Consider the following 282794-nt stretch of genomic DNA (forward strand, 5'->3'; position numbering starts at 1 on the left):
AGGTGGGACAGGGACTGTGTCCAACCCGATTCATTTATATCTATCCTAGTCTCATTCCGTTTCTCACTGATCAAATGAGGATGAAATACCTGTTCTCCCTCCTCCTTAGACTGCAGGCCCCGTGTGAGAGAGGGACTGAGTCGGACCTCATTAAATTTTATCTACCCCAGAGTTTACTAAAGTGCTTCACACACAGTAATCACTTAACAGAGCAGCTTGGCCTAGGGGATAGAGAATGGGTCTGGGAATTAGAAGGATCTAGGTTCTAATTCCACCTCCATCACCCTTCTCCTCTGTGACTTTGAGCAAGTCACTTCACTTCTCTGTGCCTTAGTTACCTCGTCTGTAAAATGGGGATTGAGACTGCGAACACATTGTAGGGCACGGACTATGTCCAACCCGATTAACTTGCATCTATTCCAGTGTTTAGTACAGTGCCTGGCACATAGTAAGTGCTTAACAAATATCATTAAAATATCATAATTAGTATTATTATATCAATGGTAATGACAGCAGGGTTAGTCCAAATTCCGGACTCTATTCCTAGCCAACTGGGGTAAGCCAATTTATAGAGATGGGCCTCAGTATTAACACCTGTACAGTGGGGCTAAGGGAATGCTGACACTTTGGAATCCTCTTGGACATCCTGGGATGGGAACGCTCTGCCTTGCTAGGCTGGAGAGCGCTGATCCCCTCCTTGGAAGAAAGGATTCCGTGAGAACTGTTCATTTTCTCATTAACCACGGCCAGTTACATAACTTGCTACTGTTCTGATCTCTTTGCCTCACCCTTTCCTTGTGCTACTGGGTTCGGTGAGCCAGCATTGAGAAAATATTATGAAACGATGGCTAATTTCCATGAGTGGACTGTGAGTTTGTTAGTGCATGAGTCAGAAACAATGAGGGGGATCAGCATGACAGCCAGGGTCATAAAGAGACTCCGTTTTCCCAGCCAGTAACTGGATGAAGAGATTAGAGCCAAGAGACAGCTTTAGGTGGGTGGTGTAAAGGGACTGAAGCAGCCTCATCTGGGAGTTCAATCAATCACTGGTATTTATTGAGCACTTACCGTGTGTAGAGCACTGAACTAACCTCTTGGGAAAGCTTAATACATTAGAGTTGGTAGACTCCATCCCTGCCCTCAAGGACCTTACAATCTATGCCCTCCTTCTTCATATCATACAATTACTCTTCCCACCTTCAAAGCTTTATTGAAGGCACATCTCCCCCTGAGAGGTCTTCCCTGACAAAGCCCTCATCCTGGCTCAGTGGAAAGAGCCTGGGCTTCGGAGTCAGAGGTCATGAGTTCGACACCCAGCTCTGCCACTTGTCAGCTGTGTGACTGTGGGCAAGTCACTTCACTTCTCTGGGCCTCAGTTACCTCAACTGTAAAATGGGGATTAACTGTGAGCCTCACGTGGGACGACCTGATTACCCTGTATCTCCCCCAGCGTTTAGAACAGTGCCCTGCACATAGTAAGCGCTTAACAAATACCAACATTATTATTTTCTCCCACTCCCTCCTGCGTCACCCTGATGTCCTCCCTTTATTCACCTCTTCCCCCATGGCAAATGCCTCAGCACTTATTTACAAATCCCTAATTTATTTAGTTATATTAATGTCTGTCTCCCCATATAGACTATAGATTCACTGTGGGCAGAGAATGTGTCTGGTACATTGTATTCTCCCAAGCGCTTAATATAGTGCTCTGCAACTGATTGGGGAGTCAGACATTAAAATAAATTATAGATAGGAAACAGCAGAGAATAAGGATATGTAACGGTAAGGGCTATTGGGGGTGGGGGGGCTTATCAAAGAACTTCAGGGGTATGGACCCAAGTACATAGTGTAGATGTGAGGGCGAAGAAAATAATAGTGATTATTGTATTTGTTACCTGCTTATTACGTGCCAAGCGTCCAACTAAGCACTGGGGTAGATTGAAGATAATCAGATTGGACACCGACCCTGTTCAACATGAGTTCCCGGTCTAAGTAGGGTTTAATTCCCATTTTGCAGATGAATTAACAGAGACAAATAGAAATTAAGTGACTTGTCCAAGGTCACACAGCAGATAAATGGCAGAGGTGGGATTAAAACCCAGGTCTTCTGACTCCCAGGCCTGTGCTTTTTCCACTAGGCCATACAGCTCCTCCGGTAGAGAGAGGAGAGGTGAGGGTTTTTCAATCCGCAACAAAGCTTAAGGGCAGCACTAGAAAGGCTCAATCAGCGTGGCTCAGTGGAAAGAGCACGGGCTTTGGAGTCGGAGATCATGGGTTCGAACCCCGGCTCGGCCACTTGTCAGCTGTGTGACTTTGGGCAAGTCACTTAACTTCTCAGTGCCTCAGTTACCTCATCTGTAAAATGGGGATTAAGACTGTGAGCCCCACGTGGCACAACCTGATTCCTCTTTGTCTACCCCAGCGCTCAGAACAGTGCTTGGCACATAGTGAGCGCTTAACAAATACCAACATTATTATGAAATCTCTTTATTATTATTAAACACCTCTCCCCAAGGAAGGTTCCCTATTGCCTGGGTGGGAGGAATTATGAATGGACAGAACCAGAAGCCAGTCACTCATTTGTATTTATTGAGCACTTATTTTGTGCTGAACATGTACTAAGATCTTGGGAGAGTGCAATATAACAAAATTGGTAGACACATTGATTCAGAGGAGGAAGTTGAAGGGGCAATCCCAGCCCCGCTCCCCCTCCCCAGAGTCATCTTAGAGTCCTGGGAGACAGAAATGCTTCTGAGGAGCGTGGAGGGGGTTAGGGTTCATTCATTCATTCAATAGTATTTATTGAGCGCTTACTATGTGCAGAGCACTGTACTAAGCGCTTGGAATGAACAAGTCGGCAACAGATAGAGACGGTCCCTGCCGTTTGACGGGCCTACGGTCTAATCGGGGGAGACAGACAAGAACAATGGCAATAAATAGAGTCAAGGGGAAGAACAACTCGTAAAAACAATGGCAACTAAATAGAATCAAAATAGAATCAAAATAGAATTTAAAAAAATAGGGTGTAGCGTGAAGGGGGAATCTCCCAAACAGAGTGTGAGGAACTGATGGAGAGTGGCAGCAATTCTCAGAAGGTGGTGAACACCATCCTCCAAAGCCTTTATTTCTGCATCTGAACTACGGCAGGATATAAGAGTATAAAAAGAAGCCCACAGGACACTAATGCAGCTGCTGCCTGAGGAGTAGGTGAACAAAACTCTACTGTCGATGGGTGCTGACTTGTTGTGCCGATCCCTGACGCTGGAAAGCTTGCTGGAGGTGGAAGGGTTTTAGCAGGACTCTGGATACTGGTAGGGGCGTTGTCTTTCAGTTCTGAGGAGGAAGGGAGTTCAAGCCAGGGAAACTTTATGTGTGAGGGGATGGGATGAAAGAAGTGAGTTTCTCTGATCACTCATGCTCTGTCTCTTTCACAGGCTCATCTTCTGCCTCCCACCCCCTAACTGTGGGAGTCCCTCAAGCTTCAGGGTTTTGTTTTTGGTTTTTTTTAATGGTACTTACTATGTTCCAGGCATGGTTTGAAACACTAGGGGGTAGACACAAGAAAATCAGGTTGGACACAGTCTATGTCCCATGTGTGACTCACAGTCTTATTCTCTTTTTTACAGATGAGGAAACTGAGGCACAGAGAAGTTAAGCGACTTTCCCATGTTCACACCACATACATGTGGCAGAGCCCGGATTAGAATCCAGGTCCTCTGACTCCCAGGCCTGCGCTCTATCCACTAGACCATGCTGCTTCTCTGTATTTCTAGAATGTGCTTCTGACATCAGACAAAAACAAGAGTGGAAATATTGGAAAAGCGTGCTGAGCTTGCTTAGCGTGACAAAATTTAGAAGGCATCCTTACACAGACTTAGCCAAAGAAAGCCAGCTAAAAGATTTCATTTTATTGTATCGTGTTCCGGCCCCATTGCTTCACTTCCGGCTGCTCAGACACGGAGTGACTGGCATATCTCTGTGAGAACTGCTATCTGCTGGTTATGGACCTCTTGTGTCCATTTATTCTGCCTTAAGGTCACGTCTCCTCCAGGAAGCCTTCCCCGATTGGGCCCTCTTTTCCCTGGCTCACTTTTCCTTCTGCATCACGTATGCACTTGTATTTGTGACCTTCGAGCATTTGGTGTTCATCCCATCGGGGGCCCCATGACACTTAGGTGCATATCTTTGTATAAAATATGTCAGTTCAGCCTTCACAACATTGCTAAAATCTGCCCTCTCCTCTCCATCCAAATCGCTACCTCTTTAATCCAAGCATTTATACTATCCCGCCTTGATTACCGCTTCAGCGTTCTTGCTGACTCCCCTGCCTCCTGCCTTTCCCCACTCCAGTCCATACTTTACACTGCTTCCCAGATCATTTTTCTAAAAAAAAGTTCAGTCCACGTCTCCCTCTCCTCAAGAACCTCCAGTGCTCATCCACTGCTGCATCAAACAAAAACTCCTTACCATAGGTTTCAAATAATTCAATCACCTTGCCCCCTCCTACCTTAACTCCCTGATTTCCTCTACAATCCAGCCCGTTCACGTCACTCCTCTAATGCCATCTATTCAGTGCCCTTCAGACTCATCTACCTCATCACTGATGTCTCACCCACATCCCGCCTCTGGCCTGGAATGTCCTCCCTCTAGGCACCTGAGAGGCGATCACTCTTCCCCAATTCCGAGCCTTATTTAAAACACATCTCCAAAAAGCCTTCCTGATTATACCCTCATTTCCTTTTCTCCCACTCCCTTCTGTATTGCCCTTGCACTTGGATGTGGGCCCTTATTTACCCCTCCCTCATCCCTACAGCACTTATATATATATATCTGGTATATACACACTTATGCATACTTAAATACATACTTATATACTTACATACATATACATACTCATATGCATATCTGTAATCTATTTCTTTACATTAATTCTATCTCCCTCTCTAGACTGTAAGATCACTGTGGGCAGGTAATGTATCTACTGACTCTCTTATATTGTTCTCTCTCAAGCACTCGGTACCATATTCTGTACACATGAAACGCTCAATAAATATGATTGATTAATCGATTGTTTGGCTCTACTGATGATGAAGTCCCATTTAAGCATGTGGGTATAAAGAGCTAGGCAATCACAGTATCTTAATGAAAAGATTAACATGCACAATACGGTATGGACAAAATGGTGGGCAAATCAATCAATCACTGAGTGCTTACTGTGTGCAGAGAACCGCACTCAGCTCACGGGAGAGTATGCTCCAACGGAGTCGGTAGACGTATTCCCCGCCCACTAGGAGCTTACAGTCTGGAGGCAAATGCGAGGTCTTTAATAAGGAGAAGTCCGCCCTTGGAGAAATTCTTCGGCCACCTCACCCAACTTACTAAATGACATTTCCTGCCTGGGGAAAGGTCACAGTTTTAATTGTGCTGAAGAGGATGACAGGGAAGCAAAGTACCGTCTGGCCCCGATTCGTCTCCCAGCGGGCTCAGGGGGAGAGGTTCCCTCTCGTGGTCATTTGAGAGATGAAAGACTCTTGACATGGGCAAATTCGGATCCGGTAACAGCCCCAACCCTCGGAGACATGACCCACTTGGGCCGGGCATCGAGGCAGAAAAGGGGTGAGAACTCCAGGGCCCCCCTCTTAGAGGTGTACATAGAGGCTTCCTCCATGCTAACTGGATTGTCACACACCGGGTGCCGGGGGTGGGGAGGAGGGGGATACATTTTAGTAAATTTAGGACCCAACTTGAACTCTTGTTATTGGAAGTTTTCAACCAAACTGGAGCCCCTTTTGAGGTTTGGAATAATCCACTTCTGGCAAAACACAACTTCTGTTTCTAAGAGAAAAAAGGCTTTGAAAGGCTTACAAGGCTTTTTGGACATGAAATAACTGTTAGGAAACACAATTTAGATGAGTTAAGTGTCAATGAATCAAGACCAGACGGATTTCATTTCTCATATTGATTTCAAAACGAAGGGGAAAACGTGCTGTGTTTCGGGTCTCGTCGAACTCCAAACATTTGCAAAACAGCATCGGACGGTTGACAAACCTACCAGATCCAGGCGGGTTTGCTGATGGTTTATCCTTATGAAGATGAGAAGGCACACTCCTAAGAAACACAACAAAAAGATGAAAAATCATCACGGGTTGTGGCTGTCAGCAGAGGAAGTCTAGAGAGCTGGGGCCAAGAGAAATCAAAGGAGAGGGAGAGAAGAAAAGTTTGAAAGCATAATGAAAAAAATAACTAATTTGAATCTGTAGCGGGTGATTAGCCTGAGTTCATTTTCAGCACAGGCAGAGGGTGTGTGGCCCATTTGATCAGCTGCTTTGTGATTATTCCACATCACTGAAGCTGCAGGTGCTATTTGGGGAGGGGAAGAAGACGGCGCAAGAGAACTGTTTTTGTTTCTAGGAAGTTGTTCCCAAAAGAGTCAAGGGACAGATTGTTGAAGTCTCATGTGGCTTTGAAGCCAAGACAGAACTGGGCCATTTTTTGCACAGATCTTCCAGTTGAAATCCAAACAGTTGCTCTCAGGCTCTGAAAGTAGAAGCCATTTCATTCCTTCCTCCCTCCCTTCTCCTCTCTGCCCTATCTACACGAGTAAGTGCTAGAAAAGGGGATGGGAGCCAGGGAAGAAAGTGTTGCCGAAAGAGTATAAAAATGACTTGGGATTTCTTTGGTGTGGGAAGCAGCGCCGTTCAGTGGAAAGAGCCCGGGCTTGGGAGCCAGAGGTCGTGGGTTCTAATCCCGGCTCTGCCACTTGTCAGCTGTGTGACTGTGGGCGAGTCACTTAACTTCTCTGGGCCTCAGTTCCTTCATCTGTAAAATGGGGATGAAGATGTGAGCCTCACGTGGGACAACCTGATGACCCTGTATCTACCCCAGCGCTTAGAACAGTGCTCGGCACATAGTAAGCGCTTAACAAATACCGACATTATTATTATTATTATCTCTAGCCAAAATCACATTTGATCAATCAATGATATTTACTGATCGGTACTGTGTGCAGAGCACTGTGCTAAGTTCTTGGGAGAGTATAATACAATAGAGTTGGTGGACACGATCTCTACCCTCAAGTAGCTTCCAGTCTCTCCTTTCTCTCCCTCCACCTCTACCCAACACTTTCTCTGATTTTCAGTGTCTGCCTGACTCTGTCTCCTTCTTTCTCTGATTTTCTGTTCGGGTGTGTTTACCTGAGTTTTCTTCTCGATGCCTCCACCTGCTAATCTCCCACCAGTCTTTGGCTTTAGCTACTGTTAAAAAGAGGGGAGTTTGGAAAAAAAAATGGATGTAGGACATTAACTGAGGGAAAACAGAAAACTGTAAAGCGAGGAATGGTCAGTGGGGTGATTGGCAGAGTCAACACAAGTGACAAGTCCAGAGAGGGAGAATGGAGGGAGGGATTATTTTTCCTATTTAAAACATGGATTTTATGTATGTCATCTTACATCCAACATCGTCTTGGTCCGGAAACAGTGAGGAAAATTGGGAAGCAGCATGGACTAGAGGAAAGAGCATTGCCTGGGAGTTAGAGGACTTGGGTTTTAATACCGGCTCAGCTCTTTTTTCTGCTGTGTGAGCTTGGTCAAATCGCTTAACTTGTTTGCCTCAGGTTGTTTTTTGTTGTTTGCTTTATGGTACTTGTTAAGTACTTACTATGTGTTAAACACCGTTCTCCATCCCTGTCCCACATACGGCTCGCAGTCTGGAACAGGAGGGAGAACAGGTATTGAATCTCTAATTTACAGATGAGGAAACAAAGGCACAGAGAAGTGATGTGACTTGCCCCAGGTCACACAGCAAGCGATTGGCAGAGCAACTGGCAGGGCTGGAATTAGAACCCATGTCCTTTGACTCTCAGGCCTGTGCTCTTTCCACTGGGCCAGGCTGCTTCTCTGTTCTCTGTAAAATGGGGATTAAATCATCCTCTCCCATATTTAGACTGTGAGCCTCAAAAGGGAAAGAGACTCTGTCCAACCTGATTATCTTGTGTCTACTCCAGGGCTTAGTACAGTGCCTGGCATATAGTAAACGTGTAAGAAGTACCATTTTAAATAAAAAGAAAGGAGTTCATATAGAGAAAGTTCAGGGTACATACTTATTTTTCTATAGGCTCTTAAAGATTTAAACCTACCTAGATGCCCACACATGCTGATTTAGTGAATAATAAACCAGGTTGGGTTCCAAGCTTTCCTAGAATCAGAGAGGAGACTAATTCAATTGGAAGCTCCTTCTGGGAGGGAAATATGTCACTTCTTTGTTTTGTATTTCCCCAAATGTTTAGTACAGAGATTCCACATCCTCTGGGATGAGGTGGAAGCTAAATAATACATACTTGCAGGGCAGGGATTGTGTCTACTTACTCTCACGGGACTCTCCCACACACTTAGCACAGTACTCCTTACAGAGTAAGCACTAGGTAAATACCATTGATTAAAAGGTGAGCTGTATTATCTTTACCAGAACTTTTTTTTTCTAAATAGTCTCACAGCTGGAAGTCAGAACAAGAGACATGCTCCATTTCCACTTTTTATAATGTAGAATTAGTTGGTTGATGATTCTAAAGATCTTCTTCTTCAAAAGGAAAACCAGAATAAGTAGTTGGAATATTGTCTCAGTTTCTACATAAAGGTGGTCCCTGTGTGGGGCTGATTAAAAGCAATGAAACCTTCATTTCTCCACTCCCCATTAAACAAACACATCCAATGGAAGGGCATGAAGATGCTTTAGGGTGAGTGATGTGCTCTAGGTTCCAACACAGATGGTAAATCCTTCTTCAGGGGGCCCTTAAATAGTTAAGAGCAAATGGTAAAATAGCCGGGACACGATTGCCGTAAGTAGGATCGGAACTGGCGACCTTGAGGTCAAAGGCTCTTTCTCAAATAGATGAGATTCTGTCTGCCTTTAGAAGCAGGTTCAGAAGTCTAATTAAAATTAATGCACCGTTAGGATTTATCTCCCTGAGATATAACTTGGGAAAGCAGAATGGAAGAAACTCACAAATACTCTGAACTTTCCTCTGGACCTTCCCATGCCATCAGTGTCCTATTGGGATGTTATTCTTTGATGGGTTTCCCAACACAAACGTCATCGGGTTAGCACACAACGACAGGATGGGTGTCATACTTGGAAAATCACTGCTTATTAGGGTAAGGCTACTTCTTGTTACTAGTTTCCCAGGGCTATCATGGAAGGGAATTTCATATGGCAGAGATAATAAACTCCTTTAAATCTGTGCCATGAGAAGCCTAGTATGGCTGCAGAAATAAAGGCCTTTTGGGGGCGAGGAAGATATTGAACTTCTGAATTATCGGTAGTTAAGAATATCTTGTATTTTGAAAGTTCCTAGTTGCTTAGAAGTGAATGTGCTTTTTTGACATTACATCATTTAACATCAACCTCGATGTCATCTTCGGCAATTATCGTACTTCAACCGGTGCTGTAAATGAGGGCAGTGGCCTAGTGGAAAGAGTACGGGCCTGGGAGTCATTCATTCATTCAATCGTATTTACTGAGTGCTTACTGTGTGCAGAGCACCGTACTAAGTGCTTGAAAAGTACAATTCAGCAATAAAGAGAGACGATCCCTGCCCACACCAGGCTTACAGTCTAGAAGAGTCAGAAGACCTGGGCTCTACGCCTGCCTCGGCCAATTGCTCGCTATGTGATTTTGGGCAAGTCACTTAACTTCTCTGTGCCCCAGGCTCTTCATCAGTAAAATGGGGATTAAGTATCTGTTCTCCCTCACCCTTTGACTGTGACCTCCATGTGGGGCAGGGATTACATCCACCTGATTATCTTGTATCTACTCCGGCACTTAGCACATAGTAAGTGCTTAACAATTATCATTAAATTAGTCAAAACACTTTAGTTTTTAGCCTGAATGAAGGGGTCCAGACTTACCATTCCCTTTGAAAGATGGGGAAATCGAGCGTCAGAAAGATCAACTAAAACTTTCTCAGTGTTCCAGTGTTCCTGTCCCCTTCCCCACCTGTCAGGAACTGAAAAGAGATCACAGTGGCAGCGTCCTGCCTGAATTTGCACTTAGTAGAGTGCTCTGCCCATAGTAAGTGTTCAGGTGGACTGTAAGCTCGTTGTGGGCAGAGACTATGTTTATTTTTATCTTGTACTCTCCCAACTGCTTAGTACAGTGCTCTGACCATGGTAGGTGCTCCATAAATGTGATTAAATGAATAAGGACCTTTGGTTGACTGATCTGAGCAGGGCTGAGAGGTCGTGCTGCTCGTTGTCTGGGGAGAGAGGTGTTGCTCGGGTTGTGTGTTATGTGTATAATAATGATGGTATTTGTTAAGCACTTACTACGTGCCAAGCACTGTTCTAAGGGCTGACATACAAGGGGGAGATACAAGGTTATCATGTTGTCCCACGTGGGGCTCACAGTCTTAATCCCCATTTTACAGATGAGGAAACTGAGGAACAGAGAAGTTAAGTGACTTACCCAAGGTCACACAGCGGAAAAGTGGCAGATTTGGGATTAGAAAATCTGATTCCCAGATGGGTGCTCTTTCCACAAGGCAAACAGCCGAAATCTGTAAGCTTGGAGATAAGGTAAAAAGGGACAGAAATGGTAAAACAAATAGCACGTATTGCTCAGAGGGCTAAACGGTGAGTCGGGGGCTAAATCAAAGTAGACAGCATCCCATTGCAAGAGTTGGGTTCTGAGCCAATCTGAATATAGTCTAGAAATGAGCCACGACGGGAAGTGAATACTTCTGTTATCCGTCCGCCTAAGAGACCATGTGGTCAGCAAATCCCGAGATGATGATACAGTCTTCATCAGTTTCAGGAAACACCATTTCTGGCTCTTTAGTAATTCGCCATTTGACCAACTTCTCCCCACATCAAACTGGAAAATGCACACAACCTGACACCACAGCCCTATAAGAGACAACGTATAACATCCTGTGTCTGCCGTGACTGAGACAGACGCATCCAGACTGAGGCTTAGAAAAATTCCCACCTAGAGTCAGTCTCCGGGAGCGACATCCAATAAGATCTTCCACTGGGGATCGGGTGACTCAAAGAGAAAGGAAACTCTTCTGGTCAGTGCAGGAGACACCGGGTGGTGGGAGTCATGGGCTCCTTGAACACATTTTCCCAGTGACTCACTCTCTAACCCAGAACAAGCCGCTTATTGATATGTTTAACCAGTGTCCGTTCGGGGAAGACTTGTGAAAATCCTGCAGATGGAGCAATGCAACTCGGTAAACAGGAAAGGCGAAAGAGGCGATTGACGGGGCGGGACTCAGGCGGAATGGGAAGGAGAAGCACCGTGGCTTGTTGGAAGGAGCGTGGGCCTGGCAGCCGGAGAACTGGCGTTCTAATCCCAGCTCTGCCACTTGTCTGCTGTGTGACCTTAGGCAAGTCACTTCGCTTCAGAAGCAGCGTGGCTCAGTGGAAAGATCACTGGCTGGGGAGTCAGAGGTCATGAGTTCGAATCCCGGTTCTGCCACTTGTCAGCTGTGTGACTGTGGGCAGGTCACTTCACTTCTCTGTGCCTCAGTTACCTCATCTGTAAAATGGGGAACTGTGAGCCTCACGTGGGACAACTTGATTCCCCTGTATCTACCCCAGTGCTTAAAACAGTGCTCTGCACATAGTAAGGGCTTAACAAATACCAACATTATTATTATTCTCTGCGCTGCTTCAGTTTCCTCACCCATGAAAGGAGGATTAAATCCTACTCCCTCCTACTTAGACTGGGAACCTCATATGGGATAGGGACTGAGTTCAACTTGATTATCTCATATCTACCCTAGCACCTAGTACAGTGCTTGGCACAAAGTAAGTGCTGAAAGATTACCATTTGAAAAAAACCTCTAACAAATAAGCCTGAATAACACCTAGTAGTTTCTTGATGAAGAAGAAATGGGTCTTCTTAGAACAGGAATTGAGAAGCAGCGTGCTCAAGGGGAAAGGAAGAGCACAGGACTGGGAGTCAGGAGACCTGGGTTGCAATCCCATTTCCTCTGCTTCCCTCCTGTGTGACCTTGGGCCAGTCATTTAAGTGCTAAGTGCCTCAGTTTTATCATCTGGAAAATGGGGATAAAATGCCTGTTCTCCCTTCTACTTAGATGGAACTCCATGTGGAACAGGGGACTGGGTAATGATCTGATTATATCGCATCACTTCCAGTGCTTAGCACAGTGCTTGACACGTAGTACTTAACAAATATTACAATTTAGAATATGTTACTTATTATTATAAATTGTGGTATATTATTATTAGTGTCTGAAATACTTCCGGTCATTCTGCTGGAGGCCAAAGATGGGTGAAAGGTTGGGGTAGGTGATGGAAGTTGTCCTTTATTTTCCATTAGTCATTTTGGTAAACCATCATCTCATACCTCTTTCTTCTGTTCCTGTCCAAATTCAAATGAAAAGCACTGTGGTCTAGTGGATGAAACATGGACCTGGGAGTCAGAAGAAATTGGGCTCCAAATCCTGCTCCGCCGCTGGTCTGCTACGTGAGAAAAATACGTAGGTGAAAATTAGACACGGTGCCTGGCCCTCAGTGGGTTCGCAATCTAAGAATAGGGGAGGAAAGAGGGATAGAAGACAAATTGTCCTTTCTACCTTTCCAAGGCTTTTCCTCTTCCCCTCCGACCGACAATTCCTAGTGTCTCCCCCAGTCCCTTCAGTACCGTGAGAATGATTCACCGGGGCCTGCCGATTTAAATGTGCATCATTCTCTCGTTGCCCTGGAACCATTTCTTCCCCTGTTCCAGTCTGACTCTCAGACCTTCCACTCCAAGCGAAGCTTGTCCTGGTCAGCTACTTAGTTTCGATCCTTTTAGGAAGATCTTTTAGAGACCAAGACTCAAGAGCAATAGTCCATGCGAGCACCGGGTGGCAGTAAAGAATCATATCTTTCGCGATTCTCCCATATTTAGAGATTAAAAACCGTTGACTATTAAGTTGTCTCAGAGGCTCCAAGCCTCTAAGTCCAGGCCCACCAGTAGAGATAAAATTGAACGAATGTAACGTGAACAGCCATTAGAGCCGAGGGCCCCAAATAACTCGCCCAACCACTCCAGGGAAGGATTTTCTCCAGTGGTCCAAATATAGGGCCGGAAGAGGCTTCAGACGGTTTCTCCCTTCTAGCCTGTTTCCCTGCAGTGAACCAACCATCCATTTACACCATCCTAGGCTTGAGAATCTCTCAGTACCAGTGGAAGACCAAAGGATCGGTGGTCTGTGGCCAGTGAGGGAAGTGGAATAGCAGTTTGGGCAATGGTTATAAATCTAGATGTACGGGTTTCCCGAACTCCCCCAAAATCCTAAAATCCTGGACATGGTAAATGCTCAATAATCGCCACCGATTTACTGACTGATGATCTTATCAAATGGAGGGTGTTAGGACATCATCAGACACCTGGCCCTTCCTACGGTGATTATTTCCTCGAGGAGAAGAGCTGAGGAGATCCTGGTCCACCTCAACGGCAAATCTCCTTCGCCTCACTCCATTTTCCTCCATGACGGCTCTCCATCTGCTGCCCGCTAACGTCTCCAGCCATCCAGTGACCCTTTGTGCCTTTTAGGGAGAAGCAGCATGGCCTAGTGACGAGAGAACGGGCCAAGGAGTCAGAGGACATGGTTCTAATCCCAGCTCAGTCACTTGTCTGCCGTGTGACCTTGGGCAAGTCGCTTAATTTCTCTATGCTAACAAATAATTATTATTATGCCCACTGCAACTGGTGTTCCCAGAAAGGAAACTTTCTGATTCCACCTGTTAGTTGGATTAAGTGTCCACCGAAACGAGGATAATAATTATTTTAATATCCACTTATATCCACGTATGATGTGTCAAGCACTGTACGAAACACTGGGGTAGATACAAGATAATCAGGTTCCACATGAGGCTCACGGGCTGAGTCGGAGGGACAAAAGCTATTGAGTCCCCATTTTGCAGATGAGGTAACTGAAGCAGAGAGACATTTAGCGACTTGTCCAAGATCACACAACGGGAAAGTGGCAGAGCCGGGATTAGAACCCAGATCCACTGACTCTCAGTCCTGTGTCCTTCTCATTACCCATGGATAAGACAAGGACCAGGATAACTCAACAACCCAAGGGCAGCACACACCAGAAACATGGACACCGACACAAAAACGCACGTGTGTGTTTGTGGGCGTGTATGTGTGTGTCTGTCCTTCCCAAGCCGATGGAATCGTCTTTGAATAGGTTCTGTAGCTTTTGGCTGGTTAACCACTCTGGGCTTCAGTCTCCTCATCTGTAAGATGTAGGGGGGAGGTTATGACTCCGTGAGGGTCAAGGATTCTGTCCAAGCTTATTATTTTGTATCTAAACCGGAATTTAACCCAGGGAAATTGTTGAATAAATTCAATTAAAAGAAGAAAAGAATAGCCTGATGTCTTACAGCAGGTGATGACAGGACTGGTGGTTTGTATTTCAAAAGTATTTATCCTGCCTGCACTGCATTAATCTTGGCTTGGTGAATCAGTTTTAGGCTGGTTCTTAAGGATAGCTTTGTTCCTGGTAGATTGAGCCTAAACTGGATTAAACCAAAAAAATCTTCAAAATATTTGCACTGGCCCGAAGCAGAGCAAGCCAAAGAATATGGCAAGAGAATAAAAAGTACACTGGAGGTACATTTTAGATACATGGCCTCAGCTTCTCAGTATGAAGACGGTAGACTCCTTGAAGGCAAGGCCAGTATTTTTTTTATCTCTGTTGTACTTTCCTAAACTCTTAGCATGATGCTTAGGACACAATAGGCAATCAATAAATATGATCAACTGCTTCATCAACTGCTGTTTTTCCCCTGTACCTTGGATAACTGGGGACATAATAATAATAATGTTGGTATTTGTTAAGCACTTACTATGTGCAGAGCACTGTTCTAAGCGCTGGGGGAGATACAGGGGCATCAGGTTGTCCCACGTGAGGCTCACAGTCTTCATCCCCATTTGACAGATGAGGGAACTGAGGCGCAGAGAAGTTAAGTGACTTGCCCACAGTCACACAGCTGACAAGTGGCAGAGTCGGGATGCGAAACCATGACCTCTGGCTCCCAAGCCCGGGCTCTTTCCACTAAGCCACGCTGCTTCTCATGAGAAGGGGAGCCAGGGGACCGGTAAAGTAGTGTTTGGAGAATTGAAATCCAACAAGAATCCCCAAATCTAGTTTCAACTTTCAATTTCAATGTCCTTCCCCAACAGACCTATGACCAGGGCTAAGAATAAGAAGGAAAAATGATCTCTTCAAGTGTCCCCTTATTTGCCACTGAGAACCATATGTGGTAAACCAACAATTAGAGGAAAGTTTCAAGACAGGCTGCAGGAGAGAGATGGAAGAGCAGCAGAGGGCTTAGAGAAAGGTGACCGCACATCCCGATTTAGGTAGGACAATCCAAAAATTTCAAGAGACTTGGTGGGGAATAGATTAGATGGTAAGTGATAGTATCACAAGCTTCTTCAGGGCAGGGATCATGTCTATTATTTCAATCAATCAATCAATCAATCACATTTATCGAGCGCATACTGTGTGCAAAGCACTGAACTAAGAACTTAATAGAGTACAATTCAAATTCAAAGAGTTGATAAACATATTCCCTGTCCACAGGGACCTTATAGTCTAGAGTCTAGAGAGGGAGACAGACATTAAAATAAATTCTAATAGGTACATCAATGCTGAGGGGCTGAGGATGGAGTGAAAATCAAATTCTTACAGGGCACAGATCCCAGTTTATTGGTAATCCAGAAGGGAGAGAGAAGAGAGGAAACGAAAGCTTAGTTGGGGAAGGCCTCTGGAAGACATGATTTTTATAAGGCTTTGAAGGTGGGGAGAGATGTAATCTGTTCTATATGAAAGGGGCTGGAGCTCCAGGAGAGAAGAGGGACACGGGCACAGCGGTGAGATAGATTGGACAGGTTCTGGGATACTGAGACAGCGAACCCCAGTTGGGACAGGGACTGTTGTGCTCAACCCAATTTGCTTGTATCGACCCCAGCACTTAGTAATTAATAATATAATAATGATGATGGTGGTATTTGTTAAGCACTTAGTATGTGCAGAGCACTGTTCTAAGCGCTGGGGGAGATACAGGGTCATCGGGTTGTCCCACGTGAGGCTCACATTTAATCCCCATTTTACAGATGAGGTAACTGAGGCACAGAGAAGTGACGTGACTTGCCCACAGTCACCCAGCTGACAAGTGGCAGAGCTGGGATTCGAACCCATGACCTTTGACTCCCAAGCCGAGGCTCTTTCCACTGCTGCTTCTCCAACATAGAAAGTGCTTAACAAGTCCCTTAGTTATCATTATTAGTACTGGTACCTTGCTCTGCCTGCACAGTAAGTGTTCAGTAAATATCACTGATTGATCGATTATGGGGGGAGCCTCAGGACCTGCTTCTGCTCCTGCCTCTGTTCTTCCTGCAGGAATCCCCCTTGGGGGGATAGGGGAGAAGGAAGGGGGAAGAATTGGGTGGGGAGGGGCCAGTTCCAGAAATTAATGTTGCCAGACCAAGGCTCCAGGCCTGAGAGCTTTCTTCTTTTGGGGTAGAAAGAAGAACAGCCTGGACAATTTTCTGTGCTGAGTTGGTTTGATTCTGGTGGGGCAAAAGCACGAATCTTCTGACCTCTGTAGTTTCCATCCAATCAGTCAACTCTAGCGCTGAATAGGACTCCCAAAGCAAGTTGGTAAAGGATTGTTCCACTGTGAACAAAAGTGCAACCTCGGGATATTAGAACCCTTCGTGGCTCAGTGAAAGGAGCACGGGCTTGGGAGTCAGAGTTATGGGTTCGAATCCCAGCTCTGCCACTTGTCAGCTTTGTGACGGTGGGCAAGTCACTTAACTCCTCTGTGTTTCAGTTCCCTCGTCTGTCAAATGGGGATGAAGACTGTGAGCCTCGCGTGGGACGACCTAATCAGAGCTTAGAACGGTGCTCTGAACATAGTAAGCGCTTAACACATACCGACATTATTATTATTGTCTGTCAGAGAGTACAGAACTATCCCGAACACACGTGCCTCCTTCTAAATATTGAGAGCAGCTTAGATAAGAAAGCAGGTGATATGTCACCTTTACTTTTAAAAGCCACCTACCTGCCCGCCCCTCTCTCTCCCCACGGGAAGCAGGTGGCTATTAGCTAGACATCCGGATAAAGGAGCGGGATTAGGTGAGAGAGATGGGGGAGAGAGAAAGAGCTCCAGTTAGTTGGAGGGCTGCTGGCAACGTGGGATTGTTCTGATTCACTATCACAAGATGGCAGTGTAGCCCAAGAGGAGTGGAGGAGGCCGGGCCTTGGGCTTTTGGGGGTCGCCTTAGCCAGAAGACCCTGCTTTGCAATAAGAAAAGGAAGATCTCTTGGCCGTCTAGGCGAGGTGCAACGGGGAGCCAGAGAGCCTCCGAGCTTGCATCGCCCGAGTCCCTGCCCGGAGCCACTTCTGAGGGTGCCGGGCCACATCCCTTCCCGCGGAATCCCAGAAATAATAATAATTATAGGGGAAAAGCCGACTAGAAGGCTTATCGCCGTAGATGGGGTCAAATGGACTAGAGAAAGGGGAGAGAGAGGAAAAGGAAGCGGAGAGGGGATAATTTATTTTAATGTCTGTCTCCTCAGAGATTGTATGCCCCTTGAGGGGAGGGATCAGGTCTATCGATTCCGGTATTGCCCCTCACGCTTAGTTCGGTGCACACAGTAGGTATTCAATCAACACTACTGATGGATGGAAGGAGGAAAGGAGGAGAGGGGATTGATTCTCCCATTGCCCAGCCAACCCCGGGCCCAGGAGCGCTGAGTCTCACTCTGACCTTCCAAGCAGCAGGTGACCCCTCACCACACTGAGTCGTGTACCGTGTACCCTGTACCGTGTACCATGTACCGTGTACAATGCATGTTCTAACACGGTGGTCCAGGCCCTGGTCCAGAGTCCTAGGTTCAAGACTCTGAGGCCTCCCTATTCCCTCTTATGATAACAGTGGTTATGATTAAGGATTGACTACATCCCAAGCGGCATGCTTTATACTGGGATTAGATCCAGAATAATCAGATTGGACGTTGTCCCTGTCCTACGGGGACTCACATTCTCACACGTGTATTTTAATCCCCGTTTTACAGATGAGAAATCTGAGACACAGAGTGGTTAAATGACTTACCCCAGGTCATACAACAGGCAAGTAGTAGAGCAGGGACTCAACTCGGGTTTCCTGATTCCCCATCTCTTGTTTATGCACCCGGCTATGCTTACTTCCTTCTTTCCCCAACCCGCCCTTCCACTTCTCTCTTCCCTCCCTTCCTGCATCATTATCAAGCAAGACACACTGCATCTTCATCCTACGCTACTCCTCCCGTCACCTGAGAGGGGCCCCTCTCAATCAGCTGCGTTTGATGAATGGATCCCAAAGAATCTAGTGCAAGTTTGGATAGATCCCAAGGTTTGAAGACTACTCCACCTAAATTCGGACATCCGGCACTGTAAATTTATCTTCCTAATAAGGTCTTGTTCTCCTTATATCGGAATCGGCATCCCCCGCTCCCCTCCCCAGATAGCGTGTCACTTGCAAAGTGCAGCTGGATTGGTTCCTGCCGTCCCTCTGGGAGGGCGGAGGGGGAAATGGCCTGGACAGTTTCTGGGATGGCCCCTTCCTCTCCTGCTGCGTGCTGGGCTTCTAGGGCCCCCTTGGCACCTCTGTTACCAAAAGCTGGTAACTCTGCCATCCGTTGGTTTGGACCATTCGAGGGGATGCATGCGATTCTTTTTCCAGAGGCCACAGGAGATCATGGTTGGACTGGAGAACAGAAGGGTTCTTTGTGCCCATGTTGGCCTTCCTGAGGATTCAGAAGGGCAAAACGATCACTATTTCCAAATTAGTGGACCGGCAGCGGACTCTGGAAGAAGGACAGCGGACGGTTCCTGACATCGTGCCATAGTACTGAACTCACCTTCCAGCCCAGGAATGCCAAAGCTGGGGAGGGGCAGACCTGCTGGAGCCTGGATGGAAAATTAAAGGGTTTTTACCTAGTCCACAGAGCAGCTGGAGTCAAACTATGCAGGAGAGGAAGCTTTTCCACTTGTCTAAGCCAAATGAGACTCGGTGGGATACTTTGTCCTAGGCCTGGGGCCTCCTCAGTAACAATAATAATAATTATGGTACTTGTTAAGTGCTTGCTCTGTGCCAAACACTGTAGTAAGCACTGGAATAGATATAAATTAATCAGGTTGGACACGGTCCCTGTCCCACCTGGTGCTCACATTTGGACTGTCCTAAGAAGTTCACAGAATCCATTAGTTATGCCGTGACAGCATAGTAAGTCACCAGAGAGTTGAGCCCCCTTTTACAGGTGAGGTAACTGAGGCCAGAGAAGCAAAGTGACTTACCCAAAGTCACACAGCAAAAATGCGGGAGAGCCGGAATTAGAACCCAGGTCCTTCTGACTCCCAAGCCCATGCTCCATCCGCTAAGCCAAGGATAGAAACTAAGGGTGAGGGGTAAGAGAGGGGAAGCCCAAGGACAACATGGTTGACATCCATCAGACAAGCAATGATAAAAATGTTTCATCCATCAGTTAAAATAATTAATAGCATTTACTGGGGACCTACTCTCTGCAGAGTATTGACTGAGCATTTGAGTGAGTACAGTAGAGTTGGTAGAGACAATCCTTGCCCTCAAGGATCCTATAGATTAGTTTACATGCCTCATCCTATCCTCAGGAGAAAGCGATCGTTGTAATCAAATTCAGCCTTGTTACTGCAAGTATAAATAATAATTATGTCACTGTGAAAGGAAAACACGCAATGGGCAACTTCCCTCCATGCAAAAACAAACTCGTTATTTTAGCTTCCGGCAGTCGAGAAGAAATAAGCACCCTATGATGGAAGGAAAGTGATTCGGTTTGCGTGGGGAATAAAAGAAAAGAAGTATTTCATTAGGGGTATTAAGACCAGGTAATTTGCAGGAATTTGGGTTACCAGTTTGAGCATCTATCTGCTGTTAGTCGCACAGCACCCTACTGTGTTCATCATGTTATCCCTCCCTCTTTGAACTATACAGTCAATCGATCGATCGATCGAGGGCGTTTACTGGGTGTTCACTCTGTGCAGAACACTATACTAAGTGTCCGGGAGAAAACAACACAATAGAAATGATAGTCAAGTTCTTTGCCCACCACCAAACAATCAATCAAGGGCGTTTACTGGGTGTTTACTCTGTGCAGAGCACCATAGTGCGGCGCTTCGGAGAAAACAATGACATAGAAATGATAGTCAAGTTCTTCTCCCATCAGGAGCTGATGGTCTACAGGATCTTTGATTTTTACGGATCAAGGATTTCAGAGAGTAACAGCGTTTCAGTTCATTTTTCAAAAGCATCTGATACCCCTGTCAGATCTTGAATTTGCCGGCTACGAAGCCATTTGGACTGTCCTAAGAAGTTCACAAAATCCATTAGTTATGCCGTGACAGCATAGTAAGTCACAAGAGAGTTGAGGGAGCCCTGAACCCTGGATAGCCTTTGCCCAACCCCATCAGGGAAGAGTGAGGCTGTGAGGTAGATCCACTACGGTTCACCTTAGTTTAAGCCATTATGCTTAAGGATGTAAGAAGCGTAAGTCAGAATATACTTCTGAACCACCAAGAAACTCTTTCAGTTTATCAGGTTAAAAAAAAATAACCACAGAATGCTTTTGAGACAGTAATTCACGGCCAGTTGAGTACTGATGCTCTTGAGATTCACTCAGAACAAGATATGCACAATCAGAAGATCAATGATATTTAAGTCACAATGTATCTTGGGTTCAGTTTCCTCATCTGTAAAATGGGAGTGAAATACCTGTCCTTTTTCCACTTTAGACTGTGAGCCCCATGCGGTGTGACTTTTTCTTGTCCCAACTCAGGTGAAATTAGATTAGGGCAAGAGGAAGCAACCCGGTTTAGTGAAAAGAGCACAGGACTGGGAGTGAGAAGATCTGAGTTCTAATACCGCCTCTGCAGTTTACCTCCTATGTGACCCTGGGCAATTCTCTTACCTTCTCTGAACCTCAGGTTCCTTATCTGTAAAATGAGGATTCAATACCACTTTTCCTTCCCCTCTTAGCCTGGGAGACCCTCTGCGGGACAGGGAATGGATCTGGTTATTCTAGCATGGTGCTTGGCATGAGGTGAGCACTTAACAAAATAACACAATCGTTAAATCACCCTCACTTTCCCACCCACTTCCTGAACATATCTAACCCTCGGTGGGTGTCAGCCAGTCTTGTGGTAAAAAAAGTAATTTCTACAGGAGCATCCCACCTGCTCCGCTGCCTCCACATTCTTGTGCCTTTTAGGAGAAAAGCACACCTCTAAACCGCACATCCACTGCCACTGCCTCAGTGGACCTAGGTAGCAGCGATCCATGGCAACCCGCACATCATCAAAGTCGTTGCGCCCGGACCTTTCGCGGGGAACTCTATTGTGTACCTGAGTGACGGACAACCCTTCAAACTTCTCGGATCGGCTGTCCCGGAATCGGGGCCAACATCTCTTAGCGCGCGAAGCTCGTCTCCATGACCCGACTTTTGACCCCAGTCAGAGGGGTGGAGGTACCTCGATTCTCCTCCCTGTCACCTTGAAGACAAGAGGACAGTAGTGCTCAAGGGGAAGTGGCTACCCCGGAGAGGAGGCTGTGGTCAAGGGACAGAGGATGATGGGAATAGATCACAGCTGTCACCTCCATGCACGTGCTCCATTTGTCTGGGTCCGACGGGAGAAATTGGATCGGCCGGCGGGGAGAAGGGTCATGATGGATGGACCGTGTCTTGTTTTTCACTTCTTGAGTAACCTCTAGGGCAAATATTTATCACGCGACCCACTTATTCTGTCTTTGCAGGGAAGCCAGTGATGCCCTGGGCCAGCCACGCTGTGGTTGGTCCCATTGAGGTGTTTTGGGGCCAAGGCAATTGAAAGGCAGCGGGCTCATTTGGATGGAGAGATTGCTTTTAATCTCCAGCTTGCAACTGATCATATGAAACATTTGTGGAAACAAGAGGTAGGAGGGCAAAGGCCTGCCTGCAGGTGCATCTTTAGATCCACTGGGTACACCCGCATTCCTCAGACACCCACAGTTCCCCGCTCAGAGTCACATTTGTAAGAGTGCTCGGCTTCTCCACTTCCCCAAGCACTGTCTGAAAGCAATAATTATTATAGAGGAGCACCCTAGTGGGAGAGCACGGACTGAAGAGACAGAAGACCTCGATTCTAAACCCAACTCTGCCACTCTCTTGCTGTGTGACATTGGGCAAGTCACTTCATTTACTGGAGCCTCAGTTTTCACAAGAAGCAGCGTGGCTTACTGGAAAGAGCACGGGCTTGGGTCAGTTACCTCATCCGGAAAATGGGCATTAAGACTGTGAGCCTCATGTGGGACCACCTAATTGCCTTCTATCTACCCCAGCGCTTAGAACAGTGCTCGGCACATAGTAAGCGCTTAACAAATACCGTCATCATTATTATTCTCGTCTGTAAAATAGGGATTGGATATCCATTTATTTGACCTGACGTCAAACGGAGGCTATAAATTGCGTTAGGTGCTTGGGCAGAGAGACAGATCTGGGTTAGGAGAGGGACAGGGTGTGACAAGGCAATCAGTGGGAAAGAAGCAGGGAAGCCAGGGTAGTGATACACCATGTGCCCGCACCTTGGCAACAGATTTTAGATGGATGTGGGGAGGGGGTGTCGCAGAAGGTTTTGGAGAAGGGGGTCATTTAACCTCTCCCAGCTGCTGAGTGTCCTGTTCGATGTCCATCTTCCCCTCGCCCAGCATAAGCTGCTCCAGGACAGCAGGATAGTGAAGTGGGACAAGGAAAGACTCCGCCCGGCCCTCTCTGGGTGCCCCACTGGGTGAAGTCATGGGCGAGCCAGAAATAGCATGGTCCAACTCAGATCCAGGATCTGGTTACCTCTGGGGCAGCCTAATTCCTATTTTAGCTGCCAACCCTTAGCCTCTTCTCTCCCCGCTCCATGTAACTGCCTCAGAGGGCAATCTAACCTCTCTCCAGCCTGTGTTTGGTCTACTGAACCTCCCCGCCCCACCTCCATCCCCCCCAAGTAGTCCTCAGGAGATCGGTCACCAAACCGAAGACTTCTGTACGTCGCTAAAGAATAATAATTATAACAATAATGGTATTTTTAAGCACTTACTATGTGCCAAGCACTGTTCTAAACACTGGGGTAGATATAAGGTAGTAAGATTGTCCCACGTGGGGCTCACAGTTTTAATCCTCATTTTCCAGCTGAGGTAACTGAGGCCCAGAGAAGTGAAGTGAATGCCGAAGGTCACAAAGCAGACAAGTCGTGGAGCCAGGATTAGACCCATGACCTTCTGACTCCCAGGCACATGCTCTAACCACTACACCATGTTGCTTGGTCCCGAAGAGATTCTCCCAACACTGCTAAAAGTGACACAGCTTCAGCATTAGCTTGGAGAAGATTTAGAAAAATTAAAAAAAAAAAACACACCCTGGACTGAGAAAGAGAAAAGAAAGGAAGAGAGAAAAGGAGAGAAAGGAAGGGGGAGAGAAAGAGCACAAACATGACAGAATGCACCGTTATCTAGATCTCCTCCAAGTCTAAGTAGGTAGAACTAAATCCCACTTGGAAAATATTCCCTAAAATTTAAATGAGACCAAGATCAGAAGTCAGAAGATGAGTATAGACTGAAGCAATTATAGTAAATAGTATAAAAAATAAAACATGAGGACCCCCCAAAATTCCAAGAAAATGCCAAGACCGGCAAATAAGTCATTCTGACAGAGGGTTCTTTTTCCATCCGGTATCACATCTGTCATAAGATTTTGCAGAGAACCTTGCTTCTTTGAATGATTTCCAAACAAATCTAATTCAAACGGTGACACAGCTGTACAACGATGGCCAGACATACCTTCCCATCTTGGGTTTTCATTCTGCAATATATGGATCCCCCAACACGTGAAAAGTTTGCAAGGAATCTGCCTTCCCAGTGACAGACGGGTGTACATTTTAGATGCTAATGCTGATTTTCTTTGTACCTTGTCGAATTCACTCATAGGACACCTGAATTACAAACAAATGCTCTTAGGTCCAAAACTTCCTGGTGTCTTTCTGCTACTCTACAGTTAACTTGCTCCACACATCTACCTCAGAAGTATGCTAAAAGTGCTTACAAAAAAAAGTCAACGACGCCTTTTGTGCTTCTCAGAGTGTGGGTCCAATCAGTCAGTCATATTTATTAAGCACTTGTATGCAGGGAACTGTACTATGCGCTTGGGAGAGTACAATGAAACAATAAACAGACACAGGGGCCAGCACCTGGGCTTCTCCAAGCCACTGGCAAAGGAAACCCAATTCCTGAGAAGGAAATCATTTTGATTCTTCTTTGGAATTTTCACTAAATGCAATATTCAGAAAGCCTGAGCCACCGCTAAAGACCAGATGAACATCCAGGGCTGGTTTCCTGCCACCCATCCAGCGGGAGTTAGGATAAACTGATATGCTATCCACAATTACTCTTGAAATACAATCACAAAGGACAGGTTGGCGATAAGTCCTTGAAAACCCCAGTAGCCCTAGTTGTGTGAACAATGAAAGAAAGAAATCGACAAGATAAGAACTTAAGTACAAAGGTTTTATTGACATGGTAAGAAACATTTTTTTTTCATTGTTACAAAAGAACTAAGTGGTTCTGAAAGCAAAAGTCCAGCTGGCTTGCCCGATGTGCCACAGAGAGCCTTCACTCAGCTCAACCTTGCAGTTTGGGCAATCATCAACATCGGAACTGCAGGTTTTCCTGGAGAAAAGCCCTAGGCCCCGGCACGCCCGGACGCTACTCCTACCGGACAAAAATGTATTTACAGGCATAAAAAAAGGATTATACGTTTTATTAAAAAAAAACAAACAACTAAAAAGGGTGAAAGAATGAACATTGGTTTTATCTTACACATCTGCAGGATGCACAGCCCTAACTTTCCGAAAGGGAATATTCTCTCCATGAAACGACAGTAGCTTGGGAAAACCGGAAGTCGACACGATTCAGACGCTATTAACAGCGGTGTGTGCAATTAGCTGACCAGCGAGAACAGTGTTCGGAGCTCCAATTTGGCAATATGTCTTGGTCCCTCTCTGACAGGATTAACATAAAATAAGGCACGTACGTAGCGAGACTGGAAACGTTATTATCCAAGGGGCCACGGCGAAAGCTAACACGTAGACGGCCCGATTGATTTTGTTGATTTTCTTTTAAAATAAAACAATCCTTAGAAAGGAAAAAGGCTAATATGGAATTGGACACAGGTACCTTCTGAGACCCTCCCTCGAAGGGAGAAGGAGTGCGTGTCTGGTTATCTAAGCCTGCGGTCTAAGAGAACATGGTGGGAGAAGGAGCCGGAAGGATGCTCTTGAATCGGGATGGACCGTGTCCACGGGACTGGTATAGCGAGGTCAGATTGGGGTGCCCGTCGTCTGCTTTAAAAGGTCATTCCTGTCACTGAAATCTCCCTCCCGTAGAGCAAGTGAAAACCTACGATCCTTCTTTCCTATGAGGATGAGCCAGGCTTTGAGCAAGGATCGGTGCCTTCTGCTGTCTGAATAGTTTCCGTTTGGTCATCAGTAATGACAGGGAGGGAAGAAAGAGGCAGAAGTGTCACCCGGGGAAAATCTCACACTCGGCACTTCCTTACCCCTAGAGAGAGAAGCCCGAGTCAATGAAATTGGCCTTTCTGAAACCACATCCCTCTATCCTGTCCTAGAACCTGTCCCTGAAGATCAAGACAGCCACCGTGACATCGGTGTGCCTGCTTGATTAGCCGAATCCCCTTATCGAATGGCTGGCCAACACCCAGGCCTCCAAGTTGTGTTATACTCTGTTTGATTGGCTCTTCAATTCTCAGCTCCCTTCCCTGCTCTCTCCTTTTCGGTGCACAGGTGATAGGAAAGGAGAAGGGAGAAAATGGGAATGAAATTGATAAACTCGCAAGGCAGGAAAGTGCCAACACAAGCAACACTATCGGAAGGGTTACCCCGTTCACATCTCTGGTCCCCCAAAAGGAATGAAAAGAGATCGTATACAGTTGTCTTTTGTACTCGTAGAAGAGACCGGTGATGGTGAAATTCACCCATGAGTGCATCTGTGACTGAAAGCACATAGTTTAAATTCCCTGATATTATTTCTGGGATTCCTGGAGCACCTCCTGTCATTGCGTTACCAAAAAAAAAAAAAATTAAAGAGGGTGCGACCAAATACTTAAATCCCGAATGCAGAAAGAACAAGGAAACACATTTCAAAACAGCGTGGCTCAGTGGAAAGAGCACAGGCTTGGGAGTCAGAGGTCATGGGTTCGAATTCTGGCTCTGCCACTTGTCAGCTGTGTGACTGTGGCGAGTCACTTCTCTGTGCCTCAGTGACCTCCTCTGTAAAATGGGGATTAACTGTGAGCCTCGCGTGGGACAACCTGATTACCCTGTATCTACCCCAGCGCTTAGAACAGTGCTCTGCACATAGTAAGTGCTTAACAAATACCATCATTATTATTATTATTAAAATCTGCCATATTTGCATGTCAAAAAAAGGGAAGAGAAGACTAAGGAGATGTTCATGGTCTCAGCTGGTGGTTTCCTCAGCCAATTAAAAGTCAGGCTAGATCAGACAGTCTCCCAAACCACTCAGGAAGGACGCAAGAGATTACAATCATACGGTCAAAACCTCACATCAGTATTGGTCAAATCTAATGGTTTGAGACCGATCCCGATCTGAGACAGAAGCAATCTGACAACATGAGCACTGCTAAGCACTCTTCATTTTACAGTGCTCTGCACACAGTAAGCGCTCAGTAAATACGACTGAATGAACGAATTTTGAGTGAAAATGGAGCGGGATCAATTTGGGCCAGGAAGACGTATCAGGGGGCTGGTTTCTTTTTGGTAGCTCAGGGTATGAGTCATGAGCTCTGCACTCTATTGGGAGAAATCAGAACCTGGCCATAGGGAAAGTAGTCATCTCAGCCAGAGAATCCAGATCCAAATTGAAGAAATACTATCTATTTCACCTGAAACCCGAGGAATCAGGAACCAATGGCAGTGATCAGGGCCGACAGTAGGAATAACTATGAAGGAAAGAAATCTTTCCTCTTTTTGAATCAGCCTCAATCTGGATCGCTTCCCTTGTGCTTGGCGATGCCTTGTTAGATGCAGTGTAGTGTAAACATGGAATAGCGTGTGGTGTCGTCCGCTGTGTGACTTTGGGTGTCACTTAACTGCTCTGTGCCTCAGTTACTTTAGCTTTAAAATGGGGATTAAGACTGTGAGCACTATGTGGGGATAGGGACTGTATCCGCCCCAGCGTTTAGTACAGTGCCTGGCACATAGTAAGCACTCAACAAATGCCACAATTATGATTTATTTATTATTAGTTTACTGTGGTACCTCCTCTAAAGGAAAAAGGAGATCTGCACATGGAAAAGATAAGGGGTATTAGCAGAAGGAAGATACATGGACTGTCTCACAGCCCGGGCTGGGGAACGGGAGGTCAAAAGGGTGCCCTTCATCCTGGTCCTGAGGGATCCACTTCCTGACCAGGGACCGAGCTTCCTGAAGCCTTGAATTCCAAGTTCCTTTGGACGTAAGTGGGAACCTCCGTTTTCCCCTCTGATTTCCTTAATACAAATTCATGTTATTGGGCTAACGTTGCTTTAAACCTAGATACAAACATAGAACACATTTTCCCTGGGCCGTAGGATCCTTTAGGTCGGGGTTAGACAAAGAACCCAGTTGGAATTTTCGAGCCGTCGCCGTCCGTCATCGTCTCGGTTCGTTCGATTAAAGAAAAAGCGAATTCTCGGGGAAATTCATGGACCATATTGTGCACACAAAGCTTCTGTCTCTGCCTTGGTGGTACAGGAGGGCTTGCTTGCTTGCTTTTGAACTCTCCGGGGATTCAATCAATGACAAAAATACCTCACGCACCAACTGACCGCAAATACCATCCCATATTGAAACCTGTCGCCGTCCTAAGAGGGCTGGGGTAACGAAGGGCTGTGTCTGACCATCCCGTTCTTCTAAAGGCTCAGAATTAGTCACACTCATTCGGATTTTAAAATCTCCACTGTTCTACAGCGAGGGCCCTTAAAATAGAGGTTTATAACAGAAATGCTCCTCCACTCCGGTGGCAGATGACCGATGCCACACACTCACCTGCGTTCGTAATTACTAACTCTCGGCTATTTGATGAAAGATGACGGAGGGAGCGTTGAAAAGGGGATAACTTTCCGTGACTGGATGAGAGACGGCATGGGTAATAAACCCGGACACCCCTGCAAGTCAATAGTTTCGACCTGCTCCACTGCCGGGCATTTCCACTGAGCTTTACTGGCCCGGTTGGGGTAACGAGGAGACAGAGGGTTTTCTGACGAGGGACTCTAGAAAGACTGTGGAAGTCAGAGGCCGAACTGAAATCAGCATTAAGCTTTAGGAAGAGCAAATTCGAAGCACCCACAAGAGCATCTCTACGAACTCCAGTGAAGAAGGGACGTACCTGTTTTTTACAGCCCCACCCGGACAGATAGAGTTGTCGGTCGTTAGTTTCATCTTCAAGCAGACTGCTCGGCTACAGTCACGGCTATAGCGACAGTCCTCTAGACTGTAACCTCTCTGTGGGCAGGGGATGTATCTACCTACTCTGTAGTACCGTTCTCTCTCAAGTGCTTAGTTCGGGGCTCTGCACACAGCAAGCACTCAATAAATACCATCGACTGACCGACAGTTACACGCATAGTATCGACAGTACACACGTGTGCGCAGTGGCCAGCAGTCAAACCGACGCATTTTGAGTTTCCACATCCTTTCTCTTCGTATCTTTCAAGGGGAAGCGCCCAGACCAGCGAATTGCTGTGAAGCAGGCAGCTGGGGCAAGAAACAGTGGAAGTCGGTGAGCCAGTCACTGAGAAGTGACTCTCCTGATGCTCATCCCCAGGAATGAAGGGTGACACCCAGGCACCATTTGTGAAAGCGGAAGAGGGTTGGTGACGGAGCCTCCATCCCCCGGAGGTCTGAGAGGGAAGCCCAGGTGACCACCTGTCCTGGATGGTTCAGTCGTTCAACTGCCCGGAGGCGGGTGGGGGGTTGGCGCAGATGATTCCGGGAGGCCCCTTCCGGTCCTGGGGTTCTAGGAGGACGCTGCACTTCATCTGAAAGAACCTCATGTTTCCCTTCTAGCCCACCTACCCCAAACGGGTACGGGATCAAGCTGGGCAACGTGAGCCCGGCAGAAGATGCGGTAGCGTTGTCCCCAGGGAATCCACGCCCACCTGAACCAAGACTAAACAGAAGTCTAACCGCTGGCAGCATCCTTTGAGAAACGGAACACAGGCAGGCCTTCTCATTACACCTCTCTTTCGAAAGAAAGGAAAAACATGCACGGCACACATTTACACTGATTTACAATAAGAATACCAAAAAAAAAGTATACAGAGCAAAAAAAAAAGAGAGAGAAGGCAAAGCGGGCGGAACAATACTGATTCAAAATTGAAATGGAAGACAGTTTCTCCCTAGAACACTGTAGGGTTTGACAGAGTCCTTTTCCATAAAAGGAATATACTTGAGACATCCCATTCAGGTGAGATGAGATCGCTAAAATACATACACAACTAAAAAAAGAAAGATCAGAGTCAATTTTACCTTTCCGACTTCTAAAGATCGTGTGTGAGAGAGTGAGTGTGGTGTGTGTGTGTGTTTCCCAATGTCTACTGCATAACAGCAAGAAACTTGCTTTCTTCTGCAAGGGAGGTCAGCAAAGAACTCATGTCCCCAATGGCCATGTTGGTCGTGCCAACCGGCAAGGCTGGGAATGTAAGAGACGCTCGTGGAGTGGTGAGGCGGGAGGAATTGTGGGAAAGATTCTGAATGAGACTCGGACTCAGGGCTCCCGAGATTAAACTGGCATGATCCCCGTCATCTATGATGGCATCAAAATCAATCTGCACCCCTTCCAAGCTGCTGCCGTCAAGGCTGTCAACCGTGCTGGACACCTGGTTAGCGCCAGGGGAAAGCAGCTCGGAGGAGTTCGCGGGCCCAGTCCCTTGGAGCAGACAGTTAGCTTCTGAAATGGAGAAAGAACCTGTTTTCACGTCTTGCTGACTAAAGCCCATGGTCTGGTCATAGAACTGACCAGAGTAATTCTGAGTATTGGAGCAGAGCGGCTGGGGCTGACTTTGCACCTCCGTCTTAATGCCGTTTACCCTGCAAGCAGGGTTGACCTCACCGACGTGTCCCGGGGGCTGGGCCGGGCTGTTCCTCAGCGTGTTGGGTCGCCTGCCGCCCCCGAAGTTGGGGCACGGCTGGTAGCCCTTGGCGGCCGCCAAACCCGCCGGCTGGTTGCCGACGCCGTGGGGGGCTGGGAGGCGGTTCTGCGGGCCTTGGCACAGGTTGGCCTGCGAGGTAGGACTGACCGGTCCTAACGTCATCTGACCGGAACGCCCGACTCCCTGGAAGTGGACGCCTTCTCCTCCGGGCTGACTCTGCAGGTAGCCCGGTCCCAGCGCCATCCGACCCTGCGCCTCGTCGGCCAAGCTGCCGACGCCGGACGGCAGCCTCGGCCCCGTCGGCGGGCCGAAGCTGGGTGGGTTTCCGTCCGTGGGCCCGTTGCCGCTTCTCAGCTTCTGCCCTTGGATCGCGACTCCGCAGGGACCATCCAGGCCCCCGGAAACCATCGGCTGCCGGTCGAAACTCTCCCCGTAGTGCTGGGCCTTCCCGGGCTGGAAATGGAGAGCTCCCCCGGAAGGGCCGGTGACGAGCAGGTGCTCCTGGGGGCCGTAGCCGTTGTCGTTTTCCACCAGCGGCTGATAGCCGTTGGGTTGGCCCGCCCCCGACCCGTTCCTCAGGAGGTTCCGCGGCTGGACGGCCACGTTGTTGTACAGTCCGAAGGCTCGGGCCTGGGGCCCAGGCGGGCGCTGGCCGCATCTGAACTTGGAGGGCGCGGGATCGGCGCTTCCCGAGCTGACCTCGTTCCACTGGATGGGCAGGCTGCTCTTACTCGCTTCCGCGGCGGCCTGTTCCGGAGCGTGATACGGCTGGCCGAGCTGCCCTTCCGGCAGGTGGGGCTGCTCCAGTCCGCCGGGCCCGGTTCCCACCAGCGTCCCGAGCAGGGCCTTGTTGGGATCGGGAAGGTGGCCCTGGAGGTGCGGCTCGTACCCTCCTCCCTGACTCTGGGAATTCAAATACTGCACCACGTCGTCGGGCAGGAGGTCCTCGTCGTGGAGGCCGGCGTCGGGCTCCACTGTCAGGGCCTCGAGGGGGACGTTCTCGCTGATGCTCGGGGGGCAGGGGGACGAGTAGAAGTTGCGGAACAGACCGCCTTCGGGGCGCGTGTAGTTCTGGAGGGCGAGGTTGCGTTTCTCCGAGGACGGAGGCAAAACGGCAGGGTTAAAACCGTTCAGGCTGTTGAAGCGCTGAACCCTCGGCAGAGAGAGGTTCTCGGAGACGGTGCGGACGGGGTCACTGGCCCTCCTCACCCCGTTCCCCAGCACGTCCTGAGGCAGCAGGTGCCGACGGCCGTAAGCGTTGGGCCCGCCGTCGCTGCACCTCCGGGGAGGGTGGACCGGGGGCAGCGGGGAGACCCCCGATTCCCTGCCGTCGCCCAGCAGGGCCATCCGGGTCTTCAGGCTCATCCTCTCCATATTGGGCAGTGGGGTGGGCGGGGGCCCGCCGGTCGCGGCCGCGTACTTGGCTTTCAGGCGGTACTGCTGGGCCGGGGTGAGGCTGAGGAGGCTCGGCAGGCCGTCGCACTGGCTGGCCTCGCTCGACCGCCGGGAGGCGTCGGTGGAGATGGGGTCGTAGGAGTCGGCCACGCTCACGTTCTGTGGCCGGCCCTCCGCTTGGGAGGCCTCGCTGGATCTGCGGCTGGAGAAGCAAGGGGAGATCCCGGACGAGCGGCGGCTGCTCAGGTAGGCCGAACTGATGGTGCTCGTGTTGCTGTCCCGCCTGTTCAGCAGGTTCAGCACGGTGATGTCCACGCTCGACAGCTCGTTTCTGTGGGGCAGGATCGTCAGGGGCCCTCCCAAGCTGCAGCTTGGGTTGGACTGGATGCCTGTGGGAAAAATGGAGGGAGAGATGGAGGGAGACAGGGAGAGGGAGGCGGAGAGAGGATGGGGGGTAAGAAAGAGACGGGGAGAGAGGGGAGATAGGGAGAAAGGGGTGGGACAGAAGGAAGAGAGAAGGGAAGAGAGGAGAAGAGAGGCAGGAGAGAGTGAGGAGAGAGAGAGGAGGAGGATGGGGATGGAGGGGACAGATGGAGTGAGGAAAAAGAGGGGGAAGAGGGAGAGATGAGGAAAGGGAGGGGGGAGAGATGGAGAGGAAGAGAGTGGGGGGAGAGGAGAGAAAAAGAGGGAAGGGGGAAGAGAGTGATCGGCCGGGGGAGAGAGTGGAGGGAAGAGAGAGAGAGAGAGAGACATCATTTTGAGACTTAGTCGAATAAATGCCTCCCTGGACCAGAAAAAAGCTTCTTCCATCCCTAACGAGGGGTGGTCCTTTCCATGGACACCCAGTGTCGGGGCTGGATGAGCTTCCGACATATCTGAAGGTGGAGGACACATCTCCCTCTCCGCTCATTACTCACTAGTTTGCTCTCTTTGTTGCTCCCAGGCTAGTCTTCTAACGGCTCCTAACTCTTGACTCTTCAATCTCTGTTCCATCACCTGTGCTGCTCCCCCAGCTTAGAATCCCTCCCAAATCCAACAAATCACGGTTCTCCCCATACACGACGCCCACCCCCCCCGATTCCCATTTTCTCCCAAAACGTTTCCCTAATAAATTCTCAGCTACTGAAGCACTTCAGTCATCTCTAGCACTTGTACTTTTATCCCCGTCCTCCGGACTTTTGTTTATTCAGTGGTACCTACATTATTTTGATCGCTCTATTTTAAAAATATTTTTCTAGCTGTCTCTCCCATTAGACTCCTTGTGGGAAGAGAATGTGTCATTTCTAAATCTCAGACTTCATAGTTCTCAGTAAAGTGAATCGTCCCCAGTGGCCATTCATTAAATACAATTATTGCTACTAACGCCCCGATGTTCTTCTTCCTTGACCCTTAAATATGAACTCTAGGGAACCAGTGAGCAGATTCTGTCCCGGAAGGGTTGCTTCCTCTCCTGTCACAGTGTGGCCACAGGGAGTAATTAGATCACGGATCAAGGCCTTTATACGTGCCAGCACCCTATTCTGAAGGCCCCCCTTTCCCCCTACCAAGCCCCCCGACCTCCTAGCTGGCGTTAACTGGGCTCCAGAAAGATGAGCTCTGCTGTTTTCTTGGAAACCCGGCACCACTCTGTGGAATGAAGAACTAGTCCGGAAGCTCGTCTCTACACCGTAAGCTCGTCTCTAGACTGTGAGCTCACTGTGGGCGGGGAATGTGTCTATTTATTGCTATACTGAACTCACCCAGACGCTTAGTACGGTGCTTTTGCACCCAGTAGGCACTCAATAAATAGAACCGAATGAACGAATGAATAGAACCAGAGGCAAGAAAAGTCAAAGTGTGGGCAGGGAACCTGTCCGCCAAATCTGTCACACGGTACTCTCTCAAGAGCTTAGTACGGTGTTCCGCACACGGTAAGGACTCAAAAAATACGACTGACTGATTGATAGAGAAACTTCCCTCTACCCCCGCTCTCCAATTAGTTTTTCTTAAAATCCTCCCCTGTGAAGTTTCCCAGTTTTTGCAGGCCCGTTCAGATGGCTACGGGGAACGAGATGGATCTTACCGTTTCCTATGAGAGGAGAAAGGGCAGGGGCTCTGGGAGGCGGAACGGGGTTCAGGCGCGGAAGCATTCCATTAACTTGTTTCAACCTTTCCAATTTCACTTGCTCCATCCATTCAGTCCCTGTCACGTTCCTTCTGGCTTGCAGGCCAAGTGCTGAGGTTGCGGTGGAAATGGTTGAGTCCATGATTGGGGTTTCATCTATGGCACTGAGGTCTCCTACACTACCTCCATTGGTCAGATGAAGTTCGATCCCACTGTTGGAATAGTGGCTGATGGGGGACTGTTCGCTGCTGCATGAAGACTGACCACCAGGGCTTGGCTGAGATGTCTGTCGGGGTGAGAGAGACGGGGCAGGAAATCAGTACGGCATTGGCAAACAGAGGGGTCGTAACCAAAAGTTCCCACCTCCGCCCACAACGCTGGCATGGTTCGGAATGGTCCGAGAGCTGAATGAGACGGAAACACCTGCGGTGACGCTCCTCTACGCCGAAGACCAGAGAGACTGGCGTCATCTGGGCCTAGCTTGGATGGGTGTAGGCGGTTTGATCCTGCCACACAAGCTTCTGTTGTTGTGTTTTCTGGTTTTCTCCTCGAGGGTGATCCCTATCCCTGTGTAAACTTGCCTGCTGTGGGACTTGGGGCAAGTCCCTTCGCTTCTCTATGCCTTAGTTCCTACATATGTAAAGTGGAGATGGAACACCTGTCTCACTTTTACTTAAACTGTGAGTACCATGTGAGGCAGGGACTGTGTCCTCTCTGCTTATCCTGTATCCACCTTAGCGCTTAGTACAGAGGTAGACTTACGGTAAGCGCTTAACAATTAGCACAATTATTATTATTATGTAAAAGAATTGATGACCAGACAACAGAGCCAATTTTTTTATGCTCGGGACCAGTTGGCAGAGGTCTTAGAATGGTGGCTGCTCCCCCACCTTGACTGGAAGCTTGTTATGGGTAGGGAACGTGTCCACTAATTCTACTGTAGAGAAGCAGCGTGGCTCAGTGGAAAGAGCCTGGGCTTCGGAGTCAGAGGTCATGAGTTCGACTCCCACCTCTGCCACTTGTCAGCTGTGTGACTGTGGGCGAGTCACTTCACTTCTCTGTGCCTCAGTTCCCTCATCTGTAAAATGGGGATTAACTGTGAGCCTCACGTGGGACAACCTGATGACCCTGTATCTCCCCCAGCGCTTAGAACGTTGCTCAGCACATAGTAAGCGCTTAACAAATACCAACATTATTATTATTACTGTAGTTTACTCTCCCAAGCGCTTAGGTAAATGCTCTGCACAGAGTGAGTGCTCGATAAATACCATTGATTGACTTAGCTTCCACCAACCCTCTTGCAGGCATCTCCCTGCTTTTTGGTAGACTGGAGAGAAGAGCATAGGCTCAAACCAAATCAGGAAATTCTGTTGTTTGGCCAATGCCCTCCTCGTTAGCCGACCGCAAAGGGTTTGAGGGGGCGAGGTTTGAGAATGATGGTTAAAATGAGATTTATGTATTGTCTGTGGATTTTCTTTACCTATGTGAACCAGGCCCCATTCGCCAGGATAGTCTAGGGATGCCTTTCAAACCCTTCTTTAGTGGTTCTCCCATTACTGTGAAATCCAGAATGCCCAAAGAAATCCCAGAGAGATTGTCTAGAACAGGCTATTAAGACACACCCAAGCACGCACTTATGCATGTGTACACACACATACACACACACACAAATTTTACAAGAAACAACTCACTATGTGTACTTTTTGCATATGCCCTCAGAATGGGGATAACGTATTAAGCCTTTGGATTTTTATGGATATTTAACAAATTATCAAACATCAGAAGTTGATCCCTATTTGTCAAGAGCTCAGTAATCAATGAGATCAACCTCTAATCTAATTCTAGCCCCGACCCTAACCCTAACCTTCAACCTGACCACAACGCTGAAGAAGCATTGAGCGGTACGGTCAGTAGTTTGCTTTCCGTGTTCAGGCATGCTGCCGTTTGGGACTCGTCAATTAGATTTTAAGAAAAGAATCTGCAAATATCGACTACATTCTTGGTAAAATTTTGAGTACGTTCTTATCAGGGAGAGCGAATGAAAATGTATTAGTGAATGTAGCTATTTCCATTTAATTCTGAAGATGCAACGTTCGTGTCAGCGGGACTTTCAAGGGGGTGTGGTCCAAGGCTAGGGAGAAGAAAGCGGGAAAGAGAGTGGGGGGAGAAAGAGAGAGACAGAAACAAAAACAGATAAACAGAGACAGATACACACCTCCCCTAGGGATGTGTGAGCTCACTCTCTCACATGTACACATACATACACTCTCTCTCTCTCCATAGGGGCTAGCAGGATACAATAGGAAAGACACCCAGCTCAGGCCATCCTTCCTCTCCCTCATCCAGCATCTTGGCTCCTGCTTTGGCCTGGAGATAACAGCAGCAGGGAGGGCAGCGGCACGTTTAGCCCAGAGCACCGAGCTGTGTGCAGGCAGAGGTAGGGGCGAGGCAGCTCGTCTGCATCTTTTTCTCCTCCCATTTTCCTGCAGCGCTGGCTGCCCTCTGCCGAATGTAGTCAGGCTAACAGCTGAAACCTCCCTTTCCTGGTCTACAAATTCCTAAACTGGGAATTCTGTGACTTCAATTTTGAAATTACTTCATCGACAAAGCTCAAACAGGTTGGTTTGGCATCCAAGCAGAGTGAATTAGTAACGAGACTGTAAAATAAATTAGTAATTTATTTATATTAATATCTGTCTCCCCCTCTAGACTGTAAACTTGCCTGTTATATGGTTCTACTGCACTCTCCAAGTGCTTAGTACAGTACTCTGTACACAGTAAATGCTCAATGAATATACTTGAAAGGCTGACTGTGTTAATGTTCGCTTTCAGTGTAACACAATATCTAATGTGGGGGTGTGGGGAGTATCTCAGCAGTATCATGAGGTAGTGAAGAGATCGATGAGTTGGGTTGTCCCTTTGGAAGGACTTGCTGTTTTTTTGGCGGGGTAGATTAGCTGCCTTCAAACGTTTTCTGATCAAAGGACAAGGAGAGAGAGAGATCGTACCGGGGACACTCCAGGAGGCAACAGGTGCTGGTAACTCAAATATTCCACCCAGAGCAATTTAATTCAAACATAATACGACCAAATGGTAATGGAAATGTATTCAGACCTTCAGCATGTATACCAGATGGGACCAACCTCTGGCTCAAAAAGTATTGCCCTGGAAACTTCCAAAGGACCAAGTAGTATTTGAGAATGTCAGTTTTAGAAAGGTTGGTGATCTGTACCTGGCTGATGAGACACATTCTGGCTTATCCCTCTATGCACTTGATATTTATCCCACCCTCAGGCCTACAGCACTTAGGTCCGTAGCCGTAATTTATTTATCTTAACGTCCGTCTCCCATTATAGACTGCGAGTCCCTTGTGGGCAAGGAACACGTCCATCTGCTCTATTGATTTGTACTCTCCCAAACGTTTAGTACAGTGCTCTGCACACATTAAGCACTAAACAAATACCATTGATGATGAATAAATACCACTGATTTGACTGACTGATCTTGGTACGCAGTAATCTTCAGGCCTGCGAACATGGAGTTATGGGACATGCATTCGATTCCATATTTTTCACCTGGCAAAGAACGATTCCACTCCTGCAGATGATCTGCGTTTGGGATGTGTGAACTGAATGCTCACTACTAGTGATACCATGAGATGACTGAGGATTTAAAAAAAATGAAATGTTCAATTGAAAAATAAGAGAAGTTAAAATTCCCTCACCTTATTACCCACTGTCCTTAGGAAGTGAGAACAAGACATTTAAAGGCATTAGAAAGAAGAGATATTGGATTAGTAAGGAGAAAATGAGATAAATTAATTCATGCAGCAAGTAAAATCCAAGAAAATGCATCCATCTAAATTACAGTTAAGGATGAATTAAATGCCTGCATATAAAGTTAATTTAGCTTATGAAATGCATTTTGATCAGCATTATCTTTAGATGATACCAGTCTCAGAGCCGGGACTAGAAATGATTTACTTTGAAAATCTTGGCAGTATTCCCATTCTAACATTTATAGACGACAAAATGATTTGTACATTGGTGGACCTGTGAGGGACTAGAAATACATTCCCCTGAATTTCCTATTTCCCCACTCATTAAGACGGATTTAGTTTTTAATCTTGATTCCTCCGAATAGCTAGTTGTGAAGATTTCTCATCCTGACACGGTTGGAGGATCTGGTGTTCCCGCTCCCTGAAGGAGTGAACGGCACAAGAGAACTCCTTATTGGAACGTGACATCTTCTGGTACAGTACGTCGACTACTGACCTACTCTGCTGTCTTGTAACCGAGGCTACCTCAGCCTCTTGATTGGAATTAAAAATGCGCCAGCCACGGTGGAATCTTCCAAGGGCCGCAGAAATTATTTACAGTACTGAATGAAGTTGTGGCAGGCGGGCTCTTGTGTTCCCTGAGCCCACTGACCAGGGAAGTGAGCAGTGATTTGGAGAGGAAGAGGGCAGCACGGTGAAAAATGGGCTGGCCGACGAACACTAAAGAGAATTTCTCGCTGCTTAGAGAGCTGTGAAAACTATTAGCAATATTGTTAACGCAATGTTTCACACAGGTGTCTGAAAAGACACTGTGGCTAATACTTCACAGCCATAATGGGATTTGCAACCTATATCTCTGGGTCTTTCGGCCTCCTTCACGGTCGTGAAACCAGGAGGTGCTCAGTAGCTACCATTCTATGACCGATTAAGTTCTTTAAAAAAGCTAATTCTTGTTTTTCCAAGTGATCCAGCTCTATCAGGAGGGGCAGTCATAAGTACGGCAAGAGGCTGAGAGTCAGCCATCCTGAATTCTCCTCAGACCCACTACCAAGGTGCTGGGCTTGAAGGGGGAAACCACTGAACTGGACCTAGCACCGGCTCTCCCAACGAACTCAGCTCAACATAAATGGAGAGAACACGGGTCTGGGAGTCAGAAGGGCCTGGGTTCTAATCCCGGCTCCGCCACACGTCCACTGCGTGACCCTGGGCCAGTCACTTCACTTCTCTGTGCTTCAGTTATCCGTAATCTGGGGATTAAGACCGTGAGCCCCATATGGGATAGGAACCGTATCCAACTTCATCTGCTTTTATCTACCCCAGCACTCGGTACGGTGCCTGGCACATAGTAAGGGCCTAAAAAATACCATCGGAAAAAAGAATAATCGGAAACAAAGTACGGCACGTACCATTGGCTTCTCGGACTTGACAGTTCTCACTTGCAGGCATTCTTCCCGCCTTGAGGTAGTATTGCTGATGTCCTTCTGCTCGCCAACTGCCCCCTGAGTGTGCTGGCCAGGTGACCTGGATTGGGAATGGCTGCCAGAGTCTCGGGGGGGTGGAGGACGAGGGTGGACATCCCCACGCTGCTTCTTGGTGATGTGCGCCTCGGGGCCGTGGACCGTCTTCACGTGTTTCCGGAGGGAGCTGGGATCTGTGTAGCGTTTTGTGCAGCCCGGGATCTTGCACACGTACGGTTTCTGACAGATGACAGACACACACACAAAAAAAAGTAGATGTGAGACTTTATTTCAGCAGGGAACCGAGTTTCCAGTCACTTCGAGGCTGCTGGAAATCGAAGAGAAGCAGCGTGACTTAGTGGCAAGAGCACGGGCTTGGGAGTCAGAGGACATGGGTTCTAATCTTCGCTCCGCCACTTGGCTGCTGTGTCACCTTGGGCAAGCCACTTAACTCCTCTGTGCCTCCGTTCCCTCATCTGTAAAATGGGGATGAAGACTGCCACGTGGGACAACATGATTACCCAGTGCTTAGAACACTGCTTCGCACATAGTAAGCGCTCAACAAATACAATAATAATAATAACAACAACACAGTCCTCGGTGGCTCATTTAATTTTCTGGTGACATAAAGTTGATGGCAACGAATGTCAGTTGAACATTAGCGGTAAGCAAATGAGAAGAAAATCTTGAATCAATTTAGCAAACCCTAAAATACCGGGGGCAGAATCATTCGTGTATTTCTCCTATTATGGCTCAGCCGACACACTTCATTCCTCTAGCGCCAGCTTGACTGTGCCTCCATCTCGATCTCATCTATCTCACCACAAACTCCTTACGAGAAACGGCGTGGCTCAGTGGAAAGAGCCCGGGATGGGGAGTCAGAGGTCATGGGCTCGAATCCCGGCTCTGCCCCTTGGCAGCTGTGTGACTGTGGGCAAGTCACTTCACTTCTCTGTGCCTCAGCGACCTCATCTGTCAAATGGGGATTAAGACGGTGAGCCTCACGTGGGACAATCTGATGATCCTGTATCTACCCTGGCGCTTAGAACAGTGCTCTGCACATAGTAAGCAAGCGCTCAACAAATGCCAACATTATTATTATTATTATTTCCCACATTCTCCCACTAGCCTGGAGCGCCGTTTCCCCTCCAAATATGCCAGACCACCACACTCTCTCCACCTTCAAAGCCTTACTAAGGTTACATCTCCTCCAGGAGGCCTGATTAGGTCCTCTTTTCCTCAGCTCCCTCTTCCCTCTATGTCAATTACGCATTTGGATCTGTGACCTTTGGGCATCTGATATTTGACCCATCCTCATCCCCACAGCCCTCATGCACATATCCATAAATTCTATATTATAAATGATATATTTATATAATGTCTGTCTCCTCCTCTAAACTACAAGCTCGTGGCGGACAGGGAATGTGTCTCCGAATTCTGTTGTACTGCACTCTCCCAAATGCTTAGAACAGTGCTCTGCACCCAGTAGGCGCTCAATAAATGCCATTGACGGTGACGACGAGGATGATGATGAAAATACTCTCTTGCCCTATAAAAAGCAGCATGACAAACTGCATGGCCTAGTGGATAGAGCCCGGGCCTGGGAGTCAGAAGGACCTGGATTCCAATCCCGGCTCTGCCGTTTGTCTATTGTGTGACCTTGGGCAAGTCACTTAAATTCTCTGTGCCTCAGTCACCTCATCTGTAAAAAGGGGATTAAGAGCGTGAGCCCCATGTGGGACATGGACCGTGTCCAACCTGATTAACTTTATCTACCCCAGCGCTTAGTATAGTACCTGGCAGATAGTTAGCACTAAACAAATACAATTTAAAAAATAATCCCAAATGAGGGGGAGATGATTGAAAGGACTTCTAAAGAGAAAATATCTACTTTTGAGATTTTAACAATGAGGTTGAACTGCACAACCGACAACTATTTTAATCTAAAAAAAAATTCCAGTTTACAAATGACAGGTCAAGAAGTCTTCCAAAGAGAATTTGAGTTAACCGAGCTGCCAAATATATGCAAAAACACCTACACTGGATATTGAACAAATCTTGTCGTTTCTCAGATGATCCATTCCTAGTTATTCTCCTAATCTCTGGGACTTTTTTATCTGTGTAAAATCATTAGGTTATGTGTTGGACAGGCTGGCCCAGGGCTGCTTTGCATCTGGTTCCTTTGCAAATCCACCAATCCTCAGAAATTAACAATTGCTCCACAGCTGCTCCAGTAGCAGCATAAAGAAGACTATCCTGGAAGTCAGAGCACTTGGGTCCTAATCCTGGCTCTGCCAGGTGACCGCTGTGTGACTTCGGGCAAGTCCCTTAGCATCTCTCTGCCTCAGTTTCCTCACTGAAAATGAGGATTCGATGACCGTTCTCCCTCGTACACAGAATGTGAGCCCTTATGTGGGACAGGAACTATGTCCTACCTAATTAACTTGTATTTATCTCAGCACTTAGAACAGTGCTCGACACATAGTAAATGCTTTACAAAATAATAATAGCATGGACATAATTCAGGGAGGGGTGAAGTTTGCACCCTTACAAAAAAATGCCAACTATTCCTTTTGAGACAATCTGCACTCTTACCCCCATTCTTCTCTTAGAAATCTCTTATAAAGGAGAATATGGGGAAGGGAGAATATGGGGAAGCCACACTGCCTAGGGGAAAGAACGTGGGCTGGGAGTCAGAAGACCTGGGTGTAATCCTGGCTCTGTCACTTGACTGCTATGTGATCTTGGATAAGTCGCTTCTCTGTGCCTCACATTCCTTATCTGTACAATGGGGATTAAATCCTACTCCCTGCTACCAAGATGGTAAACACCACATAGTTCAGGGACTGTGTCCAACCTGCTCCAGCATTAGAACAGCTCTTTGTGGGTGGGGAATGTGTCTGTTTATTGTTATTTTGTAATCTCCCAAGCACTTAGTACAGTGCTTCACACACAGTAGGCGCTCAATAAATGTGATTGATTGAACAGTGCCTGGCCTATAGTAAGCCTATAACAAATACCATTAAAATGATCATTTTTCATTACTCCAGCTCTGTCGCTTGCGTGTTGTGCGATCTTGACCCAATCACTTAACTTCCTGGGCCTCAGTTTTCTCATCTGTAAAATGGGTATTCAGAATCTGTTTTCTCTCTTACTTAGAATGTGGGACAAGAACTGTGTCCAACCTGATTATCTTGTATCTACCAATGCTTAGTATATCGCTTGGTGCATAGTAAACATTCAACAAAAAACATAATTATTATTGTTATTATTATCTTGTACCAGGCTTGCCACATAATAAATGCTTAATGTACACCACAGTTACTAGGATTATTATCATTTTTTAATGATAACGATAATGACATTAATCCTCCTAATGACATTAATCCAACTATTTCATTGGCTGCTAATGGTAGGTTGGTTCTGTGAGGATTTGAGCAGAGATTGAAACTGAATCTAACAGGTTACTATCCATCAATCAATTTACTGAATGCTTACTAGGTGCAGAGCACTGTACAAAGTGGTTGGGAGAGTACAGTAGAGCAAGGAGACTAGATCGTAGTCCTCGAGGTGTTAAAATCTGTAATTCTGAAAGAACTCATCAGCAACAAAATCTAGAGGAGAACTCTTTTTCAAGGAGAGAAGATAGTTGGAAAAAAGAATGGGGCTAGTTTGGACACCGACAGATAAATCGATTACTATATATATTTTAATCAGTGAGAAAGACAATTAGTGATCTGGTGTTGGAGATCTAAACTAATCTGAATCTTGCACAGGAATAGTTTCATGCTTACAGATTATTTTTTAATCAATCAATGGTATTTATTGAGCATTTACTGTGCGCAGATAACTACTGTCATCGGTTGGGAGGGTACAGTACAACAGAGTTGGTAGATGTGTTCCCTACCCACAAGGAGCTCACAATCTAGAGGGGGAGACAGACACTCATATAAATAAATGTATTACAGAGAACTGTATAGGTGCTCTGAGGCTGAGGGTGGATATCAGGTGCCTAAACCTAACAACTCGATTTACAGAAGCCAGACTTTGCTGAAAGTGCAATCAATGTCAGGCAAAAGAGTGGGTGGTTAAAATAATGAACAGATCCTAAAAAAACCGACTATTTTAATTCACATAATTCAATGTAATTGAGACTCCGATAGGACAGTCGTAATTCTCAAAGTGTTCACCTTTAATCACCACATAATAATGCATATTATACTACCCGTGGCCTGGGAATTAGGGTTCTTGAATTCTAATCCTGGCTCTGCCACTTGTCTCCTGTATGACCTTGGGCAAATCACTTATTTTCTCTGTGCCTCAGTTTCTTCATCTATAAAATGGGGGATAAATACTTGTTCTTGCCTCAGACTCTGAACCCTACAAGGGACAGGACTGGGTCTAACCTAATTATATGTTATATACCCTAGTACTTAATATTATGCTTAGCACATATTAACAGCTTAATAACTACTATCATATATCCTAATGATTCCTCTTCCTTTTCCTAAGCAATACACTTTACATAGATGCATACATATGTACAGCTACATATATACACACAAGAGCACACGCGCACTTTCAAATGTGCACACCCTGTTTGATGGGTTATAAGTCAAAGAGCAATCACGAAATGGATGAGCTATAACATTCCTCTATTATCGAAAATGCACTATTTTACAAAGCAAGCATCCTGCAGATGCTTTTTCCCTAAAAGCCCAAGAGCATATTACCTGCTACCTAAAATGCTGAAATGCTACAATGCAGTGAAGCTGAAATTCCTGAAATTATCCTGAAAGTCTTCATCCCCAAATTTCAGTTTTCTTCAGCTAGAACTGATTCCCATTAAACAGAAATGACTTCTATTCAGGAGCTCCATCAATTCCAGACATACAGAATGAAATGAGCCCATGATATTCCACGCATTAGGGGCATGAGACAGGCTCGGGGCCGTTACCTTATAGTTATCTTACGTGAGCTATATCCCCTAGGCCTGCGGGTACTGATATATCTCTTCCGTGAGAAGATGAAGCCTTGGAATGCATGGAGCAGGGCAAGTATAGACCTTTTCTCTATATTTTCTAAGGGTATGTGTGTGATTTGGAACACGCTGTCATTTGCAAAATGGTTTTGCTTTGGTGTAATATCCTTGGTAGCCACTAATAATAATCATTTAATCATACTGAGCGCTTACTGTGTTCAGAGCACTTTACTAAGCGCTTGGAAGGGTACAACTGTCTCTATCTGTTACCGATTTATACATTCCAAGCGCTTAGTACAGTGCTCTGCACATAGTAAACGCTCAATAAATACTACTGAATGAATGAATGAATGCAACAGAGTTGGTAGAGATGTTCCCCGCCCACAACGACTATTCTAGTCTTAGTGGATTCACAAGATCTGCAGAATCCTTTTTAAAGTTGTTTCCCTACCTGCATTTCAGATGGCTTTTCTTCATAGGCGTTTTATAATAATAATAATTATGGTATTTGTTCAGTGCTTGCTATGTACCAAGGACTGTTCTAAGCTCTGGGAGCCACTCGGGGAAGGAGCTTGAAAATAATCCCCGCTTGAAGCTGCAATACTGTGAACTCTTCACGGGTTCTTTAACCAGTGTCGGGGTAACTCCGAGAGACCATGGGTCATTTCTTTCGACTCTACTGTATTCTCTCCCAAGTGTTTAGTACAGTGTTCTCCACACAGGAAGCGCTCAATAAATACCACTAATGGGGGAGCAGAGTGGGTCAATCTTCCATTGTTCAACTAAGTCTGCTTCCCACATCAGGCCCCTGTCCTGTCTCCCAAGGGGTGATAGTAATAATAACAATAATAGTTATAATAATAATAATGGTATTTGTTTAGCGCTTACCATGTGCCAAGCACTATTCTAAGCGCTGGGGTAGATGTAAGGTAATCAGGTTGTCCCAGGTGGGGCTCACAGTCTTCATCCCCATTTTACAGATGAGGTCACTGAGGCACAGAGAAGTAAAGTGACTTGCCCAATGTGAAGCCCAAGCCAAACTTCACTGCTTTAATGAGAAAAGCATCCAGTTCTGCCATTTAAGCCTCAATCTAGTCACGTGATGATGGGATTGGCCCTCAGGTTCGTTGTGAACAGGAATGTATCCGGTTATTACTGTACTGGACTCTCTCAAGCGCTTAGTACAGGGCTCTGCATACAGTAAGCGCTCAATAAATACGATTGAATGAATGAACTATCAGCCAGAGAGTAGTGTTACCTAGTGGCTTAGTGGAAAAAGCCCGGGCTTGGGACTCAGAGGTCGTGGGTTCTAATCCCAGTCCTGCCACTTGTCTGCTGTATAACCTTGGGCAAGCCACTTAACTTCTCTGTGCCTCAGTTACCTCATCTGTAAAATGGGGATTATAACTTTGAGCCCCACGTGGGACAACCTGATTACCTCGTATCTACCCCAGTGCTTAGAACAGTGCTTGGCACATAGTAAGCACTTCACAAATACCCTTATTATTATTAATTCCGGATCTGCCACTGGTCTGCTGTGTGACCTTGAGCAAATCATTTAACTTCTCTGTGCCTCACTTACCTCATCCGTAAAATGGGGATCAAGACTGCGAGCCCCATGTGGCACAGGGACTGGGCCCGACCTAATCACCTCGTACCCACCCCAGTGTTTAGAACAGTCTCTAGCACCTAGTAAGCACTTAACAAATACAAGTATTATTAGGAACACCTCCTCGAGTCGCAGATCGAACCTCTGTTTCTAAGAGCCGTGACTGGTTGAGTGGGAGGCTGCGTTCCGGGCTGGCGGTCCGCTTACCTCATTGGAATGAGTTCGGTTCTGGTGCTTGGCTCGATCCGACGCATTCGAGAAAGCTTTGTTGCAGCCTTCGTGCTCACAGACGTACGGTTTCTCTCCAGTGTGAGATCGCAAGTGGGTTTTCAAGTTTTCTAGCCTGGAGTAGGCCTTTGTACAACCTTCAAACTGAAAAAAAAAAAAAGCGGGTCACTTTGGATGATTCTTCTTAATAGCAAACCAGTGCAGACAGAGACAGTCGGCCACTAACAGGGTGACACCTAAAACACTGGGAACTTTCCTAAAGCACACATCTACACTCAAGCGTATTGAGTAAATACACACATCTACACTCAATCTTATTGACTATAGACACAGATTGACACTCAAGGGTACTGAATATATACAGACACATCTATACTCATGTGTAGTGACTATGTGCAGCTATATCTACCCTAATGCTTAATGACGACTATAAGCACATATCTACATTTAATCTTAGAGACTATAAAATGCATGCATTCACGCTCAAGTTTGTTGACTATATGTACACAAATGTACACTCTCGTTTATTGATAATATAGAGACATCTCTACAATCGTCTCTGTCGACTATATAGACACACATATACACTCGTACAGCATCGCATAATTTTATTTTCTATTTTTCAGGCATGGGCCAGCCAGGTTTGAGGTAAAGAACAGCCAGCTCTATGTAAAAGCACTAAAATAGGGGTGGGGAGGGGATTTTTTTTTTAATGGCTAGTTGTAAACAACGGTTCCCATTCTCTGGTCAAGGACCCACTGAGTTTAGATTCAGCACCGAGTTCATAAATATAACTGATGTGTGTAAAACAATAGTGAATTAGTTCCTGTTTGTAAATCAACTCCCAAATATGAAGAACCGTCTGCTGAAATCTACGAAATGCCCAACTCTTAGCATAATCGGCTCCACTAGCCTTTAGATACTTTTCAAAAAGGGGAAAGTACCAGCCTCAAGTGATGTATTTGACGACTAGCCGACTCTGCCGTGATTCCTAGGAGACTCAATGAATGAATCGGAGACTCCAGATAATTGAGCCAGTTTTTCCTTTTTTTATTATTTTATTAACCTTGAATAATAATGTTGGTATTTGTTAAGCGCTTACTATGTGCCGAGCACTGTTCTAAGCGCTGGGGTAGACACAGGGGAAGCAGGTTGTCCCACGTGGGGCTCACAGTCTCAATCCCCATTTTACAGATGAGGGAACTGAGGCACCGAGAAGTGAAGCGACTTGCCCAAAGTCACACAGCTGACAGGTGGCCGAGCCGGGATTCGAACCCATGACCTCTGACTCCAAAGCCCGTGCTCTTTCCACTGAGCCACGCCGCCTCTCTGGAAAAGCTAGACTACAAAGTGGGTTCACGTCTTAGAGTTTATGGGTGAAAAGTCTATATTGTAATGATCAGTACGTAGTCCTTCTGCCCGCCTGGAAAGGAGCGGTAACTCTCTAGCCTCTTCTACTCACAGTGCATTTGTGTGGTTTCTCGCCCGTGTGTCTCCTCATATGCACCACCAACATATACTGAGCTTTGAATGGTTTCTGCTCTCTTGAGCAATCCAGCCACCGACATACAAACTCTTTCTTTTCTCCATGAATGTGATCGTTGTTGATGTGCTGCAGAAGGGGAAGGGAGGAGGAAAGGGGAAGAAAGAAGAGAGAAATCAATAAAACGTATCGCTCACTTCTGCATACGACAGCAGGGCTAGCCAATATTGAGATGGGCATACCCTATTTGGGAATAATGCCTTCGAATCACGAGTAAATTCATCCATTAACAAAAAAAATCACGGAATGTATTTCCACATTTAATCTCTTTTCATCGAGAGAAGAAATACTTCTTACTAGCATTTGAGCTTTCCAGCAACCAGAGGTTGATGGCTACATCTCTGTTCCCGAGCGGGAATAGGTTCAATAAATGGATCTCATAAAAGGTTAAGAAAAAAGAATACTCCAAGAACTATCATCCAAATCCATGGTGATAATCAAGGCGTTCAGAAATTCTTCCTTAAGCAAATTTTTCATTGAATCCAACTTGCTGGATCTACTGCGTAAGACAAATTTTTGAGGCATTTCCTGCGTGTCAGTTACAAACCACCCTCAACATCCAATGGCCAGAAAGAATACCAACACAAGGTCCAAACAGTCCACAGCCTCTCCACATTCCAAACCCTCCCGAAACCCTGACTCCTCCAACAAACATTCCCCTCATTGATTTCTGAGCTCCCTGAGCCATATCATCCCTTCAATCAACTCTAGAATTTATGAATTATTTATACCCCTGAGCGAGCATATATTTAGAGCTATGCCTAATTCCTTTATTTTGACCATTTAGATTGTAATTATTTCTATTTGTCTCCCCCATTGGAGTGTGAGCAACTTGTAGACAAGGAACAGGTTACACTTCTAGACTGTGAACCTGTTAACAATAATAATAATAATGTTGGTATTTGATAAGTGCTTACTAAGTGCCAAGCACTGTTCTAAGCGCTGGGGTAGATACAAGGTAATCAGATTGTCCCAAGTAGGGCTCACAGTCTTCATCCCCATTTTACAGATGAGGTCACCGAGGCACAGAGAAGCTAAGTGACTCGCCCAAGGTCACAGAGCCGACAAGCGGCGGAGCAGGGATTAGAACCCACGACTTCCGACTCCCTAGCCTGGGCTCTTTCCACTGAGCCACGCTGTTGTTGGGCGGGGAATGTCTCTTGCTGAATTGGACTTTCCCAGCAGTTAGTACAGTGTTCAGCGCACAGTAAGCGCTCAATAAATACGACTGAATGAATGAATCATTATGCTGTACTTCCCAAGTCCTTAGTGTAGATCACCACACTAAGTGGCTGCTCAGTGAATGCCATTGCTGTTATTGCTACTCTCACGACTCCTTATGTCTAAATTATTTATTTATATTAATTTATTTCTATTAAAGCCTATCTCCTCTGGACTGTGAGCTCATTGTGAGCAGCGAATTGTCTACCGACTCTGTCGTATTGTACTCTGCCAAGCACTTCGTCCAGTGTTCTGCACACAGTACGTGCTCAATAAATGCCACTGATGATGATGACGACGATACCGTTATAGTCGGTTCACAAGCAGTGATGCAATTCTCACTGCAACTTGACTCCACTGCAACATGGCTCAATCATTGGTATAATATTTATTGAAAACATAACTGTGTGCGGTGGCCTGTAATGGGCACTTGGGATGGAAAAGGATAGCCTTTTTCAACCCGAAACTTGTGTGTTGCATAAATGATAATAATAGCAATGATTATAGCATTTGTTAAGCGCTTACTAGGTGCAGAGCACTGTTCTAAGCACTGGGGTAGATCCAAGTTAATCGAGTTGTCCCAAGTGGGGCTCACAGTCTTCATCCCCATTTTACTGATGAGGTAACTGAGGCACAGAGAAGTTAAGTGGCTTGCCCAAAGTCACACAGCAGACAAGTGGCAGAGCCGGGATTAGAACCCACGTCCTCTGACTGCCAAGCTTGTGCTCTTTCCACTAAGCCATGCTGCTTCTCACATTAGTGACTAACCACTTTCCCTCACTCCCTATTTCTTTCAGGAATCCTTGCTGTTTGGAATCTGTAATCATTTACAATCTTAAATTCGTGATAGATCTGTGGGGCAAGCAAATCTCCCAAGGCCACACTCTGAACGTGGAGGTAAAAGTTTGGGTCTAGCTTCGAAATGGAAGACCATGCGAGAAACAGCTTGGCCTACTGAAAAGAGCAGGGGCTTGGGACTTAGAGGGCCTGGGTTCTGACGCGGGCTCTGCCACTTACTTGCTGTGTGACCTTGGGCAGGTCATTTAATTTCTCTGTGCCTCAGTTCCCTCACCTACAAAATGGAGATTCAAAAGGTTTTGAACAGTCATTGTCTCTCCTACTTAGAGTGTGAGCCTCATGAGGGACCTGATTATCTGGTATCTAGCCTAGCGCTTAGGAGAGTGTTTGGAACATAGTATGAGCTTAATAAATACTACAGTTATCATTATTATTACTTTAATGGAATGATATCCAGGAACCTCAGAATAGTGTCCTCACTATTCTCTCCCGTTCATTAAAAATTACTGAGGGAGACACATTTGCTAACAAGGAACTTTCCTGGTTGGAAACGTCTGAACCCAAAATACAATAAAGTAAAAAAAAAATGTCTCTGTCCAAGGGAGACGGACAAAAGTAGGAAACACTTTACTTGTTCCCTGGCCAAGCTCTGGCCTTATATGCTTTTTCCTGCCCTGGGAAGGCCCTGGAATAACTTAGCCCGGATCTTCATCTTACTTTGCTGCTGCAGTAAGTTTCCTCAATAGAGAAAAACACGAAAGAGCTTTTCTCCATCAGAGCCACTAGATGTCCTGCTACTTAAGAAAAAGCAGTTAGATTAAGATATTAATAACATCTGTTTCTAGCATTTAAATTTGATCATGTTATAGAGATGAAACCATTATCCGTTCCATAAGTAGCTCACAGAAAAATCAGACACACAGAAAGTCAGTAGTTCATACTGGAACACAAGAAGATAATCTTGATCTTTTCCAAGTTCTGAAAACAATAAGGAAACCAAATAAAATCACATGTTCACAATTATATAGCATCCCCATGGCAAACAGATGTGGGTTTCCTATAAAAAGACAACTGTTCTTTTTCTGTTTTCTAAACTTTATTAGCATTTCTTAAAAGTTATGATGGGGCGCATAAGTATATGACCAGAACAGATGTGCCGTGCGATGAACACCATGTGGTCTTGAAGAGTTTATGTTTCGAGTGGATATCTCTGAAGTCTATTCCTATCATTCGAGAGGGAACCGAAATTTACCGACGGCCACTGCTTTGAAAGCACGGCAGAACACTAATGAGGAGTTTAAATGCATCTTTATTCTAGAAAGGAAAAGAAGGAACTTTTCCCAATCTATGGGGTCTAATATTCCAAGATCTCAAATAAAATTTGAATTTGATCTAACCGGACAAAGATGCAGAGGAAAGTGCGTGAAGAACTTAAAAAACCCCCCTGCAAGTGTTCGGGATATGATATGAACTAAAAACTAAACCAAAGAAAATGATCTATGGCTCATTTGTGTTCTTTTAACCCAACCTACATTCACTTGCTATCATTCATTGCTAAGAATCTCATTTAGCATTTTATCACATCAGAGTAATACATCACCAAGAATTCGAGACAGTACACTCTTTATTGTGACTTAGAAGTCAAAATGTCTTCCCCATTTTACAGATGTGGTAACTAAGATCGAAATAAATTAAAATTAATTTCCTTGGGGCACGCTAGCAAAATCCTAATAAGAATTCAAAGCTTCTCATGTTCGATTCACATTCTCAAAAGTCCTTATAGTTTAGAGATTTCTGAGGGCATTCACCTCTACTCAGGCAACCAAGAGTTGCCCTCTTCTCCAGACAGGAAATTGGAGTGGGCCTGAAGGTCAGCCAATGAGAGATTTCTAGACCCCTGGTCAATACCCCCCTTCTACCTAGCTCCACGGAACTTTACGCTCAACTGGGATGTCCTAGGATTCCTACCTCTTGGGGTGAAAATGACCTGGCACTTTTGATTTAACTGAATATGGAGTTAAATTCATTTTAAACTATTTCAAGTGAGATGAGTATCCAAATTTTCCCACTTAGAAAAAAAATACAGTTCTTCTTTTGTCCGGAGGTATTCAGAAAACATATCCGTAGGTTTCACAAGAAATATTTGGCGGGCTACATCTTAAGTAGCCATTTTATGGAAACAGCTTACTTTAGCGAAATCACACATGACTATGCATTGTCTCTGAGTCCATCTACCGCGTGCTCACTTAAGAATAACATTGTTTTGTACCTGTGCTCCTGCAGAGGAACAACAAAAACAGTTTGATCCTTCGTGAGGATCTAGGAGTAGGACGGTGATTCATAATACATTCTGGTACCTGGATTCTTTTGAACAGAACAGTCGGGTTTAGATAGACATTATTTCTAAACAAATCTGGCATCCTAAAATTTGAAATATATAAATGTTTCGGGTTGGGGGCTTTCATAAGGGGAGAAATTATATGAAAACCTAAGTGATTTTTAACGGACCACAGGCAGCTCCTTATGTTCACCCCTCTCCCTTTCACCGCCGCCTGATCTGGGTACATAAGGTCGCTCACTTTATGTAGCAGGTGCACAAAGAAACAAACACTCCACTCCTGCCACCAGCAATCTGAAGACAATTGGCAGGTCAGTTCAGCTCTCTGCAATGTAGCTTCTTTAGCCCTGCAAAGGGAATAAAGGGGCATAGCCACAGGGCAACTATCACGAATAAACATTTGTTAAAAGCACTTTGAACGTGCAAGTGTTTAGTTCTCTATAGCCAATAATCCCCACGGGAGGGTGAATTTCTCTTCCCACTCAACAGCTGTTAGAAGAATCGAAAGGCCTGCCTGCCTCGGCCTTTCCCAGAAGGTTTGGAGAACCAAAGCAGGAGGAAGCACTGCCGTGGCTCGGGAAATGAGGAAAAGGAAAAGATCATTCATTCAATCGTATTTATTGAGCGCTTACCGCGTGCACAGCACTATACTAAACGCTTGGAAAGTACGATTCGGCAACGGATAAGAGACAATCCCTACGTAACAACGGGCTCACGGTCTAGAAGGGGGAGACAGACAACAAAGCAAAACAAGTAGATAGGCATCAATAGCATCAAAATAAATAGAATTGTAGATATGTATACATCATTAATAAAATAAATAGAATAATAAATATATGTGAGTATACGCAAGTGCTGTGGGGCAGAGAAGGGGGTAGAGCAGAGGGAGGGAGTAGGGGCGATGGGGAGGGGAGGAAGAGCAGAGGAAACGGGGGGCTCAGTCCGGGAAGGCCTCTGGAGGAGGTGAGCTCTCAGTAGGACTTTGAAGGGGGGAAGAGAACTAGTTTGGCGGAGGTGAGGAGGGAGGGCATTCTAGGCCAGAGGTAGGACGTGGGCCAGGGGTCGACGGCGGGACAGGCAAGAACGAGGCACAGTGAGGTGGCTAGAGGCAGAGGAGCGGAGTGTACGGGGTGGGCTGTAGAAGGAGAGAAGGGAGGTGAGGTAGGAGGGGGCACGGTGATGGACAGCTTTGAAGCCAATAGTGAGGCGTTTCTGTTTCACGGGAAGGTTGATAGGCAACCACTGGCGATTTTTGAGGAGGGGAGTGACAGGCCCAGAGCGCTTCTGTAGATAATCCGGGCAGCAGAGTGAAGCGTAGACTGAAGCGGGGAGAGACAGAAGGTTGGGAGAGCAGAAAGGATGCTGATGCAGTAATCTTTTTTAAGTTTCTAGAACCAGGTCCCATCCCCCATGGACCTCCCTGAGGTAATTTAGAACCTTTATTCTTGCCTCTCTCTGGATCCTTGCTGAAATTGCACTCTGAGTAAGGGGTGTTCTTCCTACCCCTGAATGAAACACATGCGTGCTGCCAATCCCAATATGCCTTCACAACTAAATAAAGCCTGCATTGAGATGGAAATAGATAGAGGCTGCTCTCTCTTAACACACCCTCCCTTTCCCTCTCTCCCCCAGCCCCACATAGACATACCTAACTACGCATACCTTCTACCACTTCATATTTGGACATGACAAGTTGTTTCACACCTCTAGATACCTAAGTCCCGCTCCCTTCCCCTCTGGCTCCTTCGTCTGCCTCCATGCTCTCCTTCAATCACAAGGCTTGTTAAAGAACCACCTCCAAAACTGAAAATCCTGAAACGCACGGTGAGTACTGATCTTCGGTCCCTCTGTATACGAATGACCGACGGCCTAACGGTTTAAAAAATTTTCTTCTTTCAGCTATTCGGTTCCTCAAAATTATCAAAGGAATTTCCTACCCCCCAAAGCCCGCTGAACGTAATGTAAATGTTTTAGTTCGGCACACCTTAAAACTCCACAGGCAGGAAATGTAAAACTTGAGACTGAACCCTCAGCCTCAGTTTCAAGACTATTCCCGAGTGCATATACATTACAAATTGGCATTTCTCCCATTATCGACTCTTTCTCAAATAACGTAATGTATATGGTGGGGATTGTTTCCTGGTTTAAAAGACACCTATGGTGCTTGTTGGTGAATACCGTCCTGCACAATATCCCTGAAAGTCAGAAAAATAAGAGGGTTGCTCGAAGGAGGAAAAGAGCTCATAAAATAGCATGTTTTGTCCGTTAAGGGTGGAGTCGCCCCTTGCTTTTGGAGACGGCGTAGCCGACAGTGAGACTGCAAGCATGTGCACGAGTCTTCCTGAGAATAAAGCTCTTGAACATTTTGTCCACAAAAATACAGCAGTGCACCTTTTCTGGCCTCCTGCCTTTTGAGCGAACACAGTTCACTCACCAGTGGTTAAGATGAAAAAGCTACGTCCCATCGCCAACAGGATGTGTACTTGAGTAGCTTTGGCCGTGATGGTAATGATTTCTGCTGAACCATCCATACATTCTTTTCTGGTCCCTCTATGCCTAACCACTCAGAGACACCATCTGAACCCAGCCCCACCATCTTCATCAGTGTCAGAGCCATCATCAGAGTTCAGAAGGTCATGCATTCTAATCCTGGCTCTGCCACTGGTCTGCTCTGTGGCCTTGGACAAGTCATTTCACTGCTCTGTACCTCAGCTACTTCATCTGTAAAACGGGGATGAAGACGGTGAGTCCTAGAGAAGCAACGTGGCTCAGCGGAAAGAGCCCGGGCTTGGGAGTCAGAGGTCATAGGTTCGAATCCCGGCTCTGCCGGTTGTCAGCTGTGTGACTGTGGGCAAGTCACTTCACTTCTCTGTGCCTCAGTGACCTCATCTGTAAAACGGGGATTAACTGTGAGCCTCACGTGGGACAACCTGATTACCCTGTATCTAACCTAGCGCTTAGATCAGTGCTCTGCACATAGTAAGCGCTTAACAAATACCAACATTCTTATTATGTGGGACAGGAGCTGTGTCCAACCCAATTAGCTTGTATCCACCTGACAGCTTAATACAGTGCCTGGCACGCAGTAAGTGTTTAACAAATACCATAATTATCTTTCATTATTATCTCACGGAGCTCTAGTGGCCCCAAAGGCAAATTGGGATTCTATTCAAAGTCATGCTACCCAGGATGCCATCTGGATAGCTAAAATAAAAGTTGGAAAGAATTTTAGGTTTCTTGACTGAAAAAACAATTCATAATCTCAAAGTCATCTCCATGCTATTATCAGGTTTTCCACCAAGCGTTAACAGTTAAAACAGTGTGGCATTTTAGCCTTGAACATTTGTCAGAATTTCTCCAAAAGCCACGAGAAGGACCTAATTTCAGTTTGGGACATATCAAGTGATCAATCGGTGGGAATTACTGAGTGCTTACTTTGTGCAGAGCACTGTCCTAAGCGTTTGGGAAAGTGCAATTCAACAGTTAGTAGACACCATTCCTGCTCACAAGAAGTTTACAGTCTATAATTAGTCTTCATGTGGCTAGAAGGGAAAGAGGATAACTTCTGACGTGGCAATAAAATTGTTTAGGAGACAAAGTACTGGGTGGCTTATTGGTGTGGCCAGGTCTGACACCTATAGCCTTAAGTTCTTCTTAAGGAGTTACTTAAACAGTGCTTTTCACAAGAAGAATTACTGGAATACAATCGGGGCAGCTGAGAAGTAATTATTTACAGTAAGAGTTTCTTAAATATCAAAAGATTTAGGACATGTTAGAATGGCATTCTTCATTTGGACAACCTACCAAACACATTTATGTAGACCAACTCAAGGGCAAATCTACGACATATTTAGCTTCAATCATTCATTCGATTGCATTTATTAAGCACTTACTGTGTGCAGAACATTGTACTAAGCGCTTGGGAAAGTACAATACAGCAATAAAGAGCGACAATCCCTGCCAGCAACGAGTTCACAGTCTAGAGGTGGGGGAGATACACATCAAAAGAAACAGCACTATAAATAAATGAAATTACAGATATATACACAGGTGCTATGGGATGTGTTACCTACAGCTCCAGTGAATGCCCTGTTGTTGTAGGGATTTGGGGTGAAGTACTTCAGTATTATCCCTGTCCATACCTTTCTTGATTTTATAAACTTGAACCACATCCCTTTTCAATCTCTGTCTTTCCAGATGGAAGACACCTAACTCTTTCAAACCCTCCTCTAATGGAAGTTTGCCCACCCAGGATTATCTGGTTGCCCTTCTCTGTACCTACACCAGAGCCAGTGTACCCTTTCCTCAGTGTGGTGACCAGAATATTGTATGAAGTTGTAGGAATACCATTTGGGCAAAACCCTGCATTTGTTTTACTTTCTGTTTCCTTCCTATCGAGTCTGGCATTGGCCAGCCTTTTGGGAACAGGCAACAGTTGTTTCAAGATCTCTTCCTTAGCTGCATTAAATTGCATTTGCTTACCTTGGAACTCTTTTGCCATTTTGAAGCTCACTCACTCAATTTTATAAGGCCGATCTGCAGTTTATCCCATCTACAAACCATCTCACTAAGTGGAAGTACTCAGTTTTACCTGCAAACCTTGAAATTTCAGTATTTTTTTCATCTTCCAGGATGCTTATGGACACCGCATTAAAGAAAACAAAACCTGTTCCTGATCCCTGGATGATAGCACCATTTACTCCTTTCCATTCCTGACAGTGATCACTTATCCCTATTCTTTGTGTCGTATCTTATAGTCAGATTCCTTTCTGTGAATAAAGATTACCTCCCAAACCAGGATCAATCCATTCTAAAAAAAAATAAAAAAATTAGTCCATGTCTCCCTATTCCTCAAAAATCTCCAGTGGTTGCCCATCCATCTCCACATCAGAAAGAAACCTCTTACTATCACGGAAGACAGAAGAGAGGTAGAAGGGGATTAGGATGGAGTAGAGGCCACTGGATTCGACAAGAAGAAGGTCACTGGTGACCTTAGAGAGGGCCATTTCCATTGGATGAAGGCACAGGAGCCAGATTGTAGAGAGTTGAAGAGACAATTGGAGGAGAGAAAAGGGGAGGTTGAGAGTGAAGGTGACTCCCTCAAAGAGTTTGAAGAGGAATGGTAGGAGGGAAATGGGGTGATAACTGGAGGGCACCATAGGGTCAAGGGAGAGATTTTTTAGGATAAGGGAAACATGGGCACGCTTGAAAGCGTTGAGCATGGAGCCACTGGAAAGTGAGCAGTTTACGATAACGATCGGGGAGGGAAGAAAGGATGGGGCAACTGCTTTAATAAAGTGTAAAGGGATGTAATCAAAAGCATGAGTGGAGGGGGTAGGATTTGAAAGGAGGTGGGAGATCACTTGGGATACTGCTGGGAAGGATGGGGGAGTCTAAGAGGGGTCTGGAGGGGAATGGGACTGGAGAGAAGCCGGGGAGATAGTTTCAGTTTTATCAACAAAGTACGTGGTGAGGTCATCATGTGCAACAGATGGGGAGGTTGGGGGTGGGGAGAGAGACAGGGGGTTTGTCAGAAAAAGCTGTCATAGGCAATGAGCGTGGCAATAAGGATGGAGAAGTATTATTGCCAGGCTCTACCAATTTACCAGAATCACCAGTCCATAATCCCCAGGATTAAATCCGAGTTAAATTGGCAACTCAGCAATCCAGCAGTCCTCCAGTGCTACGGCAACTTGTAATGAAAGGGATTCCACACTTTCCCTTCTTATTTCCTTCAGAGCCCTCAGCTAGATCCACCAGTTTACACCTGATTTATCAATCTGATCTAACATCCAGTGTCCTCATCACAACTCGATCCATTTCCTCTGCTCTTTCTGCTTTAAACAGTTTCAGTATGGAAATGTCCCTAAGGTTTCCTTCAGTAAAGACTGTACTAAAGAATTCACAGACCTTTTGGCTAGCTCCTTTTCAGCTCCAAAGTCATTAATTGGCCTCACTCCTTCCCTACCTAGCTTTCGGTTTGGAGCACAATTGCAAAAGCGAGGACATATTTTGAAGTTGCAAAATGTCCAAAGAAACAATTTTCTAAGGAGGCAACATGTTTTTAGGTACTCATTATCAAAGTGAAGCAATCCCATTTCAATGAATGGATATAAAACCATTTTACTCCTTAAATCCTGGGAGCTGGGATTATTTTTCAATAAAGTCATATCTTTGAAAAATTTTAGCTTGAGAGATATTTCTCAGTGCAGGCTGTTAGTTAACTTTTTGGGGAAACAAGAGCCTTTTGATGGAGATTTACAATATAAGCACAAGAATTCTTATTAGAATCACTTTAGTTTCTGGAGAAGCAATAGGAAGAGTCACAGCACTTAAGAACAAACTCTTCCCACTTAGAAGAAAACAAAAGGATATTGTCTTAAATGCTTGTGGGGAAAACATTAGCTTTACTTACACCTTCCCAATTCAAGATAGCCTCTTATCTGCCCTGCAAGAAATCATTCAGAAAACTTTTTAAAATTCTTTCAGAATATTTGGAGAAGCACCATGGCCTAGTAGAAAGAGCATGGGCCTGGGAGTCAGAAGGACATGGGTTCTGATCCCAGCTCTGCCACTTTTCTTCTTTGTGATATTGGGCAACTCTCTTAACTTCTCTGTGCCCTCATCTGTAAAATGGGGATCGTGAGCCCCATGTAGGTCAGGGACCGTGTCCGACCTAATCGTCTTGTATCGTCTTTATCTCCCCCAGCACTCAGTATAGTGCCTGGCACATAGTAAGCACCTAACAAATACCATTAAAACTGAGCTATGTTTTCAAAATACAGAGTGCAGATTGTTCAGGAGTATTTCTTGAACGCCTTCTGTGTTTGAAACAGTATATTAGGGGGCTGTCCTAGCTTATTCCCTCAAGTGTATGATTTATAGTTCTTGTCTGATTGGTGTTTGAGAGAAACAGCTACATAAGCAGGAAATATCAGTAGGAAAGGGTGTTAACCACCACTCCATCTTTCATGCTGGAAAAGTCAGAAATCTCAATGCCTATTGTGGTCTTAGGTTTCACTAACTGCAGAGGGGACAATGGGTACTATTTTAGAGTACGAATTTCCAGCGGAATATTTCAGTTTCAGTAATGACATAATTAGGATTATCTTCATTACTTCCCATGGTTTAGTTAATAATTACATGGATTTTATTTTAATTTTCTTTCACTCCTCCTGGCACTTCTGCTATGTATTTGAAGAGGTTGCTGCATGATGTCTCCCTGACTTATCATGGAAATGTCCTCTTGGTTTTCTTTTTCAAGCTTTCCTTGACTAGGGCCGAGAGCAAAAAGGCTATGATATGGCATATTTTCTTCCTTCCAAAACAATTAAATCAGTTGGAATTAAACAATAAAATAACTTTCTCCTATGATTAAAATAGCCAATCTCCCTGGAATTTTGCCCTCTAGCTACTTTTGTTGTCAATGGTGGATACAAAGTACTTTTTCTTCCCCAAAGTAGTTAATTCACAGTAGACTGAAGGGTGTGCTTCCTTTTTAATCTGCTTATGAAATTCTCATTAATGCAATGGAAATCTTGCCCATACCGTGACCAGAAAATTTGTTCCTTATATTGTTAAATAGTTGCCTGTGAGGGTGAGATGGTTTCCTGAATTTGAACCATCTTCCAACTCCCTTTTTGTGACCCTGTTTCTTAGAATTTAATTATTCAAGACATATAATTTTATCTTTATATGTTCCTAATTTGGGTTTGGAGTCAATCTATTCCATTTAAAGTGATAATAACATTATAAAAACAGTATTTACCGTAAGCCAGGTGTTACATTAAGGATTGGGACAGAAGAAATAAGCGTATTAGATAGACACGATTCCTATCCAAATGGGGTTCACAATCTAAGAGGGAGGGAGAACATAGTTTTTATACCCACTTTGCAGATGAGACAACTGAGGCAGGAATCTTACATGACTTGCCAAAGAAAACCAAGCAGAAAAATGGTGGTGTAGGACTAGAATAGTGTTCTCAACTCCCAGTTGCGTTTTCTTTCCACTAGACCATGCTATCTAAAAAGTCAATCAGTGGTATTTACTGAATGCTTCCTCTGGGCAGAGCACTCTACTAAGAGCCTGGCAGAGTACAATATAACAGAGTTGGTAGCCACATTCTCTATCCAGAAGGTGCTTACAATTTAGAGAGGTAACCGATATTAAATTACTGATATGGACGTATGTGTTGTGGGGCTGAGGGTGGGATGAATAAAAGGTACGAATCAAAATGCCAGGCCAATGCAGACAGTGGAAGCTAAACCGGAGCAGTGAATCCACGAGAAGCTCCGCGTGAAACGTAAATTGCCTTCTAAATGAAAAGAAGCAAAGGTTCCAGATGCAGTTTTCCTGTAGACTCTAAGCTCCTCCTTCAGACTGCAAGTTTCCGATGGGCAGGGAAAGTGTCTATCAACTCTTGTATTGTACGATGGTGTTTTGCCCTCAGTAAACAGTTAATAAACACTGATTGATTGATCTATTGACTGCACTTTGGGAAATTTTCCAACGAGTAATTAAGGGTAAGAATCACCCACACCCACAGGTATTCTTTTGGTTTGGGTCCCATTTCTACATTAGCCTTGGCTTTTGCTACTGGTACTACAGAAAACTTTGGTCCTACTCCTTGTGATATACAGGATAAAAGAACCCAGATTTCCGATTTTAGACATCAAGGCTCTCTGAATCAACTTGCGGAGGAGATAAATCGATCATAAGTTGCATTAGTTCAGACCTTTATTTATCTGGCGAGTTCGAGATACTGCTAAGTGTGGGAAACATCTTTTTTTTTGTTAATACATTTTAAATATATGAGTACTCGGGCATCATGCTCCCTATCTTGAATGGATATTTCTGTTGATATAGATCTTGATTAATCTCCAGTATCAAACTGTCATTTTTCAAGTCACCCTTGAAGATGATGATGTGTGATTTCAACTGGAAGCATTAACAGTGTGAGAGATTTTCTTTGAATTAAAATTCCTGCCTTTGGCCCTCACCCACCCATTTCTGTAATAATCTCCTTTGAGCATCAATAGGTCCAACATACCCAACTCATATGTTTAAAATGCTAAATACAGAGAATTCCCCAAAGACAAGTCAATTGCTGGCCCTTGTACAAAGAAAATACTGTATTTTGTTCTGAAAAGCTTTCTGTGGCAATTTAAACACAGTGAGACAGACACAATATCCTGGAGAGAGGAAACCTGACTTATTACATTCCTGACCCAAGAAAAGGATTTGCCCCCAGGACATAAAGGGAATCAGTGGGGGGAAAAAAGTTATCTAATCCTAAACATAAAGACAGCAGTTCATAATACAGCATGGCACTGCTTTTAATCTCTGACATGGTTGTTCTATGTACATAATACAATAGGAGAGCAAATGCAGTTTGCTTTTCCGGCTGAGAAGGGATTCTTCAATATTCTTCAGGAGCTTTTAGAGTTTTATATAGGCTTTGGGAATGGAGTGGGAGAGGGGTGAAGGAGGTAACCCAGTATTACTAAGGTTCTTTCTCTATAAAATCACATCTTGTTCTTTTTGGATTTTCTGTGTTTGAGCGTGGCAAGGCAGATGAAAGTGGAGCTCAGTCGCTGCAGCATTTCCCAGTTTTCCCTTGATTTCCCGTGTGACTCTATGTGGCTGTGGAACAAGGGACAAACCAGTCATCAGGTTTCATTTCTATATATTGGAGGAGTGCTGGAAATGAATCTTCTGTAATCTCAACAGCGATTGGTGTGGGCATATAAAAGACTTTGAACCTTGGGCTGGTTTTATTTCTCTTCTGATGTTCCTACGCAGAACATAGTCCCAGCTCAAAGTCCCATCCCTCAGGAAAATGTTACATTCCTACCTTATTAGCTGAAAGGTTAATAGGAGAAACTGGTATTTTGAGGAGTTCAACCTCTTATTTATTGAAAGAATTTTACGATACACTTAAGAGTCACTGAACAGCTGAACTTTGCCAATCTTTTTTATACTCCAGCTTTATACTGCATTTTCTTGGGTCCAAAATGTCTGTCAGTCTCCATATTTTGTAAAATCTAGTGGGTCATTTATCAATGGGCAGATTCTCTGATGGAAACCAATAATCACTACAGGTGGCAAAGAGCATTAGAACCTCCATTTTTCTGCAGATAAGTATGATTAAATAAATGATGGATAAAGAATGGGAGACCTTTGAATGGAGGAACCTAGGAATGTCAGTTTTCAAGAAGTTTCCTCCTGCTTTTTTTTTAAAAAAATGGTATATGTTCAGTGCTTACTCTGTGCCAGGCACTGTACTAAACACTGGAGTAGATTCAAGCTTACCAGGTTGGACACAATCCATCCATGTCCCACATGAGGCTCACAGTACTGATCCTCATTTTACAGATGAGGTAACTGAGGCCCAGAGAAGTTAAGTGACTTGCCCAAGGTCACACAGCAGGCAAGGAAGTTTTGCCATCAACCCCTGCAGGCAAAACTCACCTCTATTTAGAGAATCATTGTAACCACAGCTACATCATCCTCTTTTACATAGTCCTGTGTCTTTATTCTGCTTTACTGTAAGGTTTCTTTGATTCCAAGTTGAATCTGGATCAGATGCTCTTTGCCCGAAATCCAGGTTTTCCCCTCACGGAGTGACGGCTTCCTTTCAGCCTCTCATTTACAGACTCTGTGGGGATTCTTTTTCCCATTGGCCAGGTGGCTTAAGCTGACTACCAGGAGGTCACCAGAGGATAGTATTAATTAATTATACTTATGGTATTTGATAAGTGCTAAGTGCGTGAAGCACTGGAGTAGAGAGAAGTTAATCAGCTGGTACGGTACCTTTCCCACATGGGAACTCACAGTCTACGTAGGAGGGTGGGTATTGAATCTCCATTATACTGATGAGGAAACTGAGGCACATAGAAGTTAAGAGACTTGCCCAAGGTCACAGAGCAAGCAAATGGCAGAACTGGGATTAGAACCCAGGTCCTCTGACTCCAAGGCTTTTGTTCTGTTCACTAGACCATACTGCTTCCTGTAGTGCTTGGAAAGGGAGGATCTACACTGGGAATGCGCACCAGGAACTGTTTGGGCGGGGGGAGGGGCAGGATTGTTTGATTTACGTCAAAAGTTTTAGTAATGGAGTTTGAGTTTTAAAATAACTGGCTGATGTTCAAAACATATTATTAACGGACTTTGGGAGTGAGGAGATTTTTCTTATGAAACTCGCTTGAAGTGCGAAGAAGTCTCTTAATGCCTTCTCCAAGTTCCTAATATACAGTACCAAGCAGACCCGTTCTTTACTCAGCGGAAAGAGCATGGGCTTTGGAGTCAGAGGTCATGGGTTCGAATCCCGCTCTGCCAGCTGTGTGACTGTGGGCAAGTCACTTAACTTCTCTGTGCCTCAGTTACCTCATCTGTAAAATGGGGATTAAGACTGTGAGCCCCACGTGGGACAACCTGACTCCCCTGTGTCTACCTCAGCGCTTAGAACAGGGCTCTGCACATAGTAAGCGCGTAACAAATACCAACATTATTAATAATGGACGGTATTTATTAAGTGCTTACTATATTTCAAGCAGCCCCTGTTCCATGTAAGGCTCAAAGTCTAAGAGAGCGGGAGAATGGGGATTTTATCCCCATCTTACAGATGAGGAAACTGAGGGGCAGAGAAACTGACTTGGCCAAGGTCACACAGCAGGTAAGTGCTGGAGCCGGGACTAGACCCAAGTGTCTGGCTTCCAGTCCCGTGCCCTTGCCATTAGGCTATGCTGCCTCACTCTCTCATACATTTATAAGAAATAGGTATTGAAATTCTGATAAACCCATAAATGAAAAACGAGCATCGGTCCATATCCCTAACAGCTTCATTATTTTTCCTTTAATATCTTAGAAAATTCATTACGTTTCAAACTTTTAACACTTTCATCAGCCTATAAACTTTGTAATATACAGTCCTGGGCCAGAAGGAAAAATAATAGCATACAGGATTTCAATAAAGCACTTAATTTTATTGGCAGATCCCAGGAACTGGGGTTAACATAATATTAGTTTGGTATATATGTCGGTCTCACAGACGGCGGCACACTCAAGTCCTCCGGATGTCTGCCCTTTTTACCACATTAAAAATCTCTCAAATTTGAACATGAACAATCCGGTGCCACCTTGAAAGTACGAAATTATTTGGCATAATTTTTTTTGACTTCCCCCAAACAGTATTACCAATATAATGGGAAATGAGCCAACCACACCCAAAGGCAGAGCCATAGCTAAATTATTCATCCCTCTGGTAGGTCACTCTTAGGATATACCCATGTCCCTCGCTCAGAGAGGATTTTCCCCTCTCAGAGAGCTGGACACTGGAGTGTAGCAAAGGAAGGAGGATGATTGGGGTTTGTTTTTCATTTGTTTTGTTGTTTGCTGTGTGGTCTTGGTCAAATAATAATGTTGGTATTTGTCAAGCGCTTACTATGTGCCGAGCACTGTTCTAAGAGCTGGGGTAGACATAGGGGAATCAGGTTGTCCCACATGGGGGCTCACAGTCTTAATCCCCATTTTACAGATGAGGTAACTGAGGCCCAGAGAAGTTAAGTGACTTGCCCACAGTCACACAGCTGACAAGTGGCCGAGCCGGGATTTGAACTCATGACCTCTGACTTAACTTCTCCATTGCTCAATTTCCTCAACTTGAAAATGAATAAATCTCTTCTCTCTCCTACTTAGATTCTGTGTCCCAAGCAGTGAACAGGAACTGTGTCTGTCCTAATTCACTTGCCGCCAGCGTTTAGAACAGGGTTCGACCCCTAGGCAAGTGCTTAACAAATACAATAAAAAAGGATACTGAGAGGGCTATAAGGGCAGAAAATCTGCTTTTTAAATAGTAAGCCCCATGAGGACAGGAAACTTCTCTACCAAGCAACTTTGTACAATGCTCTATATAGAGCAACCGATCAATAAATACCTCTTATTGATAGATTAAATTCCCACCAACTGACAAGGCAACCCTCATTAGATTACCCCAGAATCTGCACCCCACAAGACAGCCCTTATCCATATCCAAATCTACCTAAATGAGACTTTTCCCTCTGAACATGCCACAGGCACATTTGAGAACTCCACATATACATGTGAATTTGAATTTCAAAGGACATGCGGATTTCTCGAAAATCCAAATATGAAAGGTACACTTGAAAAATCATCACATTCGATATGGTCAAGGAAAAAAACCCCGATTCTAAACATATATAAGGAAAACAAATGGAAGTATGAAAATTAATATGTAAACCATAAGGCAATACACGGACTGTATAAATTTGATGACAAAACTATGTCCAAATTTACATCACAGTTCAGCGTGAGATTTTGGAAAGAAACTACAGGAAGGTTAGTACCAACAGACTCTTCGAATTAAAATGTAACCATATATTCCAACAGCTTTCTGTCATTTTATATGAACACAGACAAACCGCTTAATCCCATGAGCCAATATAGAACTCTGAGCAGTGCTCTACTCTGAAAAGAGAAGAACAGGAAACATGAGGATTCTTTGTTTAAAAAGAATGTGATTTTGCAGCCTTCTAAACTCACGCTCTATAAACGGCTGGCCTGGGCCATCTATTTGCATTTTGTTTTGGAGAAAATAAAAGGAGGCTTGACGAAGCTCTGTATTTTCAACTTCACTGATTCCTTCAAGTTCCCAGACTGAAACACAGGCTGAGTGTAAAGTTGAGTAAATTGAGCAGTTCGAACTTGGCTCAGATTTGGAAATGGCACCTAGTTCTTAGAACTTGTACAGTTTCTCTTTTTCCTGTCCATAGAGTTCCTTCACAATACGATGTAAATAACATCAATCTACCCCAGTTCTCAGTATAGTGCTTGGCCCACAGTCAGCACCTAAAAAATACCTAAAAAAAAGTTTTCACTTATTAAAGAGTAGCCCTGCTTACAAGACGCGGTATGAACATATTCTAATTATTTACCAGGTAGAAAGTCAGCATTTCAAAATTAATTAAAATGAATAAAGACCAGTAAATCTTTCCATAGATAACATGTTGATTTTCTTTTCACGAGGGATTTTTAGAAGCTATGGATTCAACTTGCAAATAGTTTTTGCTTGCCAGAAGAAATTAGAAGAATGCTGTGATGGATGACAGAGGCATTGGAAAAGTTTTGAACTCTGAGGTTTAAAAAGACCTTTCTGGCAAAGTGACAGAAATGCTTACTTTGAGTTAAGGGCATAGATGAGAGGGTGTATTGGTCACCCAAAGCAATGGTATTAAGGCAAGGGAGGCATTCGTTCACAGGCTACAGGCATGATTATTTGAATGACCTCTAAAGTACAAACCAGTCTTCAACCCATGAATGTGTAGATTACCAAGTCCTAGCTGCCTTAGGAAATTTTTTTCCTCGATGCAACAGGGCTGAAATAGATCCATTTTATTATCTCGGGTGGTTGGATTGCTGCAATGTAGTGAATGAGAAGAACCATTTAGTTTAAGGGACCCATTCAGGACTGCCTCAGGGGGCCACTTGACATCCGGATGGGATTCTTCAGTGCAAACTATATTCCTTCCCAGGTGGAATTCCACAAGAATGGACTTAAATGCTAATTCCTGTTAAGGTTTGAGTCCCGAGGAACTCACTTGGGGGAATCGTTTTTCCTCTGAATAACTCCGTGGCAACTGTGAGATCAATCAGGCACGCAATCAGTGGTATTTGTTGAACACTTATTATGTCCAGAGCACTGTACTAAGAAGTTGGGAGAGTAAAATACAACAGAATTTGTGGACACGTTCCCTGCCCAAAACAAGCTTACAGTCTAGAGGGACTACAGTTAGTTGTGGCCCTCATGGGGGTTTCCTGGCTTCCCAATGGGCCAGTCTTGCCCTAAGCATCAGCCCCCCAAAAAATACAGCCCAAAAGACTGGGCTAAGATAAATCCCTGCTACAGCCATTCACGAGTAAAAGCATGGCCTACTGTATTGAGCACGGACCTGGGAGTCAGAAGGTCCTGGGCTCTAGGCCCGGCTCGGCCAACTGTCTGCCGTGTGACCTTGGGCAAATCACTTAACTTCTCTGGGCCTCAGGTACCTCATCTGTGAAACGGGGATTAAGACTGTGAGACCTATGTGGGACTGGGATTGTGTCCAACCTGACTACCTGGTATCCACCCAGCATTTAGAACTGTGCCTGGCACATAGTAAGCGCTTAACAAATACCACCATTATTATTATTAGGCGGTAGGAACCGTCATGATCAACTCTCCTGCCTCTGTCCCTCCCCTACCCGCCCCAGTTTCCAGTTGTCACCACTCAGGAGTAAGGTGTCTGAAACAGGGGGATGGTTTATGCCCCAAATGAGAAGTCACTGCTCCTCGGGCACCTTCTTCCGCAACCCCAGCCGTTCCAACTGGAAGTGGTGTTAAAGAGTACAGCAGGCAGGGGAGGTGTGAAAAGCCCAGGTGACTTCACTGGGACCAGAGACTGCAGGATGAAAGAGGAAAAGTGTGGAGGATTAGAAAATGAATTTTCTGTGGTTAAATGCTGCTTCTCCCCCAGTTTGATAGTATCTGTCAAAGACCCACTATGAGCCAAGCACTGCATCATGCACTGGGGTAGATATAAGCCAACCAGATTGGACACAGTCCCCATCCATCATGGAGTCCACAGCCCCAATCCCCATTCCGCAGATGAGGATATGGAGAACTGCGCTTCGGCTAATCCTCAGTAGGCTCAAACTTTGGAGTCCTAGTCGGAGTAGAGGAAGGGCACGCGGTTGGAATTCATTCCTCTTGTTGGCCAAACCTAATTTGGATGACCCGCGGGGCAAAGTGGAAGGCTTAGCTATTTACACTGAATTTCACCAGGATGGGGAGGTCAGATTTCATTTATTTAGAAGAAAATGGAACATGTTAAGCCTCAGAGTATTTGATCAATTGGTACCAGCTTGTTGATTCTCCGGCCTGACATTTCCTTCATGACGGCCCTGTCGGAGAAACATTTGGATTCAATTAATGACCGTGAAAGGCCCGGGCTTAAGGAACCTGAGAATTCTATCTGAAGTTGCAATAACCTTAACTCACCTTGTGGGGGCTTCTGAGGTGAATGAATATTGTGAGAAAAGCTATAAATCCACCGACTGGGCCAGGGCGTTCAGTGACCGGAGAGAGGAAGACGGAGAACTGACACCGAGTAGCCCGAACTCTTCTCCGACAGAGGGCGATTCAATTCCAATATGAATGAAAATTGCTCAAACCACTATTAGTATCATCGGTACTAATGCACAGATTCGGATTCCTGAAATCTCAGGAGTGGGGCTTATCTGTCTAGTGGAAAGAGTTTGGGCCTGAGAGTCAGAGGACCTAGGTTCTAATCCTGCTTCTGCTCTGTGCCTGCTGTACGACCATGGGCAAATCACTTAATTTCTCTCTTCTCCGGGCCTCAGGTACCTCACCTGTTAAATGGGGATTCAAGACCTGGTCTCTCTTCTACTTAGATTGTGATCCCTGGGTGGGACAGGGACTGTGTCTATCTTGATTATTTCTCTAGTGCTTGGAACAGTGCTTGACACATAGTAAGTGCTTAACAGATACCGAAATTATTATCATCACTCCTGATGGGAGATACTAGAATTAGATAAAAACATACCTCAAGCCCAACCAAGAGGTGTTTTTTTAAGGTTTATCAGTGTAACAAATGATGGTAGTAGACTGATTTTTTTTTGGCAAAGGGAACCTGAATAATAATAATAATAAACTGTGACAAATGTTAAGCACATACTTTGTACCAAGCATTGTACTAAGCACCGGAATAGAAACAAGATGATCAGGCCAGACCCTGTCCCTGTTCATCTTGAGGCTCACAGTCTAAGTCTGGAGGGAGAACAGATATTTTAATCCCCAGTTTACAGATGAGGGAACTGAGGCACAGAGAAATTAAATGACTTGTCTAAAGTCACACAACAGACAAGTGGTGAAACCAGGATTAGAACCCAGGTCCTCTGAATCCCAGGCCCTTACTCTTTCCTGAGAAAGAGTACGCCGAGTATGCTTTCCTCTCTGAGAAGCAGCATGACTTAGCAGAAAGACCATGGGCTTGGGAATCAGAGGATGTGGGTTCTAATTCCGGCTCCACCACGTGTCTGCTGTGAGACTTTGGACAAGACACTTAACTTCTCTGTGCCTCAGTTCCCTCATCTGTAAAATGGGGATTAAGACTGTGAGCCCCACGTGGGACAACCTGATTACCTTGTATCTACTCCAGTGCTTAGAACAGTGCTCGGCTCATACGAAGCGGTTAACAAATACCACGATTATTATTTCCACTAGGCCACCTCCTTCCCTAAGGTTTTCAGGGAGCACAAGAAAATTAGAGACGGAATCGTTCCGTGGAAGGCTACCAGAAAGAGTACTGCAATTTGGGGCTCTGCTTAGTTGATGCGGGATTAGGTTCCATTCCAGGAGACCTCAGTCCCTTTCCCATGACTGAAATACAATTTCCTTAAGTCTTCTGCTTTCCTATCTGACACAGAGGGATCACCATATTCAATACTCCTAACTCACAAAGATTGAACCAAAATTTATGAATGAACATAGTCATAAAGAAGTGAGAACCACATGCCCTCTGCCAAAAATTGTAATGACTCCAGTTAAGGTGGTCGACTGATAATTATGAAATCCCCTCTTTTGGTTTCCTCATATAATTCTGTCTGGCTGACTTACAACTCTACAGTATGATTTACAGTTAAAAGTACAAGTCTTAAACCACAATATTATATGAATTCTCATTGAATGTTCACTAGCAAATTATCAGAAAATCTATCTTCATCTTAAAGATCCCGATTCTTGAGAGCAAGGAATATTTGTTGGCCTCAATTATTTGAATTTTTTTTGTCAGTGCAGATGTGGCCCAAGTGTGGTTCCCATAAACTGGAAAATCTTCTCCAGGCAGGGAGGTTTGGTAAAGGTTTAGTGGCTGGGTGGGTTTTGCAAGTGGTTTCTGGCTTTTTTTCCACAGCCTTCCTCTGCCATTCAGACAGAGCTCATTACACAGATGAGGGCAGAAAGGACCCAATGGAGTCAGAGTAAAAAGCTGGTTCCTTCAAGGAAAGCCTGTGAGATTTGTAGGAGAGTGATTAATAAATATAATGAGCTAATAAGGTCAGAAGTGAGATCAATGAGAAAGAAGAGCTTATACAGGGCTTTAGACTTGCTGCAATTAAATAATAGAATTTGGTGGGCTGACAGACCAAATCTTTTGCCATCCCAGGCCCTCACTCTCTAGAGCTTTTCATTCCTTGTAGAGGTGAGGACAAACCTAATGAGCGTCAGGATCAGCACAATATAAATTACGACAGGGAAAAATCTTGATGCATGGCTCAGGATCTGAAAAAGGATTGTCCTCCATTGTTTGTGATTATGGATCACATCACGATCTAATAGCAATTTTTATTTAATCAATAATTTCCATGCTGTACAGACAGCCCTGTTACTGAGAATCGACAAGCAGGTACTGATAGCGACAAGCCTCGTTATTAATCTTTACCCTGCCAGCTTATCAGCCAAACTACTGTAAAAAGCCCCTCCAAGATAGATTTTAAGAGGTTTTCTCTCTCTCTTTCTCTCACCTTTTTCAGGTATACAACCAGGGAATTCATATACTAAGCATATGTTAGTAACCCGGGTTGAACTGTACAGAAAAGCAAGTCATATTAAGCAATTTCACAAATCAGTGGGGCCTAGACCACTGCTCAGTGTTCACCATTATAGGCTAATAAATCATACTTTCTCTTTGAGATGTCAATCGCCACAGAGCTTTGTAAAAATGTTGGCATCTGTAATTCAGCACAGCCTTTTCATCTTGAAATAAGATGCTCCAGACTGATAAGAAGAATAATCCTCTCTTGATCAAAAAAAAAAATCTGCATTTTACCAATTAAAGCTGCTGCCAGAAGCCAAATCGAGACTCCACTGAAGTTTATCTCCGCTAAACACAAGGAGGAATACAGTTAAAGCTTTGTTTCATTTTCAGCTTGACTACTTTATCTCAGTTGGAGAACTGCAGCATCTCAGCTAGGGGAAACGAGCAAAAATGGTACCAGATCTCAGAGGTAGTTCCAGAACAAGTCACCAGAATGACCAACCTCTGACACCAATCCCACTCCTTAATTCTGGAAAATTAGCACTTGGAAAAAAGGGCACGTGCCCAGAGATGAAGATTTCTTCTTGAGAACACACAATGTGTTAAGTGATGGCGAGCAAGCGGATACTTCCACATTCAATGATATTTATTGAGCACTTATGTGTGCAGAGCACCATGCTAAGCACTTGGGAGAGTACAACAGAGTTGGTAGACATATTCCCTGCCCTCAGGGAACTTACATTTGTTTGCTATTTTATAAGGGTTACTTAAACAAAAGAACTAACCCAATAAATGGAGAAAACATCTGGACTCTTTCAGTCGCTCCTATGTCTCCCTCTATTCTTCTGTAGACATTTGCAAAACCTGTGGCTTATTTCATATTAATCAAATGCTCATTGTCCTCTCTTCAATGAGAATCTGCTGAGTTTGTGAATTCAAAGGTAGCAACTGGAAGGGGGCAGAAAGCTAGATGAAGACGTGACTTCATCTTGGAGAACAGAGAAGATTAATGGGGAGATTAATGACGGTCTTTTATTGTACCAAGCGTTATTCTGTACACTATGGTAAACTGCTGATGTGTTTCCACAGAGGACAGGAGACAAGGGAATGGGTTTATTTGTAACAGGAGGAATTTAGATTAGTCACGAAGAAGAGATCTGTGAAAGGCAGAGATTCTAGACTTCTTAGCAGGGGTGGTGATAGAATTTTTAGGAGTGAACTTTCATTTGTTAATACTAGCCAAATATGAGTTTGAAAGTAGAGATGGGATAGAGGAGTAGGGCAAAGACTATATTAGATGGTGGGTGTTCTGACTCCAAGAAAAGTACTTCTTCCCCAAATATCCCAATCCCCAAAATGTCCATACACTCACATCAGTGACTTTTGAAACACTGTTTATAGGAATGATTTTTGCAGTGCGTTTAGGGTGGTCAAGTCGAAAATGGCTCAGTGGAAAGAGCCTGGGCTTCGGAGTCAGAGGTCACGGGTTCGACTCCCGGCTCTGCCACTTGTCAGCTGTGTGACTGTGGGCAAGTCACTTTATTTCTCTGTGCCTCAGTGACCTCATCTGTAAAATGGGGATTAACTGTGAGCCTCACGTGGGACAACCTGATTCCCCTGTATCTACCCCAGCGCTTAGAACAGTGCTCAGCACATAGTAAGAGCTTAACAAATACCAACATTATTTTTACCTTCAGGAGACAAAAGTTCAAAGAGGACCTTTGAAGTGCGCAGTACTGGTTTGCATTTCATATGAATTATTTTCCAGTGATCCAAGTTTCTAAATGAACTAGTGATGACAGGTGAAAAAAATACTCACAATCTTCTTACAAACTTCTTTTAAGTGCTGGACTCCCCGAAATAACAGATCTGAGTCCCGTTTACTTGTACACTTGACCCTTCTACTTGCCCTATTTTAAAATCACTGTACTAAGCACTGGGGTAGTTACAAGTTAATCAGTTTGGACACAGTCCATGTCCCACATGGGGCTCACAGCCATAATCCCCATTTTACAGATGAGGTCACTGAGGCACAGAGAAGTGACTTGCCCAAGACCACACAGCAGACAAGTGGCAGAGCTGGGATTTAAACCCAGGATCCTTTTGACTCCCAGGCCTGTGCTCTATCCACAAGCCAGGCTGCTTCTCAGTAGGCACCGTAGCTTCTTCAACTATGCCCAGAAATTATCATCTGAGCAATTTAGATAAATTAGATGGACACCATTTCAGGGTTCAATCAGTGGTATTTCTGGAATGCTGACTGTGCGCAGAGCGCTGTACTAAGCACTTGGGAGAGTATAATATTGCAGAGTTGGTAGACGTGTTCCCTATCCACAAGCTTACAGTTTACAATCAAGAGTTGAGTCTACCATATTGTCAGATGAGCTGAATTAAGATGAAAATTGTTTTGGGAATTGGACCCTAAATCTTCTCCCTGTTTGTATGACTATTTCATTCTTTCCAAAACAGAGGCAGTTTCTTCTCAATCTGAAATATCAGAAAACCAACTATTTCATTCTGTGTAACTAATATATGGAGCCAGCTATTTTCTACTTCATACAAGGAATCGCATCGATAATTTTATTATTTGGTTACTACATCTGTGGAAACGAAGAATAAAAGTACATGGAGTGCTTTTGTAGAGTTCAAAAAAGCACAGGGACTACAAAGGTACTTCAAAATGGATGTCCAAGTACTTAGCTAATCCTTCATTGAAGGGTGACCTTTTTTGACTGACTCACTTAAAATACACACAGTGGGAGACTCGCAGTTCACCCTGTCAGGTCTTTTTGCCACTTTAGGTAAATAACCGGTTCCTTGCTGTTCAGCATTCTGTTAAAAATGGATCGCAATTGACATCTTTACAGAGAAACACAACTGCCTTTCTACACACCCCCACCAAAGAGTTTGTTCTGGAACTCCAGTGGAAACAATACTATTGCATCCAACAAATTGGTATCAAATATTAAAGAATATATACATATATTCACAAATGTCTGAACACGAATATTTTTTCATTAGAGAATTCGACTGGATTGTTTGGGGAGTGAGATTCATAGTTTTCAGCGATGTGGATAATAGCATTTTACTAAAGAGGAGTTTTCTTCTCTTTTCAACTGGATTGTATTCTGAGAGACAGCACTGCCTAGCAAGTCAAAGTAAAACAAAACTCGTTTTACACATCAAAGGAGGGTTAGGTTCCGCACTCCTCCAGGCATAATGGAAAAAAAAAAAACCCATAAGGAACGATGAAGCAAGGGAGCCTCTATTTTTTATATCCACTTTTTTTTCAGGTAGTGACTTTCAATGCATCACTAACCATTATCAGTGACAACTACATTGTGAAAGACAATTGATTTTAACAACACTTCACACAGAGCCATTAATTTTTCTACCCTCTTGAGCTGTTAATGTTGGTGAATTTTTGGAAAATGCACATGCAACTCAGGATGCCGACTAACTCGTGATTCATCCCGCACATATTTCAGATGCTTCAGTGGAAAACAAACAACAGATGCAACTTACCTCTAGTGCAAAATAAATACATAAGGAGAAATGGATCACAATAACTATCCGGCATATCCCCTAAGTCATGCATGCCAGAAAAGACAGGCCATTAAACAGCAAGTGAGCTGCCCTTCATAAACTACAAAATGCTTATGGAAATACTTCAGAAAACTGAATTACCAAATCTTTTGTAGTCGGTCCAGGTTTAGTACTCTTGCATCTGCTATTTGTGTAATCAAATGCATGACAATAAAAAAGTTTCATCGATGCAGGATTAAAGGAAACATGCAGAAAAAAAACCTAATCCCACAACACATCAAACAGAACTGCTTGTCTGGAAACAAGGACTATCCAGCAACCAATCTGCCTTGAATGACAGTAATTTTTCAGTGCTTTGTCTATTGACAATAACTTCAGTCTTATATTTCAAAATTATCTAAATCTAACTTTTATACTCATAACTCCTTTGCCACGATTTTGTTTTCACTTCGTTAAATCACAGTCAGAAGGAGGCACACTGCAACAAAAAGCTGATTAAAATTATGCAGATAGATTATTAGCTTCTGGGCGTAGGAGTAGATTTATCACAAATCTAAAACAAACTTAAGTTAAGCTCAGGCCAATTAGAATATCTTCCTGGGAAAAGAAATTAATTAAACAGCTCAATGATAAAGGCCCCAGCAGCAACAGAGGCACCAAAATAAACACATTTTTGGAGGGGGGAGGTGAGGGAGAAATGGAACAGAAGAAATACGAGGCGCATCTGTTCAGATCACACTGTGACCCTGTAATCTCTTCAAGAATACATGAAGTGCATTGTATTGGCAAAGAACTGGAGTACCTGGCAGGCAACGCCACCCCATTTCCTAATTCTACTCTTCAACTTTGTGATTTGCTAATGGGAAACACATGGATCACTTTTACACCAAGTTCAAATAACCCCGGAATTCCAGCCCTGCATGCAGCTCAGCGACTGAACCAGAACAAGGGGAGAACTTGTCAGGATTTAAGAGCTTTCAGCAAAGCCCTTCAATTGTAACTAGCACCCTATTCCGTAGAAGGATATCAATTATAGATAGTGACTTGCTTTAGCAAGGCAGTCGGTACTGTCAGACACTAGATAGACAACCGTGAAGAATCATGAATCTTTCTATTAACTGGAAAAGAGGGGAAAAAAGAGGATGGGTAGGTACTATAAATAAGGCCGAGTGCCAGGATGGTTTAACACCTTGCCTTTTGGCTCTGGGCAACGTGAAAATTCAGTGTGTTGAGTTCCGATTGGTTCGTTCGGCCTCTAAAATAGCGCACCACTGCAGAGTAGTTCAATGTTCTCCCAAGGATTCCTAACCAAGTCTTTTAGCATCAGATAGTTCTTTGAACGCAGTAAGCCCAGTTAACTGAAGTGAATTAATAAAACCTGCCTATTCCTTAGGTGTGAAAACCGATGGACTGGAGCTTCGCCTGTAAATGACGCTTAATGGACTCATGATTCCAAATTTGATGCCCTGTAATGTACTTAGAGTGTATTCATTCTTCTATTCTACAATGAAAACATTTATGAATTATTTGAATATGATAGAGATTTATGAATTATATCAGGATGATTAAGCCCTTAGTCCATTGTTCTGGTAGTTTTATTTTGAAATCTGTAGCCATTTTTCCCCTTAGTCTCCTAGCCAAAGCTTGCACTTCTCTAATTTCCATGAAAAGTATCATTTCAATAGGCACCCGGTGTTGAATTTTTCCAACTGGAGGTCACAGTTCACATGAAAAGCAGAATAGGACCACACTCTACTAGATGCTGCTAAATCTGGAAATGACCATATCACAATTTACAACTGGAAGATCCTTCCTTTGGTGTAAGCCTGGTGAGATTCAGTTAGTGTCTTTTTATATGACCCGCCTGGGTAGCAACAATTCCCCATGCCTGTTTCTTTGGGACTTCTGCTATTATGAGCTTTTAGGACTTATTTTCATCTTTTGGGAAATTTCCCAATAACATTAAAGAGACGAAGGCCTTAGTTCAATTTTCTTAGTGGTTCTAATCCTTATGACTTGGTCAAATCTAGTCACCTTTAGTTAAAAGATTCAGGTCATTAGCGTAGGTTTGGCTTGAAAATAATATTGGGACCAAAGTGAAGAAAAAAATCAAATTATCCTCATGGTAAAAAATGTGGAAATAGGCCTGAATTAAAAGCATGTGACTTCCTTGTTCCTTGCCATAACAGTCTATGATGTAGTAATTTCTTAAACTTACTTATCCTAAGAAATATGGCATAAATGAACACTTGTGATACCAAATTACCATATAGTAGCATATACTACTAAGAATGCAATAATTAAAATAATAATTATGATATTTACTAAATGTTTACTACATGCCAAGCACCATAATAAATGCTGAGACAGTATTTGGCAAAAAGATGTACTGTTTCTTTAACAGCTTCTCTAAGTGGAAGTGCTTGAAGCAATTTATTTATGACAGGCTTACATGTGGACCAGATAATAATAATAGTAATGGTGGTATTTGTTAAGATTTACTACAAGCCAGGAACTGTATTAAGCTCTGGGATAGATATCCCACATGGGCCGCACAGTCTAAATAATAATAATAATAATGTTGGTATTTGTTAAGCGCTTACTATGTGCCGAGCACTGTTATAAGCGCTGGGGTAGACATAGGGGAATCAGGTTGTCCCACGTGGGGCTCACAGTCTTAATCCCCATTTTACAGATGAGGGAACTGAGGCACAGAGAAGTTAAGTGACTTGCCCACAGTCACACAGCCGACAAGTGGCAGAGCTGGGATTCGAACTCATGAACCCTGACTCCAAAGCCCGTGCTCTTTCCACTGAGCCACACTGCTTCTCTTGCTTCTCTAAATAGGAGGGAGAACAGATATCGAATCCCCATTTGGCAGATGAGGGAACTGAGGCACAGAGAAGTTAAGTAACTTGTCCAAGGTCACGAAGCAGTTACCTGAGAAGCAGGGTGGCTTAGTGGAAAGAGCACGTGCTTGGGAGTCGGAGGACGTGGGTTCTAATCCCAGCTCTGCCACTTGTCTGCTGTGTGACCTTGGGCAAGCCACTTAACTTTTCTGTGCCTCAGTTACCTCAACTGTAAAATGGAGATTTAGACTGTGAGGCCCACGTGGGGCAACCTGATAACCTAGTTTCTGCCTCAGGACTTAGAAGAGTGCTTGGCAAATAATAAGCACTTAACAAATACCATTATTATTATTATTATGACAGAGTCAGAGGTGAGTGATTCCCAGGCCTGTGCTCTTTCTATTAGGCCACACTGCTTCTCAGCTCTTTGCAAAGAACCTGTGTGAGTCAAATGCAGTCATCCTGATTATCCTAGATTTTGATTATCCAAATGATTCTTCTGTCAGCCTGAGTTTGAGAAAGTACTGAACTTTTCAAATAGGTAGCTCTCTTCTCTCTCCTCCACTCGTTCTCTTTTCCTCTGCGTGTCCTTCTCATAGTAAGCTGCCTTTGGCTTATTCTACCTCTTAATCTGTCTCTTTTCCAAAGAAGACACGGAGTACAGTGATAGCCTATCCAGGCGTGTGGGTGTGGCTGAAAAGTCCAGTGTGACTAGAGGGCTGCTTTCCCGAAACGCTAACGGAAGAACCGTGCTTTGCCCAGTAACCTGATTTGGTTTATTACTCAGCATAGGCAAATGCCAGTTGAGATGTCTTTTATTCCAAATTGAGGCAGGGAGGTTAGCCAACCTCAGGATGTTACCAATGATTACTACGTAGGCGTTATTTAAGGAGTCCTTGCTTTTTTTTCCCTATATAACTAATAAAACTACAAGGGTTTCTTTAACAAACTCAGCAGTATCACAGCATTCTCAAAGCCAGCCTAATAATCAAGTCAACTTCACAGAGAAGCAGTAAATTGGTATGTAAAAATAAAATGCTTAGGGTGGTGGGGAGAATTTCCCCTCTTCAGTTTCTATTGTTCCAGATCCCTTTGGGGGATAAAAAAAGAAAAAAAATCAAACTTGGATAAAGGTTAATAATAATTCATGTCCGGCTTACTATTACTCAATAACTATCAAAGTCTCTAACTCAAAATCGTGTTTGTAGGCTTACAGGATCACAGCCATTACACTCTCTATTGAAGACTTTATTGAATTTTACACTAAGCTTTAGCTGACTGAACAGGTCAAGCACCGGGGCTCAGAGTTTTCTTTTATTCTCAGAAACTCATAAAGCCCTCTCCAGTTTGCAACGCTGCTAGCTAAGAAACTCGACTCAGCACAGGGTCAGAGTAGCTGACCTCTACGAAAAAGGTCACATAGTTTTAAAACCTTGTTCCTGAATACCATTAACTTACATGCACGAGCTGTTCCTGTGTGTCAAACTCTCTCGCACAGCCTTCCCAGTGGCAGTTAGTCTCATAGACCACTTCAGGCTCTTGCTTGCTTTCATCTTTATCACCTTCCTCCTTGACCAGAGTCATTCCTTCTGGCTGTTCCTGGAAGCCAAGGAGGGAGGGGAATGGAAAGAAGGGAGACAAATCAGACAAAATGGAGGAGAAAGGCAAACAGCTTAGGGATTTCTGAGGAGAGGAGTGAAGGAAAGCCTGGTTTAGATGCTTTCATTCAGCCACAGAAGAGGGAGAATCTCACACTGGTACTCAGAATAACCGAGGTATTTATTAAGCATTTACTATGTGCCGAGCACACAGACTAAAAGTCTCAGGTCGCATGTCCATATTTTATTTATTTTAATGTCCCTCTCCCTCTCTAGGCTGTAAGATCCCTGTAGGCAGGGAATGTGACTCCCAACTCTGTTGTACTGTACTCTCCCAAGCATGAAGTACAGCGCTCTGCACATAGTAAGCGCTTAATAAGTTCCATTGATTGATTGATAGATAACAGAACCCACAATGGGAACACTATATGCTTATTTGCAACAGAAGGAAGAGGAGGGGGCAAAGTTTGAACGGTGCCGAGAGGCAATGAAATAAAAGCTGCTATTTTAATAGGACAGATTTTTCCAAAGTGCTTTCACATCAGTCATCTCATTTCGGTCCATCGATTCCCTCCTCGTGCAGTCACTATTTTACTCTCATTCGGTCAATCGCATTCATTGAGCGCTTACCCTGTGCAGAGCACTGTACTGAGTACCTGGGAGGATACAATATAACAATAAACGGACACATTCCCTACCCACAACGAGCTTACAGTCTACAGGACAAGCTTAAGATCTACTCTCGTGGCTCAGTGGAAAAAGCACGGGCTCTGGAGTCAGAGGTCATGGGTTCAAATCCCTGCTCTGCCCCTTGTCAGCTGTGTGACTGTGGGCAAGTCACTTCACTTCTCCCTGCCTCAGTTACCTCATCTGTAAAATGCGGATGAAGACTGTGAGCCCCACGTGGGACAACTGATTCCCCTGTGTCTACCCCAGCGCTTAGAACAGTGCTCCGCACATGGTAAGCGCTTAACAAATACCAACATTATTATTATTATTACTCTCCCAAGTACTTAGTAGAGTGCTCTGCACAGAGTAAACGCTCAATAAATACAATTAACTCCCACAGACAGGTAGCTAAATAACTAAGCCCATGGTCCTGTGAGCGATGTATTTTCTAGGGGTGATCGATCCTCAGGGGTGGCGACGGACTCGTTTAATTCTACTCAGACGGTGAATCAAAGGAAGTGAGCTGATAGCACTTTCCTTGGCTTTTCACCGTTTGGTGATAGTAGCAGGATCTTGAGAGACTCTTCCAAGCCTTATTCACCCTCAGACTCTGAGGAGAAACAATCTCCCCTCTGCTTCTTCCTCTACTCATTTTGCCCTTTCCTCCGTGTTCCTCACTTTCCAGTGCATGGACGAGATTGGAGGGAGGGAGCAGAATAGTGATGACTTTGTCAGGAATGCACATCCCCACGGCTCAGTCCAGGCACTGGACTGCTGCTTACTGGGCACACGTCTCCAGCACATCCTTCCAAGAATGCTAGGACCGATGGTGGTGCAAAGTGGGAACTCTACAGCCTGGGGAAGATGGGGGCTGCTCAACATGGCTTCCAGAATATTGAGAATTGTGGAATTTCTTAAGCACCTATAATGTGCCAGGCACTGTAATAATAATAATAATGTTGGTATTTGTTAAGCGCTTACTATGTGCAGAGCACTGTTCTAAGCGCTGGGGGAGATGCAGGGGAATCAGATTGTCCCTCATGAGGCTCACAGTCTTTATCCCTTTTTTCAGATGAGGGAACTGAAGCCCAGAGAAGTGACTGGTCCACAGTCACAAGCTGACAAGGGGAGGAGCCGGGATTCGAACCCATGATTTCTGACTCCCAAGCCCGGGCTCTTTCCACTGAGGCACGTGCTATGCTCCACCCCATAGTGCACTGTACTAAGCACTGGGGTAGACACAAGATAATCGGATTGGACATGGTCCCTGTCCCAGGTAGAGCCCGCAGTCTTCATCCCCATTAGAGATGCAGCATGGCCTAATGGCAAGAGCAAGGGCTTGGGCGTCGGAGGTCGCGGGTTCTAATCCCGGCTCCTCCTCTTGTCTGCTGTGTGACCTTGGGCAAGTCACTTAACTCGGCAAACAGTAAGCGCTTAGCAAATACCATCATTGCTATTATCACTTTACTTCTCTGTGCCTCAGTTACCTCGTAGGTAAACCGGGGATTGAGAATGTGAGCCCCATGTGGGACTAATGTCCAACCTGATTACCTTGTATCTACCCCAGTGCTTAGAACAGTGCTTGGCACATACTAAGGACTTTAACAAACACCACAGTTATTATCACTATTATTTTACAGATGAGGGAACGGAGGCACAGAGAAGTGAAATAACTTGCCCAAGGTCACACAGCAGATAAGTGGCAGAGCCGGGATTAGAACCCACGTCTTCCTGACTCGCAGGCCCGTGCTCTCTCCGCTAGGCCACGCTGCTTCTGCTGTCCAGCGCTTGCGAGTCAGTGAAAAGCAAACAGGATGCAGTACCTGCAGACTTCCGGCACCTGGACTGGGAAGCTCTTCGTCAGGTTTCATCTTGGAACGCTTGTTGTGCATTGGATCGCCAGTGCTGCTCACTGCAGACTCACTCGTTGGTTTGCTCTGCTGTTTGGGTTTCCCGACCCAATGGGGGGAAAAAAAAAATCAGGCTCTGATCAATTTGTAACTCCAGGAGAAAAAACAACAACACATGCAATTCTTCGGTTAAGCAGAATTATTTAGCAGCTCGGTGACGGGTTTGTTCAATTCTTTTGACCGTCGGGTGATACTTTGGCAATGAGGCATTAACTTGCAGTGTAGCTGGGAAAGTCTTTAATGTTATTAAAAAAAATAGTAAAGCAGCATATCATGTTCAAGTCATGAACATGGACCACTGGGGCTTTTAAGGATTGAGAAATGACTTCAACAGCAAAGTTCAGAATGGAAAAGATCACTGCGTTTTCAGGACGGTATCATTAACAGATGTGAGAGAACCGTAAAACTGGGGTTGGTGATATATATACAGTATATATGCTATATATATATATATGTATATATATATATACACACATATATATATATAGTGAATGGGCGGGGTGGATGGACAGGAAATCTCACTCTCATTCATTTGTACTGGGCCTCAGCTGAGTGTGTTGGGGAAGGGGTCGAGGTCAGGGGGTGCATCTGTGGGTTGAGAGAAGGGACGGTAAGGGTGACAGACAGATGCAGGGATGGTGAAAGTCCCTGCTCAAACCAGTATTCCCCATCCTTCCTGAACTTCCACTCAACTAAGGGATCTATGCGTGACTGCCACAAGGAAGGAAGGGGTGCTGCAGTCTCCATCTCGGTCTCTCTCTAATTTAGCTGGGCACTGGTGACAGGGGGAGGAACACGGGTTAAGGGAGAGGGTATCATGGGTGCCAAAGTACTAGATCTTGCTTTGAGGACTAATAGAAAAGACCCACCTGATGGCTATGAGTCATGTGTGACTATCAGTGCTTTTTGGGAATCAGATAGGAGAGCCGTGCCAAGCCGTACCCCTTTGAGATACCCAATGTGCTACATCCACCTTTCAGTCCGGATTACACAGGTGGGAGAATCTACCACTCACTTAAATACATATGAGGGTCAGATGGATCTGCACACATCAGGGATCGTGCGTGGGTGTGAGAGACTGCAAATGACCCCAGCGGCAAGAATGTTTCCAGGCGACGACGGTGACTGATGCGGATGTGATGGACCGAGTTGTTTTTGGAGATGAGCAAAACACAACAGTTCCTCTTACTGTCTCACCTGCGTGGACTCCGAAGGACCGGAGCTGACTTGGATGGGGTTCAGGACCCCGGGGATTCCCGGGATAGGTCTCTGGGTGGGAAACGTTGGGGCGGGGTGGATGAGCGGGGGACTGTGTCCGAAGGCCGAACCTAAACTCTGCTGCCGGCTGATGATTTGCTGATGCATGTGTTGAAGAGACACGGGCGTGGGTGGGTAGGTAAAACTCAAAGCAGGACTGCAGGGGGAGAAAACAAGAAGAATAGAGAGGATCTTTACTGGTGCTGAGTTAAAGAAGAAGCTGCGAACACCCAAAGTGGCTGAGTCTTATGAATTTTTAAAAATCTAGTCTACCTAGCTTTGCCTTGTGTCTGCTAATAAAAACAAATCCACAATCTTTACAGAATAGCATTTCAAAATCTTCCTCTAGAAAGCTTGCCGATGCCAGCCTAGACATATGCGTGTGTGTTAATAATTTTATTAACTGGATGTTTGTTAAGCAGTAATCTCATGCTAAGCACCGCCCTAAATGCTGCAGAAGATACAGGGTGATGAGGTCGGTCACCATCTCTGTTCCGAATGAGGTTTATAATCCAAGCGAGAGGGAGGACACGTCTCGAATCTCCATTTTACAGTTGAGGAAACTAAGGTCCAGAGAAGTTAAGTGACTGGCCCGAGGTCCGAGAGCAGCAAGTGGCCGAGCTGGAATTAGAACCCAGGCCCTCTGACTGCCAGGCCTGTGCTCTTGCCACTAGGCCATTTGGGTTTTTGTGTGTATGTACATACTCAGACACACCTTAAATAAGAGTCTGCAAAACTGAAATCAAAGGCAAACAGTTCAATAACAGCTATTTATTGCAATAACAAACTTCTTATAAAAAAAGAGAGAACCGTGACTATGTTTTATAGGACTTCCATTGGCTATGTAGTTCCGTATGTTCCTGTGTATGAAGCAATTCCTTTAATCTTGGCTTACACTACGCTCTTTCATATGTCTCCAGATCTTATTACAAGGGGAGAGAAAATCAATTGGTTAAATGTGTTTTGAACACCATGCTTGTCATATCACTCATTTGTTTGTAAAGATGGAAAGCTCAGTTCATCCAGAATGTCACCTAAAGAATTTCCATCAGTGCCGTCTGGTTACAGAAACTGATGGATTAACCTCTCCCCTTTGAAATCGGTGATCAATATGCTTCAATGGAGAGGTATTCCAATGGGAGAGCGCTTCTCCCTCTTCCAGCTAAACAACATTAAATGTCTATTAAAACCTATTATGCATGCTAATACCTGTCATCACTTCATTACTCCATTATAATTTTAGACTACGGTAAGTTCACAGGCAATTCTAATGCAGCCTGAAGACTGCTCTGTTAGCAAGCACTGCCAAAATGCTCTTCGTGCCACATTTTAGAAACGAACTGTTTGGAATCAAATCCAATTACGAGACTATTAAATGCTCTTGCTGCATTTTCCAAAGGTTTAAAATTGCATGCAAAAATAGAACTGCATGCATGGGCTGGGCTTTCTTTTAAAGAATCATTTATAAGAGCTTTGCTGATTAAATGACTTTTCCTTGAGTGTAATTCCTCGTCAGTCAGGTTTTTTTTGGGGGGGGGGACACCCTTGAGGAAGACTTCATGCAGATTTAAATTCTGCCTGTTAATTACTATTGCTTTTAAGCTCATTAACTGAAAATATCACAATAAAAGATTCAAACCGCTTCAACGATTCCATATCATAATTCCAATGATATTTTCGACTCATTAACAAGACGCCACATTTGTCCGATTTGACTACGAGCCGAAGACCGCTTTTGATTTCAGTATCGTTTTTCCTGGAGTAGTAATTATATTTCATAAGCATCTACTGTGTGCAAAGCACTGATGGAGGGAAAGCTATATTGCGATTGGTTGCCCATTTAAGACTGAATATCAAGAAGCATAGCCTCTGAGAATTTTGTGGGAGTCTTCCTTCTGCATTACATTTTTTACTAAGCGAAGGCAGGGCTGGCATGAAAACAGTCATTGTTCACAGCAAGAGTTAGGGAGAAATCAGTAATAATATCCAGTTATTGCAGCCCTATATTTCCTGCCAGGGTTCCTGTAAGCAACCATGAATGATTACACCACGACTTTGCTAAGGTAGCCACTATGGATGATTGATAGGGCATTAATCAAAAGATGCATATCAGGCTCAGAATTTGTTCACAAGCTTTCTTCTAATAGCTGATTTCATGTTCACTGAGCTCTCTGCCAGTTTGTTCAATTTATTCTTCAGTGTACAAGCCATTCATCAAAGAACACAATGATTCAACACTGCCATATCCTTTTAGTGGATGAGCATTACAAAGTGTAACTACCTCATTCTGTTCATTAAAAAAACCCAAAAAACTATATGCAATTACAATGTCATACATGAGTAGAAAACTATGCCTACATTCACACCCTGAGGCCTACATAAATTAGTCGAAGGTGGGACTAAGGGCCCTTGAACTTTCAAAGTTGGGGGAGAAAGGAAGTTGTGAGGCTGCAACCTGAATTTTCTGGGTCAGAAAATGAAGAACCAAAGGAAGTCTGAATGGGACATTAGGTAGAAGATTTCTCCAAGAGTAAAAGTATTTCCTTTACAACATTATTCCTTATGTATGGAATACCTGCTTTTGAATAGACTAAAGTCAGGAGATAAGCTCTATTAAGCTAACTCACAAAATGGAAGATAGGCATAAAGTTTTGCACATTAGCAAAGGTGTAGAGGAACAGGAATGGAAATAAAGTAGACAGAGTTTCCCTTATACCCCCTCAAAAAATAGATCACAGGTAAGAACAAACTGTGACTGCAAAAAAATCAAAGCTATTGTCCATAGGATGAAGCAACGTCCTGAACAATTCTAAGGCCCAGTGCCATCACATTCGTCATTTATATGCCGCAAAAGTGAGCGTGAAACTATAGAAGATGGGAAAAAAATGTACCGGTTTGATGAAAGCTTCTGACCTGATCTGCAAGGCTTTTCTGAGCAAGAACAACTCCGGGAGTAACTGGTGGTGACTTTCAACATAGATGCCGGTGACTTTAAACAGAGATGTCACAGGGAAGGGTACGGAGGAGGTAGAATATTGTTATTGGTACTGGTAATTGCAATACATCTTCGGAGGGATGTATTAGTAGTTCTGATTAGTAATAGTATTGGGTTGCAGCCCAAGGGTACCCAATGATTGGAGCAATACAATATGTCTGCTCTGAGCTGTATCTAGTAGGGTCTTCGAACCAATGATTTACATGGAAGTCTACGAGCTCAGTCCTGCCCTGGTTTTGGGAGAGCAGGAGGTCAGAGGGATGACAGAATAGTTATTCCACAGTATGAATGACCCCTCCACTGTCTCCTAGGTGTTTTTCTGAACTAATTCCATTCTATCTCACCTGATCCTTTCCCAAGGGTCTTTGAATTACAGAGTGATGACACTGGGCTAAATCAATCAATCATTGGTATTTATTTAATGCTTGGGAAAGTTCAATTCACCAGAGTTGGTAGACATGATCCTTGCCCACAAGGAGCTGACAATCTATGCAAATATGGAAACAGAATCTAAGACTTAACCTCTCAAAAGGTTCATTTGACATTCTTTCATTTCCTTACATTCTCATATTCTCATTTCCCATTCCCAATGATTCCCTAAGGGAGAGATTTCTGAATTGTCCTCAAATACATGGATTTACTAAGCAGAATCGTTAACAACTTGAAAACCCCCGCCACAAGATTTCTTTTTCAAGTTTCCATTTTTTCTGAAGAGAAAAATAAATACATATTTTATCTAATAATATGCAACAGCAGGACACTTTATTCATGCAGCGAGGATTGGATGGATGGTGTTATTTTCTTTAGCCGAAAAAAATACGATAAAGAAGAACCAGTTTGGGGAGAGGAGAGATACAAGATAAAGAAAATAAAGATGACACTGACTTCAAAACATGTAACTGTTTACTTGCTCATTAACCTGATAAGCTGCAGAAAGTATATGGGCATCAGGAAAAGGAAGCTATTTGAATGGATTTTGCACATCTGACCACACACCTTACACCACCTTATACCACCCACCTTGAAGTTACCGATATCACTGATGAACTAGATTCTGGGCAAATACATCTAGGGTGTTACTATTATTATTACTGAAATATAAAAAGAGAAAAAGGAATCACAACTATATAACTTGCTTACATGCATGTTTAGATACATGTAATAGGAGTGGAAAACATCTATCAGGCCTTGACTAAACTAACGCGGTGTTTAGGTCATAGATGTACGACTTTGTTGAGGTGGGGTAAACTCCTCATAGGCAAGGAATGTGTCTCTTCTTTCTGCCGTCTCAAGGGCTTAATACGCTACACTGCACCCATAAACGCCATTACTACTAAGTGGCAGGCAGCTTTGGAAAAAATAAACTGTAATTTATCAAAGAAGACTCCTGTTAGTGCTGGCCTCATAAGAGGGTAAAATTAACCAGAAATAGCCTACTTTCATCAAGACAGAGAAGCAGTCTGGTCGGATGGAAAAAGCACAGGCTTGGGAGTCAGCACATCTGAGTTCTAATCTCAGTTCAGCCACTTGTCTGCTGTGTGACCGTGGACAGGTCACTTAACTTCTCTGTGCCTCATCATAAAATGGGGATCAAGACTTTGAGCCCAGTGTGGACATGCACTGTGTCCAACCTTATTAGCTTGTATCTACCGCAGCACTTAGTACAGTCCTGGGTATACAGTAAACGCTCTACAAATACCATTAAAAAATAAGATTAGAGTTTAGATGGGTTTATTTCAGAAGGCGTTTGTGATTTTGAGCTCCTCTAGGGCAGGGATAACATCTACCAACTCAATCATCTACTGTTCTCTCCTAAGTGCTTGGTACGGTGTTCTGCTTGCAGTAAGAGCTCAATAAATACCATTGATTGATTGCCATTTTAATCCTTCACCTAAATTCTATACTATAATGGCTACAAAGGAGAATTTCTTATTCAAAAAAATGTAACTACTAGAAGCCTTCCCTCACACTACAGGTAAGGGGTTACGCACTGTAGATGTTCAATAAGATTTTATTTATATTTGTCTTCTGTCATTCTTGTCTCGTGGGAAAATACTTATTCGTTCAGCTGGGAAATCCCTAGACAATGTGAGATCTTGGGTTCACGGTCTGGTAGCCCTGAGTCAGTCTTCAGTGATTCAGAGCTGGGTTAAAGTAATAGCTACCACTGGGTGGAAATTTTCCTAAGGAGAGGTCTACGATTGAAGCCCCACCTGCCAATCAATCAATTAGTGGTCCTTACTGATCATTTATTTCTTTTTTTGGAGCACTGTACTCAGCTCTTGGAAGAGTAGAATTCAACAATGTTGGGAGAACCCCTCTCTGCTCTCAAGAAGATTACCATCTAATATTAAAATAGACAGTAATGAAAATAAATTACAGGTAAGGGAAGTAACTGCACTCATATTTTCATTATGAGTCTGTAATCAGTCTGAAATTTCAGGTTAGAAACCTACTCGTTCTTGAAGGATAGAAGTGTGTTAGTCACCCTACAAAATCTTAATATATTTATTCTTGTATCTTCAACAGTGGTATTTACCGAACATTTACAGTGTGCACAGCATTGTACCAAATGCTTGCTTTTGATTCTTCAAAGACAAGACATTAGGTTGGAAAGGACTCAATGTTTTCAGGAAGCATTTAGGGAGATATCATCTGAAAGTTCTGAAAATAGTACCAATTTTCATTGCCTATAGGCTGAAAAAGGAAAAGAACTACATTGCAAGTCCATGAGGGCATGACATTTTAAGGAGATGACTACGAGAGTAAGAAAATATGGTATTATAATCAAATCCAAACTCGGTGGCTGGTTTGTGGTTGTCAGACTAACAAGGTCATTCAGTTTCTGGTCATGGAAGTAGATTTTGAACAAAATGGGTGCATTTTAAGGTTAGAAAAAATATTTACTACTTCACTTGGACTCTGTGTGTGTGTGTGTGTGTGTATGTGTTGACAGGAGGAAGCAGGGTTAAATACTTACTTAGAGGAAGCCTTGCATTTTAAGTCTGTGGAAGATTTTGACCCAATAGGGACTAATAGATGGGGAGGGAGGAACAAACACACACACACTGCTGCCTAAAATTGCATATTTGATAAAAAAAGTAGGTATTCCAAAGACAACCAATGACTGAACAATGATAAAGTATCTGTTATGTACACCGATCTCTCTGAACACATTTTCTCAAAAATCTGAGTTTGAGTCACATCACAGAATATTATACAATCTGCAGACTTGAACTAGATATAGATTTGCATTCCTGGATGCTTTCAGAGAAAGAGAAGCATACCAAATTTGAATAACACCAACTGCTACAGTTATGACTAATAACATCAGTAATAATAATACTGTTGGTATTTGTTAAGCGCTTACTATGTGCAGAGCACTGTTCTAAGCACTGGGGTGGATACAGGGTAATCAGGTCATCCCTCGTGAGGCTCACAGTTAATCCCCATTTTACAGATGAGGTAACCGAGGCCCAGAGAAGTTAAGTGACTTGCCCACAGTCACACAGCTGACAAGTGGCCGAGCCGGGATTCGAACCCATGACCTCTGACTCCCAAGCCCGGGCTCCTTCCACCGAGCCACGTTGCTTCTATAATAATAGCTATAAAACCTCATTTTTACAGTGCTTTCTATTTGAGGAATTCAAATAAAGGCAATTAGTCCTCAATGGCTGTAGGGTAAAAGAGAAGAGGAATATACCAGTTTTTATAAGGTGAAATTAGGGCGTTTTAAGGATACACTGGTAATTTAGTACTGAATTTAGGATTTCTCCAGGATTCTCTCTGACTCACGTACATTCTACGTTTCTGGTACAAACACGTTTTTACGACTGCCATCACCAAAGAGTCGGTGTAACTGAGGTAACAACCTGAATGCCTCATGCAGCAGGAACCAAACTGGACAGCACCAATCTGATTCCCACATCTCAGTTGTCAGAAGCAGTTGGAGGTGATGCCCCAAGTAGGAAAAAAGAAAAAAAGACACAGTTCGATCTTCCATTACTAGGGTGAGTTTGTCAATGTGAGCAGTAAGGAACACCTGCTTTGGCTCATAAACCTGAGGCTGCTTTAAAACTGACTGGGCAATGGATCCCAGAGGCGTCCTTTTTATAGTCCCATTTTGAGGCCATAACCAAGCTCAAAATATTGCATCGCTCTCCTGAACCCCTGAGTTACTCAATTCACAGATCAAATCCATGATTAAGACTGTGAGCTCCATTTGGGACTGAGGCTGTGCCCAACCCAATTACCTTGTATCTACCTTAGTGCTTAGTGCAGTGCCTGGCACGCAGTAAGCATTTAACAAATATCACCACTATTGTAATTATTATTCCTATTGGAAACAGGAGAAGCAGTCAGAAAAGGATCTGCATGGTTTGTGGAGAAATGAAACAAAAGGAGTTCTCACTGACTCTTTAAACAAGAGCCGTGAGAGAAGGCAGAAGTGCTACACAGTCTCTATTTAAACTGAAGTTCAATTTTGGGGGAGAGAGGAGGGACAAAAAGAAGACGACATAAGCAAATGTATCTACTTCACTTGTTTAAGCCCTAGATCGTAGGCCTTTCTGGGCAAAGATCACGGTGACCAATTTTATTAAATAAAACTCTACCAAGCACTTAGTACAGTGCTCTGCAAAGGTAAGTGCTCAATATATGCCACTGATTGATCTGTGGAGATAACACTTGAGCCTTTCCTTTCTACTGCAAGAGGGAGGGAATCCAAACCGAAGGATTCCACTGAGCTTTTAACTCTTCAGGCAGTATTCAATATACTTTTATCAGCCCCAGGAGTGTATGTTCAGGATGAAAGAGAAGCTAGGTCTTTTTGATACCTTTAACATCCCTTTTTCACATGTTCTTTTGATGAGCTTTCGGTTAGTCAAAGTTAATTTTGGAGGAACAAAAATGAGACCAGGTTAGTTTATGGGAGACTCTTTTCACATTCAATTTTATGGACGAGATGGATTTTCAGGACTCTATATACTATGTGTGGAGACCGTTCCTGACTCTCTAGGGAGAAAAAAATCCTATGCATACTTGGGAGATTGCTATTTGAAAATGATTGACACAATCAGCTGCTGAGGTATACAATGCTAATGGACATTTGTGTAAGTTTAAAACTATGCTGCATATTATTTGTACTAGTTTTAGCTATTTTGGAATTAGAGACGCCAAAGCACTGCGAGAAACCCTGAAACATCTGTTTCTGTTTCTTTTTTGTACTCCATGTTGAAAATGATTTATTCCAAGACCCTTTATTAAATATGTGTGTTACATGTATATATCTTGCTCAGCTCGGCTTTGAATAAAACGTTTCAACTGCAAATGATTTTTTTTATCTGACTTGTCAATGTCTGAAAACCAAGGTTATTAATGCAAATGGTTAAACAATCTTTAACAGCTGCAGGGCTGGTCATTGCTGCTATCTGATCAGTGAATTCTCATCTTTACAAATTCCATAGCACAGACATTCCTCCACCAGCTGACAGGAGATGAAATCTCAGCATCAGGCTTAAATTCCCAAGTGCCTGAAAAGTCAGATTTAAGTTTGTCTCTAGCCTTTTGGTTCTTCCTGGCCTTCCTGTATTTTCAGATCTGCAGGCAGGTTCCCTTGCCTTCCTTTCTCCCATCCTTTGGCTTTACTTATTGGCAGCCCCCCTCACCCTGTCCCACCCCCACCCCATGATGTCTAAATCTTGTACAACTCAGTATGGGAAAAGACTAATGAGTAAGAGATCATTTTTATGTGTTTTCCAGACTGATGGATTCTAGTGTATAACTCAAGAGGAAGAATCCACAATAAACATATAATCCACAGTATGAATAGGGAATAATTAGGCAATTCTCTCAAAAATGGGGAATTCTATACAAGTACAAGTAGGAGAAGTAATAGAAGTAATGATTGTAATATTATTTACTGAGTTTAATGCACTGGACTAAGGGCTTGAGAAAGTACACCAGAAGCAAGAATTTCTTAACCCAAACTTCAAAGGAGAAAGAAGGAAAGAGAACGGAGAGCACAATTCTCTTGGCTCTGAATTTTCTCTTCTTAAGGAGGCAGAAATCAAAATCTTCAGGTTTTTTCCCACCATATCAGTCCAAGGACCCCAACCTCTGGGCATGAGGTAGATGACAACCCCTCAGCAGCCCATTCAATTAACACTAGTTGCAGTAGGAGAAAAAAACTCCGGCCCGGGAAATTTCAGTGGCGGGAGGAGGTTCTAATCTGATTGAGAGTTTTTGTTTTGAAAGGATGCAGTGTATCCTTTGTATCTAAAACAATCTCTTCAGAGAAGAGATATGGAATTGAAAAGAGGGCTTTTGATTTTCTCCTACGGTAATTCCCTGAATTTGGAATACTAACAAGAGAGCATAATGGCACACGCTTTTCAATTTCCAGAGATGTTTGGATTAAAAAAAAATCTGCTGAGCCAAACACCACTGTTATCAAGAAAACATCATTAAATCTTAGCATTAGCCAAAAAGAGATGCATTGTCCTATAACACTGCAAACTCACACCTTCAAATCTCATCATCCATTGAATTGAATCAGAGATCTGAAACTTTCCAGTACCTTTATTTTTGCTCTTGTTGCTAGGACTCCTAAATAGTAAAATTGACTAATCTACACTTTGGCTCAATCATTTAAGACTGTCACAAGGCCACACAGTAAGAGAACCACAGATCAAGGATAACCCTCTTCTACATGAAAACATTCTGGCTCGGAGGCCTTTTAATCTGAAGCTAGCACCTGGCCTTGCTCTTTCCTACTGTTGGTACCTTATGACCCACAACCAAGAACAGCAAATAAAGAACAGAGAATATTAATTAGGGTGATCAAAGGTGTCCCGAACAATATCAGCCACAAAGCTGGTTTAAAGATGTTCTGCCAAAAAGAGTTGTTCAAATGTTCCGGAAAAGCCAAAATGGAGGAAATAGAACATATATTATCCACTTTCTCATATGCCTTTTTAATGGTATTTTGAAGCGCTGTGTGTCAAACACTGTCCTAAGTGCTAAAATCAGATATAAATTAATTAGATTGGACACAGTCCCTGCCCCGCACAGGGCTCACAGTCTATTGTCCCCAGGACTTAACGGAAGACCTCTGCTAAAGTTTTTCAGGTATTCTGTTACTTTTGTTTTATCAATCCCAGCAATGCAGATCTTATATAACCAAAAATGGGATTACCAATAAGGTTGATAGAGTTTAACTTCTTCTACGTCTCTCTCCTCTCCGCTCCAATGCTTCGGGCCTGCTGCTGGAACTTGTCTAACTTCTAGAAGTGCTCTGTACTATGATAACAACAGATGGGCACATTGCCAGAGTCATGAAGTCTCCCAGAAACACACTTTCTCTGAGAAGACTTCTCCAGTGGCAATTCAAGTGGCAGCTTATTTAAGTGAAAACCAAAGTCCCGTTTGGGGGATGAAATTGGAAAGACCCATTTTCTAGGAAAAACTGCTGCCCTCGGAATCCATAGACAATAGCAGACCTTGAACGATGGTTGCAATTGGTTCTTCAATTCAAACGGAAAATGGGTCTATAAGAATGCACAATTAAGTAGTTTGAGTACTTTGAGCTAAAAGCACATCTAACAGGGCACTGCTGAGACAGAATGGCTGCGTGTGTATTTTAGGTATCGATATAATCTGTTCTCAAGGGAGAGAGATACCTGTCGGGAGAGAGAAAAACTTGGCTACTGCAAATACAACGGAAAAGCGGCAATCGTGTAGTCATGACGAACTGCAAAACAATCAAACAAAAAATGCAGGATTTTGCCCACTACCTACCTTATTGCACTTGCAGACAAGTGGCCATAAGAGCCACTGGCTGAGGAGCTGCTACGAGAATTATTAAGAATTGTGACCAAGGAGTTGGGAGATGTTCGAATCATGGTCTGGAGGTCAAAACTATGATCGGACAGCGGCGATATGGACAGCGTCCGTTTCCGGCTGGGCCTAGCTGACAACCTTGGGCTGGGAAATCTGGTGCCTGTTATGTGAACAAAACAAAACAAAAAATCCAATTACCTAGGATTGTGCTCCGGACCCGCTTTTTCATTACTACGGCCACGTGCCGAAGGAGTCGTCAAATCGCGCACTGGCTGAAATACGCCTCTCTACCCTTCTGTGATCTACTAGCTCCAATTGAGGAAAATTAGGGAGAAATATTTATCTTCCAGGGGCTTACCTCAGGGGAGCTCTGTTTATTAATGTGCAAGCAAAATGATAAATTGCTAAACAAAAGGGAGAGACTTTTATGTGTTATCCCTCTCATTTCTGGTGATTTATGAATCTGATGGCGGCTTAGACATTCACATCATTAATTCCACCACAAGCAATGAGACAAGTGGTTCAAAACAGAGTTACACAACAAGCTCAGACCCCCACCTTTCTAATGCAATGAGCTGAAAATAGACTTCTAAAATACCTTATTTATACTGGAATACTTCATCTCTTCATATTTTTAATTACTCTAAACTTAACCCATGACACCCCCAAACTAGAATGGAGCGATTTTAAGAACCTGATCAGTAGAAGAAAGACATCTAAATCGACGGCCTGAGACCCAAGAAATATTCATGATCTTGAATGGTATTTCTGTTTTCACATTTCCCAAATGGGGGGTTGAAGGGAGAGAAACCGGAAGCGACTCTATAGAGTCGGCTTTTAGACCGTTTCTCCACTGGGACATACATGACTCACCAATTAGGGTTTTACTAGTAAAAGTAACGATAGCATTGTAGCTACTATGTATAAAGTTCTGTACTAAGTGCTGGGCAAAAAATTTACAAGTGAGAGTTAAACACGGTCCCTGGTCCTCAGGGGGCTCGAAAAGGGGAGGGAGAGAGGATTGGCGAACGATGCCTCGGGAAAAATGAATATGTAAAAATATAAAAACAACGTAAAAGACAAGGACAATGATAGATAACGAGAAGTATTATCAACAAAGCCGAGTGGAAAGATCAGGGAGCTGGGAGTTAGGAGACCTGGGTCCAAATCCCAGCTCAGCCACTTGCCGGCTATATGACCTCGATCAAATCACTTCACTGTGCCTCCGTTTTCTTATTTGTAAAATGGGAATTAAATACAAGTTCTCCCTCCCTCTTAGGTTGTGAGGCCCATATGAGACAGGAACCGTGTTTGACCTGATTATTATATCCACACCAGTGGTTAGGACAGTGGCATGTAAAAAACGCTTAACGCACCCCAGATATTATTATTAGCTAAATTCTGACGATGACATTCATGAGGGTCTTGATCCTGAAGGATCATTCCAGCTAACTGTGATATTTATTAAGCATTCACTTTGTTCTAAGCGCTGAGGTAGATGCGCAGCAATCGGTTTGGATATAGTCCCTGTCCCGCCGAAGCCCACGGTCTAAGAAGGAGGGAGAATAGTATTCTCACAGTGAGAATATAGTCTGTAATGTGTACAGACTTGAGCGCTTTGGAGCTGCATAATGAAAGACGTAAATATACAGTACCCTCCTCTATATAATTGCCTGAAGGCGCCCCTTGTCTGTAAACACTGGTGATGACTCTGAATGCATCACTGCAGGGCAAAAGAGGGTTAGAGAGAGGACAGCGGGCAGCTTCTCCCTCAACATCCCCCTCAGTCCCTCCCTCAGCCCCTCGCTCCCAGCTTTCTTCTCAGGTGCACGGTTTCAGTATTAGAATCAAAAGGCTTTACGGATTACCCCTGCAACGACCAGGCAATATCTAGCTTAAGAGGGCAAAAAGAGACATAAATTGATTGATATGCCACAGTTCAGAGAAAATCAGATCAATCAATTATTTTTTTGAGCACTTCCTGCTTGCAGAGCACTGTCCTAAGCACTTGGGAGAGTACGGTAGAGTTGTAAGACATGAACCCTGCCCTTGAGGGGCTATAAGAGACACCCTGATGCGAGAAAACAAATATTGAAAAATGAAGGATGAAGTGATGGGGAGGTAGAGATATTATTATTATTATTATTAATGATAACGATAATGATAATGATTGTGGAATTTGTTAAGCACTTACTACGGGCCAGGCACCGAACTAAGCTCTGGGGTGGATACAAGCAAATCAGGTTGGTCACAGTCCTTTTCCCATGTGGGGGGGTCACAGTCTCCATCCCCATTTTACAGATGAGGTAACTGAGGCACAGACAAGTGAACAGACATGCCCAGAGCCACACAGCAGACAGGTGGCAGAGCCGGAATTAGAACCCATGATCTTCTGACTCCCAGGCCCGTGCTCTATCCACTATGCAATGCTCCTTCTCTAAGTTAGATGGGAGAATGCAGACATCAATCTCGCTACCTCTCGCACGCTAAGCGAGCATTCTACCATTTGAGCTAAGGGAGAGGACTGTGGCATGAGGAGAAGGAGGTAGCTTGGGCAACCTGAGTGGGACAGGCATTTTAGGAAGTTGGGGAAGGCCAAAGTCAGAAGCACCATCAGGTGGGTCACCTCTGAAGCCAGTGGTCATCTCTACAGCGATGCACGTAATGTGTACTGTCTCCCTTCTGGGTCCCACTGTGAATGCGAGCCGTGACTTTGGCCCAGCTCCATTATTGCTATATTACTGTAAAAAAAAACCAACTAGTATTCCCAGTTTCTAAGCATCTATGACAGCTTAAGTCAACTTTTCTATTTTACCTTGGCATCTGCTCCAAACATTTCAACATTTACTTAGTGTGAGATGCTTATCTCCTCAGCCTTCCAATGAAGAAATAAACCCGAGTTGCTTTCTAATGTGTCAGGCAACCAAAATTGCAAGGTCAGGGTTATTAAGTCCTTCCCTCTCCCATTCTCGAAATAGCCACCAGTTTCTGAGTGGATAACTAATCTCGCTGAAGCTGAGTGTGGCCCAGATAGGGTATGAGAAGTGCCAGTCATTCAATCGATAGTATTTATTGTGCCTTAGGTTTATGTAATACGGTGGCTAGATGGAGTTAAAAATTAAGCTCGAATTGACTAAAATCAGAGGAACAAATGACCTAATTTTTAAATTCTTCAACCTGCAAAAGATCTCTAAAATTTCTCATGGCTAGAGTAGCACCTATGCTTTAGATTTCAAGTAACAAAAGCCCGCCTCCGTATTTAGAAATGATGGGAGAAGGCGTTTTCCGTCCATTTTAAGCTCTTCGCTAGAGAACCGAGACCACCTCGGCAGGCCGGTCAAAGAAGCTGGGAACCCAGATCCTATTCATTATTACCACAAGATGTGAGAAAAATTGGATGTTTCACTTTGGTCTTGTCGAGAGGCTCTCCCTGCCTTAGCACCTCATTTCCCTATCTTGTTCACCCTCCCATCCGCATGAGAAGCAGCGTGGCTCAGTGGAAAGAGCCCGGGCTTTGGAGTCAGAGGTCATGGGTTCGAATCCCGGCTCTGCCACTTGTCAGCTGTGTGACTGTGGGCAAGTCACTTCACTTCTCTGTGCCTCAGTTACCTCATCTGTCAAATGGGATTAAGACTGTGAGCCCCACGTGGGACAACCTGATTCCCCTGTGTCTACCCCAGCGCTTAGAACAGTGCTCTGCACATAGTAGGCGCTTAACAAATACCAATATTATTATTATTATTACTTGGGTTTGTACCTCTTAAGCACTTTGATACTCACCCCACCCTCACGGTACTCATTCACCTATCCTTATACACTGCTGCTTCCCCTACCTGTAATAAATTTAAATGCCTGTCTTCCCAGTAAACCCCTTAAAGATAGGTATCATATCTCTCAATTCTACTGTATTGTCCTCTTCCGAGTGCTTAGTACAGATCTCTGCATATAGTAAATGCTTAATAAATACTATTGATCGATTGATTGATCTCACTGCTCCCTGTTCAATGGAAGCATGGGCTTTCTTACAGTCAAAAATAAAAGACACCTTCGTTTGGGCTTCCACTAATTGTTTTGTTTCTCTGTTCTAATTTAAAATTCTGACAAAGAAGAAAGGATTTTATTTCATCGTGATGAATGATAGGACATCCAGTTTCCTACTTCATGACAATTAATTTACTGTATACTCAGACAAGTGAAGATACTTTTAATCAGTTTTTACAAAGTAAAAGGCAACTTCAGCTTCTATTTAGATAAAAGGAGTTGTTGCCTGACTAAACATATTCTCATCAAAGAAGGAAGGTGACACAGACTGACCTTCTGAGGAGGCTCCCTTATTTCAATTCTCTATTTACTGTCTAAAAATAATTCATTTGCATTAGAACACCTCATTCTTCCCCCCTAATGCTGAAATGATTCCTAATTGAAAAGCTGAGGAGGTTATAATGAATCTGAAATATGAGTTATACAGTTCGAAAAAAAAGTCACACCACAAGGATGCTTTAGCAAACAAAATCTACATATCAAATCTCTGCCCTGGGAAGATAGGTGGGAGCTACGCTCCTAGCTGAGATAGTATATTTCAGATGATCTTTTCTACCTTCTGGTTTGTGTCTTCATCAGATACTTAGGAACCTCGGCAGTGTATTCGCAGTAAATAAATTGAAATAGACTGAGAAATCTCTGATGCCCTGAAGGATAATATTCTTTGATCTTAGTGTATCTGTGCTCTAAATCAATGACCCAAAGGAATCATTAGGAGCTGAGGCCAATGATGCAATGAGTGACTCAAAAAGAGGAGCCCAGCAGCAGAGCCAAAGGACACAAAATAAGCAATTCAGACTTGGTGCGCACTTTCTTCCTGAGGTACCTTAATCTAGAGTTTGTAAAAGTGACTGCTCTTCCTCATACAGTCAACAACCCTAGAAGGTTTGAATGAATCCTCCTCCGAGAAAAGGTGCCATACCTAACAACGATGACTGTTCGAAGTGCTCTGGAGAACACTCCAATTTGACTGGTGGTTTGAGTCTGTTGGAGCAGAACTAAGGGCCTAAATCAAATCAGTCGATGATATTTACTGAGCACTTACTATGAGCAAAACAACTATACCAAGGACTTGGGAGAGTACAATAGCACGATCCCTGCGCTCAAGCAATTTATAATCTAGCGGTGCTTACAGTCTTGCCTCACATTGGTTGAGCGCCATCTCTAGAAGTAACCATGTTTCTGCCTGAAAATGTGATTTGCCTAAGATCACACAGCAGACAAGTGGCAGAGCTGGGATTAGAACCCAGGTCCCTCTGACTCCCAGGCCCAATACGCTATCTGCTAGAGTTGAAGATTCAGAGGACTGAAAGCTCGAGAGTGACAAAGAAGAAATGCATTGTCCATTAACGAGAAACGGCATGGCCTAGTGGGAAGAGCCCAGCCTGGGAGTCAGATGACCTTGGACAAATCACTTAGCATCTCTGTGCCTCAGTTATTTCATCTGTAAAATGGGGATTAAGACTTTGAGCCCCGTGAGGGACAAGGACTGTATCCAACCTGATTTGCTTGTATCTATTCCAGTGCTTAGCACAGTTCCTGACACACAGAAAGTCCTGAAATACCGTGAGATGCAGTGTGGCCTAGTAGAAAGAGCATGACCCTTGGAGTCCGAGGACCTGATTTCTAATCCTGGCTCTGCCAGTTACTTGCTGGGTGGCCTTGGGCAAGTCACTTCACTTCTCTGTGCCTCAGTTTCCTCAGAGAAGCAGCGTGGTTTAGTGGAAAGAGCCCAGGCTCGGGAGTCAGAGGTCGTGGGTTCTAATCCCGGCTCCACCATTTGTCTGCCGCGTGACCTTGGGCAAGTCACTTAACTTCTCTGTGCCGCAGTTACCTCATCTGTAAATATGGGGATTAAAAAATGTGAGCCCCACGTGAGACAATCTGATTACCCTGTACCTACCCCAGAGCTTAGAACAGTGCTCATAGTAAGCGCTTAACAAATACCATTTTAAAAAAAAATGTGAAGTGGGGATTAAATACGTGTTCTCCCTCCTACTTAGATTGGGAGCCCCGGGCTGGACAGGGACTTGGTTTGACTTAATTAACCTGTACCTACCCCAGTGCTGAAAACAGTGTTTTCCATATAGCAAGCGCTTAATAAACACCATGAAACAAACAAACAAATAAAAAGAAAAGATGGGGATAAGCCAAGGGATGCACCTGCCTAGAGCCTCTCATCTGTCTCTCTTCTTTCAGGACTCAGTACCGATTTAGGCCCCGTGGCAAATGGATGGAAGCACCCTACGCTGCTGCTAGTCCAGTGCTGCATCACTTACTTTCCATGGCGTGAAGGTATTCCATGTGGAGAGCCCCGGCACCGGCTGTGGCGGCCGAAGGGATGATGTCCGCATAGGGGCTGCGCTGTCCTGCCAGAAGAGCCATCTGGTGGTAATAGTCCGCTGGGCTGACTCCAGCGTGTGGTGCTAAAAAGGGACAATGAGGAAAAAATACAGTCGGTTATTTCGTCTTCGCTCAACTGCATTCACTGAACACTCTTCTCTGCAAAGGGCACTTAACCGAAGGCTTGGGGAAGTACGATAAAGATCGTAGAGAGCGCCATGATCCCCAGCCTCACGGAACTTCCAGTCTGATGACTGTGATGGACGCTAAAATAAATTAGATAAAATAAATAGGTAGGGAGAAGCGACGGAGTTTAAAGATAAGCATTACAACGCACGGCGATGGGGAGGATGAGCGCTTAGGTGACATGGAAGTCCTGGAATAGCAGTAAGGAAGAATTTACTTTGAGAAGGGCTTAGAAGACGGGGAGAAAAGTGGCTTGTTGGACGTGAAGGGAAAGGGGGATTCGGTTAGAAGGGAGGATGTAAGAGGTCGATGGTGAGAGAGATGAGAAGGCATAGAGAGGAGGGTTGAAGCGGGAGATGAATGAATATAAATAAGTAAAAGGGGAGAAATCTGACCAAGTGCCCTTTAACTAAGGTTCACGAGTTCCACTTGATGTGGAGAGGCATGCTTAAATTTTGAAGAGTTTTGAGAAGCGCGGAGAAGTTTGGAGAGCTCTGTTCTAAAGAGAACAAATGAAGAGAAAGAAAGCTCGTTGCGGGCAGGGACTGTGTCCATATTGTTGTATCGTATTCTCCCAAGCGCTTAGTTCAGTGCTCTGCACACAGCGAGAGCTCAATATATATGATTGATTAAATAAAAGAAGGCTCACTCTCAGGATTTCTCAATGCCCATCACCCTGGCAACTAAAGAAAAGCAGCTGCGTTTCCGATGCCGGCCACTGTCTTAAAGTAATCCTCTTGCCCAGTTCGGTCAAAGCTAATGTAGCTCATGGTCTCTTTCTAATATTGGCGATGGGCTGTTACTTTGGGCTCGGAGCCCCCTGGATGCCTCACCGTGGTGCAGCTTTGCTGACTATAACTCTACTGATGGTATAATTAGAAAACCACTGAGGCATACACCTGAATGATAAACATATATCAAGACTTTGCCTTACAAATCTGTTTCTAATCTCTTGAATACTAATAGTCCATGAATATTTCTAGTATTGGCAGTGAGAGTTCATTTGGGCATGCAGGTGGGGCTTGAGAAAACTGCATCTCATTCACTGAATTGAGGAAAGGAAGAGGATAGCGAAGGGGCTCAAACTCCATTCTCTTTATGTCATTTTCCCACCACCCTCCCAGTCTTCTCTTTCCACACTCCAACCTCACCCCCTTCATCTTCCTCTTCCCCAACCCCTCACTCCCATCTCACTTTTCTCTTTATCTACTGTTCCCGAACCAATGGACTCCATCCTGCTGTCTGCCTCCCCCGCTTCTAGGTTGTAAGCTCGTTGTGGGCAAGGAACAAGTTTACCATTATATTGTATTCTCCCAAGCACTTAGTAGAGTGCTCTGCACACAGTGAGCTCTCGATAAATTTGATAGATTGATAGATTAAAGGCAAGGTTTTGGGTGTAGACCACTCCAAATTAATAAAAATCCAAGCCCAAAGTAACAGCCCATCTCTAATATTTGAGAGGGACCATGAACTACATTAGTTTGGACCAAACTGGGCTAGAGGATTACTTTGAGACAGTGGCCAGCGTCAGAAACACAGCTGCTCTTCTGTAGTTTCCAGGGTGATGGGCGTTAGCAGTGTGACCTAATGGAAAAGGCACTGGAGGTCAGAAGGACCTGAGTTCTAAATCTGGATCCAACGCTTGCCTGTTGTGTGACTGGGAAAGTCACTTAACTTCTCTGTGCCTCAGTTTCCTCATCTGTAAAATAGGAATTCAATATCACGCTCCCCATGAGGGACAGGGATTGTCTGACCTGATTGGCTTGTACCTAGCCCAGCACTTAGAATGGTGGTTGACCCACGGTAAGTGCTTAACAAATACCATGAAAATCAATGAAGACATCAAACCCGTCTTTCTAATCACGAGATCTGAAAGATATCTACAGGGATTGCCTATATACTTTCCGGTTTACAGAACAACATCACAGCGATGACAGTAACTTGCGTCACCCCTCCCCAGTCCATACGTAGAGATTTGCAAAAACAGCGATAGGAAATGATTGGAGAAATATCAGACCCACAGAAATCTCAGGAAAATAAGATTCCAAAAATAGCTGAGACCATTTATAGCCAATTCGAGCTCAATTCTAGAATCAGTGGAATCCACTCTGAACCGACGGTACCTTCTTTAGTAGGTAATATTAAAGTAGGAACATATGTTTGCCAAATAAGGGAAAATGGCTCATTACATCAGGTCTCTGAATTTAAAGGTTCTTATAGCACTGGACAATCACAGTGCCTTTCCAGACACGCTTAAAATACTTCCTGAGTCTCCTGACATAAGTGTTTGGGTTAACTAACATTAACACTGGCAGCTTGGTTTAAAAGAAAAAGCAGATTTCTAAGGGTATGTGGTTAGGGCATTAAGCTAAACTATATTTTTATGTTGCATGATTTGAATGGATACGTTAGCCCATCTCTCTCTTTCTCCCTCTCTCTATTAGAGAGAGACAGATCTATACCTATCACACATGGAGCTTGCAGTCTAAGTAGGAGGGAGAACAGATATTTAGTCTCCATTTTATTGCTGAGGAAACTTGAGGCCCAGAGAAATTAAGTGACTTTCCCAAGGTCACACAATTGACACAGCTGGGATTTGAATCCAGGTCCTTTGACTTTCAGGCCCCTGTTCTTTCCACTAGGTCATGCTAGAGATGTGGCGTGGCGTAGTGGCAAGAGCCCGGGCTTGGGAGTCAGAGGTGATGGGTTCGAATCCCGGCTCTGCCGCCTATCAGCTGCGTGGCTCTGGGCAAGTCACTTAACTTCTCTGTGCCTCAGTTACCACATCTGCAAAATGGGGGTGAAGACTGCGAGCCCTATGTGGAACAACCTCATTACCTTGTATCTACCCCAGCGCTTAGAACAGTGCTTTGCACATAGTAAGCACTTACCAAATACCAACATTATTAATTCTCATCCAATGCAGGGGGATGGCTACAACTTCAGAGTTTTGTTCCACCCTCAAAGTACCTAACTGGTAGTACCGACCTGAACTGTTGTCAGCTGTGTGACTGTGGGCAAGTCACTTCACTTCTCTGTGCCTCAGTTACCTCATCTGTAAAATGGGGATTAACTGTGAGCCTCACGTAGGACTACCTGATGACCCTGTACCTCCCCCAGCGCTTAGAACGGTGCTCTGCACATAGTAAGCGCTTAACAAGTACCAACATTATTAACTATTGTGCCCAACCTAGTTATCTTGCATCTACCCCAGCCCTTAGAACAGTGCTTGGCACATAGTAAGTGCTTACGAAATGCCATCATTATCATTCTTACCATCAGCTGGAATGGAGGGAGAGCAATGTTCCAGCTCAATAGCAATGTTGGCAGTTTGGCAGCAGGAAGTTGGAAGAAGAGCAAGAGGAGGACTTTCCCCACTTTAGCATCATCGTCAGAAGTTATCACCATCAAAACCGAAGCCAGCCCGACCGCAGACAAACTACTTATCTGGAGCCACGACTGGGATTTTCTGGCCCAGTCAGGGTTGCCAGTTTCCGGCTGAACCGGAAACGACCATTCATGGCCATTCCTAGGTAGCTAGTTCCCTCGGGAGGGCCTCTAGGGTCTCCGCCACCGTTACCCAGGAGAAAGGGGTGCAAGCCCAGGATGAACTGATCCACCGAGGCCCGTGTCGGGGGCCACCAGGCCAGATCTGGAGGCGGAGATAAAAGATGACTCTTCCCTTCCCCCTTTCCTCCTCTCTTTTTCCCTTCGTTCACTTTTTCTCCTCTTTCCTACCTGACTCTGTGCCTTCTCCCCACCCCAACTCTTGCACCTGGAGTGGCACAAGTCCAGATACTATATATCCACGTGACCTCCCAAAGAACCAAGAAAAATAGGCTGACACAGGTGGCCACGTAAAATGGTGGCAGGGACAGAGGTGCCCCCTTTTGCTTCCACCTTAATTTATTTGAGCAGCTTCTACGTATAATGAAGGTGTGCCTCTCCGTATGGTAGAGCATGGGCCTGAGAGGCAGAGGACCTGGGTTCTGATCTTGGCTGTAGGACCTCGGGTAAGTCACGTCACTTCCCCGGGTCTCAATTTCCTCATCTATAATGTAATAATGTTGGTATCTGTTAAGCGCTTACTATGCGCCGAGCACTGTTCTAAGCGCTGGGGGAGATGCGGGGAAATCAGGTCGTCCCACGTGAGGCTCACAGTTTATCCCCATTTTACAGATGAGGGAACTGAGGCACAGAGAAGTGAAGTGACTTGCCCACGGTCACACAGCTTACAAGCGGCAGAGCCGGGATTCGAACCCATGACCTCTGACTCCCAAGCCCGGGCTCTTTCCACTGAGCCACGCTGAAAATGGCGTTTTAGTACCTGTTCTCTCTCCTACATAGACTACGAGCCCTGTGTGCAACTCTATCTGACCTCTTACCTTGTATCTATCCCAGTGCTTAATATAGTGCTTGACGCATAGCAAGTGCTTAATAAATACCACAAGTGTTATCGTTTCTATTATACAATCACTACGATTCCTTGTAATTATCATTAATAATTCATCAAGGGAGAGAACTACTTCTTCAGAGGGTAGGAACACAAGAATCTACCAGCGGTAGCCAACCTTGCCTCCACTCGAGGTCTTGTGTATTTCAAAATTAGCAGAAAAGAACAATACTGGTAAAGAGGATGGAAGAACAGACGGGGGGTGGCACAAGGCAGATTTTTGCATCAGTCCAGTTCCTCGCTCAGCTCTCAGCATGTCACCACCCCCAGGGCACACCTGCCATCAAGTTGGGACCACGTATTAAAATATTTAGTGTTTTATGAGGGCTCACTGTGTGCGGTTCATTCATTCAACCGTATTTATTGAGCACTTACGTGAGCAGAGCACTGTACTAATTGTTTGGGAGAGTACAGTATGACAATAAAGAGACGCATCCCCTGCCCACAACGAGCTCACGGTCAGTGCACTGTACTGAGCACTTGGAGGAGTATAATACACTGGAGTAGGCAGACGCCATCCCTGCCTTCAAGGCGTTCGTAATGCAGTGGACGAGAAAGACATTAACATGCATTTCGGGGAGGAAGCAACAGATAGCTGGGTGACTGTGGGCAAGTCACTTCACTTCTCTGTGCCTCAGTTCCCTCATCTGTAAAATGGGGATTAAGACTGTGAGCCCCACGTGGGACGACCTGATTCCCCTGCGTCTACCCCAGCGCTGACAACAGTGCCCTGCACATAGTAAGCGCTTAACAAATACCGACATTATTATTATTATAGTTTCGTCCAAGGATAAGGCAGGGAGACCCAATTCCCCAAGGGCAGGCCTCCTGATCCCAAACCACCACGACGTTCCGAGCGCAGGAGGAGAAACTTTCATTAAAACGCCGCCGTTTGAGAATCCGAAACGCAGTACATCAGGAACGGCCTAATGCACCGTAGAGCAATTCCCGATTCCGCGAGGAAGGAAACCCAACCAAAAACGGTCAGCGGCTGCGGTCCAAGTCTTGGAAAAGAAGACACCGGTCTCTGACTCACCGTCGGTAGGGCTCAGCCCGCGGGCCGCTGAGATCATAGACAGAGAAGGGCTGCTGTGCAGGGAGCGGATGTAGTCCATGTAGGGGTTTATGTAAGGGTGGGGAGGGCTGAAAGGAGACTCCGAGGTCGCGGCTGGATTTCTGTGCGGGGAGATTCTAATGAAGGGCAGGTCTGAGTACGTCGGACTGCTAAACGGAGAAGACACACACAAGAGAAACAGACATGACTACGTAAGTAAAATGGGATTTTCAGTTAACACGTTGTTCTGAAAGCTGGGGGTCGAGTTGTAGTAGTAATGAAAATAAAGATAACTGTGGCATTTGTTAAACGCCATGTGCCGTTCGTTCATACAGTCGCATTTATTGAGCGCTTACCGTGTGCTAAGCGCTTGGGAAGTACAATTCAGCAACAAATAGAGACAATCCCTGCCGGCAACGGGCTCGAATTAAGTGCTGAGGTGGACACAAGCGAGTCGGGTTGGACACGGTCCCCGTCCCATATGGGACTCACGGTCTCAATCTCCATTTTACTGAGGCCCGGAGAAGTGAAGTGGCTTGCCCAAGATCACACAGCAGGCAAGTGGCTGAGGCCGGATTAGAACCCAGGTTCTTCTGACTCCCAGGCTTGTGCTCTATCCACTAGGCCATGCTGCTTCTCAAGTATTCTTTTCTCTACCTTGATGATAGTTGGGAATAGGATTCTCTTATACAGTAACTCGGGGAGAGGGAACCCAATCGAGCCAGAGCCTCCCGTCTGAGCACAAGTGAAAACAGAGCACAATAAATGTTCAACATGTAAGGTCGTGATGGGGAAGGAAGACGTCCGTTATATTGTACTCTCCCAAGCACTCACTACAGTGCTCTGCACAAAGTAAGCACTCAATAAATACAACGGATGGATTGACTGAACTGAGACATCCTTCCTTGTCCTGCTATCACATTCTTGTTTTTCTTTCTAAAAATAGAATACTGTTCTTTAGACTTTTCCAAGGGTTCTTCTTGGTATATTATGACTAATGTAGTCATGCCACACACTTAAATAGCATAAACAAACATAGCTGCTTAGTTATTAACTCAATCAATGATATTTGAGCCCTTAACTGGGTCCAGAGCACTGTACCAAGTTCTCGGGAGAGTAAAATGCAACTGACCCGATAGACACATTTCCTGCCTCAGTTACCTCATCTGGAAAATGGGGATTAAGACTGTGAGCCCCGCATGGGACCTGATTACCCTGTATCTACCCCAGCGCTTAGAACAGTGCTCGGCACATAGTAAGCGCTTAACAAAATACCAACATTATTTCCTACCCACAAAGAGCTTACACGATAGTGTAAACTCTTTGTGTTCCTCCCTGTGTTTATCATTTGATCCTCTTCTTGTAACTCTTATCGATTGTATAGTTAGTAACGGCATTCATTATGCGACTACTACGTGCAAAGCACTGGGCTAGTTGCTGGGGTAATAATGACAATAATCGTGGTGTTTGTTAAGCGCTGTGCAGGCACTGTTCTAAACGCAGGGGTAGACGCGAGCTAATCGGATCGGTCACAGACTCTGTCCCACATGGGGCGCACAGTCTCAATCCCCATTTTACAAATGAGGGAACTGAGGCACAGACAAGTGAAATGACATGCCCAAGGTGACATGTGGCAGAGCTGGGATAAGAAGCCATGTCCTCTGACTCCCGGGCCCGTGCTCTTTCCAGTGGGCCACTCTGCTTCCCTAGAATCAAGGTAAACGGATCGGGCAGGGGCAAGAACACAAACTAAAATGGGAAGGTTTATTCAGCCCAGAGCACAGAAAGTTTAATTGTATTTGTTTTATATCTTATCTCAATGTTTTCTCTGCATCCTGCTTCTGGGCTTCCTCCTTACACGTAAGCCTTCCTGTCTTCAATTCCCCAGCCTTGAACTATTTGAGGGCTTCCTCGGCAATGGGAAAGTCAGTCGGTCAGTCGCATTTATTGAGAGCTTATTGCGTGCAGAGTGCTTGGGAGAGTACATTACGACAATAAACAGTTACATTCCCTGCCCACAGCAAGCTTATAGGCTAGAGGCGGAAAGGATCCAGGTAAGATTACGTATAGAGTAATAATGTCGAGGCAGAAAACAGATCAAATTGCTTGAATGAAATATTATAACATTATCTAATTTGTTATTGCCTTTTCATCCATCTTGTTATGTTTCTACAAAGTCCAAGTTCAAACATCCACATTTAATCACTTACATTTCTCAGTGAGAGAGCACTAAAGAAGGTTTCATGTGGAAGGATATTGCCTCAACAGCAATTTAATTCCATTCTGTTTGGAGCAACGAGAGCATAAAATAGTGATGTACTAAACATAAAATGAAACCTTTTCTTGACCTTCCCACCATATATCCAGCAGTTTCTAGCTCTGTTTAGATTCGTCTTCTAAAAAATCCGAATTTTAACTCTGACAAATAGTGAAAGGGTAGTCACGTCTGAAGATTCTGTTTGCTGAATGCTGTGCTGAATTCTGAGGTATGAGACCTTCTGTATATATGTGACAAAAATCTCAGGACAGAGAAACCAACTAATGCAATAGTAAGGAGCAAATTTCAACATGGCTTCACTAATATGCTGTTAGAACACACGCACGTCCCTTTACTTTTAGTAGTATCATCCGTATTCCTTGACGTGGTACACGATTAGACCTTTAGCTTGGAAAGAGATGTGGAGAGAAAATGGGAGTTGGGAGATGATAGCTTCAGCGTGGCTCAGTGGAAAGAGCCCGGGCTTAGGAGTCAGAGGTCATGAGTTCGATTCCCGACTCTGCCACTTGTCAGCTGTGTGACTGTGGGCAAGTCACTTCACTTCTCTGGGCCTCAGTTACCTCATCTGTAAAATGGGGATTAACTGTGAGCCTCACGTGGGACAACCTGATTACCCTGCATCTACCCCAGCGCTTAGAACAGTGCTCGGCACATAGTAAGCACTTTACAAATACCAACATTATTATCATTATTATTTTGAGTAACTGAGTGAACTTGGTGCACATTTCAGCTTACCAAAAAACCTGCTGACATAGAATATATTATCTCTCCCTTCAAGCCCAACAATGACTCTTCCTTGCCAAGTGGCAGGGGTTTCGAGCCTGCGAGATCTTACGGAGTTTGGTCACGGTCAAACCAGTTCTGCACCGGTCAAATCTGAAGGTAGTTTGAAATCTGTTCTTGGAATCCAGGCGAACCTTCAAGAGCCTGATAATTTAATGCACGTTATCCATCTAACGATTAGATTTGTTATTAGTATATCGGGTGGCAACTCGGCTTCAAAAGTTCTCGGTTGAACTAATATACTTTCTCTTTTTGTTAGACACTGTTACTTTATGTGCATGCTATACACTACACTGATAATCTAGTCATTTCATATTGTATTGAACAAATAAATCAGTGACTCGTAGGATTAACTATATGCAATTAAATCTCCTGCATCCTCAGTGTTTCTGCTCTTGACTGATTTTTCCACTACTTCCTGTCCCTCTCTAGTACTTCCCCTCTTAAGATTCTGCTATCCGTACTCTCCTTAACTTATCTGACATTCTGACATGTAATGGAAATAGTTTTACTTATAATTTCAGGCTGTCTTCCCACTCTAATTAGCCTTCTTAAAGTATTGTGTCCTTCCTCGGATTCTGCAACCTGGACCCCGTCACTACTGCTCAAGTTTGCACCGGTAGATTGTAAACTCACTGTGGACAGGGAATGTGTCTGTTTATTTTTGTACTGTACTCTCCTAAGCCCTTAGTCAGTGCTCTGTACACGGTAAGTGCTCAATAAATACGAGGAGATATTGTGGGGAGGCAGCGTGGCTCAGTGGAAAGAGCCCGGGCTTCGGAGACCGAGGTCATGGGTTCGACTCCCGGCTCTGCCACGTGTCAGCTGTGTGACTGTGGGCGAGTCACTTAACTTCTCTGTGCCTCAGTTACCTCATCTGGAAAATGGGGATTAAGCCTGTGAGCCTCACGGGGGACAACCTGATTACCCTGTATCTACCCCAGCGCTTAGAACAGTGCTCTGCACATAGTAAGCGCTTAACAAATACCAACACTATTATATTCCCTCAGTGACCAAACAGGATCTTCTGGATTGGCCCCCGGAGGGGGGTCCACATCTGGGCTAGCGTCTCTGGGACCAAATATGGTTTCCGCTTAGGCACCATTCATTCATTCAATCGTATTTATTGAACTTACTGTGTGCAGAGCACTGTACTAAGCGCTTGGCTGAGTATAGAAACCTCACAGAACCCCAGAGAATAGAAACCTCAGAGGGGGGTCCGACATGAGAGAAGGGACTGTGATATGCAGCAACAGATATTTACAACCCAAAAATGAGATAACTAAAGGAATTACAGAAAACTCGCAAGGGAAGAAGCCAGAATGGAAACAATATATACTGGGGCCGGGCGGGAGGGGAAAGGTAGATGGGGAATAAGACCATGAGAGTCAAAGAGAAAAGGACACAGAAAAGGAGTAGCTGGGAGGGGGTTAGAGGATGGAAAGAGAAGGGGAGAGGTAGGGAGAGGAGAGAGAGGAAGGGAGGAGTCACATACAAGAAAGAAGGCTGTGGATTCTTGCAGTCCCAAAGTCTTGAGGCTTTTATACCATGTGTTTCATCTTCGCGTGGTAAAAAGACATTCTTAGATTCCTAGAATCCTAGAGCTGGAAAGGATTTCAAGAGATCACGTGGCCCGGCCCTCTCCCTCTTATGAACCTACAAACCACAAAATTTCAGGCGAGGACAACATTCATTTTCCAGGGCTGAATAATAGTCTCACTGCACATTAAAAAGTAATCGTCATCAGAATGTTCAGATGGAATGCAAGGTAACGAATTTCTTGCAAACCGCTGGTACATATGTAGCCTCATTCAATATTAAAATTGCCTCTCTTCTCTTTTTTAGATCACGCGTTTATTCTCCTGATGTGCTTAAGCAGCACGTTGGAACCATATTAATAGGTGGACATCTAAGACCATCTGCTCTTTCCAGAAGAGTAGGTCACTGAAATGTCAACAGCCTTCTACCACTTTACACCGTTAATCCAGCTAATTAAACAAACATTTGTTTAACATTTGCTCTTCCTTCGCTAATGCTTCAGGAGAAGGATTTTATTTTTTTTTTCTTTTACTTTTGGAGTGCCATTGGCTGTTATCGCAGTGACTAATGGGCTGTATGTGGCCATTATAGTCTTCAAGTCTGAAATTACCCCCAGGATGAACGATAGGGCCTGCCTCTATGCTGATTGGAGTTGGATGATGATTGATTAGAAGAAAGTAGGACTACATAGCCGTGCAAAAGGCTCTGCACTGAGCCACGAGCTTAAACACTAAAGGAGCTTTCACCAGTGACTTCACAGCTATTAGAGATGTTTTCATATTAACCACATTTCTCCCATCCAGGTTTGTGCATTTTATCTTTATTCTTTCAAATCCTGAAATTGCTTGGATAAGAGAGAGGGCTTTCTTATATCCGTTTCTAAGAGCAGCCTGAACTTTTAGGGGAAATTGAAGAGGCTTTGTGTCAAGTACAGCTAAATCCAGCCTTTCCATATCAAACCCCCGCGAGAAAATTACTGTGCCGACGATAAGGCGGAAAGATATAATAAAAAGTGACTCTACTCAATTTACACCGCAATATTGGTATGACTGAATATTTTTCATTCAGGTGACTGATACAATCGCTAAACTGTATTGCAGATAAATAAAGGAGGCTTCTGTCAAGAATAAACACCATTAATCATGAAGTCTCATCCTCTGAGTGGCTCTGCTATGCATCTGTACAAATATCCCACCACAACTGGCATGCAACGCATGCTTTCTCTCACTGAACTGTTCTTGGCTGATGATGTCCTTTTAGGGAAACTTTTTTCTGTCCACCTCATTCAGCAGGACTATCACGAGAGCTTCCTACCGCTACAACCGAAGCCATTTAGTTTCCCGCTCTTGCTACAGAGTTCATTATTCGACGTTCCGCTACAACCAGCTGGGCCTCTGGCAAGATGACTCGAACGGGGATCGGAGGGGGACCGTTCTTTCCCGAGTTTGGGATCCTGAGTGCGCAAACTATCCAATGCGCTCACATTTAGGAGGTTTTGCTCAATTTCTTTGGCGATATTCACTATTTATCCTCGGGTAGCCGGGCACGTCTTGTGCAAGTGATTCGGCAATTTGGGGTTCTGCAAATTTACCTAAAATGGCCTCTTTCTGAGGGTTCACTTATATTGGTACAGTGCTCTGCGTGTACTAAGAGCTCAATAAATACCACTTATTGATTGACTGGAAAATTGGACGTGAGCATAAAAAAAAAAGACCCCAACTTCCCTGCTCCAGAAGCCTGCTTCCTCGAAGAGGAAAAAAAAAACCCAAACCAACCAGCAGCTTAGTAACCTCCTTTAACCTGCTGTAAAGCAAGGGATGATTCAAAAGTAACCATGTTATTAAGCCGGAATGAAGCACTGCCCGGCTCACTAATGAGGTTAAAAAATGTAGTCAGGTCTCCCCGTTAAAAACACTTTGCAAGGAGTTGGGTTGGACGAGACCAACGGTGAGTCAGAGCTAAAGACTAATCACACAGTCAGGAATCAAATCGACTGGAAGAATTAGGAGACTTGTGGCTCTGAGGAATGTAATTCATGCAGAAAAGCAGTTGTCAGAGAGAGGCCAGGGAACCGCGTGGGAAGCAAGCAAAATAAACAGCTCGACAAAGAAAACAAAGACTCTCCAATAGCGGCTTTTCTAATGCTCGAGTACCCTGAAACTTCAGTGGCTGCCTATGACAAAAACCTCATCAAAGAAGACCCTTTGCAAGCAAAACACACCAGCAAATGGAGCTCCAGTTCCAAATGGAAAATACCCCAAGGGTCTCTCTTCCCAATCACCCTCCCCTTCCAAAGAACAAAAGAAAATCAAACTGACAAACTGGAAGTTTCCCCCTATAAATGAGAGAGGGGGGCCGGTGGGGAGAGGGAGTGTGGGGATGTGATGATTTTGACTGCTGGATATTTCGGGAATGTTTCCTTTTAAAGGATTATGACTTTTCCTTGCGGTATGGGTACTTCGGGATGGGCGCTGGGGAATGTTTGGGGGGAGGTTGTGTGTGTGGGGTGTGTGTGTGTGTGTGTGTGTGTGTGTGCAGGAGCAAGCCTTCTTGAGCATACCATCCCCACCCCTCCCAATCACTAGAAGGGGTCCCTGCCACTTGTCAGCTGTGTGACTGTGGGCGAGTCACTTCACTTCTCTGGGCCTCTGTGACCTCATCTGTAAAATGGGGATCAAGACTGTGAGCTCCACGTGGGACAACCTGATTCCCCCGTGTCTACCCCAGCGCTTAGAACAGTGCTCGGCACATAGTAAGCGCTTAACAAATACCGACATTATGATTATTATTACACACTCTCACCTTCCACTTTCAATTATTCGATCAATGGTATTTATTCACAATAATGATCATGGCATCTGTTATGCGCTTACTATGCGCCAGGCACTGTATTAAGCCACCGGGGTGGATACAAGCAAATCGGGTTGGACTCAGTCCCTGTCCCACGTGGGGCTCACAGTTTTAATCCGCATTTTACAGATGAGGGAACTGAGGAACAGAGAGGTGAAGTGACTTGCCTAAAGGCAGACAGCAGACAGGTGGCGGGACCAGGATTAGAACCCACGACCTGACTCCCAGGCCCCTACTCTATCCACCACACCGTGCCAGCGATCTGCTCACTGTGTGTAGAGCTTGGCTCAGTGGAAAGAGCCTGGGGCTTGGGAGTCAGAGGTTATGGGTTCGAATCCCGGCCCTGCCACTTGGCAGCTGTGTGACTGTGGGCAAGTCACTTAACTTCTCTGTGCCTCAGTGACCTCATCTGGAAAATGGGGATTGAGACTGTGAGCCTCACATGGGACAACCTGATTACCCTGTATCTGCCACAGCGCTTAGACCAGTGCTGTGCACATAGTAAGCGCTTAACAAATACCAACATTATTAGTATTATTATTACTAAGTGCTTGGCAGATTGCAATACAAGAGTCGGCAGTCGCAGTCCCTGCTCCTCACGATCTAGGACAATATCGATCAATCGATCCTATTTATTGAGTGCTTACTGTGTGCCGAGCACTGTACTAAGCGCTTGGGAGAGAGTACGATAGAGTAGGCAGACACTTTGCCGCCCACAACAAGCTTACAGTCTAGAGGGGTAAACAGACATTAATATAAATACATAAATTATGGATATGTATGTAAGTGCTGAGAGACTGAGGGTGGGGTGAATACAACGCAAGGGTGATGTAGAAGGGAGTGAGAGAAAAGGAGATGAGAGCTTAGTTGGGGAAGGCCTCTTGGAGGAGATAATAATAATAATAATAATGATGGTATTTGTTAAACGCTTACCATGTGCCAAGCACTGTTCTAAGCGCTGGGGGAGATACAAGGTAATTGGGTTATCCCACGTGGGGCTCACAGTCTTAATCCCCAGTTTACAGATGAAGCAACTGAGGCATAGAGAATTTAAGTGATTTGCCCAAAGTCACGCAGCTGACAAGTGACGGAGTCGGCAGTAGAACCCATGACCTCTGACTCCCAAGCCCGTGCTCTTTCCACTGGGCCACGCTGAGATGAGCTTTTAATAAGTGAATGTTAAATAGACTGAGTTATTTCCCAGAGAAAATGTGCTCTTTGGGGTGTCCCACAACCTGAGCTGAATCTCACTGAATAATAACTTTTCTCAGTCCTGTCAATTCCTTGTGGAAGAGATCTAACCTAAGGCACAGTAGCTTAGAGTGATAATGTTCGAACCACACAAACATATTAACACCATCTGGTTTGCTCACGGTCCCTAATTTTAATGCACAATATATTGCTGTAAAAGTTTCTTTTGAGGGCTAGCAACACTTTGGGGACCAAGTTGTCTTTAAAGCCTAATTACCACTGATCTTCAAGGCATTTTGGAGATCTTGGATTGTACACCCAGAGCAGGTAAGGAAACAGGCCCTAGCTGCTAGATTCAGTTGTTTTTCCCCGTCCCATGAGGCCCGAACAACAGAAAAATGTGTTTGGGTTAAGCAGGAGATGTTTTGGGTTGCCCAAAAGGAAAATCTTGACCATCAAGGTGATTCAGCACTGGGTTTGACTCCCAAAGATGGTTGCGAAGTCCATCTAACGGAGGTCTTCCTGAACTGAGCCCCACGTGGGACAGGATCCAAGTCTAACCTGATTTGCTTGTATCCACCCCAGTGCTTAATACGGTGCCTAGTACATAGTAGGCATTTTAATAATAAATGCCATTATTATTATTCAAGATACTAGTTTATACCAAATGGACTAGATATTACCCTACCTGGATCTCTTGAGCCCCCTTCCAGCTCAAGGAGTATAAGATTTGGGGACTTCGTATAAACGAAACAGTCCAAGTGTCCAAATCTTCCTTCCTGATAGAGGGAAATGTATAGCAAGACAAATTTATTCCCTTAGGGCATTATGGGATATTAAGGCCCTAATCAAAACAAATCAAAACCGAAGGGGACTCAAGGGCCCCTTTACAGCTGTCAATGTGCTTCCCTAAGCACTCATTTTTATACCAAAGAAGTCATTTAGGGTCTAAGGAGGATTCGATTGTTTGCATTTCAATTTTTTTAAGTCCCTATTTGGGACCCAGACGCAGAGGAAAAGTGGGAAGGATGAAGCAGGGAAGTGTGAGAGTGGCTTTTTGCATTGAAATACTTTTATAGAAATAATTGCACCTGTTTATAATGGGACCTGGGACAGATATCATTTTTGTCAAAACTATATTCAGGTACACATATTGGACCAAACTTTCCTTCCCAACTCAGACTTTGATCATTTTCCACATCCAACATGTTCCAGTTATTTATAGAACTGATAATTGCTATTCATAGTATTAAGTGCTTAGTAGAGTGCTCTGCACCTTGTAAGTACTCAATAAACACCACTGGTTAATTAACTGTGGTATTTTTTAAGTGCTTTCCATGTGCTAAGCACTGTACTGAGTACAAGAGTAAATACAAGATAATCAGGTCAGACACAGTCCCTGTCCCACATAGGGCTCACAGTTTAAAAAAGAGGGAGAATAGGCACTGAATCCCTGATTCACAGATAAGGAAACTGAGGCAGAGAGAAGTTAAGTGATTTGTTCAAAATCATTCGACGGGTAAGTAATAGAGTCAGAATTAGAAGCCAGATTCTTCAACTCCCAGGCCCACGCTCTTTCCACAACGCCACACCACTTCAATTCCATTTTGATTGTATATCTGCATTATAAATGAAAAATTCTGCAACTTTTCAGCTCAGGAATAAAGCCAAAATTTAGTCACCAACTTCCATTACATTAATAGTGTTTTGTACCCGTGACCAACTTTCACTCTAGTATCTTTCCAATTTGGAAAAAAGCCTGCCGCTATAAGTTCTTTTAAAGCCCTTGTGATCTTGTTCTCCCAGAGTATTCCTCTCACTTTTTTTTCAGTGGAAAAACATCTTGCTGCATTTATAATATTTTTGGACATTACACCTAAAAGACTAGAGCCACAGGAATGACGATAATGTCACCAGTTCAGCTGTCCTAAATAGGAAGTTAAGATGTGTTCCAGAGGTTTGGTAAAAACCTGGTTTTACCATTTATCTGTGCATTTTCACAACATTCATCACTGTTTTGGCCTGGCCTTTCGGGGAGAAGTATAACATTGAAATGGAAATTACCCAATCAGCAAGGGGCTTCAATTGTTTAACATTAACCAGAGTGAATCCTCCTAAGAGGGTTTCTAAGTCCATCGCATTGAGTTTTCTCTGTTGCCTTTTTTGAAAAATAAATAAAGCCATAGCCTGCAAATTTCAGTTTTCTTTGGAACAGTACTTCACATGAGTGGGAGCATTGTGCTCCAAGGGGGGAAAAAAAAGGCTGCTCTAGACCAGTACCTCACAGCCCACTGCTACAAGTTTGACAGCAGCCTCTATAGAGTTGGCTTGCTTCCGGTTCACTGAATGTGAATACCTCAGTCAATATCTGCTCACTCGACTAATACTGCTGACTACAGCACAAAGAACACAGGAATTTCATCCAAGAAGGCACAGTTCAAGCCCTCTGAATGTGCACTATAGTCAGAGCTTGCTTTCTTTGCGACTGACGGCAGAATTCAACATTTTAATCAGCCAGGATGTTGCGGCGCGGTTGGTAGAACTATGTCTGTGCGCTCAGTTTAGACTTTGTTTCCCTATCTTCTAGTCAATCCTATACGCCTGATTATTATTCTGGAAAACTGAACTATTTTTAGAATGTTTATGTGCTTGTAGATCCGATGATTCTATCTGTAATAGATAACCCTTTGTAAAAACCATGGCCAGATATTTAAAATACCCCTAATGTTCTTAGGATTGGGTTTTTCAGGCAAACCCTGTCTTCTCCAAGATCAACAACGAAGCCTGGTCATTCTTTAGCCGCGCGGTTCCTGCTTCCCTTATTAATCTCTCCCTCCGTCCTGCAGTACTTATGGACATATTTGAAATTCACTTAATATTAATGTTCTTCTCCCCCTCTAGACTGTAAGCTCATGGGCAGGGAACACGTCTACCAACTTGGTTATATTGTTATATCGTACTCTCCCAAATGCTTACTACAGTGCTCTGCACACGGTAAGCGCTCAATACATACAGCTGTTTGATCTTGGAATAAGAGCGGGCCTGGTTCCCCATTTACTCCACAATCTTGTAAACCAAAAGCCGATATTAATCATTTCACTTCAACGCAGGGCACGAAACTTGACAGGACAAAGAGGACAGTAACTTTCGTTCTCCGCTTAAAAATGGTAAAAATCATCTATCCTTGCAAATTAGTACCAAGCATTTACCACCCCGAAACAACCCAGCCTTCCCCAGTAGATTCCATAGGGAGTGAAATGGAGAAAACAGTCTCCATGCCTCTAGTTACTCACTCGGTGGAGTGAGCACATTGGCATTCCCAAGGGTGTTTTAAGCAGCTCCCATTTCTGGCTAAGGATCAGTAGACTACTACATCGCTTTTGAAAAGCAGCATGGCCTGGAGTCAGAGGTCCTAGGTTCCCATCCCGGCTCCACTCTTGCTGCTGTTTGACAATGGGCAAATGACTTATCTTCTCTGTGTCTCGGCTCCTCCTGTGTAAAATGGGGCTTCAATACCCTTATTTCTCTCCTCAGAGGGTGAATGCCATGTAGGACAGAGACTGTGCTTGATCTAATTATCTTTTTACCACCTCAGTGTTTAGAACAATGCTTGGCACATAGAAAGAGTTTATCAGATACCATTATAATGATAATTACTATTATCATTATTATTTATTGGCTCTTCTTCCAATAAAGCCTGAATATATTTTTTCTGCCGCAAGTCCACAGTGCACTCTTTTTCGTTTTCGTAATGTTCGTTAAGTGCTCCGAACATGCCAGACACTGTCCTAAGTGCTGGGGTCGATACAAGGTAATCAAGTTAGACCCAATCTCTGTCCCATGTGGGGCTCCACAATCGTAATCCCCATTTCATAGATGCAGAAACTGAGGCACTCTTCAATGCATCTGACAGAGCCAAGACTACTAAAAGGATTCTGATCATTTGTATCTGTGATCTTAGTCTCTTAACTATTGTAAGCTCCCTCTAGACTGTAAGCTTGCTGGAGACGGGGAACGTGTCTACCAAGTCCGTTACACTGTACTTTTCCAATTACTTAGTACAACGATCTGCACACAATAAGTTTTCAATAAATACGACTGTGATTATATATTTGCAGTTTGGGCTCTTATGGCCCCCTCATTAGATTGTATAGGCCTGGAGTTCAACTACTATGTTCTCTACTTTTATTGTAAGTTCTCTAGCACCAAGTACAGTGCCTTACGCACAAAAGACATTCAGAAAATGCTACTGGGGAAGACAGCCCTATTGTCAGATGTGAAAGGGAAAGGGAAAATCTGAAATATTTCTACACCGACACGGTCAACGTGGCACCTACGGTTTGGAGAGGGACTACAGGATTCTAAAGATTTCTTCTGGCTTACAAGGGGATATTGGATATAGTCCCATGTGGAATGAAAGAAACCCAAATTGGCTTAAAACAGTTGTCGCCGGATCTCAAATTAGAAGCAGTGAGGTCTAATGGAGAGAGACCAGGCCTGGGAGTCAGAGGACCTGGTTTCTAATCCTGGCTCCATCACTTGCCTGCTGTGTGACCCTGGCCATATCACTTGGCTTCTCTGTGCCTTAGTTTCCTCATGTAGAAAATAGGGATTCAATACCTGATCTTCCTCCTACTAAAACTGTGAGCCCGACGTGGACTATGTCCGATCTGATTAACTTGTATCTACCCCAGTGCTTAGAACAGTGCTTGATACAGAAGCGCTTAACAAATACCACGATATAATTACTTTTACTTTTTAAGTAATTGGCAGAGAACCTTCTAAATTCTGAGAAAGAACCCACTGGCAGGAATTAGACATGAACCCCGTCCCTCAAAGGGTTCACAATTTATGAAAGAAAAGTTTAGGTGCAGTTCCAGAACCAGAGAATTCTGGGAATGGGACTGGGAACATGCTCAGGGAGAGCTTAGGTAGCCCTAATGTGGACAGACTTGTCCCATTCCCCTGCTCAATGCTAGGGACTTGGCAAAACTTATCCTCCTACTACCAATCAACCAATGGTAATTATCGTGCAATTACTGGGTTTCGGGACACGGTATTAAGTTTTTGGGAGAGTAGAACACAATAAAAATGATTTCTGCCTTCAAGGAGTTTACAATCTAGCAGGGGAGACAAATAATAATAATAATGTCGGTATTTGTTAAGCGCTTACTATGTGCAGAGCACTGTTCTAAGCGCTGGGGTAGATATAGGGTAATCAGGCTGTCCCACGCGAGGCTCACAGTTAATCCCCATTTTACAGATGAGGTAACTGAGGCACAGAGAAGTGAAGTGACTTGCCTAAGGTCACACAGCTGACAAGTGGCAGAGCCGGGAGTCGAACTCATGACCTCTGACTCCGAAGCCCAGGCTCTTTTCCACTGAGACACGCTGCTTCCCACATGCTGAAGCAAATTACTACTAGGGGAGACCACTGAGTATAAAGACATGTACTTAAGTGCCGGGTGAGGGTGGGGTGAATACCTAAGTGCTTAGGAGATACAGACCCAGATGGGTGGATAATGCAGTACGGAGGGGAAATAGGATGGAGAGGTGAGAGTTTCGTCAGGGAAGGTTTCAGAGAGTGGAATTTTAGTCGAGCTTGGAAGATGGGAAGGGTAGTTGTCCATATAGTGCTACTGCTCTTTTTTAAAAAAAACAAAATGGATAATTGGACATGAGTTAAGGGTTGCCAATCTGTGCTCTGTTCTGTGAAACTCTAAACTCTGGATAGGCAGTGTAAAACACCCAAAGAGTTAAAGAAGTTGAATCGAATGAACAGGTTTCTATAACACAAACTGACACAATTCAGTGCCTATTTATAATGTTTGAAGCTTATTATTAGTGTGCAATTGCAGCTGTTCTAACACCTAATAAGCCAGGGTTGGAAAAACAAAGGCAGGTTAATTTGTGATTTCCTCTACTCATTCAGAGGCAAATTAAGTGTCAAACAGCTAATACAGAGCATATTTCATTTTATGAGATTTTAATTTCATTCTCCACCATATCGTTGATGCCTTAATGTAGGGTGGTTTATCTAAGGAGAGGAGCAATTTATAAACCTCTTTCAATGGAATCTTTAATGATAGGATACGATAGCATAATTACAGTGGTGCCTGCCAGTCCTGAGACACGCGAGGATCTGTCAGCATCTCCATCATCAATAGAAACCCCTTTTGGGGGGTTTAGATCTCATTTGTGAAAAATGGCTCCAGGAGAACAATTTTACATTCCCAATGGCAGTTAAGGAGATTACCCCCTCCCCCCCCACCAAATTCCCAAATAGTAGTTGCATCTCTTCAAGCTATCTCTGACCCGATTGTATCTTCCCTTGAAATACAAATGACTGTTATTAAATGACAAGAATCCATGAATTCTGGGAGCGGTCATTTTCTTCAGTCAGGTTATTGATTTAGATCCTTGGTGGTCAGGTAAACTATCAATTGGGCATTCTGCTCGATTCTCCCATTGTTCTGAATTGTAGATTCTCCCTCAGAGACTGCAGGCACAGCCTGAAAAACCCCCAACCCCAGGGAATGCAAAAATGCTCGGATTAAACCGAACCACTCAGGGCAAGTTGGACAAAATGCAGCTTTCCCTAGACTTTCCCTCATTTATAATAATAATAGCAGTATGTTAGGCGCTTACTATGTGCCAAGCACTGGGAGAGATACAAGGTAATCGGGTCCCACACAGAACTCACAGTCTAAGCTGGACGGAGAACAGGTATGGAATCCCCATTTTGCAGATGAGGGAAATGAGGCACAGGGAAGTGAAGTGACTTGCCCAAGGTCACACAGCAGACTAGAGGCAGAGACGGGATTAGAACCCAGGTCCTCTGACTGCCAGGCCTGTGCTCTTTCCACTCAGTCAAGCTGCTTGCCCAACTCGTTTTCCCTCTCTACTTGCCTGCCCCTGCCTGGTCTCTGATTCGGTGGCCCTTGCGGGTTTAAAACTCAAGCCCTCAGAAAAGTGCTCTGCACACAGTAAGTGTTCAAGGATTATCACTGATCAATTGATTGTTGCCTTGGAGATATGGACTAGATGGGCTTAAAAGGGTACTGTATGATGCACACACACACTGCTCTGCAACCTGGTGAAAGCCCATGGACATACGCCTCTAAAAATCGAATTAATGTGGTCAGGCCTGCAGGGAACTACTCAGAACGTCGCTGCTTCACTGCAGAAAAGCACCACACATAGACTGGAAGAGGTTTAGGTCCCGGCAAACCTGTCTTAATGCACCACAGACTATCCAGAACTACTCCTTACAAAGGTTTAAAATGATTCCACACGTCATCCTGTCATTTACCCAGGAAATAGGTGCCGGTGGCTACTAATGAGCAAGAGAAAGGAAAACCGGCCGTCAGATATTTGGGACGCAATAGCCTGCCGTCTCTCGTGTGTCGAGCACTGTTCTAAGCGCCGGGGGAGATAGAGGGTAATCAGGTTGTCCCACGTGAGGCTCACAGTGAATCCCCATTTTGCAGATGAGGTCACTGAGGCACAGAGAAGTGAAGCCACTCGCCCACAGTCACACAGCTGACAAGTGGCAGAGCCGGGATTCGAACTCATGACCTCTGACTCCCAGTCCCGTGCTCTTTCCACTGAGCCATGCCGCTTCTCACTTTTAAGAAAAGGAATGCCTGGAAAATCCTTGGAAAATAAAGCTTTTCTATAGAAGACCACAACGGCCCCTGGAAAACTGTTTTAGTCTAGGATGGAAAAGCTTCACATTTCAAAGGTTGTCCAAATGTATATTTACATGACAAAACAACACCTACAGAGACCTCTTTATTCTCTGACAAAGAACCAAGTTTTTTAAATATCCTAAATTTGTATTTGCACTTAATTACACAACAGACCATAATGGCCCAAAGGGACCTATTACAGTATATCATTTCAACTTTCAGGTTTTTCATCTTGCAATACGATCATTTTAAATCAAAGGATGAAACCACAAAAATTCATGTGAAAGTACAGTGAAGGGCCTGATTTGGGTCCATATCAATAAGGGGATTTTGAGCTTCGGAAGGAGCTAGATATTTCTGTCTCCGAAGAGAATGTGACTCTCACAGGCCATGCACTATGGGACTGACTCTTATCAGAGATTAGAATAAGGTCCCATCTGCACTATAAAACCAAGGCATAATGGGGTGAAATAAGTGTCACATCTCTACTTTAATTTGGAATTTCCTTCGCTTTGTACATTGGATTTTAATTTTATTTCAGTGTATTTAGGGTATGCTTCACAAAGCTGTAAATATTTCTTCACAAATCACTGAATCTCAAGAATAAAACATAAGTTTCTTGTCCCTCTCTATAAATACCCACTTTTCCTTTAATGCTCACGGAAGAGTGCAACACAGATTTATTACTTACCTCTAGGCAAATGTGCTCTGAAATTACAATTCAGTAATGGGAGATGGATCCAAAAAATGGTTGGTAAAATATTATATGTGTACTTGGGCATGTAGTTAGGATTGTTAATATCAATTAATTCTGTTCACAGAGGAGGACTTGTTTTAAAACAACTTCATTTTTCTTCCGCATACATGTAATTACAAAGCTGTAACTAATAGCCAGGGAAATGCAATCTACCATCTAAATAACTAGCAATATTCTTCATAGCATTACTTGTGCTTTTCTTCTTTTATTGTCTCAGTAGGATGGTGATTATTAGATATGATTAGATGTATATATATATATATATACACATATATATTATATATATAAAGAGAGAGAGCATTAAAAAAACAAAACATGGTCCCTCCTCCTACAGTTTGTATCAGTTTTCTAGACAACCCTCCAGAAGAATAGCATTTTAGTTTCCAATTTTAAATTAGTGATGTTTTAAAAACTAAAAAAAGATATTTACTTCCTCAGTCTTGCCCTACCCCCTTTTCTTTTTCTAATGTATGTTATCATTGCTATTTTTTCCCTTTTATCTTTGTGTAAACCATGTGCTCTATCACATTTGCCATTTTGTTTAGGTGACATTCCCATCAATCAAATGATTGCTTGTATATGCACAACAGGGACTATGTAATGAAATTTTTATGGTAAATTTTCAATTTATAGCAGTCCCTAGGAAAAGCTTTTTGTGGAGCGAAATTTTAGCAATGAAGAACCTGAGCCAGAAGAAACGCATGTTTTGTCTATTGGTCTTTCAGGGGGCTTAGTAATCTTTAATTCAATATTTACAGCTACGGGGTTGAGAATACACGTCAGCAAAATATATAGGTAACGCTCGCTGGCTACCTATTATAGCAGGCTTTCCTGGGGAGAGAGCATGGCTCTGCTTCAGTGAATCCAGGAGCAGAGAGACGGGATGCATTTCCAAAGTAAATCTCGCCCTTCCCTTACATCTTCAAAGCTGTCCGCTTGAACCGCCCCCCTCAAACCTAGCATGGCTTTCGTTCATAATTTGCTAATATAAAGCTCAATAATGTGTAAAATGTTCATACTTACACATGAAGTGGAGGAATGGGAGAGGGCTCATAATGGTATCGACCCTCATGATGTCTTGCATCAATTGGTACAGGAGGGTGGAATGCTGGAAAGAGGTGAGGTGGGTCTGAAAGACAAACCAGGGAATCCAAATGATTTAAACATGAACGTACCGCCAAATCCATCCATGCCCCCGTTGACGGGATGAATGCTAAAATTTCATCAAATAAAAGCTCCGCTGCCCGAGTTGAATATCTATGAATTAGAATGCTGGGTTTGATCTGATTATCTTGCATTTGCTCAAGTGCTGAGTGCGTTACCTGGCACACAGTGAGCTCTTAATAAACATCATAATGTTCCAAACCTGAAATATTCGATTAAAATAACGATCATGCCTACAGTCTTGAAACTGTAAAAATAGCTTGGATGGAAAGGGATTTACAGAGCCAAGAAAGAGCAAAGCAATCCCGTGGAAAAGACGCGGTCTACGGTTAGATCATGCAGTAGGAGCAACCCCACGGAAAACAGGCCGTCTGTGGATAGATCATACAGTAGGGTCGGGGATGGAGGGAACGTCTCCTGAAAGAGGTGAAATTTGAAGACACCAAATGCACCTGTCCAGCAGCTGGAGGAAAATCTGCATGACCCACTTTAGTCGTTATGTATTTGGATCGTAACCAAGAAGGCAATCCAGTTGCACTTCATTTTTTCTAACTGTCCCCTGAAATGAAGAGAGTGGACCTGGAGCAGAAGCACCTTGGCCCCATGCCATGACACTACCAGCCGCAAGCACTCCTCCAGAGCTCTTGGAGAAACATGGAAAGCATAAATGACTTTCAAGCTTAAAAGAGGAGATCACAGGAAGAAGTAAAAGGAAGAGAGATAACTGCTTTCACAGGGGAGTAATGAGTTCAAATATACAAAAAACTAAGACTATTCAATGGCTAAAGTTGAATTATTATGTAATAACACTGATATAGAATTCAAGGGTTATAGACCCACATTATATTATAAAACATGATATAGCAGTGTACATCATATGCATGGTTATACACACACATACACGTGGAATGCTTCTGGAAGATTGGGATATATCACGGTACAAACTGGAAAAACATACATTTTTGCAATTAGAGGCAAATATATCAGCATGGTGAAGGACTCTATGAGAAGATAGGAAACTATTATTCCTCCACGGATAAAGTCCAGTGCTTCATATTTAGTAGTCTACTTCATAACCCAAAGTCAGAAAGATTTTTTTTTTTTTTGGCAAGTTGGGTATGTGGTAGGCATATTTCTCCTCTGCTGTGTGCTTGCTAGAAGAGAAGAGAGTACTTATTTTTCCCAGATTTCCCTAAGGAGACAGCCCTTTGACTCTGAGAACCCCAGAACAACATGATTATAATTGTGGAATCGGTTAAATGTGCCAAGCACTCTACTAAGCACTGGGGCAGATCCAAGATGATCAGGTCAGATACAGTGTCTGATTCCACATGAAGCTCACAGCCTAAGTACGAGGGAGAAGAGGCATTGAATCACTATCATACAGACGGGGAAACTGAGCCACAAATTTAAATGACTTTCCCAAGCTCACACCCAGCAGGTAAATGGCAGATCTGGGAAGAGAACCCAGGTCCCTTGACTCCCAGGCCCATGCTCTTTCCACCAGGCCATGCCGCTTCTCTAAGTGATCTAAATGACTTATGTGACCGTTATGGATCACTTTGCGGGAAGACAGGAAGGACTATTTTATAAGTGGCTAAATAAGCACCCTCTCTGGACACACACGGTTATAGATGCGTAGGCGTCTTCCTCAAACAACACACACATCATCGGCGGGAAATAACAGTAATTATTTTTTCTACGGTTATTTTATGTGACCCTCCTTGCAATGAATCCACAATAACAGTGATTATGTGGGCAGTGTAGTAGATGGAGCTGTGATGCTGAAAAAATTCCGCAAAGTGCCAAGAATATAACAAAATCCTGGCCCCAAGGGAACTCTTATTTCTCATCTTGAAAATAAGAAACATTGTCACTGACAGTTTAAATCTATTAGACACAATTCTCCCCCAGCATTGGCGAACAGAGGGATTTGAGGAAGGAAGCAGGGGAGAGGAGAGGAAGCTATAGAGCCAGCCCTCGGTGGGGGATTGCTTCTTGTCCTTTGCCCGTTAGGCAAGGTGGAAATTCAAAGTCCGTGGACAGGATGCCCACGCAGACAAACATGCAGCAGCCCCCAGGGTGCCCCCCACCCCGCCCCACTCCACGCCACCTCAATCATGCATTCTTCAAAATATTTTGAGTCAGTACCGTTGAACCCCCTGGCCACGTGGGGCACCTCGGGATTGAGAGAATCAGGGTGGCCTAGTAGAAAGAGCAGAGGACGGGGAGTCAGGAGATCTGGGTTCTAATCCCACCTCTGCCACTTATAGCCTTTGTGACCTCGAGCAAGTCACTTAACTTCTTGGGCAAGGGGAGAAAATGAGCCAGGTAACAACCTAATTTTTATTAGTTGTCCTCCTCTGGGGCTGGATGTGTGGCCAAACAAGGTGTTACAGAGCTGGAATAATACTGGTCCGAAAAAAGCAAAAATGCCTATTCGTGACCCACAAGAGTTTGGCTTCTCGCCATTTTCATCTCAGATCTTACAAACCTTCCAGTTTCCATCTGTTCCTCCCTTCATTAGGGTGCTTTGTAGATGCTGTCAATTGTCAATCCATCAGTCATTTTTATTGAGCGCTTACTACAGGCTGGGAGCTGTACTAAGCGCTAGTGAAAGTATAATACAACAGAATTAGCAGATAGGCTCCCCGCCCATAACGAGCTTATAGTCTAGAAGAGGAGTCAGAGATTATGAACTAAGCATCAAACAAGAGTTGTGTTTTACACACATGACATGAGGCGGCCCTGAATTCTGGTTACCTGGCACCAAAACATCTCTAAAGTTGATTCTATCTTAGATTCTTAGTTGTGCCTTGTTCGTAGTTGTATCTGGGGGAGCAGCAGTCATTCACAGGACAGGGAACTATCTAAGAAAACCAACCTTAATAGCCTGTAGGCTTGAGCCAAAATTATACATCCCACTGTTTGTTATTTATACATGCGCAATTCAGCTGGTGAACATCATAACTCAAGGGTGTGTGTAATAAGTTACTGCACTGTAGCCTTCTCCTGCTGTAGCCCTTGACAAAATACCACATGATGACTTTTCCAAAGTCAGGGGAAAACTGCTGAAGCAGAATAAAGTGCCACTAAACCTGGCTACCTCCTATTTATCATACAATTTCCTGACTGATGGTTCCACAAACCAGCTGCTAAGTGCTGTGTACTCTACTGTCAGCAAACTAACATGCTAAATGGGAGACAGAGAGAATAATGTGCAGAACCAGTGGAATCAATTTTAGTAGGGGAATTAAAATTCTTCCAGGTGAGGGAAAAGTCCACAGGGCAGTGGTAAGGAGTCAGTTCTACATGCTTATGGTTCCAGAGATGATTTATTGCAGACTTAGAGAGGCTTTGAATATCATACCAAATTTCTCTTGTATGGAACAGGAATTCGGAGAGCACCTATTATCAGAAGCTTCATGTGCAATAGACTTGAAACCCTAAAAAATGTAATTGGCTGACACATTTCAAATGAAACGCATGTAAAAATGTTTTCAAAGGCAGTAGCTGTCAATTTCCCACTGGCCTCACACCATACCTTAAAAACCTCACCAAGAATGGCAGGTACTGATTTTTGCTCCCATTACATCCACCTAAGGGCTTACAAAAGCCTTTGGCCTCATAAAACCTGAAGGAACAAATGAACTTGAATATCAATTCATCTTCAACATTTCATCCTAATTCTACTCTCACCCTCCTCCTCCTCCCCCAAAGTCGTCGAATGGAAAAACAGCTATGGAGGTGGTGTCCAAAATGCCATGTAGAAAGTCTCTTCTCCACCCGAATGACAAAGTAGATGGATTTCTCTGATCAGCTTCACTACAGACAAACCGCAGATGTGGTCCACAAGGCCTGTTAGAGAGCACAACTCCGGGGCAGTGAAGCTGGGGAAATGAGATGGAAAGTAATGCTGACAGCATGGTCTAGCAGAGAAAAAAAAATGGAGGTGGGAGTCAAGAGACCTGGAATCTAGTCCCAGCTCTATGTGACCTTAGGAAACTCACTTAACCTACTTTCCTCTGTTGAAAAATGAGGATAAGATCCCAGGCCTCTCCAACAATTAGTCTGTGAGTCCCTTGTCTGGAAAATTCTAGTCCTGGGCTCTTTCCATGTGGCCACACTGCCTCTCTCTTTCCCTCTTCCTCTTGCTTTTTTCCATTCTGCTCTAGGATAGGGGTTCTCAAGTGAGCAATAGGATTGAGTGTGATCAGCAGGCTGGTCACCTGTGAAAGTTACTGTCCTGTGCCTCCAGAGAATTGGGAGGCCCAGGGACGTCACCCAGGATGGGCATCCAATTCTTGACCCAAGGTAGGGTCTTTGATAAGTGTTTCGTTCAGCTCCCACACAGAGCCTTTGCTTGCTGAGGCCACTATCTTTTCAAAGCTTGTCAAAGCCTTAGCCGCTCGGAGGACCATTCTCTGTTTTCCAACCCAAGCCACAAAGATCAGAACTGAAAAGGTTTAGCCCAAACCAGCATGTCCTAGCCAATGCTGGCCAAATGCCAGACCACACTGGAACATCACAGGGATGGAGCAGTGGGTCCGAGAGACCGTAAGCAGATTCAAACTTAAGCCAACGTGGCCTTCCTGACAAAGAGGAAGCCTTCAAAGGGAGATGAAGGTTCGACCTCCTCCATGTTGTAGATTGGTTACTAGGCAGTGGGGCTGGCATGGCTCCAGAAAGAGCATGGAAGACAGAGGACGTAGGTTCTAATCCCAGCTCCGCCATTTGTCGGCTGTGTGACCTTGGACAAGTCACTTAACTTCTCTGCACCTCGATTACCTCATCTGCAAACTGGGGATAAAGACTGTGAACTTCACGTGAGACACGGACTGTCAACCTTATTAGCTTGTACCTATCCTAAGTCTTAGAAGAGTGCCTGGCACGGAGGAAGCGCTTAACAAATACCATTAAAAATCCCCAAAACAAGAACCAAAAAAGTTAGAGTTCTGAGAATGGGGAGGGGCCAGGAGATGCCTTCTGATATTCATTCATTCATTCATTTGTATCTACTGAACGCTTACTATGTGCAGAGCACTGTACTAAACCCTTGGAAAGTACAGTTCCGCAGCATCAGCAAAGGAATGGACATGGCATTCTCTCCAAGGTTCATAGGTAAACTGGATTGACAACATAGCTTTTAGCAATTCTGGTTCTTCTCGGGTCCCGAGAGCTTCCCCAGAAGATAAAGGCTCAAATTTCTGCGGGGAAAAAAAATCTATTTCTGTTCAATACAACCTCAAACGGAAGACTTCTTTATCTTCAGTCTTGGGTTTGCCAGATTAGACGTCCTAACTTAGTGATTTGGAAAAAAAAGGAGGCGCTGGGCTATCTCATATGTCCCCCATTAATTTTATTGCCTTTCTGTGTGTAGCTGAACGAACACATGGACATACAACACGCCTGTAATATTTTTAATGGTTCCACACCTATAAACATGTCAAATGTTGAAGGAACAGTTATCTGTGGGAACTGAAATAAAAAAGTTTCTCGACTTAGGCAACCGTTCTACCAGTGACTCTAGCTCACCAGCTCCTCGCCGCTTCACAACCCTGCTCCTCTCATAGACTTGAATTAAAGGAACTTCCGATCAGGAGGAACAGAGTTATAAGGTGGCTCCCATTATCTGAGGTTTCTCAGTTCAACCATCATGACAGTGATATTCAATAATGGCTTATGAAATGGGAGAGCGCATAACAGTGCTACTTCCTGAGGAAGTTTCAGAGATTTTCTCTTCACTAAGCCCAGACTGCACCCGGTACCATAGGCAACCATTCTGCAGTCCATGCTGCTGGCCAAACAGAGACCATGAGAGAGAATGAGACTTGCTCAGCCCAAACCATCATCATTATTGGAAGAACAAGGTTGGCAGCCCATTCCTTCCTTTTCTTCTCCTCTCCCATCCGTAAAGTCCTACCTAGGTAGACCATCAAATATTATACTGTCAGTTTTCAGGGAGGCAGAAGCTCCTTTGGCCAAGGGACTGGAAAGGGCACTCTACTGTTTTCACATGTGTATCGTGTGGAAGAGGCAGTCTTTTCTTTATAATGCTCCAAAATCTAGGCCTTCCTCTTCATTCAAACTCCCACCATACTGATTCGGGCACTGGTCACCTCCTGACTGGCTGACTTCATCCACCTCTGGTCTCTCCCTTCTCCAGTCCATACTTCCCTCTGATGTATGACTCATTTTTCTAAAACCCCATTCTGCTCACATCTCTCCACACCTCAAAAACCTGCAATGGCTGTCCATCCATCTTCACATCAAGCAGAAACTCCTCTCCGTCGGCTTAAAGACACTCAATCAGCTCTCTATCCATTTCTCAGTGTCTCTTTTCCTCCACTCCACTCCAGCTGGCACACTTCATTCCTCTCGAGCCAACCGATTCACACTGCCTCGTTCTCCACTCAGTGTTGACTTCTCGCTCACATCCTTCCTCCTGTCTGGAATACCTTTCCCCTTCAAATCCAGCAGACAATGCTCTCTCCATCTTCAAAATCCTCCTGAAAGCACATTTCTTCCAACAGGTCTTCGCTGATTAATCTCTCATCGCCCCACCCTATTTCTTTCTCAATTACCTCTTCAGCGCTTCCTCCTCACCTAAGCACTTGATTACTCACACCTTGCCCTTAGCATATGTGTACATTATTTTTTACGCTATTCCTTTTTCCCAGCCGTAATTTATTTTACTGTCTGCCTCCCTTACTGGATTGTAAAATTATTAAGGGTAGGGATTAGGTCTACTAACATTTCGGTGTTTCCCAAGAGTTTAAAGCAGTGCTATCCAGACAACAGACACTCAATAAATACCATTGATGGATTGATTGGCTTGGAGCCCCACCACAAAGGAGTGAAATATTGCCATCATCAGGGTGGTCTTCAGGGTGAGAGAAGGAGCAAAGAGAGTTACTTGGCCCGGACCTAAACTTTAGGGCCATTAACGCTTTCGCCCATCCACCTCCGCATCACACATCTGCTTTAAAGCACTTAATCACCTTGCCCCCTCCTACTTCTCCTCGCTATTCTCCTACTACACCCAGCCCACACACTTCGCTCCTCTAATGAGAAGCAGTGTGGCTCAGTGGAAAGACCCCGGGCTTGGGAGTCAGAGGTCATGGGTTCGAATCCCAGCTCTGCCACTTGTCAGCTGGGTGACTGTGGGCAAGTCACTTAACTTCTCTGGGCCTCAGTTACCTCATCTGTAAAATGGGGATTAACCGTGAGCCTCACGTGGGACGACCTGATGACCCTATATCTACCCCAGTGCTTAGAACAGTGCTCTGCACGTAGTAAGCGCTTAACAAATACCAACATTATTAATGTCAACCTACTACTCACTGTACCTCAATCTCGTCTTTATTGCCGCCGACCTCTCTCCCACTTCCTGCCTCTGGCCTGGAACACCCTCCCTCTCTTCATTTCCCGCTCCCCCACATGTCTGCTGTGTGACCTCGGGCTAGTCATTTCATGTGCCTCAGTTACCTCATCTGTAAAATGGGGATTGAGACTGTGAGCCTCAAGTAGGACAGGGACTGTTTCCAACCTGATTTACCTTTATCCACCCCAGCACTTAGCATGGTGCTTGGCACATTGTAAACGCTTAACAAATACCATTATTATTATTATATCTGTCAGACAATTACTCCCTCCACCCGGCTGCAAAGCCTTATTGTAGGTACATCTCTTCCAAGAGGTCTTCCCTAAGCCCTCATTTCCTCTTTTCCCATTCCCTTCTGCATCGCCCAGACCCACAGCACTTAATACATACTCATAATTTGTTTATTTACATTAATATCTGTCTCCCCCTCTAGACTGTAAACTCATCGTGGGCAGGGAATGTATCTTTTATATATACTGTGTTGTGCTCTTCCAAGAGCTTAGTACAGTACCCTGCACACAGTAAATGCTCAATAAATATGATCGATCAAGAGCCATTTATACTTTCGGCTCCTCTCCCTATAAGGGCAAAACGCGCTATAGCACCACGATCAGAGTAAAATAATTATCTTAAAATACGCATGTGCTTGTGTTGAAATTTGATGTTGCATTAATAACCCTAAAGAAGTAAAATGGTATGTAAGTGACTTTGCTTCCATATGCATTTTCTATTTTGGGTTATGACCAGGGGACCAAAAATCTGGAAGTGATCTGGTTCTCTCACCACCTGAGTTGGGCTGGTCATCTTCATCCATTAAGGTCAGCAAACTTGCCATGGGTGTACAGTACATCAAGAAAATGATAAGATTTTCTACAAAAAATACTTTTTGAGGGGGGTGGGGACCCTATCCATCCTAAATTACCAAAAAGCGACCAACTTAAAAGAAACACTTTGCATTTGTACAGCTGAATCATTTATCTGGGGATCTCAGCAAAGTACATAAATACAAGTTAATGAGGCCTTGTAACTTCCCTGTGAGATAAGCTAGCATGATAATAGACCCCGAGGCCTGTTAGTGCAGTTTAGGATAAATCTAATAAAGCAAATTATAAATGATTCCCAGTTCACCCATAAAAACATGACTCCTGGAGAAATGACCTTGTGCCCAAGGTGACATGGAAATAAAGTCACAAAATAAAAAACAAGTTACACCCCCAGCTAGAATTTATTCCATAACCATCATTGCTTTAACTACTATGTCATTATCACTACCCCCACCCTTTCCAAATAAATTCCCATTAATCGAGAAGCGGCATGGCATGGTGTATAGAATACAGTCTTGGGAGTCAGAAGGTCATGGGTTCTAATCCTGACTCTGTCACATGTCTGCTGTGGGACCTTGGGCAAGTCACTTTACCTCTCTGGGCCTCAGTCATCTCATCTGTAAAATGCGGATTGAAACTGCGAACCCCACGTGGACAGGGACTGTGTCCAGTCCCATTTACTTGTATTCACCCCAACGTTTAGTACAGTGCCTGGCACAGAAGAAGAGCCTAAGAAATACCACAATTATTATTATTATTATTAATAACGAAATCAAAGGCAGTTTTTTTAGTATGCATGTTCATAAATAGAGAAGAGATGACTTATAGTGCTTGGGGAAGCAGCGTGGCTCAGTGTAAAGAGCCTGGGCTTCAGAGTCAGAGGTCATGGGTTCGAATCCCAGCTCTGCCACTTGTCAGCTGGGTGACTGTGGGCAAGTCACTTAACTTCTCTGGGCCTCAGTTACCTCATCTGTAAAATGGGGATTAACTGTGAGCCTCACGTGGGACGACCTGATGACCCTGTATCTCCCCCAGCGCTTAGAACAGTGCTCTGAACATAGTAAGCGCTTAACAAATACCAACATTATTATTATAGTGTATTTTCACCGTACCGGAGTCATACTTTGGGTTTAGGTAATGTAGTTTCTGGAATACTAAAGTTCATCTTTTTCATAACTCTAAATGAGATGCAGTCTACTGGGGGCAACGTACAAAGACAGCCAGACTACCTCAGCTGGGCATCTTTCTCTCTCTCCTCAGACTGCATCTGACTGAACCTCATAGGCCAGCTTTCCAGCAGCAATCAATCAGTGGTATTTATTGAGTGCTTACTGTGTGCAGAGAACTGCATGAAAATGCAATAGAGTTGATAGACGCTATCCCTGTCCACAAGGAGCTGTTAGTCTACAGGGGGAGACAAACATTAAAATAAATTACAGATCGGAGAAACTGGGGAGTATATGTACCTAAGTGCTTAAGGGGTACAAAGTCAAGTGCATATTCAGTCAATGGTATTTGAGCACTTACTGTGGGCAGTGTTGTTCTAAGTGCTTACTACAGAGCACTGTAATGAACAACAGAAGAGAGACAGGGAGGGAAGGAGGAAGGGGGGTGGGGGGAGAGAGAGAGACAGAGAAAGAAAATATTGAGGGCATCTTGTCCTGAATCTCCCAGCAGTATATCTACTCGTGCTACTGTTCCCGATTGTCATCGCCAGGAGCTGCTCTCTCTCCCGTTTTCTCTCCTCCTTTATTTCCAACTTTTATCAGTCAGTGGTATTTTTTGCATGGTTTTATATACTGCGAGACCATTCAGTTAGCAAATGGTGTATGAGTCCATCTGCATGTTTGGTGTGGGAATATCTGTTCTGTAAATATGTGTTGACATCCTCTCTGCCTCTCCGGGCCTCTTGGTCTCACCACTTTGACTCTCTTGGTCTCTCCCCTTCCCTATCCAGCAGTTTTCCCTCCCCTGACCTCAGACCACTCTTCTCTGCCCTCATGAGAACCCTGGTGACTAACACTTAACTGCGAGACATTAATGAAGAAAGCCTATTCCCCAATTTAATTTCCTTTTATTCTATTTAATAATGCTAATGTATTAGGTTGCTAACAACGTTACAAAGAACATTAATAATACTTGGTTGTCTTATTAAGTGCAGCCCGGTTTCAAATGTAAAACTACATACACAACCCAGCCACAGGTATGCGTTTGACCTCCCAGTGCTAGATCTATGCAATGCTTCTTAAAAAACTTAACAACTTGGTCTTCACAAGAAAAAGACAGATTGCTCTTGGCTACTGAACTTTCTCCCCGGCCCCGCCAAGAAAAAAATAGCTATGCCGTTGTTACCTCAAACACGATGAAAAAAACAATCGATCTTTCCCTTTTCCAAGCATTTTTAACCTCCTGTACATCTTCCATAGCTAAAAATCTCTCTCTCTCTCTCACACCCACAAACTCTTGATTCTCCACTCAAATGCTTGAATCCAACACTAGAACGTTCCCTCATTAGTACCTCCTATTTCCCTGCATCGGCAACACATTTTGTATTTCTACCCTACCTTCTAGGGTGATAAAGATAAACTAAAAAGTATCCCCAAAGGCAGCAAACATACATGCAAGGTTTGCAGTGGGCAAAATTTAATCTGCAAATCTCTTTCAGAGAATCCAAAGGCAAAGATGAAGAAACACGGTACAAAGACTATAAGAGAATAACACGGGGTTTAGCACTAGCAAAACAATTTATGGTGAAACAGTTTACAGACATTTGTTGCAGGGATGATATCCAAAACTGAGAGGAAAAGTAGGAAAATAAGGTCCTGGGGGCAAACAAGCATTAATATTAATAAGCATGTCATATCCCACACAGCTCAAGCTCAGGGTTTTCCACTTGCCCTGAAATCCCCAGGCTTACAGCTGAAAAGAGAGTGAATGGAAATAGGCGGAGAAGAAAGTGACTGGAAATAAAATGCTCCCCCCAAAAGTGCTTACTTTCTGAGAGAGCTGGCTGGGAGAGAACAGGAAAATCACAAACTGTCCTGACAAGACCAACTCACGGCCAAGTAACTAATGGACAGTCATCAGCTCTGCTGTTCTATTTTCCAAAAGGGAGGCTCACTCAGTAGCTGTCTTTCACAACAGGATATGATGCTGCAAAATTAGCAAGAGACTGGGGCGAAGTGCTTGGCGAAACCATTTGACTGTTCTCCAGAAAGTGATGTACAGAGGGATTGCACCTGCCAGAATAGAATGGGAAGTTGAAAATTTCCTGGCTTGGGGTTAGGAGAAAGGGGTGATCTTTAGAAAGTGGCCACGGGTGGAATGCTAGCTCAACTGCTAGATTGCAAGTTTCCTGTGGGCAGGGATTATGTCTACCAACTCTATTGTGTTGTTTTCTCCCAAGCAGTTAGTACAGTGCTCTGCACACAGAAACTGGTCAGTAAAGACAATTGATTGATAGTTACAGAGCTATTCGATACTGTGGCTGATGTCTGATAGAGAAAAGGAAAACCTCAAAGGAGTCTCAGTTTTCTTCTGTCACTCCGCTCAACTCCAATCGATCAATCATATTTGTTGACTGATTACATGTGCAGGGCACTGAACCCAGTGTTGGAAAGTGTACAGTAAAACAGGGTTGGCAGACACGTTCCCTGTTCACAATGAGTAACTAAAGGAAGCAATTCCTGGACCAAGAGGGAACCTTACAGATACCTTTTCCTAACTTTGCTCAAGAGGAGCAAAGAGAACAATGAAAGGAGCTAAAGATGATTTGATCTACAGTGAAAAGAACTGAAAGTCCAGGCTTTTTAAAGTCAACTTTCACACTCTGTCACTGCCCATAAACTACAATTACTAAATCGAAGGTATTTATTGAGCACTTACTGTGTGCAGAGCACTATATTAGGTGCTTGGGAGAGTACACTGTAACAGAGTTGGTAGACACGTTCACTGTCCAAACGAGCTTACAGTCTAGAGGGGGAAATAGACATTAGTATCGATCAACAAATTACGGATCTGTACATAAACGCTGGGGGGCTGAGGTAGGGATTAATAAGGAGTGCAAATTCTTCAAGCACAAAGGTGACGCAGAAGAGAGTGGGAGAAGGAGGAAATGAGGGCCTAATCAGGGAAGGCCTCTTGGCCGATGTACCCTCAATAAGGCTTTGAAGGTGGGGAGGGCGATAGTCGGTCGAATATAAAGAGGGAGGGTGTTTCAAACAAGAGGCAGGAAGTGGGTGAGAAGCAGTGTGGCTTAATGAATAGAGCAAGGACCTGGGAGTTAGAAGGCCCTGGGTTCTAATTCCGGCTCCGCCACTTGTCTGCTGGGTGACCTTGGGCAAATCACTTATATTCTCTGGGCCTCAGTTACCTAATCTGTAAAATGGGGATTAAGACTGAGAGTCCCAGGTGGGACAGGTACTGTGTCCAACCTGATAAACTTGTGTCTACTCCAGAGCTTAGAACAGTGCTTGGCACATAGTAAGGGCTTAATGAGTACCAAAATTATTATTATTTTTATTATTATTAGGGCAGCAGCGGAGGTGAAAGGTCGGCGGTGGCTTCTCAGCGGTGTTCTCTGCTGGTGCCATTTCCATTTCATTCATTCATTCAATCGTATTTATTGAGCACCTACTGTGCTCTACACTCAGCACTTGGAAAGTACAATTCGGCAAAAAACAGAGACAATTCCTACCCAACATCGGACTCACAGTCTAGAAGAAGAAGATTTTCATTTAGTCATCGCCTTCCTGGGAAGTCTTCTACCCTCTTCCCTCTTCTGTGGTTCCAATGCCAATGTTATCCAAACCACAGACCCATAACTGTGCTTACCAGTCAAACAATTAGCCATTTGTTACACCTTTGAAGTTTATCCGTCAGTTCACCAGCCAACAGCTCAAGTTCCTGAGCATCGGAACATCGGTCCTGGTGATCACATCATACCAGGTAGCCTTTAATTTCCATCTGCTTCCTCCACCTACCCTTCCCTTGCTTCCCAAGCAGAGGTACAAAGGCAATAGCGGCCGGTCGACAATGCCATGCTCCTTTGGCACTTTCCAAAAACTTGGCCAAGAAAATGTGTGTTGTCCCACTGCCCTCAGGTCATTTGAGATTTCCGCTCACACCCATATGGAAAAGCTATCTGGCCCCAAAAGGTCAAAAGTTCAAATGCTTATGATAGAAATGACAGCAGCCCCTTCCTCTCCCTCTTCTCCTCCCACCCCCGTTGTGTTTTAGGCAAGAACATCAAAGATCTTGGGCCCGATCTTAGAGCTATTAGTGTTGCTTTTTTGGAGGCCACTGGAATTCTACTGGAATGTTTACTGCACACTGGAAACATGAAAAGGCTTTTACTGTCTTGTTGCCTTAAAATAATCCCCTTGCTTATAAGCTTTCTGTTTGTACTAAAAACGATGCTTCGTATGTTCTTGATAAGAAGGCAGGGTTTAAGTGGTTCTTTAACCAGGGTTATTAAAAAAAAAAAAAGCACATGTTGCCGTTCATTTTTAAGGATTGACAGGGAAGTCACTCACATGTATCCCATTAGTACTGAGAAAAAATTTTCCATGTGTCTATCGCCATTTTTGTGCTGAAGAGAAGGCCCAGAGAACTTTCCCTGCTGTTCTTACCACCCCATCTGTTTCTCTCATCCCTGCATGCCCATAATTCCCTCGGACTACTGTAGGATTTCCTGCAGCAGCAGTGGGAAAAGCGGGCATGGCAGAGACAGAGCGGGTATCCACCAGAAGGTCAGGTAGCCTGTGTGGTCGAATGCTTTTGAACCTGGCTGGTCGGGCCCAGGGGGCACCAGACGGGAAATGCTCGAAGCAACTTTGCTGGGGGGAATAGAGAGTGAAGGGAAAGGAGGAGGAGGAGGGAGAAAAGGAAGCAGTCAGAATCCTCGAGGGACTCTCACAGTATGGTCCTAAAAGGCCCTAGTGAAACCTCACAGCCCTGCATAATCCCCAGTCAATCAATACTATTCACTGAGTAGAGAAGCAGCGTGGTCAGTGGAAAGACCATGGCCTTGGGAGTTGCGAAGATTTGGGTTCTAACCTCAGCTCCACCTTTTGTCTGCTGTGTGACCTTGGGCAAGTCGCTTAACTTCTCTGTGCCTCAGTTACCTCATCTGTAAAATTAGGATTAAGAATGTGAGCCTTATGTGGGGCAGGGACTGTGTCCACCCTGATTAGCTTGTATCTACCTCAGTACTTAGTACAGTGCCTTGTGGGTGGTAAGCATTTAAATACCTTTTTTTTTTTAAAAAAAAAAGAGTACTTCTGTGTGAAGAGCACAGTATCAACTGCTTGGGAGAGTACAACAGAGTTAGCTTGACATGACTCCTGCCCTCTAGGAATTTACAATCAGTCTAGTGGGATCCCTAATCCAGAAGCCCATCTGTAATGGGGCAAAAGGACACATATGGTGACGAAACTCTTTGGCTTCCCCTCTCAGGGTCGCACCTGGAGAGTTTCCAGTAGTCTACCAGTCTCGGCTGTGGGAGGGAGAGTCGAGCAGAAGCGTACCCATTCCATTCCTAGCTCGGGCAGGGGCTAGCGAGTGGAAAGCAATCTGCTACAATCAAAACTCACCCGTGCTGGGCAGCAGCGGCACGGGAGAGAGTCGAAGGCAGAGACTCAAATTTACCGCATGGAAGGAGGCAATGGTAAACCACTTCCGTATTTTTACCAAGGAAACTCTTACGGATACACTACCAGAACGATTGCAGACACTCTCTTTCCCAAAGAGCTAACCTTTAATAATCGCTCGTCCGTGAACGTATCCAATTCTGTCTTGAACTCGTTGACAGTTTGGGCCCGTGCAAGTTCTTGAGTGAACGATCTCCATATGCTTGGGGAGCCAGCACGGCCTAGTGGAAGGAGCATGGTAATGAGCCTGGAGACTCAGGCTCATTAAATCAGCAGGGGACACTATATTGAGCTGGCTCGCTATCATTTGAAAAGGCTTCAAAAGATGCAAAAGGAAAGGCAGATTGGAAAAATTGTCCTATAGAAGATGGAATTCACTGGGGACAAGGACGAAGGAAGAAAAGATGACAAAATTGAAGATGGGGGAAAGACTGGCCAACCACAAGTACAGCAGGCCATCTCAGAAATGGGGAAAAGCCATCAGCATCCTGGGATATATTACGACAGCCAGGAGTTAGGAAAAAATATTCACAGCCCCTCAGACTGAGACACCCATGTGGGACCGGGACTGTGTCTGATCTGATTGTCCTATGTCTGCAGTACTTGTAACTGCTTAGTAAGTGCTTAACAGATGCCATGATTATTATGAAATAATTTGATTGTTGGACCTTCATTAGAACACTGTAATACTCTGGACTGTAAACTCATCGTGGGCAGGGAATGTGTCTGTAACATCGTTGTGTTGTACTCTGCCAAGCTGCTTTATACGTTGCTCTGTACACAGTAAAGCACTCAATAAATGTGACTGATGGAGACTGTCGATTTTTGCCACCTCATTTGAGAAAGAATACAGAGAAACTGGAGAGGGTCAAAGAGAGAAGAATAAGTGACAGATTCAGAAAACAAGAACTAGGAGAAAAATGTTCAGGAGTTTAATTTTTTTTATCCCGGCACAGAAGAGGCTGAAAAGTGATGATAGATGTCCTCAAATCTACAAAAAAATCCTCACGTTTAGTGAGGATTCCAAGTAGCTGATCTTCAGGGAGTGAATGAGAAAGGGAAAAATAGGGTTGGGGGAAAAGGGGAGAGAGGGACAATATTAAGAATAATAATTACGGTATTTCTTAAGAGCTTACTATGTACCAAGCATCGTACCAAGGGCTCGGGTAGGTACAAGGTATCGGGTCAGTAGGAGTCGGAGGGAGAACCGGCATTGAGTACCCATTTCACCTTGGGACAACTGAGGCGCCAAGAGGTTGAATGACAAATGAAGGGGAATTGATTTCTTCCTCATCCCTTCCCCCATCGCTCCCATCCTTACTGCCGTAGCCGCCGCCCAGCCTGACGTTTCTGCGTAGACCAGAAGGCCTGGTGATCACCACTGCCACCAGTGTCCCTGCCTCCTGAGCTCCACTGCAGCGGGGAGAGACCACGGGGGAAAATGCGGAGTGAGCGATCAGAGCTGACCAGAAGCAACGGGAGAAGCGTGGCAGGGGAAGCACTCGTGGCAAAATTGCTTATCTTGTGTTTTCTGATCATCTCGCCTCTACTCTGGATGGAGGATTAAATGGGGTTTAGAGGGCTCCCCATCGGTTAGCAAATTCTCCCCCAAGCCTGACTCCAGGGCTTCTTCACTTACCTCCCTTCGATTTCGGTTCAAGGAGGATTAAACGACCCAGTTGGTGCTCCTAACCCCGTGCTCCTAGCCCCAGCAGAGTGGCAGCAGGGAATGGGGAGAGGGGAAACACCAAAAAACCCCCAAAACCCCAAACCAGATGTCTTATATTGCAACATGCTGCCCATTAGAAGGCCAGGGGCTCTGGGACCGCTAACGAAGTCACCCTGGCACCGGGCCATAGCTCCCTACGGCCCGTCCTCTAATTGGGCTGGTTTTAATCGAGCCTGGATGAAGTTGAGATCCCACTAAAGATAAATAGATCGCAATTACCCTCCCCGAGGGCCAATCAGACTTTTTCTTCTCCCCACCGTGGCCCGCTCGGAGAAATCCTCGAGACGCCAGCAGCAGCGGCAGAGGCAGGGACAACGGCAGCAGCTATCACAAAATCCCTATAAGGGACTCGGCCGCAGCAACGCCCCGTCTGTTCAGTTTATTATTTAAACAGTTCCCTAACTACTCTTCCCGGAGGTAAGCTCCGGCCAAATTGTTTTCCTCCCCTTCACAGAGCTGATACACACGGCTTATTTGAATGACTCCACAGTTTACTTTAGACTCCGCTTAAATACCTTCCGCCACATATTTCAAACAAACAGTTCACTTCATTAGAAAGGCAAACAATTTAGCCGAAGAATCCTAACACTTGAGGAGAACCACGACAGGCAGAAACCCTCGGGCCCCGGGTAAACACCGCCTCGTCTTGGACGCGGCGGCAGCCATGTGGAACTTCGCTTCGGAATCCTTTTTGCAAATACTTCGCCCGTTCACTGGGAGCTAAATGATAACCCTGGAGAGCGGGCTGAGGGGTCTGGTGGTCATCCGCACGTCCTGTGCCAAAGGGAGGTGCGGGGTGTGAAAGGGATGAGGGTCGCGGCCGTTCCTCTCAAAGCGGCGTACGGAGAGAAACTCATTCTCAAGGCAGCTCGGTGTGTGGCGGCGGGGAAGGGGAGGAGAGGACGGACACGGGCAGAGTCAAGTCTTGGGATCACAGAACGAGGAGCTCGTTATTCAGTATTAGTTCATTAGCAAACATAATTAGTATTAATAACAGGCCGGTCTGAATTTGATAAAAAGATAAACCGCAACCGAGAAAACAAGAGAGCACTTCAGAAACAATTAAGGAATTAGTATTAAAGTTTAAATATGCGCATGGAGAAAAAGTGACCAAGCTAAACATGTAGTGAATAAGCTGTTAAAGGACAATAGGCACAAGTTTTATATGCATTTATATATATATATCACATAGCACACACACTGTCTCTATAATAATGGTATTTTATCGAGCACTTACTACACACCAAGCTCTGTACTAAACACTGAGATCCACCCAAGATGATCTGGTAATCAGGTCAGACAACTCCTATCCCACACGGAGCTTACGATGTAAGAAGAAGAACGGGTACTGAAGTCTTGAATCCCCATTTTACACGTGTGGAACCTGAGGCACAGAGACGTGTGACTTGCCCAAGATCACGCAGCAAGCAAGTGACAGAGTCAGGATTAGAACCCAGGTCTTCTGACTCGCAGGACCAAGCTCTCTCCCCCAGTCCCACTTCTTCTCTGTCAGTCTCTCATTTGCTCGAACTCTATCTCTCACTCCCATTCTCTGGTTCTGCTCTGTGCCGCTTCCCGGAAAGCCCGTCACCCCCGATCTTGTTCGGATAACGTTTTGCTTCCCTTTGATGTTGCAAATATGATGGGTCGCCTGTCATCTTGTTTGGTTGGTTGTCACTAAATTAGTGGCACCTCAGCCATCTGGGGTGAATTGGGTGAAATTCGGGGAGCAGGGTTCCATTGTGGGGGGATAATAATAATAATCATAATGTTGCTATTTGTTAAGCGCTTACTGTGTGCAGAGCACCGTTCTAAGCGCTGGGGTAGACACAGGGGAATCAGGTTGTCCCATTTTACAGATGAGGGAACTGAGGCCCAGAGAAGTTAAGTGACTCGCCCAGAGCCACACAGCTGACAAGTGGCAGAGCAGGGATTCGAACCCATGACCTCTGACTCCAAAGCCCGGGCTCTTTCCACCGAGCCACGCTGCTTCTCCTGGGATGCCTCCCAGAGGCTTCAGGAGAAGCAGAGTAGATCAGGTTGCCTTGGGACCCTGGGCAAAGAAATTCCGTGCGAGCTTCTTCCCCATCACATGCCATTAAAGAGACTGTAGACTTTTAGACTGTAGAGAAGCAGCACGGCCTAGTGGATAGAACAAGGGCCTGGGAGTCAGAAGGTCATGGGTTCTGATCCCAGCTCTGCCCCTTGTCCGCTGTGTGACCTTGGGCAAGTCACGTTACTTCTCTGTGCCTCAGTTCCCTCATCTATAAAATGGGGATTAAGACCAGGAGTCCCGTGAGGGACAGGGACTGTGTCCAACCCAATTATCTTGTATCTACCCCAGTGCATAGAACAGTGCCTGGTGCAGAGTAAGCACTTAACAAATACCATGATTTTTAAGTTCCCTGTGGGCTGACCGTATCTGTTGTATTTTAGTCTCCCAGGCATTTAGTACAGTTCTCTGCACTCGGTAAGCACTCAGTAAATACGACTGGTTGATTGATAGAAAAACCATCTCTCTGCAGGTCCAGGGTCACGCTCCCCCGCCGCCATTTTCCAGGCAGTGGCCCTGCATTCCCTAGCTCAAAATCAATCGGTCGGCTTACCGTGCGCAGAGCACTATATTAGGTGCTTGTATATCGTACTAAGTACGGTGTAACAATGTAACAGGCACACTCCCTCCCAGAATGCCAACTTCACCTCTGGGGAGGCTGGATAGGCACAGTGTGTTAATGATTACTCATCACGTCCAAGGGCTGCTGGGCATTTGAGATGACAGTGTGTGCCAAAGCGTATTATGCATGTGTGGCACCGTAGCAGCACCGGAGCCCACGCCATGGTCCTCTGTGGGATCCAAGAACTGGAACTCTACCTTCACCCAACTCCGTTCCAAACCCTACCGGGCTTTAGTTCTTGGTCTATTTTAAACCCACGCATGGATAATTTCCTTCCCTACACAGATGGAGAGTCTAGAGTAGTTATTCACGTGGGTTCTCAGCAGAATCCCCGTCTCCCCATTCTAGGCACACTGCTAAAGATTTTAATCTTTCCTTTTTCCTACGCTGATGTATTTTTCTAATGACCACATATGCAACTCCTTCCAAATTACAAGTACATTATACAGGGTTATACACCCCGGGGGCAACCAATAAATACCTGTCGACTAATTAATAGGCATCCCACACTGAGAGGGACTTTAAAAATAATGGGGAGAGAGGAGTGGTGACTTAGTGAGAGACCAACTATGCTACGGCCTAGGAATGGAAACTTTTAGGGGTGAAATTAATCAAGGGTGCCCCGGGCTTGGGATGGTAGACGTATTCCCTGCCCAAAATGAGAATACATTCTGGAGACCGCACCTCCCACTTTATCCCCCTCCTTGCACAGGAGGCGTCTGGGATGGAGGCTGAAAATGGAGCCTCTGGAGTGACCAGTTTTTTAAAATTCTGCTATTGGGTCAAAGAGACAGAGTGGATAGGTATTGAGGAGCAGGGGAAGATAGGCAAATGGAAGAATGAATCCACTGTGCCGAGTAGAATGGACAACAGGATGCAGATGCTTCACCCGGACCCGATCTATGAACATCCAGGGGAGAGAGGCCATCGGTCCACAGACAGGTCCACGTTAAGACTTGGCAGTAAATCAGGAGTTAGAAAGAGGGGGCTGCTCTCAGGCTGAGGCCAAAACAAGAAAACAATGGGCATGAATCCCAGTAGCACATCATTCCTGCCAGAATGATTTGGTTTGAATGATTTACATTCTGGATGGCAAAAAATGAAAAAAAAAAAGAAAAAGATTTGCTTGCTTTTTCACGAACAAGCGGATGTGCTGGAATCAACAGGGAAATTACATTTCTGGAGTCAGCATCTGAAACCGACTCTGTGATAGTCACCCATTTTGCTCCCCATCGAACAGAAGGTCCTCCTGACGAGACTTCGAGATGCTTCATCCTTTCGTTGCTCCTTACATATCTACTCTCTTCATTTGCAATGCCCCAGCTCTCACTTTCCACTCCTCCCCAGATCCCTCTCTCACTGTACCTCGCTCACGATCTTCCCTGTCTCCAACCCACTGCTCACATCCTACCCGTGCATAGAACCCTCTCCTCTCTTTAATCTGCTAAAATATGCCTCTCCCCATCTTCAAAACCTTTTTGGAAGCCCACCTCTTCCACAAGACATTCCCCAACTACCTGCTAACACCCTGGTTATGTCAGCTCAACAGCCATCCACATAGGTCTTACTCCATTTAATGATTCATTTTAGTCATTTGTCCATATTCTTGCTATTACCGACTGTATCGATCATTTTCTTCAGGCTCCCACACCATTTATGCCCACTTGCCTTTCCCATTAGATTGTAAGTGCCTCGAGGGCAGGATCTGAGCCTATTACATTTACCGTACTCTCCCAAGCTCTAATTCAGGACTCTTTCCACAGTAGACATTTATCAAAGACTATTGAAAAAATGAGTGAAGAGAACCGATCCAGCCTCAACCTGGAAGAGAGCAAAATCTGTTTTGCTGCCAATTCAACTATCTGCAATTTCTTTTACTTCATGTCTCTCCCTTTAGATTTTTTGGCAGAGTTTTGGATCTACCAACTCTATTATACTCTTGCAAGCGCTTGGTTCAGGGCTCTGCACACAGTCAGTGCTCAATAAATGCCACTGATTGAATGATTAAAGCTCTCTGGAATTTCATAATGGAGAATACTAAAAATAATAGTGGTATCTGTCAAGTGCTTACTGTGTGCCAAGCACTGTGCTAACTTCTGGGGGAAGATATGATGCAATAAGATCAGAAATATCCTGTGTCCTACATAGGGCTCACAGTCAAAGGAGTGGGGACTGTGAGCTCGTTGCGGGCAGGGAATCTATCTGCTTGTTGTTGTATTGTACTCTCCCAAGCGCTTAGTACAGTGCTTTGCGTAGAGTAAGTGCTATAAAAATACAACTGAATGAATGAAGGGAAGAATAGATACTTTATCCCCAATTTACAGATGAGGCAATTTAGGAACAGAGAAGTTAAGACATTTGCCCAAGTTCACACAGCAGCCAAGTGACAAAGTCAGAATTAGAACCCAGGTCCTCTGACTTTCAGTCCCGTGAGGCCTTGCTGCTTCTTACTTGTGGCCCGACACTCAGCACGAAGTGAGGACGGACAAGAGCTGAGGAAGGTGGAAGAGAATTGGAGAGAGGAAAGAGGCACACGGAAGAGATTAAAACACGGCCACGCTGTAGGAGCTTTGGGAGGGAGGAAGGCAGTTCAGAAATGGTGCATTTGCTGGACCCCCCGGTGCCTTTATTGCTTTCGATCAACAGCTGGATAAAATGTTTGGATCAAAATATTTGTATGACTGCGTTTAAATGAAATGAAATACGACACCTCATTACACCAAACTCAGAACTCTCACAGCATCTGTCACAACCATCCTGCGAGAGACACCCCTCCCCACACCCAAGATAGCGGATTGCTCTGGAGTGCAAGACAGCAGACTGTGAGCAGTAAATTGCGGGAGATTACCTAGTTGTGTCCGCCCTCCTTAGCGGAGAAGAAATTTCTCTAGCGCAGCAAAAAGGTCAGGAGCAGCGAGGATTGGTGAGGACCGAGGAACTTTACTACCAGAACAAAGGTGTAGTGGGCAGAGCACGGACCTGGGAGTCAGAAGGTCATGGGTTCTAATCCCGGATCTGCCACTTGCTGCTGGTGGCCTTGGGCAAGTCACTTGACTTCTCTGTGCCTCAGTTACCTCATTTGTAAAATGGGGATTGAGACTGTGAGCCTCACGTGGGACGGGGCCGGGCATCGCTAATCCCCAAACCAGGCCCAACCTTAAGGCCCTCTTTAATGCTAGCTCCATTGAATTTCACTCCTTAAACCATTTCATTTTTTGGCACCGAAAAACCCAGAATTCAAAACAAATAAAAAGAGCCCATAGAAACATAGATCCGTAACAAAGGGGCTTGGACAAAGAAACACCAGGAAGGCGAATTGTAAAGTTCCTGTGAGTGCTTGCTCACTCCAGGCGGAAATATGCCCGAAGAGTATTTCCACTGAGATCTCTTGAATTTTCAGTTTGGTGCTCATCCAAAATGTCATTATTTGCCATGCTGGTACTTACAAATTGTAGCCGGAGGTGACATTTCTTTGCTCAAGGCGACCCTCTCATCTGATCACCAAGCACGGGTCATCATCAAGTGACTCTCCATCGTGTCTGAAATCAGCCGCTCTCTTCAGGCTCGTAGAATGTGAACAGGCAGAGCCAGACCTGTGCCACGTGCCCTGACATTTCCTGAAGTGCTTTCTCATTTGTGAAAATCCAGGGGCAGCTACGTTCAGGCGCGGCCTGAACCAGTTTGAGGTCACGACAGCCACTATGAAGACTGGCCACCCTCCCTCAATTTTGTACTTTTTTTGAGGTTATGATAACAACTGGTATTCTTCCTTTGCATTAGATAACTAGAGAGGATAATTTCTTTGAAGAGAAATCAGTCAATTCTGCTTTTGTGCAGGACTAAATGGGCATGAGGAGGGAAAAACACAAACAATGATCAAGGGAGGTTAGAGAGACAAATGTGTAAATTCTTTGGGGATGAAAATCATCTCTAGCTCAGAAACAATTAGTTAATCGGCAGCTTCCCAAAAATTGCTCTTGCTCTGTACGAGCTCTAGCAGCCTTGTGTAAAACCATAAGTTGGCTAACCTGATTCGCCAGAGGAGAAAACTGGCCATCTCAATGAACTGGCCATAATGGAACACACTACCAAAATGCTCCAAAAAGTCTCAAGAAGCAGTGTGGCCTCGTAGAAAAGCAGCGTTTCCCAGTGGATAGAGCGTGAACCTGGGAGTCAGAGGACCTGGGTTCTAAGTCTGGCTCCGTGACCTGTTTTCTTTGTGACCTTGGGCTTTCAACTTCTCTGTGCCTCAGTGACCGCAGTTACGTCACCTGTGAAATGGGGATTAAGACTATGAGCCCCATGAGGGACATGGATTGTAATAATAATAATAATAATGATGTTGGTATTTGTTAAGCGCTTACTATGTGCAGAGCACTGTTCTAAGCGCTGGGGTAGACACAGGGGAATCAGGTTGTCCCACGTAGGGCTCACAGTCTTCATCCCCATTTTACAGATGAGGTAACTGAGGCACAGAGAAGTTAAGTGACTCGCCCAAGGTCACACAGCAGACAAGTGGCAGAGTGGGATTCGAACTCATGACCTCTGACTCCAAAGCCCGTGCTCTTTCCACTGAGCCACGCTGCTTCTCTTGTTGGTTGGACTGTGTCCAACCTGATTAACTTATCTACCCAAACTCTTAGGACAGTGTCTGGCACCTTACAAGTACTATTTAAAAAGGCCATTCTAGGGAACTTTCAACTTTTCTTGGCTGCAAGAGGACATTTCAAAAACTGAGGAAAGGAAGCACCCATGCCATGATTTCTTAAAAGAACAAGAACACACTTTTTCTCTCTCCTCTCCTCTTTTTCCTTGTTTCTCTCTTTTACTTCCCCCGCGCCCACCAAGAACACAAACTCTTTGTGGGCAGGAAGTGTGTCTACCTACTGTTATACTGTACTATCCCAAGGTCTTAGTACAGTGCTCTGCATACAGTAAGTGCCCAATAAACGCAATTGATTGATTGATTTTGCTATCCGTTACCATATAAATTTCTTGAGGCCAGGGACCATGTTTTTGACCTCTATTATTCTTCTCCACGAGCTCATTACATGCTCGGCATACTCAATGTGCTCAATGAATTCTCATTTTACCAATAAAGAAACTGAGGCACAGCTTCCCGAAAAGTTCCACCTCACTCTTCCCTAGCAGTGTCCCCTGCTCGGAAGATCAGAAGACCCAGTAAATGAAACTACGAGAAGATCTATCAGTGGCCATTATAAACCACTAGTTTATCGTATAGCCTTGAAGGAGTTCACCTGGTTAACGTTTCATAGGGCAGAATGCTCCAATTCGTAGTGGACCATTCTTTAAATATCCTGGGAATCCGAACCCCGACACCTCCTAAAATATACAGTTTAGGAAAAGGCTCTGAAAACACAGGGTAGGCTCCTTTAGAGCTAGTAATAAGGCCAGATATGAGGGGTCAGGCAAAAGGTAACAAATTACTTAAACTGCTTCTTGTTTCTATTTGGAAATTTCCACATATCTGTCCTAAAATCCATGTTGTGGAGGAGAAATTTAGTTTTGGGGATGTGTGTACAGCTTCGAGCGCAGCCTTAATCATGCAGAATATACAGAAAGAGATAAAGGCCCTACGAAAGAAGGGAATACAGGCAGTGAGAGAGAGAAGTGACAGTGAGGAGAGAGAATTAGCTTATGTGAGGATAGAGAGGTGACAGAAAGGGAGAAAGAGGAGAGGGTTTGGGGCAGAGGCAAAAAAACTAAATTCATTGAGTTGGGTTCCTGTGGAAGACAATGGGTGATTTTCTGTAGGGAATTTTTGTATGATAAACCATGCAATTTTTTTTATTGCTTCTCATTCAGTAAACAGGAAATGTTTTAAGCAGAAGTGAGAGAAGGTTTGAGATTCAGTGCAGGGGTAGCTCCCAGAAATGCTTACGGAACTCAAGGGTGACTTCAGGTCCAACTGACCTCACTTAACCATCCCAACAGAACTAAATATAGAGTGCTCAGTCTAGTCCCAAACATTTCTATCCTAAATACTTAATCGCTATCTTGAGACTTCATACGGGCCTGGCCTGTCATCATCATCAACGATGTTTATTGAGTGCTTCCTACGTGCAGAGAACACACAAACTCACCTTTCAGAGGCAGTGCAAGCTACTCTCTGATCAAGCTGGGCAAGTTCTAGGCTCAAAAGGTACTTCATACTGCTAGTGGCTTCAGCCGGGCTGCCCTCCTAGATGTGAATGCCCTGCTACCAGACTCTCCTGTGAGAGGAAAAATATCAAGGCAGGGAGTGAGTCAAGGCATGTGCGAGGATGCGAAGGGGCAATTCTGTAACCCCATGTCCTCGTCTTCCACCAGACCTGCAGGTGTTATTATTAATAATAATAAGAGTACTCATTAAGCACGTACTATAGTGCTGGTGTGGATACAAGTTAATCAGGTTGGACAAAGTCCCTGGCCCCTCTGGGGCTCCCACTCTTAATCTCCATTTTACAGATAAGGTAACTGAAGCCCAGAGAAGTTCAATGACTTGCCCAAGATCACACAGCAGACATGTGGCAGAGACAGGATTGGAACCCAGGTTTTTCTGACTTCCAGTCCTGTGTTCTACCCACTACGTCACTGTGCTTCTAAACCCAGCCACACTCTAGAATTGCAGCAAATGGTATAATACCAAGGTAGCGGTCACCGGGGTCATAACAAATATTTCTTTTAGTTCCAAACCGGCAAGGCCCCGGACTCTCGGAGCCTGTAATGGATCTGATGCTCTGTTTTCAAAGTACAATAACTGGTAATGATAATAATGATAGCGGTATTTGTAACATGCTACGTCGCAAGCATTTTTCTAAGTGCTGAGGCAGTTACGAGATAATCGAGTTGAACACAACTCCTGTCCGAATGGGGGCTTGCAGTCTTCGGGGTAGAGAGAACAGGCCTTTTGTCCCCATTTTACAGATGAGGAAACTGAGGCACAGACTCAAAAGTTACGGGACTTGCCCTAGATCGCAGGGCCGTCAAGTGGCAGAGGCGGGATTGGAACCCACATCTCCTAACTCTCGGGCCTGGCTCGTTGCACCAGACCATGCTGAGAGATTTGAGGCGAAAAGTCAGAGACAGAAAGGTAGTGCGATAGCTGAAAACAGTGCTAAAGAAGACAGGCACACGTGCGGACGTATCCAGGCGTGCAGTGCATAAACTCTGAGAGCCGGGGCTGGGAGGGCACGTACAGCAAAGCCGTCACGGGAGAGCAGCCTTGGCACTAATGAAAGTCAAAGAAAGAAAGAAAAGCCCTTTAGATCCTCTCTTGTTTCTGGCTGAGGTATAGATCTGGCAAGAAACTCCTGCCAAGGTAGGGCAAGGGCAGAGAGGGAGGGGAGGAGAGAAGGCGGAAAAAAAGGAAAAGAAGAATGGAGCGTGAAGGAAACTGGCTTCTCGCCAGGGTTCTGTGAATGGGTGGGTGTGTAATATCCACTTTCTTGGCATTCTGGTGCGGGGGTGGAGGAGGGAAGAAAGACACAACCCATGAGGGTGGAGCGACGTTTAAGGGCTACAGCCTGTGGCAATGTTTCAAAAAATATGCAGTGACTGATGTGTTATGAGACCCATTTTCACAGATATTAGCTAAAAACCAGTCTTTGCTGGCCTTCTAACCCAGGTATTGATTTTATTGCATTCTATTTTTTAATACCCACAGTGCCTGCTCACATACACATCTGCAACAGGCAGGAGGGTTTAGGATTCAAAGAGTTTCTGTGTACCTTTCGTTCAGTAAATCCACCCACTCTCTAGTGCTAGAGTTGAACCAGACCATCACGGGGGATTTTCTAGAGGACAGTGACAATTCCCTGAAATCACAGGGGCCTGTACAAAGCGCCATCTTTGCGTGTGGAGGGCAACTGGAGGCGAGGGACAGAAAAGCCAAACTAATTCCGTTGAAGTCTCTCTTTTAACTAAGCCGCATAATCAAATAGCTTTTCCACCTGTTTGCTTCTCATCTCCTCGGTTCGGGGTTTTCAGTGCAGCCTTTCTCAGTGATGAGGTCACTGAACTGTGTGAGGTAGATATTCTCGGCCGAAGTCCACCTCGCTAAATTTTAAAGTCGGTTGCAAAAGAAGAAGAAATCCAAGAAGCGACAGAATCCATCCAAACCACTGTGGTCATGAGAAGAAAGGCTGTACTCTATGGAACTATTTACCTAAAAGGAGAAAGTCACATATGCTAGATTCAATAACTGCATGTGTCCTGTACCACAGATGGGGCTTTTATGGAAATAAGTCCAATTTCAAAAGAAAGGAATATTGTTTCCTAGCCTATGACCCGTATTATCCCCCCATTGGTGTCATCTGCAGGAGGGATCAGGGCAAGGAAAGTGCTCAGTGATTCTCTCACCTGTGCAGCCCCATGCTGCCCGACTCTTCGGGCGCTTTTAAACCTCTCCCTACGTGGCCTTTTGGACACAGGGCCCACAAGCCTTAGGGTCAGTCAGTTGTATTTACTAAGCTCCTACCGTGTGCAGAGCACTGTACTGACCACTCGGGAGAGTACAATATAACAATATAACAGGCCTATTCCCTGCCCCCATTGAGTTTACAGTCTGCAGAGGGAGACAGACAGTAATATAAAGAAATAAATTATAGATATGCACATAAGTGCTGGGCTGGGGGGGTTCGGAGGGGGGATGAATAAAGGGTTCAAGTCGGAGTGATGCAGAAGGGAGCTGAAGAAAAGGAAAAGTGCCTCTGATAGGCCTAAGGTTTCGGTGATCCAGCAGCCAGTCTGGGGTCTTGGCACTTTGGGGTCCTGTTCCAAGCGACAGGGAGTTCTGGGGGTGTCAGGCCCAGCCTGGCCATACCCTTTACTGTGTGGTCACCCGCATCGCTTCTGCAAAAGCTAGTGAAATGCATAGCCTGCCACTGACAGACCACCCCTGCTTCCTGTGGGCAGGAGGCAGCATAGCCTTGTGGATAGAGAATGGGCCTGGGAGTCAGAGGGACGTGGGTTCTAGGCCCAGCTCTGTCACTTGTCTGCTGTGTGACTTTGGGCAAGTCATTTAACTTCTCTGTGCCTCCGTTACCTTATCTATAAAATGGGGATTAAGACTGAGGACTACATGGAACAGGGATTGTGTCCAAACTGACTACCTTGTATCTACCCCAGTGCTTAAAACAGTAACCGATACATTTTAAACCCTTAACAATTACTATAAAAACTCTATTGAATTACACTATCCCAAGCCCTTAGTACAGTGCTTTGCACACAGAAAGCACTCAATACTATTGATTAATAGCTTTCTCCTCTTCTCCCCAACCCCAAAGTCCTGTGAAACATGGGCCATCCCACTCTGAGCTTTTGGTGAGGAAAAGAGAGCAGTGCCATCCGACGGCACCCTTCATGCCTATACAGCCCTTCTCAGAGACATAATACTAAGTGGCAATTAGCTAAAAAAGGTGCCCAACTATACGTTCCCTGGAACACTGTATAAAAGCATGATCATTGATGAAACCCACAGGAATGCAATCTCATCAGCAGCAGCAGCAGCAGCATCTTTTTAAAAATAGTATTTGATAAAGTGTTTACATTCGTTTCAGGCACTTTACTAAGCGCTGAATCAGGCTAATCAGTTTAGACACAATGTCCCACAAGGGGCTCGTAGTCTTAATCGCCATTTTACAGATGAGGTAACTGAGGCCTAGAGAAGTTAAGTGACTTGCCCGAGAGCACATGGCAGACAGGTGGCAGAGCAAGGATTCAAACCCAGATCCTTCTGACTCCCAGGCCTGTGCTCAATCCGCTAAGCCACGCAGCATCTCTGAACACATCGTCAGCAGAAATACCTCAAATATTGTGGATCACCCAACAGACGATGATATCGCTAAGATTGCAGACCAACCGCTAGTCTCCGATTGCAAAGCAATGAATGGATTTAACGTCATGCTTTAAATAGAAATCTAAGATGTGCTTCAGACAGCTACTACAAGTTGTATTGGTCCAGAGCCATGATAACAATCTAACAAGTTCTAGGCTACAGACTCAACAGTCTGCTATTGGATCAACTTTCTTTAAACAGTCAAGTCTATGATTTTGATGTTCCCACAAGCAGAAGCATTCCAAGAGCATATGCAGGGATGATAAACAAGTATGTAGTTTCTTCTTGAGGAGCTGAAAAGGGATAACTGCAAAATAGTATGTTAAAGCTAGTTATCTCCGTAACAGGGATATTTCTGGGCACTTAAGCGCCTGGGGTTCATCACAAGCAGGCCTATATTCAAAAAGGGTTGCATCTAGGCACTGTCATAGAACCAAAATATTTACAAGAGCTTATCATTATAATGTTCTTCGGCTTAATTTCCACATTGCTATAACGTGTAAAGACCAGTTACCCTGAGGAAATGAAAATGAATGCTGTAAAATACCTATCAAATCTGACCCCACAAGTTCAGAATTTGTAGTCATTCAACCCCACTATTTTCTCCCTTTATCCTTCCCACAGGCAGGCAGGGGTCTATGAAAACTAGAAAATTATCATTTTTCCTGTGGTTTACAAAGCCAATATTAAAATTTCAAGCAAGGAGTGACCAGAATATCTGAATTATTAAGTGCTTTAGGCAGATTGAAAGAGAGACAGTGACAGAAATCTAATATAAACCAACACTGAAACGAATTTCAGACTATTCCTATACCTCAATTTTGAACTGCTCAAAACACTGTACTCTCATAAAATCCTTCAACGGTTACCCACAGTTTCTCTGCCTAAAGCTCCCTTTCCCTCCAAATCCGCCAACCCTCAGCTCTCCCGGTCTTCAAAGCCACTATGAAATCACATGTCCTGTAAGTCTTCCATGCTTTATTTTTAATCTCCCCTTCATAACCCTCCCAACTGCCACTTAAACATCCTAGGCCAAGTAAGAACTCGTGTTACACTCTTCCATATTCCTTAGGCATGTGTACTCTATTACTCAAATACCATCTCATTACATATCTGTAATTTATTTATATTAATGCCTGTCTCCCCTTCTGGTCTGTAAGCTCACAGTGGCCAACGAATGTGACTATTTATTATTATATTGTACTCTCCCAAGCACTTAGTACAGTGCTCTGAACACAATAAGCACCCGCTAAATATAATGAGATGTACATCACCTTGATTGTATTTATTTGCTATTGTTTTAATGAGATGTTCATCCCCTTGATTCAATTTATTGCTATTGTTCTTGTCTGTCCGTCTCCCCCGATTAGACTGTAAGCCCGTCAAAGGGCAGGGACTGTCTCTGTCTGTTACCGATTTGTACATTCCAAATGCTTAGTACAGTGCTCTGCACACAGTAAGCGCTCAATGAATGAATGAATGAATGATTGAATGAAATTGAAGTAATGAATAAATACAACTGAATGAATCAGTTAGTCCCCATTTTACAGATGAGGTAACTGAGGCACAGAGAAGTTTAGTAACTTGCCCAGGTTCACACAGCAGACAAATGGTGGAGCTGGAATTAGAACCCAGGTCCCTCTGGCCCGTGCTCTATCCATTAGGCCATGTTGCTTCTATCTTGCTGTCATCCATTCTGCTCACTTACCCATCCCAGCAAAACCGAGTTGCATTCAGCACTGTGGTAGTCCTGGTTAACGGACTCTTTTGAGATTGAGTATGAGTTGTATGTGGTGCTGATGAGATGGCTCAAGAAGACTGGTGTGCCTTGTTTGGCTTCCCAGGCTTATAGAAGGTTGATCCTCGCCAAAGCTTTGACTTCACCAGGCCACTAAAGGTGGCTAAAAAACCACATATTTCTGGATCTTCATCAGCCTTAGCATCCCCTCTCTGGTTGCACATGTTTATTTGATCTTCAAGTCACAGCCTAAGTTTTATATCTCACCTGTTGTGATTGCGAGGAGCTGCGAGCCGCTGATGATTCTTCACTTTGCCGTAAGAAGTTTTAATTTTTGGAGACTTGGTCAATGAAACCAAAAATACTTGCAGTTTTAATGACCGTCTGGTAAAGAGTGTCTCACAGAAGTAGCTAGTGCTTCACTTCATTACTTGGCTCAAGTTCCTTATTCAAATAGGGCTGCTTTGATATGTCACCTAACACTTACAGCAATTGGTGTTTCCATGCTTTAGGAAAGGCAATTGCCTAGGATATAGAAGCTGAATGACTTGGTGGAAAAAGCACAGGTCTGGGAATGAGTAGATCTGGGTTCTAATCCCAATTTTGCCACCTGCCTGCTGTTTGACCTCGGGCAAGTTGCTGAACTTCCCTTTACCTCAGTTTCCTCATTTGTAAAATTGAGGTTGGAGTTCTGCTCTTCCCTCTACCCTCCAGACTATAGAACAAGAACTCTACCCAATATGGTTATAGTGCATCTACTCCAGGGTTTATCACAGTGACTGGCATAAAGTAAGCACATAAATACCATAATACCCTAATTTTGTTATTTACAGTACAGACATGGCTCACCTAGAAAGTCTGGATAACAGACTTCTAGATCTAAAGTCCAAATGTGAGTCTGATTTTGATGATAACAGAGTCTAATTCTGTTAGGGTGGAAAACAACTCCCTATAATGTTTGGCATTTGGAAAGGAACGGTGGTTCTTCTCAGGCCACTAGTAGATGCCCATTAGCGGTCTGAAAGGGGAACTGCTTCTCCTCAAGTGCTGAACTTGAGGAGAACTGCCTTAGTCACTGGGAGAATAGGGCACGTCATTACAGATTTATTCCCCAATACAGCCGGGTCGTGTCCCTTGAAAAGGCAGTGGTATTCCGAATGCCTGAATCATGGGATATCTTTACCTAGAAATTTACTTAATATAAATCTGGATCTACTCCAGAACCTCAGGAAAAATAATATGAAATTATTTTACTTACTATTTATCTCACTGAACTATTGGTAAATTTCTGTTAAAGTCAGTCAGAGCTTTAATACCAAGCAGCATGGCCTAGTGGAAATTCCACTAATTCCAGCTCCACCATCTCCCTGTTTTGTGACTTTGGGCAAGTCACAATTACTTTGTGCCTCCCTTTCCTGTTCAATTCCTGTTGTCCCTTCTACTAAGATTGTGAACCACATGTGATCAGGGACTGTGCGTGATTTGGTTATCTCGGTTCTGCCCTACTGCTTCAGTCAGTGGTTTGCACATAGGAAGCACTTACATAATATTATTATTCAACATTGCATTTTGATATCACAAACTCTAAAAAGCAATCCACTCAGAAATATTCTGAGACAAGTCACATAACCAAGCAAGAACAGATGAAATAACCAAACCCTGACTCTGAGATGATGGAGTGAGCCAACAGACAAGCGACCGACCTTTATGCTGCCTGGCAGAGAAAACGGAGAGCACTCCCTGTCTTGTCCTCCTGTAGCCTCAGGTTCCGAGGTTCTATCTACTTCTAAGAATATTTCCCTGTCTTTTTTTATTCAAGGTTTGCATCTCAGCCTTTTATAGGTGCCAACTGGTATGCAAAAGCCCTTTACGGCACAATCGTTCACTTGACAGACAGCTTTACATGTTACAGCAACCGTGAGCATCGAGGGCCTAATGTAACTGTTTGGAGAAGAAAGCTTCCTTGTTGACAAGTCACTCAAATTCTAACTGATGTCCCACCAGTTGGTTTCTGTAAATGACAAACAACTAAGGATCTCGGATGGCTAAGTTTTTCACTTGATAGGTACCATACGCAGGCTCATAACACAGATTTAACTAAAAAGGTTCAGGACAGGAGACATCTGAAACTCAAGGCAAAAAAAAAAAATAGAACTCATTACTGAAAACAGTTTTGACTTGTTTGACGTCTGCTTTTGCTATTGAATGGAACAAGTGATGTTATAGGGTGAAAGCTGCCAAGTTTCATTAGAGTGCTTCTGTAAAAGTGTATGATCTCAGAGGCTATACATGTTAATTTACAGTAGAGTTTGGATTAAAGTGATGAATGTGTATCTGGTGTACATTTAAATGCAATTTTAAAAGAAAAACCTAGTCGCCTTGGTGGAGTTTCGGGTTTGGAAAAAGTCAGCACCTCTAGTAAATGTGGTTGGGGCTGCTGTCTCTACTGGCAGGAGGATGCTGCAGTTAATTAAATGTCCACTCTCACTGTAAAGTTCATTTCTATCATTTCGAGTTCAGCTAACAGAATATAAGGAGTTTGAGAAGTGACTCATATCTATCTCATGGGTAAAAGCTGCCACAAGGACCTGTCAAACAGGAAACAGAATAGAAGATAAGATGGATTTCCCTTTAATTCAGCCACAGTTTTCCTCTTAGCTCAAAATGCCATCTCCCATTTTGCAAATACAGTCAGTTCTCTGAAAATGTGTTCCTGAAAAGTGCATTAAGGAAAACTCACACTGTAGTACACACAACAGCTTCTTCCACCCTAGAGCAGCGTGGTTTAGTGGCTAGAGTCCAGGCTTGGGAATCAGAAGGACTTGAGTTCTAATCCCTGCTCTTCCATTTATCGGCTGTGAGACCTTGGGCAAGTCATTTAATGTCTCTATGCCTCAGTTATCTCATCTGTAAAACGGGGATTAAGACTGTGAGCTGCACGTGGGACAAGGACTGTGTCCAACCTCATTAGTTTGCATCTATCTCAGTGTTTAGTACAGTTAAGCACAAATGTTTCCTCTGTGCAAAAATTGTACTCCAAACTATTTAGATTAATGCTTGTAGCCAAAACATTCTCTAATTCCCCAACAAGTTTTCTATCCAAAATCCATTGTGCCAAGATGCATTATAGGAGAATTGACTGAATTCACACTTCTGTTGAAATACAAGTTAATGCAATCAATATCTTTCTCACCCAAACAAGCTTCTTTATTCGGCCTCAAACACACTGAGAGGAATTTCCACATTTCTATGGATCATGGCCTTATTTTGCCTCCAATCCATGCTACTGGTACGTAGCAAGTTACCTTGTCTCTATGCAGATGGCATATTTTTAACTTCAATTCAGTCCATCGTATTTAAATTGAGCACTTAATGTGTGCAGAGCACTGTACTAAGCACTTGGGAGAGTACAATGGAGCAGACATATTCCCTGCCTCATCTTCACCTTGGCTAACTTAATCACCTTTCCTCTTACCCCAGATTTTAGAACAGCGGCTAGCACATAGTGAGCACTTACCAGAATGGTTACTATTATCATCATTACTACTGTTAGTAAAATGGAAAAAACTATAGTTGTCAATAACGGACTAACAGACTGTGCCCATTTTCCATTTGCTCTACAGTACCATACATACGCAGAATGGCTTGAATGTGATCTTTCGGGCATTCTTTTAACAACCAAGGCACTCCACTCAAGAGGCATATAATAATGATATAACTTGATTATTATTATGCTACTTGCTAAGTGCTTACTATGGGCCAAGCACTGTTCTAAGTGCCATGATAGCTATACTTTAATCAGGTTGAACATAGTCCCTGTCCCACATGTGGCTCACAGTCTTAGTCCCCATTTTACAGGTGAGGTAACTGAGTCGCGGAGAAGTGAAGTGACTTGCCCGAGGTCACTTAAATCATGCCCAGAGGTGCTAGTAAAACAAGATCCACAGTTATTTTATGACTAGATATTTTTCAATATTGAAAAAGAAAGGAAAGTCTTAAAAATAGTTATTTAAAATAAACTCATTATCATGTTAGTGTAGTATGAAAAAATAAAGGGAATTTTGAACACGGGCTTGAGGAACATCTTATTGTTGATGTGATTTGGCAAGCTGAATTGACACTTTTGTAAAGAATAAAGGATTTGACATTCCCAACCACTGGAACTTTATTCAGCAGCTCGGGGTACTTAACTTGTTAAAGGATGAATAATTGACTAAATAGATCACATGAAGGGTGGCCTAGTGTAAAGAACACGTGCCTGGATGTCAGAGAATCTGGATTTTACTCTCGGCTTTGCCACTTGTCTGCTGTGTGACCTTGGGCAAGTCATTTCATTGCTCTGTGCCTCAGTTTCCTCATCTCTAAAATGAGGATAAATACCTGTTCTCCCTCTCCCTCTAGACTGTGAGTCTCATGCCGAACAGGGACTATGTCTGACAAGATTAACTTCTAACTATCCCAACACTTAATACAGTGCTTGGAACATAGTAAGCGCCTAACAAATACAAATGCAATACTGATTATTATTACAAATGAAGTCACCAGATCCAGTGTGACATACACAGTCTTAAAAGCAAGAAGACAATATTAGCACTAGGGCAAAATGTCTCTGCTAGGCTATTGGGTTTCTCATTGAATCCTTGGAATAATACTTTTCATGCAATAAAATCCTTAGGGTCAAAGAGCATTCAAGAAAAAAGTGTGAGAAGCTCTCCGTATCACCAGACTTGCCTTCTAATACATCCATTTATCAAAGTATGGCACGTTCTTGACTGGTGCATGATCAATGAATGGAATCCTACTATACGTCTCTTAAATATTCTATTTTAAATAATACTTTATGGGTTTAGCAGAACCCGATTCTGATTTATTGAATGATTTGGCCAGAGAACACCTTAAGTCACAACAACATTAAGTGCAATAACCTTTGATTCTTTTTTGTGCTCAATATGAAATTTACTGAAATAAAAATTGACAGTGTAAAGCTCTCCTGGACGTATTCCAGCCGGATTGAGTTAAATGTATATTAGATGGGGATTTAAGGCTGGGTTTGACATCACATCTCAGGGGTTCTCCAAAACTAGGATTGCTTATCAATGTGATTTTAAGTTTAATTTGTGGGGGGGTTCTAATTATAGAGCAAAAGAAAAATGTTGGTGTAATTTCAGTTTAGTAGCCCTACTGCCCCGCTGAAAAAAATACTGGCTTTACATCTGCAAGAAATTTATAAAGTGGACTCTTTACAAATTGTTAGGGTGCAATTTGTGCACAGTTAGTTCTTTGTTTAATCGAGAAATCTGCCCGAACCCTGATTGTGTGCTTATTTCCCTAAGGCTGCGAGTGAAGGTTATTTCATTATGCCTTTTGGGAACTGCAATCTATCTAATACGTTTCTGAATTACTCCAGACCGAGCTGAAGCTGAACCCGAGAACAAAGCCGAGGTTCCCCAGCAGAAAGACTGGCCTAACTCCCAGCTGGGAAGATTTAGGCAGAGATTTATAAGTACAAACACTGAAGAAATTTGCAAGTAATTGCATGAATTTGCTTTCTGTTGTGGGATGCAGTAAATGAGTGTTTATTAAAATACATCAGCAAGGTAGTGTTCATTATCCCCTACTCTGGCGCCTTCTGGATGGTAGTAAAGAGTTTGGTTGGGCTCGTTGTTGTTTTTCGATTTGAAAAAGGAAAAAAGTATTTTTGACTAATGCACGGGAAAAACAAACAAGCAAAAAAAAAAAACCCATCAGGCCCTGAACAGTTATTGCTAGATGCCATTTATTTTGATTGTATTGAAGTTGGAATATTAGTACAAACTGCTGTCATGCATATATTCAGAAGACTAATTCGCATCTTCCCTTCACTCACCAACACCAAATAAATTGGCATCCAACCTCAGAGTCAAAAGATCCAACCTGTACTATCTAACTCAAAAGGGAGCACCAAGATTTAATGGGTCTGGTGAGTAGGGGATGAAAATACTGAAGGGAGTCAAAGTGACAGACACAGTGGTCCTGCCTGGAACTGCCTCCCCTTTCCCCATCTTCAAAGCCCGACTAAAATTACATCTCCTCCAGAAAGCATTCCCTGACTGATTTCTCACCACCCCATCTTATCTTTCCTCCCTACTGCATCATTCATGCACTTGAGTCCTCACCCTCTAAGGGTTTAGGGATATTTCCCCTCTTCAGCTCTTATGTCCGTACTTACATTCAGTAGTTTCACCCACCTGAAAGGTATTTACATGTCCATCTCCCCAGTTAGATTGTAAGCTTCTTCATGGTAGGGATCCTGTCTACTTATTCTGTTGTACTCTCCCCAAATCTTTAATACAGTGTTCCGCACACAGTAAGCCCTGGATAAATACACAGTAAGTCCTTGATAAATACCACTAACAGATTCATTTGATTAAGGAGCTTTAGAGAAAGAAGACTGGGAAGATATACATTTTACAACACACAAGAAGTTCACTGAGGGTTTTTCAAATTACAGTGCAGCAGGGCTGGTTAGATTCAGTAATCCAACTTTCTTCCAAGAAGTGAAATACTACTAGGAACAATGTGGTCCCAGGATTTTAGTGACTGGGGATATGAAGTTTATACCAATTCACTCAACTATGGGCCATTATGCAAGAAACATGTCCACACTATTTATTTTTTAGGTAACAAGGAGAGTGCCATCCTTGGGGTTCACCTTCCAGGTCAAGATGAACCCACTTTGGGTCAAGATGTGGAAATATTTGTAAAAGAGGCCCTAAGTATCTACTTATATGTGATATCTGAAATAATAGACAAATAAAGACCTTCTTTCATAGCATGCCATTTTTTTTTTAGATAACATCCTAGTTAAAGGATACTGGAAGCTGCAGAGTAACATATTGGAAGCAGAAAGAGAAGCAGTGTGATCTAAGGCAAAGGGCACAGGACTGTACGTCAGGACACCTGGGTTCTAACCGCACTTCCGCCATTTGCTTGCTGTGTTATCTTAAGTTGCCCAACATCTCTGGGCTTCAGTTTCCTCGTCTGTAAAATGGGGATAAGATACCTATTTTACCACCCTTTGAAACTTACGTGGAACAAGGACTGCATCCAATGCCATTATCTTCTATCTATTCCAGTGTTCAGCAAAGCAGCGAGGCTCAGTGGAAAGAGCCTGGGCTTCGGAGTCAGAAGTCATGGGTTCGAATCCCTGCTCTGCCACTTGTCAGCTGACTGTGGGCAAGTCACAACTTCTCTGTGCCTCAGTTACCTCATCTGTAAAATGGGGATTAACTGTGAGCCTCACGTGGGACAACCTGATTATTCTGTATCTCCCCCAGCGCTTAGAACAGTGCTCTGCACATAGTAAGCGCTTAACAAATACCAACATTATTAACAAAGAAAGCACTTCAGTAACACTAATAGTGGTACTGGAGTATTAAATTTGGGGTAAATCTGGAGGTGCTTATCTTGTGGCACAGGTTTAGGATGATTTTTTTTAAAAGAAAGCCTTAACTATATTTAGATGATTTCTAAAAAAAAAAATCAGTTAAAAAACTTAAAGACTACCATTTATCAAAATGTTTCAAGTAGGATTCTAGACCTAATTAACCACAAGCAAGACCACCAGAGGGCTTGTCTTCTGCAGATTTTCTTTAGCTAAGGTATTGGTTGTAATGGATATCTCAATTCTGAAATCTCTGAAAAGCATCCTCAGAATTTTGATTTTAGCCTTCTGATATCAGGTACCATGGATTTTACTTAAAGAATTGCAGTGGGTCAAAAATGAGGGTTTTGTAGCCTACCCCCAAGACACTTGCCTTACTCAAGCAGTGTTGAGATTGAACAATATTCTCCCACTACCCAGGACCAGGCTCTCAGAAGCCTTAATGAAGCTGATCTACTTTAGAAGTTAACTTTAAAAAATCAAAATGAGCAATAACAATATTAATAGTAAGAGCAAATGTGGCACTTGTTAAGACTTTAGTGTGTTCCAAGTACTATACTAAGCACTGGGATAGATAAAATATAATCACATCAGATACATGGTCTACATTCAAATGCCAATAATTTTATATTTGACCAAGTGTCCTTCCCCCAAACAAGACTCCCTTCACCCTACCCACACAGGCTATTCCAAACCTGGGTTAGCCAACACCAGAACAGAGGTCAGTGGGAACTCTGGAAAGGTCAGGTCTATTCCCAGTGAAGGCTAAGGTTCCTGAAAACCAGTTTGGCTCAGAGGCTATCAGCTGTATCCTCTTAGTTGGTAAAAACTAAAAATAACCTTAATCAGGGTCCAAACACCAGTTCTCCATTATCAGTTTCCCAAGCTAGCCAATCCCCACAAAACAATGAGTCAAGAGCAGCTTCTCTGCTATTCTCATCATTATTGTGGTATTTATTAGGCACTTACTATGGGCCAACTATTGTACTAAGTGTTGTGGTAGGTAGAAGCTATTCAAGTTAGATCCAGTCCCTATCCAACATGGGGCTCACAGACTAATAATAATAATGTTGGTATTTGTTAAGCGCTTACTATGTGCCGAGCACTGTTCTACGTTCTGGGGTAGACACAGGGGAATCAGGTTGTCCCACGTGGGGCTCACAGTCTTAATCCCCATTTTACAGATGAGGGAACTGAGGCATCGAGAGGTGTGACTTGCCCAAAGTCACACAGCTGACAAGTGGTCGAGCAGGGATTCGAACCCCTGACCTCTGACTCCAAAGCCTGTGCTCTTTCCACTGAGCCACGCTGCTTCTCTCTAAGTAGGAGGGTATAGGATTGAATCCCCACTTTATGGATGAGAAAACTGAGGTCCAGGGAACTTGTGACTTGCCCAAGTGTGACAAGTGGCCAAGATGGGATTAGAACCCAGGCCCATGCTCTCTCCACTATGCTCTACTATTTCTCTGTCAAAAATCAGAGCTCCTCATCATTTTCAACCAGTCCTATCTTGAGAAGTTCTACCTGATTTAGCTCAAGTACCACTTTTCAGTCAGGGTGCTTTTTTTTAAGTGATAGTAAAATAATTTTACTCAATTAGGAGAATGAAGTGCCATCATAAAGATTTTTAAAAACAACAGAGGACTGTGTCTTTCTCCTTTTAATTCTGAGAGTAAGGATATTTTCTTTCAGGCATTAAATCAACTTTCTCACTTCTTGCCCCTTTGCTATTTAAAATGCCGAACCCAAAGACCTTTTCTGGCATCAAGAAAAAAAACCCCACCAGATCCCTAATTGAATCACTTCCAACCCCCCTGTGGGGATACACACACTGATTTTCTCAGGCCAAATCATTTTATTTCTTTATACCAAGTATCATAAAAATGCCAACAGCAGATAGGTAAAAGATTCCAACTTTAATGCTAATTAAAGCCAACAAAACCACAACTCTATCACTTAAAGGGGGATAACGGAGATAGAGGTGAGGATAGTCTTAGGGAGGAAAGGGGGAAAATAAGGCTGAAATTCAGAAGCAATAGTAGAACAGAAGCCAACCCTTTAACTGCTCATGGCTCAGCATCTCTGAAGATTGGTTCAAGCTGTGCTCAGTGAAGACACAGCAACGGCCAACGAGGAGAGCGGAAAGGCCCTGGATGTTTTTTCTCGCTCTCTGTCAAATACCGTTCAATAGGAACCACTTGGAGGGGGAAACGTGGAATGAGAGAATGCGGTAATTCCATGTGCAGGTGGCACCAAGGTCCCTGGCTGGACATTCAGACAAAACCATTCCCATGTAAACCTTAAAGAGGATTAGTCCTCAAGGACTGCTGTAATGAGACCTTAAAAGGCTTGAACAAGAGCAGCCTATCACGGAGAGAAGCAGTAGCCTGCTCCCAGAAGTCTTCTCTAGCTGAGTTACATCAAAGCAAACTGGGACCATATAGCAGGATTCGGCAAGAATCCCTTATCTCAGCATTCAGGGATGCTTCTCCTCTGATTGTCATGAACCGCCACCTGTCCCGGGCATCTTTGAAGGCGATGCTAAGTCTGTGATGGATCTGACCTCCTTGAGCTGAGATTCTTTTATGTCTTTCTTTATTTTCAGCTCTGCTACATTCTTTCCCTGCCACGCACACTACGTGAAACAAAGGGAGTTCTCACTCCTGACTCACTGTCCCCTGCTATTTGAAAAGCAAAAAACAACATTAAGGATTATACTCCATCCGCAATATGGAGCCGTCCTCGGGAGACAAGCTTCTTATTTTGGAGAGTTATAGCAAGATGGCTTTTACACAGAGGGGCTTTACAGTGGGGTTCGATGAAGCTGGATGCCAAGATAGGAAAGCTGCGTAGCAGAGATAGCTTAAAAACACAAAGCGTTTTAATATAGAAGTACATTAAGAATCACACTTAAAAGAACTAGGAAGAAACAAGCCGGGCAGACAACACTAAATTAGGAAAGCATGCTTACCATCTTAACCCATACTGGGATTTAGGGGGTATTGTTAGCAAATTAAATACCTTACAACAGCATTCAACTTGAATGAATTTAAAAGTTGATGGAGAAATACAGCTCCAGAAACAAGCATGCTTCTGCAAATGATGTAGGGCCTGATGCAAGGGATGAGTTGCCTATCTGGGAGAGGTTCAAGTTCTTTAAAATGATAAAGAGGGATTTTTCATGAGTAGCTGCAAGGTGAATCTTGATTCTCTGGCACTGCCATCGCTCAACCCTTGGAGGCTGGAGCGGTGGATAGGGGTTTAACCTTGGGGTTTGCTCTCATCTAGTACAGCCCCAAGGGCCCTAGGTCCGAAACAAATGCCTACAATCTGGCAAACTTCTTCATACAGACTTAAGCCTCCGGGCTTAATGCAAGGATCTCCCAAAGTCTCTCTCGACTCTCTCAGACTTGAAACCCCAGAACCCCATCCCCCTGTGGTTCTATCTATTCTGGAGCCACTGCAGAGAATGATAAGTGTTCTTTCTCATACTTAGCCTACCAGCCCCAGGCAGGACAGAGACCATGTCTAACCTAATTGACTTTTATCTAACCCGGTGCTTACAACAAAGTGTTTGACACATCATAAGTTCTAAGCAAATACCATAAAATAAAACAAATAATCCAAACAAACTTTGTTGCTTGCTGTTTCATTCTGGTTAGGCTTTGAATTGTTTACATATGAAGAAAGCAAATAATCAGGCTTTGACTGCTTCCTCTTGATGTCAGATGCAGGGGCTAAGTGACTTAGCTTTACAACCCAAGTGACAGGGAGAGCTTCTACATTTTCTACGAATTTCCGTAAATTCTTCAACCACAACTAACTTGACATTCACCTAATCCAGATTCACTGGGCTAGTCCAGCTTCCCAAGAGATCCCCAAATCGATGAACCGATTTAATACAGGTGATCATAGTTGGATATGATGTCTCAAGTCCCAGCTCCTCAAGAATTCTCTCGAAGATACATAAACATCACAAAATCTAGAAAGTACTATGTAACAATTGAGAAGCAGAGCGGCCTAAAGGAAAAAGACCGGGCCTTCAAGCGGACCTAGGTTGCTATCCTGATTCTGTCACTTGCTTGCTGTGTGACCTAGGGCAAGTCGCTTCATTTTTCTGTGGCTCAGTTTTCCCGCTTGCAAAAATGGGGATTCAATAGTAGTCCTCCCTCCTACTTACATTGTGAGCCCAATGTGGGAGGAAGGCTGAGTCGGACCTGAATAACTTTTATCTACCCAGCACTTAAAAGAGTGCTTGACATGTTATAAGCACCTAATACCAAAAAAAAAGGGCAATCAATAAATGCTTCACAATAAAATTTTGATTCTTGCAACATCAGTCCCCTGTTACAGTTAGATCTGACCGCTTAGTTTTCAGTCCTCGTGTTCCGGTCAGAGTGGAAATCACCAAATTATTTTCACTTAACTTCTAGCAATCAGACTAAAAATTGCCAGAATAGTCCTCGGTGCTACGATGTGACTACGTCTACACAGACATTTATTCATTCATTCAATAGTATTTATTGAGCGCTTACTATGTGCAGAGCACTGTATTAAGCGCTTAGAATGTACAATTCGGCAACAGATAGAGACAATCCCTGCCCAGTGACGGGCTTACAGACAGAGATCCTGCTATGTACCCATCTGTGGGTATGGTGGTTACCCCATCCGTCCCTATCACAGAACACCCAAAGGAGGCTTTTAAGGCAGTGGAAGGTCATTCTTAAAGTAGCCCCAGCAAAGATCTTCACTGTCAATCAATTACAAACCTCTCCCCTTCCACCTCACCCTCCACCAAATTTGAGGACACGGTCTTCGAGCTAGACAGTTGGGTCCTTAACACTAGTGTAGGACAGAGATGGGGGTGGGTGGAGAGAAGGCTACAGTCTCAAGAAATGGAGGACAAAGACACTAGGGACATTTTAGGGGAGGCAGGAGGGCACATAAAGAGTACCATGACACAGATGCAAAATTGTCTAGGACCCAGTCTTAGTTAGAAAACTGTAAGCTCACTGTGGGCGAGAAATATTTCTGTTATTTTTTTTTGTTAATAATAATAATAATAATGTTGGTATTTGTTAAGCGCTTACTATGTGCCGAGCACTGTTCTAAGCGCTGGGGTAGACAGAGGGGAATCAGGTTGTCCCACATGGGGCTCACAGTCTTAATCCCCATTTTACAGATGAGGGAACTGAGGCACAGAGAAGTTAAGTGACTTGCCCACAGTCACACAGCCGACAAGTGGCAGAGCTGGGATTCGAACTCATGAGCCCTGACTCCAAAGCCCGTGCTCTTTCCACTGAGCCACGCTGCTTCTCAAGTAGACACTAAGTGGTACGAATCTATCATTAACATTCTACTAAATTTGTGAATATCATGGAATAATGCCTCATAGATGAAACTTTATTTTAGAATTTTCCACAAAGGGGAATGCTACACATTTTAATCTCATAATGTGAAATTTTCGATAAATTAAAATTAATAATGCTAGATTAGATAGACTTTTGAATTTCATTTCAAATTACTTCAGTTCTTTCTGAAAGTCATTGTTCCTCTCTCATTTTTTTCTGCTAGCCTCATTGATTTGTTTTAAGAATGTGAATAACATTTATTCAGATGGTATTTAATATATACACCCATTTAATCCAGTACGACTGCTTGAATTGTGTGTGTGTTTGTGTGTGTGTAGGTAACGATGTATTTATTAGACATCCTCATGTTAGTGTGTGTACTGTTTTAGCCAATGAAGACTTAGTCTCAGCTCACCAAGAGCTTTCCTTTTGGAAAGGAAGCCTAAATGCAAGCTCACATAAAGTAGAACATTTCAAGTAGGGGAGATGACAGAAAGCCTCAAGAGAAAAAATGACTGCCTTTAAAAGAACAGTTCTCAAATATTTCCAAAACTGAAACAGGTCCTTTTCACTCTTCATTGACGGTGAATGGAAAGGGTGAAATTTTGTTGTGCACTCCCAAGTGCTTAGTACAGCACTGTGCATAAAGTAAGCACTCAATAAATATGATTGTATGAAAATACAGGGGTCTTCCTTAAATCTTAATGAGGGTTTTGTTCTTGAATAATCTAATGGTATGGGAGAATCACATTACAAAATTCATTGATCCCATGGAAATGAACGGGTTATGGAATAGAATGTTGGAAGATGCTACTATAGGTAACATTTTTTGATACAAATTTCAATATTATTACAGCCATCCCTAGCCGAATCTTTAAGACTTCGGTCACTCATTACTATTTTACTGTATTAGACGGTGTAAAGCTGTAAAGATACAGAGGAACACAAAGTCCTGAATGATATCATACAGAAGGCAAGGAAACATTACAGCATGATGCCTTGATCATCGTCAAATACCCAATCTTTTCTTCCTACATCCTATCTATCTGTGCCAACCTTTGGCCCTTATAACACAACTGAGTTGCATGAAGAGCATTCCCTCAATACTTCCACTGGGTTAAAACCAAACCACATAATGAAAGAAATGGTCTAGTACAACTAGGTATAAATTCTGATATTGACACACTTTAAAAATCAGTTGGAAAATATGTTTGTGAAATTGCTTGAGTCAACTTCAGATCTTAGCCATGATCCACATATTGCTATGTGTATTTCAATATCCAAAAATTAGGTTTTTAAAAGACCTCTGAGGTACAGTATAGACAACATGTTAATGAAAAGATGCCTAAGGACTTCTAAAGAAAAGCAGCACAGAAGATGGATCGGGAGTGCTTACACTGGTATTGATTATTGACCCTGGAAAGAATCACTATGGGACAGCAAAAATCCAGGAGATCTTAGGTTGCACTACACCAGTAATGTTGGGGAGTTGCTTTTACTCATCAGCATGGAAAAAATAAGGAAAATGAGCTTAATTTCCTAAAATGAAAGTGATTCCTAAGAAAGTGGAAATACAGTTTGCTGAAACATTAGGTTCTTATACATATAAGTGAAAGGAACATCCTTAGAAAAATTTAGTGTTAATAATCAAGAAGAAATACAGCCTGTTAGTGAATCAACTATTTGAACGGTAGTTCGTATTTTCCTCATAGTTATATTCCTTGGCACTTTCACATTTCTCTATTTGCTAAGTAATTACTATGTGGCAAGTACTGTTCCAAGTGTTAGGATGGATACAAGCTAATCAGGTTGGAAACAGCCCCAGTTCCACATGGAGCTCACAGTCTAAGGAAGAGGGAGAACAGGTATTTAATCCCCATTTTACCAATAAGGAAACCGAGGCACAGAGAAGTTAAGTGACTTTGTCCAAGGTCACACAGCAAGCAATTGGCAAAACCAGAATTAGGACCCAGGTCTTCTGATTCCCAGGCCTGTACTCTTTCCACTAATTCATGTTGCTGCTAGGTCTCTTTCCATTAGACCCTACTGAATATTATGAAATGAGATCATTCTACTAATAATACCATATACTCTCATTTATCTCCTTCACTTTAAAGACCAAGTAAACATAAAATCAGTTTCATATTTTTCTGAATAAAGTTTTCAATTTTAGAAACACTGAAATTTGATGGCTACTGTAACCACACCAAAAAAGCTTCAGGCCAGTTGAATGGGCTAATTATTTCCCCACTAGATAGCAATCTCCTTGAAGCTTTCAACCAACTCTCCTTACCAACTTACCAACTTTCAACCAACTCTACTTTACTTCCCCAAGTGTTTAGCACAATGACATGCACAGAGTAATCACAGTAAATACCGATCGATTAAATGGTGCCCAAAATGTCAGGAAAGGGATGTGGCATTCATGCCAAGAGTGCAAAACCTAATCAGAGTGATTATTTTTGGTCAGTCATAAGGAACTTAGGTGACATGAAAGAGCATAAGACTGAGGATCAGCAGACCCAACTTCTAATCCCAGATCCACCATTTGCCTGCTGTGTGACCTAGTCAAGTCACTTAATTTCTCTATTCCTCAGTTAATTAATTTTGGTACTTGTTAAATTGTGTTTTCTTTCTCCCTCTTAGACTGAGGGCATCACGTGGGACAGGGACTGTCAGATCTGATTATCCTGTATCTAGCCCAGTGCATGGACATAATAAGTACTTGATAAATATAGTTATTATTTTTATTATTTCACGGGGTAGCTCCCAAATTTCTACCATTCTGTGTGAAAGACTTCTAAGAAAATGCTCCTCTACAGCCTAGAGACCTTACTGGTTCCTCCGAGAAACTCAATGTGGCTTCCCAATACTGAAGGAGAATGAGTATTTGCCAGCTTTCTGGGAAGGGGCAGAGACGCCGAGATGGAAATCTTAATGACCATACCCAGACTTCAACTTTGCACAGGTTCACCCCTGTCCTGGGACACCCCTCTGGAAGGAATACATGAATAAGCACTTAGTACAGTGTTTTGCACACAGTAAGCGCACAATAAATACGACTGAAGGATTGAATGAATGAATGTTGGTGCTTGTGGCCCCCAAAGCAAGGCCCAACTCCGATTTTTGTTTTGGCCTCTGAAAGTCCTCACAGATACCAGACATCATACATGTTTTGGGGGCACTCGGCATAACACGATGCTTCCATCTGGTAGATGTCTGCCTGATTCAGACATAATCAGCCCCAAACTAGAGCATTTTCCAGGGAAGCATGATCCCCCTAAAATCTACAGTTACTATATTTCCCCCCCAGCTCAGTATGACGTGGTGGATAGAGCACAGGCCTGAGAGTCAGGAAGTCATGGGTTTTAATTCCGGTTCCTCCACTTGTCTGCTCTCTGACCACGGGCAAGTCACTTCACTTCTCTGTGCCTCAGTTACCTCATCTGTAAAGTGGGGATAAGAGTGTGAGACTCACGTGGGACAGGGACTGCGTCCAACCTGATTAACTTGCATCTACTTCAGAGCTTAGAACAGTGTTTACTAGCACAATTATTAGTTATTATTATTATGAACACTGGTGTCTTATCTGAGATGAGGAACTCAGGGCCAGGAGCCATGGCAGAGACTCATGCCCAAAATTTTAAAAGGACATTAAGTGGCCCCATCCCCTAATAGTGTTGGATGGGAGATAAGGCCCTTGGAAACAAACTGCCCTAGATAAATGGTTACCCTAGCTGTACCTAAAACATCCTCATTTGTAAGTGGACGCACTCCTGATCATCTCAGGCAGCTTCTAAGGATTAACAGACAGATCTGAAAACAACAGTTCTGCTGTAGTCAAGAAACTGTCAATGTCTTCTGAATCAATAATAATGTTGGTATTTGTTAAGCGCTTACTATGTGCAGAGCACTGTTCTAAGCGCTGGGGTAGGCACAGGGTAATCAGGTTGTCCAACGTGGGGCTCACAGTCTTAATCCCCATTTTACAGATGAGGAACTGAGGCCCAGAGAAGTGAAGTGACTTGCCCACAATCACACAGCTGACAAGTGGCAAAGCTGGGATTTGAACTCATGATCTCTGACTCCAAAGCCCGTGCTCTGTCCACTGACACAAGATCATTTAGCTGAGCCTGTGGGTATTTCCAACTCTCAATCACTAAGGTGAAACTCCTATAGTTAGGGAACTGTGAGCAGGTATATCTATCAAATATGTAAAATAAGAGGATTTTGAATAATAGTAATAATAATGGCATTTGTTAAGTGCTTACTATGTGTCAAGCACTGTTTTAAGCACTGGGCAGAAACAAGCTAATCAGGTTGGACACAGTCCACGTCCAACATGGAGCTCACAGTCTTAATCCCCATTTTACAGGTGAGGTAGCCGAGGTACAGAGATGTTAAGTGACTTGCCCAAGTTCACGCAGCAGACAAGTGGAGGAGCCGGGATTAGAATCCAAGCCCTTCTGACTCCCAGGCCTGTGCTCTATCCAATAGGACATGCTTTCAACCTGCTTGAAACGTGTCTGCTTAAGGGACTTCAAAAGTCTGAAGACATGAACACATAATGTAAGCACAGGTTGAAAAAAAATGTGTACTGGATCTCTGCACATACCCATGCACATAAAGCTTATTAAAGAGTCACCTTCCTAGAAAACAAAATTCAAGCCAATTAAAAATGCAGCCCTTTTTCCAAGAGCTAATTCTTCAGGTTTTGCTAATTAAAGTCTAATAGTTCTGTCATCTGAGCTGGGAAACAAGAGAAAGAATACTAGTGGTATGTTTTCAATCAAAGTGTTTGTATGGGGAATGAATCATATTTTCCACGAGGAATGGCTGCTCACAGAAGTTGGGGGGGAAGGGAAAGGAGGCAGCTTTGATCGAATGCCAAAGCTGCAAAGGAGAATTAAAATTTAGGTAAAGCTAAAGAAAGAGAGAGCCTATTAGCTGCTCATAAACCTAACAAGACTCAAAATGTTGTGTCCACTGAACTAGAAAAACTCAGCACAAAATTCCTCTTCATTAGAATCATGTAAAAATATGTTTACTTGGCAACCAGAAAGAAGGTAAAGAAATAAGTTATGATCCAAGGAGAGATTTGTCTACATTATCATTTGTACTAGAAATGAGATGGGATTCAGGAGAGTAACTGCAAAAGGGAGGAAGGATGACCCCAAAATTTCAGGGTCTTTTGGGCAAATGGATCAAAACTTAAAACAAAGTCCCTCCAAGCTCCACCTAGCCCAGAGTGCTGATGAGCTCCTGAAACACGGTTTTCGGTATCACAAGAGAGAGTAATTCCACTGCAAAACACCTAGTTTGTCATCTTAAAATCCCATCTCAATCCCCACTCCTTTCTTCTCTCAGGCAGCATCTCCCTTTCTCTGGGAAAGTTTTATTTCACACGTGTACTGGGAGCTCTAAAGTTAACTATTGGTCTCCATTTTTTCTCTCTCTATCTCTCTCTCTCTCTGAAACAGATACACACACACACACACACACACACACACACAAAACCTACACCGGTTTTAATCTTCACTGAAAATTGCAATTTGGGAAGAACCAGCACTTCACTTTACTCAGAGCCCCATTTCCTCCTGCAGTAAAAATATACATATGTCTTCCTTCGAATTAAAAAAAAAAATCAAATAAAAATTTTTTTTCCCTTTTCAGTGTTAGAGGAAGCCTGGCCACACTTAAAGAATGCAAAGTGAGTATATATAGAAGCGCAAATTAGACATCCTGAAAAGACTACATTTTCCAACCACAGAGAAATGAAGGAATGACGCTGAGCATTAACATATGCAGCTCCACTGTATTAAAGGAGTTGTTTCTCTCTATCTGCCCAGGAAAGTAAGGGGAAGGCAACTTCTTTTCAGTTACTCTTTACCTTTGGCCTGCGTGGGACTACGATGAGCCGACATGACTCACGGTTCTTCCTACGTGGCTGCCGCTGCAACCTTGATGTGGCCTAGTGAATTCAATCACCAATTTGAGAAAGAACTCATCTCAAACTGTAGAAATGGCGGTTTCATGGAGAGCATCTTGGATAGTCTGTCTTCTTTTCTGTCAAATTAGCTAGGCACCTATTCATTAGCTGGCTGCGTACATTAAATCAGTTCCCAATAAATAAACACTGCTGCTTTTCTTTCCAAGTAGCTTGAAGCTCATTCTCAAGAAAATCAAATTGCCCAGCAACATCCCAGTGGTAGGAAAGGTGAATTCTCTGCATCTAATGGTTTTAGGGCTATCCCCTTTAAACATTATAACACAAATGACATAAGTTTCCTCCTGTTCGATGTGGACTACAATAGTTTGATAGGCAGAAATTGCACTTTCTGCTCAATAACTGTATCACCCTCTAGACCGCAAGCTCCTTGTGGGCAGAGAACCTGCCTACCGACCCTGTTATACTGTAATCTCCCAAGCGCTTAAATACAGTGCTCTGCACACAGTAAGTGATTAATAAATATCATTGATTGATAGTAACATTTACAGTTCACACTTTTTAAATCCTTCCCCCAAAAGACTTGAAGATCATTTCAAATGTTTTAATAAGCAGTCAAAAGCAGCGTGGACATTTAAGTTAGACAGACTAATCTAAAAGCAAGGTCCTTGGGCCAGACCCAAGTGGTCAACAGATTTGGGAAATGACCACAGAACTCTGTCCAATATGGTGAGAAGGATCCTGCCCCCATCTTGATAACCAGGCACCAGTGAGTCTGGTGGAGGCATGGTGGTAATAATAATAATTAATAATTATCGTACTTGTTAAGCGCTTACTAGGGTCTAAGTACTAAGTTCTGGGGTAGATGCAAGTTAATCAGATTGGACATAGTCTATGTCCCACATGGGGCTCTCCCCATTTTACAGATGAGATAACTAAAGCCCACAGAAGTAAGTGGCTTGCCCAAGGTCACACAGCAGACTTGTGATGGAGTCAGGATTAGAACCCAAGTCCTTCTGACTCCAGGCCCGTGCTCTTTCTACTGAGCCACGCTGCTTCAACATTCTGCACTTAAGAGTAACTGAAATGGAAAGAGGAGGCGAAGGGAGACCTTCTTTCTGGTATCATGGACGTTGAGTAAAAGGCCATGGCAAGAATTAACATTCAGCACCTCCCTGTCCTGCTTTCATTCATTCAATAGTATTTATTGAGCGCTTACTCTGTGCAGAGCACTGTACTAAGCGCTTGGGATGTACAAATCGTTACAGGGACAGTCCCTGCCCTTTGACGGGCTTTCAGTCTAATCGGGGGAGATGGACAGGCAAGAACAACAGCAATAAATAGGATCAAGGGGATGAACATCTCATTAAAACAATAGCAAATAAGTAGAATCAAGGTGATGTACATCTCATTAACAAAATGCAAGCAACTTGCTACAAGGAGTGGAGGAAAGGAACTGTGTAGGAAGGATCTGAGTTTCGTATGGACCCTGAAAAGAACAAGGAAGGGATGAAAAATAATGAATCAGAAATACTTAGAATTTTAAGATTTCAATGGAATTTTGTTTTGATGAACTGTTTTTAAACAGATGACTTTTGTAAAACCACAGAAAGAAAATATTCTCTAGAGAAAGGAGGAAGTTGGCCCTTTTCTAGGGGTGAATCAGAGGAGGAATATGGGTTTATGAAAAGGGAACGGGAAGAATAGTAGAATAATCATCAAAGCAGGGTTTGCACTTTATGAATATTTGAAAGTAATTTTGGTTTTATGAACTCTTTCTGTCCAGTGATTGCTGGGGAAAAAAATAAAGGAAAACTCTAAATCACTCTTAATTCCTGCAATCTGGGCAGATGACTGTGATTCCTATCACCAACTCCCATCTGTAGGAGAAACAGCAGTAATAACTGAGCTCCCACTGGGTGGAACACACTCTACTAAGCATCGCATATTGTTCTTCTGGACTTCTGCCTCTTGGCTATCCTCACTTGCCTGGTGCCTTCCCTTTCCACCTGCCCTCTGTTCTGAAATTTACCTGTGATGATCGCTTCCCTGAGCCTCCTCTGCATGCTAGGTTCCCCCAACATCTGATAGCCAGATAATTAACTACAATGATATGCCAAATGGCATCATTTGAACCTGAAGCAGATTAGAAAGTGAAGGAGGGATTTGGCTTTGTTTCATTTCTGCTTTGGTAGTGGTCTCAGTCTTGCCATTCTAATTTTCTTCCTCGATAAATTGACAGACCTGATCCACAGAGTGGAAACAACACAGACAATCTATATTAACTTTAGCAAGGATTCCGATTTTGTCTTGCAAAAACCAAGTCATCTGTAATCTGGATAACTGACACCTTTTAGTTGGAGGTACAACTGGCTAGAGGAGAAGGGTCATACCTAGATGGTGGTTAGCAATGGATCAGTGACCACCTAGAATGCCTAACAAGAAGTGTTCCATGACTAGTTCGGAGCCTGGTGCTCTTTATCCTATTTGACAATGGGATAGAGAGCAAGCACAGTAGGGATGCAGATGGCAAATAATTGGAGGAATATGGCCACCCCTTGGAGGATGAGATCAGAATGTTAAGTGACTTCAGAGTAGTGGGATAGAAGACAGTTTACAGTAAGCTCCCAGGGGACACTGCAAAATGGGGAAGCCATGGACATTCAATGATATGATAAGCGAACATGTCTGAGTCACAGTGGATAATAAACTCATGGTGAGTCAAAAATGTAGCATATTAGTTTTTTAAAAAATCAATCCAGAAATATTGCATAGGAGCATTAAATGCAGGAAGTGCACAATAATCCTTTCTTTACACAAGGGTCAAATGATTACTAGTGTTCTGTGTCTTTTCTGGGCTCCACAACCAAGAAGAATGTGAAGAACTTGGAAGGATGTCCGATTAGTTGCAGAAACGATTAGAAGACATCGTCTAAGAGGAGAGTTGAAGGGAGCAGAATTATTCAGGCTGGAGAGGAGAAGGCTGAAGGGAGATTTTAATACTCGTCTTCATTTCTCTCAAGGGCCCAAACCCACAAAAAGGTGTCTTATTTATTACCCCAAGAAGACAGGACCTGAGGAAATGGTTTTAAGTTACAGCAGGAGGGATTTAATTGGGGAATAAGAGTTTCCTTAAAATGGAATCAGTAAATTGGGGAACCAGAGCTAAAGGTTGGATAGAAGAGTTTAGCTATTAAGACCCATCTACTGCTAGGATTCTTGGATTCTATAAATATTAATCTACAGACTCAACAACAGAATTTTGAGACTGCTTTTACTGAAATATCAGCACATTTGAATCTGTGTTTATTACTAGCATTCAAAGTAACCGCTGATATTAGTGCTTGCCAACATGTGCTGCTCTTCATCTTCCATTTTCAGTAGCTTTTCTCATCTTTTCCTTTTTCCCCATCGTTTCTTTTAGCCCTCCCCTTGGCATACACACACACACACACACACACACACACACACAAGAGAAAATCATTCCATATCCATACGCAAGTATGTGTTTCCTGTTTACTTTTACAAAGCCTGAAAAGAAACCACAAAGTTTAAGGTTTTTCACCTTACCTATAATTTTGAGTAGCAAAATGAAAAGAAATCCCATATTTCCAAAGTGTGACATGTTTTCTTGTGAATTGTCTTGAATCACGTGGTTCACTTTATGCACATTTCAGGATCACCTGTTCTCATCTAGACTTTTATTTTCTAAAAATTTAGGGTGTCAAATTATTTACCTGAAAATTGGCTGAGAGAGTATAAGACTTTGCCTCCTATTTCTGTTTTAAATCCACTTTTCTCAGCAACTCCAAGCAGGAAGGAGTGGCATTTGTACAGTGCCATAAAGAAGCCAGGATAATTTTTCAAGAGTGAGAATAGTTAGCGTAACTTTTACTCTTATCCTTCACCCACATTAATACAACAATTATTAGTTTCATTGTCCACTCTCCATAATTATTGACACAGCACTACAGAAATAGAGGCATTGGTGAGTCTTAAAGTTGTTTGAAACACTTTGATCTGAACCCTGAAGGGTGAATATTCCCCTTTTGCTCCTAGACAACTAATGAAGGGATGAAATTAACTTTCATCCCTGGCACTTTCTTTTGCCAACAAAAAAAAATAGAGAGAGAAATATATAGAGAGAAGCACTAATCAGCTGTCTTCCCTAATCATTCAACTGGGTAACAACCTTTTCCTTTAACATACTTTAAAACACATAAATGTCTATAAGAGGTGGAAAAGGGAAAACAAAGACCAGCCCCTCTCTGAAGATCTCAGCATATCCTGAACTGGACTGAAAGATTAAATGACAAATCTCTTTTCTGTCCGGGTGATAAATATGTAATCAAAAGACACTATTTTTGATACCTCAATACTTCTTCACTGCTTCACAACTAATCCTTTTTTTAACTAGAAGCCTACTAAAAAAAATTCTGCTTTGCTCTGCTCTGCTTTGCATGTGGAGAAAACCATTCCGCATGTGTGCTCAAGTCTGTTATTTGTTCACTTTTATTAATGTTTGAAAGGGAACCACAGAGTTTAAAGCTCTTCACCTTTCCCGTAATTTTGGGTAGTAGGAGGAAAAACAACACACAAAAAGTGAGAAGTTTTCTTCTGTATCAGATGTACATCATCCAACCCACTTAAATGCCTCCAAAGTTGTTTAATGCACCTCAGCAGTTAATTCAAAGGGCATCTGCTAAAGACCCACTGTGGACAGCTCAGTTTACTGACCCCATTTTCTCCCACATGCATCATTCCTTAGGCCAAGTAAGTTTAATTGGAGATCCCTTGGAATGGTCTCTCTGCAATAGCCATAGATTAACATCCCCCTAGGAGCCTGCACTGGGATAGCGAAGTAAAGAATTCCTCCCTTTTGATTCAAACATTTGGACAGAAGGAGACAGAGAGGATGCACGCTGAGTTGCAAAGTTTTTATAGCCAGGTGAAGCAAAAACAAAGAAAAAATCCTGCAAATGACACCCATTCCCCAAGCTCCCAAGAACAATCAAACCCAATCACTTCAATCATGTACTACTCCCTGAAAGAAATAATCGAACAGTCCCAACACTTACGGTAATGAGGCTCCATGTAACCATTCCTGGGATCCATAGTGAACACTGTCCCCCGGTAAGGTACTGACGGATCAGTAAGGTGGGACAGAGATCCATGGATCTCCTTCTTGATTAACGAGGCCCTTTCTTCGCTGGATGTGGATGGCTCCTCGCTGATTTTGCTGAGGCCTGGCCCAGTCTGTGCCTGCATTGTGATGGCGTTTCTTCTCTCTCTGTGATACGTCTGCCCAGGACTTTCATCCTCTGAAGAAAAAAAAGAAAAAGAAAGACTCTGTAGTACCCTTAAAGAGCAAAAAATATTGAAATAAAATTAAACAGAGCCTCCTCCTTTCTTTCGGTGGCCTAAACTTTAAGGCACCAATAGGATGGGAAGATTCAAGAGTAGAATCAAAGAGATGTAAGGACATCAGAATAAACGGAACCAAAAATGAACATATTTGACCAAGGCACAGCTTGTCCGCAAATCAAATTCATCCATTCACTGGTGTATTTACCAAGGGGACTACTTATCAGACAACGGACACGGGCTTGATGTTCTCCTGCCTCCTGGGATAAGCAGGCTTGGAAGTTTTTGAGCATCCTGAATAAAGGGGAAAGGATTCCCAATCTGTGGCAAGTGACCCTTCTCATTAAATTATATATTATGAATTATTTATTTATATCGTCTCTCCCCCTAAACTGAGCTCACTGTGGGCAAAGAAAGTGTCTGTCAACTCTCTTGTACTCTCTCAAGCACTCAGAACAGTGTTCTGCACATAGGTAAGCACTCAGTAAATCCCACTGATTGATTGATTCTTAGATGAAACTAAGCCCCGGCTTTCTAGGGGTCTAGGGATAGAGCCACCCTTGCTCTTCAAGGGAGGAGTTAGGAAGAGGAAATGTATAATTTTATTCTCAAAACTGAAGGTTAGTTCCCATGCTGGGAGTAGTGAAAATGGGGGGGGGGGGGCGGGGAGGAGAGGAGCAAAGCACCCTAAATCAGCTTGCTTCAACAACAGTGACCAAATAGAGGTATGAAGCCACCTGTCACACAAGGATCCGAGACAAGCATGTGATCTGTTGAGTGGGGAAAAGGCAGCTTTTTCACGGTGGGGGTCACAATCAGGAAAGCACCCACAGAAAGAGTCTATGAACATATGGGTGGTGGGCCTGCAGATGCTTACATAGGATGCACATTCCTGATGGCCTAAAGCAGTATGAAATATGCATACAGCACATGCACATCTAAAACTTTGCAAACAATGGGGGAATAAAAAATATTTCACCTTTTTGATTTCATTTGACTCACCTCTTAACCACTTGAAATCTAGCTTACAATGACCATCGCTGTTCTTACAAAGTATATGATTCCATTTTTCTACAGAGAGACTAATATTTTGACCTATAGGCTCAATAAAACTTGAAACCTTGAAGCTGACTTCTGTTTTGATAACAAGTATTTTTAAAACTCACTCAGACATCTAATAATACCAGTGCTTCACCCTAAAGAATTTGTTTAAATCCCGGGAATATAAAATAAATACAGAATCTAGAAAAATCACTCAGATGTGTAACGGACGAAGCAGAAGAGTTAAAGTACCTAATAAAATCATAAAAGTTTTAAAATAATATATTTTAATACAAAACATTCTCACAGTTATACACACACACATACACACATGTGTGTGCACAAAACTGCTGCAGAATCATGTTTGGACTGTAGGTTTAAATGGCAAAAAGCCAAAAAACTCAAACTTAATAACTACAGCTTCAGTGTTAACCTACTCCCTTGCATCCAAATAGTTATAAAAAGCAAAGGAAGAGATTTCAATCTGTCAATACACAGAAATATGTTTTGATCTTTACTGTGAATTGTTGATTGTTCTTTTAAAGAAAACATTTTAATACCATTCTGTGCATATTTCCCCTAATGTAATTAAGAAGAATCTTACAGACTCATTCAGTCCTGTTCAAAGAATAATCGGATATTTGGTGTGATTCCATATTGGAATGATTTTCTTAACTTCTAAAAACCACAGTTGGGTTTTGCGGGCTTTAAAGTTTCAGCCTGTGGACTCAAGCTTTTTGTATTTACATAAAATTGAAAGTGTCAAAAGCACTAAAATGAATAGTGATTTTATTTTTTAAACCAGCCACAGCCATATTACCCAGTACTGTGCTCTGGGGCAGGAGAGTTCAGACATTTCAACCTCAAGTGAACTTCCATCAATAAGAGCACACCCTTAATAATGGGAATTTATATTAGAAGCAACAACAGATCCCTGACAAGAGAGAGCTTAGCTTTGTCCATGAGGTTGGGGTGGGAGGGGGAAAATTAGCCTGATCGGAGCTGCACAATCCATTTCGGCCCCAACAGAATTTTTTTAAGTTTTTAAGTTTTGATTTATCTTGCTAACAAAATTATCATTGCTGTGCTAAAACCATTAAACAAAAAGAAGTGTAAATGTTTATTTGAAGGTTAGAGATTTTGATCAAACTCTCTCCAGAGAAGTATTATAAATCAAGTTTCACCACCGAAACTACTAAGGGCTGCCCTCAGATTATCTTCCCCTCAGAAGTCAATATTTTTCTTGATCAATGATTCTCTGAATGAAAGGAAGCACGGAATATTGAAAATAGCTGTAAAGAAAAAGGCCAATGCTCACGTTTTGATACATTAGGATGTTATTTCTTCCTGAGGCAAGGTTAAATTTAGTAAGGACTTTTAAAGGCTTACATATTACGACTCATCTGGGAAACATTTTTCTTTATTAAAAACAAAGCTAGTGCCATCACATTTTTACAATAATGAAGAATTCCAGCAGGCAAACATTTCCTGAAGAAGTTACCTCATGCACACATCAGACTTGGTTTGGATAGAGGTTCCGATGAAAAACTTGACAGTTTATGCACTTCAGAATACAAATAGCCAAGTGACTTGAAAGAACCCTCTATGCAGTGAAGAGAAACTTTCCATGCAATAATTCTGCCTGCTCTTCTAACTTCAGCAAACTCTTAACGAGCCAAAAGACGAAAGCTGTCTAATCTTGTTCTGTCCAGCTGAATTGTTCAATGAGGTTTAAGAGTAAGTGCAGACAGGCTATACACCGAGCCAAATTACTGAAAGAAACATACTGTCCACATGGCAACAAGTGGGAGTCTATTGCAAAAATGTAAGCAAACAACCCACTTCTTCAGCAGCATCTGCCAGTGGACTTTTCACGGCCAAACACAAGGCAACAGTTACTGATCCCTTAAGGTTGAACAGCAACTCGCTTTGGGAAATAGAATCCAATTTACTGAAAGTTACAATGATGATTGACTTAACCGGAGTCAGAATCTCCCATGATGCACATTCTTCCCCAACCCACTGGTCCTTCAACTACGTTAAACACTTTGCCACTAAGATGGATATTAGCATTCGGTCTGGAGTTCTCAAATGAATCTTGGATTCTCCAAACTCATCTAAAAGGGAACTTTTTTCCAACTCATAGAATAAACATGCAAAAGAGCAACAGATTCCCATTCTATACACTTTTTGGAAAATCTTTCTTTAAAAGCACACAGGGGAAAAAAATGCAGGTAAGGAAAAAAAAAGAACGTAAAACGAAAGGCTCAGTGTTGAAAATTCCACAGCCTGTAAGTTCCACTAAACTTCATTTGTGCACTGCTTCCAAAGTCCTGAACAATCTCTCTTTGGACATGAGGAAACAGATGCTCATTTTTCAGAAGCTGGGGTGAAAGTTCCAGATCATTTTCTTTTAGATTAAGAAAATCCTTTCTCAATTGCTCCTCAGACACACACCTCATGTCATCCCAAACAAAGTAGCAAGTTTCACCAGCTCTCACTGCACGTTTAACTTTATTTCCTCTTTTGAAAACTGCTCTCTTCCTCGTGCCCCAGACTAAAGATACCCTCTTGCCACAGACCCAAGAAGACGCATAGCAGGCCACAATACTCACAACTCAGCCGCAAAGACTCTGGCTAGTTGTTCTCGTCTTGATCGGAGTGATCTAACGCTGTGGGAACTCCTCTCTGGGAACACTCTCTCTGCATCTCTGTCTCCCTCTCTCTCTCTCTCTCTCTCTCTTTCTCTCACAGAGGCAGTGCTACCCCATTAGTGGAATTAAGAGTGGTTGCTGCCATGCTAAATTGAACAAGCTCATTAGTATTCTTCCTGTGTGCTTCCTAGTGAACTCTCCCCATTCAAGTGGTTCTCTCTAGCAGAGGGGTCAGGCAGCTAATCATTAAATCAAACTAATGTCACCCTATCACAATCAGCCTAAGAGAAGGAGGGTTTATTATTTCAGTTTATGCTAAATAAACGGTTTTACAAATCGTCTCCAAGCAAGGTCAACAGCAGCTTCAATTACAAGACAAACCTAACAAGAGTTGCTATAAACCAAGTGGTCGGTATTGACTTAAGAACCAGCTCTGCTCCACATATTGCCCTAGCAAGGTTGTGCAGGAATGCATATGGTCAAATAAAGGCAGGGGTAATCTTTTCTTTGCCAGAAATTTGTGACTGCAGAGACACCACAAATTCACCTCTCCCCAACCAGCTAGCTGCTCAGCTCAATTCACCCCACACAAAGGCTGAGCACCAGGACCTCAATGGACCGAGTGAAACATGTTCAAAACTAGGCTCTCTATTGTGACTGAATTTCTTAACATCTTTTCAAAAAGCGGAGAATGCCTTGAGGCTAAAGGAAGAAACAGGCTAATGGTGAATTGGGAATACTGAGCAAATTTCAGAGCCTTTCCTCCTAGCTTTTGAGGTTGAAAGCAAGCTCTTTCCTTTCAAGTTTCAAAGTCCTTTTTCCTCCCGCAGTGTCACAGAAGGATTTGAAAAGAAGGTAATTGTGCTCACAGTCTCCCTGATCAGAGCTTACGTCCTATTTCTGGTATTTCGGAATACTTCTTGCAATAATAGTGCATATAGCTCAATCCCTTAACCGCCCTGCACTCTGCAATTGCTCATTAAATGAACAATTGCTGGTATAAAATGCCTTTTATGTTCAAGGTCTGGATATAAGATAAGCATTCTGGTACTCTAAATTTGGTTTACTAAGGAAACTCTCCATCATTAAATGACAAAACTGAAGTCAGAATATCAGTCTTTCCCAGAAAAGTAGCACTTAGATTGTCGTGAACCAAAATGGACCAGTGGAAGGGCGACGTAAAAAACGAAGGCGTACTTGGATTTCTGGTACAATGGACTAGCAATGAAGAAACAATATCTTCATATTATAAGCGGATTGGGTTTCTGAAACCTCATAATTTCTTTTCAGAGCGATGTAGCTCAGTCATTGCCTAACTTATTGGGACGAAGGGGTTTCAGAGGGCTTGTCCAATAACCCCTAGAAGCTGGTATCTCCCCTCCGAGGCAGAGGTAAGTGGACATGCCTTCAGAGGAAAATTTGTTTCCTGTATAATTCCGGATAAATCCCTTGAATGTATCTGGAGTGAACCCTCAAAAATATAATCCATTTCTTAATGAGTAGGAACAGTTCTACCAGTGAGTTCTCTCACTGTGTTGATATTCTGAAAAAGCAGGTACCAGAGGGCTCCTTGTCAAAGCTGGGTAGAAAATGAAACAGCCAAAGTTTTGGAGTGTAATAAACAGTTTGCTGGGAATGGAATGCTTGCCTATAGGAATCCTTGACTAAAGAAAGCATCTTTGATTCAGTATCAGATTTTCAATCAGATTATCCACTCATCTGAAACCCATTCTTAGTGACTCTCTTTAGAGTTATGCCTAAAAATAAAAGTCTAAATATTCATGTTTCTTGGGAGTCTATTAGGGAATGATGCAGACCTTGGGTTAGAAATACTGTCTTTTAAGACCTTTGTTTCTCTTTCCATGATGTTCTTATTCTACCTATTTATGAATTTCTATTTTGCTTTATTTTTAGTTCAGTTTCAAAAGAAAAAATATAAAAACAGTAAGTTCTCCATGAGCTACCTGGCACAGATTCTTTTCTGGATGTCTTTGACTAGAGGAATTTTTTTTTTCTGAGAGGGTGTATTCATACACACATAAACATATGCCATAGCTAGACTGTAAGCTCACAGTGGGCAGGGACCAGTTCCACCACCTCTGCTATATTGCTCTCTCCCAAATGCTCAGTACAATGCTCTGCACACATTATATCGATGTCTAACCGGGCTTAAGTATAGAACACAGGTGTGGTTTTAAAGGTAAAGAAGGGTAAAGCCACTTTAAGTTCAGTTTATATTTAAATGGAAAATTGTTCAGGTTAACATCCATGATTTGGTTAAAAAGCTTCAAAGCTTTAACACATGCACCACACACAGAAACACAACATTCATATATACATACATGGTCTTTGGATCAAAAACGACGTTACTGAAGGTGAAATTTTTATCCATTTCACCTCACCACAGAGCAGCTACTTGAGTACCCTACCATCATCCATTCTCCTCAGTTACCAGTTTTCAGACTCCTGGCTGCAAAGGACAGGCAGGACAACAGTACACAAATACACAGTGTGGCTTAGTGGAAAGAGCCTGGGCTTGGGAGTCGGAGGTCATGAGTTCGAATCCCAGCTCTGCCACTTGTCAGCTGTGTGACTGTGGGCAAGTCACTTCACTTCTCTGGGCCTCAGTTCCTTCATCTGTAAAATGGGGATTAACTGTGAGCCTCACGTGGGACAACCTGATGACCCTGTATCACCCCCAGCGCTTAGAACAGTGCTCTGCACATAGTAAGCGCTTAACAAATACCAACATTATTATTACAACCTGGCTCTATTCCATTGGTGATGGGAGAAGAGAGAGGACTGCTACTCTGCATGGCACCAAGTAGTAGATTGTCACCTGATATTTCCCAAGATTTCAATAACAATATATCCAATGAATAGCAAAGTGACAGCCAAAATTCCTGATGGCTATCAACTTCCTAAAAAGCAGAAGCCCATGAATGAAGTGTCACAATAACTTTGGTGCAACAATCGGAGGGCAAGACACTCCATTGGCTTCTATTGTCTGGATTATTCTCTACTAAGCACTCTTCTTAACTCTGGGATAGATTCAAGTTCATCATGGTAGAAAAATCCCTATCTTGCTTGGGGCTCATAGGCCAAGTAGGAAGTAGAACAGGTGTGTTTAATTCCTACTTTACAAAGGAGGAACCTGAAGCCCAGAGAAGTTAAGTGATTTACCTCCGGTCACCTATCAGAATATTGGCAGACCTAGGATTAGAACCCAGGTCCTGATTTCCCGGCCTGGCTTTTTTCCACTAACCCACATTGTTTCTCTCTTCTTATACTTCCTCCTCCTCATTTCCCTACTGCTCCAGGAGCTGACTGGAATTGTTGTGAACTCTGTTGCTAAGAATTTAATGGGGTAATCTGGTCCAATCTTGGTCTCTGTGAGCAGAATTCTCCCAAGTGCTTAGTGGAGTGCTCTGTACACAATAAGTGCTCAGTTGATACCGTTGACTGATCGGGAGCTTTGGTAAGTGCTCATTTGGACAGCTGTTCTGGGTGTAGTTTGGCTCTAGCTGGGGATTCTTGGGAAAACTTAAGCATGTCTTTAGCTGAACTGGATGGAAATCTGTTTCCCATCATTCCATCCCTTCTTACTATTTCTCCCAAGTTAGCTGGGAATTCAGCCTCTTCTATTCACCTGATACGAACTAAGTTCAGACTTTGGTGTTAATCCAACTGGGGGCAAAACTTTTCTCATGGAGAGAGTGAGCTGAAATTACGTTTCGTTGACAGTAAATATGACAGCTTACTCAGGGAAGGCAAATATGACATTGATAACATCACTGACTTTCTAAAGAAATAGAATATCTTGACTGCAGCCTTAGAAAGAGTTCTTTCATCTTTTGCAATGGCACCAAAAACACTTGGGCTTTGGACCGACAAGGCAAATAAATACTCTGTCCTGAACCCAAGACCCAAGAAAAGGATCTCTCTTCAATAAGTAAAGGGTGGGCCTTGACTTAACCAGCATGGCATATTGGATAGATCATGGGCCGGGCAGTCAGCACCACCATTTGTCTGCTGTGTGATGTTGGGCAAGTCACTTAACTTCTCTTTGCCTTAGTTACCTCATCTGTAAAATGGGGATCGAGACTGTGAGCCCCACGTGGGACAGGGACTGCTTCCAACCCAATTTGCTTGTATCCACCCCAGTGCTTAGTACAGTGCCTGGGTCATAGTAAGTATTTAACAAATACCATTACATATATATATATATATTCTAACTTTTGTCATTCCTTTTTTTTATATGAAGAATACCAGATCAGTACTGAGAACATCTTGAAAAGAAGGCACTCGATACACTTCATTTCAAATCCCTTTAGAAAAAAATGAAAAGCCTCTTATTAAATCCTTACCAGGCAGCGAAGCCCATCTCTGATTAAAAATTCACAAATTTTATGAAGCTTCTATTAGTCAGTTATTAGATTGTTAGTCACTGCTTATTCAGAGTGGGCTAATTAGTTACATCAAAGAAACTACAATAAATTCCCAGGAGGGTCAAAAAACTATTTCTCAAATGTTTAATAGCACATTTATGCCTATCTGTGGGCAACATGCTTACATGATATTTAGGTATTTGATAACTAAAAAAAAAAAGAAATGACCAAGGTAGTGTACAGCTTTTTGTCTTTTAGGTAAAGAATGGAGATTCTTCCTGTCCTCCCCTACTTTTCTCCACACTGATCATTGCAATTAGAAATCAGTAACAAAACCCACACCAAGTCATTTAACAGGAACAGGATATTATGATAACTTTGTTCATTTGGGATACAGGATCCAGGTTAGAGCTAGGTTACTCTACCATCCTCTTTTGCATACCATCACTATCTGAGCTGCTCTTCAAACCCTCTAGAGAAGCCAATAACTTGGCTTTAATTAAAAAAAAACCAACAAGGATAAAACTCAGGATATGGGGGCCAACCCTAGCAGCATTTTCCAACTTTGATTCTTCCCTCTCCCATATCCCTCCCCACCCCAACATCCCTCCCCACCCCAACAAAAACAAAAAGCCACTAACTTTTTCAACATCTTAAATAGGCTAAAGAGTAAATTCAAAGTTAACTAGTTACATCTGTGTGTATGTTTTAAGAGTCCTTGTAATGGAAAAGCCTTGGTGCATTGGGTTGATTTTTAAATGAAATTTTGTAAGCCATTATTATTCCATGGCAGAAACTGGACCCTCCTGGGATTGTTTTAAATATTAAAATGGGACCATTAGAGCTTTGAAATTAGCTAAAGGCACATACACAAATTTTCCCGCCCTCCTTTATAATATTAGTCACGATATTTAAAGACGTCATACAAGGGATATAAAACACCTGGCCAACCATCTGCAAAAAGCACCCTTCTAGGCCAAAAGATCATATATTGCCCTCATCCGGTGTTCTGCAATAACATACTAGAGAACTCTCACTTTACATTCTGCTCCAAAAGGAGCAAATATAGAATGAATGAAAATAGCTCTTGTAGACACATCATCCTTTTGTTTTTAACTGGTATTTGTTAAGCACCTACTATGTGTCTGTTTTCAGTGCTGGGTTAGATATGAGTTTATCAGGCTGGACACAGTCCCTGTCCCATATGGGGCTCACAGACTTTGTAGGAAGGCGCTAGGATTTAATCCCATTTTACAGTCAGTCAGCCAATTGTATTTATTGAACTCTTACTGTGTGCAGAGCACTGTACAGCCCTTGGGAAAGTTCAATATAACAATAAATAGACACATTCCCTGCCCACAACAAGCTTACAGTCTAGAGGGGGAACTTACAGTTGAGGAAACTGAGGCACAGGGGGACTGAGCCAGATATAGTAACTGGAACTGTGTCTAACCTAATTCTCTCATATCTACCCCAGCACTTAGTACATAGCAAGCACTTAAATATTACTTTTAAAAAGGCCTGGTAATTTAAACAGATAGGATTTTATGAATGGAATTTTGTTATCAATAATTACACATTGTGACATAGATCCTTTATTAAGAGCCATTGCTTCTCAGGGCAACCAGGAGAAGCCAGATTTATGTTGGGAATGGAAGGCTTAGACTTTCATGTTTCACTTCAACTGGTGATGTCTTTGTTGTTTGTTTTCATATAAGCAAAGGGAGATTCTCCTTGAGCAGGAAAGTGAGGGTTTAGGAAAGAGCAAAACGATGGAGATGCAGAGTGGGAGATGATAGAAAGGAGGAATTCCGGAGAGCAAATAATTAAAACCCTGTCTTTCCAAGGAATCTATAGAGGTAACAGATTTCTCTTCTGTGTTTTTCCCCAAGCTTTGTTTTCCATCTCACTCTCCACTTGTTCCTCCTACCAATCATTTGACTGAAATGAAGATGAGATTTTTTCCAGGTTTTCTTGCTTCACTTTAAATGGTGGATCAGTTAAATATAAAATTCTGGGGAAAATTTTCCAATTAACGGTGCATATAATGAAGAATATTTGAAGCTTCACTTTAACCTCATCTTCTACATTCTACTAACTGAAAACTGATATGCTGCATAGCCTAGTGGAACAAGTAAAGACCTGGGAGTCAGAGAACCCGGGCTCTAATTCTGGGTCTGCCACTTGTCTGCTATGTGACCTTGGGCTAGTCACTTAGCTTCTCTGTGTCTCTGTTACCTTGCCTATAAAATGGTGAATAAGACTGTGACCCCAATGTAGGACATGAAACGGTGTCCAACTTGAATATCTTCTATTTACCCCAGTGTTTAGTACAGCACATATTAAGCACTTAAATACCATTAAAAAAAGGCCTGATAATTTAAGCAGATAGGATCTTATCAATGGATTTATCAATAATTACTCATTGTGTCACAGAACAGGCTAACAAGTACAATACTCTTTGTTCTAGTCCATTCTTCCTCCAGAAGGTACATACAAGTTGGAAAATAAACAAAAGCAGTATTATTTACTTCTCATCCCAAATGAATCATTTTTCCTAAGTGGCTATTAAAATACTAAAATAAATGTTTACACTGTTACATTTTCTCGTACACAATTATACATATTTGATCCTGATCATAAGGTCACTGACTTTGTATTTCAAGAGTATATGCTTCAGACAAATCTGAAATCTAAATTGAACCAAAGTTAGGATTGTTATAATGTTCATTCTGAATTCCTTAGCTCGGCTTTGTTTAATTTGCTTCTTCTCTAAATTAAAGCGAAGTTTTGTCTCTGACAAGGCCATAAGCCTTGGACTACCATTCACTGATTTTCCTGAAGACAGAAACCTACCCCTACTTTCAATTACATCAAATTCTACACCTTCTAAATTTGGGTTACCTAGAGAAAAAACAAAACAAAACTTCTTTGAATAACTTTCTTAGAAAACACTAGTTTTTGTCTGCAGATTGGGGAATAAAGGTCCACTGATTCTGCATTAAATCAAATGGGAGTACCATAAAACAGTTTAAAAAGTACATGCTGGAAAGGGAAAATTTTAATTTAGAAAGCAATTCTTGGATTATTAAAAGCAGAATTCACCACGTGCTGTCCTAGAACATAACCTTCCTTGCATATTTAAGAAAGTTGTTAGACTGTAGCCTAATGGGATTCATTTTAAGCAAACGAGTTCACCACAACTAAAGATAATGATCGAGTAACAGTCCATTTATGAAGCACTTTTGTTATTTTGCTCATTCAAAACAAACCCGGTCTACTTATTAAAGTGCAATACTAGGAATTATTATGGTTTCTAAATGTGCCAGTGAAATTCCTAACTATGCAATATTAAAACTAACAAGCCTCTTTTCAATTTCTCTTAATGATGAGGTATGTAATAAAGTACAGCCATACTTCATTTCACCAAAATAGTTGAAGGAAAAAAAAACACATGAAGAGTAAATGTTTGTGGGCCTCCTAGAAAAAGGGAGGGAAAACAAATCACATCTCAATATGTCACAAGAAGTGAACACAACATATTGAAAGCAGGAACTCAGAATACTAACAATTTCATCCAAAACTGCTGTCGTTAGACTTGTAGAGTTCAACAATGTTATTTTATTAATTATCTTTTTTCCAAGTTATTTTCACTTTTGATCTATTAATCCTAAATGCATCATCATTCTAGAGAGTGAACTCAAAGGAACATTTCTTCACCCCCAAGAACTAAAGATAACCTACAAACAGTATCTCCCGCTCACCCCCCACCCCCAATACACACACACACTAAATCTAAGCATCTGTAGCAATGTATTCCAAGTATTCATGTAGATCAGCTACATGTATACTTCTTACCTCCTCTCCACCCATGGAGTTAATCAAGGAAAACTCATTGGAGGAAGTGGAATTTTATGGGAGTTTTGAAGATGGGGAGAGCTTGCTCTGTGTGATTAGGGAAGGAAGGAAGTTCCAGGCAAGTGTGACTACTGAAACCCAAATCCACAAATAATGGACGTGGTGCTCTAAATTGACATGCCAAAAATACGCTTTCAATATTCACTCGCCTCACAGCTTTCACCTCTAAACAAAGTTAAAGGTAACTAACCTCTTGCCAATATGATACACTTACAAAGGCAAACAATATCTGATTATTTTTGACATCCTAGTGCTCCTCCTCAAAATCTCTCCAGTAAGACTGAAATGGCACAGTGATTGGTAGCAAAGTACGTGGCGATGAATCAGGGCAGGTGAAGAGATCTTTTTCTCAGCCTGCAAATCCCGAGAATGCATTCATCGCCACATCCTCACGAGCACCAGACAGTAAAGAGAAACTCCATAACTGCAATTGCAAATCCCGAGAGTGCATTCATCGCCACAACCTCACGAGCACCAGACAGTAAAGAGAAACTCCATAACTGCAATTATGTACCAGGCAATATGAGGTTGGGAATGCTCTTAGAATGATCAACAGGAACACCCGCATGGGACCAGTCAACTAGTAAATTGGCTAGTAAGTTAGTAACTAGTAAGTTAGCTAAGTGACAGGCAGCTCTGGGCTCACCATTCAAAACCAGGTTATCAGACAATTCACAGTAAAAACTTGAAAAGAGACGGTATCCGCGTTTCACTCTTAACAAACTTCGGGAGTAGAGTCTCCATTTTGAAAGGTCATTTGGGACTGATTTTGCATATGTGAGCTTCCAAATAAAGAACTAGGAACTTGATGCCCAGGAGGACTTCAACAATCTACTGCCCAGTGTCGTATGGGGAAGACACACCCAGCCCTCCTGCTGAGTGGGGGAATGTGGACGAAGCGAGGGCCAGCTTCAGAGAAGAGCAAGAGAGGCAGCCACCTCAGGATGTTCACTGAACATAAAAGCACTTAATAAATAAGATTGAATGAATGATGCCTGCTAGAAGGTGGCTTTTCAACTCTTCAAGAGTTTTCTAACCACAACGTTTGAAGCCTGGCAATTTTGAGATAATAATAATAATATTCATGATGGCATTTATTTAGCCCTTACTATGTGCTAAGCGCTGTACCAAGGGCTGGAGCAGATACAAGATAATAAGATCAGACAGTCGCAATTCTACCTGGGGCTCACTGGCTAAGGGGGAGGGAGAACCGGTATTTAATCCCCCAATTTACAGATGAGGAAACTGAGAGGGCCAGAGAAGCTAAGTGACTTCCCCAAGGACTCCCACAGCAGGCAAATTGTGGAGCAAGCATTAGAAACTGAATCTCCTGATTCCCAGCCTACGGTTCTTTCCATTAGATCATGCTGTTTCTCAGATGAAATCTCTCTTCCCCCTTCAAAGCCCTACTGAAAGATCACCTCCTCCAGGAGACCTTCCCAGACAGGGCCTTGCTTTTCCTCTGCTCCTCCTCCCCTCCCCATCGTTCCTTTTCCCTCCCTCTGCTCTACCTCCTTCCCCACAGCATTTGTGTTTATTTGTACATATTTATTATTCTATTTATTTTATTAATGATGTGTATACATCTATAATTCTATGTATCTATTTTGATGCTAATGATGCCTGTCCACTTGTTTTGTTTTCTGTTTCCCCCTTCTAGACTGTGAGCCCGTTGTTGGGTAGGGATTGTCTCTATCTATTTCTGAACTGTACTTTCCAAGCGCTTAGTACTGTGCTCTGCACACATTAAGCACTCAATATATATGATTGAATGAATGAATGAATGAATGAATGAATGAATGAATGAATGAATAAACTAGGGAGCTAAGATGAATCGGACAGTCAGTTCAAGCTAAATGTCAGTGCTCTAATTAGAACCCAGGTCTCCTGATTTTCATGGCTGTGCTCTTAGAAAACTGAAGGTAGGACAGCTAACAGACTAACTTACTGAGTGGGATACCATACTGAGTGGGAGATCAAGATCAACCCATAATTTATGGTTCCAGATTAACTGTAGTATTATGACCATTTATTAATGACGGTTGATGTTCGACCCAAAGATCTGCCTCACTATCTATTGCTTGCAATGCCTGGTGCTGTTTTCACTTTCCCCCGCCCCCCATCTAGACTGTAAGGTCTCTGTGGGCAGGGAATAGGTCTATCAACTCTGTATTATTTTGCGAGTTTACTGCTTGAGACATGCCCTGCGCACAGAGCAGAGAGCAGAATACAGCACCAATTTCTAGTACATGGTGGGTGTCCTGATTCTCCCCCACATGTGCCATCCCGCAAAATGCACCTCAAATCTGGAAAGAATAAGAGTCATTCATTATCTGCGGAGTCACGTTAGGAGAGCCCTATGAAATGACACAAATATAGATCGACCAACCAATCCTATTTATGAAGTTCTTGCTGTGTGCAGAGGGTGTGTAAAGGGTATAAAATCCAAGTGCAAGGGTGACCCAGAGGGAGAGGAAATAGGGGAAACGATGGCTCGAGTCGGGGAAGGCCTCTTGGAGGAAACGGGATTTCAATAAGGCATTAAAAGTAGGGAGAGTGATGGTCTGATGGATATGAAGATGGAGGGACTTCCAGACCAGAAGCAGGGTAGAGAATTTTGAATATGAAATAGTTGTGGTATTTTCCACAGGAAAAAAAAAAATCTTAAGTTTTCAAATGACAACCTCCCTGGCCACCTGTTTCTCACCCATTCAGTTAGTAAAACCAAAGTCTGGAAAATCTTTCAAGGGCTGAGTTTTGGTAATGAATGTCACACATCCCCAGTGGAAGTTCTGAACTGTGTTGACTTTCTGAGCCTGGAGAAAGTTCCAAAAGCATCTGATCAGGCTTAAAATTGTGCAGTAGCGGAGACAGCTCTCACACCAGATCCAGGATAGGGATACTGAAGAATATTAGTGGTGCTGTAAGGTCTCAGCACTACACCTGCTTGGAAGATTGCCCCCAATCTAGGATCAATTTGCATTTCCCTATAGCTGTTCTTTATTGAGTTTGGTTTCTTTACCTTTTAAAGGGAGGCCTGCGTTGAAGAGTGAGCATGGGCCTGGGAGCCAGGAGGACCTGGGTTCTAATCCTGGCTCTGCCACTTGTCTTTGCAACCTTGGTCAAGTCACTTCATTTTTCTATGCCTCAGTGACCTTATCTGCAAAATAGGGATTAAGACTGTGAGCCCCACATGGGACAGGGACTATGTGTTCACTGATTAGCTTTTATCTGCCCCAGCATTTAGAACAGTGCTTACCAAATACCATAAAAACAAAAGAGTGAACACCCCCCTTTGTGTACAGAACTTGATCTAGGGGTTTCTTCCCTTCATGGGCCATGTGTGATTAGTCCTTAATTAAGCCCAGCTGAGTTTAGTCTTGCCCCACGTCACTGTTTTCTAGAAGAGTCTCAGGTGAAGGGTGTTCTCAAATGCATGCATCCTTCATCACACCTGCAGTCATTCCAACAAGGACTGCTACCCAGGCAGATGCTGCGGCAAAGCTATTTGGAAGCAATGGCTGGGATATCAGCCGATCCGGTGTGTCAGACAGAATCTGGTCTCTGCATTTTTGGATCCTCCTCTCAGGCATTCGAGGCACAAACTTGGAATTGGAGCCTATGCCCTGAAGCACTACGGGGTGTGTGACTAACCTGGGAAATCTGCTGCTTCCCATGCTCTCCCATCCTCAAGGGAATAAATCGACCAATTGTATTTGATCGTATCAATCCCAGCTCCGCCACTTGCCCGCTTTGGGACCTTAGGCAAGTCACCTAACTTCTTTGGGCCTCTGTTATCTGTAAACTAGGGATTAAGACTGTGAGCCCCATGTTGGACAGGGACTGTGTCCAATCTGATTACTTCATATCTACTCCAGAGTTCAGAACAGTGCTTGACACAAAGTAAGCACTTAACAAATAACCTAATTATTATTATTGAAGGCTTACTGTGTACAGAGCACTGTACTAAATTCTTGGGAGAGTATGCTATAACAGAGTAGGTAGAAACATTTCCTGCTCACATTGAGTTTATGGTATAGAGGAAGCCATGCCTTGAGGTTCAGTGAAATCCCAAACTCCTTAGGATCCTCTCTCCCATGAGATCAAGGTACACACTGATTAGAAAATCCATTCTCCTTCTCTAAATGAGGAGATAACTCATAATAATAAGATAATCTACAATGATGTGAATTGGTAATCTGGGTTGACATGTAGAAATTTGGTATCCTGCTGTTGGGGCACAAAGCATGTTAGGTGGTTTCTGAAGACTCCTAAAATGAAAGTCCTTTGTTAGATCAAAAACTTCATATTTTAGCTACTGGACATTAAATTAAATATTAATATTAAATATTTTTGCATTCAGAATTGTGGATGTTTAAGTCTTGCCATAATAATAGTATCCCACCATGCCTCCTTGTATACCTACAAAAATCACAAATGTAGCCTTTTTCCTGTTATACTTATTAATGATTAAGGAATGAATATAAGATGCCCCCCCTTAATAGCACTCTCCCTAGATCATAAACCCCTCTAGAGTGTAAGCTCGCTGTGGGCAGGGAATGTGTATGTTTAATAAATAAATAAATAGTATTTGTTAAGCGCTTACTATGTGCAAAGCACTGTTCTAAGTGCTGGGGGAAACAAGATGATCAGGTTGTCCCACGTGGGGCTCACAGTTTTAATCCCCATTTTACAGATGAGGTAACTGAGGCACAGAGAAGTTCAATGACTTGCCCAAAGTCACACAGCTGGCAAGCGGCGGAGCCGGGATTCGAACCCCTGAACTGTGAATCCCAAGCCCGGGCTCTTTCCACTGTGCCACGCTGTTTAATGTAATATTGTACTCTCATTAGTGCTTAGTAGTGCTCTGCACACAGTGAGTGCTCAATAAATATGACTGAATGAACGAAAGCATTCATCGCTCTTGAACTAAAGATGATGGCTTTTCCTACGGGTGCTCTGTTTTTGTTCACTCTATGACTTTCCTCTCTGTCAGTCTCATCCAGGCGGCCTCTCCTTTCATCGTTTATATGTATAAGCATGTATATATTTACATGTAAATATGACTGATTTCACTTTTTAGAAATACTTTTTTAAAAAAGTGACATTTGAGCAACCAAGATGATCAGGGGAATGTAAAAGCTATCTTTTGAGAATAGACTGAAAGGACTTGGACTTTCCAGTCAGGAAAGATGCAGAACAGATAAAGCTGAAGTCTGCAAATCATAAAGGGTGTGGAAAGGGTAGACATAAAATTGTTATTCAACAAAAGGGGCCACTCAATGAAACTTGAGGTTTGTAGGCTCAAAAACAAAAGGAAATCATTTTTCACCCAAATGGTGGTAAACAAATGGAATCCTTAACCACAGGAAGCTGTGCGGGCAGAAAATACCTGAAGGCATGAATAAATTCTGGACAAGCAACCCAAAATGGGTTACCAGAGGTGAGGTTAGAATGTAGAGGGGAAATGTTAGGGATTGTTAGACAGCACATCCATAAACATTAGAATCAATGTCAAGGAGGGCAAACATCACATGCTTCCTTAAAGCATCCTGTTACCACTGGAGAAGATAAAATACTGGGGTGGAATACTTTTGGGACTTTATCGTCACACAAAATAGCCACTGAAAACCAACAGCCCCGCACCCAGGTATTCTTGTACTAGGGAAACAACACACGAGATATACTTCTAATTCTCTTGTATTATTAGTTCTTGCACCCCCAGCCAGGGATATGTAAAGAGAATGAAACATTCTGAAAAACTGACGAGTCTTTCAAACTTTTAGGGTGATTAAGGGAAGCGCCTTGTAAACCGTTGGATTAATACAAATTAATTGAGCCCAAGACACTTACTCCTCAGGCTTTCCAAACCATTTATTAAAAGAAAGCAAAATGATTTCATATTTCATTTCCCACACATCTCTATTTGCTTTCTTATTAAAAAGAGTGGAAAACACCAATGTAGATAAGTTAGGATAATGTTTTTAAAGACATCAGCTGTTCAAAATTGCATTAATAATAACGGCATTTGTTAAGCCTTACTATATGCCAAGAACTATATGCACTGGGGTGGATACAAGCAAATCAGGTTGGACACAGTCCCTGTCCCACATGGGGCTTACAGTCTTAACCTCTATTTTACAGATGAGGGAACTGAGGCACAGAGAAGTTAAATGACTTGCCCAAAGTCACACAGCAAACATGTGATAGTGCCAGGAGTGGAACCCAAGTCCTCCTGACTCTCAGGCCCATGATCTATCCATTAGGCCACGCTGCTTCTCGACTTTGATCTTGGGAGAGTACAAAGGTGAAGCGGCTTGCCCTTCTTGGCCATAAGCTCTTATGAACAGGGAAGGTTGTCTGCTAATTCTGTTGTATTACACTCTCCCAAGTGCTTGGTAGAGTGTTCTGCACACAATAAGAGCTCAGTAAATACCACTGATTGGCTGATACGTGGAAATACTTTTGAAACCATGTGTTCCCCTTCAATTACCTCTTGGAAACTACTTTCCATCTTTTTAATATGGTCTTACTGGCCTTTCAACATAGGACTTCCATCATTTAAAAAAAACAAAAGATGGCAGTTCTCCAATCCCTTCTGCCTGCACAGGGGGTTTCCCAGCTCTAATTCCCAAATTCCACTTAAAAAAAAGGGTCTACAGAAGCCATTCGAATCCTTGTAGGATCTCTGACTTTTTAGGTCAAGGCTCAGACTATCACTACCCATTACGGAACCGTGGTTCTAAACCAGCTGCATGGACCTTTCAGCAGTGAAACATTAGGGATTTGGTGTTGCCCAATAAAATAGTAGACCCCAAACGCAATTAGATAAATGGAGATAAATGAATGCATCTCAGCATCCCGAACAACTACTTTTCTCCACCAACATTTCTGGAAAAATGCAGCTTACTCTGGTGGGCTACTCTGCAGGCACTGGGTAATCGACCAAATGTTCTCTAGGGTAAGTTGACCCTGGCCCAGTTCCCTATTCAATATCCAGTCAATGATGATGTATTCATACTTCACCTGGCACAGAACTCAGAGCGTAATCTATTAATCATCGGGCACGCGATTATATAACTCCTTGAAAATTACACAATACCCTCAATTGAAAATCAGCCCTATTTTCTGGCTCTTTTGCCCCGTAGAAGCTTCGTAGGCCTTATTATAAATTCAATCTGCCCGGCTTCCCACCTTGGCTTCCAAGAGGAATTAGGTTCAAAAGCGGCCCTGATTGCAAAATTTTTGAAAATGCCTGGCAAGAGTCAGGATGAGCAGTGATTTCATGCCCTTCCCTTTCTTGTAGGCAATCCAGGCCTGGGAATTGCTAATAACATAGTCTTGCCTCCTGTAGGAGATGGATTGAAAGTGCACCTTCCAATTCCTTACTGAGCCTCCTCCCAGGAATAGCATCCCCTGGAAAGGGTTTGGGATTATACATGACGGTCACAGAGGCAGGAGGGTAATTCCTCCATTCCCGTGATGGTGCCATTTTAAGTAGCAGAGCACCATGCTTATAGAGGCCTATAATGAGCAAGATTCTCCAGGGCCTAGTTCTCACTGGTGGGATGACAGACAGTTCTGGAAGGCAAGGTAACTTTTTCACTGGTGGCAGAACAGATCTAGCAAATACCGTGTACTGTACTTCCCCAAATGCTTCATGCAGTGCTCTGCTTTAGTAGTTAGTGCTCAATAAATATTCATTCAATCATCTTTATTGAGTGCTTCCTGTGTACTGAGCACTGTATTAAACACTGGGGAGAGTACATTACAGCAATAGGCAGACACATTCCCGGCCCACAGTGAGCTTACGATCTAGAGGGGGAGACAGACATTGATATAGATAAATAAATACCACTAATTGACTCTCATCAAGAGAGTGTCCTGAAGGAGTAACTTCCCAATGGCAGTCGTCGTTCTGGAACAGTTAACGCGGCTTTCCAAGGGCCGAAATTCCACCTGAGAAGGGATCTGGGAAAGAGCCGGGAATGACCACAGTGAACCATCTAAATACTAGTCAGGGCCACTTAGCATCACTTGCTCCGACAGGGGGTACGGGGGCTGAGATGAATAAAGAAAGGACAATGGCCTAGGACGCGCTCGGCTTTTCCCTGCGAATCTTTAATTTAATCGTCTTCACTGTGAAAGCTAAAAAGAGTGCCATTACCCTGAATCGAGGAGGGAGAGGATGTGTCTTTAGTTAACTGCTCCAAAGAGAAAATGTCTCCGCAGGATTCACACATGCTGCTTGAGTTCAAGTGGAGTTAATGCATTTCCGCTCCTTCTCCACAATGGGTTTTACCCAGGGAAGTAGGGGTTATATAGTCTTAATTGCCCAAACTTAGGCTTATTGTAAAGTAGATGGAGGGACAGCCATAGACCTGTTCTCTGTGGAGAAGCTCTGAAAAAGGAAGCAGGGGAGATTATGATTAGTGCTACTACCCAAGCAAGAAAAGGAGACTTTCATTTACTTGATGGAATTAAATTACATTATCTGAAAAATCTAAAAAGTCTAAGCCATTGGAGTGCTCTCCGTTAACTGACAGAGACAGCTATATGTGCTTGTGCTGGATATGTCCCTAGGCGCTTAGGTAGGTAGAGATGCATGGGGCCATATGCACTGCAAATGTATAAATGCAAAATGGGGAGGGACTTTTCTACTTGGAACAGCTGGAAAAAGTTGGCAACCTCCCATTTTTTTCTGAAATTAGGATCACTTTGAGAGAAAAGGAGACTCATTCAAACAACCAGGAAATTTAGCAAAGCTAACCAGAGCACAACTTTGAAGTAGCTCTTTCCAGAGATCCAGGTAAAACAACATCATTGGTTAAAATTTTAGATTGAAACATACTTTCATGCTCAGAAATGTCACTTCATCAGTTCATAGGAAATACTTCTTTTGACCGATTAATGACTTTCAAAACCCCTAGCTTCTCAAACCTCTTTATGGAGAGAGAGAATGAATTAAAACTCAGATACTGTTAACCGCGAAACTCACACTCAATTTTATATGTCTTTGTATTTTGGCCCATTGGCAGTGGAAAGAACCTGGGTTCAGGGCAACTGCTTTTCAGGAACAGCTCTGCTATTGTCTGGCTGTGTGATCTTGGACAGGTCACTTTGCTTTTCTGGGCTTCAGTTCTTATAACATCTATAAAATTGAGATGAGACACATACCTTCTCTCCTAACTACTTAGACTGTGAGTCCCTTGTGGGATAGGGACTAGGTCGGCTCTATGCTGGATCTACCACTGTTCTTAAGATAGTGTTTGGCATATGGTAAGCTCTTGATAAATGTAATAACAATAATATTATCCATCGTAGCATCATACTATCCTCGGGTTTGGCTATCCTCTACACTGTAAGCCCTTTATGGGCAGGGAATGTGTCTTCCAATTCTGCTGTATTGTATTCTCCCAAGGACTTAGTACAGCGCTCTGCACATAGTAAGTGTTCAATAAACACCACTGATTGATAAAATATGAGATATCTTAAACTAGGATGAGAAGGACGCCTGATGAAAAAGGGCCTCAAAAGGTCATCTCATCCATCCCCTGTCTCAGGGTACGACTACACACTCGAAAGGATCTTTGTCCTACCCTTGTTTTCTCAAAACCTTCCAGAGAAGAAGACTCTGTAACTTCTGTTGAAATATGTGCCAGTTTTCACAACTCTTATTATCAGAAAAGTTTCTGTAAAGTTCATTTGGGTTTTATTGTCTGTAAGGAAATTACAGGAACCGGGCTATGATCCCTCTTGTTATTGAGTGAGTGTGGAGGGCGGGAGGGAGTCACCCAATCCAAAATATTTATTCAGAGTCCACTATGCACAGAGCAGCGTACTAAGTCTTGGAGCATACTGTAGAATTAGAGGACATTAGTCACCTCAAGAAGGGAATAGCAGGGAAGTTAGGAACTCAAAACTGATGCACAGTAACCAGTCAAGGACTACTGAAGATAAGTAGGAGAAGAAAACCCCTAGGTAGGAAGAGCTGGCAATAATCACTTCCTTCCCTCCCACCAAGGAGGGTCCCTGCTCCTGGCTTTCTCCAAATCCTCTGGGCTGGGGATGCAGAATAAGCACTCAATAAATACCACTGATTGAATAATTTCTCACAGCTATGTTGGCAAATAAATTGAACCCCGTGTTTACTCTAAGAACATCTCACTTCTACCATACACACCCGATTCTTCAGCCCTGGCACCACCACCTTGTCTGCATCACCACCGACCCCATGCCCACGTCCCGACTCCGGCTTGGAACTCCCTCCCCCTTCAAATCTGACAGACCCTCACCCTGGTGACTCTCCCCATCTTCAAAGCCTTACCGAAATCACAAGTCCTCCAAGAGTCCATCCCTAAGCCCTCATTTCCGCTACCCCCTCTCCCTCCTGCATCACCACTGCACTTGAATTTGCATGAATCCTTTATTCACCCCACCTTCAGCCCCCACAGCACTTTTGTACCTATCCATAACTTATATTAACGTCTGTCTCCCCCTCTACATTGTAAGCTCCTCGTGGGCAGGGAACATGTCTGCCAGCTCTGATAGATTGTACTTTCCCAAGTACTTAGGGTGCTCTGTACCCAGTAAGTGTTCAATAAATACCATTGATTAATTGATTGATCGAGGGACCACGCAGAGTTACTTGCTTACATCAGTCTGGAGAACTGAGAAACTAAAAAAGAAGTGGGGGCAAAGTCTCCCAGCATTGGCTGTAAGTGAAGCTTTGGTTGAAATCACCTCGCCCTCTGGGTGCCTGGCTCTTGACCAAACTCCTTTTCCCTTTTCTCCTTAATTACTACCGAAACCCTAAAACCATGCCAAACTTTGAGGGAAAAAAAAGAGCGGGAGAGAGACAGCTCCTTCAGCCTGGACTTTTGATTTTAACCTTGATGAAGTACTTAGCTAGTGTCTCTAGTATTGGCTTGCCTGATATTCTAATGGTGCCAATTTATATGCACCCTAGATCAAACATCCAGACTTCAGTTCACATTAGTCTTTTACCTTTCCAAAAATAACTCTTAACAATTGGATCTTGTCATTAGGATTCAGACGCCTAAATGTTGCCTAAGAGAGGAGCTGATAAAATATGGCTAGATTTTCATGACCCTTCAAACACCATCTTCCATAGAAATGCACAGATGCTCAATCAATAATATTTAGTGAATACTTCCTGCGTGCAGAGCATTGTACTAAGCACTTGGGAGAGTACAATAGACTTGGAAGTAAGACAAGATCACTGCTCTTCCGGAGTTTACAATCTAGTGGGGGGTGACAGACACAAAATAATTTATAGATGGAAGAGAAAGGAAAAATAGATAAGTAAATGAATAAGTGGTTGAATAGCAAGGTAGGAAAAATGGCCGGATATTAAGGCATTTGTTAAGTGCTTACTATGTATCAAGCACTATTCTAAACCCTGGGATAGATACGAGATAATCAGGTCGGTTGTAATCCCTGTCCCACATGGGATTCACAGTCTAAGTAGAAGGGAGAACAGATTTTAGAACCCCCTTTCACCAGTGAGGAAATTGAGGCACAGAAAAATGAAGTGACTTGTCCAAGGTCAAACAGCAAGCTATTGGCAGAGTCGGGACTAGAACCCAGGTCCACTGAATCCCAGGCCTGTGGTCTTCCCACTAGGCCACGCTACTCCTCGAAATGCAGAGAAATGCTATGCATAATTGAATTTGTAGTCGGTGCCAAGATTCTGAGGCGTTCGTCAGGGGAGGCTTAAGTAAAGCAGTCAGTAAAGAGGGAAACCAGGACACGATGGAGGGTCAAGTTTATTCAGGATATTTGAAAGGTGTCCCATCTCTACCCAGTGACTTGCAAACCTGAACCACAGAATTCTCACCTAATAATAAATATTCGTTAGGCACCTAATATGCGCAAAGCTCTGTACTAAGCATTGGGGTAGATATAAGACATAAGATAGCCAGGTTGGACGTAGATCCTGTGCCAAATGGATCTCACAGTCCAAGTAAGAGGGAGAACAGGTATTCATCCCCCCGCCCATCCCTACAGCATTTCCTCACCTCTAGACCGTAAGCTCGCTGTGAGCAGGCAATGTGTCTGCTTATTGTTGTATTTTACTCTCCCAAGTGCTTATTACGGTGCTCTGCACACAGAAAGTGCTCAATAAATAGTATTAAATAAAAGAATGATGAGGAAAAGGAGACATCGAGAAGGTAAGTGATTTGTCTGAGGTCACACCGCAGGCAAGTGGCAGAGACAGGAATAGAATTTAGGTACTCTGACTCCCAGACCCATGCTCTTTCACATGAGGCCATGTTGCTTCCCTCTTCATGGAAGGCTCCTGCAATCTCACTTGGTTGTCCATAATTTGGAAATAACACAGAATCACCTTATCAGAAGTTTCTTTTTGAGTGCTGAGTCTTCCCTCAAAAAGAAGGCAGGCCCGTATAATATTAAGATAAAACATACTTATTCCAAGAGAGAGATGTTTCATAACAGCCTTATGAATGGCGTTTTTCTTTTGACTATAAGGTCCTGGTGGAGCGAGTGCTCTGCACGTAGGAAGCCCTCAATTCATTCATTCAATTGTATTTATTGAGTGCTTACTGTGTGCAGAGCATTGAATTAAGCGCTTGGAAAGTACAATTCATCAATAGAGAGAGACAATCCCTGCCCAAACCGGCCACAGTTAATACCACTGATTGATTTTCAATTTAATTTATTCTACCAGAATGATGGCAATAGGAGTTTTAGTCACTGACTCCCTTTCCCTTCCACTGATGATGATGATGGTATTTGTTGAGCCCTTACTATGTGCCAGGCACTGTATTAAATGCAGGGGTGAATACAAGCAAATCAGGTCGGACACAGTCCCTGTCCCACGAGGGGCTCACAGTCTCAATCCCCTTTTACAGATGAGGTAACTGAGGCCCAGAGAAGTGAGGTGATTTGCCCAAGGTCCCAAAGCAGACAAGTGGCAGAGCCAGGATTAGAAACCATGACTTTCTGACTCCTAGGCCCGTGCTCTATCACACTTTGCCATGGCACTGCCCACCTTGGCTCTGTTCTCTACATACATAGCCCTGTCCTCGATAAGTGAGGACTCTTCATTCATTCATTTGTATTTAATGAGCACTTACTGTGTGGAAAGCACTGTACTAGCACTTGGGAGAGTACGGTATAAAAATTAAAACCACATTCCCTGCCCACAGAGTGTTCACAATCAAGAGGGGGAGAAGCCGGTAATATGAATAAATAAATAAATTACATATATATATATACATAAGTGCCATTGGAATGGGAGAGGGAGTGAATGAAGGGAGCAAGTCAGGGTGAGGCAGAAGGGAGTGGGAGAAGAGGAGAGGAGGGCTTAGTCAGGGAAGGCTTCCTGGAGGAGCTGGGCCTTCGATTCACTGTTTTAAGAATGGATGGAGGAAGCATCAAGAAGCAGTTTGGCTTAGTGGAAAGAGCCCGGGGCTGGGAGTCAAAAGACTTGGGCTTAGGATGTGAACAATGTTTTTTTCCCATATTTGTTAAGCACTGCTCTAATTGCTGGGGTAGGTACTAGCATATGGACAGGAGACTGTGCTCTACCAAGAGCCTAGAACAGTGCCCTGCACACAGTAAGCACTCATAAATACCATTGATCGACTGATTGATAGATATAAGCTAATTAGGTTGGACGAAATTCATGCCTTCAAAGAAGAATTTCAGGAGTTAAATCATTGTTCAACAAGGAAAAAAAAAAGCAGTGATGCCTAATGAATAGAGTCAGAAGGACCTAGATTCTAATCCCGGCTCTGCCACTTGTCTGCTGTGTGACCTTGGGTAAGACACTTCACGCCTCTGTGCCTCTGTTACCTCATCTGAAAAACAGGGATTAAGATTGCGGACTGTGGACTACGTCCAACCTGATTACGATGCCTGACACATAGTAAGCGTTTAACAAACAGAAAGACTTTTGCAGGAAGTTCACTGGAATTGAATGCTTTTGAAGGACTAAAAAGTATTGCAAGACTCATTCCTATGTGCTGAATTTGGTAGATAACTGAGTTATTTATAGGATTTCTTTTACAGTAGGGGAACTGCACTGCATGCCTAAGATTTGGTAGTTAGACTACTCCAGTTTACAAAGAGGGATGTGGTGAATTTAATATTTAAGGATAGGCCCCCTCCGTGGATATGGACTAGTAGAATGGGATTTAGGACCCTAGTGAGAGGTCGAAATTCAACTTGTAACGGAGGACATACGATAACAACATTAAAGTTAGTGTTCTCATTCATACTTGTCCGTAATTACTGAATCCCAAAATCATTATAGCAATCTTCCAGAAAATTCCACCAGTAAGATGGAAGCCTCTTTGTTAAAGGCATTCGCATAAGAACATTTTTTGGCAAACAGAGTCACATGCAAATTCCTGCTAGAACATTATCTTCATAATGCCTCTAGTGCAAAAAGGCCACCATATTTGTAGTGCCAACCCTCAAAACTGTTTTTGACCACGTGTGTTGGCAAGCGGTTATGACAGGCGGCAACAGGCTTGGTGCTAATTAGCTGGGTGTACTAAATTGTTCTTAGGGGGATGAGGGGAGTTAATTCCATTTTTTCAGCTGAGTGGCCTGAGGCACCTCTGAATCACCTCCTCTTGCCCCAACCAGCCCCAAACTCTGGGACATGGGAATAAAAAATCTGTGTTCTCCAAAGCTCAGACAAGTTTTAGGAACTGGGACGGCAAAGATTTTCCTTCCATTCGGGAGATCTCCTCTCCACTTCTAATTAAATGAGCCCCTCTTTCATTTCACTCAAGGACTGCCATGAGCAAGCCAAGCCTCCATGGCATTCTGTAACATTTGGAAGGACCACCCTTCCCCCAGATTTTCATCCTTTCATTCAATTATTTATGGAGTGCTTACTGTGTGCAGAGCACTGTACTCAGTGCTTGGGAGAGTACAATATAACAATGAACAGACACATTCCCTGCCCATTGAGAGCTTACTGAACATTGCAAGAGTCCAGCCTTCACAGAAAATCGTATGCCAAGCCAATATTTTTATCAACAACACAGAAAGTTGAAGCAGCTACCAAATTATAATCCTTTGGCACTATACTGACCCATGATGAACAGGTAGTAATTGCAAATAAACTTGAGTAAAAGCATTCACTGCCACGGAGCCCACCCCAGAAGCACTAAGGCCTAGTGGAAAGATCACAAGCTTAGGAGTCCAAAGGACCCGGGTTCTAATTCTGCCTCTGCCACTCGTCTGCTGTGTGACCTTGGGAGAGTCACTATGCTCCCGTTACCTCATCTGTAAAATGATGATTAAGGCTGCGAGAGCCCTATGTGGGACATTGACTGTGTCCAACGTGTTTAGCTTGTATCTGCCCCAGCACTTAATACAATGCCTGGGATATAGTAAACGCTTACATGCCATGGAAAAAAAAAAACACCCAGACACTGTACTTGGAAAACATCTCATTTCATTATCAATATCATCATCCCCAAAGCTTTTTCAGGGCACCTATTGTGTAAGGTGTATGCACTCTTGGATTTGGCACTAAGAAACAATTGGTAGCTACAAAAGATTCAGTCCCTTCTCCCTGCTATTCTTATCCTCCCTTCTTCTGCTAGCTCAGGTGACCTCAGGGCAGTCCCCAGGGCCCACAGAGACCAACAGCAAAATGGGGACAGGAAGAGAGCAAGGTCAAAATCATCAATCTTCAAGTCCGATTCATGAGCCAATCAGGGGGCTCTCACAAGGAAGTCACACCACAGACATGCGGCCTTGATCACCATAATAATATAAAAATAATAATAATTGTGGTATTTGTTAACAACTTACTACATGTTGAGTACTCTACTAAGTGCCAAGGTAGATACAAGATAATTTATGTCCCACATGGGGCTCACAACCCAAGTGGGAGGGAGAACTGGTATTGAATCCCCATTTTTCAGATGAGGGAACTGAGGCACAGAGAAGTTAAACGACTTGCCCCAGGTCACTCAGTTGACAAGTGAAGCAGGATTAGAATCCAGACCCTCCGACTCTCATGCCCAAGCTCCTCCCACTAAGCCACACCACTTGGAGAAGCAGCATGGCCTAGTGGATAAAACACGAGCCTGGGAGTCAGAAGGTCAAGGCTTCTAATCCGGGCTCCCCCACTGGCTTGTTGGGTGACCTTGGGCAAGTCACTTAACTTCTCTGTGTGCCTCAATTTCCTCATGCGTAAAATGGGGATTAAGACTGTGAGCCCCGTGTGAGACAGGGAATGTGTCCAACCCATTTATCTTGTATCTAACCCAGGGCTCAGAACCGTGTCTGGCACATAGTAAGGGCTTAACAAATAATTATTATTATTATTCTCCAGGCTTGTCTTCCCAAACCCAACCAGTCCTTCTCAAGGTGAGCCAGGTTTAATTGCGATGAAAACACCAGTTATCAAATTTCCTCTGTTTCCACTTAATGTGAGATCCGGAAAGCTGCTGTCATTTAGAACCAGATTTATTTGGTTTTGTTTTGAACTTGTACCATTGGCTAGTTATGAACAGAGTACTAGTGTATGTTTATGGATTTCTTACAAAGCAGGGATATTTATTCCTACCATTAGAAGCCATTGGCTTTACCAGCTATGAATCAAAGGTTAGGTAATAATATCGCTGGAGATCACACTGTCGAAACTTGCCTTGAGAAACTGGTCCAGCTTCCAAGAAGCATTTTCTGAAAACCCAGACTTGGGGACAGTATTGAAATGATTGTTTATGAAATGCCCATAGTATGGGATAGGAGATAATGAGATGTATAAGAAGACACCACTGGGAATTCCAGAAAACCCAAGGCACACTATTAACCTCTATTCACAATTTAGGCAGGGCTATGGACAGCTATTACAACCCATACTCTCAATTGGAAACGTGACCTAAAGAGATTCAGCAACTTGATCAGTAGCACCCAGGTGTATCAGACAGAATCCAACCCCGATTTCCTGATTCAGGTGGCCTAATTTCACTGTGAAACATGAAATTGGAGTCTTTGATCCTGTCTGGTCGGTCGTTAAAAAACCCCGAACATTTTCTGTAAGTAAAGTCAGTGGAGTTGAGAATACTGGATACAAGCCAACCTTAGTAATTACATTCCTCCTACCTAAATACCTGCATTTTAAATTAGATAGGCTGTCCTTCATTTCCTGTGTTACCGTGCTGGTTAGTGTCAGTTTGTTCTGTTAAATAACTTCCATATTCCGCCCTAGTCCTAGCGATATTTCAATCGCCAAGGAAATGATCCCTGTTATGAAATCTTTCGAATGTTTTGGATTCATCCTGGATGAAAAGAGATTTAATGGTATATTTTATTATTAATGAACTCTATTCTTCCAACTGTGTAGGAGGAGGAGGAGAGAGCTGCCAAGCCTAGGGAGAGGGTACTCCTTGGGTCTGCCTGGGAGGAGGTAGGGGAGGGAGACTCAGGATCTAATCACATAATAACAACAATAATAATTACGGTAGTTATTATGCGCTTACTATGTGCACTCTTCTAAGCACTGCAGTAGATACAAAGTAATCAGGTTGTCCCACGTGGGGCTCACAGTCTTAATCCCCATTTTACAGATGAGGTAACTGAGGCACAGAGAAGTTGAGTGGTTTGCCCAAGGTCACCAAGCAGACAAGTGACAGAGCCGGGATTAGAACCCATGTCCTCTGACTCCCAAGGCCATGCTCTTTCCACTGAGCCACGCTCCTTCTCACATGTTCTCAAAGTCACCTAGCACTGTCAGTCGATCAACCAGTGACAGCTATCGAGCACTTACTGTGTACTGAGCACTGTACTGAGCGCTTGGAAGAGTATAATGCAGTGAAATTGATAGATAAGATCCCTGCTCTCAAAGGACACCCCCCACACACACACACACGCATACTAACTCTCTTCCCGTCTTCAAAGCCCTACTGAGAGCTCACCTCCTCCAAGAGGCCTTCCCAGACTGAGCTTCCCCTTTTCCCTCTGCTGCCTCTCTGCCCCCCCTTCACCTCCTCTCAGCTAAAGCCCCTTTTCCCCCCCTTTCCCTCTGCTCCTCCCCCCTCCCTTCTCTTCCCCTCAGCACTCTGCTCGCCCGCTCATTTGTATAGATTTTTATTACCCTATTTATTGTGTTAATAATAATAATAATAATGTTGGCATTTGTTAAGCGCTTACTATGTGCAGAGCACTGTTCTAAGCGCTGGGGTATACAGGGTAATCAGGTTGTCCCACGTGAGGCTCACACTCTTAATCCCCATTTTACAGATGAGGTAACTGAGGCACAGAGAAGTTAAGTGACTTGCCCACAGTCACACAGCTATGAGATGTACATCCCCTTGATTCTATTTGTTGCTATTGCTTTTGTCTGTCTCCCCCGATTAGACTGTAAGCCTGTCAATGGGCAGGGACTGTCTCTGTCTGCCGCTGAATTGTCCATTCCAAGCGCTTAGTACACTGCTCTGCACATAGTAAGCGCTCAATAAATACTATTGAATGAATGAATGAATGAACAGTAAATTCTACTCCCTCCTCCTCAAATGCAAATCTGTGTATTTATATGACCCTGATTTCCTTCCCAGATGGGGAGGATCAGGGCCAACACTGCTGATTGTTACTTTAACAGTACAATACCTAAAGCATCTTGCATGATTTTGTAGTTTGGTCCTAAGAGTTTAGAATATGGAATCAGATACTAATTACTAAATATCCAGCTTTTATGAATATCTGAGAGTTTAAGATTTCAAAAGAGAAAATGTCACATCAAATGGCAATGATTTTTGGTTAATCTGCTCCAGCTCGTTCGATATTATGTTTCTAAATAAAGGAATCCCCCAGAGAAACAGCTAAAGGAAGGTCACAGAAGCAGAATAAACTACTTTTGACTTGGTAAATCAAATAAACTATACAGCCAACTAAACAAAAGTGCTGGCTACATCACAGCCCTCTCTGCTTTTGTTTTTCTTCTTCCATCTCAGGGCTGAGTCACACGCAAAGAGAATCCCACCCTAAGTAAAACAAGAAGCCTGTGGACTCCGTCCTACACCCATCATTTTACTCGAACCATTTTTCCCAGATGTAAAGACCTTGGCCTGCACGGATAGGAAGTTGGCACCCAGATGGCCGACCTACGTGTCAACAATCCCCCCCCACCACCGCCCAAAAAAAACAACCCTGGATTCAAATCACAAGGCAGCTGCAATGGTAGCCAAAGGTTTTACAACAGAAAGATAAAGAGTTCCATATGGAATGATCCAAACTTATTATTTTTGAAATTTACCCCTTTATGGGAGTCCCTGGAGCTCGAACCTGTCACTGCAGCCTGTCGAGAAAGAGAAACCTGATTGCCTGGGCATTCCGTTTTTCTCTGGGGTTAGTTGGTAGAGAGCAATTATTAGGGTAGAGGGATGGGTGCCCGAGGGAGACTGGAAGACACGACAGGCTGAAGGAAAAGCCAGACTGTGGACAGTGAGGCTGCACACACAATAGGCACTCAATAAATACTACTGCTGATGTTGATGACAGCTCAAGGATTGGAGGTTTAATCCTAGATGTCTCCCATACTTGCTCCAACAAGGTAACATCTCTCCATTAGAGACCAAAGATAATCTCTAGGTCATGAACAAGGAGACCAAAACAGAGGGACAGACAGAGAAACAGAGAAAGGCATCTCTATTTTTGATGTTTACCGTATTGTAAACTCCTTAAGGGCAGGGATTGTGTCTACCAACTCTACTGTACTCTCTCAGTGTGCTGAGTACAGTGCTCTGCACACAGTGAGAAGGTGCATGGCCTAGTGAATCTAGCACAGTCAGAAGGAGTCAGAAGAACCAGGGTTCTAATCCTGGCTCTGCCACTTGTCGGCTGTGACCTTGGGCAAGTCACTTCACTTCTCTGGGCCTCAGTTACCTCATCTGTAAAAGGGGGATTAAGAATGTGAGTCCCATGTGGGACATAGACTGTGCCAACCTTGTATCTAGCCCGGCGCTTACTGCACCCCAAGTATCCAATCCGTCACCTAAAGCCGGCCGGTCTCACCTTCACGACATCGTCAACATGCGCCCTTTTCCTCTCCATTCAAATGGCTACCACGTTAGCACGATCATTTCATCCTATTCCGACTGGATTACTGCATCAGCATCCTTTCTGACCTCCCAATCCCCTGTTTCTCTCTACTTGGGTCTATACTTCACTCCGCTGCCCAGATTATCTTTCTTCAGAAACGTTCTGGGCATGTCACCCCATTCCTCGAAAATCTCCAGTGGTCGTCTATCATCTGTCATATCAAGCAAAAACTCCTCACTATTGCCTTCAAAGCTTTCTATCACCTTGCCCCCTCGTACCTCAACTCCCTTCTCTTCTACATCTCAGCCCGCACACTCCACTCCTCTGGTACTAACCTTCTCACTGTGTCATGTTCTCACCTGTCCCACTGTCAACCCCTGGCCCCCATCCTACCTCTGGCCTGGAATATCCTTCCTCCTCAAATCCGCCAATCCCACTCCCCCCCTTCAAAGCCCTACCAAAGGCTCACCTCCTCCAAGAGGCCTCCCCAGACTAAGCCCCCCCTCTTTCTCAGCTCCCTCTCCCCTCCGTATCGCTCTGATTCATTCTCTCTGCTCTACCCCCACCCCCCACCCCGCTCCACAGCACTTGCGTATATAGGTACGTGTTTATAATTCTATTTATATTAATGCCCGTTTACCTGTTTTGATGGGTAGATATTTATAATTCTATTTATTTATATTGATACTCTTGATGCCTGTTTACTTGTTTTGATGTCTGTCTCCCCGCCTCTAGACTGTGAGCCTATTGTGGGCAGGGATTGTCTCTCTTTATTCCTGAATTGTACTTTCCAAGCACTTAGTACGGTGCTCTGCACTCAATAAATATGAACGAATGAACGAACGAACGAACGAACGAACGAATGAATGAATGAATGAATGAATGAATGAATGAATGAATGAATGACTACAGTGCCTGGCACATAGCAAGTGCTTAACAAATACCATTAAACAAAAAAGGAAAAAGAAGAACTCAAAACATATAACTGGTTACTCATTAATGAGTTAAAGGTGTTTCTTCCAAGTTATAGTGAACATCTTTGGGATGGTTCTCTATGTAGTAATGCTATCTTTTTCTGCTTCTTGTAAACTATTTCGGTAGTGCTATTATCAGGAAATCAATAGTATTTATTGAGAGCTTGCTGTGTGCAGAGCACTGTCCAAGTTGCTCGGAAGAGTACAATAGAGTGAGTTGACATGATTTCAGACCTCAAGGAGTTTACAGTCTAGCTGTGTGTCTAATGTTCAAAGACAGAATGAGATCTATGTGGAATTTGAGTTTAATATTGGGGCTGAATTCATACCTAGTGAGATAACAATAATAATAATAGTGTTGGTATTTATTAAGCGCTTACTATGTGCAGAGCACTGTTCTAAGCGCTGGGGTATACAAGGTAATTAGGTTGTCCCACATGAGGCTCACAAGCTTAATCCCCATTTTACAGATGAGGTAACTGAGGCACAGCGAAGTGAAGTGACTTGCCCACAGTCACACAGCTGACAAGTGGCAGAGCCGGGATTCGAACCCATGACCTCTGACTCCCAATCCCGTGCTCTTTCCGCTGAGCCACGCTGCTTCTCTAACAACTTAACAACATACTAATGCTAATTTCTGGGTGAGCCATTTAGTTCAACCTAACCAAACCAGTACATAGAAAATATGGTGGGTTTGGGACATCAGCATCCAAGAACGGTTTCCAGTTCTTGATTCCTCGTCCCGGCCCCACACTTTGGACTGCTTCTTTATCTTGCTTCTGATTTGCTTCAGTGGTTTAGTGGCCAGGTTTTTTTGTGTGTGTGTTTTTCTTCATTTTGCTTTCACAAAGAAAGCCATCGAGATGTTGGTATCATTTCTGTTGCTGAATTGTACTATCCAAGAGCTTAGTACAGTGCTCTGCACACAGTATGTGCTCAATAATGAACTTCTGAAACCCTGATACGTGGAAGCAGCGTGGTCTAGTGGATAGAGCACAGGCCTGGGAGACAGTAGACCTGGGTTCTAATCTCATCCCCACCACTTGTCTGTTAGGTGACCTTGGGGAAGTCACTTAACTTCTCTGGGCCTCAGCTACCTCATATGTAAAACGAAGGTTAAAGCTGTGAGCCCCATGTGGGACATGGACTGTGTCCAACCTGATTAGCTCGAATCTACCCCAGCGCTTAGATCAGTGCTTGACACAGAGGAAGCACTTAACAAATGCCATCGTTAATATTACTACTGTCCCTCTAAAACCACTCTATCAATTCAATGAATGATAATCTCTGAGCTTTTACTACATGCGGACAAGTTGTAGGAGACAAGATTCCTGCCCCTTCAGGAGTTTACAATTTAGGAGTTATCTATCCTGTTGTTAAAAGCCCAACCTCTCAAAAATTAACATCCTTTACTAATCAAAAAGTTTTCCTTGTGCCTATGCCCTCTCTTACATATTGTTTACCCTCTTGATTATTTTCCGTATTACCTTACGTTGCCAGGCGCTCCCACTCTAGACTGTAAGCTCATTGTGGGCAGGGAATGGGTCTACCTATTGTTATATTGTACTCTCCCAAGCGCTCAGTACAGTGCTCTGCACACAGTAAGTGTTCAAATACTATTGAAAGTCATACACACACAAAAAAAGTGAAACAGCGAAGCAGAGAAGCAGTGTGGCTCAGTGGCTAGAGCCACTGAGGGAGCAGCGTGGCTCAGTGGAAAGAGCCTGGGCTTCGGAGTCAGAGGTCATGGGTTCGACTCCCGGCTCTGCCACTTGTCAGCTGTGTGATTGTGGGCAAGTCACTTGACTTCTCTGTGCCTCAGTTCCCTCATCTGTGAAATGGGGATTAACTGTGAGCCTCTCGTGGGACCACCTGATTACCCTGTATCTACCCCTGCGCTTAGAACAGTGCTCGGCACATAGTAAGCGCTTAACAAATCCCAACATTATTATTATTATTACAGCCCGGGCTTAGGAGTCAGAGGCCATGGGTTCGAATCCTGGCTCTGCCACTTGTCAGCTGTGTGACTGTGGGCAAGTCCTTAATAATGTTGGTATTTGTTAAGCGCTTACTATGTGCCGAGCACTGTTCTAAGCGCTGGGGTAGACACAGGGGAATCAGGTTGTCCCACGTGGGGCTCACAGTCTTAATCCCCATTTTACAGATGAGGGAACTGAGGCACAGAGAAGTTAAGTGACTTGCCCACAGTCACACAGCCGACAAGTGGCAGAGCTGGGATTCGAACTCATGAGCCCTGACTCCAAAGCCCGTGCTCTTTTCACTGAGCCACGCTGCTTCTCTAATAATGTTGGTATTTGTTAAGCGCTTACTATGTGCCGAGCACTGTTCTAAGGGCTGGGGTAGACAGAGGGGAATCAGGTTGTCCCATGTGGGGCTCACAGTCTTAATCCCCATTTTACAGATGAGGTAACTGAGACACCGAGAAGTTAAGTGACTTGCCCAAAGTCACACAGCTGACAAGTGGCTGAGGCGGGATTCGAACCCACGACCTCTGACTCCAAAGCCAGGCCTCTTTCCACTGAGCCACACTGGAAGCCTAACTTCTCTGTGCCTCAGTGACCTCATCTATAATATGGGGATTAACTGTGAGCCTCACGTGAACAACCTGATTACCCTGTATCTACCCCAGCGCTTAGAACAGTGCTCTCCGCACATAGTAAGCGCTTAACAAATACCAACATTATTATTATTATTATTATTAAAAGCGTAAATCTTGCTCAAATTTTTAACTAACACGGTTCCAAACATCAAATAAACAATCAGAAACTAAAATGAAGCTTTGGTCTGCTTCGGGAAGAAATTCGTCTTGGCACAGCTAGTTAAAATTAAAACTTCTCCTCTCAACAAAGAGAAAGAAAAAAACATTGTCCCTGACATATAAGCAACATCTAGTTATCCAAGTGGCAGATGCTGGTAGAGTAAGAAAGTTAAATTCTCTGGGATAGAAACGGCAGATCAGCCTTCACAACGTTAACAAAAATTCTTCCCCACTGTTAAAGAGACTCAGAGAAAATATGAGGTCCCATATACAGAAGTACTAAATATTTTATCTCCCAGCCAAGGTGGTACAAAAGACCCCGATTAACATTTCACTGGAGAAGATGCACCTCCCCACTAAAACGCCTCCCAAAAAAATCTACATTTAAATGGAACAATAGAAAAAGTGTTACACAAAAGCAGCCTCCAGGCATTCACTGTAAAAAGCAGTGGGTTAAAGGTTTGATTCATATAGGCTTTAAAGAGGTTATGCTTTGTCTTTGTCACATCCGAGTTTAACACTGTAGCTTCACCTCGGCTTCAGATTTATGAAGTCGATGAAGACGACTTGGATACGGAAGGGCACGTCCTCATTTTTTTTTTTTTTTTGGTCTTTTAAAAACTGTCACTGGGGAAATGCTAAGTGGTAGCCTCCCAAGTGGCTTTGCTGTGCCTTCACACCGCTGCGGAACTACGGAAGCCTCCGACTTTGCTGGTGACCAAGTGGAAAACGGGTGGTGCAGAGTGGAGCAGAGTGGCCAGGTGCAAAGCTCGTGGGTCTGACTGTCAGAAGACTTGAGTTCTAATCCAGCCTCTCGCATGGGCCTGTTGTGTGACCTTGAGCAAGTCGCTTCGCTTCACTGGGCCTCATTTTCTCATCTATAAAGCGGAGATTCCTGCCCCCTTTAGTTGTGAGCTCCATGTGGGATGGGGACTGGGTCCATCATTATTATTATCATTGTTATGATTATTATTATCTTATTATATCTACTCTGATGCTCATTACAGTGCTTGGCACAGAGTAAGTGCTTAACTAACACCACAATTATTCACTTACTCCCTGTTGCCTTTTGGTATTTATTGTTGAACTAAAAGGGAAATCCACGGGAGAATCACTACACCTCTACCATCCTTTTTGGTTCCCCCTTTCTTTGGGACAGAGATGATCATTCATTCCTTCTTTCAATTGTATTTATTGAGGACTTACTGAGTGCAGAGCACTGTACTAAGCACTTAGGAGAGTACAATATGACAATAGACACATTCCTTGCCCATAATGAGCTTGCAGTCATTACATAATGACAGAGGCATCGATTCAAATAAATAAATTACCGATACGTAGTTAGTGCCGTGGGGCTGGGAGCCGGGGATGAATAAAGGGAGCAAGTCAGGGTGATCCAGAAGAGAGTGGGAGAAGAGGAAAGGAGGACTCAGGGAAGGCCTCTTGGAGGAGAGGCGCCTTCAATAAGGCTTTGAAGGTGGGAGGGCGGGGAGGGGGAATAATTGTCCGGTTTGAGGAGGGAGGGTGGTCCAGGCCAGAGGCGGGATGTGGGTGCGGGGTCAGAGGAGAGCTAGATGAGATAGAGGTATAGTGAGAAGCTTAGCATTAGAGGAGCAGAGTGTGCTAGCAAGTTGAGGTAACGGGGAAAGGTGACTGAGTGCTTTGAAGCCAATGGTGAGGAGTTTTTGTTTGATGCAGAAGTCCAAGAAAGGACTTAGGCCTAAAACCTTAAAATCAGTAACATACTGCCTGGACTTATCACATCTGGGCTACCAAAATATCTTACTGCTGGCCAACGAATCCAAAATAATATGACCTTTTAATCAAATCCACACCGATGAAAGACTGTAGAACTCTAGACTGAAATGCCTTGTGGGCAGGGAACGTGTCTACCAACTCTGTTACATGTTGTGTTTTGTTTTTTGTGTTGTGTTTTGTTCTGTTGTCTGTCTCCCCCGGTTAGACTGTGAGCCCGTTGTTGGGCAGGGACTGTCTCTAACTATTGCCGAATTGTACATTCTAAGCGCTTAGTACAGTGCTCTGCACATAGTAAGTGCTCAATAAATATGATTGAATGCATGAATGCTCTCCCAACTGCTTAGTATAGTGCTCTGTGCACAGTAAGCACTCGATAAATACAACTTATTGAAAACTAGTCACCTCTTCCAATAGGTATTCCCTGATTTACTCCTCCTCCTCTCTGGCGCTGCCATTCCTTCCACCTCCCCAATACTGTTGCACACATCTGCTTATTGTTTGTGGCTAATTTAAGCAGCAGTGCTTCTTATTTATACCTACACTCACGCTCTTTGAATTTTTGTTCTACTTTCCTTAGTTTCCTTGACTGACAGTACTTCAAGGACAAAGCTCTCTTGTTTTATTTCTTTCTGCGTCCTCCATGCTCTGCACAGTATATTCCCGAAATAAATTATGTCGACATTGATGATGAAGATAATAACAAAGAACACATGTTGGGTTTTCTTTCTATTGACCAACAGAGTAGAATGTTGTGCATAAAGTACGAGCATTGGATGATCTTTGAGTGGTAACAGTAAAGGTGCTTAAGTGCCTTCTGAATGCAATGCATGTACAAAGCACTTGAGGAATGCAACAGAAGAACGAGACATTTTTCCTGCCCACAAGGAGCCTAAACTCTAATAGGGGAGATGGTCCCAGACGTAGTCAGAAGCAGGAGAATCAGAATAAAATATACCTCTGTACCCAAGAGTTGAAAATGGGCCAAAATATATAAACGTGAGTGCAAGAGGCGGCTGAAGAGTTGATAAGATTTGGAGTATCGATAAACACCAAGAGCCGACAACGTTTGAAGCTGACTCGAAATGCCAGCTACTTCTCACAATGCCACATGACAAACACTTCAAGAGCTCCATACATGATTTGGGGGACTTCTGTCTGTTCGGATGGGGGATGATGTGAAGGGAAATTTCCAATTGTTAATGCACGATCAAAACTAGGCAAAATAAATAGCGAACAGAATATTTATTCAAAATGCATGAACTAAATAAAAGGTCATTAGAGCTCAACTTCACCCCCTACCCACGCTTCTCCCGGGCCCAACACACAGTCATAATCCATCTTACTGAAAAACTTAGAATGTCTTTAAACATCAAAAAGACTGTCAAAGGGACTTCACACTACAGGCTTTCTATAACTCTTTCTCCTCATCAGTAGAATTTATTGAACATTTACTGCACAAGGAACACTGCAGTAAGCACTTGGAAGAGTACAAAAAGAGACAAAGACACCATCCTTGTTCTCAAGGAATTTAGAGTCTATAATAGGTTACATCCATTCTACCATTATCAAGCAAAGAGTGTATTTCCTGGGCTGCAGCTCTAATGCTGACCTATAACACTGCTGAAAACCTAAAACCTTAAATGCCAATTTTCCATAAATCAGTCATCTAATTCTCAGGTATTGGGAAGCAGCATGGCCTAGTGGATAATACAGGGGGCAGGGAGTCCGAAGGACCTGGGTTCTAATTCTGGCTCAGCCACCTGTCTGCTGTGTGACCTTGGGCAAATCACTTTACTTTTCAATGCCTCAGTTCCTTCATCTGCAAAATGAAGATTAAGTCTGTGAGCTCTATGTGGGACAGGTACTGTGGCCAACCCAATTATCTCGTATCTACTCCAGCGATTAGAACAGTGCACAGCACATAGGAAGCACTTAACAAATACCACTATTATAATCCACTATCAATGAACCAATCACCAAACCTTATCTAAAACTCCACACCTAACACTAGTCTCTCAACCAACCCCAGCCCCAACCCTATCAGTAGCCATGGGATCAGTCTTTAACCGTTGGCTTGGGGTTTAAGGAGGCTTCTCAAGGACTAAATTTGCTGCCAAATGTGTTAACAGGTACTTGAGTTTCCAGCTAACAGCCATTCTCCTTACATATAACAAGCCTTGTCTCAGTGCTTGTGAGCTGACTTTTTCATGACCTCATTGGTGGGAGACCCTGTTTTGCCAATTGATATTATATATGACTCATAGCCGGCATTAATGAAACTGCTTGAGAAGCCAGAAGTGCTTTCAAGGAGTAGGTTCAGGAACTTAGAAGCTTGATTCCCCAAAAATACCCACCATGAATTTTCTAAGGGACCTACTGCCCTTCTAGAATTGGTTTCAATTTTGTCTAGCTGATCATCATTGGTTATAATACAGCCTAACGGTAGAATTTGATAACAGCACTCATGTTCCTATTGCTAGTGATTCCGTGTAGGATGGCCTAAGAGCGATGCCAATTATCCTGTTTATTTTTAAATGGTATTTGTAAAGCTATTCGTTAATGGTAGTTGTGTGCAGAGCACGGTACTAAGCACTGGGGTAGATACAAGCTAATCAGGTTGGACACAGTTCCTCTCCCATTTGGGGCTCACAGTCTTGATCCCTATTTTACAGATGAGGAAACTGGGGCACAGAGAAATTAAATGACTTGCCAGAGGTCACACAGTGGTAGAGTGGGGATTAGAACTCAGGTCCTTCTTACTTTCAGGCCCGTGCTCTAATTTTCAGGTATTGGGAAGCCAATGTCACTGAGCCAATCACATATCCTATTTCAAGCTTCACCACTAAGCCTTGTCCCAAACTCAGCCCCACCCCCAACCCTATAAATAGTCTTTAACCCTTGGTTTGTGGTTTAAGGAGGGAGGCTTTTCACGTCATCATTCTAATTATGAGCCACAGAACAGAATTTATGAAGGGGTTCAAAAATTTCAAGCATTCCTAAAACAGAAAAGTAATGTTGCTCCTTCAAATGGCCAAGTTATGAAAAAAAAAATCATATCGTGTCAACCCCTGTTGAAAGGGAAACATGGGATTAAGGCAAAGGCGACTCAAAAATAAATGAAATGGTACACAACTTCCGTAACACCGAGGAAATTCAACAAGGTGCTAGAAAACAAAAAAGCTGACTTTAAACAGGCAGCCTTGTCTGACATTTTCTGGAGTTCATTTAACCAATCTGCAACTGCTTGAATTTCAGCTTCCAATAAACAATGGTGTGAACTTTAAACAGCTGCAAATTGGTTCCCTGTACAAACTGTAGGATCATTACCAATGCAGAGTGACTACCTGACCCCTACATTGTGTTATAGACCACTGATAACCAGCAAAACATGCATAGGGACAGCAAGGTTTAGGTCCCCTATGCATGGTATAAGGGTAGGGACAGTCTTTCCACCCTGTATTGGGCATGCCCCTCCTCCACCTGTCCTGGTTAGAAAATATTCTAACTACTGCTCAACGACTACTACTCAAGCCCACAACTTCAGGCTCACCAAGAATTCCAGGCCCCTCCAATCTGGGCTTCTCCCTCGATAGAGTACTTGCGTGTTCTCTGGATACACAGGCAACACGTGCAGTCAGAGCACGCAAATCATGCAGCAAGTCCCCAACCAACCATACGGTCAGCCTCCCTTCTGGTTCATGCTGCTGGAGAGACAGGCGGCAAGTCTGCTCAGGCACAAAACTATTTTAAACACAGAAATACAGCATTAATATTGCTGAACGCATGAAGAGACTATCAGCTGTCTCTCTTCTGCAGCAGGAAGAGGGACTCTAATCCCTGGTGGAGAGGAAAAAAGAGGAGGGTGAGGTGGGATGTTAGCGAGCCTATTCCCAATCAGGCTGGGAATTCCAAGCTCCAGCATCGGGAGATCCATGCCACAACCGGATAGAAAATTAACTTCCACTGAAAAGGGAACCTCGTCTGAGAAAAGAGGTGTATTTCAAAAGTGGTGCCTTTTGCTATTTTTTGATCAGTTCACCCGCCCTTCCATCAACTGATGGTGATGATGGCATCTGTTAAGTGCTTACTATGTGCCAAGTACTATTCTAAGCGCTGGAGTAGATATAAATTAATCAGGTTGGACGCAGTCCCTGTCCCACGAGGGGCTCACAATCTTAGTCCCCATTTGACAGATGAGATAACTGAGGCACAGAGAAGTTAAGTGACTTGTCCAAAGTCACACAGCAGACAAATGGTAGAGCTGGGATAAGAACCCAGGTCCATGCTTTATCCACAGAAAGTGCTTAACAATGTTGTAATTATTATCCAGCGCTTAGAAAAGTGCCTGGCACATACTAAGCGCTTAACAAATTCCATAATCATCCTCATCACTCACTATGCCATGCTGCTTCTCTTCTCTTGACTTCCACCTACTGCATATTCTGGTCGATCCTCTCCAGAAACTGGTCAGATTTCTCTCCCAGTTTGCCACGACTTCTTGTGTGCAAACAGAATCATCCGTGCCTCCTCCATGAGGACTCTCATGCCTTCTTCCCCACTGCACAGCAGTGAGTCGGGCCTTAAGGTCATTAATCAGTAGCAAAAACAGGCACCTCAGTGTTTGCATTTTTGCTTTGATATCCTTTTGTATCCTAAGCTCAGTTTCAGCCTTGCCTATTCCCTTTAAAGACACCAATAACAATGGAACGGGCTGGATCCAAAGAGACAGAAAGAGTGACTTTTTAAGCCTTCTTTCCAGAGGACACTTTGGCTGCAGTCAGGCAGAATCTCATGAGAACTCAAATCGGATACCTTTTTTCTTCAGCTGCAATAAATTCTTCAGGTCACACCAGGAGCAGAGACTGGGAAACATACTTTCAGCTATCATGGGAACAAACTCTTTATTTTAAAACCACCAGAGCCCTGGGTAGACAAGATTAAAGGAGGATTTTTTTTTCCACAGAACTAGCAAAAATGCCTGTTCTTCTTATGGATTATACAGATGGTCGTCTCATCACGATCCCCATCCTCTTTCCTTCCTCTTTCCTGTCAGTTTTGTAACTGTCTCTCCCCTCCATTTTTTTTTCCTTTTTTCCTGTCATGAATCATTTATGTTGCTGGTTTTAATTGGTTCTTTATAACAATTCTTTGTCATTTCCCTTCTTCTCCCCAGCCTCTGCTTTCAGTGGTTTCTGCTTTCTCCTCATGAGTCATTAGAGTGAATCAATCAGTCAATCAATAAATAGTATTTGTTGAGTTTCCCTCTATTTTGCATGGGGGAGGGCAGTTGACACGTGATCGCGTGCCTTTGGGCTTCATCTGATGTCAGGTGACTCTTATTTTGGAGAAATATTCAAGTTTTCTCCTAATGTACTTTTTGATTTGCTGTCATGTTCGGCTCTTGTTCTTTTCTTTGATCAAGTGTTGGTTCTGTTTTTCATTTTTAAAAATTAGACTTGTCCTCTCTCCTTAGAGTTCTGGGAGGAATGGGTGGGAAGGAGGGGCTGAGCAGATTTACCGGGCAGGAGTCTCAGGTGGCCTTTATAACATCTCCTAGTGAGTCTTCTACTGTGTGAGTCTGTTTGCAGCTGGAGTAAACCTCTTTGACTTAGGAGAACTTTCTGTCCAGGTTCCAGGGATCTTTCTCCTTCCTCTTTCCCTTCGGTTTTCCCCTTCCCTGAACAGTTTCTCTGTATTCCATTCCTGCCTCCAGTTTTCCTCCCTAGCCTCCCTCCCCCATCCTGATAGGGAGGGTTCATGTCTGAACTCCCTGGAAAGATCTTCTTTGACGTCAGCGACTTCCCTCCCCTGCACCCTCTTCCTTGAAGCTGAACCACCTGTCTTCCCCTTTTCCTCCTTTGGTCCCCTCTCATCACGCAGAGATTTAGCATCGGTGTACTTTGTTTCAGCAGTTGACTCCCTTTCAAAATCCAGCAGGCAGGTTTAGCAGCTTGAACACACAGGAATGCTCGGGAAACTCTCAACTGCTTTCAGCCTCCCCGTTTTTATCCTGTTGCCCCTTAACCAATTAATACTATTTCTAGAACTCCTTCTACGCACAGAGCTCAGTAAAATGCACTTGAGAGAGTATATATGAACTGATAAACACCATCTCTGCCCTCAAGGTGCTTACAGACTGGTGTCCCTGCTTCCCCCGAACATGCTAGACTATAAGCTCCTTGAGGGAAAAGATGCTTAACAACTATCATATTCTACTCTTTCAAGAGTGTAGTCCAGTGCTCTGCTCACAGTAAGTGTTCAATAGCGATAATTGCTTGATCGAGTTTCTCACTTCCTTTCCTCATCCCTCTCTCCTTTGGTTTGTTTTCCCATTGTCTTCCCAAACCAAGGTTTTCCTGCTTTCTATCATCATTTCTTGAGCCAACAGCACTGAACAGTCCCTGACTAAAACAGAGATGTGCTTGCTTCCCTAACCTGTATTCACAAGCAAATATACTTCTGTGGCTTAATCATCCTTCTTTTGATCCTAGGGTTCAGGAGTTTAATGGTTTGCTGAATAAATACTATAGGATTTTATGGTGTGTTACCACATATACCCGCTGGCCTTGTGCATTTTATACACACACACACATATATACATTTCTCACAAGCTAACAATATTCACAATAACTTATTTTCAATCTGTGCAATTCTGATTTCTGCCTCTGTCATTGATTTGGATGCATTTGCCACAGGCTGCCAGTGATCACCATGGTTCTGGAAAGCTGTTATATCCAAACTTGTCTCTGTTGGAACGGAAGCAACTTTTATGGACATCTTGGGGTCAAAGAATTTAACACAGCTTCTTGCATCAGCTCTTATTTCAAGGTACACTCTGTGGTTTCCTGTTCTGCATTCCAGAACATTTATTTTTCTTCTTCTTCTCAAGGAATATCATTAGAGATGTATGACTTTTGTGAACAAATGAGTTCATTATTCCCCCCAAATCCCAGTTGCACCTTCCAAGCGCTTAGTACAGTGCTCTGCACCCACTCAGCGCCCTGGAAATAATGTTGGTATTTGTTAAGCGCTTACTATATGCAGAGCACTGTTCTAAGTGCTAGGGTAGATACAGGGCAATCAGGTTGTCCCACGTGAGGCTCACAGTTAATCCCCATTTGACAGATGAGGGAGCTGAGGCACAGAGAAGTGAAGTGACTTGCCCACAATCACACAGCTGACAGGTGGCAGAGCCGGGATTCGAACCCAGGACCTCTGACTCCGAAGCCCAGGCTCTTTCCACTGAGCCTCGCTGCTTCCCCAGATGAATGAATACCCCCTTCCCCTCTGCTCCTCCCCTTGACTCTATTTATTGCCATTGTTCTTGTCTGTCCATCTCCCCCGATTAGACTGTAAGCCCGTCAAACGGCAGGGACTGTCTCTATCTGTTGCCGACTTGTTCATCCCAAGCGCTTAGTACAGTGCTCTGCACATAGTAAGCGCTCAATAAATACTATTGAATGAATGAATAATTACCCATTCCCAGAATAAACCAGAGGCCTTCCTCTGACTTAAAACAGGGCTTCATCTCCATGACCTGAACAATAATCCTGGCTGGGTTCATGCTGCTGAAATAAGTGGTTTCTTCCTCAAATGGCCCATTCTGTTCCTCCGAACATTCTTCTCTCTAATGTCACGTTAGCTGTTCTCCTTCCTTATATTTCCTGTAATCTCTGACCACGCTTCACATCGGCTGTGTCCGAGGATGTTAATATCTACAGGAGCATCCATCCCAGTACTGTGCTCAAAGGCCACAATTTACTATACTCTTCGGGCTCTGATGCAGTTCCAAAAGTAGCCTTAAAAAATCTGTACCACCTGAAAGAAGCACTAAGTGTCCCGTATTTAGAAGCTTCTTTGCTCCGCAAACCTTAGAGAAACATTTAATTTGCTAAACATCTTGGGATTTGGGTCATGGTCTTTTCTCTAATTAAAAAAAAAAAGTTTTCCAAGATCCAAAGATGACTAAGGAGATCATTCCCTCTATAGGCTCCCGAAGAGTTGGAATTTCTTGAAGCTCTCTCACTCTTGCTAAGGGCCCATTTAGCTTTTCATCAAGAACAAAGACTCCCTTCCTGCTTGGGTGATAATGGGAAGAACTTTGTTATTTATCCGGAACCTGGCGAGTACCCTCATCTATGATATAAATCTTCATATTCTATGATGGAGGCCTCCTATTCTAGATCACGATGTACTTGTACTTTGAGCAATTTTTGCTTCACCAAATTAACCTCCTTATACACTTGCCAGACCCAATATTAGGGTCATTTCCTTAGACGTTACAATGAATGATAGTTTGACGTATGTTTCTTCTTACTGAATTCTGGCAATACAACTGCCCTTCACTGATATTTTAGTTCCTGAGAATAACGAATGTTATTTTGTATTTTCTATATTTTTATAGTTTGGACTAGCAGTGTAGTTCTTTGCAGACGCGTACGACTTTATTCTGGTCAGATATCAGTGCTTCAGTGTCCATTTTAAATGACTCGATCATTGGCATTTGAGTATTTACTTTGTGCAGAGAACTGTACTAAGTGCTTGGGGGCCGGTGGGCAGAGATACAATACCAAAGAATTGGTAAACATGCTCCCTGTCCACAGTCATCTTGGAATCTAGAGGAACTTAAGCAGTGTAGCCTAGTGGTAAGAGTACAGGTCTGGGAGTCAGAAGATCTGTATTCTAATCCCAACCCTGCCACTTGTCTTCTGTATGACCTTGGGCATATCTATTAGTAGCATGATCTTCAAAGTGCATAAATACACACTTTTCCATTTTGAAGTTCATATACACTTTAAGTTGGAAGATACTGCTTTTAATGGTGATATTCTTATCAGTGATGTAAGTGTAGTAGATAAAAAAGTGTGACACCTGGGGTATATGAAAAAATTTCCCCGTTGCATTTGTTAACCCCAGTACTTGAGACTGTTTTCATTCCTTCCTCTTTGCATCACAATCTTCTTAAGAGCATCTTGTCCAAGGGCCATTATGTCCCTAATTTCCTTACTGAGAAGGTCTACCTTTTGCTGTGCTCTCCCAGCTGTCCACAACTATACTATTTTGTATAAGGTTTTGTTCCATTGTATTTTTAGAGCATTTCTTCCGTCCTCCTTATTTACCACTTCCTCACTTCAGCTCTCTATGGTACTTATTGGGAATTTACTGTGTGCAGAATACTGTACTAAGCACTTGGGAAAGTTTAATACATTCCCCGCCTTCAGGGTGTTCACAGTCTAGAGGGGGAGACAGACAATAAAATCAACCACAGACAGGGGAAACGACAGTGTGCAAAGATACCTATGTAAGAGCAGTGGGAGGGTGGGTGGGATAACTGTCAAATGCTTAAGGGATACAGATCTCAACATACAGCAGCAGTTTGGGCACCCTATGGGCACTCATTCCATTGGTTCCTCTTCATTTCCCTACCTTCATATTAAAGTACTCTTCTAGTGGATAGTCAACAGCACACACACACACACACACACACACACACACACACACACACACACGTATGTTTCTGGAGGTTGGAATTTCCAAGTTGCTTTTCCCAAATTGCCCAGTGACAACTTTCCAATTGCAGGGACACCGTTTTTGAGCCTTTCCATGCACAAATATAAGCTCTCCTCCCTCTTGGAAATTATTTTGATGACAGTTAACCCTACCCTTTAAGTTGGACTTTTCTCTATCCATAGTCTTTCCTCCACAGAGTGGCGACACTCAAGAATGGGCCTTTTAAATCTCTACTGCCTTGCAGACCTGGAGAGCTTCCTCTTTCTCTCTGTGCACTGTCTGTAATCCACGGATAATCTAATCTTATCAGGGAATGTTAACTTTCCCACAGCACAGATACCCTTTAGTCCTGTGACCTATTGCTTTCATTTATTTCGGGATACACGTATGAAAAACACGTGCTTTTCAAATGTCTCATTCTTGGTTGGTGTTCAATATTTTTCATTTGGGCAAACCTGGCTTTCCTTTTTTATTTAACTTCTAACAAATTGGAAAACGTGTAAACCTCCAGTGATTTCTGCTCCACATTCCCCACAATGGAAGAGTTTTGCTCACCCATCTTGCCCATGTCCGTGTTTGATTCAACTCAAATCACTGCCAGAAGTCTCTCCAGTTTTTTTTTTGTTTTTTTTTTGCAAAACTGCCAGACTACTGAAGGCTAGATTGGGTGAGATGCAAGACATTCTTGTCCTCTCCTGCACTGTCCGGTTTATGTTTCGGAGGGCATTTTCTTCTCAGCCTTTTTGAAATTTTACAGTTTCCTTCACTGAGTTCACTCTGCCTTCTGCCGCCTTCCCCATTCACCACTTTTGACATCATGTAATAGGCTCAGAGTTCAGTATTCACAGACAGTTATGAATGAGACTGAACACAAACTTTAATAAAATGATCTGCATGTAATGTGCACTCCATTACAAGGAGAGCCGTGCGCTTCCTCAGTTAGGTGGAGGGTGGTCATTCATCTAATTTTATACCGGACAGTCTGTTTTCCAGCTGCTCTGTGCCCTGTAATTGATTTGTGGTATTTATTGAACGCGTCCTCTATGCAGAGAATTGAAGACTAAGTGCTTGAGAGAGCAGAATACGATAGGTTAGGCAGATGTGAGCACTTCCGTCAAAAACCTCACCATTTGTTGGGGTTGGGATAGGGCACTGAACACCTTTATGTTTGATATTTTTATTTTTTGGCTCCTTGTCTCTCTCCACCTCGAGTCCTGTTACCAAATTTTAGACTCTGAACCCACTATGGGACAGGAATTGTGTCCAACGAGTTTATCTTGTATCTACCCAGCACTTTGTAGAGTGCCTGGCACATAGTAAGTACCTAACAAGTACCATTAAAAAAAAATAGAAATAAACCAAGTCTCACACTTTGGAAGTTTATGGAACACAAGCATATCAGAGCAAGTGAGAAGTAAGCAGTGGGCAAAGAGATTCCTGCCTTTCTCCCCAGCTCCGAGATGCACTCCAAGTTCAGGCAGACTCTCAGGAAATGCTTCGTAGAATGTCATTCCATGACAGTGCATGACCGATTGAACAGAATTGAATTAATGAATGACCGCCATAAGATAAGTAATGCTATGTGTTTCTGGAGAATCTGACTTCCCCAAGGACCACCTAGTAGCCATCATAATTAGGCACCAGTGACCAATTTCCATTACACAGAACAATCCTAGTTAAGGTAATGTCTCTAAATATTAACTTCCCTCCACCCTTTCTTTCTGAGGGCACACGGTCAACTACGTAGTATAAAAGTACATCTCTTCCAGGAGGCCTTCCCTGACTAAGCCCTCCCCTTTCCTCTTTCCCCACTCCCTTTTGCTTCACCCTGATTTGCTCCCTTTGGTTTGCCCCCCCTCAGCCCCACAGTACTTATGTACATATCTGTAATTTTAAAAAATATTAATGCCTATCTCCTGCCCTGGCCCTAGACTGTAAGCTCACTGTGGGCAGGCAATGTGTCTGTTTACTGTTGTACTGCACCCTCCCAAACACTTAGCACAGTGTTCTGCACCCAGTAAGTACTCAATAAATACGACTTAATAAATGAAATAAGCCAACGCAGTCACATGGTCAAACTGGCAACAGTATGCATGGTGCAGAACACTTTATTAGTGACAGTAGGACATTTATGATGTAAAGAAAATACCAAAAAAATTAATTCTGCCTTTGACGAATATATATTATAATCGGGAAGGGAGAGAAGGTAAGGAGGAGGGAGTGGTGGTTACAATATATTTTGACTACAAAGCACTGCCCCTCAAACTGGGTATTACCTGCTGGGTGGAAAGCCAGTTATGGGCAGGGAATGTGTCCACTAATTCTGTTGTATTGTCCTCGCCCAAGTACTTAGCACAGTGCTCTGCATATAGTAAGCGATCAATTAATACCATTGACTGACTGATTAAACCAATTTAAATTTATTCAGATCTTATTTAACAGGACAATTTATAATCTAGTGCGGTTGGACACAAAAATAATTTTAAAAAGAATGGCAGTCAGAGGGAGAATAGATAAAATACTCTAATGAACTCCAAGGGGGGCTGTGGGATTTGCCCACCATCAGTGGCTTTTTTTTTTTTCCCCCACTAGAGTGAGCTCCTTATGGGCAGGGAATCTGTAATTTCTTAGCCCTGTACTTCCCAAGCATCGGCCATGGAACAATAAATGCCACTATTGCAGGAATCAATGAAGACTCTCCCATCCTGCATAGTTTGGTCATTCATGTTCCTACAGGTCAAGAGTGACACTGAGGGCCTCTTTAAGTGGCTCTCAGGTTTTGTGTTCTACGATGAACTTGGATAGGTTGAAACCCCGCTTTGCACGGTGAAAGAAGCACAACTGGTGGGCATCACTGCACCTTCAACTGTATTGTTGATCTTGGCCTAAAATTTCCCATTCTGCCTGAAGCCAAACCAGGCAGGTGAAAGCCTTATCTGTGAAACGTTCACCAGTTTGCCTAAGTTTTCAGCATCTACAAGATAAAATAACAAGAGGAAATGCTTTGAGACTTTGTGAAAATGTTTCCTGGAATCACTGGAGTTTTTTTTTATTATTATTATGAAAAAGAGTTTTGTCTATTGGCAGGCGTTTTGCATAAATCAATATGTAAAGTGTTAAGATTATTTCACTGTACCTGCATAGGGATCTGACTAGGTATAACCTCTTCCTAACAGTGCACATTGTTAGCCTGAATTCCCTCCAACATTGTTCTCAACTCTCAAGATTTGAAAGCAAGCCAAGAACCATGTATTTCTAGTGTACGTTTTATTTGAATTAAATAGGCGATTCCCTGAATATTTTCTAGGTTTCAGTGCTTTGGAAGAACGCATCGATTGAATATTGAATGCAGAGTTAATCAAATATTCTAAGGAGCTGGGGTTTGCAAGCAGTAGAAAAGGCTGTTATTCCAACAATGTCATCTTTCTGGTTCTATTCAAGTGGCTTTGATTTTGTTCTGCCTCTTCTGAGCAAAAGCTCTTCAGTCTCCAAAAAACCTCTATGTTCTGTGGAATGGGCGTCTGTAATTCATCAATTTCTTATACTCCTAATCGCTTCAAGGTTTTATCCAAAAGCCTCATTTGCATTGTTTGTTCTTTTTAGATACTCTTCCTAATCTATAAACAGAGTTCTCAGCCCAGCTCTTTGGCCAGAACAAAATGCAAAAGTTTTCCTTAAAGAGAATTCCAAATAAACAAGCCTCAGGCAAGTCATTTTTACTGGCCAATGGCAAATCATAGGCGGTAACTTTTAGAATGATTTACAGTTCTTCTCTAGTTTCCCTCCAACTTTCCCCTTCTTTGCTTCTGTTCCTTTCGAAAGGGTATTTTTCAGATGTTCTGATTTCTCATTCAAGATGCAATCAATCCAGACTCTAGGTGTGTCTAATCCAATTTTTACGGTATGTTCGCGGGCCTGTATCAGAAAGAAGCCCTCTTAAAAAAAAATTCCTTTCGGTTCCCTCTCCTGCAGTCACAAGACTTGTCACCTCCTGGTGAGAAACGCACAACAGTTAAACACATACAAACACAAGGCACCCCAACTTCTGGCAGGGGAAAACTTCCATCGTCTACCATTCCACTAAAATAACTAATATTTCTAATATACATGAATAGGAAACATACTTAAAAATCATATACATGCTTGTTCACATCATGAGTTATACAAAGCGTATGTCAAATTAAAAAGATTTTATGCAACTTATAAAATGTGAATCTTCAGGCACCTGCAAATCTTCTCTTAGGACAATCTGCAGAGTTGTTTCTTTCAAGAACACTTCTAGGGAGAAGTTTCTTTGTAATTTAAGTACCAAGGAAGGCATAAACCTGAGCAACTGATATGTGCATTATTAAAACTACTCCTAGCTCCAAAAAAAAAAAGTCAACGCTCACCTTTCCCCCAATAATAAAAACAAAACTGGCATTTGAATTATAAAGGGTAAAACCACCCCGTCAAGTATATCACTCCTGTTTATATTTTTACTGATTGAATACTATCCTAATGGCAAGGCTTAATGGATTTGAAATGATAAGGAAAAGGCAGACATGCAAAATGCTCCAGAACTTCTGTTCCTAATCAATCACCAGAGATCAGTGACATCATTAAAGCCTTTGATCACAGTTCCCCTTTCAAGCTCATAACGGGGAATAGACTGTTCCCCTAGAAGAAAGAATGGAGAAACACCTAGGAGTACAATTCACAGTGAAATATGAGAAGTCATCAACATCCCTCCCCAGAAAAACTATCCCTTCTGAGAGGAACACAGACCACATTCCAGGGCAGCCCAACACGAAACAATAGAGTCTACTTGTTAAAGCCAAAACCTAATTCTCCGCAGACAGTGATTCCCAAAGAACAGTAAAATACACCCAGTCTTAAGCGGCTTTCCTTTCATTTAGCTAAGCAGAGGCACCCTGCAGGTTGTTGTTTCACCGCCCCTCCCCGCCACCCCCAACCTTCCCTCTCCACCCCCAACACTTTCTTCTTGGAGGTCTTTCAAAAGTGCAATTCTCAGTTTCCAAGGAGTGAAAAAAAATCAGAGTTGTCTATCTATTTTGGCACATTAAATTTCCCCAGATCGTGTTCACTATAAAACTGCTGCCCTCCCCTCCAACCGCACACTCAAGACACAGATTCAGCAACTGGCCCTACTTAGATCATTCATTTACCTTCGAAGACCACAAATGTTCCAACCTGCAGCTCTAACTCTTGTAATGAATTTTTTTTGTCTCTTCTGCTTAAGAAACAAAAAAAAAGAAAGCCTGCACTTTGTGCTTCATAAAGGAAAAAAAAAAGTGCAGCCTGAAAATCTACTTGATTGGAAAAGTTTTAAATTGACTGTAAACATCTTTAGGGCATTGTTTCCTCTTCCCTTTCCCCCCATACTTTTAAGGAATCTAATTGAACTTCCTGAACAGCAGCAGAATGTAGTTTATTATCTCCCTCATCAGGTGATCAATGATTTCATTAATAAGACAGATAACAAAACTGTCATATCATCGACACTGTTATGAAAGATGATCCCAGCTTCCTGCTCCATTTTCCAAGGTCTGGGATTCTCTGTGGCAGCTCTGAGTCCATTCAATATTTTCCACAGACAGAGAAAAGTGAAAATCCATTTTGAAACCAATTTCAATTAGGATCCAGAAGCTGTTATCACAGGTGTTGCAGAATGGGTCCCGTAAGTGGAAATGTCGCCTATCCATTCTGAAATGAAACCTTATCAGGGGCGACGAAGATGGCTGAGGACAGCCTATCTGTAAATTACTTTTCGTCCTGTGTTAACTCAACCTTAGTTCTGTCATATGGAATTCTTTCCATCCCCTCATAATAAACGAATGGCTAAGTAGGTGCTGCTCTCGGTGCCTCCCCTTCAAAACACGATCCCAAATGCAAATCTGTCGGGTCCTTTGGACTGGCCAACTTTCCTGGGAAGCTTGAAGGGCTAGAACTAAAAGTTTATTACGGAAAGCAAAAGACTTGCATTCTGAAGTCCGTCTTCACCCATGCATTCCTGGTGATTTTTCAATTGCAAACTCTAAGGCCCAGTTATTTCATTAATTCAGCACCCAAGTAGTGAGGCTTTTCTCTCACATCTTTCAGTCTCCTTTTAGCAAATTATCCCATGACGGCGGATTTATTCAGTCAAAGACCTCGGACTTTGAGAAGCAACAAAAGAATCAAGAGACTTTCTGGTCCACCTGCCTGGCGAATGATGAGGCTGGGAAAAGTCTCCCCCAGAGAAACCAATCAAACCATTGTGTGGCACAGTCAGACCTTTTCAACTGTCAAGCCAGGAGAGCAGGAAAAGAGATGAAAGAACTCAGGATGAAGCTACCATTTACAGAACCATGTGGGAATGGTCCCTTAAGATTTAATAATTGGGATGGAACTCAACTTTCTACAACTAAAGAAAAAAGAGAGAGAGAAGAGAAAAAGAAAGGAAAGGAAAAAAGAGAAAAAGAAAGAGCAAAAGATCGAGAAAAGGAAAGGCATCAGAAGGGAAGAAAAAAGGGCATAAAGCAGTCAAGTTAAGGACTTTTGCATAAAAATATTTTCCATTTGATATGCACCCCAGTGGTAATGAAAAGGAAAAAAAAAACTACTGGAGGTGGGAATGCATATAAAAAAAAAAGAAACCCATGAAAGTGAAAGAACATTTTACACCTTTTTCACCCCAAGTTTTTAAATGAACATTCCACAAAAAGGAAATATTTGTTCAGACCTTATCTACGGACATACAAACACCCTCAACTCCACTTCACTGTGAAATAAACTTTGCGAACACACACTAATTTTTTTTTATTATTTTTTTGACAGCCCTAAATAGTATGACTGCTGAAAAAGAAAGAAAAAGAATCCAGGAAGTTGGATTATATTTTGTTGAGCCCTGCCAATATCGTTTTTATTCTCCAGGGCAAGAAGTGTCAGAAATTCTGCCCCAGTGAAATTTCCTCCCCAGAAGATACAACTCCTTGTAAGCAAATCATCTCCCCTTTTCATGATACTGAATGGTCTCTTTCCTAAGGCCAATTTTCGAAGTTCATTTAGATTAATATGCCCCAAACAACTGCTGTACAATTTCCCCCAGTAAGTTGCACCACCCAAGCAAGACCCTGATATGGTATAGAGGAGAAGCATTATTTTGTTCTTAAAATAAGAACCCCAGGAAAACCTTTCAGAAAATCTAATCAACACTATCTGCAGAAAACTCAACTGACTACTCAAAATGTTTGCGCTGAAGAATTATTTTCCTCCCATAGACAGGATCCACTTACCCCTAACCCAGATCAGCACCCAATACGGTGGCTAACATTTCAGCTGGTGATCACTCTGGGTAAGGAACAGGCCTTTGGCAGGCTTCCTTGTCACCAACACTAGGGATACTAAAATATGTTCCCTCCTGATTCTAGCTTGTGTCCTTCACCAGAATCATGGGGCCTTATTTGTTGATTTCAGTGACTGGATGAAGTACCTCTTCAAATCATCATTTTTTGCTTCTCACAGAATTAATCAGCAGGAAGGAGGCATATAATATTTCTTGCACTGTTTAAGTAATTCAGAGTTATGAGTTGGTAGAAGTGAGGAGAATAAATTATTTCAGAATGAATAAAGTGGTAACTTTAGAACATATACAGACTCCTCCTGTGTGGCCCACCTGTGCCTGAGCTCAGTAGAAGCAGCGTGGTCCAGTGGTTAGCTCATGGGCCTGGGAGTCAGAAGGACATGGGTTTTAATCCAGGCTCCGCCATGTGTCTGTTGTGTGACCCTTGGCAAATCATTTAACTTCTCTGGGCCTCAGTTACTTCATCCATACATGAGACTTAAGACTGTGAACCTCATGTGGGTCAGGGACTGCGTCCAACCCGATTTGCTTGTATCTACCCCAGCACTTGGCACAGTGCCGCACATAAGCAGCACTTAAACACCACAATTATTATTTAATTTGATTTACATATGAGACAAAGTAACTCAGAGATCACAAATACAGAACCTAAGTGTGTGTCATGTCAGGAAAAAAGTGGGTTCATTCCAATTTATGATTGGATAGAACTTTAAAGCTGATATTCCATTAGCAAAGATTACCAGATACTCATTCTATATTTAGTTCATCCTAAATATCAACTAAATAAACCAGAGAAGTATATGTAAAATATAGTGCTTACAAAATAAAGACTCAACCAACAATATTTTTAATGAAGGCCAAAAAATGGTCGATTTCAACTGGTGTATTTAAAACATTCACCTTTTTTCTCTCTCTCCCCTCACCAAAGACAATCACTTTAGGAATATCTCCAGATTGTAAGCTCTTTGTGGAAAGGGCACATGTCTGCCATATCTGTTCCACTGTACTCTCCCAAGCACTTAGTATAGTACTGGGCACATAGTAACCACAGAGTGCCTGTCTACTTGTTTTGTTGTCTCTCCCCCTTCTAGACCGTGAGCCCGTTGTTGGGTAGGGATTGTCTCTATCTGTTGAACTGTACTTTCCAAGCGCGTAGTACAGTGCTCTTCACATAATAAGTGTTCAATAAATACAACTGAATGAATGAATAGTAAGCACTCAGTAAATACCATTGATTGATGAGGGTGTTTTTGTCAACTTTAATAGTTATCACAGACCAGTCTATTTTGAAGATGGGCAAATTCGGCCACATTCAAGTTTGTCAAACATCTTGAACTATTTTTCAAACATTTTGGATTCAGCAAAATTCAAAATGTGTTTTGCCAAGCACTTTTTCCCTTTAATTTCTGGGCCCATGTGTATTTTAAGGAAAATGTAATCCGTATGTTCTTGATTCATTTATACTTAACTCATCAGAAGGTTTCCTTGCCAAAGAGCTATTTTATTTCAAAAAGACTCTTCAGCCTATCTGCTTTGAACCAGAAAACTGCATGTGGCCATGAGAAAAAGGGTTTGAACCCAAAGGAGTTCAGCTGAAAACGTAATGAAGTTCAAATAGGCTCTGAACTTGGCCAAACACCTTCTTCCAACCTTAGTTGTTTCCTTTCTCTTTGTGCTCTGGAATTTGATGCCCAAGCCACTAAACAGAGCACAGGCAATGTTTCATAACTGCTAACAACCTCCTACACCAACTCTCCTCCTCAGTCTATGACCTCGAAACATCTTGCTCCAACTATGAGGCCAAGAATGGGTATCATGATTAACACCTCTTTTATGGTGAGCTTGAAAGCAATCAGCAAAGCCAGGAGAAACCCAAAGTTAAAACAGGAAATGTGTCTCTTATGAAGCTGCAGACCAGTAAATACCTTTCTCTTACAAAACCTCAAAGAGAAATGTTTTAAAAGTGAGGTGAAGCCCGTCTTTCTTGTGCGAGTAAGGCTGAGAGTGGAGAGTAAACTTCCTCTCCTTTATTAATCTATCACCCTTGGCTTCACATTGCATCATGATTAAGATAATAATTTCTGCTTTCTATCACTTTAAAGGTATGGTCTCAATAACTATCGGATCCTGATAAAGATCCTCAAGTGAACAGCCTACATACGTTTATAATTAGCTTTTCTTTAAAGGCAGAGTAATAGGTTAATAAGAAATATCAGATTACGCTGAAAAAAGCTCATGGGGTCAAAAACGAGACAAAACATCAAATTGAAAATAAATGCTCGCCTGTCAGACACTGAAAGAAATTCTAACAATAAGTACATTGTTCAAAATCCAAGAAATTGTGGATGAAGTCTAAAGACATTTTATTTACCAACAATGTAGGTAATCTGCAGTCCACAAAGTAAGAATCTCAAATACAAAGACACAAACTTAACGTACATCAGAACAATTACCAATGATGCACTTAAATAAAAAAAAAAAAAAACAGTTTGTGTCACCAGAGGATTTTCTCTTAAGGAAAAAAATTCATAAATCCAAAATGAAAAATGAAGACACCAATCTTACCTCTTTTTCAAAGTTTTCCAAATAAATATATCTACATTCTATATCTTAACTATAGTTTTAGTATCAGGCTAAAATATGAGTTAAATTCAAACGTGCATTTATGCATGAACAAACCAAAAATTATTTAAGCTTTCTATATCTTTTAAGTCAACTCAAAATGACAGACATTTAGGACTTTGCTTGAGGCCTTGATGGGTAATTTTTTCTCAAGCAAGTCTTCATGTGGATGTTATTTTAGTAGAAAATACTCAACTCAAGAAAAGAAAGAAAATGAGAGATATGTAAGGACATGTAGCAGAATGTGTGTGGTTTGGCTGAGGTGCACAAAAATCAAACAAATGACAGCAAATAATGCCCTGAAAAAGTTCATTTAAAAGAACCAGCTTGCACAAGAGATTCTAATATCCTTGTGTTTTTAAAGTGCATGTTTATGTGCTCTATTTTAATTCTGACAGGTTGTTGGGTTTTTTTTGAAAAGGAGATTATTTTTTAAGTTCTACTATTCGAAGCCAAAGGCTTCTGGTGCCAATTTTTAGCACAGATCCTTATTTCTGATTCAGTTATAAAATTCTGAAATTAAGGGTTGGTAATGAAAACACTGACAGCCCCTGGACTATCACTGTGTGACCAGCCACTAATCTATTATAGTTTGGTAAAAGGATGAACAAAGGCTTATTTATCCTTTTTTGGCAGGGGGAGGGGGCGGGTCAAGGGAGAAACGAACAATGAGTTGACATGAACCTTACACAAACAGCCTAGAAAGGCAAAAACTAACACCAAACCTGCTCTTCCTCCACAAAGTAAACACCTCTGACTCCATTCAAGGAAGCCTTGTGCAGCAAGCGTGCTAACTTTCAAAATGTTCTTAGATAGTAAAACCCCTTATTAGATACAAAGCATCATGGGCCTAGTGGAAAGGGCGCTGGCCTCAGATTGAGGGGATTGGGGTTCTAATTACAAGCTCTGCCACTTGTCTCCTGTGTGACCTTGGGCAAGTCACTTAACTTCTCTGTGCTTCAGTACCCTCAACTGTAAAATGGGTATTCAATCTCTATTCTCCCTTCCACTTAGACTGTGAGCTTCGTGTGGGACAGAGACTGTGTCTGATCCAATTAACTAGCATCTATCCTAGTGCTTAGAATAGTACCTGACACAAACCACAATTATTGCTCTACAAACCCATTACAGGCTGAATCCTTAAAATTATTCTACAGGCTCAACCTCTTCACCTTCAAGGAGAGATTTTTCCAGTTTGAGGTACCAGGAGTTCAATGGGTAGGTAGTTTGCACATTGACAAACAGAAATCCCTTTCGAGATTATTCCACACCCTATTATTTAACACAATCCCAAGAGTTCCACTGAAGCTAGATTTTTCACTAAAATAAAGAAATAAAGGAAAACAATGAAAAATTTGGTTTTCCTTTTTGACTAATTTTTAGACACTCAATCTATTTCAGTTGTTTGTTTTTCTCCCTCTGTTTTGGTCTGTTCTCTTCTCATGAATCCAGCACTGTATCCAAGAAAATTGTCAGGGCTCATAGCACCTCCAAGGCAGCTGCCACTCAAACATATGCTTCCTTGCAAACTTAGCTAATTAATGTGTTGCCCAGAAAAGAGAACAGACTTTGGGGGGACATTTTTATGAGGCGATTTTGGCTTAACTGACATAAGTTGATCACTACAGGAGCTTCTGAGATCTTGTTTGGTAAACAAATCAACGTGCAGCTTTATCTAAAAGAAAGGGCTAACCAGTAAATCAAAGGAATTGAGCTTGGTTTTGCCTCCCCCCCTCCTTCCCAGGAAAAAACGGTCACTCATTTCTCTGGGGAAGATGAACACCTCTCTTTCCCCGTGCCCATCCCTGTAGGTGAGCATGTAAACCATGTGAGAACATGGCTCAGGGGAAGGGGCTGGTGAAGAAGAAAGTGGAGGCAGGATTGGTAAGGGCCCCATTCTCTGCAGAACTGTTTCCATTCAAGCACGTGGCTTTCGCAACCCACACAAAGGAAATACGGGAGAAAGCACTTGTCTTTGGCAGGTCACCACACAGGTGGGAACAAACAATGCGTCTTCTCCCAGGAATATGATTTTCTGGTCCCTGATTTTACACAACTATTCAAAGAAAAAAAATGAGTGGCTTAATTAAAAAGTCTTCACTATTGTCATGAAATACCCCTCAAATTCATTCAAAGCTTAATTATCTAAATGGGTGAACCCATGGTAAATAGTATCTACTTCCTTCTTAGACTAGCAAAACACTGAATTAAGAAGAGTCACAAAACAAGACCAAACTCCCGAAGAAATATTGTAAACCTGGCTTAGAAATGCCCATTTCTCAGTGGGATAAATTAAAGCACAAAAAAATACTATAAATTCATCCTTTGTAACAGCAATGAGGGCAATCTGTGCGAAAATCCTTTTATAAGCAGTGCAAGTTGGAGACTTTGTGGGAAAAAGAAAAACTACTTTTGACTTTGAGCCCTTGCTGTAACTACTTCTTTGCACCTGAATAAATCCTATCCTGAAGAATATCAATTTCAGACAGGAATATATCTTTCCAAAGTAAATTCTGACTGGTCCCTTAGGACTATATACAGTAGAAATCACACATAGGACAATCTTACTTTAGACTAATGGGGAAAAAGGGATTTGGGGTACCTGTTTGATTATGCCACAGAGCAAGTCCTAAATTCTGACTGTAATTCCCCAAAGAGCAAGGCCTCTTGAAGTCTGGAAAACCAAGTAGCAGGCTGAGAGAACACTGGGAGTGGTTGGATGGGTTGCTCCTTCGCTGATCATGATGCTTAAAATCATGAGGTGAGTAAGCAGGGGCAGAGACCATTAAAATGCTCAAAATCAAAATTCTGGTACGCACATGAGACTCCCTGGATAACATTACACAGGGCAAAGGAAGAGATGGTTGGCGTGGATGTTTTCAGTAATACAATAGTAGGATTTATTCCTCAGGGCCCAATGCTTGAACTACAGCAGCGTACTTCTCTCAAAATGCAATTAAATGAAAAAGGCAGGGTACAATCAGTAGGTGATGTCATCCCCTGGGGACAATTAAGTCAATTCAAAAATGTTCACAAACCTACACAAAAACCCCTCCATATTTACAAGTTTGAAACAAATCACTTTGGAGGATATGGTAATGTTATCTTGGAATTTGAAACTAAAGAAATTTTAAACTCTTTTCCTATGGGCTACTTTTCCTTGGAAAAAAAAACTGCCATTGATTTTGACAAGGCAACTTTTGTGTCTTTTGTAATAACTAATTATTCTGATTAGGGCAAAAGATTTCCATGGTAAAATGCAAAAGGCATTTTGAACTCCTGCCAGACTAATCAAGATGATTTCCAAAATGCCAAAACAGGAACTTCCTATAATAAATAACCTATCACATTTACATCTCAAATTAGAAAATTTAGAGGAAAAGTTGGTTTGGAGCCAAAACAGAGATTATTGACTCCTACTCATTTTCTTCCCCAGTTTGCTTTCTTTAGCCCTTTCCTAGAACAAACACAGATCCAGGTGCAAATGCTCAATTCACAAGGAATGCAGTGAACATAAAATTACTGTAGGTTTGGCTGCTAGTAAATCCCTGCTGTTACTCACCATTGGAAGTTGTGCTGGAGGCAACAGCTTCTCACTGACATCTGTCCGAACTGGAGCATTTCACGATGGAATTCTCAACTTTTTTCTTCTCAGTTGCAGTAGAGCTGTGAGACTGGGCCTCCATGATAGCTTCTCATTACTTCAGCTCTCTTCCCACTAATACCACCTGAATAAAACAATACAGCTGTAAACTTTAAATACCATAAAGAGCTTAATCAAAAAACCAGCCACACTTCTCACCTGAAGAGGAGTCTACAGAAATAGCAACCCACAAGTTAGGCTGTCTATCAAATCAGGTTTCTGGGAAGAAATGCCTAGGGTAATTAAGGAAACACTAAAACCTAAATTAATACACCTAGTTTTAATAACATCAGCAGCTGGCCTATACTTTTCAGTTTTTATAATAAACAAAACTATCTGGAAGCTTAGGAAAACAGAAAATGGGATGAGAAAAGCCTTTTTTTACTTCAAGTTCCATTCAGATTTAACGATATAATAGAATTCAAGTGGCTAGTCAACCGTTTGTGCACAACACTCAAATACTTAAACTCCATAATTCATTTTAATCCTAGTTCACTTCAGTGACTTTCATCTTCTAATCTTATTCAAAACATGTAAACACTGCAAATGTTTTGCCTTACATTCTTCAAACAAACAGTAGGTGCTGGAAACAACACAATCTCAATCCCATAAAGGAAGTTGCCAAAGATAATGGGAGCACTTGCTTAGGAAATAGAAAAATGTGCGCTCAAGGCAAATTCAGTGAGTTTGTCTTTCAATAACTTCATTTTAGTGATAATTGCAGCAAGTTATCATTCATCAATTTTCACTCTACTTTTTGCGTTCATGACGTATATCCTTTCAAAAACCTCAAGTCTGTAAAAGGAAAAGATTCCGGAGCATATTACCTCAAGGTATCAATTAGAAGCACAAGAGTTTCTTGGCTCTAGTCCACTGCTTAGCTTAGAAATATGACAGTCAGGTCAAGTGAATCTGATGCTTTTGCAGAACATGAAATCCAATCCATAATTGGGACCCAATCTGAAGAAAACGAAAAGATCCAGCCAGGCTTAGCATGACAAAGCCATAGTCATGTCTGTTTCCTGCTCTTTCCTTCAATCCAAATCCACTACATTTCACAGGTTAAATTTTGATATTATTTCAGACTGGAGGTCCACTGGATGGTAGGCAACAACCCAAACAACCCACCCAAACCCAGTGGATGTAAAATAATAATAATAATAATAATGTTGGTATTTGTTAAGCGCTTACTATGTGCCGAGCACTGTTCTAAGCGCTGGGGTAGACATAGGGAATCAGGTTGTCCCACGTGGGGCTCACAGTCTTAATCCCCATTTTACAGATGAGGGAACTGAGGCACCGAGAAGTTAAGTGACTTGCCCAAAGTCACACAGCTGGCAAGTGGCAGAGCCGGGGTTCGAACCCATGACCTCTGACTCCAAAGCCCGTGCTCTTTCCAGTGAGCCACGCTGCTTCTCAGTGAGCCACGCTGCTTCTCCCAAAACACCCACTAGTACAAAGTTAACTCTTTGGGTTAATAAAGTGCATTCTTAATTTATTCATATCTTGCTTTTTTTGTCCAAGGAATTTCTTTATTAAGAAAGAGCTCTAAGCAAAGTTACCCAAGTTCTCCATCAAACTTTTAAATTTGTTTTTATCAACAGAGAATTTCATTTTAACAATGCAATAAAACCTTCCAAAATGTTCATCATACATACAGTGGAACTCATGTGAGAAGAGGTAAAGCCCAAGGCATTTACCCAAGCGTCACTAATTAATGATCTTAGAGAATACTAATTTTCACACGGTTTTGAAATGGAGTTTCAAAATATAGCGCTTCGGTCACTTTTAAAACCTTCCCTCTCCTCCACACTCCCCCCTCTATTTTGACAACTTATTTTCTGATCTCATTAGTTAGTAACTAATTATTTTAGAGCATAGTTATGCTTGGAAAAGGGACTACAAAAAATGGCAACTTGCCAATGCAGACATCTGCTTCCTGTGGTATGCTCCTGTAAATCAAATCGGCTTATTTTACTGATAAAAGCACATTTTCATCCCTGTCATCATTGAAGCAATATACCTGAAAAAGAGAAAGTGAAAGCCTCTTCTGTCCTAACATCTTAACTAAGTTTTCAGCCAAGTGGTACAAGTGATGGAATAGGAAGAAATTTTTGTTTTACCTCCACTAGTCGAAATGTAAAGTTTCTCGGGAGTCCTCAATTTCTATCATCTGCTATCAGTCACTGATGAAAAATCAAGGTGCTTTTCCCTTCCAACTGAAAGAGCGCTTACATAGCCTTTGGGTAATAGTTACACCCCATGATTGCACTTACATTAAATGTGGCTGTTTTTTAAACTGGATTTACATATTTCAATAATAATATCTAATTAAACCAAAGAGGCAATTAAATTTTTCACCATTTGATAGATTATGACCCACGAATATTTGCTAGAAAACAAAGTGAGTGAAACGGGTCTCTTCTATTTTTGCGTCACTGAGGCTCGATTTATTTTAGTTGGTTACAACTAAGCACTCTGCCCCATGGATCCTTTTTCATTCTTGAAGATTCTGCAATATTCTAGGCTTTTCAAAACCGGAAATGTGGTTGATAATAGCGGCCTCTAGTTCAAGGGTCCTCAAAAAAATTTTCTTTGACCACATCCAACCACCATAACCTTCTGGTTGTCGCGCCTTTTAAAAATCCAGTTATCCAAGAAAATCTAACAGAACCCTGGGAAGCATTCACTTGCTGTCTCTCATTAGTTATATCTCTCAGTCTCTGTGCTTCTTAGTCTATTTTTCTATCTTTCTCTTTCTCTGTCTCTGGGACTGCATGGAAATCCTCCGGTGGACATGTGTGACCACAGTGGGTAGGCACATCAGACTAATCCCTCTCTAGTGGCATGTGCATATGAGTGACAACTGCAACCAAGAAAAACTGCTCTTACATTATATGGCTAAAGCTTGAACTTTCATCAGTAAATAGGAGGATGAACATTCCTCTCTGAATGCAAACAGTCATGGCTTTTCCCATTCAACCATGCCTGAACCTTTTGTAATTTTCCCACAGGCCTGAGCCCAGTTTACAATTAATCCCAGACCCCTTTTTATCTCTAATCCCTCTCATACCGCAACCTGCCTGCAGGTGGGTCTTTTCTTCCTAAATAACAAATATAAAAGTGCCCCACTGCCTACAAACAGGAGAGCATTTTAAAATCTCTAATCAGGAAGACAGTAAAGCAAACATCTCAAGTAGAAACCCTTCAAAACGGAAACAAAATGCTATAAAACACAGAGATTTACCAAATCTGTGAATCGACTGAAAGTTCTGTAAAGTGATTATCCCGACTAATCAAGATGAAAAGCGCATCTCATATTAAGAGGGTTGGTATTAATTTGTGTTTGGTTGTGATATTCTTTATCAGTGAACCTTCCCATCTCTCCCTTTCGTGGTTACACCGTTCACGGTGCATGTGGTCTTTCAGTGTCACGGTTCCATAAAACTTTAAACTTTTCAGCCTGCCCTCTCCCCCTCCTCCCCCCCCCACCCCCAAATTCCCCAGTTCGCCTTTTGCCTAGTGTTTCTTTTTAATTCCTTGCCCTATTTCATTCCAAGCTGTGGCAGTTGTATTCAATTCATTAACAAGTGCTTTGCATCCACTGAGAAGAGCTGTCTGAAATAGCAATGTCACAGCATTCATCATCATTACATCAGCAGTAGGGAAGTTCATACTGATGCTATCAGCTTCCAGCGAGCCCCAATCAATGTGCAAGCACACATAACGTGTTTAATTTTTCAGAAATGACTTTGGGTATTTGGGGGCAGAGGGAGGGGGTTGAGAGGCCGCACTTTGATCCACACAACTGGAAATGGTCTTAGGGGAGACAATAAATCTCGAACTGTGAAACTGCATTTAAAATGAGAAACACAAGGGGAGGCGTGAAGAACAATCAAAAAATTACAGCCTCTCAAGCATAAAGGACCCTTTATCAATTTTATCAAACTAGTTTACACTGTTCCTGCGGGGAGCATCTCACGGATATAAGGAAACGTTACCTCCTCAACTCGTACATGAAGCGATTACACACTGATGCGTGAGGAATATTTTAGACCGACTTTTTGAAACACATGAGTCAAAAAAATTAGTCTTCATAAAGATAGTGGATGCTTTTATAATTCATTCCATATATTTAACTGATGATGTTCTCATTTGGGATGTTTTTATATTTCCATACATTTGATTTTCTTTCCCCACCTGTTTCTATCAGTGCCAAAAAACTGATTTGACACAATGGAAGTTTAAAGAGTTTACATCTCCTCATGTTCTCTGGGTAAGACAGGCAGATTGGTTTCAATGCCCAACCTCCACCAACAACCCAAAGTCTTCGCAAACAGCAATCATTCACACCTCACAGTGCTCTTTAGAGTAGGCATTCTCCCAACTGAAGATATCTTCACTGTTGTTTCCCATTATGCACAGGGACCAAATACAAAATGTTAAATAACACCAGAATTACAGGGGAAGAAATGCCTAGTTGTGATGCAGATGCTTCCTGATCCAGGAGTGATTACCTTATTTTCCTAATCTTTCTCTTAAAGTTACTTAAACTTCTGCAATAATTCTCTTTGATTTTTTTTAATGCAATGGGAAGACTTAAACAACTAAGCTCACTGATTGATGATGATCTGCTCCTTCATGATAGGTTAAATAGCTACTGGCACGACAATGCAGCTTTGCAAAACACAAAGACAATCAGTTAGGCAAAGCAGTCCTATTAGTAGCCCAATGACTGGAGCCCTAAGTGAGAAATTACTCCACAGAGTCTTCCGAACTATTGATCAAGGGGTGGATGATGCTTCTCCTAGAGGAATGACATTTATTTCCACTTCCCTGGGTATTTGTGAATCAAATGACTCCACATCTGTTAATTTTTTTTTAAGGATAACCTAGACATTCCAAGTTTTCCTGGGATGCAGAATCACCCTGGACAACCTAACTGAAGTGTGGCATTTTCACACCACACCATTATTACAAGTCGATTAACTGCTGTCTTCAAGCTGGTCCTAAAGCAAGTGTTTTGGCAAAAATCATCCAATAAATATTGAAAACTACACCCCAGCAGTTTAAACTCTGTTCCTAAATAAAACAGTCTCTCAGGGGAGTAGGGGGAGAGGGTAAAAAAAAGAAAAAGGGCTCAGATGGACAAACTAGTGGCTGACTGACTCTTGGGCTGATTCTAGGTAGTGAGGATTACAGATTTAATGGAGACATTTCTAATTGGAATGTTTATCTTGAAGAAAAATCTACAGTTTTATAACATTTAGGATAATGGCAGCCTGCAGATCATAACATTCATTAACTCTTTGACTCCCTCAAAGTCATATTACTGAACTAAAAACAGTTCAAGTAGACCTAAATTTCTAGTTCATAGTTTAATTCTATGGCCTTTTTAGTTTTCTTCTCCTTCCCTGTTCTCGCCACTGGCCTGGTTTTAACAGTATGAGGGGCACTCCAGATTTTCAAATTCTGAAATGAATTATGTATCCATGAAAGGTATCAAGGTACTCTATTTTTATTTTAATTATTTCATCTTTGCAGATGATGTTTTGTTTTCACTAACACTTTATGCCTGAAACCTTAACTGTTGACAAGAAGAAAATTATTGTGCATGAGCTGTCTTTTGTAGCTGGAGATTCCAATAAACTACCCCTTGCCTACAGTTTTGCAATCTGCAGGCTTCTATTTCTAACTCTTCCAAGTTTCAAGGTAACAAACCACTGGTGAGAGAAAATTATAAAATAGATGTAATGTAAAGGATAGACCTGTAAAAAAAAAAAAGAGAAAGAAATTCCTTTTGGGTGTTGTGAAGATGTATCTTTACAATCTTAAGTATATTTAATGTCCAAAGTTTCCATTCCCAGTTTTTGTCTACATTCCCGTGAGTTTCTCAAAAATGGAAACATCGACCATTAAAAATCACACGGCTGGAACTTTATACGGTGTTTTCCTGGAAATTGAGAGATCTCACACTATGTATTTTCTTCTGTGAGTGGATTGGAAAGGGTGACGCAAAGCTTGAGAAGACAATCTGCCACCTCTAAGCACTGTATCCAATCTATTTGCTTGTATCCACCCCAGTGCTTAGTACAGTACTGGCACATAATAAGTACTTAACAAATGCCATTAGATATTCTATGACTTCTGCTGAGTGCTGCCTGGAAACATTAGAGGCAAAAGATACTTGGTCTCTTTGCTCAAGGGATGCGTTTGCATACAATAAGTCCTCAGTAAATATGAGTTGGTATGGTTGACCTGGTTCGAATTGAATTGAATAACATCTTCTGTTTTTCCCCCTCCCTTTTCCAGTAGGGCTCAGTTTTACCAAAGCCATAGAGACTGAGCGTAGTTCACTGGCCTTTCACACACAAAACAAAAGGTCATATAGTAATGATGTAAGTGCCCGGGCATTACTATTTCAGTTAGAGAATGGTCGCTAACATGAAGCGCATTGACATGACTGTTTTCCTGGACAAATACTCTTTCATTTCATCCATCCCGACTGCTAACATTCCTTTAGACAACAAACTATACTTGCAATGTAGGGAAAAGGTAAGTTCGGTAGAGAATGTATTTTCTTTCAATCTGGCCTCACTTCCCAGGCCTTGTGTGTATCCTTTGGGCTTAGGTTTTCACTTTTCTTGCTTAGCTAAACCTCACAGGAAGTTAAATACTAAATCCACAGTTTTACCATTCATGTTACAAAAAAAAATCCCCAAACATTTAGTTTTCAAAATCTTTTCAAAAAAACCAAGTCATATTTTGTTTGAACTTTTCCCTTTATCTTTGCAGCAAATGTTAGGAGCAAGGCAGTACATATCTACACCCTGCAATATGACTTTTAAGCATCAGAGAGTTCAGTTCTTAATTTGCCAGATTTTAAAAAGTGCTACAGAGAACATTAAAGAATTTTAATAGTTGAAAGTACATTTTATCCAACTTCATCTAATGCTTCAAAACTTATTTAGTTTTCAGCATCATTTAATCAGGTTTTCTATTCACCTCACACTACAGCATCTGCTACCACCAATTTCAGTAAGACAACTACACGTTGCTAGCACATAAATCTGACTGACCCGGTGCAGAATTCTATGGCTGCCTTCTTTTCAAGCAAAAGCAAAATCTATGGTCCCAACTGCCAAGCCGGACTCTGCCAAACCACTACCAAATCACATGACCTTTAGTTAAGATCTAAAGTGCTAAGATTCATTTTAATATACCCAGTATAGAATAGCAGACATTGTCCTGAAGGGACAGTGGCTTAATCTGTGTTTCTGACTCTTAAGTTTCAGGTATTCATACATCTTAGTTAACGAAAGCTTTATGCTTTGAGGAAGCTCGGATGAGGTATTTTATACATATCTTATTTTCTGGGCTTCTGTACTTTTTAACCGAGAATGAAAACGGAAACGAACAGTGCTGTTTAACCTCCCAGCAAAAACTATGAATGCTTCTTTATCTTCTTAAATTGAGACTTCATTTCTAACCTAAATGGAAGATTCTTAATCCTTATAAAGGAATCAATAATCTGCAAAGGTACTTAAAATCAGGAATCATATTTGATATCCTTTTCACCATGACCCAAAGCCAAACAACCAAATCTACAATGGAAATATTCAATCCCAAAACACACAAATGTCTCAGACACCCTGTGTTCTTAACTTGTTAGGTGATGCCCTGATACACTGGATTTAAGGAAACGAGAATGAAAAGCTCACTTGGTCAACTGGATCATCAATTCTCATGCTCAAAATAAACAAGTGCACAGTTATAAAATCAACTCATTACTTATGAGGTATGGTCTTCCCTCCAATTCCTCCACCGTCTTAAAAAAAAAAAGGAAGAAAGAAAATGGGGCAAAATACCCCACTATTTTAACACAGCCCTCAATTCGGTGTACCTTCCAATTTACTGCAAGTACAATTATATGTACAGTGCATGCCACAACAAAACCACAGTATGATGCCAAGGCAGTCTTTAAGAAAGTTTTCCCCTAAATCTTGCAAAAGCAGCTTTAAAAGAAAGCAAGGATTACAGTCAGCTAGAAGCTAGGGAGGGACTTACCTCAAACCTAGCCAAGCGGAAATCAGAGCAGTAATTCTACAAGTCGACAGAGTACACTTCAAAGCTATAATGGTGTGAAGAAGTGCTGGCAGCATTGCCTGAAGGCAGCACTAATACACTGATGACTAATGACTGGACTACGCAGACAATGAATTTGGGGGCTGAAAACTAACAGAAACCATGCAGTACCTTGACAAATGGGCTTTCACAATTTCATTCATTGAATAACCTTTAAGCACAAAATTGGCTCAAGTTCTCTTGGAACAGTGTGACACGCTGTTGGACAATGATATAATATTTTCCTTTTAATTAAGACTATTACACAAAATGCATAAACAGTGTGATAATGAAAGAAAAAAAGTAGCGCCACAGATGAAGAAGGCAATGTAAGACGGCTAGTTTTTTGAGGGGGGCCTCGCTCCCCACATGATTTTATTAACCTTGTGAAGGACTGTAATTCAGTCTCTTCAGAAAACAATTTCTTTCCAATGACTTTTGGTGGGGTTAAAAAGCACACACTGCAAAAGCATGTGTTATACCAGCATATAAAACAATCAGTAAAAAGAGTAACGAGCAGCTAAGCAACTCAGCACTAAAACATATATGGTATTTGGAACTGCAAGTGAATAGGCTCATTTAAGAGCCTAGTCAGAGGAAGACCATCATAAAACCAATCAAACTCCATGTAAAGTTTGTAACCCAAAGTCCTTGCAAAAACATGCTCCAACAGGATCCAATTTTCCAAAGTTGTCTTTTTCCTCCCCAGAAGAAACTAGCTTTCCAATTTGGAAATACCAATTCTAACTATTTATAACAGACAGAATGAAATATCTAAAGTGTCTCTAAATTAACAAGTACCACTTACTCCAGACAGCATTGCCTTTAGCAGCTCCTAAAAACTTCAGAAAAGGATCTTAAAACAGGAAGCTTAGTGAGCTCATAAAACTTTGTGGAGCCAGGAACACATAGCATATTTAATCTGCAAACTGTGAGAGTCTACAGTGATTTCAGTAAGATCTGAGGCATGCCCTCAAGGTTTGCTGGGATCTGGGATTAGGGAGTTGATAAGAACCTCTGCTGCCCATGGACATGTTTTTCTTCTGCAGTTAAACACAAATGCATAGAGACGTTTGACTGCTGCTTGGCGTTACTGTTCAAGTTATATAAAAGCTTTGCAGCTCCTTTTGCTGTCAATATATCAAAGTTAAAAAAAAATCATCAAAGTGTGAAATTTCATTGAAAGTCTTCACCCGTCTACAGCTCTATTTCACAGACCTATCAAATAAAAGTAGAGATGAAAAATACACTGGAAGAGCAAGAAAAGTTTGCAGCAGTAGCAGCACCCATGCCCTATTTTGGTTTATTCGGTCTCACTTTTATTTGATTTGAAAGTAGAACAAATCAATTGCCTTGTAGTAAAATGACAACCGGGAGCCAGGATGGATACCTGCCATACGGTTTACTTGCACGTTAATTTATTAAAGCCATTATAAATCAGATTTTGGTTAAAAGAAAAGGTGCTTCCTCTAAAGCCATTTTAGCATTTTAATTGTCTCACATGATACAAGTTGGCAGAAAATTTCTTGAATCTTCCAGAGCAAATCAGACTGACTACAGAATATGAATGCCAGCAAAACTAAAGCCTTCTTCAAAGTATTCTTTAGCTAGGGATTTACAACAATTGCATAAAGAAGAGAAGTCTGACTTTTAAGATAATCTACTATAGTCTAAAAGCATTAACATTCCATTACTAAGGTTTTCCTGAGGATTTCATGACTCATTGATTCACTTTTCTTTCAAGTGTGCTTTTTCTTAGCACTTTACTGTCTTCTTATAACTGAGTGCATGCAGCAAAGATCATTGAACTGTTTCCTTTCATAACCTTCTTACCCCACCCTTTCAAAAAAAAAAAGGATATTTGTTAAATAAACAAGAGCTAACCCCAGGACAAAATTACAAACTTTTTAAGAACTGGGTTCAACTACTTTACACCTCACCTGAAGTCAGAAAGAGATTGGAAAAACTGTTGTAGAATGCGGGTAATGATGTGATTTTTACAAGACCATGAAGAACTGGTCATTTTGAGAACTTTTAGACTTTGCATTAAGTAGGTGAATTATTATCATCTGCTACGTAAGGACTCAGGGTGCACATACATACTGCGCACAATTTTCCACTTCTGTCTGTGTATCATTCTAAATAAAATTTAAGTATGTCCAACATAATGAAAAACATTCATGATACCACCTTTAGCCTACCCCAAGAACAGAGCGAAGGTGTGTAGAGAGTGGTGGAGTGGTTGCTCACGTTAAAGTTGAGCTAGATGGTTAATGATAGCCTATTGTCTTCTTTTTTTTTATATTTCCAGTTGGGTAAACTAAAGGCTTGGTAACATAAGGCTGTACACCCCAAGCCATGGCCATACCACAGAGGACTCATAGTTTTCTGATGTATGCTTCAGAAATCTAAACGCTTTACAAAAGGCGGGCTTCTATTCGAAGAAAATTTTCGAATTTAACAGCCATTAGTGTAAATAAATGTTTTCCCTTTTATAAGTATTCCCTCACAACTTGTTCAAAGTTATTTCAATGCCTCAAATCTGATCCTCCTCTAACCGGCTAAAAGTATTTGTGTGCCAGCTTAAGGCCAATATGTCCTTCTATAAACAAATCACCGGGCTATTTCACACAGTTTACATTGATAAAGTCGTTCACCATTACCTTAACATACTCCTTCAACTTAAAATACTGCAGTCTGTGTTCATAACAATTCATAGGGTTTAAGATTATTTTACTTCTTTAGCATTTTCCTCCTTCAAAATAATCTTGACATATGTAATTAAGAAACTGTCAGACTATTATTAATTTTTAATTTAGGACCTAAAGGAAATAATTATAGAAATCAATCAGTAAGGCACCTATCCAAATTAGGAAGCAATTACCTAAATACCCCAAATGAATACTTCTGGTCAATTCTTGAAGATTTCAGTTAATAATCTACCAAAACACCACATCACAAAATAGGGTTGAACAGGAGGGTAAATGAATGAATTTCCTGAGACAGGCTTAGATTAGCTCCACAGAGCTGTGGTTGTCATATCAGTGGTGCCAAATTTAGTCGATCTGGCATCTTCTTTAAAAAAAAAAAGTTTGTTAATTTCATTAGTCACATTTCAAGGTTCTGCTAGCTCTCATCTCTGGTTTCCTCTCTGGACTACCTACACAAACCACATTCCTTTCAAAGACAAAACCAAATTTTGAGGGGTTTTGGTTTTTGGGTTGTTTTTTTTTGAACCTTGGAAGGGTGAACTTGGGAGAATGGGGTGGGGAGGAAGAAGGTGAGAGGAATGGTGTTTTCATAGCTCACACTAGTTTGGTTAATGGCAGTATAAACATTATTTACAAAAGTGGACAGCCATCCGTACCTTCGACTAAAAGGCCCTTTTCAGTTTGGGATCCGGACAGCCCATCATTTCAAACTGAAGTGGCAGCTGGAAAATGTGGAACAGCTGGCAAAGAGCTGGGAGTAAATGTTTTACATAAATATATCTACATATAAACTGGCTAAAGGCCACCGCACTGGACCCAAAGGACAAGAGCAGAACTATACCGCAGAGACTTGGGAAGGGGAGGTGGCAGGAGGAGGAGTGAGAAAGGAGGGAGGGAAACACGCTCCTTTTTTTACCTTTCCTTTTCACGTGCGGTCAGGAATGGGAAACCGGACGTCGTTCGGCATTCCGTGGCACCTTGTCCGAAAGGGACGCAAGAGTGTAAACACTCAAGTTTTCAGAGTAACTGGGAGGGGGAGGGGAGGGAGCAACTGGGGGGAAGGGGGAATTGGAGGTGGGGTGGGAAGGAGGGGTGGAAGGGGGTGGGAAATGCACAGGCCACAGTTTTTCCGGCCCTCTGCCCTCTTTAAAAGTAGGTCCGCAGACTGGTAAAGGTGCTAATTCCGATGGGTTTGCGGCACATATTGGCATCTTTCTCTCTCTGTATCTCTGTGTCCTCTCAGTCTCTCTCTCTCTCTGTGTGTCTCTGTCTTTCTCTGTGCCTCTGTGTGTGTGTCTGTGTGTCTTTCTCTATTCCCCCCCCCCACACACACACACTCCCGCCCCCTTAGACACCCCCAAATAAAGTCGGGAGTGATCCCAGCCAATCCCGGAATCCCTGAACCGCCCCCCCTTCCCTGGCCACAAGCCAAAGAACCTGGATACCCGGATTCCTAGCCCCTCGGTCGTAGCAGCTTTTATAAAGTTCAACGAGTTCCGAAGGCAGAATAGAACAATTTTCTTTTTTTCAAAAAAAAAAAAAAAAGACGGGGGGGGGGGAATCCAACTAGATGCAGATGGCCCAACTTTCACTTTTTCTCTCTCTTCCCAACCAGGCGCGTCTCCATGCACGCGCTCTCTCCCACCCCTTCCCCCCCACCCCCAAAAAGCAGCTCCCCAAGCCCCCCAAAGTCCCGAAAGGGGATCGGAGGAGAAAAAGGACCAACCCTCACCACCACGTTCCGTTCCTTCCCCCACCGAGTCCCCCCTCCACTCATCCATCCAGATGTGCCCGGCCCCTGGCCATCAAGGCCCCAAAGTTTTCCCACCCCCTCCCCAAGAGAGCCGCATGAAAACCCCCAGGAGTTTGGATCCTCCTTGAAGGAGGGGGTCCGGATTGGGGATTAGGGTGGAGGGAAGGACTGGCTGCCGCTTGGAAAGGCCGGCCCTTCAACTTTGGGAGCGGGGGGAGGAAAAGTCTGGCGGATTTGGGCCTGGGGGACAGTCTTTGGGCGGGAGAGGGAGCTGGGGGTGGGTGCATCTGCTGGGTTGGGGGACCTCGAAGGATTCCCTCTTCCAATTTGGAGGCTCCTTGACAGCCCCACCTCCCACCCACCGCATCCACGCGTCCGATGCACCCTTTGGGGCTCCCGGCTCTCCCCTGCAGGGTGGAGGGAAGGGAGCAGAAGTGAGCCGTGGGCCTGGACGAGGAACAAAGAAAGAACTTCTCCCCTCGGTACGTACCTGCTGCCTCTTCGCCGCCTCCACCGCTGTCAAGTCCCTTCCCTCCCCAAACCCGGAGTCGGGACTGTGGGGGACCGCTCCCACCCACCCTCTCCTCCTCCTCCTCCTTCCCTCCTCCTCCTCTTCCTCCTCCTCCCTATTCCCTCCCTTCCTCCTCGCGGGCGGGAGAGGTCCCCCTCTCCCCTGCCGCAAAGCTTTAAGCAGGCATCCTAGAGGAGCAAAAAAAACAGCAAGCCTTTGGCTCCCGCTTTGTGGGGATGGGAAGGGGTGGGAGGGGAAAAAAGAGAGGGAAAAAGAGAGAGGGAAAGAGAGAGTGGAGTTAGGGAGTTGGGGGGGGTGGGGGGAGTGCGCCTTGTTGTTTGATACTTGCTTTCTCCCTCCGTTTTTTGCAGATCCGGCATCAGTTTCAGTGATCTTGTAATCTGATCCCCTCTGACTCACTGGCCCTGACTGACATTTCTGATTTGGTTTGACCGGAGAGCCGGCCGCGGAAGGGGGGGTTTGGAGGGGGAGGTGGAAAAAGGAAAGAGAAAGAAACTTCCCCTGGAAAGTAGCCCTCTTAAACCGACTTGGGAAGAAGTGCAATCCAAACACGAAGCATCAGTTCGGAGAAAACATCCACAGAGATAAAGCACTTGCTGAGATACTCACGTGTTTAAAAAGTTGGCTCTTGGCTTTTCTCTCCCTCCCTCTCTCGCTCTCTCCTTTCCTCCTCCAAGTTTTAACAGATGTTGCAGGATCTCTCTCTCTCTCTGTCTCTTCCCCTTTTCTCTTTCTTTCTTTATTCTTTCTTCCTCTTTCCTTTCTGGTTTATTTTTTCTTTTTTCCTCTTTCCTTCCTTTCTCTTTTATCTTTTTCTTTCTTCCTCCTTACTTTCTCTGTTTTTTTTTCTTTCTTTCTTTTTCCTTTCTTTTTTTTTTTCTTTCTTTTTTCTTTTTTTTTTTTTTCTTTTTCTTTCTTTCTTTTTTTTTTTTTTTTCTTTCTTTCTTTCTTTCCTTTTTCTCTTTCTTTCTCCTTCCTCTTTTATCTTTCTCTTTCTTTGTTTCCTTTTTCCCCCTTCCTTCCTTCCATTCTCTTTAACCTTTCTCTTTCCTTCCTTAATTCCTTCCTTCCTTCCCCTCAATGCTGCTACTCTCCCGCAAAGCAACAGACTGCCACAAAGGAGCAAATTTTTGATTCGAACCGAGGGCTGCGAGGGCAGTGTCGGGGGGGGGGGGGGTGGGAGAGAGCAATAAAACTTGGGGAATCTCTTCTCCTTACTTTGGGCCTTCTCTCTCCTTAGGATGTGCAGAACTAGAAGATCACCCTCCCTCCTCTGTGTGCCTAGAGTTCTCAGTGGCTTTTGGAGAAAGAAATCGAGCTGTTCTCCCTGACCTGACCCATCGCCTGGAAGTAAGGGATGGGTTGGGGAGAGAGGCAGGACTCCGAGACACACGCGTTTACTACCATCCCACCCCCAGCCACTGCTTTCCCTTTTCCTCCTCCTCTTCCTCCTCCCACAGACACATTCAAATCCTCCCTCCCCCACCTCTCGAATGCTCAGACACTGGGGCAGGTCACGCCCACCCCGAGGAAAAAGAGGAGGAGGGGGATGCTGTGATGTCACACTTCCATCCCTCTCTTACACACACACACCAACTATTCTGGCAACGTTTTTCCGAGTCCATTATTTCCTCCTGCCAAGCTGCCTCTGCTTCCCTCTGGTTCGAGCTGCCTCCTTTACGCATCACCTCCCTCCAATTGATTTGCTCCTCCCTCTCTTTTGACGGTCTCTCTCAGTTCTGTCTTTGCTACTCTTCTTCCTCGCTGAACTTTCTTTCTTCCATTCATTCGGTCGTGTTTATCCAGCGCTTCCTGTGTGCAGAGCACGGTACTAAGCTCTTGGAAAGTATATTTCAACCACAAATAGAGACAGTCCCTGCCCACAACAGGCTCACAGTGTAGATGGGGGGAGACAGACCCCAAAACAAGAAAACAGGCTTCAATAGCATCAATATAAATAAGTAGAATTAGAGATATATACACGCCATTAATATAAGTGAATAGAATTATAAATATGCCTACCTCCTCTAGGATGCTGTACCTTCTTAATATAGCACCGTTTGCCCCTCCCATTATACCTCCCCACCTATCTGCCTCTGCGTGCACTTTGAAATGGAGATGTGGTGGGGGATAGTTGGGTACCTTTCTCCTTTCTGTCCCGATGGAGACTTCTTTAAACAAAAAAAACCCAAAAACCTAACACCCCCCGCCCCCATACGGGATAAAAATGATTTCCTCTCTTCCTCCTATTCATTCACACACCTCCCTCTCCCACCATTTCCATCTACAGAGAAGAGTGGATGTTTCCTGTCAGTGCCTCTGCCTCCAGAACTCATTTTCAAATAGATGGGCCCCGGTTCTAGCCTGCAACAGAAAGAACTTAATACTGCTGGGAAGCCTATTTGCTCTGTGTTGTGTTGGCTTGCTGAACATCTTGACTTGATGGAAAGAGAAGTGTGGGTGTGTGAATGATTAGCTATTATTCTTTAAACTGCGTTTTGAGACTCAAGGAGTTTCACAGGATTTTTTTTTTAATGAACTTGGCACGATTTGTTTTCCGGGACTATTCAGAAAAGACTGTCCTCTCACTTTCTCCAAAGGCATGACTGAAGATGGATGAAAAGGATTGTAGTAGCGGGGATAGTATTTATTAAGTGCTTACTGTGTGCAGAGCACTGTACTAAGCACTGGGAGAGAGACCCAGTGGAAATAAAACAAGGTCCCTGTCCCTCCGCTTGCTCAGGGACTATGGGTATAAGTGGGAAGAAGGACCTGGGGACAGAAACAACATGCACGATGAAGCAATGAAATACGACCCAGAAAAATATGCAAACTAAAAAAATTAGGCTTGAGAAAGACTGAAGACCCATTTTACCCATTTATTTTATTCTCCCCATTTTAAACCTGCCTTTTCCTCCATCGTGCCGAATCACCAATCCTTTTGGGACCTATAAAAAGTTTTTGCATTACTTTGTTCTGGGAAAATCAAACTTTTTTTTTAACCTTCCTATCAATAGTGCTTCATCTTTTCCCGCCCCGAGCCACATAATCACAGCATACGTCTCAGTCTCAGAAACACAAAAAAATTTGAGAGCTTCTTCCACCCACCCAAAGGAAAAAAAAAAAAAGATCAAGCCAGCAAACCAGTTAATAAATCAGCAGTTCGAATAAATCAGCAGGCTTTGACTTTTACTTCGGAGAAAACAGGCTCCTAGCACATTTTAAGTCATGTAGATCTTCTTCCTCAGTTGAAAGACCCGAAACAAAGAGAGGGCAACAACCTTTCCACTTATGACCATCTAGATGGGGTGGAGCAGGGAGAAGCAAAGGATGTAGAGAGATGTGACCTTTTGAAATTTGTCAAAGTTTCCCCCTCCTTGACAGTCAGACACTTCACAGAGCCTGGAGTCACAATGGTCATTCTGCTAAACAAAATGAAGGTAGACACATTCCCTGTTGGCATTCTTTTTAATTTATTGGTGGGTGGGGGAGGGGAGGAAGAGAATAGAGAGTTCTATATGAGAATTTTTAAGGTCCCTGAAGGAAAAATTTTGCATTTCAAAAATGTAAACTCTCCTTAAACTTTGGGAATTAACCCTAGATTGTTTTGGTTGGAGGTCGGTGGGAAGCCAGTGGGCCTAGAATCCAGAACTGCTTGGCACCTTGGCAAACTACTACATTCATTTCTGGGGTAGGAGACATTACCTACCCTACCTGATTTAATATTCTCCACTCCCTCTCCCTTCTGGTCACCCTGGCCCTTGACTTACACTTTAAGCATTTGTTATTCACCCCACCCTCAGCCTTACAGTATTTAATTACACATCTGCAATTTATTCATTCATTCAGTTCGTCTTTTTAGCACTTACTCTGTGCAGAGCACTGTACTATGTGCTTGAAATTACAATTCAGCAACAGATAGAGACAATCCCTACCCCAACAATGGGCTCACAGTCTAGAAGGGGAGGCAGACAACAAAACAAACAAGTAGACAGACATCAGTAGCATTAAAAATAGATAAATAGAATTATAGATATATACACATCATTAATACAATAAATGGAATAATAAATACGTACAAATATACACAAGTGCTGTGGGCTGGGGAAGGGGTAGAGCAGAGGGAGGGAGTAGGGGCGATGGGAAGGGAGGAGGAGCAGAGGAAAAGGGGGGCTCAGTCTGGGAAGGCCAGCAGAGTGTAAGCTCTTGTGGCAGGGAACATATCTAACAACTCTGTTGTACTCTTCCCAAATGCTTAGTACAGTGTTTGCACACAGTAGTTCCCAATAAATGCTACTGATTGATTGCTTGCTTGCTTGTTTTTTTTTTCTTTGCAAAAATGCAAAGAACAGTTTCATCTCCTTGTCTGCACTAGGGATTTAATGGTGAAGGAGTATGCGAAACGAAGCACATTTTCCTAGCCCACTTTTTATGGCCCATTGGAAAAAATCCTTAAGAAAGAGATCCTGTGATATTTTCTGTTACTTAAAACTGGTCCTTTCCCCACCAGTAAAAGCATTATATAGCATGTGAGTATCTGGGTTCCTTGGGTGTTGGTTTAATTTAGCTTTTAAATTATTCTCGCTGAATTTGAAGCCCACTTATGAAAAGCTTTCAAGGATCTGCTAATCAGTGTTTGGAGTTTGCCATCACTGATATAAAAATTGGAATGTTGGCCATTTAGGCACCAAGAAAAAGGGGTTAAGCTCCCTCTCCCATCTGCATCATCTATTACACTTCGGTTGTTGATGTTTAAGCATTTGAAATTCTCCCCACCCTCAGCTCCACTGCACTTACGTACATATCTATGACATATATTATAAATGATTTACGCCAATGTCTGTCTGTCTTTCTGGACTGTTCATTGTGGGTCAGACTGCCAACTCTGCTATATTGTATCCTCCCCAGTGCTTAGTACATGCTCTGTGCAGAGTAAGTGATAAATTAATATGATGATGATAATTGCTAGTTTTTTAAACCTTGATTCAACGAGGTACTTCCACCCACAAGATATTGTCAAAGACATAGTTACCTTTTTTGTTCTCTGGAGTACTAACTAAAAATAAACAATGTGAAATTCTGTAAGGCAAAGGCATTCTTGAGTTCTGTCAGTGATGCTGCCTATTGAATGAATGTCCTGAGTAGAGTACTATGTGCCTGCAAAGATACACACTTGAATCCACACTTGCGGCACAAAAATTGCTAAACAAAATTAACATTGAGCCTGAAGAACAAGTAAAATTCAGTGTACTAAGGACACTATATTCAGAATCTATAATAGGACTTTAAGCTTGTTATGGGCAGGAAACAGGTCTACCAACTGACTCTGTTACACCGTACTCTCTTGAGCGCTTAGTACTTTGGTCTGCACACAGTAAGTGCTCAATAAACACGATTACTGATTGAATCCAAATTCATTTCAAATCTCAACTTCTTCAAAGTGAAGTCATTGCAACAAGATTTCTCTTCAACTACTCTTTTTATGTGAATGCAGGGAAGGTTAGGAAAGTGCCAAGTAGACATTCACTGAGGCTTAGCATTTCTGTTTAAGAACGGGGCCTGCCCAAGCCCAAGTTGTTCAAGCCTGCCCCACAAGGCCATGTCTGGGTCATCTAACTGAATATGCATATCTCCCAAACCAGACCAACAGGCAGTCATATGCTTACTACTAGTTTGAGGTAAGGGTGTTGTGGCTTTCTTTCACAGACAGTTGGAGGGTTAGTTCCCTGCTGAGAGTTTGGCTTCAGGCTAGTTAGAGACAACTTATTCCTTGGAATGTCAATTGTGCCAGGCTTTAATGCAAATGGGTGTAGACCTTTGAGTTTTCTCATGAGAAAATGTCATCAATTACCTCACAATATCTCTACCGTGAACATAAAGCAATAAGGGTTTCTTCTGAGTTTGGAACCCTTTCCTATTTGGTCAGTTATAGTTGTCTTTCAAGGCAGCTGCAGATGATCCTGCTGAGAATTTTAGCTACGGAAACTGAACGCACAAAAACACATCAGAGAACACCTTCTAGACTCTTGTACAATGGGGATGAAAAATGTGTTCAGAACTAGGGTTGTCTGGGGACCTCTGGACACACAAAAACACATCAGAGAACATTTTCTGGACTCTTGTACAAAGGGGATGAAAAATGTGTTCAGAATTAGGGTTGTTTGGGGATCTCTAGGCTATAAGCTCTTTGTGGACAGGGAACATGTTTACCAACTCTATTGTACTGTACTCTTCCAAGAGTTTAGTAAAGAGCTCTGCACACTGTAAGTGTCCAATAAATATAACTGATTGACGGATTGATCTCCAGTGCTTCCACAAAAGGCTACTACTTCTTCAGGATTTGAGATACCAGTAGGGGGCTGTCCACTTACACATGTCTTTAGGGTTGGGAGAAGAGAAGTGTCCTATCTTCATATGAACATGCAACTGGATTGTTTTTTCCCATTAGGATGGGTAGTACTGAGTTTTCCACCCTCCTTCACCTGCTAGAATTAGCAACACCTTGAATATGAGCGATAAAAGAGCTTCCGGAACAGGGAGGATGGTAGCACTGTCAGCAGTGATGGTTAAGAAGGAAGTTTAGAGGAGCAATTCAGTTATTACCATGCCGAGTCCAGGATATTTCCGGTGGGATATCCGTTTAGAGACATCCTGGAAGCAGTAGAAAACATAAGGTTGCATGGCAGGGCGAGAGGTGGGTGGGAAAGGTAGCATGAATCTATTCCATTCATGAAATTTACAATAGTTGATAGTCCCATTTACCACTGCCAAATTTCCTAACCGTTTCTAACACTTGAGAGAATAAAAGTGCCCAAGTGCTCTTGTACTTGGATTAGCACTTTTATTAGCCCCACCTTCAGCACTTATGAACATATCCAAAATTTATTTATCTATGTTAATGTCTGTCTCCCTCTCTAGACTGCAAGCTCGTTGTGGGTGGGGAATGTGTCTACCCACTCTGTTATACTATATTCCCCCAAGCATTCTGTTATATTGTATTCTCCCAAGCACTCAGTACAGTTCTCTGCACACAGTAAGCACTAATAAATACAACTGATTAATTGAAGAATCCCAGAGTTCCACCAAGATCCCAGATTTCCACAGGATCCAAAGGGAAGTCAAAGGGTAGGCACAGACCTGAATTTCCTCTTGTCCTCCTGCCTGATTTTCATTAGGCCAGCTGTCTGGTTTCAGTTGTGCCCACTTTCGCTTCAGCTGTGTCCTTAGCCTATGGGTCAGTGCTTATTTTCTTGGTTGGTTGAGCTAAATTTTGAGCACTAGAGGGAAGAGAGGAAGCCTGTCTACTAAAAAGTCATAAGCAGTCACCAAGACTCATTCCTTGCCCTAAGATCCATGTTTGGTTCGTTTCATATCAGTTCCAAAGTTCCTTGCATTCGGGATCATTCAGATTTGGAGTGGCAGGATACATCCAGGAACAGATTAAGGCTCTATGATGAACCAGAGTAGACGAAACCTAGTGTGCCTCTCAGGCAAACGTTTGCTTTCTTCTAGTCAACCAAGTAATTGATGGTGTTGTGAGAATTTACATTGTGCGGAACATTTCACTAAACGAGAGGGTACAAAAGAGTAAGTAGATACCGCCCTTAGGTTGACTAGGCAAGAAACTGTGTTTGGACTATCTTGATCCAGAAGCACCCTCTAGGGAAACAAGAGCAGGTGCTTTGGAAGAGTGCTGTCACATTGGTTACACTGGCTCCTACTGACTGAGGGAAAATGTTCCACATAGTGATGAAAGTAGCTTTTTTATTCTTACAGGTACGTGATGATGTCATATGCCATTTTCTGAAAGAACATAGACTTCCCACAGTCCAAGAGGATACATCTCTGATGAACTCCTAAGCCTCTGAACCTCCTATTTGCTCCAGAGTCTTTGCCTTTTTCTCCCAGATCCCTAGGAAGCTCGGCTCAGAGTTTGAGCCATGGAACTCAGCCTTAAAAACAGAGGCAGAGAACCAGCATGGCCTAGTGGATAAAGCATGGGTCTGGGAGCCAGAGGGTTCGAATCCAGGATACACCACTTGCCTGCTGATTGTGACCTCTGGTAAGTCACTTAACTTCTCTGGGCCTCAGGTTCCTCAACTGTAAAATGGGGATTCAATAACTGTTCTCCTTCCTATTTGACTGTGTGCCCCATGAGAGACAGGCCTGTGGCCAGCTTGATTAACATGTATCTACCCCAGTTCTTAGAACAGTGCTTGATACAAGCTCTTAACAAATACCATTAAAAAAAGGCTTGGCGCCAAAAATTTAAAGATGCGACTGAAGCCGGACTAATTCGTATTGGTACACTGTACTAGGACTTACGATTTTACCAGTACTGAGGACCAGACAGTACTGGCCTAATTTCACCACTGGTCCCAGGGCAGCTGTCCTTTGGGTCCAAAGGCTAAAATAGCTCACGTTCACAGAGGTGATGCGAAGTTTCACTGAATCTAATCCATGATTCCCATGGAAGAATGGGGAATTTTGTTTTTGAGCATCCAAAGATATTGTGTCCCCCTGTAGCTGTAGGCAGACATAATATAAATCTTCAACTTAGTACTTGGGACATGACTGGGTATCTGTTTTGGTCCTGGAGTAGTTCTTAGAATTCATAAATCAGTAAGTCACTCACTCTATCTCAGATACAATATTGATTTAATCAATGACAAGTGACCCAATCTATTTTTTAAAAAATGTGGATGGCTACACATTTTCCTTTAACTGTGGAATTAAAAATTCCTATATACCTAGGATCCCCATTTTGTAATAGGCTACAGTACTGTCAGACGATGAAAGGTCTAGTAGAAAAAGCTGGGATTCTAAATTTGTGCATCTTCAAATTCAGAATTATTGTCTGACTAGTTTTGAATTTGGGTTTGGGGCCTAATGGCTAGAATATTTCTATGAAATTCATGGCTTTGGAAGCAGACTTAAAAGGACACTTTCTCATACTGAAAGGGATTACACTGATATACGTGTAGTCTCAGTTTCTATGGCTTAATCAATCGTTCAAAGATATTTATTGAGCATTTTACTGTGCGCAGAGCACTGTACTAAGCAGCTGAGAAGAGTACGGTACAGTAAAGTTAGTGGTCTCTGTCTCTGCCCTCGAGGAGTTTAAAACCTAGTAGAGGAGACAGACATTAGAATAAATTACAGGTAAGGAAAACGGTACAGTGTAAAGATATGTACATAAGCACCAGAGGGCAGAGGGTGGGATGAATATCAAAGTGCTTAAGGGATACAGATTCAAGGGCGTTGACAAAGAAGGAGGGTGAATAGACTAGGGAAAAGAGAGGTTAGTGTAGTAAAAGTGTTTATTTAGCACCTACTAAATAAGAGAAGCAGCATGACCTAGAGGAAAGAGCAAGGGCCTGGGAGTCAGAGGACTTGGGTTCTAATCCCAGCTCTGCCAATTACTTGTTTTGGGATCTTGGGCAGGTCACTTAAATTTTCTGTGCCTCAGTGTCTTCAAATGTAAAATGAGGATTAAATATCTGTTCTCCGTCCTACTCAGACGGTGAGCCGCATTTGGGACGGGGATTAACTTGTATCTACCTCAGGGCTGACAGCAGTGCTCCACACAGTGTAAGCACTTAGCTAATATAATAATAACAATAGCAATAATTATAATAAGTACAATGCTTCAGAATGCTTCAGAAGTACAACAGAAGCACATCCATCAATCAGCGATATTTATTGAGTGCTTACTATGTGCAAACCACTATACTAAGCACTTGGGAGAGTACAGTACAACAGAATTAACAGATATGTCTCCTGCCCTAACGAGTTTATAATCTGGAGCCTGGGATAGACATTACAGACTCGTAGAGGCAGGGGAATGTGTCTGTTTATTGTTATATTGTTTTATTGCTATACTGTACTCTCCCAAGCAATTAGTACAGTGTTTTGCACAGAGTTAGTGCCCAATAAATACGATTGAATGAATGAATGAATGACTATTACCTGCCTGCAAAGATAGTACACTCTACTGGGGGAGATGGACTTTATTTCAGGCAGTAGAATCAAAATTCATTTAATATCCAATGAAATATGTATGTATATATGATCCACGTGGCACTAGATTTGCTTCCAAGCCAAAGCTCGAAACTCTGCAGTCACCAACTGATTGACAAGAGAGCACTTAGACTGTACTTATACCCATTCTCAGCACTTATGTCTACATGTTTATTCAATAGTACAACCAAGTCTTTCAAGTACTCTGTAAATTCTTTTAATGGTTCTCTCCTCCCCTCTCCATTAGAGTGTTAGCTCTCTGTGGGCAGAGTACCTGACACTTGCTTATTTCCATTCATTCAGTAGTATTTATTGAATTCTTACTGTGTGCAGAGCACTCTACTAAGAACCATGGTAGAACACAATACAACAAGAAACAGGCACATTCGCTGCCTACAATGAGCTTACAGTTTGGGGGGGCGGGGGAGGGTAGGGGTTGGGGGGCAGGGAGTTGGGGAGCCATTAATATAAATAAATAAATTACAGATATGTACATAAGTGCTGCGGGCCTGGGAGGAGGGGAAGAACAAGCAGCGTGGCTCAGGGGAAAGAGCATGGGCTTTGGAGTCAGAGGTCATGAGTTCGAATCCCAGCTCCACCACTTAGCTGTGTGACTGTGGGCAAGTCACTTAACTTCTCTGTGCCTCAGTTACCTCATCTGTAAAATGGGGATGAAGACCGTGAGCCCCACGTGGGACAACCTGATTCTCTTGTGTCTACCCCAGCGCTTAGAACAGTGCTCTGCACATAGTAAGCGCTTAACAAATACCAACATTAAACAAAGGGAGCACATCAGGGCCAGGCAGAAGGGAGTGGGAGAAAAAAGAGAGGTTTAGGCAGGGAAGGCCTCTTGGAAGAAATGTGCTAATTTTGTGCTTCCTAAGCACTCTGTATTGATTCAGCACTTTCCTTCTCCTCCTCCTCTTTCTTCTTCTCCTTCTCCTAGGCTTTCCCCCCACTCACAGCTTGGGCACTTCCCCAACTTCACTGTCTGGGTGTTCGTGGAGCAGTTCTCTGTGTCCCGGCACACTGGCACATTCCTTTTCTCCCTCTCCCTTAAACTGTGAGCCTAAAGAGGGACAGGGCAACTGAGTTTGATCTGCTTCTTGTATCTACTTCAGCACCCAGTATGGTGCTTGGCTTACAGGAGCAGCATGGCCCAGTGGATAGAGCATGTGTCTGGGAGTCAAAAGGACCTGGGTTCTCATCCCAGCTCCAACACTTGTCTGCTGAGTGACCTTGGGCAAGGCACTTAATTTATCTGTGCTTCACTTACCTCATCTGTAAAATGGCGATTAAGAATGTGGGACATGTGAGACAGGGACTGTGTCCAACCTAATTTGCTTATATCTACCCCAAAGCTTAGTGTAGTCTCTGGAACACTGTAAGGACTTAACAAATACCATAGTTATTATTATTACTATTATTATAGCAGTAAGGGCTTAACAAATACAACTGAAAAAAACGCTGTCAACTGAATAGAGTCATGAGCCATTCTGGAAGGACGTATGAGGCAATTCCAAAGATCCATTGTATTTGTATGCAGAATTCTGTGATAGCCAGCTCTAATTCCCTGAATGATCACCAGAAGAACTAGTAACCAAACCCTCCTTGGTAGCTTGAAAATGAGGCTAGAATTCTTCATCACTTTTAAGAAAAAAGCATGATGCTTTAGCTTCCATTTTATTTTTTTTTTTAGGTACCATCCTGTTCCTGATAGGTGCAGACATGTGCCAGTGCTCCCATGAGCAAAGATTTTAGTTATGGTGTTTGAGGAGACCTTAAAAGATCATTTATTCAATTCCCTTGCTTCATATTAGAAGGGCATTTTTCACATTTCAACCTCGTAGAAATCCAGGCCTGGGTTCTGGCTGACAGTCAGTCCCGTGACTTTACAGTAAGTATGTCCTGCTACATAAATACTGCCTGATAAAGAATTCCCAAACTCATTTTATAAAGGAAATCATCAAAAGTCATCATGATTGATTTTATCTAGTAAACTGGCCTTCATGTCAATACGGAAAAATCTCTGCATGTACTTGCGGATAACCTTATCTGGGTTGCTTAAAAAATGATCGTGTAAACCTGGAAGGATCCTTGTGCATTGAAGTTAAATATTTGTCCCAGGCCTGTTTGTCTGACAGCATAATATGTAGTGGCAGAAAGAAAGGGGGCTCTGGCCAGGGAATGAGACCACCAACTATACCTTTTATGAAGAAGTTTCTCTCTCTTCTTCTTCCATGAAGAAGTTCTCAATCCTCTAAGGACGACTGTAGCTTTTGATAGTGAGGTTGATTTTTGAAGAGTTCACAACTCCCATAAAAAGTGCCCAATCATACCTAAGTGCCCAGAATTATGGTCATTTTAAGAGGAATGCGGGCAGAGACTAAAAGTGGGCGGGACCATAGGGTTACAGTGGAGGAGAAAGGGGGAGTTCATGTCCCATGTGAGGCTCACAATCTTAATATCCATTTTACAGATGAGGGAACCGAGGCACAGAGAAGTTAAGGTGTTGCCCAAGGACACACACAGCAGGCCCAAGGGAGAGCCAGGATTAGAATCCAGGTTCTCTGACTCCCAGGCCCATGCTCTTTCCACTAGGCCATGGTGCATATCATCCTATTTATTAATGTATTTCATCTTTCCATACTTTATTACCAGTCAGTCAATCAATCCATTAATGACATTTACTGACTGCTTACTATGTGCAGAGCACTGTAGTAAGCATGTGGAAGAGTACAATGCAGCAGAATTTGTAGACATAATGAGCTTACAGTCTAAAGGGGGACATTACCTTGATATTCTTCATGCTCCTCTATTTGAAAATAATATATGTCCTGCTAAACACTTAATTATAAACTCCTTGAGGGCAGTGGTCTCATCAACAAATTCTGTTAACCCCTCTCCCCCCCAAATACTTAGTTCACTGCTCTCTATATAGTAAAAATCTCAACAAATACTTTTGATTGGGGCCCAATTTGAATTGGTAGTTTTCCTTTTAGATGAACTGATTATTTGATTTGAAAAAAAAAGTACATCATTTTTCAGTGTTAATTTTCTATCAAAGGATTTTACAAGGTTAATAATGTCTTATAAGGGTCAGAATCTTTAAAGGTTTATCTGATATAACCTAATTACTACCCTAGAAATTATTTTTTTAATTAGGACCAAAAAGGCAAAACAAATATATCATTGAATAAATCAACCAATATTATTTATTAAGTCCCTGCTGTATGCATGACACTGTACAAAATGTCCTTGGGAGTACATTAGAATTAATAGACATGCCTCTTGTCCTCAAGGAGCTTACAGCCTTACGGGGGAAAGACAGTAAAATAAGTCAGAGGTAGGCGGAAGCAACGAAATATAAAAATGTGTTCTTATGAGCTGTGGGGAGTCAGGTTTGAGTAACTAAGTGCCTGTGTGTTGTGGAAGTACTGAAGTGGCAGTTGTCAGATAAACTGGGTGGGAAGATGAAAGATTAATTGGGGAAGGATGTGTTTTCTTAATGTTGTCACATCTAGACGGGCTTTGGTCGATTTATAAATCCATCCACATTCTACCTCATTCAAGTCAATTTAGCATATTTGGGCGATGAATTGTTAATAGCTTCACTATCATCAATAGAATCAACATGTATCTACGAGCGTGACAACGGGAAGCCTGGGTCATTTTGAAATGAGTCATCACGTTTTCCCTCCTTCTCCTGTGAAGCATCTGGATTTTCCTTCAGCCCGTTTTAACTTGTCTCGTGTGCGTGAGCGATCACCTTCTCACTCCGCTACAGTCTTCACCTCCAAACTGAGGTTTCATTCATTCATTCAGTTGCATTTACTGAGAGCTTACCATGTGCAGAGCATTGTACTAAGCCTTGGGAGAGTACAATATAACAATAGACACATTCCCTGCCCTTAGCGATCAGTTTTGGATGGGGGCAAATGTCGGATGCTCTAAATTAATGCAGTGTGTCTTTGTCTTGCTGGAGAAGTCAACTGGGAGTTGAGATATTGAGGGTTTGCTTACCTATTTGCTACTTGCCGACACCAGAAAGGAGTAACATTACTGAAGAAACACTTGCTATGCAAATGTTGTCGCCGGTGGTGATGAATGCTATATGCTTCCGTTTTCGTTTCTAAGCCCTTCCTGATGATGCACATCATTAGGTTGACATTTTTGGATGCTGTCACGTGTCATGCCAATGATTTGAGGGAACCGTCGACTATGAATTGGAGATCTATTTCCTGATTCTGGATTGATAGCTCAGAGTCCTTCACCATATAGTTGACATTTGTTTAATTTGATCCTAAATTCTCTTTATGGTAAAGCCAATATATTTTAAAGTGGCCTCAAAGCCCGGGGCTGAATACCAAACCAAAACCATCTATACACCCTTGAAGACTATCTGTAGGTCCAAAGCAGAGCACCGTTAAAGACTGTAAATTACTTCACCCTCATCATAGAAAAGAAGGGGATGTTCCAGAGACAGTGACAGGATTTCACTGGCCTACTTAGGACAACTTCCGCCATCATAAACCTGCCAGTGTGAGAGGACATTACTTACACTTCAACCCTACTTCTAACCACAAAGTATGGCTAAACTCCCGATGATATACCTGCTGAATTTACTCAATGAATACCATTAATTGATCGATTGATTATGATCCAGACTTATTCTTGTTCACACTGAATTAGGTCCCTCCTCTATCTCCATGGATCAGCAATCAGCAGTGATTGCCCTTTGAGCTAGGTGATTTTCCTGTCTTTTGCCTTCAATCGTCTGCTCTCTCACCCACCGTGAGAGAGCAGACGAATGAAGGCAAAAGACAGGAAAATCACCTCCAATAAAGTGAGCGATAGCAAACATCTAGGCAGAAAAATAAGAGTTGAAAATGGTTTCTGATTGGATGATATATGTACAGATGACAAAAAACTTACTTAAACTGCTAGATACCTAGTTGATTTTCACTAGTTTAACCCTATTCTGTTTGTATATTAATGATGATAATAATAACACATTGTTATTATTTTATTGTTAACCATTCTTCTGCCTCTTCTAGGCTGCATATTTAAGCAACTTACTTTTTGGTTCTCAATTGTTTAATTTCCACATAGTCTTTATAGAAAGGCATTCAAAAACTGTCAACAGAAGAATAAAAGGAGAGATGAAATATAAACAACTATATTAATTCCTGCTAAAATGTACTAGTTGTAGGCTTGAAGAACCTCACGTAATTGGAAAATTGGGGAATGGTAAATACCCATTCAGTGAAATTAATGGGTTAGGGGATGATAGTTCAAAGGTATCAATAAGACTGACACTTTGATTAAAATTCTTATATTATTGTTTTGTCCTTCATTACTAGGATGCTTTATATTCTTGCCACTCATTGTGGTATTGAATATTGCAAAGTTGTAAAAGCATAAAGAAATATGCAGTGCTGCATGGTACAGTGAGTAAGTCTGGGGCAGAGGTAAGGAAGCATAGCAAGGAGCACAACATCTCGCATAAGCGCTTAGTACAGTGCTTTGCACACAGTAGGTGCTCAATAAATACATTTGAATGAAGAAGTGCATCACTGGGAAACAGCATGGCACCTTGGAGTGAGCACAGAACTTAGAAGTACTGAGTTCTAGTCATGGCTCCACCATGACTGCTGTGTGATCTTGGGCAAATCACTTACCTTCTCTCTGCCTCAGTTTCCTCATCTGTAAAATGGGGATGAAATATCTGTTTACTCTCCCTTTGACACTGAGCCCTGTGAAGGAGAGGGACTGTGATTGATTGTATCTATCCCAGAGCTTAACATAGTGCTTGGCACATAGTAAGCACTTAAATGTCATTTTTATTATTATTTTTATCTTTATTATTATTATCTACCATTTTCTCCAACACCAAATTCAGTTGTGCCCAATTGTGAACTGTGTTAATCCAGAACGGACCCAAGTTGTGGGAAGAATACTTCTTCATTCTTCTACAGTTTTATATGTAAATTGCATAAATAAGACGTGTGATAGGAGGACTGACTGTCCCTAAGAATTGTAGTTACTATCTTTGCCTCGAGTTTGGCAAACTGTGTGTTTATATAAACATAAACATCTATAAAAGTGTGTGCTTATATAGGCATAAACAGCTATATAAATATAAAAATATACATATATATAAAACAACATAAACATTAAACATATGGTAAAGATCCACTCTTTCATCTTTTTAAAAAAATAATTGCCTGGGTTTAAATCGTTCAAACACTTTCTGGCCATTATTCTTTAGTACTTGTTAATTCGCACAGTTTTAACTTGTTCTCTCCTAATTCTCCTTCACTTGCTATTGGCCGCTTAAGCCTCATCCGACAGTCTATCTGTTTCATTGATCTACCTAAGGATTTAGAAATTCCAGAAATAATAATCTGTTGTCAACTACCACATTTTTCTTGCATTAGGAAGGAATGCACACCATCCTAGCAATCATTTGCCTGGGGCAGTTACAGAGAGTAGAAAACGGAGTAGAAAACTGGGAGCAAACATTCTCCTGCGAATGTGACCATTCCTGGGGTTCCCTGGCCAACTATGGTTTTCCCAACCCCAGTTTTGAGTATCCACCCTTAATTCGGGGTAGGCCATTTTGCTTCCCTGGCATACAGCTTTGGGTAACCTGGGTTTTCTGGGCTGAAGATAACATTACCTGTCATGCTGGCTTTGCGGTACTTACAACCTCAGGGCTGAGATAGCCGTGTGCTGCTCAATTACCGTTTTGGTTATTCCTGCATGTGAAGGGGAGCTGAGTCTGGGACAAGTATTATTACTCCTACTGTAGAGATGAAAACGCAGAGGAACAGGGAAGTGCAGAGACTTGCCCAAGGTCACCTAGGAGTAGGGATTAGAATCTCCAGTTTCAGATGCTTGCAAGCTCCGTATCATTTTGATCTATGTAATTTACCTCCCACATCCAGTTTGATCCCCACCACTTTGCTAAAATTGACTCCAGTTGCTGGAGTTTCTCACTCTCTTCCACTTATCTCTCCATTAGATTATAATCCCCTGGAGGTCAGGTTCAATGTCTCTTACTTCTATTGATCGTTCCCAGATGCCCAGAGCTCTGTCTCTACAGTGCTCTGCCTGCAGTGAATGCTATGGATAATGATGATTTAATAAAAAACGATTCTCTCTTTCCCTCCAATTTCCCCAACTTTGCTTATTTACAATCAATCAATAGCATTTGTTGAGTGCCTACTGTGTGTGGAGCACTGTGAAAGATCTTGGGAGAGTAGAGTAAAATAGTACAGTGCTCTGCACACAGTAAGCGCTCAATACATACGATTGAATGAATGAATGAATAATTAATTAGTAGACATGATCCCTGCCAACAAGGAGCTCACTTATCTAGATAGGATATTACGGATGAGGCCTGAACCTGATACTGGATAGAAAAAAGTTCAAGGATTCCTTTTGGGATCATGCTGGTTAACCAGCTGAGGAAAGGAAATCAGCATTATCATGTTAAACAAGGCAGAGATGGAAAGGTTAAACTACCTTAATAATAATAATAATGATTATTACAATGATGATGACAGTAATAATAATAGTAATAGTATTTCCTATGCCCTTATTGCACTGAGGGAGATAAAAGATAATTAGTTTGGACACAGTCCCTGTCCCACCTGGGGCTCACAGTCTCCATTTTACAGATGAGGAAACTGAGACAGAAAGAAGTAAAGTGACTTTCCCAAGGTCACCCGCAGGCAAGTGGCAGAACTGGGATTGGAAGCCAGGTCCGCTGATTCCCGACTTCATGTTCTATCCACTAGGCCATTCTAATAAGTGTACTATCAGATTGCTTCTTCTCAAGCACCTGACTGACCAGTGACTACATACACTGATATTCAGTGTCTGGATGTGGGCTAAATATAGATCTCTCTCACTCTAGGGTTAGCCTACCTGGAGTCCAGGGCTTGCCTTGGGGCACCTCCAAGATGGCACTGGGATGGAGCATAGGAAAAGCAGCTTGTCAATAAGCCGAAAGCCCTGACAAAAGGTTTCTGAGGCCAATTTGGAACAGTTTGGATTTGGTTTTGCCTACAGCGTATAATCCCCCACCAATGGGATACTGCCTCAGCCCAAGAGGGAGACTTTTGTAGTAATAGAACTCATCAGAGTGGTGGTAATAATAATAGTTTTAGCAATAATTGTATTTATTTGGCACGCACTGAATGCAATCAATCGATGGTATTTATTGAGCACTTGCTTTGTGCAGAGCACTGTACTAAGCACTTAGAAGAGTACAGTATTCATATTATTGTCTGGCTCCCTCTCTAGGCCGTAAACTCGTTACGGGTGGGAGACATGACTGCTAATTCTGCTGTACTCTTCCAAATGCATAGTACAGTGCTCCGCACATAGTAAGTGTTCAATAAATACCATCGATTGATTGATCGATCGATACAATACAACAGAATGAAATGTCTTAAGTGCATGGGAAAGTAAAAGACACGTTCCCTGCCAACAGAAAGCTTACAGTCTAAAGGCAGGGAGACAGACTCACATAATGATTTACAAATTGTGGGAGCAGGAAGAAGTGCAAATATCTGAAAGGGAGTTGAATAGTTGTACTAGGATGAACTACCAGAATAAATCAGAATAAATAATTGATCATACCTATATGCATAAGTGGGGATTCAATGCCTGTTCTCCTGTGTCTGTCGTACCTGATTATCTTGAATCTTTCCCAACACTTAGAATAGTGCTTGACACATAGTAAGCTCTTAAATATCGTTATAATTATTATCATAATCATTATTTTTATCATCATCACATCATCAGTCTTATTAAGGGTTGAGGATGGGTATAAGTGCCAATATGTTAGAGGTTTCTGTTGGGCTGATACAATTCGGGGTATCGGGAATTTTTTCTGGCAACCGCACCTTCACGTCATCCTTAACATCAAATGGCTTCAAAGCAATGTTTGTTGCATTAGACTTTTGCTGTGTGGGACCTCTGAGGAGAATGGGAGAGGGCAGGCTATCCAATCAGCTGTTCTATGGGGAGTTGGAATAAGGAAACTGTAAATAGGGTGGACAGAAGGTACACTTCAAAGACATAATGAAGCAAAACTTCAAATGATATGGTGAAGCCATAGACAGTTCAGAGACGACAGCAAAAGAGTGGCTTGGTCAACAGCAATTAGGGGCTCTGAGAAGATTGTAGCACAAAGAGGGGAGATGAAAATCATTGCTGGCACTGTGGGTAGCCTATTCAACAGGGCGCTAAGGGATAATCTTTGTATGGCTGGATTGTGGAAGGCATTGTCAGAAATACATCAGACTAACAAGCCACACTTGCATACATTGATAAAAATCTCAGTGTCAATAGTAACATCATCGAACTGCTCTCTGTGTATATAACCATTTCATTATAAAAAAGGATTGAACTCTATAGATCTGACACCCTTCCCCCCCAGCCACCCCCACCACATTTCGCAAGCCCTAGACTCACCTATATGCCAAGCACTGAAATAGATACTTTTTGTTGGTCTTTAGAGGCGGAAGTAAAGAGATGTTATATTTTTAATATCATTAGGATAGCAATAAACACCTTTTTATCGGGAAAGTTTCAACAGACAAAAAGTGCTAGAACTGAAAGAAATGACAAAAATGGAGTTGTAAATAGCACAAAATGTAGTCTAAAGCAAATTGATCGACGGGTAATTCTTGTTAGGTAAAATCAGCATTGTCTGGGATAATTATCAGAGAAAGAGAGCAACATATCAGCCGGCGTAAGCCGAAGACAGACAATAGGTTGATAAGTGAAGAAATATGCCCATCAGACCCAGAACAGCTAGAACATCGCGCAACTTAGAATTGACGGTGAATGCTGCTCTGACCTGGATATGTTTTACAATCTTGAGATCAAGCGGACTAAATCTAAAAGAGGATTCTCAGAAGCTTGTAATATTTCTACACATAGCAGGTGAGGAAACTGAAACATTATTTCATCTCTAAACAACTAGACACCAAAAAGAGGACTAAAACCATCATTATCAGTATTTACGGAGAACATACTGAATGTCAAACAGTGTACTAAATTCTTGGGAGTGTTCAGCAGGAGCAAGACATATACCCACTGCCCTCCAGGAGTGTATAATCTATAGCCATACACTCCATCATTTTCAAGACTACTGCATATCAAGAGAAAAAAAAGAAACAACTGAGAGAGTCCAAATTCAGGTAAAACAAATATATCAGGAAACGTTAGCCAATCTATAAAGCTAAAGAATTTAAGATAGCATTGATATTTTGTAATTCAATCATATTCCTTCATTAACTATCAAATAATGACTGGGATAGTTAATAAGAACATACAGAGCAACATTTCAGTGAGTGGGTGAGCAGGCGTCAAACAAAACTGTTAAATATGTGAAGTAGTTGAAGTGTAGTTGCTGCATATCTACTTGATGGGAAACAATAACAGATGATGTATGAGGAGGAGAATAACCCAAATTTGGCCAAGGTGGAATCAAATAAGGAATAATGGAAATGACATTAAGTTGTAAAATCATAGTACATGCCATCACTGCAAAGACATCTTGCATTTGGAAAAATCCATAACTGCTGCAATGGATAGAATTTCACTTTACTTTTGGATTTACAATTACATTATCATAGCAAAAGAAATAGAGAAATCAAAAAGAAGCAGCATGTAAAATAGATTCAAAATGAACAATTCACAGGAGAGAAGACAACTGTGAATATGCAAAGATTGCAATAATAATAAGGAATGGAAGTAAAAAGGAAACAGACCAGTTTCACGTATAAGGCTAATGATTAATAGAACTAGTGTTTTTGCAAGTCATGAGTGCCCAAGTAAAAATTATACTACCTCAAATTAATAGCAGTTTAAAAATTAAGCCAAAACTATGCAAATGTTTATAGGAAACACTTATATCCAGGAAATAGTATTCCAACATTGGGTTCTTTTGCAGACCAGAATAGTTTTAAGATCGGAAGGAAATCGTACAATGTATTACTGTTAAGGGAGAAGGTATGGCACCATATTCAGTGGTTGGTCCCACAGGAGGGAAGTGTAAAGGTTGAATATAAATAGAAAGAGGCAAACGAAGGCAGATGGAAGTTACCCGCCATCTATAAAATTGAGTTTACAAAATATTATATTCCCACTATAATGCCCGAAGGTTCGTATCATTAATCTAGTAGGTCTGCAAGAAGTTTTCTGGCTTGACCTGGAATTTTGCTAAGACCCTGAGGGTCTAGATTTGGGAGATATTTACAGGTTTAGGAGAGTTCAAATACGTTGGCTTTTCCCCTCAATTTTGATTATCTTTACCTGGAACTGGTTTATTGGTAGGGTTCTATGCTCCGTCAAAGTTGATATTGTGTTCTCATCCCCCATATATGTTGCAACCAAGCTGAGTCTGATGTCATAGACTCTTTTTCCCCACTATACATATGCTCCTAACATTGAAAAGATATCTTTCATCCCATCAGGACACACACTTTCTGGAATAAATCTCAAGGACGTTTCTGAATTCTAAGACGTTTGAGTTTTCACTCATCTCAGTTGAGATTCCCTCTTTTTACGTCGTTCGTATCTGGTCATTATTCCATGCTTTCTTGGGAGTTTCCCATTCCATTTCACAATGTATGAAAGGCCTGTTTTCCAGGAATCATTTGGGATCCTGCCATTTTCGGTTTGATTATGTCACTACCACTAATGTGATGAGAGGCATTGCAGGTTTCTGCATCTGTAAAATGGGGATAGTATTCTGAGTCACTACCTAGCCTTCTGGAGGCACTTTAAGGCTCAGTGTTTGTAAAGTACTTTTAGATTCAAAGATAAAGGGTTCTTTAATTAATTGTGTTCATAATTTAATGGCCACTAAAAGCCAGGAGCAGATGGTCTTTCTTACTTTCACACCAAGGCCTCACTGAAGAAGATGGAGCTAAGTGGATGTAAATGTGGGCTTGGGATGGTCTTATTGGGATGAAGTATGAGGAGAAGGGCCATGTAATATCCTTCTCTGTCAATATTCCTGCCATATTTTATTAATAGTTTCATGAGGATTGAAATCAATCCTTTTTAATGCCGATATCCCAGGAAAATTAGTCAAGGGATAACACGACAATAAATCAATCAATAATATTTATTGAGCACTTACATTGTGCAGAGCACTGTCCTAAGCACTTGGGAGAGCACAATATAACAGAGGTGGTAGACAGGTTTCCTGCCTACTAGAAGCTTACAATCTAGAAGAAGCTAAGCTACGTAATAAAGTAACATAATGTAGCCCATAGTCCTAAGACATGAGAGGAATTAATTCAGATCTTAATTAATTCAAGTAGGAAGGAAGAACAGTGAACTACAAAAGTGAAAATACACTTTAAGGCCACTGACTCTCAGTCATCAGTGTACCAACAGGAAAGAACAGAATCATCATCATCACCATCCCAGACTAAGCCTTCTTTTCCTCAGCTCCCCCTCCCTTCCGCGTCACCTCGACTCACTCCTTTGCTCTTCTCCCCATTCCCCTCCCCACATCACTTATGTATATAAGTATATATCTATTATTCCATTTATTTATACTGATGTCTGTTTACTTGTTTTGATGTCTCTCCCCACCCCCCATCCCCAACTGTAAGCCCACTGTGGGGAGGGTTCGTCTCTCTTTAGTGCTGTATTGTGTTTTCCAAGCACTTAATATAGTGTTCTGTACACAGTAAGCGATCGATAAATGTGATTGAATGAATGAATGAATGAATGAATGAATCAGTGGCATTTATTGAGAGCTTACTTTGTGCCGCAACACTTTACTAAGCACTTGGGGAAGTACAATATAACAGATCTGGTAGACTTATTCCCTGACCACAACAAGCCTACAGTTTAAAGGATGGGATGGAATGATGAACATTTGGGAAACTGATCCACATGGAAAAGGAAGGAATGGAAGAAGTACTGTAGATTTTTTTTTAACTTAAATAATTTGTCAAGGTTGATGTAATGTTCATAATCCTGCTATTAGGATCAGGGAAACCAAACCAAAGGCTACTTCAAGAGAGCGCATAGAAGAAATCCCAAGGATTAGGTGAGTAGGAGCTTTTGAATTTTGCCATGGCCTTAACTGTTGATTTCCACATTGTAATAGTCATCATAGTCCTTCGCATCCTCTCAGATTGCCTTATATGGAAGCTGGTCCATGCACCCCTCGAGAGAAGGCGAGTCAATATGCTAACAATTACCCGTGTGAAGTTAAAGAGAAGGACTCTGAGTAACTACCCTGTATCCACAAATAGACAGGCAACAACAACTGAATTGCAAAATGCCCGTCTCAACTTTTAAGCACATAATTCCCATGTGTTTGTTTTCATTGAAAGCGGAAACAACCTTCAGGTAATTGTTTTACTATTTGTAGGGATTTGGATTTAGAGAACAAGAAACGTTTACATTCTAGGAGGGGAAACACCCTACTTCTAATTGCCACTCTGCCCACTGCTTTTCTCCATGTCTTTCACTCTTTACCTTTCAAGAGCCTAAGGCCATATTTCTCATCACAAAACTAGAGTAGCTTTTTTTTAAAATAGTATCTGTTAAGTGCTTACTATACGCATGAACTGTATTAAGTGCTGGGGTAGATAAAAGCTATCAGGTTAGACAAAGTTCATGTCCTACATGGGGCTCCCGGTCTTAATCTCCGTGTTACCGATGAGGTAACTGAGGCCCAGAGAAGTTAAGGTCACAGAGCACACAAGTGGAGGAGCTGGGATTAGAGCCCAAGTCCTCTGACTTCCAGGCCCGTGTACTTTTCACTGGGCTATGAATTCCCATTTGATTTTACTATTTGCAAAACAGGAAAGAGGAATATTTCTTCTTCCCCAAATCACTTAGAGGGAAAAAGAGGAAAAAAGTGATATAAAATCTAACATTCAAATTCAAAGGGAAATCTGGCTTGGGGTTCATTAATTCATCCCTTACTTCAATATTTCTTATTGAGCACCCATTGCTAGCATAGCACTGTAATTTCACTGGGGATAAGTACCAGGGCGATAATTCAGACATGGTCACTGGACCTCATGGAGCTCACAGAAATAGTAATTATAATAATTGTGGTATTTGTTAAGCACTTCCTATATGTTGCATAGGCCCTAGGCGCTTGGGTAGATGCAATTTAATCAGGTTGGACACAGTCCCTGTCCCACATGGGGCTCACACTCTTCATCCCCCTTTTATAGATGAGGTAACTAGGCCCAGTGACTTGCCCAAGACAGAAGACATGTGGAGGAGCTGAGATTAGAACCTAGATCCTTCTGACTCCCAGGCCCATGATCTGTCTGTTAAGCCACACTTCTTCTCTGGAAGTATTTCTGTAGTTCAGGAGCATTTTCCTACCCTAGATAGCAGATCTCTCTTTGCATCCTCAGCATGGCAGTATAGAAAATATACTGCAAAGGACAGGACCTATCACACAGATCTGCTTCATTCTGACAATGGTGAGGAAAGAATCAAACAGTTTTCTTTGACTCTGACTTAACCAGACATTCTGCCCTAGAACAGCCTTAAGGTTCTTGGTGAATTTCTCGGGGGACGGTGAATTGGCTAAGTGAGTTCCAGGATTCTGGTTTGTTTGTTTTTTTTTGATGGTGTCAAATATTGATGGTTACGTCAACTAATTGAAAGATGGAGATCTTGGTGTTGCTTTCTGCACTTTTATCTCTCGTGTTGCAAAGGTTATATTGGCTGGGCCACATTTGTGTTTAATGAGCACTTACTATGTGCAGAGCACTGTTCTAAATGCTTGGGAAAGTGCAATATAAATAGAGTCAGTAGACAGTTCAGGCAGTCGCAGTGGCTGCCCCTATCTCCTCTGGGGCAGTGGAGGTCACTATGATGCCCAAGAACCTTGAAAATTAATTTTTATTCTTGTTCCCAACTATGGGCTTCTGGATGGCTTCAGGCAAGTGACCTCAAAGACAATAATGAGCTGAGTAAATGGAAAAACCAAATAATGCCCTTGGGCAGAGAGAATCTGCTCATGATCTTTTACCTCAACCCTCAACTTTTGAAAAAACATTTCAAAGGAGAATGGTCTCAGTGACTACATTGTGCACATGACTAGCTTTTCCTCTAGTTGTCTCCCAGGGGAACTCAGAGCTCAGAAAAGTGTGGAACAGAGATCAGAGTGCAAGAAAAATCTATTAGGGGAAGCAGCATGGAATAGTGAAAGAGCACGGATCTGGAAGCTGGGGAACCTGAATTCAAGTTCATGCTCTGTCATCAGCCTGCTGTGTGACCTAGGACAACTCACTTAACCTCTCTGTACTTCAGTCTCCTCATCTGCAGAAAGGGGATGATAATACCTGCTCTTCTACTTATCTCAAAAGGTCATTGAGAGGGCAAAAATATGATAAGCACTGTGGGACCACTTAAGGAATACAAGCACTAGACCAAACTAAAGTATACAATTGGTTGACTGATCGACTGAAACGTAATCCATAATGATAATTGTGATATTTACTAATCACTTACTATATGTCAAGCACGGTGTGGTGGACAGAGCACCGGCTTGGGAACCAGAAAGTCTTGGGTTCTAATCCCAGCTCTGCGATTTGTCTATTGGGTGATCTTGGGCAAATCACTTCACTTCTCTGTGCCTCAGTTACCTCCTCTGTAAAATGGAGATCGAGACTGGTAGCCTCATGCGGGACAGGGTCGGTGTCCAACTCGATTTGCTTGTATAGACCCCAGTGCTTAGTACAGTACCTGGCACATAGGAAGTGTTTAACAAAGACCACAGTTATTATTATTACAGGATAATCAGATCAGATACAGGTTCTGCCCCATACCGGGCTTACAGTGGAAGGGGGAGGGAGAACAGATATTTAATCCCAATTTTCCAGATGAGAAACCTGAGGCCCAGAGAAGCTGTGACGAGCGTCATGACATGCACTGGGCAAGTGGCAGAACCGGGACTGGAGCCCAGGTCTCTCTTGAATAGCAGCCCTGTGCTTTTTCCAAGGTTGTGCTGATACACATCCTTGGCTGAGCTAACAGGAATTTAGGTGGTGAGGCCTTCACCGAGTGTGGAAGGAGGTAACAGACTCTCTCCACTTCCCCAAGTTCTGTTGCTATTTAGGGCTCTGAAACAAGAGCTGAAAACAAACAGATCCCAGACTGTCTGGTGAACATGTTCAAGAGGAGGATTTTGGGCGTGACATCAGAAAGCGCTCTAACCCTACCCTGACCTGGGCCATTCTCCATTTTGAGCTTCAGCCTCTTCTCCTGCCATTACCCTGAAGCAGAAAAAGACCAAACGGAGGATCTTTCCCCCCCACAGTATTTCCAGACACCACCCGGGACCCAAGCCCACTGAATTTACCACCCGTAGCCTGGTGCGAGAGGCTTCCTTTCTGTCAGCTGCAGCCGTAGGGCTGTTGGAGAGAGGCTGAGGTGAATCACGACTGCTGCAGACGAGAAAGGAAAATAAACTAAATTGGGAACTCTCAGGGGGGAAATGGACACATAAGTTGGGAGGAAATGGTAGGAGGGAGGGAGCTTCGCTTGCTGAGAGGGAGAACCGGTGGATAACCAAGTTGGCAAGTAGGGGCAATACTGAGGAGGGGGAATGCCGGACTGAGGGAGAGGAGTAATTATTCCAGATGCTGGCTCACATTCAAGGGTTGATTATAGCTGGTTAATAGCCTCCTTTTGATTCTCCTGAACTTAATGGTGCTGCTGGGCCAGGGTTCTGGATACCTGGCTCATCGCCAGAGACTAATAATAGGGACCAAATTCTCATCCGGTAGAATCCTTTTGTACGCTTCTGCAGGATGAGAATTTGGCTCATGGATGCTCCTTTGTACTTCTGGAAGATCTTTCATCCAAAGTGGTTTTAAACCATCGTTAATCTTCAGAGCACCCCTTCGAGGCAGATGGCAGCAGCTAACATCCCTATTTGGCCATCGGGAAAAGTTGAGGTACTAAGCAACTTCCTCTAGGCAGAGTTGCCAGTCTTTGGGGGTGCTGGGAAGAAGATTTCTTACATCCAGACCTCTATTCTAATTTATGTTCTATTTCTAGGTCATTATTAAGGCAATCCATTGTTAAAGTTAGTTTTTTGGTTCTTTCTGAGAAAAAAAATTAAATTGACCTGGATGAGAATTCTCCAAGATTCTCCTGGAATTTGTGCGTCTCTGCAAGGCAATCTTGCTGAACTCCAAGAGGGTTTCTGGGTTTCAATGTACTACATCAACAAATGCAAACTCGGCATCCATATAGTCTCGTCACCTCAATTTTCTAACCGATAGTAAAGTGGGCACTTTGGGATGAGCAAGAGAAGCAACTTAGTGGAAAGAACATGGGCTTGGAAGTCAGAGGTTGTGGGTTCTAATCCCAGCTCCACCGCTTGTCGGCTGTGTAACTTTGGGCAAGTCACTCAACTTCTCTGTGCCTCAGTTCTCTCAACTGTAAAATGGGGATTAAGACTGTGAGCCCCACTTGAGACAACCTGATCATCTTGTATCCTCCCCTGTGCTTAGAACAGTGCTTTGCAATAATAAGCGTTTAACAAATACCATCATTATTATTATTATTATTGATCCCAGCTCTGCCACTTGTCTGCTATGTGACTTGGGGCAAGTCACTTAACTTCTCTGTGCCTCATCTGTAAAATGGGGATCAAGACTGGGGGCCTCACACGGGACAACCTGATTACCTTGGATCTACCCCAGCACTTAGAACAGTGCTTGGCACATAGTAAGTGCTTAACAAATACCATTATCATTATTATTACTATTATGAGCATGAAACCTCACACCCCCCACCCCCCATCCCCAGGGGACCATTTAATGCATTGTGGCCTTGGTTCCTAGATTAGGGAGGTGGGCAGAAGCAATAGACACTCTGATCTGATGAAGGGCAGTCAAAGGAGCCAGTGAACACTTGCCCCCTAAACAATGAGACACTCCCTCTTTCATCCCTCCTACAGCATTATGTACAATATCATTAGACTCCATTGTTTCCCTATACCTGCCTATAATATTTGCCTCTCCCTACGTTAGCCTAGTCTTCTAGACTGTAAGCTCGTATTCTAGACTTTCAGCTCATTGTGGGCAGGAAAATTATCCAGTAATTCTGTTGCATTGCAGTCACCCAAGCACTTAGTACAATACTCTACATATATTAAGTACTCAATAAATATTACTGTTTGATAGATTCCTCCTCTAGATTATGAGATCTTTGAAGACAGGGACGTGTCTTCTTTTTCTTGTGTAGCCTCCTAAGTGCTTAATAATGTTGGTGTTTGTTAAGCGCTTACTACGTGCAGAGCACTGTTCTAAGCGCTGAGGTAGATACAGGGTAATCAGGTTGTCCCATGTGAGGCTCACAGTTAATCCCCATTTTACAGATGAGGGAACTGAGGCACAGAGAGGTTAAGTGACTTGCCCACAGTCACACAGCTGACAAGTGGCAGAGCCGGGATTCGAACCCATGACCTCTGACTCCAAAGCCCGTGCTCTTGCCACTGAGCCATGCTGCTTAATACAATGCTCTGCACAAAGTAAGTGCTCAAAAATATTAATGATTGATTGATAGTGCTGATTCGAGGCCTAGGTCAGTCCCTCACCCCACTTTTCCAGACTGGACCTAAAGTTTCCATTGACGTGGTCTCCCATTTGACCTCATCCTGGTCCCAGAATAGAGCTAAATTTTTCTAATGGTATTTGTTAAGTGTTTACTGTGTCAGGCACTGTACTAGGTGCTTGGGAGAGTACAATACAATAAACAGCTATGTTCCCTGCCCACAACTAGCTTACAATCTAGATTGGGGTGGGAAGACATTAATATAAATAAATAAATTACAGATATGCGCATAAGTGCTGTGGGACTGGGATGGGGAGGAAAAAAGGGAGCAAGTCAGGACGACCAGAAGGAAGGGAGAAGAGGAAAGAGGGGCTTAGTCAGCAAAGTCCTCTTGGAAGAGCTGTGCCCTCAATAAGGCTTTGAAAAGAGGGAGAGTAACTGTCTGATGGATTTGAGGAGGGAGGGAATTCCAGGCCAGAGGCAGGATGTGGGTGAGTGGTCAGCGGTGAGATAGAAGAGATTGAGGCACAGGGAGAAAGTTAGCATTAGAATAACAAAGTGTGTAGGTTAGGTTATAAAAGGAGAGTAGTGAGGTGAGGTAGGAGGGGGCAAGGTGATTTAGTGCTTAAAAGCCAGTGGTGAGGAGTTTTTGGTTGATGCGCAGGCAGATGGGCAACTACTGGAGTTTCCTGAGGAGGGGGGAAACATGTCCTGAGCATTTTTGTAGAAAAATTATCTGTGCAGCAGAGTGAAGTATGGACAGAAGTGGGGAGACACAGGAGGCTGGGAGGTCATCAAAGAGGCTGGTGCAGTAATCCAGGCGGGATGGGATGAGTGATTATATTAACACAATTGCAGTTTGGAGAATAATAATAATAATTATGGTATTTGTTAAGTGCTTACTATGTGCCAGTCACTGTTCTAAGCACAGAGTAGATACAAGGTAATCATGTTGTCCCACATGGGGCTCACAGTCATAATCCCCGTTTCACAGACGAGGTAACTGAGGCACAGAGAAAGTTAAGTGGTTTGCCCAAGGTCACACAGCAGACAAGTGGCGGAGCCAGGATTAGAACCCACATCCTCTGACTCCCAAGCCCATGCTCTTCCTGCTAAGCCACGTTGCTTCTCGGCATGGAAAGGAAAGGGCGGATTCGGTCATTTATTCCCTGTAAACCCTCAAATTCCACCTTAAAATCCTATCAAATCTAGTTATCATTTTGGGACAAGGATCATTGACCCCAAACTCTGCTTTGGTATTTGAGGTTGAGGTTTCTAATCCCTTGTGAGTCCATCATTTAGGAAAACAGTGCGAATGAGAAGTAGCCTGGCCTAGTGGAAAGAACATGAGCCTGGGAGTCAGTGGGCCTCACTTCTAATCCCAGATCTGCCACTTTTCTGTTATGTGGCCTTGGGCAAATCACTTAACTTCTCTGTGCCTCAGTTATTTCAACTGTCAAATGGGGATTAATTCCTCCTCCCTCCAATTTAGACTGTGAGCCCTATGTGGAATAGGGCCCGTGCCCCACCTGATCAACTTGGATCTTCCCCAATGCTTAGAACAGGACTTGCCACATAGTAAGTGCTTATCAAATACCACAACATCATAATTTGTATATTTTTTAATATATATAAACATACATATACATATATAATACATACATATGCATGCATTTATGTATGGACATATACTGTATCCCTCTCTTTCTCTCTAAATATATACTGTATTTATCTAGATAGATAGATACAGTTTGGAGTCACTTCACAATGTCACCTTCTCCACTGGTGTCTAAATCTCTTTGAAGAAAACCAACACCCTGTCAAGGGAGAGCAACTGTTGGTCAATTCCTTCCCTTACTTTAATGACAAATCATTTAGCCTTAAATATTAGCTGAATTAAACAAAAGATAAACTTATTACTGGATTCCAACTCTCAAATTGAAGGTTAAGCAAACAAAGAGGCAGAAAATAGTCACCCTGTCTGTAGTATTACACAAGGACATTTTTATGGAAACCATAAAAGCAAGCTATTATTAAAAGGAGAGACTCTGATCGTTGACTGTAGATAAACAACCAAATATTTAGTAGATTCATTCATCTAGGTTAGGTC

General features: G+C 43.1%; 1 protein-coding gene and 1 non-coding gene across 2 annotated transcripts; one reads left to right on the forward strand and one right to left on the reverse strand.

The window, feature by feature from the left end:
* Positions 1–27337: 27337 nt before the first annotated feature.
* On the reverse strand, positions 27338–239916 carry GLI3 (GLI family zinc finger 3). Its single transcript, XM_039911700.1, is given in 15 exon segments — positions 27338–32076; positions 33750–34077; positions 38976–39266; positions 45824–45988; positions 47307–47456; positions 78210–78350; positions 80842–80955; positions 82126–82342; positions 92978–93179; positions 99340–99486; positions 105079–105266; positions 123209–123314; positions 177987–178229; positions 238879–239044; positions 239787–239916. Coding segments are annotated over 14 exon segments (4758 nt in total). The 5' UTR covers positions 239003–239044; positions 239787–239916; the 3' UTR covers positions 27338–29734.
* Positions 138004–138141, forward strand: LOC114811567. The gene has a single exon (XR_003759264.1). It is a non-coding gene; the product is annotated as a small nucleolar RNA SNORA7 (small nucleolar RNA).
* Positions 239917–282794: the final 42878 nt, after the last annotated feature.

The sequence above is a fragment of the Ornithorhynchus anatinus genome, chromosome 4 (genome assembly GCF_004115215.2).
Source record: "Ornithorhynchus anatinus isolate Pmale09 chromosome 4, mOrnAna1.pri.v4, whole genome shotgun sequence".
NCBI classification, from domain to species: Eukaryota; Metazoa; Chordata; class Mammalia; order Monotremata; family Ornithorhynchidae; genus Ornithorhynchus; species Ornithorhynchus anatinus.